The sequence below is a fragment of the Pieris rapae genome, chromosome 24, assembly GCF_905147795.1.
Source record: "Pieris rapae chromosome 24, ilPieRapa1.1, whole genome shotgun sequence".
Classification (NCBI taxonomy): domain Eukaryota; kingdom Metazoa; phylum Arthropoda; class Insecta; order Lepidoptera; family Pieridae; genus Pieris; species Pieris rapae.
The window spans coordinates 3,247,136-3,509,165 of NC_059532.1; the positions used below are offsets into that span (position 1 = coordinate 3,247,136).

The 262,030-nt window shown below is 34.5% G+C and overlaps 18 protein-coding genes, 2 long non-coding RNA genes and 2 other non-coding genes across 38 annotated transcripts; 11 read left to right on the plus strand and 11 right to left on the minus strand.

The window, feature by feature from the left end:
- Positions 1-376: 376 nt before the first annotated feature.
- On the minus strand, positions 377-3,201 carry LOC111001688 (UPF0669 protein C6orf120 homolog). Of its 2 annotated transcripts, XM_045633777.1 has the most exons (5): positions 3,127-3,201; positions 2,517-2,785; positions 2,040-2,131; positions 1,736-1,852; positions 377-930 (listed from the first exon to the last, which is right to left on the minus strand). In XM_045633777.1, the coding sequence occupies exons 2-5, from the start codon at positions 2,750-2,752 to the stop codon at positions 824-826; spliced, it is 552 nt and encodes a 183-aa protein (XP_045489733.1). In that variant the 5' UTR covers positions 2,753-2,785; positions 3,127-3,201; the 3' UTR covers positions 377-823. The 2 variants fall into 2 exon arrangements, with proteins under 2 accessions (XP_045489733.1, XP_022127369.2); XM_022271677.2 differs by lacking the exon at positions 3,127-3,201 and having other exon boundaries at positions 2,517-2,941.
- A 1,007-nt stretch (positions 3,202-4,208) lies between these two features.
- On the plus strand, positions 4,209-23,218 carry LOC111001690. Of its 5 annotated transcripts, XM_045633767.1 has the most exons (9): positions 4,209-4,339; positions 4,410-4,598; positions 4,689-4,835; positions 4,943-5,051; positions 14,636-14,671; positions 19,719-19,900; positions 20,651-20,894; positions 22,087-22,235; positions 22,813-23,218. In XM_045633767.1, the coding sequence occupies exons 1-9, from the start codon at positions 4,331-4,333 to the stop codon at positions 23,179-23,181; spliced, it is 1,434 nt and encodes a 477-aa protein (XP_045489723.1). In that variant the 5' UTR covers positions 4,209-4,330; the 3' UTR covers positions 23,182-23,218. The 5 variants fall into 5 exon arrangements, with proteins under 5 accessions (XP_045489723.1, XP_045489724.1, XP_045489726.1 ...); XM_045633768.1 differs by lacking the exon at positions 14,636-14,671; XM_045633770.1 differs by lacking the exons at positions 4,209-4,339; positions 4,410-4,598; positions 4,689-4,835; positions 4,943-5,051 and adding an exon at positions 10,709-10,943.
- LOC123690372 (zinc finger BED domain-containing protein 4-like) lies at positions 11,982-13,487 on the plus strand. The gene is given in 2 exon segments (XM_045633776.1): positions 11,982-12,523; positions 12,526-13,487. Coding segments are annotated over 2 exon segments (1,074 nt in total). The 5' UTR covers positions 11,982-12,144; the 3' UTR covers positions 13,221-13,487.
- A 5,940-nt stretch (positions 23,219-29,158) lies between the features above and the next one.
- Positions 29,159-38,258, plus strand: LOC110995016. Of its 4 annotated transcripts, XM_045633772.1 has the most exons (6): positions 29,159-29,370; positions 29,452-29,664; positions 34,979-35,160; positions 35,897-36,140; positions 37,055-37,203; positions 37,848-38,258. In XM_045633772.1, the coding sequence occupies exons 1-6, from the start codon at positions 29,322-29,324 to the stop codon at positions 38,214-38,216; spliced, it is 1,206 nt and encodes a 401-aa protein (XP_045489728.1). In that variant the 5' UTR covers positions 29,159-29,321; the 3' UTR covers positions 38,217-38,258. The 4 variants fall into 4 exon arrangements, with proteins under 4 accessions (XP_045489728.1, XP_045489730.1, XP_045489729.1 ...); XM_045633774.1 differs by lacking the exons at positions 29,159-29,370; positions 29,452-29,664 and adding an exon at positions 31,796-32,017; XM_045633773.1 differs by lacking the exons at positions 29,159-29,370; positions 29,452-29,664 and adding an exon at positions 33,824-34,080.
- A 15,860-nt stretch (positions 38,259-54,118) lies between these two features.
- On the plus strand, positions 54,119-54,237 carry LOC123690418. The gene has a single exon (XR_006751081.1). It is a non-coding gene; the product is annotated as a 5S ribosomal RNA (ribosomal RNA).
- A 2,910-nt stretch (positions 54,238-57,147) lies between these two features.
- Positions 57,148-60,437, plus strand: LOC123690354. Its single transcript, XR_006751030.1, has 2 exons — positions 57,148-59,285; positions 59,871-60,437. It is a non-coding gene; the product is annotated as an uncharacterized LOC123690354 (long non-coding RNA).
- Positions 60,438-63,515: 3,078 nt separating this feature from the next.
- On the minus strand, positions 63,516-74,272 carry LOC110995014. 3 transcript variants are annotated; one of them, XM_045633728.1, is made up of 4 exons: positions 74,001-74,272; positions 65,927-66,099; positions 64,567-64,845; positions 63,516-63,834 (listed from the first exon to the last, which is right to left on the minus strand). In XM_045633728.1, the coding sequence occupies exons 1-4, from the start codon at positions 74,188-74,190 to the stop codon at positions 63,538-63,540; spliced, it is 939 nt and encodes a 312-aa protein (XP_045489684.1). In that variant the 5' UTR covers positions 74,191-74,272; the 3' UTR covers positions 63,516-63,537. The 3 variants fall into 3 exon arrangements, with proteins under 3 accessions (XP_045489684.1, XP_022117662.1, XP_045489685.1); XM_022261970.2 differs by lacking the exon at positions 74,001-74,272 and adding an exon at positions 73,363-73,692; XM_045633729.1 differs by lacking the exon at positions 74,001-74,272 and adding an exon at positions 68,526-68,631.
- Positions 66,986-67,056, minus strand: Trnag-gcc. Its single transcript has one exon. It is a non-coding gene; the product is annotated as a tRNA-Gly (tRNA).
- A 1,151-nt stretch (positions 74,273-75,423) lies between the features above and the next one.
- On the minus strand, positions 75,424-80,530 carry LOC110995021. Its single transcript, XM_022261978.2, has 9 exons — positions 80,339-80,530; positions 79,675-79,861; positions 78,931-78,999; positions 78,741-78,843; positions 78,380-78,430; positions 77,958-78,127; positions 77,348-77,452; positions 76,185-76,382; positions 75,424-75,765 (listed from the first exon to the last, which is right to left on the minus strand). Exons 1-9 carry the CDS (start codon positions 80,410-80,412, stop codon positions 75,433-75,435), a joined length of 1,290 nt encoding a protein of 429 aa, XP_022117670.2. The 5' UTR covers positions 80,413-80,530; the 3' UTR covers positions 75,424-75,432.
- Positions 80,531-81,103: 573 nt separating this feature from the next.
- LOC110995028 (suppressor of fused homolog) lies at positions 81,104-91,475 on the minus strand. Its single transcript, XM_045633743.1, has 12 exons — positions 91,207-91,475; positions 90,626-90,728; positions 90,123-90,215; positions 89,137-89,315; positions 87,832-87,974; positions 86,207-86,292; positions 85,229-85,355; positions 83,685-83,781; positions 83,532-83,608; positions 82,905-82,996; positions 81,683-81,815; positions 81,104-81,326 (listed from the first exon to the last, which is right to left on the minus strand). The coding sequence occupies exons 1-12, from the start codon at positions 91,328-91,330 to the stop codon at positions 81,132-81,134; spliced, it is 1,449 nt and encodes a 482-aa protein (XP_045489699.1). The 5' UTR covers positions 91,331-91,475; the 3' UTR covers positions 81,104-81,131.
- Positions 91,476-91,595: 120 nt separating this feature from the next.
- LOC110995027 (transmembrane emp24 domain-containing protein 5-like) lies at positions 91,596-96,567 on the plus strand. Its single transcript, XM_022261986.2, has 6 exons — positions 91,596-91,917; positions 92,487-92,663; positions 93,401-93,476; positions 94,123-94,276; positions 95,569-95,626; positions 96,048-96,567. The coding sequence occupies exons 1-6, from the start codon at positions 91,777-91,779 to the stop codon at positions 96,114-96,116; spliced, it is 675 nt and encodes a 224-aa protein (XP_022117678.2). The 5' UTR covers positions 91,596-91,776; the 3' UTR covers positions 96,117-96,567.
- Positions 96,568-99,341: 2,774 nt separating this feature from the next.
- Positions 99,342-101,101, minus strand: LOC123690388. Its single transcript, XM_045633849.1, has 3 exons — positions 101,042-101,101; positions 100,421-100,529; positions 99,342-100,191 (listed from the first exon to the last, which is right to left on the minus strand). The coding sequence occupies exons 1-3, from the start codon at positions 101,099-101,101 to the stop codon at positions 99,473-99,475; spliced, it is 888 nt and encodes a 295-aa protein (XP_045489805.1). The 3' UTR covers positions 99,342-99,472.
- A 4,076-nt stretch (positions 101,102-105,177) lies between these two features.
- LOC110995020 (T-complex protein 1 subunit eta) lies at positions 105,178-118,348 on the minus strand. Its single transcript, XM_022261977.2, has 14 exons — positions 118,245-118,348; positions 117,580-117,678; positions 117,072-117,167; positions 116,071-116,136; positions 115,348-115,423; positions 114,655-114,766; positions 113,780-113,913; positions 112,406-112,581; positions 111,437-111,591; positions 109,679-109,848; positions 108,102-108,236; positions 107,479-107,667; positions 106,453-106,577; positions 105,178-105,552 (listed from the first exon to the last, which is right to left on the minus strand). Exons 1-14 carry the CDS (start codon positions 118,245-118,247, stop codon positions 105,457-105,459), a joined length of 1,632 nt encoding a protein of 543 aa, XP_022117669.1. The 5' UTR covers positions 118,248-118,348; the 3' UTR covers positions 105,178-105,456.
- Positions 118,349-119,121: 773 nt separating this feature from the next.
- On the plus strand, positions 119,122-123,063 carry LOC110995030 (zinc finger protein 675). The gene is made up of 2 exons (XM_022261989.2): positions 119,122-119,492; positions 121,185-123,063. The coding sequence occupies exons 1-2, from the start codon at positions 119,307-119,309 to the stop codon at positions 122,427-122,429; spliced, it is 1,431 nt and encodes a 476-aa protein (XP_022117681.2). The 5' UTR covers positions 119,122-119,306; the 3' UTR covers positions 122,430-123,063.
- Positions 123,064-123,572: 509 nt separating this feature from the next.
- Positions 123,573-160,835, minus strand: LOC110995013 (double-stranded RNA-specific editase Adar). Of its 4 annotated transcripts, none has more exons than XM_045633688.1 (20): positions 160,743-160,835; positions 160,187-160,330; positions 159,192-159,246; positions 157,182-157,249; positions 155,967-156,110; positions 155,265-155,424; positions 154,190-154,285; positions 153,351-153,494; positions 152,148-152,222; positions 150,462-150,600; positions 149,557-149,668; positions 148,307-148,393; positions 147,315-147,381; positions 147,007-147,175; positions 146,576-146,675; positions 145,941-146,092; positions 129,855-130,005; positions 129,075-129,197; positions 127,062-127,145; positions 123,573-126,477 (listed from the first exon to the last, which is right to left on the minus strand). In XM_045633688.1, the coding sequence occupies exons 2-20, from the start codon at positions 160,223-160,225 to the stop codon at positions 126,349-126,351; spliced, it is 2,094 nt and encodes a 697-aa protein (XP_045489644.1). In that variant the 5' UTR covers positions 160,226-160,330; positions 160,743-160,835; the 3' UTR covers positions 123,573-126,348. The 4 variants fall into 4 exon arrangements, with proteins under 4 accessions (XP_045489644.1, XP_045489643.1, XP_045489645.1 ...); XM_045633687.1 differs by having other exon boundaries at positions 160,187-160,515; positions 160,743-160,822; XM_045633689.1 differs by lacking the exons at positions 160,187-160,330; positions 160,743-160,835 and adding an exon at positions 159,799-159,901.
- Positions 160,836-162,661: 1,826 nt separating this feature from the next.
- LOC110995018 (GDP-fucose protein O-fucosyltransferase 2) lies at positions 162,662-164,252 on the minus strand. The gene has a single exon (XM_022261975.2). It carries the CDS (start codon positions 164,082-164,084, stop codon positions 162,879-162,881), a length of 1,206 nt encoding a protein of 401 aa, XP_022117667.2. The 5' UTR covers positions 164,085-164,252; the 3' UTR covers positions 162,662-162,878.
- A 165-nt stretch (positions 164,253-164,417) lies between these two features.
- Positions 164,418-170,553, plus strand: LOC110995019 (alpha-centractin). Its single transcript, XM_022261976.2, has 9 exons — positions 164,418-164,592; positions 164,840-164,904; positions 165,173-165,347; positions 165,852-166,003; positions 166,407-166,550; positions 167,420-167,585; positions 168,493-168,562; positions 168,870-169,036; positions 170,242-170,553. Exons 1-9 carry the CDS (start codon positions 164,545-164,547, stop codon positions 170,383-170,385), a joined length of 1,131 nt encoding a protein of 376 aa, XP_022117668.1. The 5' UTR covers positions 164,418-164,544; the 3' UTR covers positions 170,386-170,553.
- Positions 170,554-172,340: 1,787 nt separating this feature from the next.
- On the plus strand, positions 172,341-183,204 carry LOC110995022 (aldo-keto reductase family 1 member B1). Of its 2 annotated transcripts, none has more exons than XM_022261980.2 (7): positions 172,341-172,495; positions 179,088-179,230; positions 179,355-179,496; positions 179,652-179,846; positions 180,808-181,007; positions 181,560-181,715; positions 183,094-183,204. In XM_022261980.2, exons 1-7 carry the CDS (start codon positions 172,424-172,426, stop codon positions 183,137-183,139), a joined length of 954 nt encoding a protein of 317 aa, XP_022117672.2. In that variant the 5' UTR covers positions 172,341-172,423; the 3' UTR covers positions 183,140-183,204. The 2 variants fall into 2 exon arrangements, with proteins under 2 accessions (XP_022117672.2, XP_022117671.2); XM_022261979.2 differs by lacking the exon at positions 172,341-172,495 and adding an exon at positions 173,025-173,206.
- Positions 183,205-188,454: 5,250 nt separating this feature from the next.
- Positions 188,455-209,979, minus strand: LOC110995017 (glycerol-3-phosphate acyltransferase 3). Of its 2 annotated transcripts, none has more exons than XM_022261972.2 (10): positions 209,792-209,979; positions 199,483-199,606; positions 195,508-195,635; positions 194,655-194,791; positions 194,217-194,322; positions 192,936-193,172; positions 191,044-191,159; positions 190,546-190,686; positions 189,873-190,082; positions 188,455-189,104 (listed from the first exon to the last, which is right to left on the minus strand). In XM_022261972.2, exons 1-10 carry the CDS (start codon positions 209,942-209,944, stop codon positions 189,017-189,019), a joined length of 1,440 nt encoding a protein of 479 aa, XP_022117664.2. In that variant the 5' UTR covers positions 209,945-209,979; the 3' UTR covers positions 188,455-189,016. The 2 variants fall into 2 exon arrangements, with proteins under 2 accessions (XP_022117664.2, XP_022117665.2); XM_022261973.2 differs by lacking the exon at positions 192,936-193,172 and adding an exon at positions 192,366-192,602 and having other exon boundaries at positions 209,792-209,962.
- Positions 209,980-210,194: 215 nt separating this feature from the next.
- LOC110995025 (ATP synthase subunit e, mitochondrial) lies at positions 210,195-211,413 on the plus strand. Its single transcript, XM_022261983.2, has 3 exons — positions 210,195-210,363; positions 210,757-210,913; positions 211,261-211,413. Exons 1-3 carry the CDS (start codon positions 210,313-210,315, stop codon positions 211,302-211,304), a joined length of 252 nt encoding a protein of 83 aa, XP_022117675.1. The 5' UTR covers positions 210,195-210,312; the 3' UTR covers positions 211,305-211,413.
- A 97-nt stretch (positions 211,414-211,510) lies between these two features.
- Positions 211,511-217,608, minus strand: LOC110995023 (zinc finger protein 22). Of its 2 annotated transcripts, none has more exons than XM_022261981.2 (6): positions 215,521-217,608; positions 215,040-215,391; positions 214,518-214,657; positions 213,667-213,792; positions 212,701-212,823; positions 211,511-212,159 (listed from the first exon to the last, which is right to left on the minus strand). In XM_022261981.2, the coding sequence occupies exons 1-6, from the start codon at positions 215,638-215,640 to the stop codon at positions 211,962-211,964; spliced, it is 1,059 nt and encodes a 352-aa protein (XP_022117673.2). In that variant the 5' UTR covers positions 215,641-217,608; the 3' UTR covers positions 211,511-211,961. The 2 variants fall into 2 exon arrangements, with proteins under 2 accessions (XP_022117673.2, XP_022117674.2); XM_022261982.2 differs by having other exon boundaries at positions 215,513-215,637.
- Positions 217,609-221,285: 3,677 nt separating this feature from the next.
- On the plus strand, positions 221,286-222,584 carry LOC111002153. The gene is made up of 2 exons (XR_006751041.1): positions 221,286-221,785; positions 221,896-222,584. It is a non-coding gene; the product is annotated as an uncharacterized LOC111002153 (long non-coding RNA).
- The last annotated feature ends 39,446 nt before the right edge of the window (positions 222,585-262,030 follow it).

Consider the following 262,030-nt stretch of genomic DNA (forward strand, 5'->3'; position numbering starts at 1 on the left):
CCATTAGGTCAACACTTAAATAAATCATACACAAAAAATTATAAGTAACGAAACACACAAAATAATAATAGTATAAAAAAAGGAATAAGATACAACTTGAGTGTGTAATGTGTGTGCGTTATGATTGTAACTGGCCCTGACTCAGCATAATTCTATGGAGCAGATGTATCACACAGCGCTGGTCATTCTGTTAGAGACCACGACGGTTAGTTAGGGCCCCAGGCCAACTATAACACGGTCATTGTAATTTTACCCTAAAATTGAGAAACAAACGCGCAAAATTGTTTTAGATTTAACACCTAGAAGCTGTACATTAAGCCTTGACTTATCTTACCATGAAACTCAATGTCAATCACTGTACACATAAAAAACAAAATATGTGATAAACTTTTATTTAAACTCAAATTCAGACTAGATTCTCACAATGACAAAACTATATTAAATTAATTTAATTAAAATGATATTATATTTGTTACATAAATAATATATATTAATTAAGGTACATTTTTAATGGATGAATAATTTTTATTACTCAGGTGTGACAAATATTATACCGTACAAAACATTTAACAAACAAAATCAACATAGATAGGGAACATTTCATATATTTCAATTCTCATCCACAACATATATAAATCTATAGAGAATGATTCTATAACAAATAATATATTATTTTCTATTTGAATACTTTTGTCTATGGTATATGACCCCAAATACATAGCCACCTTGGATTGTTATACACAATTTGCATCCAATTATATGGTCTGGCAACACCTATGACCAAAATTCTATTTGCCTCACATTTGAATTAAAGATGGCACCTTCACAATACAAATGTATCAAAAACCACATCTAAAAAATTTAGAAATTTAAAAAAGCGTGGTTTTTCTTCAACTCTTGTTGATGTAATTTTTCCTTTTGGTTTAGTAACTGCAAAAAAAATTGTTGTATTTAGTGAATACTTAGTAGTACAGTAAATATAATTGCAGGCTTTATCATATTTATTATATAAAACTTGAATCAAATAAATACATAATAAATAATAAGAGTGTTCATGGGCGGCGGTATCACTTAACATCAGGTGAGCCTCCTGCCCGTTTGCCCCCTGTTTTATAAAAAAAAAATACTGGAAAGTTATTTGTACACTGTTTAAGTATACCAGCTAATTCCAAAGATTTACACACCACTTGTTACCTATTTGGTAGCAAATATGAACTTTATAGAGGACAAATCTTTATTTTTAATTATTTTTATTATTCTTTATTACTCAGTATGTCATATGGAACATGGTGTAGTGGTTGCAGCTCCTTACATACATTGTGTAAAAAAAAACTTGGCGATTAAAAAGAGTGGCGGACAGTTTATTGCCAGTTCTTCTCTTCCGTTCTATGCCCTTGATTTGAGAACTGGCAGTAAATGTAAAATTAAATTCATTTAATATTTCTTTTTTTTTGACGTTCATAAGTGTACATTGTTACCTACATGAATAAATAAATTTTGATTTTGATTTGATTTGATTTACACGTACTTAGCTAGAATAAAAAAATAGTACTGTTTTTACATGCACCAATCAAAGATAAATATCTAAAGTAAAGTATTGACATAGTATCAAATAAAATGTTGGTCATGAATAATGTGACCAGACATCCTGTTTTGAATGGGACTGTCCCCTTTCTAATTACAAGTCCCGGTGTCCCCAAAATGAACTGAAGTGTGTAAAAATAGATACACCTACCCATTGATTCCATTTTGACATTATTAAATCTTATCACATTGGCATCTCCATCTTCTTGAAAAACATTGATGCTGTATGTTGATACTGGGTGGGCTCCATGTCCATATACACCTATACCTGCAAAAGTGTTTTTTTTTACTTCTCTGCCATAGTACCACCCTATAAAAAACTATCAATTTTGCAACCGAAAAAATCTATATTTTAATAATTACATTGACTTTGTAGTAATACAAACACATTTGCACATTATGATTTCTGAATATACTGTATAATGTAACTAGTTTTATTAGATAAATCTACTTACCAATGGGTCTTGGGAAATCTGCAGGAATTTTGACAATATCAACACCAAAGCTTATAGAGCTGAAGTTATGTTTACCAAATTCATAGCTTGGTCTGAAAATGGTTTAATTTATTATAAACCAGAATTTAAACTTACAACCTAATTGTTTCAACTCAAACATCATAAGACAGTGTTAATTTAAAAAAATAAATATTTCTATAACATTCATATAGGAAAGTATAAACTATAATTAAAATAACAATCAACTTCTAGTGTGTATAATTTAAAACTGTACCTATATAAGGCCTAATAAACCTTTAATGACTTTCATTCATCAGTGATTTTTTTCACTAGCTGTACTAAATTAAAGAGTTTGTAACACACAGTAATCAACAATTATGCAGTTTGGTTGAAACATTATAAAACAATGCTTGTATTCTAATAACTCATAACAAATATATTTGTATTATAATATTAAGTAGATTATAGATCTCTTGCCTTAAATTATCAGCTACATAAAGATCAGCATCCCCACTGAGAGAAGTTAATTCAACTCGTAGAGGCCCACTATGCCCCAGTTGCCAATAGGAGAAGTTACCAGCACCCACAACCCCAATAACTGTATCTAACAGCATGTTATCGATAAATGCCATATGAAAAACATTGCTCAATAATGACCACATACTCGAAGCAGTGATTATCGCAAGTAACACGAATATTATTTCACGGATCATATTTGTTGCAGTTTGAACTTTGCAAATTGCAGCCTGCAATGGAAAAAGCATGAATCTTCGGTTCGCTTGTAAATTGAGCACTCTCCATTCTCCAATCCACAAACGTGAGTCGTGAACGGTGAAACGAATTATTCAATTTGATTTTTTTTTTGCTCTAACACGGTTTGTGCATTAGCCAGCGTCAAGTATGGGATTTTAATAATTCGTTGTTTTAATTATTCACAGTTTATGCATAATAAAAAACTAAGGAAACCAATCGCTACATAACATAAATAATTGAAAGCGCATTAAATTTACAAAAAAATCAGAATAATTAATAATGGAATAAAAAAATCAAAATTATAGTTTAATGTTATTATTTACAATAAACATACTTTTAATACTATAAACAAGGAGATTTAAATCTCGAAGAAGTAAATAAATATTGGTAGGGAGGGGAATGGACAGAGAAACTAAAGAAGTTTTAGTTTAGTTTAAGTAAGGAAGAATGGTCATACTTAGGACAAGAAAAGAAAACATGATTCAAGTCAGAATAGCTCTCGCCACACTCACATGCGATACTAGTTACGATACCGAGTTTGTGCAAATGAATTGGAAGGCTGTTATGTCCCTGACGCATACGGATTATAGCAGAAGTGGCAGTTTTACCAAGCGACAATTTGGCAAACCACGGGTTCATGGGAACGGGAGACTGTACCTATAGCATACAAGAAACGACCCTTACTCCGGCCGTTCTCTTCCCAACACATGTGCCACGATTTGTGGAGATATATGCCGGGCAAAACAGCAAGATCATGGCAAAAAATTTTTTGAGTTTTAAACATAACACATATTCAAGAGCCTTTAGAAGTCCAAAACATTCACCGGTAAAGATAGATGATTCTGGAGGTAATTTAATTTTCTGAACTATGTTGTACTGTTTGTGATACACTCCAACACCAACACTCCCATTGAAGTATTTAGATGCCAAGAAAAGAATGGTTTTAGTTTCTGTAGCGAAGTGTCAAATAATATTATATATTCCAATAGGAATAGGCCGTGGGGTTCAAGTGCACAGGCGCTTATTAAAGATTTATATTGGCACCTAGTTGATAATATCGGTGACCTCAGAGGTGGTATGGTATTAAGTATGTATTACAATACAGCGAGGAAATGCTGCCAGCGTCAAAGGTGCACTGCCACGGGGACCAAACTATTTAATTTCTTTTTATTTTATTTTTAATTATTTTTATTACTTTGTGGGTTAAGAAAATTGTATAAACTGTTAAAAATAAATAGAATATTATATTATATATTATATCTGTTAGGTGAAATATTCACGAAATACGGGATTTTTAGTCGTATAGCCAATTTTCGTATTTGAAAGTTTGCAACACCGATTCTATTCTTGGGATAAAAAAATGTTTTTGGTGTCATGTTAAATTCGACGATTTAAATGTCACTGTCAGCCTATGTGACGTTTTAACTCATATACTAATGATATCTTAAAATCTGTGCCAAGTATTTACTATTTTGAAAACAGTGTAACAATTTAAAATTATTTTTTATTCCTGTATTCTTACAGTATAGTTTTTCAAAATGAATAAGGTAGGTGTCGTCCAATCTTTCTGTTACTGACTGTTTTTATTAATTACATTAATTAGGTTCTACTTTTTAGAAAACTAGGGTAACACAAGAGCAAAGAAAAGTATTGCTAGAATTTATGATGGACCACCCGGACGTTTCACAAGGTCGCGTTCCAGGTGCTGAAAATGCGCGAAAGAAAGACGAATTAATAAAAGAGTTGGCCCGGCATCTGAATGCATTGGAGTCCGGAGCCACCAAAACCCCAGAAAAATGGTGGAAAGTATGTTGTAACTTTGTTATTCTATTGAAAAAGTTTATTTTATAAGCATATTAAAACCATAAGTAAACAAACCAACCCTTCTTGTTATAGTGCTGGCTGGACTGGCGGTCAGACACCAAATCCAAAGCACTCCGAATAAAAAAGTACTTGGAGGGAACTGGTGGTAAACATATCCCTGCACCACTATCAAAGTTAGAAGAGATTCTTCTTGAATTTTCCGGAGTAGATCCACTGATGGTAATTCATCAACTCTTTGTTTACAATATTTTTATAAGTACATTAATTAATTCATGAAATTTTTTGCAATACATTTTTTTATTTATATATATTTTATATATACTCAGGCAACCAAACAAGACACGGATTATGCATCTGATTGTGCTTCAGAGCCACAAATGGATTTTGAATCTACTGAAGTTTTCAACACTTTAGAAGAGTGGTGCAACAGTAAAAGTATGTAATCTTTATATTTTGATTCTGATAACAAAATAGTTGTTAAATTTTAAATCATTATTATATATATTAAATAGTAATTAATTATACCTACTTTCTTACATACAAGATAACAAAATATTGGAAATGGACATAAAAGATGAGTGCAACAGGCTTTAAGTAGGCTGTTAAGTAATTTAAGTATAAAAGAGAAATATAAATAACAATAGGATTACATAAAGTACGGGATTATATTATACCTTAGTCAATAGTCTCCACCTTTGCTTTGATAGTCATACTATTGATTTGGGGTGACAAATATTACCCAATATTAAAAAGCCAAGGCAATAACAAAGTTTTAAATTGTTAAGAAAAATTTAATTTAGTATAATTTAAATGTAATTTATTATAATAATGAAGGTTACATTAATATCATAAAACTACAATGCATTTGCAACTTGCATATCTAGTTAGTTCCCTGCTTCTTATATTATTTGTCAAATCAAAAATGTCAATGGTGCCAATAATGGTATGTAGTAATTTATCCCTAATGGGAAAGGCATAGGACTAGTCCATAGACCATACAGCTAGGTCTTGTTTTTGGTTAGTGTCAATAAGGTTCCTAAGACAGTCTGTGTCTTATGTCTGGTTATACCATATCAATATTTTGTTAGTGTTTGACGAAATTCTTTGCGACAAACGCCGACTATTGTTCTTTTGTGTACGGTAATTGAGCAATAAGAGCTTTAGCTCTTTTTATGGTTGTATCAAACTTTTAGATAATATTCAAGTGCATTCAATAGGTGAGTCGTACTTGGTTAAAGACAGACCTAGTCTTAGGAGTACAGGTACTTAAAAGAACTAGTTACAAATACTAGTTCCACGAGTATTTAGTAAAATGTGACTGTGTGACCAAAATATAGGAATTAGTTATTAGTTAAGTACTCTTAGTATATGCTATTGGTCCACAAAGCACAGAAAATTTAACGTCGAAACTAATATAAATAAAGACCTTTTTATAAAGCATAGATTAAAAAAATACAATATAGGAATTTTAAATGTGTTCAGAATAGGCAGATTTTATATTAATAATTATATCTAAAATAAAAAATACGCCATATCAAAATTACTAACATAAGTCAAAACAAGAGTTGTCAAACTACTACATTGCCATATTGTTATAAGTTAACTCGATATATTATTGTATTAGCCCCGCAAGTTGATATTGCGATTGGCGGCAATCGACGTAGTCGACGCGACACCTGTCAGTACTGTTCGCAAGATCAAGCCGCGCTTTAATATTGCGACTGGCGGGCGGTGTCCACCTTACTGACTTTATTTATTATTATTATATATGTAAGCAATATAATTAATATAAGCAATAACCCTATATTATAAACTCCTTTCACCAGTGGCAACACCTCACACGAAAAGAAGATTACCGATAGAGATTGACACACCTGCAAATAAATTAATGTATTTTTTTTTCTGTCTGTACTTTTCTGCGATAGATGACGTCACGCAGCTGTTATTGTGACAAGGTTCCATCGCAATATCATCGTGCGGGGCTATTACCTAATCTTTCAAATTATTGTTAAAACGAAAAAAGTATTTAAAAAATTATAATTGAATATATTTTATGAAATTGCATAAGTAAACTACATATGTATTACGCATAAGGTAGAAATTTATTTAGGCTGCAAGGGTTTCACTCACGCATGTGTAAAAGAACGCGTCTTCCGCTTCAGAGTATTTCGTGTTGTGGATTGAAATAGCTGCAGTAAGTAGTGTGCCGATTCATTTAGCACTTTGCAACGGTTTCGTTAAACGCCTTAGTACTCAAATGTGGGACTTAGTGTTTACAAGTCTCAAGGGAAACCTAGTGAGTAGAGTATATCAAATCACAGGTTTTAAACCTGTGATTTGATATACTCCTTGTCGATGTTAGTTCCGCGCCGCGCCGCGAACGGTTGAAATATTATAAATAGTTGATAGTATTATTCTTATATCGAAGTTATACCAAGTTTAGGGCAACAAAAATGACGCCTATAATTTAATTATATTTATTATTCACTTAAGATTATTCAAATCCGAAGGTTAGATCAGCACAAGTCGATATAACCTTGTTATTGAATATTTATTTATTTGGAAACAAAACAGATACATCTTTACAATACTACAAAATGAAACATAAACATAACATTGAAAATAAAACATAAAACAAACACTTTGGATGTATCCACAAAGGTTTCACTAAAGATATGATAATATTATACAATGTAGCGATCGTCAGAAAATGTATTATTAATTTACTTATTTTAAAAGTAATATCTATAATAAATCAATAAGTATAATTGGAGATTTTCAAAAAACTACAGTTTAATATAGTTTTTAAAACGGTTGAATTTTTATCTCTCTTTCTCTTCTCTTATACAACATTGTTATTTTTATATAAAATAGACCAGATTTTTAGGATAATCAATTTGGTATTAATTTACTTTTTCCAAAATTGTAAATTAAAGGAATCGTGTACTATGTAGTACTATACTATATACAATACTACGTAGCTATGCAGGAGGAATTGAAATGATTTAGAGAAAATGAAGCTTGGGTAGTGGTGGGCAGGCCAAAGCAAGCTACAGTGGTTAAGTGTAAGTGGGTGTTAAAGAAAAAAGTGGACAGTGATGATAACATTATCTTATGTTATCATCACTGTCCACTTTTTTCTTGCTCGGTTAGTTGCTAAAGGTTTTACACAGAAAGCAGGAACAGACTATACAGAAACTTTTTTCTCCAGTGGTTCGTCACTTAACAATAATACTATTGTTTGCATTGAGTGTTAAATATAACCTAAATATAACTCACCTTGATTTAACACAACATTTTTAAATGAAGATGTATAAATGTATTTACCTGAGAATTTTGAATGTTGTGATAGGAAGAACAGAGTGTTGAAACTAAATAGGACAATCTATGTAAGGAAACAATCAGCTAGGGCATTGTTTATAATCTTTTGGATATAGATTCAATAAAGATGAGATTTTTGTAGACCAAGAACAATTTGTAGATCATTTGTTTAAAAAATTTAATATGAAGAATTCTAAACCAATCAGTACACAGATGGAGGTAAATTTATTCTATGCAGTATCCTTACCAGCAATTAATAGGGAGTTTGCTTTATCAATGTTAACCCATCCGGATATATTTTATTCTGTTTGTTATCTAAGTAAGTTTAATAATAATTATACTGAAACACATGAGACACATCAGTATTTGTTTTAACACAGAAACTGCCCATACAGCTTATGTTTTTTATGAGTATATTATCTTTTTCAAAAAAAACGAGTGTAGATCAAAGAACTAACTAAAGTAATATTAAGAAATATTGTCTACATGTTGTTAAGATAATAGTTATTTATATATTTCTAAATTATACAATAAACCATACCAGCAGGGTAATTAAAATTGGTTTATTGCAATAATTTTTATTACAAAAATATAAATAATTTTCAACATAAAATTGAACTGATTCTATTAATATTACTATTCTACTGATTCAAACCAAGAAGTTCACAGTCAACAAACCATTGCCAAAGCTTTTGATAAAATTAAAAGTAACATAAAAAAATGTATTTCAATATACAATTCTTAAAAGGCCGGCAACGCACTCGCGAGCCCTCTGGCATTGAGAGTGTCCATGGGCGGCGGTATAACTTAACATCAGGTGAGCCTCCTGCCCATTTGCCCCCTGTTCTATAAAAAACAAATTACATTTTATTTCATAGTAGCAAAACAGGTCCTTATTTAAATTTCATGTACCATTAACCATAACCATGTCAATGGTCATCAAATAAATAAATAATTAAAGAATAGATATGCCAATGACATGACATGGCTCAATGTCTGTACCAATATCAGTGTTTTTATTAGTTTCAAAATAACAATGCAACACAAAAATTACCGGCTCACCTTGCATGTTTATTATGTGCAGAGTGGGTTTTAATTCAAGTGAGCGAAACAGCTAGGGACAGAAAGTTTATTATAATTAAAGTAACTGAACATTCATTGTATATATGTCTGTCTGATGAAATTATAATTTTGGGAGTTAGTTTCTATATAATCACAATATGTTAAAGGAACAAGTCTTGTTTCCTCAATAATTATTAAAAATAAAAGATTTATTTTGCACCAATGACTAAATAAATTTCTTATTTTACTTTATTATTAATTTTTAATGAGCCAAAGTATTATTTGTTTATAGTTTGGCGGGTAAGTGTTCTAAAATGCCACGAAGGGTACCCAATGTGGTGTGGGATTATTTCGAAATCATACATAACCGTGAAAAAAAGGCAGTGTCATATATGTTGTGAAATATACAGCTTTAGTGGAACCACGGGTAATTTAAAGGCTCATTTGCGGAGGAAACACAAGGACATTTTTCTCGGTACAATATCAGAGGCGCAAAAGGAGTCATTCCAAGGTTTCTTTACTATTTATGCTATGTTTAAAATCACGAAACTCCTGCTCTAGAATATTATTATGTGAGCAGCGGTCACAAGGTTATCAGCCGGTGCTGGTCCGAAATATTATTTGATTAGAAATTGATCCAAGTACAGTGTAAACTCCATGTTACCCCGTACCACAATTTAACAAAGAAGTCTGTAAAACGTCGAAATCAATTGGCTTTGTTTGGTTAAGCTTGTCTTCCATACAATTATACACTCTACATAGCATTACAATTTACACCTACTTTTTTTTTTTTTTTTTCCCCTTTGGCTCTAACACTGTTTGTGCATTAGCCAGCGTCAAGTATGGGATTTTTATAATTCGTTGTTTTAATTATTTACAGTTTATGCATAATGAAAAAACTAAGGAAACCAATCGCGACATAACATAAATAATTGAAAGCGCATAAATTTACAAAAAATCAGAATAATTAATAATGGAAAAAAATCAAAATTATAGTTTAATGTTATTATTTACAATAAACATACTTATAATACTATATACAAGGGGATTTAAATCTCGAAGAAGTAAATAAATATTGGTAGGAAGGGGAGCGGACAGAGAAACTAAAGAAGTATATAAGGAAGAATGGTCATACTTAGGACAAGAAAAGAAAACATGATTCAAGTCAGAATAGCTCTCGCCACACTCACAAGCGGTACTAGTTACGATACCGAGTTTGTGCAAATGAACTGGAAGGCTGTTATGTCCCAGACGCATACGGATTATAGTAGAAGTGGCAGTTTTACCAAGCGACAATTTGGCAAACCACTACACCCACTTTACTTTACCTTTTAACTTTTTAAGACGTAGGGTCGTTACGAATATTTGCATCCGCAAATGCGGAGCATTCGCATTTATTCCGCATTTACATCCGCATCAATCAATGCGGAGTTTTCGCGGATGCAGATTCATATTAACAAGTAATTACTTGTAAAGAAAGTGGGCGGAGCCAGAGTGGCACGTGTTTCGCTTTCGCGTTTGTTTCGGTAATTGCTATTTTCATTCGGTAACTGACTAATAGGAAGGCGCACATTTGTTTTCGTAACAATCAAGATCCCACAGGTTTGGTTTGTTGTGTTTTTACTCATTGTCAATAAATTAAAGTTACAGTGAGTGTTTATGACGTGCATTCATAGTTTTTTATATAAATATTATATATTTTTTTTATGAAAATATTAAGTAAAATGTCGCCACGAATAAAAAGCAGTATCTGGACTTATTTTACAATAGACAAAAATAATTCGGAGAAGGCGGAGTGTAATATATGTAATAAAAGTTATTCGCGGAAGGGACGCACTACTACTTCTTTGAAAAATCATCTCAAATCAATACACCCAGTGCAGTTTTGTTTATTCCAATGTGCGAATGAAGAAAAGGAATTGAAAAGAAGAAACGATGAACCAGGTATGTATCGGAATATCGGCTTTAAAATTATGTCTTACAAATTTAGTTACGGTTAGATAAATTGATTTAATTTTATTACTAATTTACTGTTTTCATTTCAAATCATGATAATTATAATTGGTGCCAAAAGGGCCAATATCTATAGCCGTTCCTAACTAGTTTTGTTAAATTAGTATTGTTATTGGTCTTATGATTTTGTTACTTTCTATATTTAATTTAAAATTTAAAAATATTGTTTACGAAAATATTCACTTCTTAATCCTTTTAGCTTAACAAGAATCCATAGTTAGTTCCGAATTGTGTTTGAAATTAAATACTTAAGTCTTGTTTGAATTGTAACTGTTTTGTTAGCAAATTAAACCCTTTTAACACTTATTAAATTTAGGGGTAAAGTTTACAATACAATAACTCGATTTTGAAGTCAGAGGGAGAGGGGGGAGGTAGGGTGGAGGGTATACTTATCACCCCCAACTAATTTCAAGCACCAGAAACAGTTATTTCAATAAAAAAATAAAAACCAAAACATATTACCTAACATTAACCGGACCCATCGTCCTCAAAGTCATCCACATAAGCCGGTCATTTACCAAACATAGTTCACCAAGTTTCAAAAAAATGCAAATAAAATAACCCACATTCACGAAAAAACAAAAGAAATGTAAAAAGTAGCGGCTTTTTAACGGTTAATCCGTACTGTAACACTAACACACTCTTCTGGCAAAATCCAAATTCGAAATGGCTGATTGCGTTTAAAAAATGAATAGGGATGTTAGAAATATCGATTTTTAAAAGTCGAATTTAGAGCGCGACTTAAATATTCGATGAAAATCTTCCACTTTCCATTATTATTTAAATTAAATATTAATATACTAACTTAACCTAACTGAACTAGATAATAATTTGTTTTTCGAACAGTTATTTAAATTAAATATTAATATGCTAACCTAACCGAACTAGATAATAATTCGGCTTTTGAACATCAAAGGCAGGTCTGTCCTTTGGTACAGCGGGTGGGGGCTGCTCCTCCTTCCACAAATTTACCTTTTAACTTTGTGGAAAGACTCGGATTTCGCCGTCACATTCAAGAGTTAGCACCGAAATATAATTTTAGAGGACGAAATTTTTTACTGATTTCGAGTGCAATGATAAATATATAAAACTTGCTGGAAAAGTTTAAGAACTAATTGAAGAGTATGATTACATGTCGTTCACTACTGATATTTGGACAGATCCCAGCTCAGGTGGTTCTTTGCTTAGCCTAACTTGCCACGGAGTATCAGAAAACTTTGAACGGACGTCAATTGTATGAAAGTGCGAGACTTGACGACCGTCACTTAATACTGGCGATATTATGGCCGAAAAATTTAACACCATGCTGGCTGAATGGAATATTTCAAATGAGAAAGTTTATTGAATGATACGAGATGAAGGCTCTAACATGAAAAGAGGAATGCGATTAGCATTGCTAAATGATTTGGATTGTACTGTTCACAAGTTGCAAATTGTTATTCGGCATGGTTTACAATCGCAGAAAAGCATAGAAAACGTCAAACAAAAATGTAAGAAAATTACTACTCATTTTAACCTACCATTGCTCAAAAGCAACTTAAAAAAATTCAGGACAGACTTAACCAGCCGCATCTTAAAGTATTCCAGGATTGTGTGACGCGCTGGAATAGCACGTTCTACATGTTTGAGCGTTTTTTGAAGACAAAAGATGCGTTAAGTCTTTATGCCAATGACAATAACATTGAATCAATTTTGCCTGAAGAGTGGAAAATAATAGAATACTGTCTTGAAGTTTTAAAACCGTTTGTAGAAGCTACTCGTGAAATGAGCAGTTCTCAGGCACTCATATCATCTGTGATTCCTATCATACATATGCTTTTGAAAAAACTTGATGACTATTTAACAAAACCACGAGAAAGTGATGCTTTTCGGTTGGCAGTCTCTAATCTGAAGTCACAATTTACAGTGAAATTATCTTCTTTGGAAGAAAACAACTTATATGCAATTTCCACATATTTAGATCCACGATATAAGCACAAATTTTTTAAACCAGTCACCGAAGAAAAAATAAAAGACAAAATATTAAAGATGGCAAATTACCCTGTCCTCACGAATTCTCATATGTCGCCGTTGGAAAAAACAAAAAGACTGGAAATGGGAGATTCTCTCGATCACGAACCAGGAACTTCCAGTGCGGGTAAGAAGACCTGCTTGAAAAGCGATCTTGCCATGATGTTGGATTCATCGAGAGAAGATGAAGGTGAATGAGAACCGGACCGCCCTGATGCTCTTCTCCGCAAAGAATTTGTTATTTATCGTACCAAAAAAAGACTGGAGTTAGATGAGAATCCTCTGAATTGGTGGAAAGTTAACCGTTGTGAATTTAAAATTCTTTCCAATTTAGCACGAAGATATTTGTCACCTTCACCAGCCAGTGTTCCCAGCGAGCAAATTTTTATTACGAAACTCGAAGCTTATAATTCTGTTGTTCTTATGTAAAACTAAACACTTGTGTACTTTTTTTTAAAGATAACTACGATTAAATAAATAAGATCTTCTTATTTATTAAGAAGTTACAATTAAATTAATTGATCATTTACTGAAACTATTTAGTATTTATTTAAACAATTAAAATTTAAATAATTATTGTTTTTAAATTCTAAAATCAGCATCCGCATCTGCATCCGCGATGTCGAAATTTTTGCATCCGCAACAACCTTACTTTTAAGTTGCTAAAGTTAGTAAAAAACGCACACCCGTGTAAGTTATTTGTCGCTTCATTATCCTAGCCTGCAATAAAATCGACTGTCTGCATCATGCATACGAACTTTCTAAGAAATTCGTTCTTTTGTTTACAAATTGGGGTTGCTCCACGTGTAGCTGGTGACAGCCATGACTAATAAGTAGGAACAGGGAGCCATAGATTATCTATAGGTATGTTTATACCTACGTTATAATTTTATCAGTAGCTCACCAACTGTAAACATGGCTAGTAAAAGAAAGTCACTGTGTATTAATGAAAAAGTTTTACTGATACGCGCAATAGAAACGGGAGAGAAGATAAGTGATGTTGCCAAACGATTTGGATTTAGTTGCTCTACCGTGTCCACAATATGGAAAAACAAAGAAAAAATTCTTCAAGCTAAAGCCGAAGGGAAATCTTCCAAAAAATTAAAGAAACCTAAATACGAGAATTTGGATCAAGCTTTAATATCATGGTTTCACCGACAACTTCTAAATGATATGCCTATCTCTGGGCCGATCGTAAAAGCTAAGGCAGAGAATTTTGCTAAAGAACATGGTTTAACTTCTTTCAAAGCATCAGAGGGATGGCTCGAAAAATTTAAGCAACGTCATCATATCAAATATGGTAAACTAGGTGGGGAAGCTTTCTTTTTATAATTCTGCTTTTTCTTCTCTCTATTTAACGACAATCTCCATACGCCATTTCTAACCCCTTAAAATGCACAGTCGTTATATAGAGTTTTCACTGTACCTGTGTTTAGTTGTTTTAAAAAAATGTTTACATATTATCTAAGAAGTACCTACCATCATAAATGGAGGGCTATTTTTTGTTTGTTGCGAATTTTATCGTAATGCATCAATAGATAGACATTTTATTTATTGGAATTTTGCTAAATTTTGTCATTTTGCTTAGCTAAAAGTTGAAATTATTATTCCAGAAAGAAAAGGAGAAAATCGACGGACAACTTTGAAGGGTATGTAGGTACCTATCTTTTTAATAATAAATATAGTATTGCTTTAATTACTTGTACATAATAATGGTTCTCCGCCATAGGTATAAGTGAAGAACAAAACACTTTTTAAAAAAGAATATTTATTGGATATAATAGACATGCAACTCCTCCGTTACTAATCACTGGTAGTACTTTATTCATATTCATAGTATTATTTATACAACTCCAGGGGCATTTTTTTATTTAGGGCCTATTTTTTGATCCATATTAACTCAAGTATTGGTTAAATATTGTAAAAAATCAGCAAAATGCATTTTTTTAGCCATGGTTACAGTAACTAATGGTCAAATTGGTAATATGGTATTTAAATGTCTATATTATTAACTAATAACTAACAAAAATGGTTTAAAAAACCTACATACTTGCAATGAACTTCTAACTACAAATACTAACACTAACATTAGTTAGCGACTTTAGGGCTTTCTATTACATCTAAGAGTTAGCATCAACCTAGTTTATTATAAGAATTATAAATAAAACATGTGAATAGATTAGTAAACTGTTTAATTATAACTTTTTTATTAAAAACATTACAAAATTTACATGAAACCCTAAAGCAGCAATTTAATATTTTCTACCAATTGTTTCTTGCATTTCACCTCAAGTTGATTCAACTCTTCTTGCTGCTCCAAATATTTATTGTGCCTTTCTTCCATCCGTTGCATTGGTGGGCTTCAAATCATTTATTCCAATTAAACCACCTAAAATTGCACTTTTGAATGTTAAATAATATACAAAGATGATTCTAGTTGCCACTCCCAAAAGGTAGTTTCATATGGAGAAGAATGGACAAGAAACTCCACAGTTCCACTTTTAAAATAAAATTGACAACATTTGTAGACATTAGTTAAATAAATAATGTAACTTAAGTAATTAATGTGAAGAACATGTACTCCCAAAATAAAATTACTATACAGGTACTCTATGATTGTGCTATGGAGCAGGACCAGCATGTTTCCAAGCATTATTATCTTGAATATAATCCTCTAATTTGTAATATACTTACAAATTATTATTATTTACAATTGTAAATTTTCATTCATTGAGTTTTAATATGTCACAGGGTATTTTATTGTATTATTTAACCCAATATACCCCATAAATGATGTTAGAACTTTGGATAATCTGAAAGATTGTTGAGCTATTTCATGATTCATCTTTAATTTCTAGTAATGAAATGATGTTTAGGAGATTCGTAACAACGCAGGTAATAGATTATAAATGGCTCTGACTGCTCTCTTTTGAAAAATAAAAATGGATTCAATGTCAGCAGCCCCACAGTAAAATCCCGTACCACATTATGCTTCTTTGTGCAGCAAATGTTTTTGATGCTCTTCCTTAGCATAATTGGACAAATCATGCTCTCTTATTTGTTTTTGATAGATTACTGGAGTGATTGGTTTCTTTTCTTTTTGGGGTAATCCTTGAGAAGCATCATCAATTTGGCAGTTTCTTCTTGAGTCTAGTTAGCAGTGCGGTCCTTTTAACAAAACATAAATGTATTACTTTATTAGGAAACACAAGATAACCCGGAATAAATAACACAAATTACGAAAATATGTTTAAATCTTGCGGCCCGCGCCCGTATGATAGGACATTGATGTTCTGTGATCCATACAGTCCTTGACGCTAAAAGGCTGTGGTATTTTTTGTTAACAGCATTTGACATTTGTACTGATGCGTCACTTCGAGTACTTACGTTGCATCAAACATAATATACTTTTTAAGTTTTTAGCGGAATCGCAAGGCTAAGCTAGTATCATAAGCGTGGCTTCGAAAGATAGTGCCGACTAGTATTTTTTTATATAAAATGAGTAATGTTTATAAACGTAGAAGCAGTGTTGCCTGGAAGTATTTTGATGATATTGGTAACTCACGGGCGGTGTGTAAACTTTGCAACGAAAGCTTTAGTTACCGTTCATCTATATCAAATTTAACGAAACATATATACCGAAAACATCGAGAAGCGTATCCAGGGATAAAAGGTATGTCAGTTCATGGTTTGATCCATACAAGGTAATATGAAGTACCTAACCCAGTACCCACACGGTGAACCTCTTAACCAATATGCAATGCAAGAGATTTGGGTTGGGTTTACAATTCAATACCTTGAATTTGATTATACTGAGTATTTACGAATCTAAGCGTCCAAAAAACGAATTATTATCTAGTTCGGTTAGGTTAGTATATTAATATTTTATTCTAAATAACTGTCCTAAAAACGAATTATAAACGATAAAACAATTCTTTGTCCATTACAAAAATATTCATTGACATTGATAGAGATTGAAAATGTTTTGTTTACATTACTTAATGCGTTTTGTTAAATTATATTGCCAATTTCTTATAGATATTACAATCTCACCGTTACTTGCAAACAGTTAGTTAGGGCTTTGTATTTCTCACTACACCCTTTTAAAGCAATTATCATTCAAAACATAAATTGTTGACCATAATGAATTTTAAAAAAAGGTAGATAAAATATATGTTGGAATAATATTTATTTCTATTTTGCAATGTATCGGAGACTAATCAATGTTTGTGGATAGCAATCCTTTTTTATTTTTAAGTATAATAGGACTAATGTATTATCAATAGTTTTTCAATTTTGATTCTGAAAAAGAATTACAATTTGAGTTAATTAAATTAAAGTAATGTCTTGCCTTGAAGTCTGTCTTAATGAATACTTTAATCCTCTATATTACTTTGTAATATGTCACTATAAACAAACTTGGAATGCAACTAGGTCTGAATAGTGGAGAATTTTGTATGGAGGACAAGTTAAGAAATTCATTTCAATAAATAATATTAAATTATTTTTTAAACCTTCATGAATAAATGTTTTTTTTACAAAATGTAAATGTTTTTTTTTTAATTTTAACAGAGTGCTACATAAATTGGTAACAATGTAGCCACATTGTATATGCTGTAGTGTAGTAGTTTCACCAACTCTGCTGGCAGCACAATCTTCGCAAGTTACATTTAAAAGTTGTTGGTCCTATTTATTCATCATCCGTGCACGCATCACTTACTCTCTACTTGTACCAATAGCACCTTCACCATTGCTGCCTCTTCGTGATCTGTAATAAGTTACGAATAAATACAATGTCTGTGTATATTATGGATAAGACAGATCAAAATTAAAAAAGGTTTACTACATCTGTTCAACCCACTAACATTGTACATAATATGTACCTGTAGATATAAAACATTAAACTTATTTCTGCCTATTTCAGTGGCATATGACATTATTTACAATTTAGAACAGATATATTTTAATATTAATTACTGTTAGCGGGACTTGATATTTTATATTAAGTTTAAATGCCTGTAAAGTCTAACTAATAGGTATTTTTGACTCCAAAAAAAACTAGTGTTTTTATTTATATCATTAAACTGTTTTAGTTAAAATATATTTTTGGAAATTTTAATAATACTAGTTTTAAACACTTAAAAGTATGAGATACTACAAGTAGTGTTGTACAGATTATAGTTTATTCGGTATCAGGTCAGATTTCCGGCCGAAAAGGTTGTTCGTAGTTCGTACTGCGGCTAGAGCGCGCTTGTCTACGTTCTGCAAAGCGTTCTTTCTCTTTCAGGCTGTCATAACTAAACACGTTTAATATCAGTCGGTGTAATTGATTGGTCTATAAACTATAAATACTATCTGATTCACAAATCGTCTGCACGACAGAAGCAATTATTTATACTTGTTATTTTCACACTTTTCTAAAGAAAATTCAATTTTAATGAATAATAAAAAACGATCCTCGGTTTGGATTTATTTTGATGTTAAGGATGATTCGCGTTATGCTCAATGCAATATTTGTAATATACACATATCTCGCGGCGGTACGGGGAAGAGAGCGTCGACTTCATCTTTGGCAAAACATTTGAAGGCTAAACATAATGAAGCATATATGAGGATACATGGAGCAGAAGTGGCAATTAAAAGTATTCAAAACTCCGTCAATGAAATACTTCCATGTCGTAAGTTCACGAACCATTGAATCCGATTACGAAATATTTATGTTAACATTTTAAGTTATAGTGATGAATATAGTATTCGGATTCGGCCAATACCTATCTTCTCGAATGCTAGCCGAATATCTATATTTACTTTTATTAAAAACCTACAACTTTAATATGTGGAGAGTTTTTGGATGGTAGGTAAATAGCAAAACTGATACCTAATAAAAATTCTAACTATAAAATTTATACAACATTCTCCAATATTATTAGACTAGTCTTTACAGAAGAAAAGATGTCTTATGTCGCTTTCTATATTTTGTCAATACTCGTGGCGGCCATTTTGGTCGTGTCGTGCATTCTAGCGCTGTTAAATAACTGTTGCTATATATTTTAAGGAAATCACTGTTATTTTGTGATTTTATCAATGACGAGTGAAATTTGGAATTATTTTGATAAGACACCGAATTCAACCGATGCGAGGTGCCATTTCTGCTCAAAACTATACTCATTTAAAACGTCGATAACAAATCTAAAGAAACATTTACAATATAAGCATAGTGATCTTGTAAACATCGGTGAAATTCAGGCTTCGAAGAAAGGTTAAATATGGTTTGCTACTTAAACTTATTTAGATATATATGAAAGTATTAGGTACATATATGCAAGTTATACACGTTACATTTGAATTAATACTGCAATTTATGAGCCAAGGCATATGTGTTAAAAATTTGGTACTGAATTTGCTACTTTGATAAGAATATTTTTTAATTCTCTTTAGCAATATCATGTCAATTGTCATACATATTCTGATATAATATATTAATAAAACTCATAAGAAACAGTTTAAATTCACTCTGTAGTGTGAGTATTAAATTGTGTCATTGAAGGAATTTCCGATTTGCTGTTTGTATGATCAAACTAAAAGTGTAAAAACCGATCTTTATGTAATTTTGTAGTAAATATAGAAATAATATGTATTAAAGAAGTTATATTTAACTGTGTACTCAAGTAAACCAAAGATATGTGTTAATTTCAGAAACCAACTCGGGAACTGAAGATGAAGAATCAATTGTATTGGATCCTGATAGCGAGCTGTGGGGTTTCTTTGACAAGGAACCTCATAACAGGGCCAAATGCTCCATGTGTGATATACGGCTTAGGCGGGATGCAGATACACTGTACAAACATCTGAAAGAAAAACATTCTAAAATCGCCGAGGTGATTAATTTTAATTTATGTCACTTAAACTTACTGTCAGATGTAGTATTGACTTTGATATCCACCAAAATATCAATCATTTACTGGATGCTTACGTTATTTAAAACTTGTTCAAATTAGCAAAGTTACTTCCTCATTTTCGTTGATAAAATCATGGAAACACATAATCAGTGTTTCTTGTTTTCTGATATTAAAAAAAATCATAGAGAATCAAGTCCAGAATCTCTTCTTAAAATTAAGTCAAGTTAAGTAGGGCTTGCTAGAAAAGTGCTTTCTGCACATTTATGATATAGAATCATTGATACCGTACAATAAGACTCAATTTTGTTTTATTTAAATTAATTCATTATTCATTTTGTATATTCATTGTTTCTAATGTTGCTAGAGTTACTAGCTAATGTTGTTTGTCTTTTCTTCGTTGTGATCAGTGTGGTAAGAGTTTTTCACAACTTTTAAAAAAATTGTGAAAAATATTAAGAGAGTAGATCACGGCTGTAGAATCCCAATAATACAATGATTTATAGTAAGATGTCGTACTATTTTCCACTAGAATTTTTTACATGTAATCATATCACTTCATCACCTATATTATAATTTAACATGAGTAACAATCTGTCTAATGCTGATAAAATATGTGATTTTCTTTTTTGACAGGATTGCCTGCATCTTACTTAAAGGTAAGATACAGGCTTTTGTCACATTCAAAATATACCAATTGGCTCACGTGTCTGTAACATATCACTTTTCCAGAATCTGGAGTACAAAGACAATGAAGAAAATTTTACAGAAGTAATCTACCTTGAAGAACCATTAGAGGCGGTAAAGGAGGATCAGGATAAAGTTTTGTTTGAAGTGCAACCCCAGGCCAAGAAAACTTTTAAGAGACGCTACAGCACAAGAGATGACGTAAAATACAATGAACCGATTAAAAGCCAATGTAAGGATGATGTGGAAATTGAAAATTTTGGAAAATATATCACAGGATTACTCAAAGGTGTGTATGTGTTCTGAATTGATATTAGTTGTTTCTATGTGTTGTTAAATTAGTATGTAAGTGCGTGCTCCTATTTCACCAATGCCTCCTTCTGATAGAGGTCAAACAAATCTTTGTTTTTATTGTTTTTTTTCTTTATTACTCCAGATGTCATATGGATCATGGTGTAATGGTTGCAGCTCCTTACAAATGTTGTGTAAAAGAAAAAACTTGGCGATTTAAAAAGAGTGGCGGAAAGTTTATTGCTAGTTCTTCTCTTCCGTTGTATGCCCTTGATTTGAGAACTGGCAGTAAATGTAAAATTAGATTATTATTATAATAAAATTAGATTATTATTATTATATATTAGCATTTAATATATATTTCTCTTCTTTTGACATTCATAAATGTTACCTACATAAATAAAATATGATATTTGATTTGAATGTTTGTTTTAAGCATACATCATTCACAAGTGTAATACTTTTTAGCTTCTTGTATAAAAATTTCTTTTGAAATATTGGCATTGTGAATTCACCAAAAATTAAATATTAAAAAAAATAATGAAAACAAGTTTAATACTAGTTAAATTAAAATAGTACTAAAGTTCAATTTTCATTTAGTAAAGAATTAAAAATATCCATATAACTAAATCTCCTGCATCAGGAGCACACCTATTATAATAGTATTTATTAATTTTTATTGAGTTTTCCCTTCTGAATTTTGTAAACTTTGAATCTTTTTTTAAAATACTAGCAGACTCGGACAAGCGTTGCTGTGGCTAAGGTTTTTGTTAAATTACATAGTAGTAAACTATTCAAGGGAAACGGTAGGAGAACTTATGTGAAACGTTGGTACTTTTAAACACAGCGCCATCTGTTAGAATTGTATCAAATAATAAACAAATAATTTGCAATAAAATAAAATTGCGACTATAATTAAAGATCTAAGCTATCCTATCTCTTAAGTTGGACCAGACTGCTCACGGTGTGCCAATTTAATTTAAAATCGGTTAAGTAGTTTAGGAGTCCATCGCGGACAAATCAGGACAGGAGATTTATATAATATATTAAGATTTTATATTTCATTCTTTAGTATAATAATTGTAATGTATAATTTAAGTTAGGTGTAGGAATACAAAATAAATATAACAATGTAAAAACCTGTAAATAAGATTTTCTTACCAGTTTTAATCCAATAAAAAAATTTGTAGGTGTACCTAGGGCAGCCTGTTCAAAATTACAAATGGAAATTGTGACGATGATTATGAGTACTAAAATTAATTTACAAACAACACCAGATATAGACAGCGAAGTGGGTGAAAGAAGTAAAGAAAGTGATCCACCGGATATAGGTCAAGAGGTAAGTGCATTTAAAGCGAACATATAAAACCTCTTTTTAGTTCATTATGTCAAATGTATTTTATTTTTGTATGCTATGTGTTCATATATTATAGGTAAATAAGTTAATACTAAACCAAAGATATTATTTATGAAGATTATTTAATGTAATTAATTATTATGTGTTATTTAAAGAACTTAAAGGAATTTATCCAGATTATTTTTAGTTTATATTTTTGGAAATAGCGAGTATTTTTAGTTTATATTATTGGAAATATAGTTGACATTCAAGTATTATGTAAGCGTAAAGGAGGGAGTCTTTGATTCTCTTTTTTGGTGATTATGTCAACAGAATTAAATACTTCTTTACACATAATATTAAAGATTACCTCCACATTGTCTATGCTTGAAAATGAAATGCGTTTTCGAAGATACCTACAAAAAGAAAAATTGTGTACTTATGTAGTTTTGAGAATTTTGCTTACTTTTTCTGAAAAGAGGGGGGATAAAATGCAGTAAATCTGTTTTGTTAATAATTGAATGGCCCCCAATGAAGGCTCGCTTCTACCAAGAATTTACAGATATTTTACATTTTTCAGAATCAGGAAAATCAAGATAAGTTAGACACAACAACCTCCAGCGAATTCGGAACAAATCAAGAGACGCGAACCCCCAAACGACCCAAGCGACGAATCAGCTACCGCGAAGAATACTCCTACAAGATCAACCTAACGGAGAACGAAGAGCGGGAAATCGAAAATTTCGGAACATACGTCACATGCTTACTCAAAACGGTCCCACAGAATAAAATTAGCGCGAAACTTCAAATGAACATTGTCAATCTTATTATGACAGCTCGGTTACAGGCTCTACAGAAAAATGCACAAAATGTTTTGACAATTAACGGAACCATAGAGTTAGATACTACAAATGTAGATGATAATCAAGTTATGTGTATGGAGAGTTAGAGAATATATTTTTAAGGGAATAAATTTTATTTCATAATGTTTTTTATTATTACTATCTCATCAACAAGTAACTAATCCAAATTAAAAACAGTGGTCCATATCGTTAAACTCTTTTCGAAAATATTTTCGAAAACGTAAGAAGAAATACATAAACGGCTATTTGTTTTTCTATTTGTAGTTTTTTAGTCCTAAGTAAAAAACAATAGTCAACATCGTAAAAGGCGTTTCGTTTTTCCGTCTATTTCCAGCGTTCAGTGACCTAATTCCAGAATGTCCAAGAGTTCAGAAAAAAAAACGGCCTGAAAATTTTATCTTTGAAACAGACTGGAAACAATATTTACAATATTATTGTTTGGTGTGATGGAGACCTTTGGTTAGGACAGACCCAGGAAATTCTTCACAGGGCTTGTACTTTTTAATATAAATATATGACATCTACTTTTAGACTAGAGAATGATGATACAAAATATGTTGCTAAGCGCGAAACTCGGATATTGGACTAATCCGAGTATATTTTTATTTCTTGATCTCGGAGGAAGGTTTTTTGAATAGGAAATTGGATAAATTAAACCGAAAGAACTAAAAAAAAATTTACTTCTGGAAAAGCGAACTCTATGGGGTAGCATAGCAAAATTCCATATGTACTAAAAACGTTAAAGAGCTTATTACACCACGCGATATTCAGACAGTCTTACTAAGATTTAGCCTAATGTAATAAGAGTTAGCCAGTTAGCCTGTCTAATTAGACCGACCGAATGGGTTCGGCGGTGCTTACTTGCTGAATATCGTGTAGTGTAATAAGACTTATTTTATTTATTGTATAAATATTCTTAATAGTAGAAGTTTGTATGGTGGAAACATAAACTGGACACAGTTTTTCTGTCCACCAGGACGTCGAAAATATTTAGTTAAATTATAATTAACTTAATAAAGTGACATAATATACAACAAAACACCTTTACCCTCAAAAATTGCACAAACAACGCACTAAAACAATCGAAACACTGCCGCTTCATACATAGCCGATGCAAGAAACCTGTTCTTGACGAGAATTCTCAATCGACTACAGGATGTGTTCTAATATTCAAATATGAATTAAATGACGAAGTCTGATTTTTGTTATGCGTAATTTATAATTGTTTGCTTTATGTAATAATTTTTTAATTTAAATTTAATATTGTTTCTAGTTATATTAGTAAATAGTGTAGCTGGTAGCGAGTTCATTAAATTTGGAATAATATAGTCTAATGTTTTTTTCCCATATAAATTATTGTATTTACTTAAAGGCTTATTACACCACGCGATATTCAGACAGTCTTACTAAGATTCAGCCTAGTGTAATAAGAGTTAGCCAGTTAGCCTGTCTAATTAGACCGACCGAATGGGTTCGGCGGTGCTTACTGGCTTACTTGCTGAATATCGTGTAGTGTAATAAGACTTAGCACGCTAAATCATTCAGTCAGCGCGCGGCAGTCGCAGAGCAAAGACGTTTGTACATGTTTGTTTTCTGTGGCCGCGTGCACCATGGCGTGTTCGCAAGAAAAAAAAGTACTTTGGAATGTTTTTTATTTTTTATAGATAAAGTTAGCCAACGCTCGACACACTGATACATTGGTAAAAACAAACATGAATCTTAAATTTAGAAAGAAGGTTCGGACAATCAATCTTATTATAGAATATCTTAGCTGCAAACGATGTGTCAATAAATTTAAATAAATTTTCTGCGATTCTCTAATGACAACATACTAAAGTGTGCCAGCCTGGTTCTGTTCTTGATTTGTACCGAGACATGCCATTTTTATTGCCATATTGAATGTATGGAGTATCTATTAAATTACATATAATAATATAAATTACTAATATAACATTTTAATAGTCATTCAAACTCGGCAGCTCCTACTCTAAGGTAGTTTCTTAAGTCACATGGCGACATCCGTCACCGACTACGTACGCTTTGCAAATGAGTAAAAATGAGTTAGCATGCGGTATTCAGTCTAGTGTAATAGCGAGCTTGCTAATTAGATTTTAAGATAGTCTTACTAAGTCAGTCTGAATATCGCATAGTGTAATAAGCCTCTTAGCATGCTTAACCATTCAGTCAGCCAGGGGCTACAATCTTAAGAGCTTATTACACCACGCGATATTCAGACAGTCTTACTAAGATTTAGCCTAGTGTAATAAGAGTTAGCCAGTTAGCCTGTCTAATTAGACCGACCGAATGGATTCGGCGATGCTTACTTGCTTACTTGCTGAATATCGTGTAGTGTAATAAGACTAAAGCGCTTATTACACCACGCGATATTCAGACAGTCTTACTAAGATTCAGCCTAATGTAATAAGAGTTAGCCAGTTAGCCTGTCTAATTAGACCGACCGAATGGGTTCGGCGGTGCTTACTGGCTTACTTGCTGAATATCGTGTAGTGTAATAAGACTTAGCACGCTAAACCATTCAGTCAGCGCGCGGCAGTCGCAGAGCAAATACGTTTGTACATGTTTGTTTTCTGTGGCCGCGTGCACCATGGCGTGTTCGCAAGAAAAAAAAGTACTTTGGAATGTTTTCTATTTTTTATACATAAAGTTAGCCAACGCTCGACACACTGATACATTTGTAAAAACAAACATGAATCTTAAATTTAGAAAGAAGGTTCGGACAATCAATCTTATTATAGAATATCTTAGCTGCAAACGATGTGTCAATAAATTTAAATAAATTTTCTGCGATTCTCTAATGACAACATACTAAAGTGTGCCAGCCTGGTTCTGTTCTTGATTTGTACCGAGACATGCCATTTTTATTGCCATATTGAATGTATGGAGTATCTATTAAATTACATATAATAATATAAATTACTAATATAACATTTTAATAGTCATTCAAACTCGGCAACTCCTACTCTAAGGTAGTTTCTTAAGTCACATGGCGACATCCGTCACCGACTACGTACGCTTTGCAAATTAGTAAAAATGAGTTAGCATGCGGTATTCAGTCCAGTGTAATAGCGAGCTTGCTAATTAGATTTTAAGACAGTCTTACTTATGGCTAGTTTACACAGTGCGAGCTGCTGCCTAGCGAGTAGACAAGCCGAGTAGGCTTGTCTACTCGTACGCCAGTAGCTCGGCTCGCCTTTGCTGTCTACACAACACCTAGTAGCTGCAGCCCAGTCTTGCGAGTCGCCGCGATGTCGAGTGAACGTGCTTTGATATAACAAACTGTGATACGCTCTATGACAACAATATTATGTGAAGAATTAGAAAATGTCTGCAAAAAACTTAATAAAAAAGAGCGGTTCCGCTCACGATTGTTCTGCTCGCACTGGCGAGCTACTGCCAAGCGTCTACACGATGCGAACAACGCCCGAGCTGCTGTCATGTGCGAGTTACTGGGGGGCGAGCAGGCGAGTGAAAACAAAAAATGTTGAAGTAACTCGGATGCGAGCTACTGTCCAACTCGCACTTGCAAGTAACTCGCAAGTGACGTTCAAACAGTGCGAGTTACTGCAGTGCAGCTACTCGGCAGGCTGACTCGTACGCTAGCTCGCACTGTGTAAACTAGCCATAAAGGAGCCCATACACGGGACAATTTGTTGCTTCGATCGATCGTCAAGAAAATCGTACTATTTTATCCTTCGATTTCCGTCCGTCACACACGAACGATGTGATCGTACGATTCTCAGTCTCTGTGCGGAGTGAAAACGTGTAGCACGTACGTGGGTGAGCGATGAAGTCGCAACTACTTCGTTTAAGCGCATTGGCGCTCATTTTATATAAAAAAAGACTTTCTACAATAAATAAAAGAAAGACTAGGAGATAATGGACTAAGAGATGGCTTCTGAAAAGACATCAATCTTCTTGAGGAATTACGTTTTCATCCTAAAGATTGGCATAACTACCTTAGGATGTCAGAGGAAACATACTTAGAGCTTTTGCGTAAGGTATCTTCCAGAATAATAAAAAATGATACCAATATAGAGGTAGACTGACGATGATCGCATGCGATCACGCCATACACGTGCGATATATCGAACGATGTTCAGATCGCAATCGATATTTTCGGGGTTGCCTGTTGAGATCTCCAATCGATCGTTCGACCACAAAATCGGATGCGATATTGCCACACACGTACAATTTGTCGTTCGATTTTAACATCGAGCGACGAATCGTTACGATAATTGTCCCGTGTATGGGCACCTTTAGACAGTCTGAATATCGCATAGTGTAATAAGCACTTTAGTACAAAAAGTTTGGAATTGCGATGATATAAAGAAAACTTTTAAAGATGGTCATCTTTTGATATACTTGTTTAAACTTTAGTCAGGCTATAAATTGGTAGAAGTGACCATTTATACACATTTCTGATTTCTTTTATTTGGTAGTGTTTAATCAATGAGCAACACAAATGGCTTACTGGTTCTTATACAAGAATAATGAGTTTAGTTTATTTAACTTGTTGGTGTAAGAAACTCAATTTTACTTAGTTTTATCATAACTCTCGATGCAGAAACTAAAAAAGAAATGTTTTAATAAGTATCAACAAAAATAGTAGTAGATTTTTTTAAAGTGTATGGGATGTTCTATATTTTTATAAATCACAACCCATTTTTATCTTTGTTAAATTGATATATTTCTTCACAAACAATGGTAATTAATTTATATTCTTATAGAAAGGTTCATAGGAAAAATACATGTTCACTCGGCTTAAAAGTCTGTTCTGAGTGACGTCTGTTTTCTTCTTTTCTAAGTGTCCTGTATTTATGTTGCCACATACATCAAATCGTATAGAAAATACTACACCATATAGTATGTACATTTTAGTGCGTATCTATGATACGCTACATCACCCCCCTACGGAGACAGAAAAGCTAAGTAGACAAATGATAGTATGTAACAATAAAATAAAAGGTACTTAAAATATTACACAACAAAAATTTTACATTACAAAGTTGCTCCAGGTAGCCCTAAATACGAAGCGTCGTTTGTTGCCATGTCGCGATGCTGGTGTTGATTGTACTTTAGCCATTTTCCGTCGAAGAGGTACAACGAAATCAGCCTGGTTTTCCATTGCGAAAGTTGGCTGTTCATCTGGGACAAGGAAATGTCCTGGTAGATTTCTGCCACTCAGCAGTTCAGGTCTTCCTTAACGGCTGACCGCATACCCAGCAATACCAATGGCAACGCTCTAGTCCACGTGTCATCGTGGCAAGTTAGGGCGGCTTTAAGTTGCCGGTGAACTCGCTCGCTCTGGATCAGACTCTTTGGACTTTAAAAGAGCTTCATAATCTTTTTCAATCGATATTGTCTCTATGCGTGACATCGCGTCAACAACTACATCTTCTTTTCCATTTACGTGTCTGATATCAGTAGTGAATTGAGAAATAAATGAAAGCTGATTGAGTTGTACCGGGGTAAGTTTTTCTTGGCGCTGGCAAAAATGCATAAATCAACGGCTTATGGTCCGTATAAATAGTGGCAGATTATGCTTCGAGAATGTCGAAAATGTTGGATCGCTTCATACTGTGAACAGTCCTCCTTGGTGCCAAATATGCACTTCGATGAATTAACGACGATGCCAAATTCTGAAAATCTTCGGAACAATGAGCGAAGGTGCTCAGCATGCTCCTCATGAATTTTGAAAAAGACACCAGCATCATCCTATCACGTCGGGGTCACCATTTATGGGATGTTCTATATTTTTATAAATCACAACCCATTTTTATCTTTGTTAAATTGATATATTTCTTCACAAACAACGGTAATTAATTTATATTCTTATAGAAAGGTTCATAGGAAAAATACATGTTCACTCGGCTTAAAAGTCTGTTCTGAGTGACTTCTGTTTTCTTCTTTTCTAAGTGTCCTGTATTTATGTTGCCACATACATCAAATCGTATAGAAAATACTACACCATAATATAGTATGTACATTTTAGTGCGTATCTATGATACGCTACAAGTGTTTTGCAACATTGTAAAAAAGTTAGTGTCATGGTCGCCGTGCTGTGTATATTGTGCTTTTGCGTTTTTAAATGTTTTTTGCCTTAAATTCGTGCTCTTTTCATAAATCCGTTGAGTTGAGTTCGCTCCTCCGGTTTTATAAGACTTTAAGTTATTTATTGTGAGACAGGACTCCATTTACTTCCGATATGTCGTCGGATAAAAAGTGTTGTGTACCTGGATGTTTTGAGTCCGGTGGTATGTAAATAAACAGTGTATAGAAAGGAATTCCACTCACAATCTGTTTCCTTAAATTAATTTAATATTGGTGTCTTTCAGCATCGCATAAAGTGCTGCATATATTTCCCAACCCCAACAAAGACCCGGATCGTTTCGAAGCTTGGAGAAAGGCTGTTGGCGGAAAGATACTTGAATTATCTTTTGAGCATATTTACAAGTATCGTCGTGTATGCCGTGCTCATTTCGAAGATAAATTTCACTGTCGCTACGAGAGACTGTCCAACATATCAATACCAACCGTTAATATGGCAGGTAAGAATTTTAATTGAATAGTTAAGTAAATACCACAAAATTTTAGATCCAAACATCATATTGAAGCATTTATACTATTTACTAACTAACACCGAGTCACATCTTTGAAATGACTTCAAATATTTGTTTGAATCAGATGTCACCAGGCAGAATTCCCTAACCACATCAAATATTTTTTACTTATCAAAACATGATATTATTTGATGGGTAAAGGTAAAGAAGGGTCAATACTTATATTATGATTGCAAATTAAATTGAGTACATTGTATTAGCTTTCAATATTGGCTATGAAGTGTATTGAATTATAAAACACCCCACATGTTTATTATGTTAATTCATAAATACTGGTACTGATACTTAATTTATTAATTAGGAGACGTAAGAAAAATAACTCTGATTTACTGTTTTTCTTTAAGAAAAATATTTTCATTTTTCTTTTTTGAGTAAATTTATCGTTTTTTGATTCTACAAAGGTCTAGATTTACGTAAAAATAATTGCTTTGATTACGATAACGAGAGTTTTCCGTGCTTGGGGCACTGTTATGCAAATACATACTTTCCTATCTATGAGACGCTAAACTGAGTAGGTATGTTTGTATGAAAACTATCCTTTGGTCAAGTTTCGGCACCAGTGAGTTGAGTATTTTTCATTTAGAGTTTTGAGCATTTTAAAAGTAAACGATAACTTTAACTGCACAGCAATAGAGATAACCTTTACATAAATACCTTCCGAGATGAGCTGCTGAGACCCGCACCTTTTTTATACAAAGCAAATAGTATTACAGCATTTATGAGGTAAAGTACTTTATAGGAAAAAAAAAAATATTAAGTATAAAATTTTTGGATTTTTTTGTTAGTTTTGAATTAGTTTTAAATAGATAGATATTTTAATAGATAAATTAGTTAAATAAGTTATAAAGAAGCTAAGTATTAAAAATCGAAAATGATGTATAAAAAAACAACCTGTCTCACAACTATATCATGTTCATGTTCCCTAGAGTCAGGTCGATTTTTTCTAATACTTCATTTTCAATGATAAAAATTGCATTGTGAATGCAAAAAATAAAAATAACTTGGAGTTATAAAACAGATATTATACTGTTTTATTATTTGTATATTTTGTAACTTAGAAATATGACTCATCTCATACAAGGTGCTTACGGAGGTGTTTAAGGTGTTTGCAAGTGTATTTCACCTAATGACTTTGTATTAAGAAGAAAGAACGAATCAACGAAGATTGCATGCAAAAGAGATGGATGTGTGGTGTGTCTAGAATGGATAAGATACGGAATGAGTTTATAACAGAAGTTTGAAAGTAGCTTCAGTGACAGAGAAGATGAAAGGAAAATGACTTGCATGGTATGGAGTATGGACCAGTATGTTTATCTATGAAGAATAATAAATGTTATGTGGTGAAGAAAGTACCGAATTTGAATTTAGATGGTTAGATGGAGAGAGGAAGGCTAAATAAAAGTGGAAGGATTTCGTAAAAATGCAATGCAATAGGTGCAAGGAAGACTGCAGAGGTGATGGATGATAGAGATGAAAAGAAAAAAGATCTGGTATGCAGACCCCAAATAAATGTGATCAGGGTAGGAAAATAATGATGATGGCAGTTGTCTTGTAATAAGTGTTGTCGGCTTAAATGAAAATGCTTGATTCTTTTTCCGATACCTACAATAAAAAGTTAAGTTTTTATTCAAATTGACTATATTCGTATTCTTTTTATCTACTATGGTAGAGAACAATTGCAAAGGCTTTTTCTTGGCGAAATATTAGAAATTAAAGAGTACTGATGATGACAATTTGCAATGTTCATGTACTTTGACTAATAAATCCTGTAAACATAAATGTTTTATTTCTTCTCCAATTTCCAATAATATTTTAAATTAAGATACTGTTTAAAACAAATGCTGCCATTTTTATACGAAGCAGCATTTGTTTTAATCAGTTTCTAAAAAATATAACAATTTATTAAAAACTAAAAATTTAATTTTCCGCTTCCTCGAAAAATAGTTCCAACTTGCGCGTAAGGAGGGCGCTGATCAAACCCGATAGTACAAAAAAATGCCTGAAGATGGCCCTTTAATTCCTATATAACAAGTTACTCTATGGCTAGTATATAAGCGTGGCTTCGAAAGATAGTGCCGACTAGTATTGTTTTTATACAAAATGAGTTATGTTTATAAACCAAGAAACAGTGTTGCCTGGAAGTATTTTGATGATATTGGTAACTCACAGGCGGTGTGTAAACTTTGCAACGAAAGCTTTAGTTACCGTTCATCTGTATCAAATTTAACGAAACATATATACCGAAAACATCGAGAAGCGTATCCAGGGAAAAAAGAAAAAGGTATGTCAGTTCATAGTTTGATCCATACCAGGTAATATGAAGTACCTAACCCAGTACCCACACGGTGAACCTCTTAACCAATATGCAATGCAAGAGATTTTGTCAGAAGTATTTTAAACATATCAGTTTTATGTTTCAAACGAATAGTTATGAATCTTAGGTTTCTTTGTGTAAGAGAGATGCGCCATACTGGTATAGTAAGTACATGTACTATGTAGATAAATTAATTTTACGATAAAACAAATCTTTGTTCTTTGTCCATTACAAAAATATTCATTGACATTGATAGAGATTGAAAATGTTTTGTTTACATTAAGGCGTTTTGTTAAATTAAATTGCTAATTTCTTATATATATTACAATCTCACCCAAGTGTTGGTAAAGTTTGGTTTGAGGTTTCAATAGTCACTTGTGAGGTTGAGAAAATTATTGCAAACAGTTAGTTAGGGCTTTGTATTTCTTACATATTCACTACCCACTTTTAAAGCAATTATCATTCAAACATAAATTGTTGACCATAATGGATTTAAAAAAAAGGTAGATAAAATAGATGTTGGAATAATATTTATTTCTATTTTGCAATGTATCGGAGACTAATCAATGTTTGTGGATAGCAATCCTTTTTTACTTTTAAGTATAATAGGACTAATGTATTATTTTGCAAAATTCATATTTTCTTTTGTTTATAATTGTGTTGGTAGGTAAATTATATATTTAGTGAAGCTATCAATTCAATTCAGCTTATTTGCTTGGTAACAGTAATAATCTTATATATATCTAATAGTTTTTCAATTTTGATTCTGAAAAAGAATTACAATTTGAGTTAATTAAAGTAATGTCTTGCCTTGAAGTCTGTCTTAATGAATACTTTAATCCTCTATATTACTTTGTAATATTTCACTAAACAAACTTGGAAAGCAACTAGGTCTGAATAGTAGAGAATTTTGAATGGAGGACTAGTTAAGAAATTCATTTCAATAAATAATATTAAATTATTTATTAAACCTTCATCAATAAATGGTTTTTGATACACATTTTAAAATATTTTAAGAGAGTGCTACATAAATTAGTAACAATGTAGCCACATTGTATATGCTGTAGTGTAGTAGTTTCATCAACTTCAGCTGGCAGCACAATCTTTGTTACATTTAAAAGTTGTTTGTCCTATTCATTCATCATGTACATGATGTTCTGGGATGATTCTACATATGACCGTGCACACATCACTTACTCTCTACTTGTACGTAACCAATAGCATTGTCACAATCAGTAATAAGTTACGAATAAATACATCTATGTATTTTATGGATAAGACAGATCAAAATTAAAAAAGGTTTACTACATCTGTTCAACTCACTAACATTGTACATATGTACCTGTAGATATAAAAAATTAAACTTATTTCTGCCTATTTCAGTTGCATATGACATTATTTACAATTTAGAACAGATATATTTTAATATTAATTACTGTTAGCGGAACTTGATATTTTATATTAAGTTTAAATGCCTGTAAAGTCTGACTCCAAAAAAACCAGTGTATTTATTTGTATTATTTATATCATTAAACTGTTTTAGTTAAAATATATTTTTGGAAATTTTAATAATACTAATTTTAAACACTTAAAAGTATGAGATACTACAAGTAGTGTTGTGATTATAGTTTATTCGGTATCAGGTCAGATTTCCGGCCGAAAAGGTTGTTCGTAGTTCGTACTGCGGCTAGAGCGCAACTTGTCTACGTTCTGCAAAGCGTTCTTTCTCAAAGTAAGCAAATATTTATACTTGTTATTTTCACACTTTTCTAAAGAAAATTCAATTTTAATGAATAATAAAAAACGATCCTCGGTTTGGATTTATTTTGATGTTAAGGATGATTCGCGTTATGCTCAATGCAATATTTGTAATATACACATATCTCGCGGCGGTACGGGGAAGAGAGCGTCGACTTCATCTTTGGCAAAACATTTGAAGGCTAAACATAATGAAGCATATATGAGGATACATGGAGCAGAAGTGGCAATTAAAAGTATTCAAAACTCCGTCAATGAAATACTTCCATGTAGTAAGTTCACGAACCATTGAATCCGATTACGAAATATTTATGTTAACATTTTAAGTTATAGTGATGAATATAGTATTCGGATTCGGCCAATACCTATCTTCTCGAATGCTAGCCGAATATCTATATTTACTTTTATTAAAAACCTACAACTTTAATATGTGGAGAGTTCTTAGAGTTCTTGGATAGTAAATAGCAAAACTGATACCTAATAAACATTCTAACTATAAAATTTATACAACATTCCTTAATATTATTCGACTAGTCTTTACAGAAGAAAAGATGTCTTATGTCGCTTTCTATATTTTGTCATTACTCGTGGCGGCCATTTTGGTCGTGTCGTGCATTCTAGCGCTGTTAAATAACTGTTGCTATATATTTTAAGGAAATCACTGTTATTTTGTGATTTTATCAATGACGAGTGAAATTTGGAATTATTTTGATAAGACACCGAATTCAACCGATGCGAGGTGCCATTTCTGCTCAAAACTATACTCATTTAAAACGTCGATAACAAATCTAAAGAAACATTTACAATATAAGCATAGTGATCTTGTAAACATCGGTGAAATTCAGGCTTCGAAGAAAGGTTAAATATGGTTTGCTACTTAAACTTATTTAGATATATATGAAAGTATTAGGTACATATATGCAGGTTATACATATTACATTTATTAAGGTATAATACTTATAATCAATTAGAAATAACATTTCAATTAATACTGCGATTTATGAGCCAAGGCATGTGTTAAAAATGTCAGATTTGCTGTTTGTATGATCAAACTAAAAGTGTAAAAACCAATCTTTATGTAATTTTGTAGTAAAAACAGCAATAATATGTATTAAAGAAGTTATATTTAACTGTGTACTCAAGTAAGCCAAAGATATGTGTTAATTTCAGAAACCAACTCTGGAACTGAAGATGAAGAATCAATTGTATTGGATCCTGATAGCGAGCTGTGGGGTTTCTTTGACAAGGAACCTCATAACAGGGCCAAATGCTCCATGTGTGATATACGGCTTAGGCGGGATGCAGATACACTGTACAAACATCTGAAAGAAAAACATTCTAAAATCGCCGAGGTGATTAATTTTAATTTATGTCACTTAAACTTACTGTCAGATGTAGTATTGACTTTGATATCCACCAAAATATCAATCATTTACTGGATGCTTACGTTATTTAAAACTTGTTCAAAGTAGCAAAGTTACTTCCTGATTTTCGTTGATAAAATCATGGAAATATAATAAGTGTTTCTTGTTTTCTGATATTAAAAAAAATCACAGAGAATCAAGTCCAGAATCTCTTCTTAAAATTAAGTCAAGTTAAGTAGGGCTTGCTAGAAAAGTGCTTTCTGCACATTTATGATATAGAATCATTGATACCGTACAATAAGACTCAATTTTGTTTTATTTAAATTAATTCATTATTAATTTTGTATATTCATTGTTTCTAATGTTGCTAGAGTTACTAGCTAATGATGTTTGTCTTTTCTTCATTGTGATCAGTGTGTAAAACTTTTAAAAAAATTGTGAAAAATATTAAGAGAGTAGATCACGGCTGTAGAATCCCAATAATACAATGATTTATAGTAAGATGTCGTACTATTTTCCACTAGAATTTTTTACATGTAATCATATCACTTCATCACCTATATTATAATTTAACATGAGTAACAATCTGTCGAATGCTGATAAAATATGTGATTTTCTTTTTTGACAGGATTGCCTGCATCTTACTTAAAGGTAAAATACAGGCTTTTGTCACATTCAAAATATACCAATTGGCTCACGTGTCTGTAACATATCACTTTTCCAGAATCTGGAGTACAAAGACAATGAAGAAAATTTTACAGAAGTAATCTACCTTGAAGAACCATTAGAGGCGGTAAAGGAGGATCAGGATAAAGTTTTGTTTGAAGTGCAACCCCAGGCCAAGAAAACTTTTAAGAGACGCTACAGCACAAGAGATGACGTAAAATACAATGAACCGATTAAAAGCCAATGTAAGGATGATGTGGAAATTGAAAATTTTGGAAAATATATCACAGGATTACTCAAAGGTGTGTATCTGTGTGGGTGTGTTCTGAATTTGTAACGTTGTTGTTGAAATGTTTCTACTACGTATTTGTGTTTTGTTACCATTAGTATGTAAGTGCGTGCTCCTATTTCACCATGCCTCCTGCTGATAAACAGGAACACACATTATGTTACATATATGAATAAATGATTTTTGATTTGGTTTTAAGCATACGTCATTGACAAGTATGATACTTTTTAGCTTATTTCTTGTATAAAAAATTCTTTTAAAATATTTGAAATTATAGGGCAATGTGAATTCACCAAAAATTAATATAATGTAAACAAGTTTAATACTAGTTAAATTAAAATAGTCAATATCTACATAGCTAAATCACCTGCATCAGGAGCACCTATTATAATAGTATTTATGAATTTTTATTAAGTTTTCCCAAGTTTGTAAACTTCTATCTATTAAATCGAATCTATTTTTAAAATACTAGCAGACTCGGCCAAGCGTTGCTGTGGCTAAGGTTTTTGTTAAATTACATAGTAGTAAACTGTTCAACGGAATCGGTAGGAGAACTTATGTGAATCGTTGGTACTTTTAAACACAGCGCCATCTGTTAGAATTATATCAAATAATAAACAAATTTTTGCAATAAAATAAAATTGCGACTATAATTAAAGATCTAAGCTATCCTATCTCTTAAGTTGGACCAGACTGCTCACGGTGTGCCAATTTAATTTAAAATCGGTTAAGTAGTTTAGGAGTCGATCGCGGACAAATCAGGACAGGAGATTTATATAATATATTAAGATTTTATATTTCATTCTTTAGTATAATAATTGTAATGTATAATTTAATTTAGGTGTAGGAATACAAAATAAATATAAAAATGTAAAACCTGTAAATAAGATTTTCTTACCAGTTTTAATCCAATAAAAAAATTTGTAGGTGTACCTAGGGCAGCCTGTTCAAAATTACAAATGGAAATTGTGACGATGATTATGAGTACTAAAATTAATTTACAAACAACACCAGATATAGACAGCGAAGTGGGTGAAAGAAGTAAAGAAAGTGATCCACCGGATATAGGTCAAGAGGTAAGAATTACTAAATATTTGCTCACAAAGTGCATTTAAAGTGAACATATAAAACCTCTTTTTAGTTCATTATGTCAAATGTATTTTATTTTTGTATGCTATAATGTGTTCATATATTATAGGTAAATAAGTTAATACTATAATATTAATACTAAAATCTTTATATTATTTAGTATTTATTAATACTAAATAATATAAAGATTAATTACTGGAATTATTTAATCTGTATTATTTAAAGAACTTATAGGAATTTATCCGGATTATTTTTAGTTTATATATTTGGAAATATAGTTGACATTCAAGTATTATGTAAGCGTATAGGAGAGTCATTGATTCTCTTTTTTGCTGATTATATCAACTACTACAACAGAGTAACAACAACTAGAACTAAATACTTCTTTACACATATTAAAGATTACCTCCACATTGTCTATGCTTGAAAATGAAATGCGTTTTCGAAGATTCCCACAAAAAGAAAATATGTGTATGTGCTATTTTAGAATTTTGCTTACTTTTTCTGAAAAGAGGGAGAAAAATAAATGCAGTAAATCTGTTTAGGTAATACTTGAATGTCCCCCAATAAAGACGTGTGCTCGTTTCTAACGCTCTAACACAAGAATTTACAGACAATTTACATTTTTCAGAATCAGGAAAATCAAGATAAGTTAGACACAACGACCTCCAGCGAATTCGGAACAAATCAAGAGACGCGAACCCCCAAACGACCCAAGCGACGAATCAGCTACCGCGAAGAATACTCCTACAAGATCAACCTAACGGAGAACGAAGAGCGGGAAATCGAAAATTTCGGAACATACGTCACATGCTTACTCAAAACGGTCCCACAGAATAAAATTAGCGCGAAACTTCAAATGAATATTGTCAATCTTATTATGACAGCTCGGTTACAGGCTCTACAGAAAAATGCACAAAATGTTTTGACAATTAACGGAACCATAGAGTTAGATACTACAAATGTAGATGATAATCAAGTTATGTTTATGGAGAGTTAGAGAGTATATTTAATTTTTAAGGGAATAAATTTTATTTCATAATGTTTTTTATTATTACTATCCCATCAACAAGCAATAGTAACTAATCCAAATTAAAAGCAGTGGTCCACATCGTTAAAATATTTTCGAAAACGTAAGAAGGAATACATAAATGGTGGCTATTTTCGAACTCAATTCTGTCCCAGTTTTGGGCCTCGGGGCAGAAGTCCCGGTTGTCCTCCCAAAATTCGGGGACTAGCCAGGTTACTATATAAATGTCATAACATAGAAAAATATATCATCAAATGATTGATGCTTAGTCCCAACAGCGTGGTTTCGTATTCGTGTATCACAAAGACGCCATTTTACATGTTACATTTAGTCAACAACTTTTGATTACGAACAGATATTTCTCGTGGATGCTAACCAACTTGTTATAAAATAATACATAAAAATAGATTTGTGTTCCTAGATTGAATTATAATTTATTAGTCTAGATTTTATTTTAAAATATTATATATATATTGTAAAGTAAAATCTAAAAGAATGTTTAGTCTACTAGCAATAGTTTTTATTTAATCACGAAACCGCTGTAGTCACAAACCGTGGCTTCAAGATGCAAACGTTTTTTACCATGAACGCCATTTTAACACCGTAACCTTGGCAACGTACACGGTCTTTAGTTACGCTTCATTAAACACGATAAAGCCTTTATTGCATTATTTCAATAAAAATTAGCCAAACACTTTTTGGCAGCCTTTTGGACTCTAAACCACTTACCATCCACCGCTTAGGAGTACGTATGGGCAATACGTACTCGCTATATATTTATATCTTTGAAGTAAGTAGCCTTACGCCCGAACCTAATAATTAATCCACAATCTCAGATTGTTTTCAATCTGATACTGTGTATTAATTATCAGACCGTGACAGTCGATCGATCTCCTATCTACATCCAAATAACCAAACCCTACGAAGACAATCCATTTTTGGCCACGGATAGGATGCAATCGCTTCGCTCTTTCTGAATCTTCTCCTTCTTTTCATAATCAATATAAACCAAATAAAACCGTACAAATGTAATAATAATAATAAGTCTTTATTAATTTAAGTTGGTACATCTTTCTTTTCATAGTGTAAGATTTGGGAACCCTTTTAAGTAAATATACCTGTGTTAGGGTTCCCAAATGTAATTAAAATAAGCTTGTCTATGTTTAAAACATATCAATAAGCTTTTTAATTATTTAAAAAATTGGTGTAAGTTAAAATCTTACGATAATATATAACAATAAGGATATTAAGAAAACATGGTTAATAATGTAGTCTAGAGGCCTAGTTTAAACGCTAGTGCTCATAGATGTATATTATATATAAGGTTGACCACAATGAATGTTGTAATATATATAATGTAGTATTTGTTTTTGGGTCAAATAAAGAAACTTTTATTATTATTATTCTTGCCGATATATCACAGCCGGTAAGCTAAAATACTATATGTACCATCTATGGTTCGCGACGCGACAGTTCTATATTAAAATATTATATTAAATGTTATTATGCATTGAACGTATGTTGGAATGTTTTGTCTAGGCGTTTGTTGAAATTACAATGAAAATGGACCATACACAAAGTGAAAGTTAAGAAAAGACAATATGACTGCCGCGATTTGTAATTGATGATTTGCAAGTTTTTTTACGACATATTTTTAATCGTATTTATCAGTCATTCACGCTTATTATTGTCAACTTACAAACAGATGACGTCAATGAAAAAGTAAATATGACTATCTACATTTATCACAGATAACATTATCGATTTCCTTTGAAATTTGTCATAAATTTTTTTTTTTTTTTTTTTATTATGGCCCGCACGGTTTGTGCATTGTGGCCCAGGGTCAAAACAGGGAAACGGGTAAAAAAATAAATGTATCGGATGAAACGGAATTAAGGAAAGGAAAATAATCTATAAAATAAAAGATCAATTCTTATAGAGATAGATATAAAAGGAGTGTAAGAAAAGATATTTACATATATACACATTCATAGGATCTAAATTTTTATATCATTACTTAAGATAAAAGCTGCTAAAAGTTTATATATATGTGGGTCCATTGTTGAAAGTAAACAGGATATGGATGAAGGGAAAGGAATTTGAAGGGAAATGAGACCGTCGATAAGAGCCGACCGTTCGCGCCGAGAACAAACAAAAATGATGTGATTCAAATCAGCTTCAGCATATCCACATTCGCACGTAGGGTTGTCAATAATATTAAACTTAGCAAGGTGAGCTGGGGTGCAGACGTGTCCCAGACGCATACGAGACAGTATTGTTGTAACTCTTTTACCGAATCTCAGTCTCCAAAACCAGGGCTTAATGGGTATAGAAGGTTGAATAGCACGATAATGGCGACCTTTTGAACGATCTTGATTCCAGGATTCAGTCCAGGAATTCCGGAGATACATCCCAGAAAGAGCCATCAAGTCATGCGCATAGTTTCCAAAAATATCCACATCTCCACTATCCACTGCCTCATTGGCAATACGGTCGGCTTTTTCGTTTCCAGATATTCCACAGTGACCAGGAATCCATGCAAACGATACGGAATAGTTTTCTTTCAAACATTTCAATAGTAAGTTTCTAATTTCGGAAATGACAGGGAATTGATAATGTGATCCAAATGGGAACCGGGCCAGGGCATTTAAAGAACTAAGTGAATCTGTAAAAATTACAGTTTTTTGAAGTTTCAGTAGAAGGATGTATTCTATAGCTTTGAATAGGCCAATACATTCGCCAGTGAACACGGAGGATTCAGGAGGGAGTTTAGTTTTTTGGACAATATTGTAGTTAGAATGTATTACACCAACACCTACACACCCATCACTGGAATGTTTAGATGCATCTGTAAATATTCGATGCCATTGTGGCCACTTAGTATCAACAATATAATTAAATGTTAACTTTTGGTTTTTCTTAATTTTAACAAGACCTATGCTTGTATGTATATCAGGAGAGATTAAAAGGGAATCGTAACTATATTTGAACAAAGGATTGGAAGTCGCTTGGTGAGTAGGAGCCTTAAGAGAAGTAAATCTTGTGTAACTTGTGACCAAACATGGTGTGCGTTTGTTTTTCCAAAATTGAGAAGTGTGGATTATATATGTCAGGGATGTCAGTTTAGGTGTAAGGATATGGTTACTAAATTGCATACAGCGGAAAAGGAATTTATCAGATAGAAATTGTCGGCGTAAGTTTAATGGTGGCTCTACACATTCGGTTCTCATACAATTGATTGGGCTTGACTTCATAGCTCCTAAGACTATTCTCATTGCTTTTGCTTGAATACTATCCAATTTTTTGAAAGCAGAAACATTTCCTGGTTCTAACAGGAAAGTACCGTAATCCATTACACTTCTGATTATGGCGTTGTAAATCAGTTTTAAGGAGTGTGAATGCGCTCCCCACCAGATGCCCGATAAACATCTAAGAATATTTAAATTTCGTTCACATCTCGCTGTTACATACTCACAGTGGGATACACCGGTGAGCTTAGAATCTAGAATTACCCCCAAGAATTTGACATTATTAGTTGAGGGAATCAAAACATTATCAAACTTTACCTGGACCGGGGGAGGCTTACGCATTCTGGAAAACAACACAACCCTGCTCTTGGATACAGATATGTCTAGACCATTCGAAGTCAGCCATGAGTTTAAAAATGAAAGGGAAGATGTTAGAATTTGACAATTATTTTCAATTGATTTGCCCGATTTGTATATAAGAAGATCGTCTGCATATTGTAGTACATTTGTTGATGCCTGCAATGATGTTTCTAAATCATACGTATAGATGTTATAGAGCAAAGGACTGAGTACAGAACCCTGTGGTAATCCTTTCCATACGGTCCGAGATAGTTTGACATCTTCAATAAATAAATTTATGTATCTTTCACTGAGCATATCTATAATAAAGTTTGTTAGAATTGGTGGTACGTTTAAGCATAGCAGCTTTTCCCTGAGAACCGATATAAGAACATTGTCATAAGCTGAGCTTATATCTAAGAAAGTAGCTACTACTGACTCATTATTTGAAAATGCTAATCTTATGTCTGTAGTGAATATTGCTAAGCTATCCATTGTGCTTCTACTTTTTCTAAAACCGAATTGGGTCGTTGCTAATAGATTTTTACTCTCTAAAAACCATTCTAAACGGATTTTTACTAGGTGTTCTGCTATTTTCATTAAAACAGAAGAAAGGACAATGGGTCTGTAAGAAGAAGGATCATCGGTTGGCTTATTGTCTTTTAAAATAGGTATAATTGATTGAGTGATCCAAGATTTGGGAATGCACCCAGAAATCATAATGGAATTTATAATATTTAAGTACAGAATCAGCACACGGTCCGAAAGATTTTTCAAAAAAGAATATGGAATCCCATCTTCTCCTGGAGTAGAGTCTTTTACCTTATTAAGCACACCTTTAAGTTCGATCAAAGAAAACGGAGCGTTTATTCCACTTAGGTCATCAAAAATGTAAGCAGGAATAGATAATGGAGGAAATCTCTGTTCCGGTACAGAAGGGGGAGCAAGATGATCCATAAACTGATCAGCTAGAGTTTTCGGTAATTTAGAAGAAGGAGATTTATTATATGCAGATCTAAATCTACGAATATTACGCCAGACCTCTGACGGGCTGACATCTGGACTAATGGAGGCACAAAATGATTGCCAACCATCGTATTTCTTTTTCTTGAACAATTTTTTTGTTCTACGGGCAGATTCTAAATATAACTCGAAATTTTCTTCTGACATATGCTCGCAGTATTTTTTTTCGGCCTGTTTTCTTTCTTTTATTGCAGCTGTACATTCATGATCCCACCAGGGAGGTGAAGGAATTTGCGATCGGATCTTAGTTTTAGTGCAAAAAGATTCATCGGCAGCTTCAATCAAAACCTGAGAAAGAATTTCTGCGGAGATCTGGCTACCTTCTTGAGAATAAGTATTAGTTTTCTGCTCTACTATTTGGTTGAATAATTTCCAATCTGCGTTGTTTAATCTGTATTTAAAACGAGGAGAGCGATTGGTTTTGATAGGTTTGTATGAAGGAAAAGTAATAACAAGTGGAAAGTGGTCACTACCATACGAAGATGCTAGAGGGTGCCAGTCCAAAGTTGAAGCTAAATCAGGTGAACATAAAGATAGATCAGGCGCACTTGCACCTTCGCGTGGACCAGTAACACGAGTTGGCAGCCCAGTGTTTAAAATACATATACCATGAGAATCTATAATATCTAATAATTGATCTCCATAATAGTTGGAAGAAGTGCTTCCCCAAGATTGATGTTGGCAATTAAAATCACCTAGGACTAAGAAAGGCCTTGGGAGGATGGAGAACAGTTGATTAAGATGAGAAAAAATATTTACATTAGGACGAGAAAAATAAATAGATACTATACAAATTTTATTTACAATAGCAGCAATGACTGACAAGTCATCACCGAATGAGGGAAGTGGAAATAAGGAATAGGGGAGATTATTTTTAATGACTATGGCAACACCGCCATAGCCGTCAGGTCTGTCCTGTCGGATAATAACATAACCTGGAATTCGAAATGTCAATTCCGGGCGAAGCCATGTTTCCGACAGAGTTGAGACAAAAGGTTCAAATTTATTATGCAAATAGATTAAATCGTTTTTATTGCAGATTGCGCTTCTGCAATTCCACTGGATTATTTGTTCGCGTTCGGGACGCATAAGTGGATTTTAATTGAGTTAAGGAAGCAAGTGTTGGGCGGCGTTGTTCGGTTACATTGTTGTCAGAGTTAGAAATGGATTTTATTTCAGTCAAAAGTTGGATAACATCAGAGATTGAGAACATTGTTTCGTTATTGTTGTCGTTACTGTTTATTAAAGCGACCCCGTTAGGAGAAGCTGGAGCATCATAGTCCTTTATTAAACTGAAGTGTTCTGTTTTGTTATACCCCAGTCGTTTTAGTTTGGGGGTTGTTGGTTTAACAAATATGTTTTTCTTATAAGATCTACTATACGACGGAATCGAGGAAGAGGAAGGCGATACAGATGGCACAGGAGAATTAGGAGAATTATGCATGTTTGAAAACTTTACTATTTCAGCAAAAGATTTTGACACAGGATCATACACTTTGTTTGCTTCTGCATAAGATACACATTTCTGAGCCATATATAATTTAATTTTAGTCTGTCGTTCATATTCTGGACATTTCCTGTTTGTAGCAAAGTGTAGACCTGAACACAGACAGCAAGATGCTGCATCATCTTGTATGTTGCATGTGTCCCCAGTATGGCCTTGGCCACACTTGTAACATCGGGGTCGAGAGTTACAATTGGACTTAGTATGACCAAATCGGCAACAAGAATAACACTGAATAGTGGGGTATGAATAAAGTTCCACGGGTAGGGCATTGTAGCATACAAACACATGTTTTGGTAGAGCTTGGCCATCAAAAGTTATAACAACAGTCTGTGATGGCTTCCACTCAGGTGGGGAGCTGTTACGCACTTTATAATTTAGGCGTCTAATTTTTATTATTCCTCCGCTGCCTACAGGTAAGGAGATATTGTCTAATATATCTTCAGGAGACCATTCTGCGGGAATACCTCGCACAAGCCCCATTCGAGTCACATTAAATGAAGGAATAAAAGCTTTAAAATTATTAATTGTCAGGCAAGGGTTATTAACAAATTCATTTGCAAATTTGTGGTCTGAAAATGATAGGGAAATTCGGTTTCTGCCTATCCTTTTAATGCTACCATTAATAATGTTTTTAAATGAATTTTTCTTTAGGAAATACCCAAATTGGACTGGGTGCAGGGAGGCGATGCCAGTATCTGAAGAAACTTTTTGCACATGAACTACAAACGGCCCTATGTCATAGGCCTCATAAAACGATCTGCCTGTAGGATTTTTTGGAGACTGAGAACTATCTGATGGGGGGTGTTGTTGGATATTTACAGTTACACTTGTTTTATGTGCTGGGTCACGTTTTTGCTGAAAACTATCTATATCATTAGCGTTCTTAATCTCAGTACATAATGAGGGAAATTCAATATCCGGTATTTGGCACGAACAATCAGTCTCTTTTTGCTTGTTACGACGCGTCGGGTCAAATCTTTTTTTCCTCTTATTACAATGTTTGCAAATTTTACCTAATCTCATTCTTTTACGGTCACTCCGTTGATCCACATCTGTGTCTACACTGGACTCGTCCAGTTTAGAAAATCTATTTTCTACTACAATATTACATGCAACCTCGGGGGGCGAGCCCCCGATATCCGGGGGCTCGTTCATTTTTTCGCCTGATTCCAGGCCTTGAGGAAAAAGTATAAAAACTTACCAAATATTGAAGAATATATACACAAATTAAAAAAATAAACAATTAAGTTAAACTACTACATACAATTATATACAAATTGATCTTTTATATCAATTAAATTAAATTTATAAATTTTACTAAAAAAACAAAACTCCCGCCACGACCAACGTTTCCCGCCTTTTTTTTCAAATGTCTGTCATAAATTATACGAAATGTGTTCGAGTCATTCTATTTTTAAATTTTAAACTAGAAAGAAGTTACCAAATGTAGTTTTTTTGGTTTTTAGATTTTACCACAATTTCGGTTTAATAAATAAAACATTATTATTAAAATACAACGATTTTTATTTACAATATTTAACACACATTTAGGTACGTATATTATAGAATCATACATCGCTCCTGCAAGCTTGTTACTTTACGATTCCGATTGAAATTTTTCGTACCACGAGTTATGTAACAAAACTTTAGTAAACTTGTCAGTGGTTGTCTGGAAGAAATCGCTCGAAAGCAATAAGGATGCCAGTTGCTTTTCATTAAATTATGTTTAATTTTTTTTCCTTTTATGTAATGCAACGAAGTGTTAATACATAAATAAATAAAGTAAATATTCTGAAGTATTTCCGAACCAATTCGACTTAGGGTCCTTCAAGAAAAGAGCGTACCAATTCTAAAAAGGCCGGCAACGCACTCGCGAGCCCTCTGGCATTGAGAGTGTCCATGGGCGGCGGTATCGCTTAACATCAGGTGAGCCTCCTGCCCGTTTGCAAAAAAAAAATTAAACTAACATAATATTATCTATATTTTAGTAAATAATGAGAAGCGTAAACGAAATTTACACAATCATCGCTATTACGCTGAAATTCAACCCAAGATCCCCAGTGAACCATGGGTTTTTAAAGTTAAAAGTCCAAAATTGTCACTTCTATCATTTTCAGAATGCGTTTAGGACATGTATGTATACCTCATCATTTAGCAAAGATTCGTGTTGTTGACAGTAATATTTGTGAGTGTGGAGAAGATATTGGTGATCTCGACTATATTTTCTTTTCTTGTTCCCAATATGACCTCCTTTCTGAATTCCTTACAATGACTACATGTTACACTAAAATCTCCTGCCTTTTGTTTTATCCTTTATTGTATTATATTAGGTATCTTCTTTCATAATCAATAATAATTAAAAAAAATAATCATCGCACACTTGATTTTATACCTTCATACCAGTTTATACCTCACTCATAAATAATGAAAACCATTTCTAACCCAGCTTCAAATTTTTTGATTGAATCTACAAAAACCGCCACCAAACTTTATTCCCGTACAATGTTTCTGAAATCAAATGTCACAATTGAGTCGTCTTTGGAGTTCTTTGTCAGGAAGCCATATTTTATGAAAAGGTTTTATATTTTTAGATATTTCTTGTGATGCGGATCCTGGAAGATTACCAGCCATAAAGGTTTTGAGACAGCTTTTAATAAATTGTACACATTTTGGGAATTTATTTCTTAAAAATAATACCGTCCAAATGTAGTGCTCTCGCGTTTGCGGCACGCATTTAATCGAACAATAAAATTACTTATGACGGCTCGGCAGATGGACTCAGTGATGGCTGCCATTTCGAGACGTAATTTTTTTTTAAATTGCCTTATTGGCGTACAATTTACATGTAAGATAAGAAATAATCCGTAAGTGTTAAAACAGGCCTGCGTGGAGGCCAATTTATGTCACCTCTCCTGGAGATCAACTTGCCTGAGAAAATTTCATCTCGTGGCAGAGACGTATTGGACGTGTGTGACGGTACTCCCTCCTCCTTGGCATTGCACTGCATCATTTGGCCATGGCACCATGAAGTCTTACAACATTTTCACGTAGCGTAAGCTAAATAAATGTACCTAAACTTTCCTTTGCGAAACTTGGTATAAAACACATTTGAGGTGGTATATGGGACTCGCTACTTAGAAATCCGGGTGAGGGCTACTTAATCTATTCGGGTAGTATCATAACGACCACAGCAAAGATGCTCTCGGGGTCGCATTTTACCAGGACTAAACGTTGAAATTATAAACTCTATCAAGTGACATTGCATTAAAATATATTGCCGGCTTTTCGTAAAATTAGTATTGAAAAGAATTAGACTTTTCAAACTTTAACTCAAAATGCTTAATTAAATTGTATATGAAATATAAGTTTAAAAATTCTCTCCGTTTCAGGTTAAGACTCTAACATACGCCGATGACTTTGAGGATTTGACCTCTACTACAAACAATAATTTACTAACGCCATCTAGTCTAACAAAATAGTGAATAGTCTAACAAAACTACGTGAATACGAAACCAATAGCTAAATATAAAAATTTATAAATAAATATTGGTCTAGAAAAAATGGTGGCTGCCAATTATTTAACTAGTACATACATGATTTTTTTACATGTTTAATTCGTTCTGAGGTTAAAACTTTTTAATATCAGTATTTCTAAAATACCGAAACCGAGTCATCATCATCAGCTGACGATGGACTCTGATGGTTGGTACTGGATCTCGAGGATGGTAAGCAGTAGACATACCGTCATTCAGCTCGTTGTAATCAGCTCAGCGAAACGATACTAGAAATGTGACTATATGAACCTGATGATGGACTCCGAAGGTGAGTAGTGGATCTCGAGGATGGTAAGCAGCAGACATACCGTCATTGAGCTCGTTGTAATCAGCTCAGCGAAACGATACTAGAAATGTGACTATATGAACCTGATGATGGACTCCGAAGGTGAGTAGTAGATCTCGAGGATGGTAAGCAGCAGACATACCGTCATTGAGCTCGTTGTAATCAGCTCAGCGAAACGATACTAGAAATGTGACTATATGAACCTGATGATGGACTCCGAAGGTGAGTAGTGGATCTCGAGGATGGTAAGCAGCAGACATATCATCATTGAGCTCGTTGTAATCAGCTCAGCGAGACGATACAAGAAATGTGACTATATGAACCTGATGATGGACTCCGAAGGTGGGTACTGGGTCTCGAGGATGGTAAGCAGTAGACATACCGTCATTGAGCTCCTTGTAATCAGCTCAGCGAGACGATACTAGAAATGTGACTATATGAACCTGATAATGGACTCCGAAGGTGGGTACTGGATCTCGAGGATGGTTAGCAGTAGACATACCGTCATTGAGCTCGTTGTAATCAGCTCAGCGAGACGATACGAGAAATGTGACTATATGAAACTGATAATGGACTCCGAAGGTGGGTACTGGATCTCGAGGATGGTTAGCAGTAGACATACCGTCATTGAGCTCGTTGTAATCAGCTTAGCGAGACGATACTAGAAATGTGACTATATGAAGCTGATGATAGACTCCGAAGGTAGGTACTGGGTCTCGGGGATGGTAAGCAGCAGACATACCATCATTGAGCTCGTTGTAATCAGCTTAGCGAGACGATACTAGAAATGTGTTATATGAACCTGATAATGGACTCCGAAGGTGGGTACTGGATCTCGAGGATGGTAAGCAGTAGACATACCATCATTGAGCTCGTTGTAATCAGCTAAGCGAGACGATACTAGAAATGTGTTATATGAACCTGATAATGGACTCCGAAGGTGGGTACTGGATCTCGAGGATGGTAAGCAGCAGACATACCGTCATTGAGCTCGTTGTAATCAGCTTAGCGAGACGATACTAGAAATGTGTTATATGAACCTGATAATGGACTCCGAAGGTGGGTACTGGATCTCGAGGATGGTAAGCAGTAGACATACCATCATTGAGCTCGTTGTAATCAGCTTAGCGAAACGATACTAGAAATGTGACTATATGAACTTATTAATATTTAATATTAAATAAATATTAGGTAATATTTACTATAATACCACTATATTTCTTTGAGTTTATTGAAAAAATAATCAATTTCAACGATTCGTCTTCCAGTTGAAATTTTAAATATTTTTCTTGGTTCTGAAACCTACGAGTGCAGCATGTTATATCTAAGCCCGAAAATGAAATCAGAGTCAATCAGACCCAGTACCCACCTTCGGAGTCCACCATCAGGTTCATATAACACATTTCTAGTATCGTCTCGCTGAGCTGATTACAACGAGCTCAATGACGGCATGTCTACTGCTTACGATCCTCGAGATCCGGTCCCCACCTTCGGAGACCATTATCAGGTTCATATAGTCAAATTTCTTGTATCGTCTCGCTGAGCTGATTACAACGAGCTCAATGACGGTATGTCTACTGTTTACCATCCTCGAGATCCGGTCCCCACCTTCGGAGACCATTATCAGGTTCATATAGTAAAATTTCTTGTATCGTCTCGCTGAGCTGATTACAACGAGCTCAATGACGGTATGTCTACTGTTTACCATCCTCGAGACTCAGTATCCACCTTCGGAGTCCATCATCAGGTTCATATAGTCACATTTCTAGTATCGTTTCGCTAAGCTGATTACAACGAGCTCAATGACGGTATATCTACTGCTTACCATCCTCGAGATCCAGTACCCACCTTCGGAGTTCATCATCAGGTTCATATAGTCAAATTTCTTGTATCGTCTCGCTGAGCTGATTACAACGAGCTCAATGACGGTATGTCTACTGTTTACCATCCTCGAGACTCAGTATCCACCTTCGGAGTCCATCATCAGGTTCATATAGTCACATTTCTAGTATCGTTTCGCTAAGCTGATTACAACGAGCTCAATGATGGTATGTCTAATGCTTATCATCCTCGAGACTCTGTACCTACCTTCGGAGTCCATCATCAGGTTCATATAGTCACATATCTAGTATCGTCTCGCTGAGCTGATTACAACGAGCTCAATGACGGTATGTTTACTGCTTGCCATCCTCGACACCCAGTACCCACCTTCGGAGTCCATCATCAGGTTCATTTAGTCACATTTCTAGTATCGTCTCGCTGAGCTGATTACAACGAGCTCAATGACGGTATGTTTACTGCTTGCCATCCTCGAGACCCAGTACCCACCTTCGGAGTCCATCATCAGGTTCATTTAGTCACATTTCTAGTATCGTCTCGCTGAGCTGATTACAACGAGCTCAATGACGGTATGTCTACTGCTTACCATCCTCGAGATCCAGTACCCACTTTCAGATTCCATCAGGTATCAGGTTCAGCAACTTATTTTACTTGGTTGTACAAGTTGCACTTGAAACTTGACAACTCTAAATTTGAGTTTTGTTTGGGTAGGTACTTATATACATATACTTATAACATACAATAATTTCGAAGTTCATGTCCTCGCCTCACTTGATATTTCTTTTTATATTTTGGCATTTCTAAAAAAATCCGCGGGTAAAAACTAAAATACGCAAATATTTAATTATTATTGGCTTCGACACACAAGCGTAGTCCTCCCGTCGCAAAGCGTTGAGGTGGACTGAAGACAAGCCGCATGCAGGGCTCGCGGGTGTGAAATTGCGGAGGGAAGCCCATTGCGCTTGAGTTTATTTACCTTTTATTACTTTCCATGCCCAGGAAACGAATTAATACAAATTTTTTTTTATGAAAATAATAATATATGCTATATCTAATAATACGTGTAAGATTAAAATAAATCGCATAAACCGTTTTGGAGCGAATTTGTAATTTATGTCTAATTTACGGTTCGATGGTAATTTTTTTTTTGGGAAATTGGTATTGCTTTTATCTTTTTGGATTTTATCAATCGATACAGTAGGCTTCAACCCACAATATATATATTTTTCAAATGCATATGAGCGACAGTTCTTCCAACAATTTAATTTAAACTAGGGCTAGTTGACCGATTTGAGCACTGTTCAAGCCTTAAGGAAAAAACACAGGAATTCGGAATTGTCAGCTGTCACGGAAACCTGTTACCTAAAACGTCAGCTGATGTAGCTCTCTTTTACGCAAACGACGTTGGACAAGGACAAACAATGCGTGGGATTTTGAAGTTTTTGTTTGGCGCGCATTTGTAAAAAAATATAAATCGACGCGGTGGCCCAGTAAGCAATATTGGTAAAAACATCTGCGTCAAATACTTGTACGTAACAGTTACCCCACTCAAAACTATATTTAATCACGCATATTAACCGACTACAATATAGGAAGTTTATCCATTCTATATATTTTTATGTGTCTTTTTTTTGTAAATAAATTTGTCATTTATGAACGTATTTAAAATAACAAAAATTAAAATTCAATTCAGACCAGTTTCAGTATATATTGTTAGTAGAGTAATACGTATAACTAAGGTAGTAAAATTCAAATTAAAATTAGCAAAATTAAAAAAAAAATAATTCATAAATCTGCGTTGTTTTAAGGCACCAGCATCTATAGGAACCCAGTTTCTGAAAACATCACATTCGGTTTTATTATCTACAACCACTTCAGGTCATGGGCGACTCTCAATATCTCCAGGATATCTGTCAATTCCACGGGTTCAAGTCAAGTCAAAACATTTATTCCCATTAGACCACCTAAAATATCACTCTTGAACGTTAAAGTATAAAGATGATTCAAGTTACCCTTTCCAAAGGTAGTTTCGTTTGGAGAAGAATGGGCAAGAAACTCCACACTTACTCTTTAAATAGGATTTACAATATTTGTATACATTAGTTAAATAATTATATGTGAAGACAATGTACTCTAAAATTATTGCAACAAAATTAAATTTTTAAAATAGGTCCAAGTGTCTGAGCGTCCCCTTTTTTAGGGGACGTATATGTATTATTAATAATAATGCTATTGGGGTCATACCGCTTTTGTGTAATTCTGTTAATAAAACTATTTCATTTCTAGCCATACATTGATAGGGTAAAAGCAAGTGTCATTGACCTTAATTTTTTTATTGTATGTTGAATTCGTGATATTTAAAAATGCGTTTCAGATTATTTTTGTAGTTGTTATAAAACCTATAAAAATTGTACTTTTAATAACGTAGGCTTTAAAATCATTAAATAAACGTGTATAATTTCACAAACCCGCCAAATACCTCTCTAGACAAGATGGCGTTGTATCCAGCCAATGAGAAAATAAATTAAGAGTCCGAAGAAATTAAACTCCAATAAGGAATAAACTAGCGAAGATATTTTATAATCTGTCAGTGACTAATGTATTTGTGTCACGTGACTGACGTTTAAAAATCCTCATTAATTAATAGATTTCTTTAAACCTGGCTCATATAAGCGTTTTTTAAAGCCATGATTTATACAGATAACTATCAAAACCAAATTATGTATAGGAAAAACAATAACCTTTGGTATGGCAAAGAAGGTTTATAATAATAAAAAACATTCAAAAATCTTCCTACTGGAATTTTAAAAATATAATTTAACTTTTGGAAAAAAAGTTTATGATAAAATGTGATAAAATAATATAAGGATTGATCATGATATGATATGACTCATAATGATGACTAAGATGATACATTACAAGTAGTTTATATCGAAGAATATAAAATGTTCGCGAAAGTTCTGCCACACATATGGCGTGCATATTCTATTAAAACGTAGAAAGGAAGAAACAAAAATACATTATGAGTCATATCATTAATGGTTATCCATCACCAAATACTGCCATACTTTTGGGCCCTGACCAGTTCGCATTGCTATCAGCCTCCGCTTAGGGGTGCCCTTATGTACTCCCCATAGCCAAGTTTGGCTTTGAAGTAAGTATCTTGGACCATAGCCAAAACAGAACAGGTCGCTTCTGGTCAGGGTTCCAGCGATTTTGGAGCCAACGGGCATCGCAAGAGACGATGGCAAGGGACCGGATGGAATGTCGTTGATCCGTTGGAAGATGGGAAGGGCTTTAGTGTGCTACATTGACATGCAAAAAATCTGGGGGGAGCAGAGCAGGCAGAAAATAATAAACGGAGCAAATGTAAGATTCTTTCCTTCTTCGATATTGTTGCCTTTTGAGTAGAGATTCTTGGGCCATGGGGTTTAAGTGCACAGGTGCTATAGATTTAAGTTGGCGCCTGGGAGATAGTACTGTTGACCCCAGAGCTGGCGGGGAATACAGCGGGGAAATGCTGCCAGCGTTTAAGGTACACAGACCAAAGTATTTAAATTTGTTTTGATTTTCTTTTTAAAAAATGTTTAATTGTATTATGACTTTGTAGGTTAAGAAAATTCTAAATACTGTATTCTTGATTGTATATTATGTAAAAACCTATATTCTTATTATAAAGGATTATCTTGTAAAATTTGTTTTTATGTTCTATTTAATTAGGTTCAGAACATTGCAAATAATTTGTTAAAATATTTTCAGAACGTTATATTTCATTCTATGCTATAACGATGTAAATAATCATTGAATGTAATAAAAAAATAATGCATAGTATTAATATATTTTTTTAAACTAGTTAATAGCCGGTTTTGGCAGGATTGTATAGAACGTCCCCTGAATCCTACAAACCCTCTTTTTTACAATGTTCAAGTATTGAAGTAATGTTGCCAGTTATATATAACATAGATTAAATTAATTCAAGTTACTAGTTAGTTTTTAGACGGAAAAAATTTAGACCAACAGTTGTAACGACACTTTTTGCTATAGTTGTCTTATTTTATATTTTTGTGTTAGTAATTGCCAACGTCCATACCACGTTGAATACACCGGTTCTCGTCCGATCACCGAAGTTAAGCAACGTCGGGCGAGGTCAGTACTTGGATGGGTGACCGCCTGGGAACACCTCGTGATGTTGGCTTTTTTTCTTTTCGTAGGGATATAGCGTATTGAAATTATTTTTGGAATCACTTAACTAAATTAGTCTTGTTTTTTTTTAGATAAAACCTACACCAGAATCCCTGTACAATCATTGCGGGATCCCTAGTTTATAAAATACGGTTACATCATCTCACCTTTAAACCAACCATCACCTTTAAAAATATTTATAAATATAAAAAATAATATTTCAGAAAAATGTCATGAAATTCTGCGAATTCAAAACTTCGTGAATATCACGAGAATAGCTTACGAGATGAGATGAACCAGATGAGACTGAATTTAAGCATCTGGACCACGAAATACAAAATATGCTTATCAATTGTGCCCTTTTTATTTTTATTTTTTCATATTTAGGTTATTTTACTATTTAATCCCTGCGTAGCACGAGATCATCCTTCTTCCTCTTTTAAATTCCTGGTCTTTCAAAACTTTAATAGACGACTAAATATACTATACCAATTAAAATATAAATTAATCGAAAGAGAACTTCGTATCATCCGGGTGTCTCTTGACACCTCTCAAGTCGTTTTATTACTATTAGTTAGTAACCAAAGGAAACATTTGTGTGTTTGTATGTTTGTTTGTTGTATAATGTTTTTACACAAATACTACTTCGGACCGAATTAAAAATATCTTTCACCGTTAGAAAATCGCCCAAATGTCACACTCTGATTTGTTGTTAGACATTAATTGGCAAAGAAGTCAGAGGGTGTAGGTCGAGGGAAAAGGCCGCCGTAAAAAAATCTTAGTACTCTTTTAAAATATCAAATCATCATACAAATTGACTGGCAAATAACACATTTAAAACAAATATCGCAAATTCATTAGAAGTGGCCTTTCTAACACTAGTCCCAGGCCTTTTTGTCAGCTAAATAATGGTTAACTTTATAGTAAGCCTCTTTACACAACTTTTCTTAAAAAAAAGTATCCCCTTTCCCAAAAAAAATGACTAATTTTAGATTGTCTAGTACATTGCTAATATTAATTTAAATAAAAAGATATGAGTAGTATATATATCTGGAAAACCTTGTACCGAAATCTCTTTTAAAATTATATATTCTGTATATCTCTTTTCAAAGTATAATTAGTCGCGAATCCCACAAACCGGAATCATTGTTAAAACATAAATATATTATAGTGTCTTGGTAAAGCGGAATCCGTGTGACAATCACCTTGACAATACCACGGTTCCTGTTTGTTAGTCGCTTCAATATAAAAAATAGATGATGCATTTTCACATGATAATATACTAAAAGCTGCGAACATACATCTCTCTAATAAAAAAAACCTTCAAAAATTTTGGTCCTATGATGAAAAATTACAACCATAATAAATACATAATAACAAATATAAATGCCTGATTTCGGTTTTGACTTTCGAAATTTAAATATTTAATTTACGTCAAACATCTGTTAGCACAGCTGTTCAAAATAAAAGGTGAAAATTTCTGAACGCGGCTTCACGTATTTTATAATTGTACGTTAAATTATCCAAAAGGATATTGGACTTGAATTGTCATTGAATAATGAAGTTAATTAAAAAAAATTAAATGATAAGATATACCGAGTATGTATTATAAAATTAGATAATTACTTAAAATATTTCGAGTATTATTAAAAATTTAAGTATCAAACTATAGAGATTAAAAAAGATCTTTGTCTAAAAAGTAAATATCTTATATATATTTTATACAAAGATAAAAATCTTTTATATTTATTAGTATTAATCGAACCTATCTCCTTAATTCTAATGTAAATTAGAATAATAGTAGGTATAAAGTATACCTACCGTTTTATGCCTGTAGGAAGTACCTAACTAGTTGCCGCTACATAATTAAGAATACGTATCTAAGTTAATCTGTATTCACTTTCTACAATTAAATTAAAATAGAATTAGGTCATTCAACTCGTTTACCTATATGTGTATATTGTTTGTGTTTATTTACGTCAAACGTCATGTAACAGCTGTTAAAAACAAAAGCATAATATATTTTGTTATTTATAAGAATATTTTCATTCTGCATTTAGCTGCCGTGCCTACGTGACGAACAATCCTTTGTTGTTTTATGTCTGGGCTATCCGACCGATTTACATACATTGTTTTCGTCCGTGCATAACGCATTACGAAATGGTACTCCCAAAATTGGTTGCGTAATATCGTACTACGTAACTGCGCAATTTATTATTGGAATAATACCTCTTAAAATATCACTAAATTACGTCAAGTGTATAAAAATTACAAATGATAACGATAAATCCGTTTGTTTTTACAATAACAAACAAGTTTTATCGTATTTATATCAAACTAAAAATAACAAGCAGCCATATATAGATAATCCTGGCTGTTCCAATATGCGTTGCGAAGTAGGAAATAGCTTTGTCATGACGCGTTCTTTATTTTGTCGCATTATAACTCCACCTCCTTGTTTTCGTAGTTTTTTTTTCACGCAACTCGAGCAGCCTAGCGTTAGGCCCATAGCATAAAAATAAAGCGTAACATACATGAACGCTTAAAACGTTATAATAATTCTTAGACATTTATTTGCTCATTTTTTATGAATTGGGATAATATGATTAAAAGTTATTATGAAAAATGTGGTTGTCTGTAAAGTAGGTCTACGGATCATATCACATATTAACATAAATACTACTTAAAATCATTCAATTAAAATACAGATATCCAAAATCAAAATAATGAAGCCCGTTTATTTCCTATCTTTCCAAATGGTGAACGGCCGTATAAAATATAGTTACAGTGTATATTAATAAGTGTGTGGAAAATTTATAGTTATAATACAATCTTCTATAGTTTATATTTCATTTGATGAATAAAAAAAGAAAAATCCGGCTTCGTGCTTAACAAAGTCCTTAATATTAAGCATTAAATAATTTATTTAGTAAATTATTACTAAAAGTTCGAGATATCGGTGATTTACTTAATAGGTTTATTTGTCATTACGAACATATTGTCTTAAGATATACAGAAGAAAGACAAGCAATTAACTAACTACAAGTGATCGTAAATCAACTTTGCATTCGCTAATTTTAGCTTAAGTAGTTAGAAATTACTTAATTTCGAACATTCATCATCCGTTGGGTGAATAAAACGCCTTAATTCCCCTCTCCGCGCATGCGTATTGCCCCGCCGCCATTATCCTATATAACCTCAGAGCGCCACCAACGTGACGTAGTCGAAATCGAAAGGTGTAGGTGCGAATAATGGAAAGGTGGCGTCCATATTTTGTTTTATTAATCGATTATCACCGGAGCTAGCAGTGCGAGAGTCGACGTTAAAGTCGTGAAAGTGAAGCAGTGTGAGTTTCGACGTGTCATCCGCGTAGATCGACAGTGGTTCGAGGCCGAGAGAGGCGGAATTGCCTGGTCGACGTAGAAACGGCAACCATCTTGTTTTTGTGTAAGTCGTGCAATAGCGCTCTGCTCCGCGGACGCCCAACTACCGCTAAAGTGATAAGTGAACTCCGTATTGAAGTGTTAAGTGAAGTGTGCGCGATGAACTGCCAGGCACAACAGCAACGGAGTCGCAGGCGCGTGGTTCGCAGTGCGCTGCCCATGGCCTTGGCTCGGCGTGAGCGCGAGCGGCGCGATGAGCGCTACGCCGCGGCCAAATGGGAAGCATCGCCCCATCCTACCGCTCTGCCGATTCCGCCCAACCACTGGTTCCGCGATGGCCGTTGCCGACTGGAACCCGATCACGCCCTGCCGCTCAAACTCATTCTCAACGTCACCTGTGCATCGGCGTAATCCCCAGAGACTCTAGTAACTAGTTAAGTGCACGGGGGTGTAGTCTGTCGCTGAACTGCGGTGGTAGACTACACCACCGATTCTCTTGTGCTAAGTTTTTTATTTGATGACGCGATAATCGCCGTCCGAAGCCGCGCCTACCTTGGCGACTTGGCGGCGTCTAAATTCCGGCGTTAGGTATTATTTTTGTGAAAATTTTAGTAGATAAGAGTAAGCGTAGCACGGTCGCGTCGCTGTGGTGCCCCCAAACCCTTTAAAATGAGAAAAATGTAAAAAAAAATATAGCGGGCGCGGGTAACCACTATAGCGGGGCGATGGTGCAGCGTAGCCCGGCGCTTCGCCCCTCGACACCTTCGCCTTGTAACTCCAAACGGTCCGCGGCGCTACTGTGATGTTTGTTGCTGCTGCGCCGACGCCTTGCCCTATTTGTTATAGGATTGAGTTTTATCTTGACTGAAGTCTACTTAAGTTTTAAATTTTCGGGCGAGACGTACTGCTCGGCGGCGCGCCCGGCTAGTCTTGCCGTTGCAAGGATAGAAACGTTGCATTTCTTTTATAAATGAGGCGTTATATTATATTTTTTGATTGAAGGTTTGAGGCTCGAACGGCCGGGCCTAGGGGTCAACCCGCTAGTCGTATCGTTTTATTTATCGAGACCAATGTATTTTTATTTGTAACATACAGTCTCGCTGCAGCGGTTGGTCCACAATTTAATTGAAGAACTGCACAGTGCATTGTAACCCGCTGGAAGAGAGCTTTAAAAAATAATTAAGCGATGACTGCATGTCCTTAATTCTAGTTGTAGTATAAAAATTAAACGATACGGTAAAGAAAAGCAAGTGTTATCAAATTGGAAGATTATATATGTTTGTACAGAGAGTATATTGATCTCATGCTGCGGGCGTCTGTGGCCTGTCGTAGAGCTTCTGTGATGTACAAAAAAAAGTATATTTGGAATTTTACAAGTTTTTTATAATATTAGTTTGTAATGTATACTTTTAAGTGAAGATAGTGACGTGGTGGCGTCGTTACCACGTCTGGAGTCGCTCGCAGCATCCCAGTCCTTACCTTTTCCCATCCTTCAGTCCTGTCCAGTCCCAGGGCTCTTCGGAGCCCGCCAAATATTTCTATGTATCAAACGATTAAACGTACCAAACCACATAGTGGTTACCTTCTATCAACTTCAAGATGAAGAAAGAATATTGATGGTCAAGATAGAAGATGCCAGCCAAGTCAAGACCGCAAAAGGATGGCCAACATTCTGATGGTAAGATTTTATATTCCATTAAATAAAAAAAAAATTTATTGTGAAACCACATTACGTTGAAAATTACATACATATATTATATATTAATACTAAAATAATATAATTGGGCAATTATAGTCAATGAAATAGAACACTGTATGCAAAACAAATCTAAGTATAAATATTAATAAATAGATAGTATCATTTACAGACACAGTACACAATTATATATTTTAGCACACAAAATATGAAATAATAAATATAATAAAAAAAAAATAAGCTTCACATTGAACTATGAACTCCCAAAGTACTTGACCGATTTGAATGAAGTTTGCCCAACATGCAGTTTGATCTTACAAGATAGGATAGCTTACAATAATATATATATTATTCATATATGGCCAGGGTTCTCAAATATATATATGTATATATATACATACAACACAAATCAGCCCGCCAGATAGTGCTGCAGTCTGCTTGAAATACTATTTAAATTAATTCTTCTTTCTTACTTATTTTTAAATAGTTTAAAACATTTAAATATTACACAAATTTAAAGTTCAAATCTATAGTAATAACAAATTTAATTTAAGTTAATTTTTATAGAACAGGGGGAAGAGGCAGTAGGCTCACCTTTTATTAAGTAATACCGCCGCCCATGGACACAATGCCTGGCCTTTTAAGAATTGGTACGCAATTGGACACTAAGTAGAATCACATAGGTCATAGCAGTCTACGCGCAGGCAGGGGTCTGATACTTCTGATATCTGAGTCTCAGTGACGAAGAAAAAGACGCAGTTTCTAGCGTTGATGGGGTTGGTAAGTTATCCAATTTGACCCTAGATAAATTACCTGATTAATTATTATTATTTCAGATTAATATTTACATAAATATATTCGTACAGACTGTATATGGTAGTGTAGAGTCACTAAGAGGAGGGTAAGAAAACACCTTAATGGTGAATTCCCAGACAGGTGCATCAGTCGCGTTGGACCCTTTAAAGGACCCCGACCTAAACCCAATAGATTTCTTTGTGTGGGGATACTGTAACCAGTGTACTCAAAAGAATAATAGAATACTTGCGAAGAAAATTTAAGGCCAAAAGGACAATTAAACACTAGCTTTTATTTATTTACTTATTCACACTTCGTTGCAAAGAAACACAAATAACACAATACATAAAAATTACAAGGGATGCAACGGGCGGCCTTATCGCTAACAAGCTTTCTCATCGCTAGGGATCTCTTCCAGGCAACTCTAGTAAGAAAAGAAAACAATAAATAAAAATGATGTGTGCAAGAAGTGCTTTACCAGAAGTTATATAAAAAAAACAAAAAGGCTTCAAGCGAACTTGTTTTGACCGTGATGTTCATTTTTTCAATAAATTGATGCAAATATATTTGTTTTTTATTTATTACGAAATATATTTTTTGGTTTTATATATGTAAAAATAATTTAGCTGTGTTAAAACAAGAATAGCCAATCCTAGTTGTTTGTTGTTTGATTTATTTTAATGATAAGCTACTATGGAAAGTTATTATTTTTTTAAGATACAGGCGCTATAAACATATTTAATCATCAAAATTTTGGTTTCTTGGTCAATTATTAATTACCTATATGTTACAAAAGCACTGCCCACAGTGTGTTCTCATAATATTCAGTTTGTAAATTAATTTACGAATTGACGACGGCGACGCGTAATTCATTCTACGCAATATCCTGAAGAGATACGTGACAGAACGAATGTAAGCTTTTTGAGTTTCCTTATTCGGAAATTATGGCGTAATTATGCGGCTTATTAAGTTAAGTATCCCTATCTTATAGTATTCATTAGTAAATAAAATAAATACATTAAATATAAACTAGTATTTAAAGAATATTTCAAAACAAATTTGTTTACATTTCATAGTAAATCATAAACAGATGAAACAAAAAATATGTTTTATTAAAAGCTAAAAATTAATTCGATAAGTTCTAGGTAGCAAACTTTACACCAAAGGCCGATCCGGTTTTGGCGCCAGGATGGGTCACATAGTCAGGAACTTAAACGTTTGTCATTATATTTAATTAATTAAATATTGAAGATATGTAGTTACATAAAATCTGGATTGTGACTAAATATTTTAATAAAATCATTTTGTTCAATTAGTGGTCCACCTAAGTCCTGGAACCAGCTCAGGGTATAACCCCCATTAGCGCCCCTGGATCCGCCGTTGCTTCACACTCCTCATCAATGAGAAACATAAATCAGACAAATAGAAAATTTACGCGCGTAAACTGCGTAAATATGTAAATAGCATTTATGACGGTAGACCTTCAAAGTTGGTAAAAACATTTATTTAAGAGTATTATGTCTGTCTCCGTCAACAATGCAATGTGTTTTTTTATAACAAACAGCTCATCTGATGTTAAGCGATAATGCCCATATTAAAGAAGGGATGCTGACACATAGCAAGCACTACCCGGCCTCCCACAGCTTCATAAAACAGGGCGAATTGGCCGATGTGAATGGCCCTTGCTGAGCCAAGGTCCATTGTATGTTCAGTTCAGTGTATATAGATATACAAATACAGGAAGTGAACATATACTGGTACATCATTATCTATTGGGGATTTTAAATTTCACTTCTGACGTGTTACTTTGTACGTACCCACGGTTTTGTATTTTTTAATGTATAAATTAATCTAAGCAATTTGCTTCAGGACTGTATCGGGAAAGAGGTCAAAATTATAAATATTTCTGTATGTAGTGGCAAATCACAGAATAGATTTATTTTACTTAACTAACTTTGAAGACGTTCTTTATGATATCTTCCTTTAAATAATTTTTGACAGTTTTGACATTCACAAGCATGGCCTAAGACGCATCTAAACTGAAGAAACAAATTATGACTTGATATTATGTTAAAGATGTCAAATTAAACTAAGTTTTAACTAAAGTACATATATATCTAGCATTTTGGTAGATAACAGCTTGCGAGCATCTTAGATATGATTTTAGTATTTGTATAAATAAAAGAAAACCTTCTGGACACGTAATTCGATGATTTTTAAAAAAATTAATGTTCATAAACAAAAAGTACAGAAAACAGAGACAGAGTTACATTAATTTCAATTAAATTCCAGGAATTTATATTTTTCTTTACCTAAATTAATATCACTCATTCACTCTCTCACACATTTACACCCACACACTTACTCGTGCACACACTCAGGTGTAATGATAACGGTTCAAAAAAAGTAAGTAAATAAGTTTGTAAAGGAAGAGCTGGGAAGCCTAACACAGGTATTTTTACTTTAAACGTTTCCCAAATCTTACACTTTGAAAAGAAAATGTACTTAAATTGAATTAAGACTTTTATTATTAATATTTATCGCGTTGAGAATTCTACGCATTGGCTTGTCGAAAAATGATAGTGCCTCATTTTATTTGCGTCGGACTTTAAATACTGCGTCATATGGGATTTCCTCGTAATGTTTGCGATACGTTTCTTGGTGGACCGGTTTCACAATAAAAAAATCTAAATTGTGAACATTTATTATAATCAGGAAACACCACACATGTTTCCGCACTGGTATTCAGTTGAACACAGCCAAAAGCATTGACAATTGACATTTTATTGGATTTCTACAGCTCTAACTTGTAACTCATTAGTTCATTGATTTTGTAGGGGACAGGTGGTATGAAAGGGACATTTTTGATTTTAAGGCCTTAGTTAGCGATTGGGAAAAAATTTGGAACAGGATGAATAAAATGTGTAATTACATTCTAAGTCTCAGAAGCAGAATTCTGAGGACGCATTTGCCAAAGGGACACACATATACACTAAAAGAAGATAGTAGTAGAAACGTGTTAAAATATCAAAGTTTCTAAATCAATTACTATACATTTAATATATCTAGAATAGAATAGAAAAGGAATATTTATAAAAAATATATAATAACTTACCTTAAAATGTAATAAATAAAATATATTATAAAAAGGAGTCCCTTTAGGCAAGGTTCTGAAGATATTGGCAGCGTTCCCCTTTGAATAGCTAGACTAATTCTTTGCCCCAGGTAGCTCGTCAGTCTCCTGTGATGTCGACTAACCTTTTTGATATTTCCCTAAAAAGCCTTATAGCGTTAGGTCCCAAGGATCGACCAAGGATCTCGACACCGAATGGGACAATATTCAAAGCCTAGGCTAAGTTAATGTCTTCATTTTAGCATGTGTTTAAGAACCAAAATAAAACCAAACAGGTATTTAAGGAGATAAATAAAACTATATTCATTACGATTCAGCAAGCAATAATTTTGTTTGAATTTCCATAAATTTATTTTTCGTTTTTCGCAGACATTGCAGCTTGGTACCGATTATTAGATTGACAATGTTCAATTGGACTTCAGCGCTGGTCTCCTTGTTCAATAGCTTCATCAGACTGGTGAGGTATTTGCCGAAATTCGTGATATGGTCGTCGTTATCCGTCGAGCTGAATTCGTTGCCTTTCCTTGTTTTTTCGCGTGTGTCCTTTGTGTCTTTATGTTCGTGGGTTATGGGGTCCGATTCCGATTTCGTGGGCTCTTGTACCTTTAAAAGAAAATTTTGAAGTGAAACATAGACGCATGAGGGTAAAATGTGTACGGATGAAACGCAATTATAATAATATTAGCGTCACGAAGGTGTGCAGCGTTTTTGTCGAAGAAAAGAGATAGAGCGATTGACAGAGCGAGAAACTCTTTCTCAATCTAGAAGTAAAATTACGCTTTTAAAAAAATTATAATAATAAAAAATATGTTTATTTTGGAACATAAGATCATGATGTTATCACTTATTCCACGTCATTAAATTTGAGCCTGTTGGCATCTCTACTCATCGGCAAAGAAGACAGAGGGTGTTGGCCGAGAGAAAAAAATTAGTTGATGTATTCGTTTAGTAGTTACATAGAACTTTAGATAGCAATTCTGATACAGAGTCTTGGAGAGTCTTGAGAGTCTTGTGCAGTAAACGCAGATTGTTTATTGAAGTGGCATCTTTAGGCGCATGAGGGTAAATTTTTTAACGTAACGTCACGAAGATGAGCTGCGTTTTTGTCGAAGAAAAGGGATAGAGCGATTGAGACCGATTGAGATGGTGGAGTGGGAAAGAGAGATTGGGAAAATATGCAATGTATTCGTTTAATAGTTACTGATTGAATATCGATATTTAATTGACCATCTAGAGATTCAATTAACATCAGTGATTGTAGTAAAAAATGAGGTGTCGCTGCATCAGCTAAAACTGTGTGGTTTCATCAGGCATGAAAGAATTAAAAAAAACAACCTGTTCAATACTTTCTTCCCTCTCCAATACATCGTCGTCCTTCACGCTCTTCTTAGCCGTCATAATCAAATTGACAATTGACATTTGCAGTTCCGTGCATTGTTCTTCCGGTATTCCCTTCAACAGACCAACAACATATTTTCCGAAATCTTCCAAATCGTCGTATTGATCTTTTTTCTCTCTCCGCTTTCGTTTCACCGGTTTCTCTTTTTCGTGTGGGGGGTTTTCTAAGTAAATTATTTCTGTATAATTCTCATCTCGATCGTTGAATTCTAACGTCTGTGAATTAAAAAAAAAGTGTGTGTACTTATGTACACGCGTTAGAAGTAATACTTCTTTGGCGAATTGAAAAAAAATAAATAAAATGCAGTAGTTATTAACCATAAATATTAAAATTAATCAAAAAGATTTTATTTAAATAAATAAATGATTAGTAAATACTATCACCGTCGTATATGAAATTGTTTTAAAAACACCAAAATAATAATTATTTTTTCACACTGTTTCATTGTACTGTTACGAAACACTTGTTCTAAATATAAAAATACTAGAATATACAACTTGAACATAGTTATCGATTTCCATGCCACCTCTAGGTGTTAGTAAGTTAGGTCTACCTAACTTTACGATGTCGAATTGAGGTGTGCGCGCGCATCGTAAAAATTCACTATCATCATTTTTCTCCATCGCACCAAAAGAAGTATATTATGTAACTTCAAAAATCGGTAGTCTATGAAAGCATATTGTTTTTATAAATTGTGTGTTCACAGATACAATTTAACATTACAATCAATAACTTAAAACTAATAAGTAATTTAAAACTAATTTACTAAACGATAATGAACCCCAAATAGCCCGCTTCTGGAACACAAATATGAATTGTACGAACGAAAGTTCTCGAATATTCTTCACGATTATTTCCAAGGATATATCAGTACAATATAAAATGGGGTCGGCGACCGTGAGCACTGAGTGAGGCATTGAGTGTCCATGAGCGGCACTTAACAGAAGATCAGCTTCGTGCCCGTTTGACCCCCGTTCTGTACATAAAAGGCCGGCAACGCACTCGCGAGCACTCTGGCATTGAGTGTCCATGACACTTAACATTAGATGAGCCACCGGCACGTTTATCCCTCATCTTTAAAAACGGCCGGCAACGCACTCGCGAGCCCTCTGTATTCCGTGTCCATGAGCGGCAGTAATCATTAGATTAGCCTCCTGCTCGTTTGCCCTCTATTTTTGTTTCATAAAAGGCCGGCTACGCATTCGCGAGCACTCTGGCATTGTGTGTCCATGAGCGGCTGTAATTATTAGATTAGCGTCCTGCCCGCTTTCTCCCTGTTCTATATAAAAAAAATACCTTTGAAACTTTCGAATGTTCCTCCTTTAAATGTTGGTATAGGGTATCTGGATGTCTGTTTATGACAACCCCACACATGGAGCATTTGGCTTGATTCCGCGGCACCTTGTCGTAGAAACCCCACAGCTCACTATCAGGGTCCAGTGTGGTGGAATCGTCGGAGTCAGAGGTAGCTGTGATGGCAAAACAGTAGTTTTAAATGTCTACAAAAGCGTGGATATATCAAAAACCGATGAAGCTTTTTTGATGAAAATCGTTCTGCAAGAAGTGTGTTAGATATAAAAATATTATATATTAATATTACTTCAGATAAATTTCTGGACAAACATACACTAATTTGATAAACACATCCAAATTAGTCTAAAATATTATCTCAGTATAACAAGGACAAACTGATAACCTCCTTTTTGGAGTCAGTTATAAAAGATCTGTTACAACAAGATTGCCATATAATATCTGAATAATTAGAAAAATTCACTAATTATTAGATCTCATAAATTCGACAAATTACTCGAAATTACGGTGAAATATTTTAATTGTTTTAGCCAAAACATATAATAATAATAATATATTCTATAATATAACTAATAAAATCATTCTTGAAATAAAATTTAAATTACATATATGTATTTATGTATTCATATTCAAAGAAAATGAGTCCGTACAAGCGTTGTAGTTATTTGTCGAAACGAGGCCTAAATTATTTTACCCTTTTAAAGAATTCATTCATAAAGAATACTAATTGCACCGTATCAATTAAAGTACATCTGTCTCCTTTTATCACATCGCGTTAACAGATATGGCAGAAAGAGACGTATAAGGTCTTGTCTTAAGAGTGCAATTTAGATTTAGTTTTTATTATGGGACTAAATGCATGCGTTCGAATGAGACACCATGATTTTTCGATGTTTCATTAAAGTATACAAAACAATAACAGATTACTCTTTTAAGATTAATTGAATATTTATTATTTTTATTAAAAATTGTTTATATCTCTTTTATACGGTAATAAAAGAATATTCTTATATTCAACTATGACTAAAGGTAAAAATAAAAATATGCATCGGCCGGGAATCGAACCCGGGCCGCCCGCGTGGCAGGCGAGCATTCTACCACTGAACCACCGATGCTTGTTATTAATGAATGAAAAAGACCTTGAGAATGTTTGAGCATTGCGAACATATGTTAACATTTCAGCTATTTAAATATTTTGAAAATAAAATTATATCATGACCAAAACTGACGGTGAGATTCCAAAACAAAACTGCAGCCTTGGAATTCAGTTACCATCTAATTTCTCTTAATAAAAACAGAAACCGTCTAAAGGCCTTGACTAGCATCGTCTCTTTTTATCACAGCCTAAACACAATTTGATAGAAAGAGACACTAATTTAGCTTTTATAAGGGAGAATATTGGATATGAAGAGTGAAATGAGTCTTTACAACGACCAACATGTTCTTGGTTGTGCGAGAGAGACAACACATTTTGCCCGTTAAATGTATCCTATAAATAGAAAATCGATTGAGCTCGCCGAGGCTCTATTAAAAATGAGCGTTACTTCTAAAGGACATTTCTAATAGACAACAAAACTAGTTGTCTATGGCCATGACTGATAGTTATAGCGCCGCGGTACCTCTTAATATAACTATTTACCGTTTCCTTGATAGTATACGATATTTTCTTATGACATAAGTGCACAGCCAGGGTTTGATTATGACCTCTGCATTGTGCTGAACATGTTTACTAACCCGAGTAACTGTAAGTTTTAATCAACGACTCTGTGTACCGCTGTTAATAAATTAAATGTTTGCCAGTATAAAAATGTAAGGGATATCTTAAGTAGGTAAAATAACTTTCACTGTTCAGTACATTTACATTTTGAAGTTAAAATATTTTGTGACTAAAAAAGGGTTTCATTTATGTGTATGGAATTGAGAAGTATCTAAAGTTTAGCTTTCTGTGGTGTTTAATATTACACATTTCTTAGGGGACATAAATATATAATAAATTACTATTATTATCGATACGTCAAAACGACAACATTGTTTAGAACAACTTCTTATATTGAACAAACTCAAAGATCCCGGCTGAATTCTATTGTGTTAGGTAATTCATAACAACGTCATCAGCTGTTACGAGTAATGGTTTTTACGACCGAATTGCCAGTTCTTCTCTTCCGTTCTACGCTCTTGATTTGAGAGCTGGCAGTTAATGTAAAATTAGATTCATTTAATACTTCTTTTTTTGATGTTCATAAGTTAGGTAGGTACTTACATTATGTTACCTATATTCGAATAAATAAATTTTGAATTTGAATTATCAGTAATCCCTTCGATGCGGTTATAACAGATTTACACAGAATATCTATTTCTATGACCCCCCCATACCTATTAAGTAAGATATTGTGGTGTATTGGAGGGCACGCCCAGGAGATACCTATTTTGTATGAGCCTTTGTTTAACAATGTAGGACAGATTAAAGGTATAACAAATATATAATTGAATAATATACTTAAACATAAGTCTCTAGTGTATGCAATTCAGTAATCTATAGTTTTGAGTAAGGTTGACTTTTAACAGGAAAAAAGGTTAAAAATACCTGCGTATCACTGGCTACTGGATAATTAAATAAAACCGTACTTGGCGACACATATGTTTTGTCCCTATCGCTCTTGGTTAACTTTGAAAATAAGCAAACGGGACAGAAATTGATTGCTATTGTGAGACCGTTACGATTCAGCAAAACGTGTTTAAAACACGTTCATCCCATGTGCTGCTTAATGTGTAATAAACACATTTTTATTTCCAATTCGCTGATGTATGAGATTAAATTTGATACATACAACTTGTCTGGGTATTTTCGAGTGATACTTGCATTGAAAACTATAAAAAAGTGATGGATTGGAAAACATTTTCAAACAATAAACATGCGGGACGTCGAGGTCATGTAGGTCATGTTGTTTATCACAAAGTGTGCGACGTTGCCGCACCGCGCTTGATGGCATATACACGTTTTGTTGACTTTCAATTCTTGGGCAACAGTTTACATTTGGTTAGGTTATGAAAATATGCAATCGTAGAATATTCTGGAAACAAACCGAAAAGTTTTCACCAAAACAATCTTAGAACTAAAGATTGTTTAATAAGTATTGAGCAATCATCGTTCACGTGTTTTCTGAGGTTTTACACAATAAGAAACCGAAAGAAAGTTGCGAAAATTAAACAAAAATATTGCAAAAGTACATTTACTAATTTTCTTTTAATGTAATTAAACAAATTCATTATTAAGTAACTTTGATTATATTATGTTATGTGAATGTGTGTGTTGTGTGAACACACGTGTAGTCAGTCAGGTTTTAGGCCTGATTGTTGGAATATTTGGTATGGACATGTATCAAAATTTTACGCGAAATAAACTCTCCATTATAGATTAAAAAATTGATAGATATGATACTAACGCCCGAACCCAATAATGAATCAACAATCTCAGATTGAAAACAATCTGAGATCAGACCATGGCGGTTATTCGATCTCCTACATCTATCTACATCCCAATAACCAAACCCTACGAAGACAAGCCATTTTTAGTGACGGATAGAATGAAATCTCTTCGCTCTTTACACTCATTTGATAATCAATATAAACCAAAAAAGTATTTACTTTATATGGTTTATAAACCCTACAAATATTATTAAATATGCATGTCTATGTTTAAAACATATCACATAGCTTTCAATTATTTAAAAAAAATTGTAAATTAAAATCTTAAGATAGGATATTGGTACAGATGAACTGTCATTTTCATAGAAAGGTCAATCCATAAACACCGATCAAAACTACCGTGGATAGCTTGTATCGACAGATGGCTATTACAAACCGTCGATTGGTTATTGGCACACTTCTATCAATATTTGAATTAAGATGTCTATCTTAGATGGGCATGGATTAAGATAGGTTATTGTTTTTGGGCGTAAATGGACAACGTAACCATTTTTAGGAAAAATATCACTTATAAAATTAGTGTAACAATAAAAAAATTATATAAGATATAAGGCTCTCGGTGACTTAGCAAATAATTATGCGGTTTTCCTGAATTCGAGTCTCGACGAATTTGTGTCGGCAAGGCACAGATCATATAAAAAAATTATATGTTTATTATGGAAGATAAGATAAACTATATAACTGTATAACTTATTGCACGTCATTAAATTTGAATCTGTTGGCATCCCTACTCAGGTGATGCCAACTTGGGGTGTTCCCCCTAAATTTAGGGAGAAACAAGATGTCCAGGGGTTTTTTAGGGGGTACATTTATTTAGGGCTACTTTACTCAAGAAATTGACGAAATCGCATAAAAAGTTAAGAAAAACTGAATTCAAAGAAAGAAAAGTTAAGAAATAAATAAAAATCGTTTCATCTCATTGTTATTAATATTATTCGGTCATTAATTAATATAAATAAATATGTAAAATATATTTCCATAATTACAATAGCAATTTTAATACTTGAAAACACCTTGATCGACATTTAGGGGTATTTGAAGTTCTAGGAGGGATATTTTGTAGGAGTTGGCATCACTGCCCTACTCGTCGGCAAAGAAGACAGAGGGTGTAGAAAAAGCTGGTGTAAAAAACTCTCGGTTGGGTCGCACGATTTTGATGAGACTGATTATGCAGGAGTTTTGAGAAACCTCGATTGGAACACCTCATGATTTTTTCTGCCGGAGTTGCGTCTAAGTATTTAAAAACGGTGGCTAATGCACAAACCGTGTTAGAGCCAAAAAAATGGTATTTAAAAAAAATGAAATTTTGTGCAATTTATTTAAATTTGAAAACAATCCGACATTTTCTATTTTTCTATTGGTTATTAGAGATGCGACATTCTGCATAAAATTTTTTTAATTAATCGATTGTTTTTTAGCATGAAAAATCTATGAAAACAAATAATTGTATTTTCATTTACCTATTATTTCCTCATTTATTAATTTCAAAGTTAGAATAATCAACATTGACATTAACCTAATTTCGTGTTGATAGATTTCCGGTGAAATCCCTATTAATTATATTATGTATAAACACAAACCGCCATTTTGAATTTAGATTTTGTCAGAAATTAAATCCGTTACTTTAACGTAACGTACTTCTGCGTTTATTTCATTTGGATTTTTTGGAAGCTCGGCTATATTTTGTATTTCATATACGTGAAATCCTTATTAAATAATATATAAATGCAAATCGCCATTTCGAATGAAAACTCTTATTTTATTTTGATTTTCTGTATTAGCTTATTTTTACTACAATAAATTGTTTACTTACTTTATTTCCACAATTTTACATTCAAAGAGTACACAAAACCGAATCAGAGCACCGCACTATTCACGTTGTTTTGTCTGCCCCTTCCCCCCCTAGAGTCTGTTATTTATTTATTTTTTACGTTAATGAGCGCTATTTTATCAGCATTTTTTGAAATGGCTTTATTTTGGACTTGATTGTATTGCTTTTCTGTACGAAATTGGCATACATACTAGCCACTGATTTCTCGCCATCATTTCTTGTGATAGCGTCTGGAAATAGTGGACGTGGGCTTGATACAGAACCTGAGCCGTCTTCTATTTCTATGTTTGGTAAACGACCGGCTTATGTGACTTTCAGGACGATGGGCCGGGAAAATGTTAGGTAAGGTAAATTTTTTGTTTTATTTAAAAAACATTTTCCGGCGCGCGAATTGTCTGGGGGTGATACACCTCCCCCCCCATACCCGCAACCCCCAATTCATGCGATGGATTTCGTTTACCTATCGCTACTAATCGTTTACTTATTTTAAAACAAATATCGCAAATTAATTAGAAGTAGCCTGTCTAGCACTAAGTCCCAGGCCCTTTAGCGGGTAGGTATATCACGTCACAAAGCAAAATTCAATTCCTATATTATTATTACATCTATTACCCTAATAATGATGATTTTCTTTTGAAATACGATAAACTGTATGAGGACATAAGGTGTGGTATCCCGTGAACCCTGATATACTTCTCTCCTGTGCAGTGAGGTGGAGGTAAGGAGGTAAGGATAATATTTGTAAGTTAAAAGAACACTACTTAACTCCCTTAATTATTGTGGATAAAATTTTAATAATTTTGAACTATTAAATGATGTAGGTAATGCAAGTTGGATATAATTTTTTAAAATTTTATTTCAACAATGCAGTTATTATTATTAACAATAATTTCTTTTATTAGAATTAACAAGAGAAGTAGAAATTTAAAAATATTAAAATATAAGTATGTACCTGCAATCTTATTAACATAATGATGTAAAAACTAAATTTATTTAAGTAGTTAAATTTAATGTGTCATTAACATTTGGATTCTGTGTGATGTCAGGAGTGGAGGCATCATAGAAATTGTTTTTTTTTTCATAATTACTACTTTTGTCTTATAACATCATATTTTTTCAACCTAGCAGACGTAAGAGCAATAAGTATGGTTAGTATGTATATGAATAGATATTAAAATATAGTCTGTGTGTTAAAGGTCCTTTTGAGTCTTTTTTTTTTTAATTGTGGCCTGGTACCTTTAGGCCAATCCTTGTGTGTGTGTTATAATATCAAAGGGGCATAGATTCTGGTGCTTTATATTAGTTAGCTCTCATTCTAAAAAGCGTCCAAAACAATTTCTTAAATTCATACTCAAAGTAGTTCGACTAGTGTTAAAATTCTTAATTTACTTTAAAATTAATGTATCTAAACTTTTTAGGTGATCAATCAAAATTGAACTTTTGAAGTATTCTGTTCTCTTCTATAGTAAAATTTTAAATTATTTATCTGTAAATATTGTATATATTTTTGGATTAGGTATTTATTAATGCATTATGTCAAGTAATTAGTGCAAAAAAAATCAATTTTAAATAAAACAAAATAAGTACCAGCTTAAAAGTGGACACTGCAACTTGAGTATGCATATTATCATATGCACTTGCAATCAGTCTTGTCATTTCTTCAACAATATTTGTATTTGATAACCTATTGTTCCTTTTTATAACACATAATATTACAATTAAAACTGTTGTTTGCATTGTTTAGTTGCATTTGTTATTTACAGTATATTTTATTTATTTATTGTGGATGCTTACAGCCCCAATATATTAAAAACTTTTAGTAATTACAAAGGCTGATTGTTTATAAAAATGCGATAGATGCGTAATATCGTTAATTCAAGTATTGGGATAAAAATGTAGTCCAAACATAACACGACTTGAGTTATGACCACCTAACTTGCAAGTATCGAAAATTCTCGTGCAACGGAAAATAGTGATTGACATACTTATTTAGGTTAGTAAAAAAAAAATAGTGAGTGGGCGATAACTACAGTAAAGTTGTATCAAGATATATGTAGAAACTTAAAATCTGTAAAATCGCGGTAGACGACTTTTTGACACTAACCTTCAAGCGTATGTAATTCATTATAGCCTTTCGATAAATTTCTCTTATGTTTTTCAGCTGTTGCGTGTCGACGTAGAGATTCTTTGCCGGACGCAATATTAATTACTTTATTGCATACTTTACACTTAGCTTCATATGGATTCGGACATCTTCCTATCCACCCTAGGAAATCGGGTTCCCGTTCCCACTCAGGTTTATATTTTTGTAAATATTTCTTAGATTTTTTACTCGGAGTATCATTTTCAGAATCAGACTGGTTCGGCATATTTTTCAGGATAACAAACTTTAAATATCAACACCGCAAAATAAGAGGCTGGGTAGCCTGTTGAGTTTTACTAAAGTCACTGTCAAATTGACAGTAATAACCGTGCTTCTACTGTTAAATCAGTTGGTCACACAGATAATCGGTATGCTACAGAAATGCGGAATATATTGATTTTAATATTTAAGAGATGCGCAAACCAGTGCGCGATTATCGTGATAAAAATATTTTAGGGTAATGTTACTATTAAAATATAGTCAGGTTACATTATTATCTGTCGTACTCTGAATATTGAGTTCTTTCTATTGAGCAATTAAAAATTATAATAGGCGAGTTTTAGTTCCCTCAAAAGTTTATAGCAATACAAAATGATTACCTTCTTGCGTGTCTTCCATGACATTTTTTATATTAACTGCAGGATGAACCGTCTTCAGATGACGCCCCAGGCTGCCTATAGAACTCTTAGACACTGCTATTTCGCGAGAACAGTAATTACATTTTGCCCTTTTGTTTCCTGTATCTTCAAAATGGGTCCAAAGTGGGCTGTACTTACGCCTCGTTGCCATGTTTGGGGTTTTCGAGTAATAGGTAATGTGGAGGCGATCGTTTTTGTTCGGAACGCGGCTGTGAACTAGGTGATGTTATGACAACTCTATGTAATTTTCTGTCTCACTCTATCTTATAGCTCTTTTTCATCGTGGTTCATACAAGATATGGTTTCGTTTTACTTACAAGTGTAATGATTGTTTGTGATATTACAGGTGTTTGAATTCTGTTGCGTTTTGGCAATAAAATTATTTAAAATTAAATTCTAAATTATTAAGCATTTAATTATGCCATTTCTTATTACGGATGCTTAATAACAGCTTAAAGAACACAATGTAATGACAACGACTTACTGTAAATGCAAAAATTAGCAAAAATGGATGGCTGATTTTTGCAAGACATTTTTTTAAGAAATATATTTTCCTGTTACATAACCTTTAAATGCTCAAGGGCGAACAATGTTTTCATACACTAACGTAATTTTACTACGTAAGTAACTAGTTGACTTTTTTTTTGTTGTCTTACATTTCTTTTAGAAAAACTATTATAATATCTATATTATCTATAATACCTATTTGATGTTTTATGTGATTTTTTCCACAACTTGGAAGAAGATTTGGAGCTTAAAAGAAATGCTCAAAAGTAAGCTCCCACTTAAGCTAAATAAAAAGTTGGTGGATTCCTGCTGGCTGCCTTGCCTTACATATATAATATATATGGAGCACAAACTTGGATCTTCAAAAACCAATACACGTTCGTGCCAGCGTGCAATAGAAGTAGTCTCGGAATTCAATTACGCGACAAACGTAAAAGTAAATATTCGCAGTAAATCTAATATTGTTGACGCTGAGTAATATGCCCTAAAACTTAAATGGACATGGGCAGGCCACGGTGCGCGGTATACAGATGACAAATGGTCTAAAGCAGTAACTGAATGGACTGGTCCAAAAGGAACATGAAACAAAGGAAGACCAATAGAGCGATGGGCTGACGAGATCGAGAGGGTAGCTGGATGAAATTGGATGACGATGGCACAAAATAAATTAAGGTGGAAAAAGTTGGAGGAGGCCTTCTCCCGGACAGGGGCCGCAACTTAGTTAAACTTGTATTTATATCTATTTAATTTAATTTATGTAAATAGGATGTGGAAGAATAAAGGTTTATTATTGTTATTAATATTATGTGATTTTTGTAACGGTTAATATTACACATTATTACACGCTCTTGTGAAGCATGAAATAAAACAATTTGAAAATAGAACGCTATTTTATTTCTACAAATAAATCCCGTCGGACGCCTAATTTATCTATGGCGATATCTGTCAATCTATTTTTCATAGTCTGTAGCCGCGCTGTCATTATGAGATCAACAATGTCCTTTTGAAGTTTCGTATTGGTATCTTTTCGCGGGAAAGTTTTTAACAGGGCTACGACATAGTTTCCAAAATGTTCAATTATATTCTCGTTTGCTGCGTCATGTTTTAGCTTCGTCCGTATTTTTGGAGTTTTGTTAATTTTTGTATCCATTTCTTTTTGTCTTTCTGTTGATATTTCTGAGTTTTCCGGTTGTTTGGCTGTTTTGGTGTTTTGTTGGTTCTAGAAAAAAATTAATAGAATTAAGATATGCGCTAAGAATCACGACACACGTATAATTTTAGATTAATTTTAATTATATGTTAGATTTGATCCCACCGTTTTAGATTTTAATGTATGTACGAAATAGTCCGTTTACTGAAACGAACACGGAAAGATAATTTCCATTTAAATAAAAAACGATCACAAATTCTCGAAACAACAATGACTTAGAATATAAATAAAAAGTCTTTGTCTAATCGTATAACAAACTTTAATTATGTTCAATTTTTATTTTGTAATGTAACGAAGTGTTAATAAATAAATAAATAATTCAAAAGTGACAATTGACACCTAATGTTAGAATTGTTTACAAGCATGCTACGTCATAGACGCTTAGAATTTTGGCTTAGGTTCTCTAGTCACTAAAATTCTGGAACTACCTCATTTTCCATCGGATTTTTTCCACGATCTACCTCCATACTAATATCTGGTCCAGTTTCTTCTAGTTTCGCTTTTACTATTAAATCAACTATATCTAGTTGCAGCTGCGCACACACATTGCTCGGTAGATCTCTTAATAAACTCGTTACGTATAATCCAAAATCGCAGATTTCTGCCTCATCTGATGCCTCGTTTCTCTGTAATATCATAATGATGATGTTAAGTGATATGGCCCATACACACTTTCAATGTCAGAGGGCTCGCGAGTGCGTTGTCGTCATTTTTCATAGAACAGGGGGCATACATGAAGAAGAATCGCCTGATGTTATCTGATACCGCCTACTCTCCATTCTAGACCCGCAAGAGCGTTGTCGGCCTTTTAAAACGCTTGTTTCTTGAAGGACCCTAATTTGATCATCATCATTTGGTTTGCAAGATTTTATTTATTGAGGGTAGTTGTTAAAAGTGACAGAGGGTATATAGTTGCATAATGCGTTATAGTTATGCCGACATTTCATTAAGTTCCAATTCAGTAGGTTCAGAGATTACATAGGTACATCTCGAAGTTAAGTAATAAAATCACAGAGTTTATTGAATGTCTACACAGTTAATTAAAGTTCGATATTCTATCAAGTCGCTAAAGTTCCGTCAGAGAAGTGACTAAACGAAACATTAACGAGTTTCCTAAACGTTCCTAGGCAATAAGACTTACCTAACCTAACCATTTACAATAAAACAAAACACGGAATTTCCGAGCTCTCAGTCCTTCACGATCACACCGAAATAATCATGGCGGCAATCAAGTCGACAACATGTTTACAATTTCACCAAAGACTACTATCTTAAAACAAAAAAACCACTCACACCACAAACCAACGTTCTCCAAAACAAAGAGTATAGAAGTAATATAGAGTATAGAGTATGTTGTCGTGACCGCCATCTTGTTTTACATTATTAATGAACACGCTGGCTTTTGGTCAGACAGACAGTTAAACGTTTTCGACGCTGTTTTATTTAAATCAAAATGATAGCGACTTAATTGAATATCGATCTTTAATTAACTGTCTAGAGATTCAATTAACTCTCTGATTTAGCTACTTTACTGCGACATATAGATATACACACTGTATAAAACTTTAGTAAATAACCATATTAGTCTCACATGTCGTTTTAGTCCCTTCGGTTGAACCTCCTTCAGAACTCTCTCTTCTTGACTCTCTATTGGGTCTTCTAGATAGATCACCTCTGTATAGTTTTCATCTTTGTTCTGAAATTAAGACACGAAATACACATGAACATTTATTTTTGACATCTTGCAATTAAATATATATCTTTCGGTGACTCTCGTTGCCCGGCGTCCATGCGTTGGGTTGTCTCTCTCCCTAAAATATGGCGAGGTGGCCGATGGGTGGCCATGCGTCATATTCGTGAACGGGTGCTACTTGTGGTGACTGGTCGTACTTGAATTAGTGTATGCGGTGAGGTTAGTTATTTACGAAGAGAGTGGCGGAGGGTGTATTCTTCTCTTCCGTTCTACGCCCTTGATTTGGCAGTAAATGTAAAATTAGAAGCATTTAATGTATATTTCTTTTTTTTGACGTTTGTTGATTTCATTTGTAGAAAAAACGACACTAACAATAGAAAAATATAATTCAATACGTTGAAAGTTTTATTATACCTAACGCATTATCTATAAATACCCTCATCCAGTAAATTCACAATTTGTATTAACATTACGAATATAAAAATGTATTAAAATATGGATAACTCACCCCAGTAACAATTGAGTGCACCTCTTTGAGATGTTTATACAACATATCGACGTCTTGTTTAAGCCGTTGACCACACATAGAACATTTGACCCACATATCAGATTCCTTCTCATAGTACGCCCACAATTCACTGTCTACCTCCAACTCCGGTTCATCATTCTCCGAGTCACCTGTTATACAGGCATCATCATAATGAAGCGAGTATCAGGTGATAGGTATGCTTTCGGTAAACCCAAGAATTTTTTTTTAAAATTATTGCTATTTGAGGGTAGGTAAAAAATCGGCAAGAATTTTTTCCTTAATACTTGATCATTAATCTTTGTAATTAATACGCTCAAAACTGGACAGATTTCTAAAATTTTTTCGCAGTTACAATTACGGGATAGGCTAAGGCCAAATATAGTTTCATATTTATTACTCACCAGAAAAATCTGATGATCTACTGTTACCCCTGGATTTTATTTCCATAGATTCTGTAATAGTAAGATTAATGTATATACCTTTATAATAACATTACATCACAAGAAGTTTGCCGGTATCTGTATTTTACATAAAAGGGTTTGTTATACCATAGATATAGTATTATGTATGATGTGCTAAACTTCAATTAAAATAAATTTAAAAAAATGAATACATACACTTTAAAACAATATTTTCAATTTTCTTCTTAATCTTGGATTGTGTCAAAATATGTAATGGATATATTTACTCTATTACAGTGAAGTCAAATAAACAACCCTAATACTGTATCGTTAAAAAATATATTAGCAAAATGAGAATTACCCATTCCTGTATCAGAATCCTGCATTTGGTTTTCCAAAACCAAACCATACTGGGCCATTCTTGCATGCTTTAGATTTTTCAACACTTTTGCTATGTGATCTGTCTAAAATAATTTTAATTTAAAGAGTTTACTTGGATAGATATAAACTTATAACGAGTTTGCTTAATAATAACAATAAGTTCTACATACATTTCCATCACAGCCATCTTTCGAAGCATCATTGCTACTAATACTTCCTAGTGAAGCATCATTTAGTTCCTAAAATATTATTTTCTATTTAATTTTTAAACTTATGACTAGGTGAATTTATTATATATCTATTTAAAATTAAATGGGGTCTTAAATTATCTGCCTAATTATAATTATAATCAGTTTGCATCCATTAATTTATCTATGTATATAGTATATATGACTTCCACTGTATTTATCTAGTTTAACAGAAAATTATTTGAATTAAATATCATAATAGGAAAAAAAACAAGTTTATAATAAATCCTAGTTCATTTAAATAATGTCAATGAAAAATAAATTACAGATTTTTATTTATAAAATAGTTAGGATTTATAATCTATTAATAGCATAAAAATCTTCAATAGAAAGGCTCAGAAATAAATTCATTCTTATATAGATGGCAAATTGATAATTAACCATCAGGTCTAGTGGGGTAAATATCCGAATTTGGTAATTGTTAGAACAATTTACTCTTAACAAACTTTTTGTCATTCCAATGAATGACAAAAAGAAATTCTGAATTGTAACTAACTTATGCTTAAAAAATAAGTTGGTGTTATTTTAATTGTACTATTATAATTGGAATAGTAATTTATTTTTGTCCAATATAATACATAATATCAATACTGCAATATCAATGCAAAAAAATAGTTCAATAGTACTATTGAACTGAATTATATTTTATGAATAATGTTTACTCACATTTCTTAATGATACATCCACTCTAGATCGATGCTTAATATTAAAGTAGAAATGTTTAAGCATAGCAGTACTTCGAGGTCCTGTGGTACACAAGCTATTATATTCTCTGCATATATCTGCCCATACAACATTCTTTTTGTGGATGTCATGAGATGAAGAACCTTTGGCTTCAATAACATGTTTATATCTACAATATTATTACAATATTTTTAATTTTTGTAAATTAGGAACAAAAATTCCTCTCCAAATGTCCTCACTCATTCACATTTACGGGATATTAAATAAATATTCCCAATTTCCAGATAAAAAATGTGTGCATTTATTTACTCCAATTGAAACAATCAATAATTATTAATTATATGTTATTAATTATTGTATGCTTTGTGAAGCTAATTTTATATTAGAAATTATATTCAAATGTATGGTCTAGGGTACATCTGTACGTACAGCTTTACCATGCTATTGACAGTAAGCTTTTTTATTTTGAAAGATTTATATTTTCTAGGGGACTCTACTGTAGGTGTATATCACATATCTTACACAAGCTTATTAGAATTCTAGGCTTGTAAATTCTCTCAAAATATGACCTAAAAATATCATCACCTATTGTACAGACAGTTCCACGAATATGCTTCTACATTAATCAAAACATAGTAATACATACTTCTTTACAAGTGCTAAAAGGAATTTTCTTTCCTGATCATTGAAATTGGGAGCTCTTTTTTTAGATTTTTCCATTTCTGTTTTTCAGACAATTTTAAGAGTAATTACTGTTAAGTTTGAACTTTAAAGTGTATAGGATTTTAATTTAAAATAATATTTAATCCCGCAGTCTTATATTTTATTATTTACAATATTTGGCAGACAACAACAGTGTTGCCACAGAGCATTTAAAGTATAGTAGTAAACTGCACAGATTAGGGTAGTAAGAATACTACCAAAAAGGTCTAAATAATATAGGTAAGGTTAAGAAACTATAGACTAGACTTATCGCCAAGCCGTATGTGAAAATTTTACTAGACATACGGGAATCATAGTTTGCGTTAAGTCGTTTCTGAGTATCATCCTGAAAGTGTCAAACATTTTCGCTATTACTATTTCTCGCTTTTTAATATCTTTCCATACTAAGACTTCAACTCTACGACTCTTGATATAACTCTTCTCTGGTACATTTGTACACATGTAGTGTCGTCACAACAGGATCCCTTATGAGGCAATTATTTTAAATATATCAAATATGAATATATACACAATGAGTAAGTTTTGATTACATTATCAAAATGCGAACGAAAAAGCCTCTAAAAATAATTTCACATTTATATATTTAAAGAAGTTTCATTTCAGTTTGTAAAATGGTAAAATATTTCTTTATACTTTACTTTTCGACACTGCAAACGGACTTGTATCTAGCGCAATAAAAACAGAGGCGGTCATTAAATATTTAATTTATTTTACATTTATAAGAAATCAGTATCGGGTAACACAGAGATTTTTAATTTATAACTCGGCCACGATATCGTATGGGGAATGGTAGGTGCTGTCTTTGCGTCATGGCTTTCATCGTCATCAGTCTCAGAGTCCATTTCCGCTAAATTAGCCAGTGGTGCTACTTTTTTTGACATCTCCTCTGCTAGTTCCTTTGGTATAAGAATCTGAAAAAATGGCTACTATCTAGTAATTGTCTCATAATAAGTTCTATTTAAAATTAAAATGTAAGTTATTTTGCGTTAAAACGCTAAAATTATTAAAAAAAAAATCAGAAAAGTAATTTACAATATAACGATTTGTCGAAAAGAAATCCTGAATTGATTGTGTCAAAAGTCATGACAATTTGCATTTTTATGCTTAGTATTGCCATAATCATAGTTAATTTAGCGGTTATTAATCGAGCTAGAATAATATAGTGCTGAGATTTGCCAATTCTCTTCGTCTGTTCTACCCCCTCGATTTGAGAGCACCAAATGTTTAGAAGCAATATTTTTATTGATACGATGATATGGAACCTCACCTGAAGCCAAGAACCGATGACAGCATACGGTCTTCTTGGTGTGACAAAAGCTCCGCCCACTGACGGCGGTAGAACTGTCACTGAACGGGCTCCTTGACGCCATGTGAAGTGCGACGAATGGAGCACACGGCCGCTGAAATTGGGACATTTATTGAATATACCTTTTTTTGGGCCATGCCCCACCTTAATCTCCCCTTTTATTTATGTATGTATAGTAGCCGGCAAACGTCTTGAAAATATGTCTGCGCCGAAGCGATTTTTAGGTAGAGGGGGAAAGTGTGACGTGTCGATCGCGCGATTAATGTAAGGACCTGGATGACCGAGCTTAGCTCGGTATTTTTTTTTATAAATCGTGTTTTTTAGAAATTTTATTTAAGTACGAATTACATACTAATAAAATTATGAAATATGAATATAATTATCGAATAAAGATAATTATATTCATATTTAAGTTTTTATTTGACTGACATCTTTAAACGAGCAATTCTATGTTTAAGTTGATAAAACACAAATAAAATGACATTTTCTAGAAATGATTCCTAGCTAAATCGATTTATCGCCCCGGAACCCCTCTGTATACTAAATTTCATGAAAATCGTTGAAGCCGATTCCGAGATTCCAATTATATATATATATATATATATATATATATATATATATATATATATATATATACACAAGAATTGCTCATTTAAAGATATAAGATTAATTAAAAATTAATCAAAATAAATTAATGATTAATGTTCAAAATGTTTGCCGGATGTATAAATTTTGTATATTTATTAATTATGTATAATTTTTTATTGCCGGTATATAATAGAAGCCAATTAAAAAAAAAGCTATAACTGAAATATAAAAGGTATGATACTCCAAGAAGAAATTTTATCCAAGTTTATAGGAATACCAGCTCCTTCTTTGAACTTTGTTTCTCCTTAATGCCTAGCCTGTCTTTTTAGTTCATACCATTGGACATTTAGGACATACATGGAACATTTTGCTATGCTACCCCAGAGACTGTTCGGTTTTGAGAAATAAAAACTCTTTTGATTAAAAAAAAAACAAATTACATCGTGTTCTTTAATAACATAATCTCTGACATACATATATTGTTTATCTATGTAATCTGTTTTTGATTTCCGTATTGTCTTATTATATGTATAAGTATAAGCTGTAAGAGTACTTATAATTAAAAAAATTAATAAATGAAATCCAGAATACTCACTCAATAGCAAGTGGAAGAAGACTAGCACCTTCACTATTCAGCATGAGATGTACTCCCTCCAAATATTCTATGCTGTCCTCTCTCCACGATTCCTGAAAAAAAAAACTAAGTACATACTACTGCTACTGTCAACCATAGACTAGAAAAAGAAATTGGACAGATTATATAGAATAAGGATTATGTAATGAAGATGAAAGGGATAGCGGGGAAACATTGGAAAATTTGAGCAAGGAAATGACAAGTGGAAGAATTTGCAGGAGGCCTTCACTCTGTCTGAGGTCGTGTTAAAGTATTACGTCACGCAATTTTTGGAGATTCTTGACCCTGCCCCCCCACACGTAACACAAATAAAGGCTTTTTATATTATATATGAAAATATTTTTATTTAATACCGGCAAACAGACAGGAGTACCATCTAAAGTTTATTTATCTATTTATTTATTCCACATCATTATTCATTACAGTTATTACTAATTAGATAAAACGACATATTTTATTAACCCACACAAATTATCCGACATATAAAATATACCTCAATATTATAACAAACAATATAGTTAAGTGATACCAGCGGCGCACTCTCAATGCCTCGCAAGTGCGTTGCCGGCCTTAAGAATTGGTACATACCTGAACTATATTTGGTATCTGTGGCAAAGCTCTCTCCATACTCGACATTTCGAAGCTATCTGTGGACATATTGTGCCCTGAAAAACATTTTAAGTATTATTTTAACTTTTTCTCCTTTAACAAAAAATTATGTTATTTAAATAAAAATATTACCTTCAGATCCTCTATCCGTCATCGAAGAGAGTCCGCGTTGTAAAGTCTCCTTAATCTGCCTCTCAACACTTGGAGACAAAGGTTGTTCATCTTCGCTCTGAAAAGTTAAATAAATCACTACATAGTATAAAACAAAGTCGCTTTCTCTGTCCCTATGTCCATTTGTATGCTTAAATCGTTGAAACTACGCAACGAATTTTGATGCGGTTTTTTTAAATAAATAGAGTGATTCAAGAGGAAGGTTTATATGTATAATAACAACCATTAAATAGTGGAGAAGTACTGTTATTTTTGAGGTTTTTAATGTGATGTCGTAAATAATTAAATTTTTTCCGCTTACATTGCAAACGCAGGCTGAACCCTACGAGTTTTATCAAAATAATGTACTATTATTATATATACAAGTATTCTATTCCAATGTGTACAATACTTATATATTATACAAAGGTCTACAGAAAAGTCCGCGATGGTACTATCTCTTATGGATAACCCACAATCACTTTTTTTTGTCATTTACTTTTTACGACAAATAATGGCTAATTTTCGAAGTGATTTTAACCAATACAGCATTAATCCTTAACCAATGAAATACCTTGAATACATTGTTCATTTAATATAGATCTATACAGCCCATTACAGCTTATTTAGCAGCGATCGAACGCGTATATTATCGGAGCTTTCCAGCGACGGAAATAACAATACATAATAAAAATCTGCTTTTCATCAGCATTGCACCCGTGCGAAGCTGTGGCGGGTCACTAGTATTCTACTAATTAAAACATTGTTCATCGGTCACGACCGCCTAACCTTAAGTAGCAAAATCATTTTAAAAATAGCCAAACTTCACTTCACATGTATTTATTTACACGATGATGATTCAAAAATTTGCTTTCAAGATAAGGGGGCGAATGTAATTTTAATTTTTAACTTTAGTTTCAGTTCTCAATTAATAACTTATAATAATTAATAACTGCAATTTAAAATTGCGATTCAAAAAGTTAGTATAATTAATAATATGTAAATTAGACTTTTTTCAATATATAAATGTAATATAAGACTATTCTTAAAAAAAAATCAAATATGTTTAACATCATTATATGAAGAATACTACTTACAATGATTAATTTTAATATAATTGATAATACATAATATATGTTACTTAGACTTTTTTTATTAACTTAAAGTACTTTAGACCTTTCATTAAATTTAAATTTTCAAGTAAAATATCAATTATTAGTTTTGATAAAAACTGAAATAATTAAAGTTTAAAAGTCGTTGAAACGAAAAACCTACAGTTAAGACACACACACAAAAATTCATAAGATTTTAGAACCAAAAAACTTCTTAAAGTTATACACTGTATAATGCTTGGCTATCCCTTTGCACGTGAAGTTAAATTAATGACTCCAAAGTACTGAACATTTTCCAAATAAGTTATGACTTAAAAGTCTAGTGTTACCAGGTCATAAAATTATTTAAAAAAAATCCTTGTCTGTCACAACGATGCTAAAGCAATTCAATTCGAAAAGTCAATATTTGCTTACCATACAATACTTCTGCCAGTTAACCCTCGCAGACACTCCGGCCAAATGGACCAATTGACGATTACAAATGGCCAAACGGGCTGATCGTCGTCTGGATACGCGTGTCACGAGCCAATCACCACCACATCTGAAACCAGATTTTCTTTACTCCACAAGAAAGGAATCGATTTACCAGTGACATTAACAGAACCTTAAAATATATATAATCCAAACCCAATAAACTATCTCAATCCATTTTTGTCCATCTGAGATAGCCTTAATCCCAATGTTGTAAAAGTGTGCCAATAACAAATCCACGGATTGTAATAGCCATCTGTCCTAGCTATCTATGGTAGGTCGGATCAGTGTCTGTGGATATACCTTGCCTCACCCAATTGTTTCGGTTGGAGTAAAGTAGTTAAATCAGAGAGTTTATTGAATATCTAGACTGTTAATCAAAGATCGATATTCAATCAAGTCGCTAGTATTTAGATTAAAATATAGCAGCGTCGAAAACGTTTAACTATCTGCCTGACCGAAAGCCAGTGTGTTGATTATCAGTGTGTGTGTGTGTGTGTTAATGTAAAACAAGATGGCGGTTACGACAACAGCTGATTACTTCTATACTCTTTGTTTTGGTAAGTTTTTGGAAATACCGTGTTTTGGTTTATTGTAAATGGTTCGATAAGGTTAGTCTTTTGGCCTAGGAACTTTTAGGAAACCCGTTAAACGTTTAATTCAGTCATTTGTCTGACGTTTAGCGACTTCATTGAATATCGATCTTTAATAAACTGCCTAGAGATTCAATTAACTCTCTAATATCTTTACTAAGACATTTTCCCGCCCTTCTACCCTTGGCAGACCTCTTCGTTTTCTTTTCCTGTTTTTCCGGTACCATTGTATCTTAGTCCATTGTTCTTTGTTAGTCCTCATTATACACTACTTTTAAGCTTATACATAAAAGATTTGTGAATTAAAATCATACATTGTGTGTCTTACTTTGGATCTTCGCTTATTAGTTTCAGAACTTCGAACCCGGAACCACGCTGGGCCGCTCTCAACTCTCGCGTTGTGCATCCAACCATCTTTGAAAATAAAACCACATAAATATTATTATTTTCGCACTCAGTCCAACATGTAGCCCTACAAAATGTTGAGGTCTGGGCCTCAGATTTCCTTTGAACGTCTTTAAAAATAAAACCAAAAAAATACTATATTTTCGCACTCAGTCCAACAAGCATCCCAACAAAATTTTGAGGTCTGGGCCTCAGATTTCTTTTGAGCGTCTTTAAATATAAAACCACAAAAATCCTATTATTTTCACACTCAGGTACTGAAGTAGCCCTAAAAAATTGAGGTCTTGGCCTCAAATATGTAGTATATTCCGTGATCATTTTTCTAAGTCTGATGATTAGCGTCTTACATACGCTGATATTTGGGCTGATTTCCTCACGATGTTTTCTTTCTTACCAGATGTAATAAAAATTAAGAAATATTGATTTAAATACCTGGCGCGCACACCGTCACAAAAACCGACACCCTGAACTTAGCTATAGTCAACATTTTTATTGAGATATTTAAATAAACTCCATTTAACTTTTTATGTATTAAAAATACATACACTACACTTAGGGCCGTTGATTTTCTTTGACTTGATTAGGTCAACAGTAATTATTTTTTTTAACACAAATTACCGACACATTGTCTATGCTTAAAAAACGAAATGCATTTTCGAGGATTCCTACAAAATATCAATACTTATATTAACTATTATATTATTAAATATTTTTGAGAGCTATGCTTACTTTTGCTGACAAGAAATGGGGGTGGGGGGGAATAAATTGAATAAATAAATTAAAAAATCCCTTACGTAAATAAAATATATAATATTACTAGCAGACTCGGCCAAGCAATGTTTATATTATATTACATAGAAGTAAACTATTCAAGGGAAACGGTAGGAGAACTTATGTGAAACGTTGGTACTTTTAAACACAGCGCCATCTGTTAGAATTGTATCAATTAATAAACAAATAATTTGCAATAAAATAAAATTGCGACTATAATTAAAGATCTAAGCTATCCTATCTCTTAAGTTGGACCAGACTGCTCACGGTGTGCCAATTTAATTTAAAATCGGTCAAGTAGTTTAGGAGTCCATCGCGGACAAACATCGTCACAGGAGATTTATATAAGATATCTGTGGTCATAGACAAGACAATGATAAGCATATACTCAGTATGACTTATTAATATATCGAGTATATATTTAGGAATATAAGTTTAATTTTTTAATGTTTTTATCTAGAATAGTTGGTGTGGGATTTTGGAATTGTATCGTATTAGTAATTACTGTTAAGATAGAAAAATGTAGTGATAAATAAATAAATAAAATAAATAAATATTTTAATAGTGCCTTCAACATTAAATTTGAATTTAATAAAATTGCATTTATATTCTGACATATGGCCACAGATATACATAATATACACAATATTTCTACTGTATTAACATATAAACATGTCGATAACTCAAAGACAAGATTCACTAAGTGCATCTTTAACGGGGATTTGTGCAACATAGTGGTTCTGAACCTGGGTATCCCAAACCCAGGGTTAATTATACCTGGAGAAATATGACATCTCCATGTGGTGTGTTGACTGTGTGTAATTGAGGATCTTCAGCGACAAGCAAATGCCTGACCCGCGACTGTGAACCATCCAGTGCTGCATGCCATGATATGTGATCTCCGGCACAGAATTTGTTACCTTAAAAGATTATTTGAATATATTGTTTATACCAAACTTTTATATGTGACTACTCAACTTTAATAATAAATACTATGTTTAAAGTAAAAAGTCCCTAATTATTAGTTTTCAGTATTAGCGGGCTAAAAAAATTCAACCCAATTCCTGTATTCGTGGTTAAAGATTTCTCTATCTCTAATCTTTGAAGATTAGATTATTTAGGATACCTAAATAATATCTTAAATAATCTAATTTTTCTCATATATATAATTTATTTTATTAAAGATTTTTTTATTTATTTAATTCTAATCAGTATATACATAGTAATAAAAACGAGATAAACGCCATCAAATGCACTAAAAAATTAAAATGGAAATTATTACATGCCTAAAGTACATTATATATTCTTAAATAACTGCCGATAGCCGCCATCGCTGCTATCTGTGTTTTTAAGAATGTAAAAAACAAAAAGAACCTTATTACTCAAATAATAAAGTATATTTTACAAGCTGCCACATAGTAGACGTTCAATTATATTAAATCAATTAATTTTTTTATACATTTGTTTTTTTTTGTCACCTAGGAACGGTCCACATTATATATATGGAACATATACTCCGCGAATACACAGAATTACTGTATAAATGTTACAATAATATGTATAAATAAATAAATAATGACATCATGAAAATAAAAACAAAATAAAATACGTTTATTTTGGAACATAGGATCATGATGCTATTACTTATTCCACGTCAATCAATTCGAACTTGTAGGCATCCCTACTCATGGGCAAAGAAGACAGAGGGTGTTGGCCGAGAGAAAAAGCCGGCGTAAAAAACTCTCGGTACTCTTTTAAAAAAGCAAATCATCAAACACAAACAAATATAAATACATCTAGTGAACAACAGGGTTCAATGACCGCAACGCGAGTTGCCAACCAACCTTGTGAAGACTTTTTTTAATAGAACAGTGGGCAAACGGGCAGGAGGCTCACCTGATGTTAAGTGATACCGCCGCCCATGGACATTGGATTCAAGAGGGCTGGAGTGTGCGTTGCCGGCCTTTTAAAAATTGATACGCTCTTTTCTTTACTCATAAATGCGATAAAAAACAATGGCACAAAATAATACATAAAAAAATTCTTATCTGTAATAAATCCTCATCTAACTTTGCAACTTACCAGTAGTAAATATATATCTAGCGAGGGCCTGTAGCAATGCAGCAGGCCAGACAGGTGGGGACTGACTTCTATCAGACGCCAACCTCAACGTCAATTCCAAGCCATAACCAGACCATTTATCCCCTCGCTCTGGCATTGGATGGACACGACCATCTCCATGAAGATCAGAAACGCCAAAACTGAAGAGAAACTTTGCCATGTAACCGCTTGATTTGCAATTAAAATAATATAGTTTTTATACTTAACTACTCAACTTTTATAAGAATGGATAAACAAACAAAAATCGCTGGCATAAAAATTTCTTTTTCAGGAATTCCTCCACTAGCATCATGTTTTTTGTTTTTAGGCCCGCGCCAAAGATATTGAGCTTAACGCACGGACTATGGGGCTGGGTCCTGGGACACTCAAATCCCTGTTATTCAAAGGGGTAGCGAGACCCCACCCACTAAAAACACCTCAGCCCTTGAGATGTGCCCTCGGCGTTCTCCATCTTCCACTAGCACTAGATCACCTCTATGTAGAATTCGGGGATTTCCACAAAAGAGCCTGACGATGTCGTGGGGGATTCCCCGTTACTTGCGATGTTTTAATAAATGATCCATGTCAATTATCATATAAAATTTATTACTTTTTATTTTCGATGGGGTGCCACCCAGTCGCTACACCCCTCTTTACTACTACTGTACTCTTTAGTCCATGCATTTAAGATGTCATGAGAAACATGGTGTAATGGTTGCAGCTCCTTACAAATGTTGTGTAAAAAAAAACTTGGTGATTAAAGAGTGGTGGAAAGTTTATTGCCAGTTCTTCTCTTCCATTCTACACCCTTGATTTGAGAAATGGCAGTAAATGTAAAATTAGAACCAATTATTGTATATGTCTTTGACATTCATATGTATACATTGTGTTACCTATATGAAATAAATGATTTTTGACTTTGAGTTTGTAGTCTGTAGACTTTTGAATCATACCAAAGTCTGTCTCACCTTACATAATGCCAATGTGGAGGTATGTTTTCCTCGGGTATTCCTGGATTCCAGTACATACTGATATAGTCAAGAGGATCTTGGCCACCAAGCCTGTAATTGGGTTATTATATTTAGGTACTTTTAACACAATATTTATTCCAGCTAAGCTGGATTTGTTTGAAGAATTCTTGGCCTAGTGGCTTCAGCATGCGACTCTCATACCTGAGGTCGTAGGTTTGATCTCCGGCTGTGCACCAATGGAGTTTCGTTCGATGTGCGCATTTAACATTTGCTCGAATGGTGAAGGAAAACATTGTGAGGGAACCGACATGTCTTAGACCCAAAAAGTTGACGTGTGTCAGGCACTGAAGGCTGATCACCTACTTGCCTATCCTATATAAAAATGATAATGAAACAGATTCAGAAATCTGAGGCCAGGACCTAAAGAGGTAGTAGCCTGATTTAGAGTGTGATAAGAAGACTTATTTCACCTTAACATGGATATAAAAATGATGCCTTACCAGTACTTCAATCTTGTTGTCACTTGCAATGGGTTTGGTTGATCTGGATATATCTTGGAGCATGCTTCATATAGAGCTTTGAGACCAGCTGGCATCAATCTATCTGTAAATTTATACACTTGACATTTCATTTTTATTTATTAACACTTCATTGCAATAAAATAATAAAAATTTAACATAATTAAATGAAAAGGAGGACAACTGGTGGCCTTATTGCTTTCCAGCAATCTCTTCCAGGCAACCACTGAGGAAAAAAATGTATTAAATGATATTTGGTAAGCAAGAAGTGCAAAAATATATAATATGTATCTAAACAGGAACCAAACAAAATAAACTTGACACATATACATGAATTACGACACACATACATACATAAAAAAATAAATTACGATAATATTAGATCAGTCTCACGTCAGTTAGTAGTTTTTACTTTTAAAACTTATTTCTTATTATTAATTTTAAAAATTAAACTGACCATTTAAAAGTTTTAAGATGGTATGAAAACATTAAAACTTTATTTTACCAAAATACTTCATCGTCTATTGATAGAGCTTACACATGGACAAACAGAAAATATTTACCTGATGGATCCATCTGATCCTGCGACCCTTGTGAACTGTTAGTTTGTGGCTGCGTAGGCGCAACAAAAGCTAAGGCACTGTTTCTCACCACCCCATCCACGTTTGTCCCACTTCCGCTGGACATCTTTGTCAATGTTTTTTTTAGATAACATTAAAATATCACAACTATTTAACGGAACATTATAAATATAAGTACACAATACACATATTTCGTATTTCCTAGCATTCGGCCATTTTTCAAAATATGATTTCCATTCTACTCGTAAAGAATACAAAGTATGTCAAATGTCAATGTCAACTTTAGAGTTAACGTGTATGAGTTTGAATATCACTGACATTTCTTATCAGTGACATATTGTGACTTTTCAGAAGCAAATTTTCACTTTCAAAATAATGTGGGTGTTGACGGTTGAGTGCCGAATAGTTCTTATAGTTTCGTTTTCTTTCCTCTATTTATAAATAAAAACAACTTCAGACGTTCCTGTGCTATTTATATCATTGCAAATCATTCTATATCACTATCTTGAGAACTATAAATAATTTTGTGGCTCATTATCCTTTTATTAAAAAATGCGTTATATATTCTTAACTACTATTTTCAGTGTTGTGTTTGCGTATGAAAAAGATATGACTTTTACTGTACAAGCCGGCAAACAAGACTGTTTTTATCAAAAAGTGCTTCCCAATGAAATAATTGATATAGAATATCAGGTAATAAACAAACTTTTATCATTAAATTAAAGTGTATACTAGTGTGACTAAATCAAATAAGACAGGCCAAGTCTGAGGTCTGATATTCATTGCTATAGAGGCATTTAGTTATCACGCATTAGGGTCAGTTTCGATAATAACTTGCTTCCAATGTTGCTTACATAGTTGAAAAAGAGAAACAAAGTGTATTAAACCAAAACTATATTAGCTCTTAGAATTAATTTAATACTATCAGGCTAGAACTTTAATTTATTCAAGGTTTCCTTGTCACATAATAGGTTGAGCAAATAGTTATTTAACAAACTGAATAGAGAAGTCATAAATTAAAAACTTGTATTAGCAACACTGATAAAATATTGTTTAATTAACTGTAATAATGACTACTGATAATATGTTAATTATATGTGTACTTGAAGTTTTTATTATACAGTAATTATTTAAAATTGTCATAAAAATAGATATCTTATCATTTCTATTTATTTTTTATGTCTATTTTAATACTATCTTTGATTCATATATTTATCAAGCCTGACATTTTTCAAATAAATAACTGATGAAATAATTTACAGGTAATAGACGCATCACATGGTGAGCTGGATATATCATTTCAGCTCTCAGATCCTGTGGGAATGATTATTGTAGCTGATTATAAGAAGCCGGAGAACGCACACAGACATACATCTGTGCTGGAAGGAGATTATCGATTCTGCTTTGACAATACATTTAGCACTTTTAGTGAGAAGACTGTAAGTATTATTTGGAGTAGGAAAATATTATTTCCTGCAGATGAGTATCGTCATCGGAAGTCAAGGCAGAATACAAAATTCCACCCGTATCCGTATATTGATATCCTTTGTTCTACAACTCTGCGGTTTTAAGACAGTTTTTGCTACCACTATAATATATAGAATAAGCTACCCACTGATGTATTTCCAAACCAATTCAACTTAGTGTCCTACAAGAAACAAGAGTATCAATTTTTCAAAGGCCAACAAGGCAATGAGAGTGCCCGTGGGCGACATTTTCCCCTTGATCTATTAAAAAAAATTACATTGTTAACAGGGGCTTGATAATTTATTAATATTGCCCTGCACCTGTGCTTTTCCAGTACACACTTCATCTGAGTTTTAACCACAGTAAGGTTTTTAATGTGGCCAGTAGGAATTCTTTTTATAATTAATGTAAAGTGAATTATTTTTATTAAAAAGCAGGAATTTCACCTAAGCTTTGATGACACCTGTATTTCAAATGCCCAATCATTTTAATCTCCTTCGAGTTATACTTGGTACTAAGACTCCCACTGTTCTCTCAAAACTAAATAATTAAATTCTTTAATTTGGGTGTACTTTTCCCACACTCAAATTGATTCCCATTTGAAATATATATGGCAGTAACAAATTCTTGAAATAACTACAGTTATGGTTCATTAATCTTACTAGATATAAGTTGAACTGTTTAATGATAATGTCAAAAATATTTTCAGGTATTTTTCGATTTAATGATAGATAACGAAGATTCACAAAGCAAAGATTATGAGGATGACAAGGAAATGGAATTGGGTATGTAATTAAATCTATAAACCTTCATAGATAAAATCAGTGGCGCTTGGCCAGATATCTATTTGGTTTTGCTAATAGGCAAGTCGGTGATCTTCTGTACCAAATCCCGACTTTTTGAGTATGAGGCTGATTTCCTCACATTCTCCTTGGCCAAGCAAGTGTTATATAGGCCCTTTGACAGTACAGGTTTAGCAGGGAACGTTCTCATTTATGAGAGTCGCACGCTTAGGCCTCCAGTAGACTGACACTGTTCTATTATATACCAAAGTTTAATAAATTGTTTTGATTTATCAGCCATTAGTCATATTTAACAAAACACATAAACAATATTCTTATACAGCCATAGATAATATTAATATCATATTTTTGAACATAATCAATATATCTACAGTAAATTAATAAAACATCAACTTTTTTGACTGTAACATATATATGTCGCTGCTATATCAATTAGCCTTTAATCTAAACGTTTTAACTACAGTTGGCAGTGATATATATTTTTTTTTATAGAACAGGGGGCAAACGGGTAGGAGGCTCATCTGATGTTAAGTGATACCGCCGCCCATGGACACTCAATGCCAGAGGGCTCGCGAGTGCGTTGCCGGCCTTTTAAGAATTTTTAAAATTCTATATATATTATTTGTAGGCAACGCAGCCGAGACGTATGTTATGCGCGTAAGAGATATATCAGAATCGGTCACTCGCGTAAAGGATAATGTATCTGCTGCTAAAAGGCTGCAAGAGCTGCTGTCAGCCCACGAAGCAAGAGATAGGAATCTTGCTGAGGACATGTGTGATCGGTAGGCTATGGATTTTATTTCAAACTAAAATTAGAAGAAATACACATTAAATATTTATTTATTTATTTATTGGGAAACCAAACAGAGACATCCTTAATAAAAACAAAGTCAAAAATAAAACAAATACAAACACACTGAATGCATCCACAACAGGTTACACTTATATATAATGTGTATTTCTATTTTTGATGTTCATGGGTGTACATTAAGTTATCTAAATGAGTAAATGATTTTGAATCGTTAACACATTGAATTTTATTAAATATAGTCAAAGTCAAAATATTGTTTTAACTTGGGGGGAGTAAATCAATCCCAAGGTTTGGGTTCTAAACTTTAGGATCATTTAAATATATTATGTCAAATTTGTAAAACGCTTAATTTATTAAAAATACGAGAGTTTTGAATTTATTTAGGGGACCATACACACAGAACGCCCCTAGTCCTCACTGATAACTGAATTGACGCGATATTTTAGTTTAGAAATCCAATCATAATGTTGGAATTCCTTAGATATAAATGTGCGATACGTCTATCTAACGGTACGGGTAATTCTCCGTCTATTGTCTATGTATTATTTCGCGTGTTAGTCTAAGGGGAACTTTCGTAAGAGCCCAAAACCCCAGATATTGTCGATACGCCAATGAATGTGTCAACCCGAGCGCACTTAGGTGAGTAAGAATTACTGAGAGTTTTCTATCAAACTACTAGCAGACACGGCCAAGCGTTGCTGTGGCTAAGGTTTTGGTTATATTACATAGAAGTAAACTATTCAAGGGAAACGGTAGGAGAACTTATGTGAAACGTTGGTACTTTTAACACAGCGCCATCTTTTAGAATTGTTTCAAATAATAAACAAATATTTGCAATAAAATAAAATTGCGACTATAATTAAAGATCTAAGCTATCCTATCTCTTAAGTTGGACAAGACTGCTCACGGTGTGCCAATTTAATTTAAAATCGGTTAAGTAGTTTAGGAGTCGATCGCAGACAAACATCGTGACAAGAGATTTATATATATTAAGATTCCCGATATTCTATAGCAGCTGTCACAACTTCACAATGAAACCATAGACTTAACGTTCGCTTTCATCTGTCGGAGAGTTTATTGCCAGTTCTTCTCTTCCGTTCTACGCCCTTGATTTGAGAACTGGCAGTAAATGTAAAATTAGAATCATTTAATGTTTTTTTTTTGACGTTAATAAGTGTACATTATGTTACCTATATGAATAAATGATTTTTGACTTTGACTTTGTCATCCTGTACTCTTTCTCAAGTCAGTAATTCTTTACAGGGTGCTGAAGTGGTCGCTAGTCCATATAGTTTTTATGTCACTCATCGGGGTTTTCCAGGTAAATTCTTATATGTTGTTATTCTTATGTGTTCCATATTGATTTTAGCTGTATATATAAATATATATGTATGTATAAATAATATATATGTATATATAAATATATACAGCTAAAATCAATATGGAACAACCATCTCGAAGAAAAATTAATTATTTTGGATTTTTCTGTTGATATAGAGATATCATCTTAAATAACGTCAATATTAAATCTTATATCAAGGGGTGATATATTTTTTTTAAAAGGCCGGTAACGCACTTGCGAGGTATATCACTTTACTTCAGAAAAGCCTCGTGCCCGATTGCCCCTTTTTTGATATCAAAATTGGCAGTGTTCAAGGCTTAAAACACCTGTTGGTCATTTCCTTTTCTACTTGAACGCGAAATGGACAAAGTTCTAACACTGGTTGTGTTTTTTTTTAAAGGTTTACTTCGTAAGAAGCCTGTTCGAAGATTCCAGTAGGAGTTATAAAAAATTTGTTCCTCACCTATGAATACCAAAGATTTTGTATTTAGTATAACAATTTTGTATTTATTATAATATGATTTATCATAAGTTTAGACAAATTGAACACAGCTGAATTACAAAATTCTACATACCCCTAGATTTTTAAACGAGTTTAAAACTTTATCTAACTGAGAGCTACATATAAGCAACATGTCATTAAACAAAACAGCGATCGCAGATAAAGCAACTCAATTGTCTAATAATGAAGGTTATAGAAGGTCATACAATGTCGCATGTCATTTCAAATAGCAGTTATGATAAATTATTATTATTTGTTTTCCTAAATTCTGTTAAATTTGCGATAACTTAAAAAATTCAAGATTTGACGTAATATTTCGATAGATATGTGTATCAAAGACAACGTGAAATTGTCAGCTTGTGATGTGATTTTTTTAAAATACAAACTACAAGATCCAATAAATAACAATAAAAACACTTAGGGCCTGTTTCACAATGTATGGATAAAGTGCCAAATAGCTATGCAACACATAAATTATTCGAAAGATGAAAGTTACAAATAAGATACTTGGCGTTTCATGACAAATAGCGCTATCTGACAGTCGTGAAACGCAAAAATACTATTTATCCTACCAATAAGTAATAAATAGCTTATTTGGAACTTATCCGGACATTGTGAAACAGGCCCCTATTATGTCAATTCCAAAATATACTAAACGGCGCGAATCGCATTCCGTCAAATGCCATTTCATAATTTGACGTTTAGTTTTTGATAGACTTTATCCGTCAAATTGAAGTGTTTTAATATTACAGGAACACACTGAAAGTGGTTTTTGTTGTTAAAATATTTGGTAAATAACGTTAATAGTCCTTATAAATCTAAATCAATTTATTTAGCTTTTTTTATAATTTAACGAGACATATGTCTACTAGTTCCTATACACATCACAGATAATTTGATTAAATTTGATCTTATAGTTAATTATTGTCGTTTATATACGTAATTTATCGACATGCTCACAAATATATAACTTAATTAGAAAAATTATTATTTTTTCTTTATTTTCTATATCTAAAACTGGTCAAAGAGTCTAGTTCGAGACTGTACAATACGTAATGTTTAATATGTAATATTTTTTATTTATATGGAGTTCACGCTTAAACTTACCTATGAATTTCTAATCTTATCAATGAAGTCATAAAATCGATTTAAATATTTATGTAGTTCTTTTTGTTTGTGTCAAAACTTGTAATTACATGATCTTTATTTTTTTAGTCCAATTAATGTATTACTGAGTGCGAACACAGATCGCCATTCTCATTATACATTAGAAAATGCACTGTCTTGTAACACAACTAAACAATCATGTCCAAAATTTCTCTCGAATATTTGTGATATTTAAAATGTGACAGTATATATTTATGTTTATAGTCTGTGCGTAAGAGCACCGGTATGGCAGCTATAGGCAGCGGCACGTAAGTCTAGCGCTGGCCGATACTTGGAGGGGATTGCTGCGCATGTGTACTGTGCTGTGGGGGACGGAATGCGACTGGAGAGCCAATCGTCGCTCTTCATTCCGCTAGCCCCCCTCAGGTTCCTTATTTTTTTCTTCTGCGCTATAACGGTCAGCGCTAGAGTTTCGTGCCGCTACTTGTGAACTAAAGAATTGCTGCGTCATTTCAATTATTCACAATTAAATTTTTAGTATCAAGACGGTCGAAGTCGAATGATGTAGCAGAGTTGTAATACTGCAGCCACCCCGAATCCCAAGACGGTACTAGTTCCGCACAGACTATAACATAAATGTTCGTATAGATTATAGAGCGGGCGGGAAAATAGAATCGTATCAAGATAGGTTTTGGGATAATAAAAAGTGACAGCTGACAGCTATGTGTTGTTCGCTCTGAAAGAACTGAATCAATACTGAGCCATTGACAAAACTATCTGGTTCGTTCGACCCGTTCAATCGAACGATTGATCCAATTTCAAACGAACTAATAGATATTACGAACTCAAAGGTTCCGGTTTGTAATGCAACTTCGGTTTAGACTTCAGAGAGAACAAAAAAATATTATTTATTGAAATAGTTTTACAAATAAAAAAATAACTAGCTTTGTTATTCCTTTAAAAAAGATAAACATTCATAATTAATTACATAAAATAGTTATTAAACTGAAGTAGAAGCAACTTAACGAATATAATAGATTCTAGCTCCAATCTTCTTTCATTTAAGAATCATATTCGATTGGCCTTGTCGTAAATATGAAATACCTACCGCATCATCGTCTCGCGCTTGGTTCGTTCGGATCGGTCATGGCTCATTTTGCGAACGGATTGAGCGAACGGGGATTTGAAGTTCTGGTTCTTTTCAGCCGTTCAATCGCGAACGACACATACATAATGTAATTTAATTTGTCAGAAAAGTGTTATTGATGTTTTTGTAGGTAACACTCAAAAACATAGACTAGATTTATTGATAGATCGTAGAAAATTGTTTTGTTTATTAGATTGCTTAAAATGAGGGTTTTTCTTATATCGGAGTCTTGTATAGAAAAATATAACCATAGTTTTTTATAATGATTTATTGTATGTCTTGGTGGGTTTTTACTTTTTTACTGTATTAATTGTCAGCGTCAGGTACGAAGGGATATCATTTATAGAACAATTAATGGAGGGAACAAAATAAAAGAAAATTGTCATAAATTATATATTAAAACTTAACGCATAAAAATGTACAAAATAAAAATGAACAAATATATGGTGTTTTCTTTTTCGTAATCCTTAAAATATTTTGTAAATGACAGCTATACAAATACTTAATACCCGCGGTTACTACAACGAATAATATTAGATACGAAGAAATCCATGCAAACCATTGCATATTCTCTCTCTCAGGATGTAAACTTTTAAATGTAGATAATATAATTCGTGTTTAAAAAGTCGCAAGACATCGTGTAGTTTAGGGCAGATTCTATTTTTTACACACTTCAGCTGTCAAATGGTTATTGACATACGGGTTTGACATTTTTTAATTTCTTTTCGGTCAGGCTTATCTTATTTATAAATGTATGTACTCTTTCTATCAAGTTGTGTTTAGATTAAAAGACACACTGGATATTATTTTGGGTAAGACTTCTTGAGGCATGTCAAAATCCAGTCCATTTTAGTCTCACTTCTGAATTTTACTCTCGGAGTTGGGACCCCGTTAGTGAAAAAAATTAGTAGTAATAATTTGAACCACTCTAAACTTAATTTTCTTTACAATGAGCCTGGGCTTAGCTCATCAATTTTTATGTTTACTAATCAATCAAAGACTTTTTTGTGTTAAGACAATCAAATTAAAATATAACCTCTAAAAATTTAGATATCTGTTAAATTTTTTTTTATTGAGCGTCAGCCATGGATTTGGCAGCACCGTTACCTAAATTGTCCATGCCTAGAGTAATGTTAGAACCAAATCGTTTAATCATTTCAAACGTCGCTAAATTATAATGTTTCATTAAACTATCATAAACATTGGCCACTTGCACTACTGAGGGGCTGTACATAGTTCCAGGTTTATTTTTAACGTAATAGCTTATATCCTGCATTGGGTCTTCGGGAATTCTAGATATTCCGTAATCTTCATAGTAAACCGAACGCTTTGCCAGCTTTGGTTTTACCGCCTTTCGTATTATTTTGACAGCCATGCCGCCATGTTGCTTTTGAAAAAAATGCCGCTTAGGCTTTTCAACGTAAATCTTTTTTGGTTTTAAATTCCTTTTTTTCGGGGGCGGTCGCAGTTGTATAAACTTTTTTGCTAAAACGTCGCGTTTTTGTATTGATTTCGTGTTAATTTCGTTTTTTACTTCGTAACTATCGGATTTTATGTTGATGTTAGAGTTATCAGTATTCCACACTTTGTATTTAATGTAATTTTTAACAAAGTTTGTCATTTCATTATCTACTGATCGTTTTTTTATATTATTGGTAAATTTTGGCGCGTGTTTTGGCAATGGCGGACCATTTTCCACAGACTGCATAATTTCTAGAGAGATTGTTGTATCTGGGATTGTAGTTGTTGTCATTTCTTCCATTTGCATTGTACTCGATTCAGTGGTATCTATAAAATTTAATTAATAATTTAATAAGTTGATGTAACAAGGGACAACTCTGTCATTGTCATCATTCCTATTGCACTTAAAGATTAACACAATTACTATAGATTATTAACTTTATGATATACTTTTAATAATGCCACAGATAATGCAATTACAGTTAGGAATCATCGCAAATGATACTTTTTAACGATTCTGTTTGTACTTTCAGTGTTTTCTAAATATAAAACTTACTTGGTTGAAATTCTTTGGGATCAGGCATATAGCCAGTCAGCTGCGCGAGTTGATCCAAAAACCAGGCTAGTTTCATCAGAAGTTCCTCTTCCTCTTGCTGAGCTGTATCCTGAAAATTTCAGAATGTTTAATCTCTATTAAAACTGGCCATATTGTGCGTGTGGACCGAGATGCAAGTCTGTAATAAATAACACTTAATTGTCTTTGATATCCGATTGGATAATCGTCACGATTGCAATAACACGAAAACAGGCTCTTGCCTGGCCCTAGCGGACCCAGCGCGGGTCAGGAGGACATGATTAAATTCTACTAATATTTATTGCATAGCTTCTCCCATGCCACCTAGAAACACCGCTAACAAGGTCAGCAACGCGAGCCTTCTGACAATGAGACTGTCCCTGATCAGGTATGTCCATGGGGCGGTATCGGTTAAGTTATCATCTTATGTTAAGTGCTAGTTCTGCCAGTTTGCATCCTATTACATAAAAAATAGTAATAACATATCTTGCTACCCTTGAATTAACTAAACAATCGCAATTATAAGTTTAAATATAGCTCCAATAAGGCTTCACCCAGAACCTCAGCTCATCTGCAATATACCAATGAGGCAATCCAAAATACCTTATCAGCAAACTTCCGTTCTCTCAGCTCGTTGGTGGCCCAAAGCGCCAATTCAGACATCTTAGTGACCTGATCACTCGCTGCCATTATACTCATGCAGAGGTCAGGTTCTGATGGTACAGTTGGATCATTTTCTGGAAGCCAGGTTGATGATTGGGTCTGTAAATTAATATTATTTTAGGAATTAATCATAATTTCTTTCCTTTCATTACAAATAACCAGTCTTCATCTCGTATCTTCTACAAGACAAATCCTACACCGCGTCTATCTTACTTATCGGTTTTCGCAAATATTTAGAATGATTCATGATGAAGAAGGATTTTGAAGGCTTTGACACTTGGTGCTGGGGAGAAGAGAGTGAGTAACGAGAGTCTTATACAAATAAAATCTTTTAGAATATTTTACCAACCATAGATAATATTTCTCTCTTTGAGCGTCTATAAAAATAGAAATGCAGTGGTTACAGGTGTCTAAAAAGAAAATTTGAGACGAGTTCTTGGTGCCTGTGCCTTTCCTCGCTAAAACCAATGAACATGGTTCCAGTGGGAAGGACCAACGTCCCACACGTCCAATACATGTCTGCCACGAGTTCGTGAAATTTTCTCTCAGGCAAATTGATCTCCCGGAGAGGTGATATAAATTGGCCCACGCATTCCTGATTTAACAGTTTCTTCATATACTATATACTCACCGTAGTAGGCACATTGGTACAGTTGTCGAGTGTCTCTCGATAATGTGCCATCGCTTTCCGCAGACCGTCCAAGTATATACTGCCATTGTTTAGGACTCCATGTATCTGCAAAGAAAATGAATTAATTCTGTTACTTCGTTTAAGGTACTATCTTTGTTAACAAAGTAAACTTCTTTGTAAATTAATTATTACTAATGTAATAGATGATTAATAGATGATCATGTACCAGTATATGATCACTCCATTGATGATTACAGACAACCAATTTTTTTTTATTGAAAAGGGAAACGGGCAAAAGTCTCACCCGATGTTAAGACGCCCATAGACACTTACATTGTCAGAAGAGCGTGGCCGACCTTCAAAAATTGGTATGTGCTCTAAGACAGACGTCACAGACAGTAATGGTGCGCGGCAAAAGCTTAACCGCCCAGTTGTGGAACGAAAGGGTATTTTGTATGACGTCTTATGATGAAATTCATCTGTAGGTACCGTACAATTCCTCTGAATACTTTGTTAAGTTAAATACTCAATAATTTAAATATTGCGTGGTTAATTAAATAGTTATAATTGTTATTCATGTGAGACGAATGTCCTACTTACATGTCGGCCATTCTGTGCCAGAATCTCTTTTGTATCTAAACGTTCAAAAAGGTTATTGGACAAGGACAATATAAAAAATACGTAAAAATGACAAATCAACTTAAGGCGCAGCGCTAAGTTGTACATAATTATGTGGGAATAAAGAAATAATTAACACCGCAGGGTTTCAAAAGCGACGCGTCGAAAGATCTCTGTGGTGTACTGAAAATGTCCAATGAGTCATTTTTTATCTCAGTTCTATTGTAACGACACAATCTGTTAACAGAATGTTTTGTTATTATCTGAACAGAATATTTTTCTTCTGTCTACAATCGAAGAAATAAACTAAAGCGTGATTCGAACAGGTCGTGTCTTGGAATTAAACATACAGTTATCAATTATTCCACGTTATTAAATTTGAATGGCCATCCAAAAAAAAAAACATCGGCAAAGAAGACAGGGTGTAGGCCGAGACAAAAATCCGGCGTAAAAAACTCTCGTTACTCTATTAAAATAGCAAACACATATTTTCTTTTATATATTTCTTAAATAAAAGTATTGCTTTTCCCCAAAAAGAATTACTACTTTTAGATAGTTTAGTTCGGGGAAATTGCAATTTGCGTTTTTCTCCGATTATTAACATTGTGCATAACATATTCAAGTAAACTTATCACTATTTATGTATACCTACATACTATTTATTAATTTCCTTGCATTTATCTCTCAGAGATTCTCTACATTTTAAATTATAGATTGCACGAATAGCCCTCTTCTTCAGGATGAAAATAAATTTCGATATAAGCAGCATGACCCCATAATAATAAGCCATAAGTAATAAGCAACCCAAAAAGGCATTTTTTCGCCCAACGCTTTTTCTTCTTGAGAACGCCCTTTCATCTTTAACTATTTTAAAAACACTACCGATTCAAAACTTTTCACATTTCTTTTCAATTAAAGGAAAATATTTTTATTTCTCAACGATAGGTTAATTATTATAATTGTTATGAAGATTTTTAATTAGTACCTAAAATCATTAATAAAAAGGTTATAGTGATATTAAAACTCCTTACAAGGAGCAATCCCGATATACAAAATTTAGTATAAGTATATAATTTTAAAATAACAAACCCGCTTTTCCATATAACTTTGATATTCGAGTTCGCGGCTTGTATAGACGTCCTCCACATCTCTCCCTAGATTTTCAGAACTCTCATTCGTCACTTCCGTTTCCAAATTCAACTCGTTCATTGCCGCCAAATCGACGGTCCAACATGACACTTGCACTGACAACACAAATGTCAAGGCCACTGAAATTTTGACCTTTGCCGCCATTATTGGAGGCTGTATAGAAGACGTTGCGTGAATCTAACATGCAAAGGTATACTGATGAGAAAACGAAATTAACACACAAACGGATAATGTTTTTGTGTAATTAATAATTTCCCGCGCGTTCATTGTTCGAGGTGGTTAGGTGAGGTAAGATATCCGCATCCGTTAGGTTTGAATCTTTTTAGTACAAGGAAACGGAAGACTGACTCAACTTTCTAATAATTAGGTTAGGTCTTGTATATTAAGTGGATTTTTATTCGCCAAATAAACAATACAGATTAAAATGGACTTTATTTCTACTTTGGAGGATCAGTGAATAGTTTATTTAATTTAAAGGGGTTAAACCAGGGACTGGGCTCTAGTTTTGTTAGATTTTTTTAAATCTCGCTGTCGGTCTGAAGGACCTAGATGGGCTTTTCCCATGACTAGTACAAGGGTGTCTTTTGTGAAACTCGAACCGCTTGGCTGGGTCAATTGGCGGATGTGCAAGACGAAAGCTCTTTTGAGGGAAGAAGCAAGGGACCTCGATTTCCCTGGTGAAGGCAGTTTATTACTGTTTGAATTGCTTGATGACTAGTAACGGCAATTTTGTCGATTGACGTACCCTTCGAAGTGTATGTGTGACTCATCATTAAAATTGCGACTTCGTCTATCGCATTTTTCTCTGAAAAAATCTTTTAATACTGACAGTTCATTTTTCGATGGTTGTAGACTTTTGGTTTGATTTTTTGAACTGTTTGGATCTTATATACCTAGTTTAAGTGTAAAGCCAAAATTCGTTACACTTGAATGGTGGAGGCTCAAAGAAGCAGCATGTTTTATATTATCATATAATGATCAAAACATATAAATTGTACAGCCACTAGCCCTTCCGGCAGATCTGCCGGTCCGGTATAGTGGTAACCTGGCCTAAATTAACTAACATTTTAACTCGACAATGCTATGTATAATATATATATATGTTAATATTCTTTATTACATCACATTGCTGGAAGCCTCGAAACAGTTTCAAGTTTTAAGAGTTGGTACGGTCAATTTTTAAGGATAAAGTAGAAATAAAAATACAAATTGTTAATACTTTTATTTTATTACTAAAACTTAATACTAACTTTGTGAAAGCATAAATAACCATTGTTAAAATGACAAACTGTCTAGCGAAAGAAACCTACGGGATATGGAACAATTATACCAGGAATTGCATAGAAATATAGTTATCCTCATATTATTGCGTCATATCATCTTATATGCCAATAAATGCATATAGTGGAGTGAGGCATTGGTTAGTGTTGCCATGACAACCAATCCGCGTTACCATGGTAACGAAACGACGCCATTTTCTTAGCATATTAAACTTTTCATATAAAATATAGAAACGTTTCCAGAAATTCTATTCAGGACTTGATTCATTCATTCAAAGCCCTTAAAAAACTTTTTCTAGACTTTAGCAACTTCAAATATTTTACCTTTATACCTAAGTTATAAATTTCCCCGAAAGAATTTTAAATGTTCTCCGAGCCGGTGTTAAAAAATTGTCAAATGGTATTTAAAGTATTTATTTCAATTTAAATAATATTAATACAATTTTTTAAATCAAAAATATAGACAATATTTCACATATTAATTATCGGAATTATAGATGTTTAATATTCGTTTATTTAAAGCTTAGTAAACGTTACCATGGCAACGTCAATCCGCGAACATCTAGATCACATTTGGAACTGGCCACGACCATCAAGATTAATAACAAAGCGGGTTGTCATAGCAACAACCAGGATATCACCATGGCAACCGGCGTTACCATGGCAACCGATACATTCTAGCCCATTCGTGGTCTTCCCATGCCCCTAGCACCAGCTGTTGGCATGTCCCCGCTGCTCTTAACGTTCTTGATGGTTTCATCTATAGACAAAATCTGGAAAAAAAACAATTGTCTAAATAAAAACGAACCGTGGCAAAAACGTCTGTTATTTGTTTTTTTTTAAATCACCTCATGTCTACTATCAAGAACCTCACGGTGTGTAGGTATTGACCGATTATTTTAAATCATTGGTGATAATTAAATAAATGCCAGAAAATAGCAGTGTTTAAATGCCCAAGTCTCAAAACTATGAGGACGTGCGTTCGAACCCACAGTATTTTAATTTTTACCATGCCATGACCAACATCGACTTGTCAGGCTGAAGATAGAAGTAGAATACGCAACAAAAACTGAGAAAAGGGTAGAAATAGTGAAACCTATACAGTTATGAACTATTATTATTATATTCCGCCTATGACACGATTTCCGTCCGTCATATAACGCGAGATTACCCCTATACTGCGATTTCCATCCTACATTACGAGGTATTACTCCCTATAACGCGATTTCTGCCCCACCCCCCCCATATAACGCGGTATTTCTCCCGTATAACGCGATGACCGACTCCCATATGCGGTATATCCCCCTATGACACGATTTCCGTCCCCCAATAACGCGGTATTCCCCCCTATAACGCGGAAATTTCTCAACTTATATTTAAGTAGTGCCACATTTATAATTGATTTGTCATGTCCATATTAAGTTTTGCGTACCACTGCACCTGTTTCAATTGTGTTATTTCTACAAACAATTTTACGAGAATACTCCTACAACGCGGTATAGGGGGATTATATGATTGACTGTATATTAATATACATATGTTTATAAATATATATATTAATATAATTATAACCTTATAAATGTTTAATTTTCCCTACTTAAAATTAAATTAAATATTAGTTTAGTTATTAGTTAGTAGTTTTGTAGTGGTCTAAACTTATATCAATGATTAACCTGTGCTGCTGCCTCGCATGCGGCGGTGATAGCGTTGATCTTGATAACAGCCGGTTCCCAAACACAACCAACAAAATTGTCAGCAATATCTTCCTTCTGAATGTCCACGCCGTACCATACTTCACCTACAAATATAAAGCAAGTGTTTTAAAATAAAACTCTATAAAAAAAAATGTATACAATAATGGCAAACGAGCCTACGGAACGCCCAAAAAGGGTAGTCATCGCAGCCCATAGATACCCATTTTTTGTGGGTGCGTTGCCGGCCTTTTAACTTGGTACGTTCTTTTCTCAAAGAACCATAGTTCGAATTTATGTAAATTAATGGTTTTGTAGAACTTTTATACAACTCTAAATATTGTTTCTTTACATAATTCAGGTAATTCATTAAATATTCATTACTTTACTTGTCTTTACATATATTAAGTTTTTGGTTAATTAATAGATTTATATGTTTTCTTTAAAGGTTAGAAAAATCGATAACATTGCAGTTTCATTCATAGTACCTGGATGACCGAGCTTTGCTCGGTATTTTTATTTTTTTATAAATTGTGTTTTTGGAAATTATATATAAGTACGAATTACATACTAATAAAATGATGAAATATGAACAATATAGATTATATATGCTGGAATATCTTTAGTGTTGTTGTTAAAGTTAAAGCAATTTAAAAAAATAGTATTATTATTCGCCGACAGATGTCAGGAAGATTCATTTTTCAGTTTAAATTGGGACTACTCAAACACCACCTTTTTGTTATCTTCTATCATTTATTCCTAGCTAGATCGATTTATCGCCCCCGAAACCCCCCGTATACTAAATTTCATGAAAATCGTTGGAGCCGATCCCGAGATTCCAATTATATATATATACAAGAATACAAGAATTGCTCGTTTAAAGATATAAGATAAGTATATTATTGTCAAAAACCTGTAAACTGACGTTCCACTGTCACATAAGTAAACGTCAACTGCCATCTGTCAAAATCCACCTGTCAAATGGGTAATAAGCAAAAGATTCGTTACCTTGATGATGCTTCTGCCTGAGTTTATTCAGCAAATTGGTCGCGTCAAAGCCTGCGTTGTCGCACAATTGCCTAGGTATGGCTTCGAAGGCTCTCGCTACAGCGCCAATTAGGAGTTGTTCCTTGCCAGCAATGCTCTTTGAATAATCACGAAGATGTTTTGACAGCTCCATGTCAATGGCGCCGCCGCCTAGACATTTAAGATCACTATAGTTGGGAATATGAAAGACTTTTCTATGTGCGTATTTAAAGTCGGAATAACATTAGGAAATAATTAGTGGCCTGCATGTATGCGAAAGTAAATTCGTAAAATAATTAGTGTCGCTGAGACATATGTAAATACACACTTTATTCAATCACTCACTCACTAACACACACCCACACACTTACTCAGGCGTTTTGAAAAAATATAAATAAGGTTAAATAATGTAATTATTTTAAGGAATTTAGAATTTTGTTTCTGGAAGAGCTGGGAACCAGCACGGATATTTTTTACTTAAAAGGGACCTATTAAAATGAATAAACACTTTTTATTAAAGCCGTGACATGTACATATACATAGATTTATATGTAATAATAATTTCATATAAGACTAGTAATAAAGCGAGCTATAAAAATTCTTACCAGCAACAACAGCATCATTCTTGATGGTCCTTCGAACAATCATGATAGCATCATGAAGAGATCTCTCAGTCTCTTCCAAAAATTGTTCAGCACCACCACGGAGGATTAATGTACAAGTCTTAGCTGCAGGGCATCCTAACAAAACAAATATATATCTATGGTTACTCGACTACAATGAATGAAGATTACTACAACTCATTAATAATACAATTACTGGCTGACCTGGCAAACGTCGTTTTGCCATGTACATATATAATAATAAATAAGGGTTGATCGTAGAGGGTTGAAAATTTAGGGTTGTATGTATTTTTAATGCTGTTGATACAGTTGATAAAATATATATATATATTTAAGGGTGGACTACCCTTAACATTTAGGGGGATGAAAAACAGATGTTGTCCGATTCTCAGACCTACCTAATGAGCACAAAAAATTTCATGAGAATCTTAATACAGATTTATTCTATACAGCAAATGAAAGAGTTTTTGCCTATAGCCAATCAAATTCATATGTACTATTGCTAATAATATCAATGTGCTGACAACATAAATACCATTCAAGGATGTAATTAATAAAATTATTTAGCTATACTTTTACCAACAATCATAATTGTGATCTTTGTAACTATCGACTTATTTATTATATAGTTACTCGACTGAGTCTTACTGTTACTAGTTAAAGATAGGACTAATAATTAAACATGTGCTAATGAATATATGATACAGATTAGAAAATCTCACCGTCCGGTGCACCATTTTCATAACCTAAGAAAGAAGTTGTATCACTGAATGAACCTTGGGGTACACCTTTCCTTTATAATTTGTTATCAGAGCAAGATATGCCTGTTTCCATATATATTTGATAGATATTGTATCGTTTGATATAATATGAATAGGAAACGTTTAAGTTTTACGAATTTGGGGGAGGGAGGGGGAGGTTGTTTTGTAAAACTGGTACTCAATTTTCTTGAAGGACGACAATATATAACAGCATATAATGACCGGTAACGCACTCGTAACCCCTCTGACATTAACGCCCAAACCCAATAACCTATCTTAATCCATTTTTGACCATTGAGATAGACATCTCAATTCAAATATTGATAAAATTGTGCCAATAACCAATAGACGAATTGTAATAGCCATCTGTCGATACAAGTTATCCATGGTAGGACAGATCGGTGCATGTGGATAGACCTTTGTATGAAAATGACAGTTCAATTGTGTCAATATCCTATCTTAAGATTTTAACTTACAGTAGATTTTAAATGAATTAAAAAGCTATTTGATATGTTTTAAACACAGACATGTATATTTTAATATTATTTGTACGGTTTTGTTTACTTTATTTGGTTCATATTGGTTATCAAATATGAGTAACGAGCGAAGAGATTGCATTCTATCAGTCGCCAAAAATGGATTGTGTCCATACTGATGCAGATAGGAAATCGATCTTCACGACCTCAGTTTGTTTTCAATCTGAGATTGTGGATTAATTAATGGGTTCGGCTGTTAGTGTCCATGGACGGAAATATCTCTGAATGTATATGCAATTTAGTGCTAGCAAAAACAACATACCAGTGAATAAATTGTACCGCTCCCCGCCAATCTGTTTCTCTGTGAAGTGAGCACAATGTCCCAAGGCATCAGGCTTCAAATCCCTGGTGGAGGAGAGTACAGCACCGCCGCACGCCCGCTGCGTCCGTTTAATGTCTTCATCTGGGACGCGCCCAGCGCAAAACATATCACTAAAACCAAAGATATTTTCTATATATGTGCGATGAATTCTCTCTATTCGATTCTCGGTGTATAATAATAAACGCCTGCTTTGTTACAACAATAATTATGTATATTTCCAACACTCCTTATCCTTAAACAACCACATAGCTTACAATTTAACGTCCGTCTTGGTCAAGCGGATCGGTCCGACCCTCACTTATTTTAGATCGTATCAAGACTACCCGTCATTATGTTTGTAACTGTCGGTATCGAATCAATCGACGAACTTACATCGAGTAAAGCATATTAAACAAATACAATCATCAAATAATCTATACTGTAAATTATAAATATTAATTACATATCATCATAAATTCGTTACATCGTGAATCAAGTACAATCATCAAAATAAAGTAGCTTGTAAATTGAATATAAATATTATTTAAAAATAAACGTGATTTAAATAATAAATTTGTAAAATAATAACAAGTAATCTTAAATTCATTACATATGTGTCCTCAAAGCGATTCTAATCGATGATACAATTGGATGCTCCAAGCGGATTAGTGCCCGCAGACGTTCGTTCTAACGGTGAAAGATAACTTTACCAAAAGTCAAAGTCAAAATTTAATTATTCACATAGGTAACATATTGTACACTTATGAACGTCAAAAAAAGAAATATTAAATGATTCTAATTTTACATTTACTGCCAGTTCTCAAATTTCATAATCCTAGAACTAGATAAACATTTTACAATGATTGTTTACCAATGGCGAAGGTCGGGGCCCAGATTTCTGTATCTGTTTCATAAAATGTCAATCTAATAGGGAAATGTGTATATTCTGAATTTTGATTCAATGTCATTGTCAGTGTCAGAATCCTGACATTTCATATGTGTTGCTACAAAATTTCTCCACCGAAAAGGGGACATTTTAGGGGAAGAATTTTAGGGCAATAAAAATAAAATTATAATTTATAATTAAAAAAAAATTATAATTTTATATGTTTTACCTGCAAAAAGGTCAATCATAATATTTACTTACTCGAGTGACCTAATACAAAAATAACAAATATTTCAATATTACGAACAATACATCGAATTGACTTTAATTTCTTTATTTTATTCTTTAGCTGGTATCACCTGCTTACTAAATTCATGTTATCTTTACTTGTACGTTTTTTTACTGTTTGTGATAAAAAGGGACGTAATTATCACTCGCCGTTAAACTACTTTTGATGTGGAGCACCGCACTGAATAAAATTAATACATTCACTTACAAATAAAATGTATGTATAGACTCCAATGTTCAGAGACGTATTCAAATTTTAAAATGTGCCCCGCCAAAAAGATTTGTAATCTGTGACATGTCAAAAAATGATAGCTGTCAGAATGCCACGGAATGAAAAATCAGAGTACACTACTCGACAACTCCCATTAAAAAACACTAAAATATCATTTCAGGCAAAACCAGCCACTAAATAACTCATTGAACCGGTCACTTCTTGAAAATTAATCATCATAATAAAACATGTCAGAATTCTACTTAATTAAAAATCTGAGTTTGGATGATAAATACCCAGTGTATCACAATTACATATTAATAAAAATACTAACCGATCAGCAAAGTACTGTGTGGCGACATCGCCAATCGGCAGTTTGCTCAAGACGACATTAGCTCCACTCGCATGCAAAGCCGCGAGCTTCTCATATAGTATCTGCCACTCTGCGTCTACCACTTTCTGGTATTCCTTCACATTGTTTACGCGAACCTAAAAATGTTATTCAATATTAATGTATATACAGTCAAAATCTATTATATAACGACATCGAAAGGACTATACGTTTTCTAGGATTTTTTTCTTGTATATATGATTTAGTGGTACATAGACTTGCGGTCTAATTACGCGACTGCATCGCTGGGGATATCGGGTTCGAGTCCCGGTCGGAGAAAACCGGCATGCCTATGACACATAACTCGATGTGTCAAGCATAGGCTAACAATATCATCATCTAGGAGATCTGTTTTATGATCATTTGTCAAATAGGTGATCAGCCTCCTGTGCCTGACGCAAACTATAAGGTTTTCAGGTCTCAAACGAGTCGGTTTCCTCACGATGTTTTCCTTCACCGTTCAAGCGAATGCGCACATAGAAAGAAAGATCATTAATACACAGCCGGGAATCGAACCTGCGACCTCAGGAATGACTCGCACGCTGAAGCCACTAGACTAATAATGCACAGGCTCAAACTTGGAGATGATCTAGATATTTTAAACTAATTATCTTGTCTTGTCCCCTCATACAACATTGAATTCCTCACTGATAAATCAGAAATTGGATCCGTGTATTTATAATCATTGGGGACAAAAAACACAATTTTTTGCAAATATACTGTATATTTTAATTACCAGCTACAAGAGAAAGAAAGAAAAAGAGCGCGCACTGCTGTCTCTTGCTCATATCCCCCACTCAACTTCCGTTCGCCTCGCCCGATCACACTTTTCGTAACGCTTACGTCACGCGTTCACCAACTTACTCCAAGTCAAGAAGTTTCACTTCAAAAATATTAAATAAACCAAAATACCTCAGCATTATCCCTCTCAGCCTTCAGTTCCAGCTCGATGTTGAGTAAGGCAATCTTGCAGCTATCATAACTCTTCGGTTGCATCTCGAAGCCAGCGTAGGAGAACGCCTTTTTGAAAGCCACTCCAGCGACTAGGAACGAATCTTCTAGCGCTCCACCAGCTATCTTCTTGATACCTTAATGCAGGTGATTAAAAATTAATGTTAATTTTTTCGATTATGTATTCCTGTTGTTCCCACGGGAATACATGTTCCTATTTCACCATGCCTCCTAATATGTCTGATGACATGTGACTGATGCAAAAAATAGATGAAAATAATCCTTGACCCGGATTATATAGCATGTTAAAATTTCAGCTGTCGGTGCTGAAATTTTTGAAGCATACACAAACATAACATTTATCTATATATTATGTATTTCTTCCTAATTTGATTTTATTTAGCTTATATTTTTGGTACCAACCATTTCTCCACAATGAGAGACATGTTTGAGTTCAAGAGAAAATTTATAAAGATAATATTAAGTACCCTCCAAAAGGGACAGAAATTGTCATACATTTGTATTATTAAGGGCCTGTTTCACAATGTCCGGATAAGTTCCAAATAAGCTATTTATTACTTATTCGTAGGATAAATAATATTTTTGCATTTCACGACTGTCAGATAGCGCTATACGTCATGAAATGCGAAGTATCTTATTTGGAACTTTTATCTTTCGAATAATTTATGTGTGCATAGCTATTTGGTACTTAATCCATACATTGTGAAACAGGCCCTAAGAGTACTGCAGTGTTGCGGTTCTCACCAATCCACAATAATTCATAAGGAAAGTAGGTATATATATTTTTAAGGTTAAGTTAAGCGTTGAATGGACATTTAGAGCATTTTGTCACCTCATACAGATTAAAATCCTCACTGATAATTCAGAAATTGGATCCGTGTTTATAATCATCGGTGACTAACTCGTATACCACGTTTTAATTTGTCGTGTTTCTCTCGTCGTGGGTACGAAATAAGTTTAAGAAACTAAATATTATAACACTATCCGTTAAATATACTCTCGAAGCCTTGTTGTATATACAGATACTTTTCTGACAACTGTCATTTAACTGACAGTTACTTTTCTGACAACTGTCATTTAACTAACAGATAGGTATATTTTCTGACAACTGTCAAATAGATATTGCGTGTTAATTACTATTAAATGTTTTGTACGACAATACCTAGACTAAAAAATGTCATAAATATCTCGGACGTTATACTTAAAAACTTTCTCTACTACTTGTAATTAGACCTGCCATGTTCGATTTTAATTTGATAAAACGATTATCAAGACTTTACTATGAATTTTTGTGATTTTTTTAAAAATAATTACCAATCATATCCAAGGGAAGCAAAGGTGCATCCAACGACAGTACAGCATCAACAACCATCTTGGAGAAGTGGTCCTTTTGTTGGTGGATCAGTTTTGATGACATGGCTGTCACCGCACACTTTTGTAGTAAATCGCTGTAAAATAAAACAATACCATGAATATCCATGAAAAATCTCCATCATGCACCTGAAGGAATTTCTTTTTTAATCAAGTTAATAAATAATAAAATAATATCACCTCATAAACGTTTTCGTCCTCACTGATAAATCAGAAATTGGATCCGTGTTTTTAATCATTGGTGGCAAAGTGTAATACTAACTGTCGAAAATTAGTCATTCTTTTTTGGGAAAAGGGATAGTCTTCTTTAATAAAATCCCAGAGGCTCTTTTGTCTCTGCCTTTTAATAAATTTAAGAAATGTATTAAAGAAAAGCTATGTAAAATGGCTTACTATAAAGTTAGTGATTATCTAGTTGATAAAAGGGCCTGGGACTAGTGCTGGGCAGGCTACTTCTAATTAATTTCCTATATTTGTATTAATATTGTAGAATTGTTTGATTATTTGCTTTTTTAAAAGAGTACCGAGAGTTTTTTACGTCGCCCTTTTCTCTCTTCTTTGCTGATGAGTAGGGATGCCTAGAGGTTCGAATTTAATGACATGGAATAAGTGATACCATGATGATCTTATGTTCCAAAATAAACGTATTTTATTTTTAACTATGACTATATGTATTGCATATAATTCAACTTATGTATAAGTTACCATAGTCTTTCACATAACCAGAAGGCTCGCAAGTGCGTAGCCGGCCTTTTACCAATTAGCATGCTTTTATAATGACCCTAAGTCGATTTCAACTGGTATCTTTGTTAACTCACCGTTGTTCTTCAGCTGATTTGGTTTCAACTCGCACAGCTAATTCCTTAACTTTGTCCACAGCTAGCTTCGAAGCGGTGCGAACAGCTCGCACAATAATCCGCGGGTGAACGCCTATAAAAAGAAATGTTTTTCTTAAAAAATCAGTGGCCCTACCTCTTTTAGGTCTTGGCCTCAGATTTCTAAATTCATGATTATATTTAAATCTAACAGGCAAGTAGGTGATCCAGTCAGCCTCCAGTGCCTGACAGACGTCGTCGACTTTTTGGGTCTAAGACATGTCGGTTTCCTCACGATGTTTTCCTTCACCGTTCGAGCAAATGTTAAATGCGCACATAGATAGAAAGTCCATTGGTGCACAGCCGGGGATCGAACCTACGACCTCAGCTAGCAGATTCGCACGCTGAAGCCACTAGGCCAACACCATATACATATATGAAATAATCAGAAAGGATTAAAATGGAAATCTGTTTAAATGTACATATTAAATGCATCTGAATAAAGTCTATTCCATATTATTATTATTAAATACATGCATGAAACAGTTCTGGTGTCGGGTAAATTTTAAAAAGTTACTATCACTGAAGTAACTTCACAAATTTTTATATATAAAATCAGTATTTATTTATTCTAGTATTTAATATTTATCTCAAAATTAAAATTCCCACCAGCAATGTGAACACAGTTTTACTAACCTTCTTCCACAAATGGCTTCAGTCTCTTCAGCAGCTCTCCGGCTAAGATCACAACTGATGTTGTACCATCTCCAACCTGATGAAATATGGACCTTGATCATATTTTCAACATATTATATATGTTTACATAATAAAAATATATAACAAAAATCCCATTTTACTTCATTAACACTATCAATGACGAACATTTGTATATTGAAGTTATATTTCTTTAGGCGCGATGGAGAAAAATGATGAGAGTGAATTTTACGATTCGCGCGCACCGTGACACAAAATTAACAGAATGAAGTTAGGTCTAGGTGGCATGAAAATCGATAACTATGTTCAAGTTGTATATTCTAGTATTTTTATATTTAAAACACGTGTTTCGTAATAATTAAACAGTGCGAATAAATAAATATTATTTTGGTGTTTTTAAATCAATTCAATATACGACGATGATAGTATTTCCTAATCATTTATTTATTTAAATTAAATCTTTTTGATTAATTTTATTATTTTAATTATTTTTTCCCATACGCCACAGTTGTCCATGCAAATCTCTGTTAGTTCAATTCCCAATGCTACTTATAATTATTAAAAGGCCAATGCACTCGCGAGCCCTCTGGCATTGAGTGTCCATGGGCGGTAACACTTAACATCAGATGAGCCTCCTGCCCATTTAAAAAAAAAAAGAAAAAAAAGTTAAAGATGCACATACAACTAAATACAAGAAATAAATACCTCAGCATCTTGTGACTTGGCGATATCCACCAACGTTTTTGCAGCTGGGTGGATGATGTCCAAAAGCTGTAAAGTTAAAACAAACAAATCAAAATCAAAGTAATCGCTGATTTAGGTGATGCATGTCTATCACACCAGAGCAGTGTCGGCCTAGTGGCTTCAGTGTGCGACTCTCATAGCTGAGGTCGTAGATTTGATTGTTGGCTGTGCACCAATGGAATTTCTTTCTATGTGCACATTAAACACTTGCTCGAATGGTGAAGGATCGTGAGGAAACAGATTTAGAAATATGAGGCCAAGAACTAAAGTGGTTGTAGCACCACAATTTTTTTAATTGTCTATCACACTAAAAGCCTATGTTCATAATAGTAAAAAACTCTGTATGATATATTTGATGAGATTGACTTGAGATACCAATTAGAACATGGGTCTGCATTAACCATGACTATCAAACAATATCCGAAACAACCAATTTTAATCTATTTCACCTTAAGACACGGTTGATGATCCTAACATTACAATACCTCGTGTAAATCTAAAATAAATACAAAGGCTGTAGCAGGATGTAGTGAATCAGCCCCCAATGACAAACTTCTATTCAAATTCATGTTATAGCATCAACTCAATGTGCATATGCAGTTTATACGAATTTTCTGCTGTACTTCACTTTAATCTAGAGATACTGTTGTATATATGATTATCCGTCAAACAGACATATCTTAAAAAATAATTGAACTAAAGAGGTAAATCCAAAATGAGGTTGTAGGAGATGTTAAAGAGTATAACCAGTATTTGTTTTTTTGAGAATATTTAATTACAAGTATCAATAATTAATAAATAAATATTTGATCTCTTATTTTTTTAGTGTTTTTGGTGAGACACAATCACGGAAAGAATATATGTATGTTATAGTACTTTATATATGACTGAGCTGTCTTTTATTCCAAGTAGCTTTTGCATACGTCTCTTTTGCAAATGGGGGTATTTAGGAAATTATTTACCTTCATGATTGTAGCTCCATCGTTGGATATGACAGCTTTACCACTATGATCCACAATCAACTTGTCCATACCACGAGGTCCCAATGTAGTGCGCACCTAAGGATCAAACTTATTTTTACTGTTGCATTAATAATAGTTAACTAAAAGACAGTTCTTTCATTAACTTGTTTAGTTGTGTTAGAATTTAATCTAATTTGTCTATCTGTTGCTGTCATTGGTGAAAGATTACTTGTTTCAGATTCATATACAGAAAAAGTTCCAATTGGTACGCATTCCAATCTAAAGGAGATATGTTAGTATAGTCTAGTGTAAGTGTCTAGAACAAGCATATAAGAAGCAAAGAAAGCATTATAAGAATAATCTATAAATTTACACCTTATCTAAGATAACTTTAAAGTAAAGTATTTCCCATTTTTTTTAGTCTTTATATGCATAAATATTTTAAGACAACAAGTTTTTTTACATATCGTCATAAGCCAGAATATTTATTTAACAGTAATTTACTTACAGCATCCACAACTAGCTGACAAGCATTGATATTAGATACAAGTTGAGGTTTCCCTTGACTTTGGTCTGTCCCCTCCTTCAACACTAATATTTGAGGTTGCTGAAATTATAGTTCTTATAAATATTTGTAGTTATATGTTCCAGTGTTATAAAAGTACAAATTCCAGGACTTTATGAAATATATTTTTAATGTTTTAGTAAATACAAATAATAAAGGGAGTGCTTAATCCCTAGAAAGTAGTAAGAATCTTAAGTACCTACTTAACCAAACATGACAAAAGTTATTATAATTCCATAGGACCAATAAAAACTTCCTAACACAGACATTAACTCAAGCATGCAAAATGAAATATTATTTAATCATATAGGTAACAAAATGTATACTTAAGAACATCAAAATATATATGTAATTTTACATTTACTGCCAGTACTCATATCAAGGGCGCAGAACGGAAGAGAATTACAAGTACGAAGTATTATTACGACTTTAAGTTAAGTTAAATAGAAAAATAGCCTTCAAATAGAAATATTTTTTTAATGTGATAGTACGCTATCCCATTTATAAATACATAAACTATAAGAGTATTTATCACGTTTGCAATCATTTTTAATACAATTCACTAGCTTTCCGTTTCGGATTCTAACGAAATTTTCAAATTTATTTACCATCTTGATAGATATTCAAAATCCTTTTAGTAATTCAAAACAACACTCTATTTGACATAAGAGAAATCGCAAATGGCAATTAACATGTATATTTTTAGTTGCCAGGTTTTATCCATAAATATGATAAATGACAGTTGACGTTTTCTAATCCTTCCTTCCAGGAAATATACTAATATAAATAATAATATTATAGTGGTTATTATTTTACACTTCTCTGATCTCGTGACTCTAGTAGACTATAGAACAAGTGGCGGTGTACACTTGTTATCATTAAATATTTATTTACATACAATTCAAAACAAATAACATAATACATAAAAATATATCTAATAACTAACTTAAAATTTAATTATTAAAAAATATTATTAAAAGGAGCCCTTTTAGGCAAGTTTCCGAAGATACTGGCAGCGTTCCCCCGTTGAAATAGCTAGACTAATTCTTTGTGCGAGGTAGCTGCCAGCTCTTCTTTCTCCTGTGATCTCGACTAATCTTTTTGATTATTCCCTAAATAGCCTGGACGCGCTAGGACCCCACGGACCAAGGGTCTCGACACCGAATGGGACAAAATCATATTCAGAGCCTAGACCACTTGTTATTACTTGTTAGTATGCAGGGCTACTAACCTTACTCGTGTGAACTGTGAATACTGTATTCATATAAGAAATCAATTATTATTCATTTTATCTTAAATCTAAGTTCCTCGAAATATCTATAGAAATATAAACATTATTAATATAATTGTCTGATATACACACAATTAAATTGTGTGGATTATATCCACGCTTATTTTTCCTCTTATTATTTGATTTTTTTCTTTTGTTTCATTTTATTCAATAATTATTTTTTAATAGATAACGTCTAGTTATCCAAGGTTTCTATCTATGGTAACGGATAACGATCTCCGCTATCTGTCAAATGTCAACAATTGGTCAACAGATAACACCCAGATTAATAATAAAATACGAATAAAAAAAACGTATACAAAATCCGAATAACATTATTTACCTCGTTATTATTTTTCTGGTATTTATAACGTTGTTTGTGTTTATACGAAGTTGAAAAATGACTAAACTAATTGATATTAAAGCCATAATATCACATATCTTGTGCGGCGATGGATTAGATAAATGCCGTATTTGTATGGGTAGTACTCAAGAAGGTCAAGTTTTCTTAGGGGACACGGTCATGAAAGATGGAGGAAAATCAGTCACATTGGGAGAAATCCTCCTAAGCATAACGGGATTACAGGTATGTTCATAGTCTATTCTTCGATTTTGTGATAAACGAAACGTTCCGATTTTGACGCCTCAGATCAAAATGGCGGCAAATGACTAAAATAAAATTGTATGAAAATAACAATTGTAAAATGTTATCGTTTAATGTATTAAAATTTTAATAAAACTACAATCCAAAATATTGGAAGGATGAAAATAGCTTTTAGGCTAATTCACATACTTCAATTTTGATTTCATTTGCACTTGGTCTAAGTAAATCTAGTGTTAGGTTTAAGGATGTTATAAACAAATATGACTTTTCAAGTTATTTGATTATTATTATCTATTTATTAATAATATAGAAATAATATAATAATAGTAAATAATGTGCCTTGCTACTTAGAAACTAACCTGACTTCTGTATTATAAAAACACAAATTTCTTGATTGCTTAGAACGCCTCACATATAATATGTTGATTGAAGATGTAATTAGAAAGGGATTTATCTTCTGGAATATGCTCTGCATGTTTCCAAGCTACTCTGAATGCCTTTAAGTTCAGAATACCTGGGGGATTCTTTTAGAAATCCTAAGTAGTAAAAAAACTAAATCTCAACAATGCACTAATGAAAAAGCAACAATAAGGATGAATCTTCTATATGTTGGAAATCAACCTATAGATATTCAGATGGTAACAAACATTTTAAACGAGAGAGAGACAGGTCACCTGTGCGGGGATTATTTAAAGAGGATAAGCCAGCTTTTTGTAAAAAAAGGAAACATTCTCATCAAATAATGAATTTCATAGCCATATTGCTAGCTTAATGGCATAGTTGAAATTTATTAATTCCAGTCAAACTTTGTGTTCCTGTATTTTAATGTATATGGTCTACATGTGTTTACATACAAGCTGTGATAAACAATTTCACTATAAAATTGTTATTTTTTATTAGTAATTACATTCACAATAATTTTCTTTAGTTTAAGACAAAAGATAGGTTATTAAAATTTTACAGAAAATAAATACTTTTGTCTGTCTGGGTCTTAGATTTCTGCATCTGTTTCATGATCATTTATCTTAAAGGCAAATAGGTGAAAAGCTTCGTCACGATGTTTTCCTTTACCGCACATAGAAAGAATGTCCATTGGTAAACAGACCGCGAAGAGTTTTGTCTTATACAAGACCAAACAGCGAAAGCCTCCTCGGAACAGTGAGAAAGAGTGAAATTCTGAGCTAATGGAACTAGCTAGGATGGCTTTGATGAGACCTTACGTGCTTGTAAACTTAAAGTGCGGAAACGGAGTCCACACAAATAATATTATAAATACATACTAGAAATAATAATTTAATTATACTAAAACCTTTAATTCGATTCAAGATTTGACAATTTCAGTGTTGCAACGTTATGAAATTTGAAAAGTAATAAATAATGACGTTGCGAAATTATTCGATACGGAAATGGAATAATTCTGGATCGATTCCTCTGGTTTATAGTAGTATATCTAAACAAATACTCCTTTAATAGAAACTAAGTATATCAGGAAATTAAATATTTCTGAACGGATATTAAGTTATGACGATTAATTTTATTAAGTTCATTACTTTTTTCAGTAACAGTGAAAGCTATTCGTGGATGTTTTTAAATAAATTTGTAAACGCCTTAAGTACGTTGAGTAAATTTCCTTAATTCTTAATTCGTAATGTAATGTATCTGTAAATATTTCAGATGCATCCCAACGAAGATGTATGCCCAAATGGTGTCTGTGCAGCCTGCACGAATCTAGCAATATCTGCTTTCCAATTTCGTATATTGGTGAAATACTCCCAAAATGCATGGAGTAATTGCTTCAATTCTATCAATTTTATTGATGAAGAACACTGCCCGCAGTCAACATATCTCATATTTAACGACAATCTCACCTTGCAAAGTATCAAACACTTCGATGGTGACATGAAGAGTTTCGTCAAACATTTCATAAATAAACCAAAAATATTCCACGAGAAACCAGAGAAGAAAGAGAGGATATCCAGAAACGGCCCGAATTGTGCATGCAGCGATTGTGGAAAAGAGTTTCACAGTCCGTATTATTTAAATTTACATTTGAAAAACAGCAGTCTCAAAGAAGCGTGTTGGCTCTGTGCACGGATGTTTGGCAGGGGCAGAGAGATGAAGTCCCATTTGCAGAACGTGCATAAGATAGAAATGATTGTGTGTAATGATTGTCCTTTACTTTTCAAAAATGAGACAGACGCCGAGGCACACATTAAGAAATGCCACTCTGGGAATGCGTATACATGTATTGATTGTGGGAGTACGTTCAGCAAACGCGCCTCCCTGGGCTATCATAGCCAGATGCATGCTGTACGGACATGCAGATTATGCGACGCACAGTTCGCCAATAGAGGCTGTTATAGATACCACAGATCCAAATGTGAACCGAACGCCAAACCTAACCTAAAAACTCTCCCACGGAACAAACGCTCCAATGTTCGCGACCCCGCGAGGTTTATTTGCGATTACTGTAAGAAAGTCTACCCAACACGTCCCCAACTGCAAAATCACATAATTTGGATTCACATGGACAAGAGGCCGCATCAGTGCCAGTGGTGTGGTAAAAGGTTTTATACCTCCGCTCGTCTCTCCGAACACAGCGTCGTTCACACGCGGGAAAGGAAATTCGCCTGTGACATTTGCGGCATGAAACTTGTATCCAAGATGGCCGTCGTTTACCATAGACGACGGCACACGGGCGAGAAGCCGTACGAGTGTGAGGATTGCGGGGAGCGCTTTATATCTTCGTCGAGAAGATCAGATCACGTCAAACGGAAGCATGGGAAGGGATTGAAGCTGGAGTGTGGGTTTTGCAAGACTGCGTTCGTAAGGAATCATGAACTACAGAAGCATATTAAGAAAATGCACTGGATGGACGAGAGTGATGTGAAAAATGATGCGCTGAAATTGCAGTCTTAGTTTATATATTCATTTCTTCAGGTATTAATCCGAACACTTCATGGCAAATGCGATAGAAGATGCATAGTGACCCCACATCTCTACGCAACAGGATCAAGCTGCTAATTAAATTTCTGAATGTTTGTATAAGTATAATAAAGTAAATGTAAAGCCGAAAAGAAGAAGCCAAACAGAATCCAAAAAAGAAATATACTTCTTTTGGCGGGTTAGGAAAAATAGTAAGAGTAATGGTCAACATTTTAGTTTTTTTTTTTATATTTTTGGTGTCTTTTCTACCAAAAGATTAAAGTGAAAGATAAAAATTTTGAAAAGATATTTATCTTGTTACTCCAAAGAAGTATAAAACCCGTGTACATAAGTTTACACCTTTTTTTAATAAAACTAATATATTTCTAAGCCAATTATATTTAAAAATCTATTAAATTATCTAATGCAATTAGTGTATTTTATGAATATGGCAATAATTTGAATGACGCAACCAATTATGGACAGTAGAATTTTGTTTTTAATTATTATTTTAATTCGGTTTTTAATGGACATCTCTGAATGTGGTTAGTGTATCAATTTAACACTAGGAGGTGATGTGGACACTGTGTTTTCAGACCTATTTTTAATAAAAACTAAATTTGAAGCCTTGGTTTGGAGCTTAATCTCGCCAAATTCGAACTTTTTATAAATAACTGCGACTTAATTTTAAATACAGTAATTCACATAAATGTTTACCAAATATCTGTTCATATTTTTTATTTCGTTTCGACTTTCGGCATGTCATGAATACAAAATAAAATGTTTTCTGAAATACTCGAAATTTTTACTTAATAGTATTGTTAGAACAATGTAAGATCGATGAAGGAAATATTAGTTACTGAGTACCTTTTTCTTACTATACTTTATCAATTCGAGCGAAAAAGTAGACCGGTTGGATCTAGACTAGCAAAAATCGTCTACAAACTAGGCAATCTGTTATTGCTACACACAAGGACAATATTATAGGAGTGATTATGGTGTCACTATCGCAGTAGTTAAATCAGAGACTTAATTGAATCTCTAGACAGTTAATTAAAAATCGATATCGATCGAGCCCCACAAATTCACGATCCAAGCAAAACGAGGCTCGTATTTATCAAGGTTTAAAATAAAATACAAAATATATTTCAAATTTAATTCTTAAAACTATAATCACAACATAATACCCAAACTATGAAATCACAAATATCAACAATAAAATAATAGCAAATTAGTCTAGCATAGCCTACATTGTGCGTGGTAAAGCTATGTTGTTAAATTTTACCAAGCGTGTTCTGTCTCGTTCATATAACATCAGAGTGATAGGGACAAAGCGGTGTGTTTTTTGTGGTACAAATTCTTTGAATCATGGCGTAAATTTTTTTATAAGAATTAAAAATAAATATCATCTGGGTTCAATGTGATAAATAATACTTTGAATTCAATTCTTATTTATAAAAAAATATAAGTACTAATATCTCTTTTTATTACAATAATTTGACAAATTGAGACAAAACACTAATAAAAAACTTTGTTTTAATGTAATTATTTTAAACCTTCAGAAATTTTAGACGTACTAAGTTTAGGGGACACGGGTAATGGACTATTACAATTACACTAATATATTTTTAATTGTGCCATGATTGACTGAATCAAAAAGCTGCAAATAATTATCAGAATACTTTTATTAAATCACACAATCTTCTTTTTTTTAATAATTCAATACTATGTCAAAATCATGGCAGAGGTTAACTATAGACATGGCCATGTCAACAGCTTGGTGACATTTGACAGTTGACAAATGTTTGACTTTTTTAACGTAAAACGATTATCTATTTTCTATTGTCAATTGTCAAATTAAACAATGATCATGTTGATGATGCTACGAAATGATCATGTTAGCATCAATTATGTTGTTATCACAAATATTTTCCAAATTATCGAGTTCAACCTGTGCTTGTGTGCCCTAGACATACCTTGTTCTTGCAATATGTATGTATGGCTGATCGTAGCAAAAATTTTTCTGTGAAACTATTAGTCGATTAATGCCATTCAAATTATGAAACTTAAAACCTATTTTAAATACAAACAACACACATTTTTCTTAACCGTAGCATAAGACTACTACCCAAACTAAATTAAACATTAAGACTAACATTTAACAATACTTTGGCATTATATGCATTTAAAAACTACAAAAAAAATTGCTATCAATTAAGTTGCCTCACATATAAATTAGAAAAAAAAAAACATATTTTGTATTTATATTTTGTATATAGCCTTAACTGGTTGATTCACGCCACTACCTAGAACTAATTAGCTGAACAATAAAAATATATAATAAATTATTGGAAAAATTATTATTAATCATAATACATTTATTTAAAGTAATAAAATATTATTGTCAATATTCAAATTGGCGCGAACGGACGAAACTTAAATAATTGTCAATAATATTTATTTACTGGCAACAATTTGGAAATGTCAACTGTCGGCTAAGTTGATCACGAACTTGAATACCAACACGCAGCATTATATCGTGAGCGGTGACACCCGGACTTAACACATTTGAGAAATGAAAAGTATTTTAAATTGACACTGAAATTAGATGACGTCAAAAAGTTTCTTGTTGAGAAGTGGTAATTTTTCAAGAAATAAATTCTGTGACATTTGACATTCAAACATGGGCTGATAACGCTTTTCTTTATCGGACTTAGTTGGACCGCAGACAAACAAATACTTTTTTTTTAAATTTATTTTTTAATTTTATGAACTGGTTACATAGACCTTAAAGTCATAACTTATTTAGAAAATGTTAGACAAACAAATACTGTACAAATGTGCCACAGTAAATTTATTGGGAAGATTTTTATGTACGAATATTTGATTTTAGTGAATAAATACTATTGAATACCTAATTTTTTCTTTTTCTCTTTTTCATTCTACTCTAGATTGTAAAACCTTTAGATTTTTACTCTTTTTTTTCCCTTTTATTATTTTCCTTGTTTGGGCCTAAAGTTCGATTTTCGTCAGTCAATGAATATTAATGCAATTTTTAAAACTCCATTTACAGGTGCAGATTCAAAACTGTCTAGAATGTACGTAGTATAACGATAGTTTTAAAATATTGGTTTGTTATCATTCTTACGTATAACTAAAATAATGAGATCAGTTCTTTAAATTCTAATTTGAATACGAGAAAAAAATACGCCTATTCAAGTCTTAAATCTATTAATTTTATTCCCAATTTCAGATATTTTGATTCAATAAAGTTTTGCATTTAAAGATCCGCAAAAATCTGAATCAGTTCACATAGGTGTATTATTATCATTACAATCATATTTTAGATCGTTAAATTGTTTTACATTTGCTATTACGTTACTAAAATCTTCACAATCCTCATAGTCAGTCTCTCTTACCTAATATTTAACATCTAAATTGTTTCTAGTACATTCTTTATTATCAAAAAGCGTTTCATCTTCAAAGCATTTTAGTCTTCTTTTATTTCTTTTAAAACATAAAATTATTCACTGGTTCCGTATTTGAATAACTTCGTTTCAAACTGGTGTCATTTTGGAAATCTTGCAAGCGTTTGACAACGTTAGTTGTTATAATTTTATAAATACCTACTTAACATGACTTCAAATTTGTTATTAATATGATTCACAATTTCCAGATCAAATTCTTTACTTTTAAAATTAAAAGTATCGTTTGTTACTTTAAGATTTGATTCTAAGCCCGCATTTTCTTTATCATTAATTTCATTAAAGTTATCTTCATCTACGTTGCGTATGCGCTTTGGAATGTTACGTATAATCTCTTTAAATGATAATGTATCATTATACGCGTGAATATTTGAAGTGTTTAGCCCGGGTTTGATTACCTGCGTGTTGATACATGGTTCGTGACCCGCCTAGGCGAACAGTACTTGAGGGCTTGCCTCCTGTATTTCACATAAGAATTGATCCTGTTCTATTGGTTTCTTCACCCACGTACCCAGTTGAGCTTTCTCAAACGCGGTCACAAGACACTGTTTCGCCATCTGCAAGAAATTTACAAGTATCTTTAAATTTATTATATAGGGTTCGGATTAAAAAAAAATAGTAATATTCTTTTCAGTTCCACAGTAAGCAAAAACTTTTACTGTAAAACTGGATCCTAACTTAAAACTAAATTAATATTAAAAGCCACACTTTTAATGTGTTTTTTTAATAAAACGAGCAAACGAGCCTGCGGGACGCACAAAAAGGCAGTCATCGCAGCCCATAGACAATTTTTAGTGGGTGCGTTGCCGGCCTTTAAGGGAGGAATTCGAATTTTGAATTGTTGGAGGTCTTATCTCCTCAGTCCTCCATCCTCCGAAACGGCTTTCCCAATTCTCATGAAATTTTGTGTGCATTCTGAGAATCGGACAACATCTATTTTTCATCCCCCTAAATTTATTTTTTCATTTTTAGATTGACACATTTTTGATGATACAGCATTAGTCAACCCTTTACGATCAAACCCTACTTTATATTCTTCTTCTTAAATGATAGGCATACATGGCAAAACGACATTTTCCAGGTCAGCTAGTGCTATATAAAAAATCGCTAACAGAATCTCTTGAAATCGATAAAATGCTACCTGATAGCTAGTCGACAGCTGCTTTGCTTCAGCATAGAGTAACTTCTCCGGATCCTGAACCAATGGTCTCCCAGCTACGTTTCCCTGTTAACATTGCATACACATACGTAGCCATGTCTATTATGACGCCATTAAAATAAAGCACTAAATATTTGTAATGATTGAGGCATTTAATACAGATTGAGCATTCTAATAAACGACCTAGATATGGTCTGATTTCTAATCGATATTCCTTTAATTTTTATAAAATATTATTTTTTAAAGAAAAACACTTTTTTAACGGATTGGAGTTATGTATTATTGTATATAAGTTATATATAAACATAATTTTAAAATTTAAACCGACGTTTCGCGTGCTTTACAGCGTGCGTGGTCACGGTGACTGAAGACAAAAGGTGTTGAATGTCAAAAAGTATCACAGCTGTAGAAACATACTTACATACAAATCATTCCACTTTATAATATTATAGATATAAATTAGTATAAACAAAGGTGTAGGAAGTTAATATTGAATCAAAAATATATTTTTCCTCCAACTTTTTTCCACTTGGAGTAGATTCTTGGGCAGTGGGGTGCAAGTGTACAGGCGCTGATTAAAAATTTAAGTTGGCGTCTGGTAGATAGTATCGGTGACCCCAGATCTGGTATTTACCTCGAACAACGATTAAGTATGGCAATACAGTGAGGAAATGCTGCCAGCGTTTTTTTTATTGATAAAAAAGCTTGCCAACAAAAATCACTAAAACAATTTTAAGGGCCTGTTTCACAATATATGGATAAAGTACCAAATAGCTATGCAACACATAAATTATTCGAAAGATAAATGTTCCGAATAAGATACTTGGCATTTCATGACGTATAGCGCTATCTGACAGTCGTGAAACGCAAAAATACTGTTTATCCTACAAATAAGTAACAAATAGCTTATTTGGAACTTATTCGCACATTGTGAAACAGGCCCTAAATGTGACAAAGTGTTTGTCACATTTAAAATTGTATTATAGGCAAACATGACATACACGAAGTGATCCAACATTAAACAAAACAACCATTTGACAAAACTTAAAATTAAACTAGTAAACTAGGAAACTAAACAAAAATTAAACACAAATCGATTTCAAAGATACACTGACATATATTTAAAATCTATTTTAGTTGTCTATTTATCCGTTTCAATTATTATTAGCATGTTGCAAAAGAATATTGAAAACAGTATTTAATATTTATGGATATAGGTTTTAAGTTATTAGTGCTTTATATATAAAAAACGATTTCGATTCGATATCGGACCAAATTCCTGTCAATCCAAATCATTTCACTTTGTCTGTGGTCTGGAATGCGTATGTGGAAACATGTTGGATTTGGAGACAGTTAAAATATCATTTACACAAACTTATGTATGATTAGAAATATTCCAATGTTCATTCACTCTCAAATTAAGGGTTGGAGAAAAACTAGCAATCAACGCTTAAATAACTACATATTGTTTAAGAAGAGCTTTCAAGAACATCTAGTTAGTTATAAGATTTAGGCATATAAATATATGTTTTTAATGTTTTTTATGTAGGATAATTGGTGTGGGTATTATTTTGGAATTCTATCGAATTAGTAGTAACTGTTAAGGTAGAATAATGTAGTGGAAATAAATAAATGTTTTTCTATATAACGAGGCGTACGTAGGCGAGTGCCTTTTATGAATTGGTATGCATTTTGAAAGACCCTAAGTAGAATTAGTATTAGTGTCGTGGCCTAAACACAGACAATCATAAACAAATAACAAATAATTATCTTGGACATACATGATCAGCGAGGAACTGAATCCAACCGAACAGTAAAGTAAATAATGTAATCAAATTGCGTTAATAGAGTTAATGGAAAGAGAATTGTCATGGGATGTGAGGTCGCTGCACTTGAAAACCTTGCTACGTCATTATAGTTCGACAGTCGATAACGTGTGAGGTACCCTACAACGAAAATAAGCTGCCTACCCACATTTTGCAAACATTAACATACCTGTGGTAGAGACGAAAGTTGCTTTGTAAGATATATCCACCTCGCGAACATTGCTTGCTTACACAAAAGTGAGGGTAGTTCATTATCCAGTTTCCCTGTTACCGCGTTCACCACTTCTGGTGTCTGAAAAATCAAAAACTGGTAATTAATATCCAATTTTTTTTCATAGGCGGCTAAGGAGCGGGACGCCCAAGTTGTAGACTGCAACCCATGAATACCCATTTTAGTGCGTTGCAGCCCTTAAAAGAGCATAGTTCCAGGAGTGACTCGGGGAGGAAGGCCTTAGGCCCAAGGTAATGGCGTGGAAGGATTACCGACTTAGGGTTGTGGAAGAAGGGAACCAGCATATCTCAAATCCAAATACGACTTCTTCGAATACGATTCCAAGCGATAAACACCGAAGAGACAAAGTTCGATTGAGTGAAGACGAGTGATAAAGTACTGTATTTGAAGTGATTAGTGACACTGTTTTATTGTGTGTGTGATTAGTGCGTTTCTGTGTGTAATTTCCGATTTTTAGTGTAAACGAACTCCTTGTAGATTTTATTGTAATAAACCCTTGAAGAAATCGACGGCGTTTTCTATCCGATCCCCTAGCTCGTAACAATATGTTGTTTTTTTCGCCGGCTTTTTCTCTCGGCCTACACCCTCTGTCTTTGCCGATGAGTAGGGATGCCTACAAGTTCGAATTGATTGACGTGGAATAAGTGATACCTAGATGATCTTATGTTCCAAAATAAAGGTTTTTTTTTTTTTATGATACAGCTGGTAAAAACTCACCTGGGCAGTAGCACACCAGCAAACAGAGAAAGACGGCGCGCGGGCCGGCGATCTGGTCTCCGTGCTTGCAGCACGCGCTAACTTTGGCGCAACGAGACGGTACGGCTCCGGCAAACCCTGGATGAAACCTTCAATGCGTCCACAGAGTGCTCTGAAACATACATAAAACTTGAATCAGTCACTCACGTAGTCTTGGAATGCGAGGCTGTGGCTAAACAACGTAAAGAAATCCTCGGAACAGTGAGGTCGCTTCGTGAAGCCTGTGAAGTGGCCAGGAGACTTCTGTGCTTCTGGAAGGAGCTAGGCTGGCTTAAGTAGCCAGGGCTTTACGCAAAACGGACCAAATTTGAGTCTAGTTGCGGAAAATTAGTCCACCTACCTTACCTGTATAATAATATAATATCTTATATATAAAATTCTTGTGTCACGGGGTTAGTAACCGAACTCCACCGAAACGGCTCGACCGATTCTCATGAAATTTTGTGTGCGTATTGGGTAGGTCTGAGAATCGAACAACATCTATTTTTCATCCCCCTAAATGTTAAGGGTGGTCCACCCCTAAATTTTTTTATTTTTTTTAGAAAAAAATTTTCACCCCTCTACAATCATCCCTTATGTTTTTTTGTTAATTATAAACTTTAATTTTTTGGCACAAAAACATGGCAAAACAACGTTTGCCGGGTCAGCTAGTAAAATATATATATATATATATGTAACTATACAGAAAACTTTCATGGGTTAAAAACAATCAATCCTACACGCTAAATTTACTGGAAATATTGAATACTAGGAGGAACATTTATTTAGGGGAATTTAATACTGGTTTTTTTTTAAACTTAACAATTTAAAAGTATGAAGAAGTGGAAATGGCACACCCCATTATATGATATGATGGCATAGTCAAGAAGATCCTTAATTACAGTGGGACAAAACAGAGAACGACTACGAACCTTACCTTTTTACCTTTTGGTGCATAAGACTGGCACAAGTTCTAAATATCCAAATAAATTTAACTATTACTGTTTTCTATTTCTATATTATAATTTTTTAAATTATTATTTACATTCGCCATATAGTAATGTAATAAACCAACCATGCGTATAATAAATGTAGGTTAAATAATTCTGCGTTACATAATAACACCCCACTAGCAGGGAAGTGTTGTATGCGCGCGCGCATCTATCAGTTTCATGTTAGATTCCGATCAATAATGCAAAACGTTTTACCAATCGCCTGCTTCTTGTCTGCTATACGTGAGTGTTTTTATGGTGATGGGATTTTGGTATAAGTTAAATCAATTTTCTTTACGATATTAAATTTTGATTTGCCATTTTTAACACATTAAAAAATGAAAACAAATTTGAGCAGAGTTGGCGTAGTGGTGACTCGTACCTGAGATCGTAGGTTCGATCCCCGGCTGTGCACTAATGGACTTTCTATCTATGTGCGCATTTAACATTTGCTCGAACGGTGAAGGAAAACATGGTGAGGAAACCGACATGTCTTAGACCAAAAAAGTCGACGACGTGTGTCAGGCACTGGAGGCTGATCATCTATCTACTTGCCTATTAGATTTAAAAATGATCATGAAACAGATTCAGAAATATGAGGCCTGGACGTAGGTTGTGGCGCACTGATATATATTTTTTCAAACAAAATTAACTTTTTTTTCCTGTGAAAGTGTACCTTTATTGTAATTTATTGCGATACTTATTCGTAAAACTCCATTCAACCTAAATCTTTAATTAGCTGTGCACTGAAACCCCACATTGTCAGACATGTGACTGACAAAAATAGCACGAGAGGTAACGCGGGTGGCGCCGGGCACCGGGCCCCTACTCGCCCATAAATGTTATGACAATATTTCCGGAGTAGTTGTCGCCCGGACCCGGCGGGAGACGCCAACCCTCTATGTTAAAAATGTCCCGTTGCAACATTGTGTAAAAAAAACTTGGCGATTAAAAAGAGTGTCGGAGAGTTTATTGCCAGTTCTTCTCTTCCGTTCTACGCCCTTGATTTGAGAACTGGCAGTAAATGTAAAATTAGAATCATTTCATATTTCTTTTTTTGACGTTCATAAGTGTACAATATGTTACCTATATGAATTAATGATTTTTGATTTGATTTGATTTAGGAAAGGGGAGATTTCGACACTCCCCTGCTGCTTAGCCACTCGGTCACATATCTGCCTGATTGCGTGCCTGATAGGCTAGCATGTAGGGATCCCCAAAAAAACCCCACGAATGGAAGTTAAAACTTATATAATTTATATTTGAGCTGTTTTTATGAGTTATTCTTAATACTTGTATGTGTGCTATGGCATTTAAAAAATAAAATACGTTTAGTTTGGAACATAAGATCATCATGGTATCACTTATTCCACGTCATTAAATTCGAGCCTGTTGGCATCCCCACTCATCGGCAAAGAAGACAGAGGGTGTTGGCCGAGAGAAAAAGCCGGCGTAAAAAACTCTCGGTACCCTTTTTTTCAACTCTTTACTAAAATTAAACTACGAAGTTTTTCATATACTTAGTTAATTTATAATATTAATAAAAAGTTCAATAATATTAATCACCGCCCATTACTATACGACGTCCATGTTATGCAAGTAATTTTTTCTGAAATCGTTCTACAAACAACAATTTTTTTTAAATAAAAAAATACCATTTCACGTTTCTTTAGTTAATTTATAATCTTAATAAATAATTAAATAATAATAATAGCCAACTTCGTACCTAGAAAGTTACGTACGTACCGTTAGTTCTCATACTTTATTAGTTGTTATGGTGCATCCACACATGCTCGGCGGTTCATTTCATAAAAATAACGAAATGACAGAATTTAACTCGGATGATAGTGCAGTACTTTTATTAATAGAAATGTATCAAGAAAATGATCTATTGTGGAACCCAAGGCCCATGGATTTCAAGAATCGCAACAAAAGAAATGCTATTAGCGTCATACGGTCTGCAAGCCGTAGGCATGTGTGGATGCGCCATTAGAGATTTCGTGTAGTTAAAAATTATATTAAAAACACTGCGTAAAGTAAACAATTTAATATTTTAAACAAAAAAACATATGTGCAATTCACACATGGTAGAAGTGAAACCTTCAAAAACATTTTTTTTATTATTAATCATATATAAATTAATCATTTTCCATTATCTAAATGTGTGTGTTCTTTTAAAACAGTATATTTTAATGATAAATTTTAATTTATAAGTTTAATATAAATTTTTAATTTGGGAACAACTAAAACATCGAAAGTTTGAAATTCGATCAAATGAAAAAGCGGCAGTAAAGAGAGGCTGTATAATGCCTGCTATCTCATTTTCTCCCACGTTAAATCATATGATGAATTGATGTTTCTGTCTCTCTTTACCGCTGCATCCGGTTTGAAATCACGACGATTCGAAAGAAGTTTATCTATCTCATTTTCTCCCACGTTAAATCATATGAATTAATGTTTCTGTCTCTTTTTACTGTCGCTTTTTCGTTGCATCCGGTTTGAAATCACAACGATTCTAAAGAAGTTTCACTTCAATAAATTTAAATGAATAAGTGCTGGGCAAATCAGCATGATGGTCGCGGTAAGTTATTTAAAATTATAGCAGTTATAGGTACCGCTACGAGTAATGAGCGCTGACTTTGAATTCGCAGAAGCCGTTTTTTGGGTCCGTTTGGCGGTACGGGGTTTGGGGCGACGCAGAGACTTTTTTTTTTTTTTTTTTTTTTTTTTTTTTTTTTATGAGGTGGAAATGCACTTCTGCAGGCCCGCATCAAGAAACGAACTTAACGCGGGGACTGTGGGGCTGGATCTACACTCAAAACCCTCTGCTATTCAGAGGGGTAGCGAGACCCTACCCACTAAAACCACCTCAGCCCATCACACGCCCTTAAGATGGGCCCTCGGGGTTCGCTAGGCATTCTACCCAAGGAAAAAGAATGTTGAATTACTAGACCACTTGTAATTACCACTCTCGGCCTAGAACGTATTGCTACGTTCTAAACCTACACAGTATCCTTTCTATAGTTCCATGCCCTCTGCATACTATAGAAATTCAACCGTGCCCACCATGTACGGTTTAAGCACTCGCCCGGTACCGTACAACCCTACCAAAGGCCGAGGATAAATTGAAAACTTATCCTCGAACCGGGAATCGAACCCAGTACCCCTCACCACAGCGGCCACATACAAAGACCGCTAGGCTATGAGGCCCTTGCGACGCAGAGACTAGCTAGCTAGCGCTAGCGCATAATTCGTCAGCTTTCGGTTACCGCGCTCTGTATGGTTGTCTCTGGTCCTCGAAGTACAATTGCGCTCTTAGTTTTTTTAAGTTTCGTCGGTTTAAAGGAGGTAAAACACATCTCAACTGAGGCTGAGACTAGAATTTAAAATAAATTACTTACTTAAAATAAAGTGGTTTTTTATGGTACTGTAAAGCTACCTACATATCTTGTAATGGCAAAATTAGATTAATTCACACTATACCTATTTGATTATGCTTATAGTTCAACGTCAATTCTAGGGCCGCGCGGCCATTAGACATTTTGTGCGCGACTGTACATGCGCAGATGCGCAGTGGGGATGCCACCACTTTCGGCGCTCATAACTCGCGGCGTTACCTATAAATGTAGTATAAATCTAATTTTGAAGAAAAGATTTGTGTTTCTAACAAATAAACTGAAATAGTACGGGACAGGTTTTGATAAAGATCTGTAAAAATTTTACCCACAGGCGCCTAAAGAAGTTTCACTTCAAAAAATAGTCATAAAAGGTTAATAGGCCAGAAAACACCCAATAACAACATTGGTAAAAAAAGGTTGTATACCGGAGAAAAACTCGAACCAAATTAAATAAAAACATCACTCTAACTTTTAAATGTGATTTAATTAGAAATAAAATTAAAAAAAAACATCGACAATGGCCATACCCTATTCAATAAAAATGGAAATGTTTTGATGATTGATGAAAATTTTTTTTAATAGACCAGAGTCAATAAATTTTTTTTGGAAAAGGTTACATTTCAAATGAAATATCCATGTCATCGAAATGATTTAACAAATTTCATGTATATCTTGGATGAATAAACAAATTGCACCACGTTATGGCATACAAAATTTCTAGCGCGAACAATGTTTTCGCAAGCGAATCGCGGGTGCTGTCACGCGAACAACAGATTGCCGGTTAGTTCCCTATGTGTCATACATCGACGCTGATATCGGATATCACTATCACTACATAGTATAAAACAAAGTCGCTTTCTCTGTCCCTATGTCCCTTTGTATGCTTAAATCTTTGAAACTACGCAACGGATTTTGATGCGGTTTTTTTAAATATATAGAGTGATTCAAGAGGAAGGTTTATATGTATAATAACATCCATTAAATAGTGGAGAAGTACTGTTATTTTTGAGGTTTCTAATGTGATGTCCTAAATAATTACATTTTTTCCGCTTACATTGCAAACGCAGGCTGAACCCTACGAGTTTTATCAAAATAATGTACTAAGTATTGTACACAGTGAAAAGGTCTACAGAAAAGCCCATGATGGTATATGTCGCGTACATTATCGGAGCTTTCTAGCGACGGAAATAACAATACATAATAAAAACCTGCTTTTCATCAGCATTGCACCCGTGCGAAGCTGGGGCGGGTCACTAGTATCTGATATTCTTCGTATCGATATATGATATACCCGTCAATATGTATATGATATGGGTACTATATGTTATGGATTCATGAAAATATTACGTATGTATAAATAAATAGTGATAAGAATTAGAATAGAACATACGCACAATGTCAATCGCTCGGAACAAACGCAGGCTGCAATTTCCCCGTACTAGACTGTCTAAAGTTAGTAATTATTTTTTGGGATGAGGCTCTTTTATCTCTGCCTTTTAATATATTCAAGAAATGTATTAAAGAAAAGCTGTGTAAAAAGGCTTACTATAAAGTTAGCGATTATCTAGTTGATAAAAGGGCCTGGGACTGGTGCTGGGCTGGCTACTTCTAATTCATTTGTTTTAAATATTGTAGAATTGTTTGAGGATTTGCTTTTTTTTAAAAAGAGTACCGACAGTTTTTTACGCCGGCTTTTTCTCTCGGCCTACACCCTCTGTATTCTTTGCCGATGAGTAGGGATGCTAATTCAAATTTAATGACATGGAATAAGTTGTAACTGTATATCATATTCCAAAATAAACAAATTTACCAATACAATGTAATGATGGATATTAGTGCAAAGAATCCTGTTCCTCAATCTAGAACTGAGACCTATTCTTTTGTTCTAGTTCCAGCACAGGTCTAGATTTATTTGTCAGACTGTATTACACAAAAAATACTACAAATCGACGTTACAAGTGGAATAAACTCGGACCTGCCCTATTATAGAATAATTCTTCCGATTTCTACTAAATAATAGTTATTTATTTCCATTATACCAATTAATACCAAATACAATGACTTCCTAGACTCGACTCTTTCACAGCGTAAACAAAACAAATCAAAATCATTTATTCATTTAGTATCGCAATGTACACATGAATGTGAATAGGCGCGTCCACAAAGCGAGCAGCCTCGCGAGGCATTTGGCGCGCGAGGAAACATCGCGAGGCAAGCGCGAGCGATTTTTTTTGCTCGAATTTATTTTCTCACAGACGCCTCATTCGTTTACCGCGCGCACTCTGGAGGCTCGGGCTTACCGCGCCCGGTCGCCTCGCGAGGCATTTGGCGCGCGAGGAAACATCGCGAGGCAAGCGCGAGCGATTTTTTTTTTGCTCGAAGTTATTTGCTCACAGACGCCTCATTCGTTTACCGCGCGCATTTTGGAGGCTCGGGCTTACCGCGCCCGGTCGCCTCGCGAGGCATTTGCCTGCTCGCTCTGTGTGGACTAATAAAGTAATACATTAGTAATAATTATACATTTACTGTTAGTTCCCAAAACAAGGGCGTAGAACAGACGAGAAGAACTGGCAATTAACTCTCCGCCACTCTTTTTAATCGCAATGTTTTTTTACACATGTGTGTAAGCAACCATTATCGTTTTAAATGTATAGTGGTTTACTTATTATAGTACTTAAATATAGTTTATTTATTTATTGTACATTTAAGATGCTAAATATTACACTCTAATTTTTATATCCGTAGAATTCTGACATTTCATAAGTGTTGCTACTAAAAAAGTTCTCCACCGAAAAAGGGAAAAAAGTACCCATTTCAGGGCAATAAAAAAATGAAATGCTACGTATTTTTTGTTTTACCTACACAAAGGTAAATTTAAATATTTACTTATACAAGTAAGTCAAATCGCGACGGTTACTTAAAAGTTAAAAAAAAGTTTTAAAAGTTTAAAAGTTAAGAAACTTTATTAGTAAATTAAAAATAATACGAGTGTTAATTTGAACCGTGGTCGATAGTAGGCTAAACTTAACATGATTACATTCTCACAGCTAAAAACCCTTACATGATTAAAAATTATACAAAACTGAACATTCGTTGTATTACTTGTATTAACGGTTATGGTGCGTTCTGGGTATATGCGTGACAATGTAACTAGTGACCTAACACAAAAATAACAAATATTTCAATATCACGCATAATATATTTACTTTATTTTATTTCTTTAGCTGGCAACACTGCCTACTGTTCCTATTACTGTTGTAATGTTATCTTTACTTGTGCGTTTTTTACTATTTATGATGAAAAGAGTCGTCATTATCACTCGCCGTTAAACCAGTTTTAATGTGGAGCACCGCACTTAATAAAATTAATACATTCACTAACAAATAAAATATATGTATCGAGTTTGATGCCCAGACTCGTATTGTAATTGAAAAATTTGCCCGGCCAAAAAGCTTTGCCATCTCCGACATGTCAAAAATGATAGCTGTCAGAATTCTACGGAATTAAAAAATTAGAGTATACGATATTCGACAATTGCCATCAGAGAATACACAAAAATATCATTTCAGACAACACCAACCACCAAATAAATCATTGAACCCGTCACTTCGTCATCCTTTCGAAACATTTTAAACACATTGGTTAATCGGTAATCATAATAAATCATTACATTCCGGGTTCGGTAACGTGTTACGATAATCAGCGGTTACATTTAACCGCGAAATTCCATACAATACTGTCATGCATTTAACCATTTCATTTAACCAAAAACTAATACTAAGGCATCGCAATACTATGACAAACAGCCGGCTTTGATGTCGTTAAACCCTTGGAAGATGGGACGGGACGAATTTTTATAACCTTGAATTTGAACCTCAGAGTTCATGTCATAAACTTTTATTTAAAAAACAGGGGTTAATTATAGAGACAAAAAATAAAAAAATATCATTTAGGGGGATGAAAATAGATGTTGTCCGATTCGCAGACCTAACCAATATGCACACAAAATTTCTTGACAAACGGTCAAGCCATTTCGGAGTTCAATTACACCGCGATACGAGAATTTTATATATTACGAGTAGATAAGTTTTGTTAGTTTAAGGCCGCCAGTTGCTCTCCATTTGAGAACTGGCAGTAAATGTAAAATTAGATTCAATCTTAGAGTATTAAGCCAGAATGGCTTAATACTCTAAGGATTCAATCAATGTATTTTTTTAACGTTCATAAGTGTACATTATGTTACCTATATGAATAAATGATTTTTGACTTTGACTTTTCATTTAACTATGTTCAATTTATATATTGTAATGTAACGAAGTGTTAATAAATAAAAAAAAGAATTGTTTAATGGCCTTAAAAAATATGTGTGCAATTCATATATGAAAAAAATAATCTTTCGATTTGATTATTCATATTTTCTAATGATTTCCTTATATGCAGGTCCTCCAGGGGTACAATTCGAGAATGGCCTACTCCAAATAACACCTGTGAATAAGGACAAATGTCCCTTTGTGCGTGATAACAATGATGTCGCGTTTCTGTTGTATACAAGGTATGTTTTTATTACCAGTGTCCGCGTTAAGCTTTGGTCTGGTGATCATGACGCACAACGCAGCGACGACGCATTTAGCGTCCCTGCGGAGAGGTGGTCAGTTGATTTTGCCGCAGCTAGAAAAATTCCATATTGACTCAGTGACGCACACCGCAGCGTTGAACCGAGAATGACGCCGCGGTGTGCGGCAGTACACCTCCCCACTTCACCGCGCTTGCCCCTCGCCGCTGACGCATACTGCGACGGAACAAGAGAACATTCTCGACGTTTTTCATATGATTGAGTGTTGTGCGTCATGATCACCAGATCAAAGCTTTACTCGGGAAATGGGTATGGCGACGCCATCTTGATTTGTCAACGACGTCATATATATGTCGCAGCCAATTAGCTTTGGGAGCGTTCAAGTTTTACGTCACGCAATTTTTGGAGATTCCTCCCCCCTCCATGTAACGCCCCGTTACGTTTTTACCCAATAGTAAAACCGTTTCGTTACCCAGTGACTTATTACACCTTAAAGTTGCCATTTATGTGGTGTAAAGTATCGGAAAGTCGAATATAATATTTACAATATCGCATAATTCAATCCGCCCCCCCCCATCCTAACACATAAAATATCTTTCAGGCCGCTAATTAAACGGCTAGGCTGTTAATTGAACGGTAAGAGGCTTATTACACTATGCGATATTCAGACTGACTTGGTAAGACTGTCTTAAAATCTAATTAGCAAGCTCGCTATTACACTAGACTGAATACCGCATGCTAACTCATTTTTACTCATTTGCAAAGCGTACGTAGTCGGTGACGGATGTCGCCATGTGACTTAAGAAACTACCTTAGAGTAGGAGCTGCCGAGTTTGAATTACTATTAAAATGTTATATTAGTAATTTATATTATTATATGTAATTTAATAGATACTCCATACATTCAAAATGGCAATAAAAATGGCATGTCTCGGTACAAATCAAGAACAGAACCAGGCTGGCACACTTTAGTATGTTGTCATTAGAGAATCGCAGAAAATTTATTGACATATCGTTTGCAGCTAAGATATTCTATAATAAGATTGATTGTCCGAACCTTCTTTCTAAATTTAAGATTCATGTTTGTTTTTACCAATGTATCAGTGTGTCGAGCGTTGGCTAACTTTATCTATAAAAAATTCCAAAGTACTTTTTTTTCTTGCGAACACGCCATGGTGCACGCGGCCACAGAAAACAAACATGTACAAACGTCTTTGCTCTGCGACTGCCGCGCGCTGACTGAATGATTTAGCGTGCTAAGTCTTATTACACTACACGATATTCAGCAAGTAAGCCAGTAAGCACCGCCGAACCCATTCGGTCGGTCTAATTAGACAGGCTAACTGGCTAACTCTTATTACACTAGGCTGAATCTTAGTAAGACTGTCTGAATATCGCGTGGTGTAATAAGCCTTTAAGAAAAGAGCGTACCAATTCTTAAAATGCCGGCAACGCACTCGCGAGCCCTCTGGCATTGGCTCTGTCCATGGGCGGTATCACTTAACATCAGGTGAGCCTCCTTCCGTTTGCCCCCTGTTCTATATAAAAAAAATCGAGCTAGTCGGCTGCCACATATATAACTTAGCGATACGTTTCCGCAGGCGTTATATATTATCATATTTACATAAAGAATTTATTTGTAGTCCGAGGCCTTTAGGCGGCGGCGGATTTTAATTTTATAATAATTTACAGACACAACCCCAACGAACCGTACACGCTAACCATAGACGATGATGAGAGCTTATTCGCATCGAGCATAGACTTCAATGATGAGACCGTGGTCTACTTCCACGCCTTTATGGAAACTTCAAACGACGGCAGCGCCCTCTTAGTTAGAGAAGGTATAAGGGTTACGAACCAAATATAATAATTGTGTTTTAAAAATTTAATGAAAAATACATTTTTAATATAGGATTTTAACTATTCCCAGCTTACATTCAGCGACAAGACACTAACGTCATAATGGTAGATGCGCAACACCTGGAGGCAGGACCTTGGTACTTTACAGCGGCTTCTAACACCTGGTACATTGGGAGGATTGCAGCTGAATTTGTCGACTATTTAGTCTCCAGGTGGTTAATAAATTTGTGACGAATCAGGTTTACAAAATTTTGTATCTTACACACGCTAAGTACGTCAATTTGCATTAAACAGATTTACTGCAATTTATCCCCTCCCCCATTCCTCTTGTCAGCAAAAGTAAGCAAACTCAAAAATTCTCTAAAATACATCTCGTTTTGAAGCAGGCTATGTGTGGGTTATATGTGTGAAAAAGTAAATCATTACTGTTGACGTAATCACCAAACAAGACAATCAAAGAAAATCTATTTCATGATTGTCAATCTAATAGGCAATTAGGTGATCAGTCTTCTGTGTGACACACGCCGTCGATATTTTGGGTATAAGGCAAGCCGGTTTCCACGCGTTTTTCTTCTTTTTTTTGTTTATTCACACATACGCGTTTTCCTTTTGTATATTCACATATAGAAAGAATGTCCATTGGTGCATAGCTCAATGTGTTACCATCCCATGTCATAAGATAAGAAAAAAATATTTTCAGAGGTCTGAAATTGTCAAAGACACACTTCGTTGGTCACAGTTTGGGATCGCAGAGTGCCGGAGTAGCTGGATACAGCTTAAAATCAGGTATATTTCTTCAGATTCGATTATTAGATAGAGAGAGAATATAGCTATGCTTCACAGATTGAGGATTTTATATATCCTTTATATATAGTTTCGACATTCTCTATACTCGACCAAGTGCCAATTGAATAGCAACTGGAGTGCGATAGAAAAGAGAGTCATAACTCATAATATAACTTTTTGCGGCTTATACATTATTACACCGTTTTTAACACGCGTCTCTAGTTAATTTGTAGCCGGCATTCCATTAGACAAATCTCAAAAAGCAACTGAAGTGCGAAAGAAAAGAGAGTCATGTTCTTCCGCTAGTTGCAATTTACAGCGTTTTTACCTCGCATATCCTTTGAAAGTTATTTGTTCCAGCGTTCTCTCTATTCCGCAAAGTGCCTCTCGAATAGCAACCTGGGTGCGAAAGAAAAGAGAGTCACGTTATCAACCAGTTGAGGGTTATTAACACATTTTTATTATTCAGGTCGCGTGTCCCGTATAACGGGTTTGGACCCGGCATTTCCTCTATTCGACAACGTGCCACTGGAACAGAGGTTGGATCCATCTGATGCTGAATTTGTGGACGTCATTCACACGGACGCTGGTATATTTGGTAAGTACATTTCTGTTGATCACAATACGGTGGGTAATCACAACTGAGCCTGGATATTTGGTGAAAGGAGTGATCACAGATACACAAGCTCACAGGCCTAAATACTCCGATAGAATGGGGACCATCACCAGTTTGCGCAGGAGTGCCAAGTACCCAAAATCCTCAGAAAATCTTCTTACATTTCTTCATAAGACGATCTCTCTATTGAGACGTATCTAACACTGGTCCTTTGCATTTCAGGTTTTAACCGTCCCGTAGGCCACGTGGACTTCTTTCCCAATGGTGGCATGAGCCCACAACCTGGCTGCGAATTGGAGGTCGTCATACCGCAACAGGAATTGTTAAATAAATGTTCGTATAAGATCGCCTACGAAGTTCTCTCCGATAAAGCTTAACTCTATATATTCCTTTAAAAAGAAAACCACCGAGCACGCATGCTGAATGTTATGAAAGTTGATGTACTGAGAGAGGAATGACAGGATCGTAGCAACTGGCGATCTGTGTTCTCTGCCCCCTAAATAAAAAGAAAACGCCATCAAAGGTTTTTGAACACGTGGGCTCTATCTCTGCATTAAAAAATAAATCGGTGGAGCTACAATCTTTTTAGTTCCAGGCTTCAGATGTCTAATTGTTTTATGATATGTCAATCTAATACGCAAGTTGGTGATCACACGCCATCGACTTTTTTTTAGGCAAGACGGTTTCCTTGTGATATTTTCTAGACCTCGTAACCTTGGACGTAAGGGATGAGTGTCGCTGAAGCCTGAATCTCTAGTAATCTCTACCTGATGCTGATGGCTTTCTCTCACTTTCCTACAACGAATGAAAATACCCTTTCTTAGTGACTCTTACTAACAAAATACTTCTTAACCCAACAGATTTCTGCAGTCACTGGCGATCCTATAGGTTTTACAGCGAATCTGTGCTTCGTCCAAAAGCTTTTGTTGCGTCCGAATGTAATTCGTGGAAGGAGTATAAGCATGGCAGATGTTCCAGCGCAAAGAGAACAAATATGGGATACGGGGTGGATAGGACGTAAGGACTTTTGGGATTATGGGTCACTTATGGCTTTGAGGCTATCACATGATATTTCGTGCTTTGTAAAATTCAGCTTTAAATTCGCTTCATCATTATTTTCTCCATTTTCGGATTTTGTTAGATTCCTTCATGTTCGGCAGTTTTTGAAGTTGTCGTGACATCATACCCTATTTTTTCTGATAGATAATGATACATATGTCGCAGTAAAGTAGTTAAATCAGAGAGTTAATTGAATCTCTAGACAGTTCATTAAAGAGCGATATTTAATCAAGTCGCTAGCATTTTGAAATAAAGCAGCGTCAAAAACGTTTAACTATCTGTCTGACCGAAAGCCAGCGTGTTAATTAAAAATGTAAAACAAGATGGCGGTCACGACAACAGCGGATTACTTTCAATCTTTCTTTTGGCAAACATTGTGCAACGTTGATTTGTTGTGTGAGTTGTTTTTTTGATTGAATAATCAAGGCGGAGTCGACTATTCGATTTGGTATTGTTATTTCGGTGTGATCGTGAAGAACTGAGAGCTTAGAAATTCCGTGTTTTGTTTTATCGTAAATTTCATTTTTCTGATGGAACTGTAGCGACTTGATTGAATATCGATATTGAATGAACCGTCTAGACATTCAATTATCTCCCTGATTTATCTTTTTTACTGCGACATATACATCTTCTACGGCCTAGCCTAATGCCCTATACCCTTCATTCGAGCCGGCTAGACAGTGGCTAGACAGATCGAGGATCGAGAAGAGAAGATCCTATTAGCTTCCAATGGAAGTACACCATCCTTCCACCATATACTAAGCTTGTCTTACTTTATTTGGCAATAGCTCTGTGATATGCACAGAGATATGGAATACGGGGTATTGTTTATTTTAATTGTTTCAATATACCATTGTCCAGTACATCTGTCCAGTCTCAATGATTATTAGCTGCCGTAAAGTTCCAGCGGGTTGTATGTTTAATCAAGGTCTATCAAAGATGAACAATAAGGTGTTGTTTTTTTATAGAAGAGGGGGCAAATGGGCAGAAGACACTCCTGATGTTAAGTGATAAAGGGGTATCAAATGCCAACCTTTAAAGAATTGGTACGCTCTTTTCTTGAAGGGCCCTATTTCTAATAGGTTCGGAAATATTTCAATGGGTAGCTCTGCGTAGTGGTGCTGCGCAGCGAAAACTTAAAAATGCTCAATTTTAGAACGACAGACAAGAGGATACGAGTGGAATTCTGTATTCTGCCTCCACATCCGATGATGAAACTCAGCTGAGCATAAATCTGAACCATCTTTCCATGGACTCTTAATATCGGCAAGGGATTAAGCCATTCAGAGGGATTGGTCGTCAAATAGCTCTTCGTTGAATACGGGATTATAGGACTTCTTGGAATCTGACTGGAATAGATTTGTTTCAGACTCTTCTCCTATTTCAGTACTTTGTTTCAGAAAGTTCTGAATGTCAGTAGGCTATTTCATATAACTCATCTGCTTCTTGTATTGTGACACACATGAACACGTATTTTAGAAATTTGCACAATTTTGCACCACGGTTAAGGATTGCACGTTTCTCATTTCAGGTAAAACTTGGAGTATCAAAAGGAATCCATTTGTACCAAGTTTACATGGACCGGAACTCAACATAAAAAACATATTCAGTCCTGCCCCCAAGAGATTACGTAGATCAATTTTTCCCATGTTAAAGATTTTTGGATTCTTTAAAAATCAAATCAGAGAAATCAATACATCAATAAAAACACCACAGGATCTGTATAATATTATGTTTAGGGATATAAATTCTGACCGACCCAGAAAATTTAGCTTCGAAGTTGGCAGGAATAATTTTTTGATGAATTTGTTTGGAAGGCGAGATTTTTTGACTATTAACAGTGAATAGGAAAGTCATTAAAAAATTTGTTTAAATTCAATGTCTGCGTAGTTTGTGTCAATTTAAAAACTTACACAAGTGTCTTCCTTTTGAATAGAGACTGTAAGTAGTGTCATTAGACACTAATTTTAAAAGTCCTTTTTAGTAAATTAGACTTACGGCCTGTTTCACAATGTATGGATAAAGTACCAAATAGCTATGCAACACATAAATTATTCGAAAGATAAATGTTCCAAATAAGATACTTCGCGTTTCATGACGAATAGCGCCATCTGACAGTCCTGAAACGCAAAAATACTATTCATCCTATCAATAAGTAATAAATAGCTTATTTGGAACTTATCCGGACATTGTGAAACAGACCCTTAAATTAGTTGTAAGTCTTTAGTATGACTAGATTGTAAAGATATTTTTTTAATGTCTCTTTAGAATAATAAGACAATATATTGAATAATAGATTGATTTGTTTTAAGTAGTGGTCACTCTATATATGTCTAATTCCATATTTGGAGACTAAAATTATTAACGATTTCAGGGCCCGAGGAACCTATTACTTAATGACACATCGACAACCGCCATTTTCTATAGAATAATTAATATAGTTTAATAAATATAATTGGCTAAAGTTTCTCATTTTATTTACTGAAAAATTTCAAACCCTGTTTGTGTCTTGCGCAGAAACTACGATGCGTAACGCAAACAAATTTTCCTTAAGTTGACACCTTTTACTTGACAGTTTAGAAGAGCTTTCTTTTTTTGACCATAAAGCCGTCACATGTCAAGTGACAGCTGTCATTTGTAAAAGTCAACTGTCATCTGTCAAAAAATGCGGAGCACCATTTAATTAGCAAAGCATAATGGTAATAATCAGTATCCAATCGCGAATTTAATTTTGCTTGATAATATCTGAAACTTTTTAGCAGATATATAAAAAAAACAACTTACCTATACATATGCTCCGTATGCAGCAAGGACCCAAGCACCAACGAATCGAGGTAAATAGGCTTGATGAGTTGCGATAAAAGCGCTCCCTGTAGGCCGGTGACACACCAGCGCGCCACTTTATCCGAGCACGACATTGTTAGAAGACGCTCGCCCTATAAAATATATTTGATATAAATTCCTTTTTAACAAAAAACATAACTACACTAACTAAAACAGTTTCGTACAGCGTATGGAACAGCCATAATAGGCAGACCATGGTTATTCGTCGATGCGTTACTGGCCTTTATTTATATTATTATTATAAAATAATAACCATGCAGTAGTGCGTTCCAGGTTAGTGGCACAGTTTACGCACTTTCACTAGGTCCGTTGCGTCAAATCCTGGCTAACAAGGCCAGACTAGCTCCTTACAGAAGCACAGACTTCTGGGCACTTCGCAGGCTTCACGAAGGGACCTCACTGCTCCGAGGATTTCTGTAAGTTCGCTAGCCACAGGCATGCGTTCCAGAACTACGTGGATGACTTTCCTCTGCACTGAAATAGCCTCTGCAAATGAGGCTATCTACCTGATATTTGAGACATGCTGGTCCTTCGGGCCGGAGACATTTGACAATGGATCGAAACTAATAAAATACCTGTAAAACTCCATCCCATGTTTGTATGAACGCAGACTTCTTCACTGGAATTGTCCCTTCGCCGGATTCAATCTTGCTACGAAGCTGCCCTCGAGAAAATCTAAAATCACACAGAGATATCGTAAAATTTTCCAATTGATTCATTAGTTCGATTTTAAAATTATAAAAAATTCCATTTCGGTGAATGTATAAAAAGAATAAATTAAAAAGAAGAAATATTAAATGCTGCTTATTTTAAACTTTTATTGCCAGTTCTCATATCAAGGGCGTAGAACGAAAAAGAAGAACTGGTAAATAAACTCTCTGTCACTCTTTTTATATATCCTTAGCAGAATAACTTCCATTCTATCAGGATACAGAAATCTGAAGGAAAAGAAATAGAGAAATCCGGAAAAGATACAGAAATCAGAAAGAAATAGAGAAATCCAAACCTGTTTGGATGTTTATCCCGTTCCGTCTGCGTCTCATGAGGGCTGAATATCCTTCCATCACCACAAGGCGCTGTACTTATATATAAATGGAGTTGCCTATTCTCTTTTAATCTGTATCCACCTTCCGGCAAAGGCTCTAGATCAGATTCCTCTATTGGCATACGGGGATCTAAACAAATACAAAAAGTGTATGTTCTGTGTGCCTCAATTTGTTTTGGCTATGGTAAAATCACTTTCTATATTTTACGGAACATTTGGACATTGATTTTAAGGAGTAACCTTGCTGAAAACATGTAAAAAGAACTTACTTTTAGAACTTGCGTACATCAACAATTGATTGTACAGATATCGCTGTAGACAACGTCGCGCGGCCACCTAATGAGGAAATAATGTAATTTTAACTTAAATTTGAGGGTACTATCTAAAATAATAATTATCGGGCTATTAAGGTCTCTAATTGCATCCGTTTCTTTGATCATTTGATAGAAAAGTAGATCAAAAAAAGTAAAAGTAAAAAAAAAGTCTGTCACATATCGATTTTTGATACAATCATTTTCTTGTGATGTTTTCTTTCGCCTTACAAGCGAATGTTAAATGCGCACATAGAATGAAACTCCATTGGTGCACAGCCCGGGATCGAACCTTCAACCTCAGGTATGAGAGTCGTACGCTGAAGCCACTTGGCCAACACTGCTCAATTATAATAATTATTTATTTAAAAATACGCCATCTATGTTAAGCATCAGCTAACTTGACACATCAAGCGTCTTGTTTTCAATTATTGTAACTTATTGACTCCATACGAGCAAGAAATAACAGTTACAGAGTAAGGTCACAAGTAAAGAACTTAAAGAATTATAAACTAACTAGTGACCCGCCCCAGCTTCGCACGGGTGCAAGGCTGATGAAAAGCAGGTTTTTATTATGTATTGTTATTTCCGTCGCTAGAAAGCTCCGATAATATACGCGACATATACCATATAGACATATACCATCACTTTTAGACCTTTTCAATGTGTACAATACTTTGTGCATTATTTTGATAAAACTCGTAGGGTTCAGCTTGCGTTTGCAATGTAAGCGGAAAAAATGTAATTATTTACGACATCACATTAGAAACCTCAAAAATAACAGTACTTCTCCACTATTTAATGGATGTTATTATACATATAAACCTTCCTCTTGAAGCCTTGAAGTTTGAACCTCACTCTATCTATTAAAAAAACCGCATCAAAATCCGATGGCACAAATTAAAGCCATTAAAAAAAAAAGAATCATACTGAAAACTCCTATTACTGACCTCAGCATGACAATCGTTGACAGCTCTTCCACTAACCGACATATATTCGCCGGAAACACATTTAGTCCCAGTAGATACTGCTATAATCTGTAAATATTGGATTTTGACAATTGACATTGTATATCGAAATATGAACATTTAGACCATGAAATATTTAAAACTTTTTTTTAAAGTGGCCAGCATCATTGCACAGCTATCAAATAAAAAATAGGTGTTAATTGTAAAGCGGAAAAATTAAGGGTTGTATGTATTTTTATATGTTGTATAATAAAAAATAAAAAACAAAAAAAATCGTCAAGAATATTTAAAAAAAATCTTGATATCGCTTAGGGGTATGCAAAATAGATAGCAACCGATTCTCAGACCTACTGAATATGCATATAAAATTTGATACATGAACCCTTAACATCCCCCTAAATGTTAAGGGTCCACCTCTAAGTTTTTTTATTTACTTTTTAGACAAAATTTTTCGTTTTCATTTTTTCACGATACACTATACAATAATACCCCTCTACGATCACCCCTTATTTTTTATTTGTTAATTAAAAACTAAGTTTTTGGCAAAAAAAAAAAAATATTTTGTGATGACAATAAAAAAATTCATTTCTCCTCAATTTTCACTCTTAGTCTTGTACGATCAACCCCTATTTTTACATCCCGATTTTTTTTAATCTATCCCCAGATCCGCAATCAGGTTGCAAGATGTCAATCAAATATTATAATTGTAGTAGAATTTAAAATATGTCATAGAAATAACATACATAGCAAAACAACGTTTGCCGTGTCAGCTAGTATTTTATAAAAAAAAGAAAGTCTAACCTAATTGACTAAAATTTTTTTTGTAAATGTAATTCTCTATTTGCTATTCTTGAATTAATTGTAAGATTAGCTTTTTAGTTTTAGTTAGTTATTATAATATATATAGTTATTAATAGATTAAGGTTCTATTTATAAATATAAATTTATTTTGTTTTTTATATAACTTCTGGTTATGCACTTCTTGCACTCATCATTTTTTTATTTATTGTTTTCTTTTCTTACTAGGGTTGCCTAGAAGAGATCGCTTGTTAGCGATAAGGCCGCCCGTTGCATCCCTTGTAATTTATATATATATATATTGTGTTATTTGTGTTTCTTTCTAGCAACGAAGTGAAAATAAATAAAAAAATAAAATGTAGAATATAATTATTTTTCGCTGCCCGCATCACGTGAAATGCCCAATATGTTAGTGAAAACATAATTTTCCTTACCTTCGACTTTTCTATACCCTCTCCAACGGTCATAACGATTCCAGCCAAGACTTTTCGCTTGGAATGCGCCGGATCATTCCGCATAAGTTCGGTGAATTTCTCATTTATCAATCTGAAATTAATATATGAACTTGATAAACGGATTTAAATTGGAAATACTTTCAAAAATAAAAAATCTTAATATATATAAATCTCCTGTCACGATGTTTGTCCGCGATGGACTCCTAAACTACCGAACCGATATCAATCAAATTTGCAAATGTGCAGTTTGATCTAACTTAAAAGATAGGATAGCTTACATCTCAATATATACCCGCAATTATTTTATTGCAAATTATTTGTTTATTATTTGATACAATTCTAACAGATGGCGCTGTGTTAAAAGTACCAACGTTTCACATAAGTTCTCCTACCGTTTCCCTTGATTAATTTACTACTATGTAATATAATATAAACCTTAGCCAAAGCAAGGCTTGGCCAAGTCTGCTAGTATTAATATAAATTACATACTGCTAGTATTAATTAAATACAAATTAACAATCTTATTGTAAATCTAAACCCGCAAATTTCATCAAAGTTGCCCCTGCAGAAAGCTGGTTACAAATTTTTATTTGAAAGTTTTTTTTTCATTTTTTACTTTAGGCCAGTTTCAAAAGTAAAAAAAAAAGTTAATTGTCAATGTATGTTTTCTCGTCTCGTGACCAAAAAGGTTTTACTAATGCGCCATGATACTGGCCACTTAAAGAATATATTTTTTTATATATATTTAATGACGTTAACAGGGGGCAAACGGGCAGGAGGCTCACCTGATGTTAAGTGATACCGCCGCCCATGGACACTCAATGCCAGAGGGCTCGCGAGTGCGTTGTCGGCCTTTTAAGAAATATTTATAAAAGATTACTTACTTAGAAACGTGATCGGCGATGTATTGTGGGAGCGTATTGCAATATGTGGTTGGCGTTGTGATTTGCTCCGTCGGTGTTCCCAGAAGGTTGGCCAACGCTGATCTCGAAGCTGCCAGCTTCGATTGCTTTTTACTAGAACCTGTGTTTAATAATACAGTATTATACAAAAATGTGAGCCGTCACGGGACGCCTGGCAGATGTGAAACATCGACATTATTTTGTAAAAGTAATATGCAGAAAAGAACAGACTGTGATAGGAAATAAATATGCCATAATGATAAAATAAAATAGTACGATTTTTTTCCAGATAACGATGACTATTTGTTGAATAAACATTATTTTCATTAAATATTTTTAATGTGAAATTTACTACTGCATTTAGACTGTATATCATATAGTGTGGCGACGCGACGCCACGGCATGCGTCGCCACGCCAGAAATCGGTTTTACGTGCGGCTATAGATGTTTCACATCAAAAAACCTTTTTCAAATTGACGTGTTCAGTTAATTATTTGTATTTGCATCTATCTATATGAAATTAATTTAAAAATGTTGGTAAATCGAAAACGGACCAATTCGAGTAATTTATTCCTTGGACTCAAAAGTTTTTATGGAGAAAGAAACTTGAAGACAAGAAGGAGAAGGAAAACCTAAAGCCTAGTTATTTTTCGTAGCCTAATAATAAAGAACTAATATTTCAAATAAAATGTGCTTAATGTATAGAAATATTATATATACGTGTTGTGGATTGTCATTTTAAAGGCCGGCAATGCAATTGCGAGTTTTCCAGCAATGTGAATGTCCATGGGCGGTATGACTTAACATAAAATGCTCTTGCCCAATAGCCCCCTGTTCTGTATATAAAGGCCGGCAACGCACTTCCAATGCCCTCTGGCAATGTGAGTATCCATGGGCGGTATAACTTAACATAAGATGCTCTTGCCCAATAATAAGTGAAACTTCTTTAGGCGCATGAGGGTAAAATTTTTAAGGATGAAACGCAATAATAATATTAGCGTCACGAAGATGTGCAGCGTTTTTGTCAAAGGAAAGGGACAGCGATTGAGAGCGAGTGAGAAAGGGTGAATGTAGCATGAAGCAAATAGCAATGGAGCGAAAGTAAGGAGCAAGCAAGTGAGGAAGGTTGTGAGAGAGAGTAAGAGAGGCTATTGGTTGATGTATTCGTTTAGTAGTTACATATTACAACTTTAGATGGCAATTCTGCCGCATAACGTCTGGTGCAGTAAATGCAGATTTTTTTATTTATTTATATAATCATTAGCACGTATACAGTATGAATATAGATATACAAATACATGGAGTGATCATATACTACCAGTATATGATCACTCCATGTACTAGGCGTGACAGATAGCCCCATGTGCAGAGGCTGTCTCAGCGCAGAGGAAACAGTAAAGAAATCATCGGAACAATGAGGTCGCTCCGAGAAGCCTGCGAAGTGCCCAGGAAGCTTCTGTACTGGAAGGAGTTGGGCTGGCTTAGTTAGCCAGGACTTCACGCACAACGGACCTATTAAGAGTCTAATTGCGGAAACGGAGTCCCCACACGCACGCACACACACACACACACACACACACATATACTGGTAATCATCTATTGGGTTCAAGTTTCACTTCTGACATGTGTACTTGCTAAACGCCAGCAAAACTTATTTTCCATACATACCATATCCTTCGAAGATTTGCTCTTTGATCTTGCAGACAGTCTTGAAACGCATGCTATGACTTATTTGTGCTGGAACTGAAATAAAAGAATAGGCCTCAGTTATAGATTGAGACCTCTCCAGGTGACAGGGTTCTTTGCACTAATATCCATCATTGCATTGTATTGGTAAGCTATCGTGAAATATGTTCAAGAATAAAAATAAAATTTGTTTATTTTATATAAGCCATTCCACGTCATTTAACTCGGGCACAGGCGAGGATCGAACCTAGAACCTCAGAGATGAGAGTCGCACGCTAAAGCATATATTTATGTTCCATCTATGGCTATATATTAAGAGCCTGTTTCACAATGCAACACATAAATTATTCGAAAGATAAAAGTTCCGAATAATATACTTGGCATTTCATGACTAATAGCGCTATTTGACAGTCGTGAAACGCAAAAGTACTGTTTATCATACCAATAAGTAATAAATAGCTTATTTGGAACTTATCCGGACATTGTGAAACAGGCCCTTAGTATAATTGTTTTTATGTCATACATAATTTATGTTAGCCGTTGCATTACGAAATAAATAAACACCTGAAGTATTTCCGAACCAATTCGACTTACAAGAAAAGAGCATACAAATTTTTAAAAGGCCGGCAATGCACTCGCGAGCCCTTTGGCATTGAGAGTGTACATGGGTGGCAGTATCACTTAACATCAGATCACCCTCATGCAAACCCCCTGTTCTATAAAAAAAAAATTATGGAACCAGCTGCCAATTCAGGTATTTCCGAAGTTACTTTTGGACCCATAGACACCTAAAGGTCAATGCTTTCGCAAATCTCCTGGCGTGGCGGGATCATGGGCGAAAGAAAAAGTGTTTATCAGCTCGTTGTCCACCTATACCATAATTCTGAAATCCTAAACTAACCTAACCTATCCCATAATTCTAAAATCCTAAACTAACCAAACCTATCCCAGAATTCTGAAATCCTAAACTAACCAAACCTATCCCAGAATTCTGAAATCCTAAACTAACCTAACCTATCCCATAATTCTGAAATCCTAAACTAACCTAACCTATCCCATAATTCTGAAATCCTAAACTAACCTAACCTATCCCATAATTCTGAAATCCTAAACTAACCTAACTTATCCCATAATTCTGAAATCCTAAACTAACCTAACCTATCCCATAATTCTGAAATCACTCACCAGTCTCCGAATCGAGTGGTGACCCGTCACCTAGAGTTGTACTGAATACAACTCCCGGGAAAGTCTCATACACAATATTGACAGGGCTTTTGTGCGATGGAAGACTGTATACTGGAGTGAACAATGGAGCCGGTTCATTTACATCTGCGAATGTATTTATTTATTAACACTTCGCATTACATAAAAGAAAAAAATGTTTAAAGAACTTAAGAAAAAGATTTATTTACATAAGAAACTTAATTTTAACTAGTGACCTGCCCCAGCTTCGCACGGGTGCAATGCTGATGAAAAGCAGGTTTTTATTATGTATTGTGATTTCCGTCGCTGGAAAGCTCCGATAATATACGCGTTCGATCGCTGCTAAATAAGCTGTAAATGGCTGTATATAGATCTATATTAAATGAACAATGTATTCAAGGTATTTAATTGGTTAAGGATTAATGCTGTATTGGTTAAAATCGCTTCGAAAATTAGCCATTATTTTTCGTAAAAAGTAAATGACAAAAATAAGTTTTTGTGGGTGGTTATCCATAACAGATAGACATATACCATCATGGACTTTTCTGTAGACCTTTTCACTGTGTACAATACTTAGTACATTATTTTGATAAAACTCGTAGCCTGCATTTGCAATGTAAGCGGAATAATGTAATTATTTACGACATCACATTAGAAACCTCAAAAATAACAGTACTTCTCCACTATTCAAAGAAGGCACGGTTTCCATACAATATTTTCCTCCACACGAGCGAAAACTTCAACTTGGGAGTCACTCTTGTCTTTGAATATATTTAGGGTGCTAATAGATGAGGAAAATGAAAAGCTATCTTTGGACATACCACGGGTTTCTTTAACCGGCACTGGTACCAGTGCCTCCTGCAATACGGCTGTCTCCTCAACCTGGCTGGGTTTTAGCGGGAGTTGGAATTTCGGCACTGGAATTAGAGAAACAAAAGTTATAAAGCAAAATAAAAAAAAATGTGAGCGGTCACGGGACGCCTGGCAGATGTGAAACAACGACATTATTTTGTAAAAGTAATATGCAGAAAAGAACAGATTGTGATAGAAACTAAATATGTCATACAGATAAAATAAAATATTACGATATTTTTCCAGATAACGATGACTATTTGTTGAATAAACATTATTTTCATTAAATATTTTTATGTGAAATTTACTACTGCATTTAGACTGTATATCATATAGCGTGGCGACGCGTCGCCACGGCATGCGTCCCCACGCCAGAAATCGGTTTTACGTGCGGCTATAGATGTTTCACATCAAAAATTATAACAATAATTGATTTATCGGCGTATACCACACGTACACGCAACGTATACATAGCGCGCGGCCTCTAATGTGGTATTCCTTTCCGAGAATAAGAGATCCCTTCCCGATAATTAAGACTCATAGGAGGCCCCGTTAATGGATCCAATATCTTTTGCTAACTCAACTATAACTACTAAAGCACCTGTCAGCCTGCCTAATGGCAAGCTGTTGTGGTATCTAGAGGAACACCAGCTGATTAGCGATTATCAATACGGCTTTCGACCACGAGTTCAGCTGGTGTAAGGTATACTACTACTCTGCCCTTATACATATGGACAGAGACAATTTAGTTAAAGGGGGAAGTGCTACCGGTTAGTTTGGATATTGTATAAGCCTTCGATCAGGTGTGGCATAAAGCGCACCTCACGAAGCATACAACGAGCTTCCCAAGAAATTATGCGACTGGATTTTCAGTTTTCTGGCCGATTGGAGCATCAGTCGTCATCGACGGCATGTTCCTTAAACCCATGAACGCTGGAGTGCCACAAGGCTGTGTCCTATAACCGACCCTGTTTCTTCTGCATATAAATGACGTTTTGCATCTTAGCAATATTGCTTCATTGAAAAATACTAAAAAAAACTCACCAGATGCGTGTACAACTTGATCATTGCTAAAATCAATATCATTATTTTTCGGCATTATCTGTCCGGCATTCGCCAACAGCGTATTGAGGCAGACCTTTGCAGCATTGGCTCTTGCGTCGCGCTTGCTTGTGCCGTGACCTTTAAATGTCATATCAGCCGCCTAGAATATAAAACCTCTCTTAAAAATGTCTAATATTTGCCCCGTAAGTAGACACACTATTTTTATTTCTTTTGCTTCATTGTATATGCTGATAGTACAAGAAAATATGGATGCAGTGAAAATCAGGGCTGGTGACAGCGACTTAAAACTGAGTTAGGCCCATTTATGATTAAAGAGATATTTGTATTTCTTATATGTATATGTGTGTGTGCTTTAATCACATAAAATATTTTTTTCTTTATCTTAATTCTTGTGTCCTATTGCTATAAAGATATGACATTTAAGAGCCACTGAAAAATTTGAATTCTGTAAACGTTACTTGTGTAATCAAATTTCAAAATCTCTAGTCTATGCTTGTTAACATAATACTTACATCGATTTGACATAACTTAAAAATTAAAACATGGTTTTGAAAAGAAATTGAAATTTACGAAAGTCATAGATGAACCTAAAATATAATTAATTGAAAAATTCTACTAAAGACCAGGCGGAATGGTCGAAAGACTACAGCCTGCGCCATAGGCGAAAAAAAATATACTTACAGTAACTGCCACAGTAAAGCTAGGACAGTGCGGTGGGCCTCTATAGTCGAGCACAGTGTATGTTACTTTAATACCCAGCTCATTCAGGGCTGACACAGGTGACTTCGCACCTGATGATACGGATTCCGCTGCTCTTGTTAACACCTGCAATTAATTATTGATTAAAACATTCGTACGGATTTTTTTTTAAACTTGGCGTTTTCTGATAAGTGACACAGATCTGTCTTCTACTGGAAACCCAACATATTTCTCTGATGGACAGCTGGGTTGGCATAACCTCTGGGTTGAAGGTTGACAAGGTTCAAATATTTGTACGACATTATGATTGATAGTTTTTGACAACACAATTTCGCTTTGGGATTCAATAAGTATTTTACTAGACGAATCCGTTATATATTTGGAATAATTCCAGACGCTCACAGTGCGCCATTTGTCGTACCTACTAATAATTGGAATGGCCGGTTGGGCAGAAAACGCCCACCAGAAATTTGAAAATAAATGTTTTTTTTATAGAACAGCGGGCAAAGGAGCAGGAGGCTCATCTGTTAAGTGTTACCGCCGCCTAAGGACACTCGAGATTGCGTTACCGGCCCTTTAAGAATAGGTACGCCCTTTTCTTTAGGGACCCTAACGTCCGAACCCAATAATGTATCCACAATCTCAGATATAAAACAATCTGAGATTGTGGATTGTCAAACCATGACAGTCGATGGATCTCCTATCTGCATCCCAATAACCAAACCCTACGAAGACAATCCATTTTTGGCGTCGGATAGAATGCAATCTCTTCCCTCTGTCGTTACATTTAACCGAGTTTACACTCATATTTGTTAATCAATGTAAACCAAATAAATTAAATAAAACCTATGCACATTGGTTCACCCGTCTAACAAACTGTAAAAAAAAATTAAGATAGAATATTGGCACAGTTGAACTGTCATTTTCATACATTCACAGATACTTAATTAATCCACAATTTTTTATCATGCTCTTAATAAGGTTTAAGTTCTCATTTATTATGTTTTTTATATTTTTAGGTTTTATTTTTTATTCTGTTTATTTCTCCTTTGATACATTATGTTATATAAATTTGATGTGTATATGTATTAAATTTGTGATAAAATATTTTCTTGTATTTTTTAGGCATACACATTGTTTTATAACTAAATAAAAAAGCTTAGCTTTTTTTGAGCTTTATGTATGAAAATTGCTTACTTGGTAATTAATAGTAAAACCAACTTGTATCCTCTTAGCTGGAGGTCCATCACTGCTATCACCATATCCTGAAAGCAATTATTATTACAGGAAATAATAAATATAGAATGTAATAATAAAAACACAGAAACATTTCTATAATATTCACTTGCTTGCACCGACTATTGAGAGTTACACATAACAAAAACAAAAGAACATCAACTATGAAGAATTAAATAAATAACACATTAAAGTTATTCAAACCTTTTCAGTCAAAACTCTCTTTTTATTTAAATCTTAATGTGGTTTAAGTTTTAATTTTGTTTGTTTATTACTGTCATTTTTATCTTTTAGTTTTAGTTATAATTAATACCTAATTTGTTTTTGTTTTGTTTATTTTGTGGCCATTTCTTTACTTTTTTCCATTGATATATTGCTTAAGTTCTAATGTTATTGATGTGTATGTGTGTGTTAAATTTGTGATGTAACATTTACTTGTATTTTTAAGGCATACACATTGTTTTAGAATGTATATATAAATAAACAAACAAAACACAATTATGTATATAGCAAGCTATAATTGGCAGAATTATCACAGGATTAAATGATGAGATGATCCCTCATGACTTCACCAAGGTATGAAGAATCCAGTAATCTGACATAAAAGTGGCGTGGTAAACGACCATATAGGCCAACAATGATTTACAAACATGATGGGCATTATATAGCAGCGTTCAGCATTAATTAATAACAATTAATATACTATATATATATATATATACTAATTAATAATAAATATTGTATTCGAGTAAAATACACTGTGTTTAACTAAATGAATGGGTTCTAAAAAAACCTTAGCAAATACAGGTAATCCACGCCAATATCCATAAGAATGTTTTAAACAAAACAACAACATTATAAATATTTACCATTAGTCATGTTGTGAGGATGTTATAATCCAATTCTATATACTGTATAGTGTGAAAATCCACAAACACAAATTCAATAACCACACCAGTAATGCAACTTCTTCTAACATGTGATTAAGACTGACAGATGTAGTTTTTAAAACTACCCTCAATTTACAAAATTGTTGCAAACTATAATAAATAAAATAAAGCATCATTATACTCTTTGCTTTTTCACTAGATGTACATGTATATTGACATACTGTGAATGGTTTTATATTTTGATTTTCTGCTTGGAAAGGTTGCAAGCATATTTTTTGTACAAGGCATATACAAGTAAAAATTGCAATCCATATCCAGTGGCAGATTAACACATTTGCCGCCAGTATTCTATTTTAATTTTGCTGCCCCTACTGACCTAAGCATTTTAATACCCTACAGTCTACATGGTCAAAAAATTGTGGAGGAAAATATTTTAGAATTAAAACACTAATAAATGATTCTTTGGTTTAAAAAAATCATATCTTATGACAAATTAAGAACTGATTATAGTATTCTAAACCTGTAGAGTAAATTTTCTAAACTAATAACATTTATTATAAACCAATTTCTAAACAGTTGGTACACTCATTACAATTATTTAACTATATAAGGATACTTGTACTAATTCTTGATAAATGGATGACAAAAACAGGTAATTATAGTTTGTAAATTTACCGCCGGTTTGTAATTTTTTGAGTTTCCAGTCAGTAAAGTTTGGTAATAATTATTGCTAAAGCTTGATTAATTATTGCTACATTTTATTCTTGATTTAACAGTAGAACCAGAATATCACTGAACAAATCAATTTTGCGATCATTTTTTAAATATTCAATTACCCGAGGTGACTTTTGTTTTGACAAAAATTCCCCACTTTGACAGGTTCAGTTAAGTGGTGATATAACATTTAGGTACTTAATTATTTTTTATTTCTGTAAGTCACAAAAAAAAGGGACAAGTTCGCCACCCTAGGCTCCAGCCTACTCAGCCTGCTGGTAAATCTGCCGCTGCCCATATCCCAAGATAATAACAGCTCTCTATTTATGTATAAAAATACTTTCAACTTTAATAAATAGGTACTCACTGTATCTCTCCCGTTTTGTGCTTCTCTTCATATCTGGTGATGGTTTACCATTTATCTAAAAAAATAAAAACAAAATTAATTTTGGTTGCATAAATTCCCAGCAGAAGCATTGTTTTATGTTAAACAGTATTAGAGGTTGATCACCTACTTAATTATCCAATTATGTAATTCAATGTCAGGTTATAGGTATTTCGAAGTGTTTGTGGCATGTTCCAATTGTTTAAGGGAACGGAACTCTGGTGGCGATGTTCTATTTTATAAAACACTTATTTCATATTGTTTAATATATAGTTCTTAAGCACAACTCTATTACACTTACATATTCATTACAATAATTGATATTTATAAAGAACCAAAGATCCACTGTCCATAATATAAGTACTTATACAAAAACAGAACTATCTTTTTTATATAAAATGCAAACAGATATCTGACATGACAAGTATTGCCTCCCTTTATTTACAAATCCAACTCAAACAGAACCAAAAATAATATCATTTATTTATATCTGCACACTTATGTCAGCCAGTAATAAATATTCATGGTTTTAAATTTACATTTATTGCCAGTTCTTTGATCAAGGGTATAGAACAAACAAGGTACTCACATGTCTCAATGTCACATGTCTCAATGTCACATGTTTAAATTCTAAGACTTATGTGGAAATTGTAAGGAACTGCAACCATTATACTATTCCTTATCACACGTTAAAGCAGTTAATTTCCTTAAAATCAAACATTTTATCTCTATAGGTAAGGCACAAATAGGAGCATGTACATTAGCATAGCAACAACATGCAAACAAAATCTAGATTGTACAATGCACTCATGTCTATGAGGCTTAGTCAGCCATCTGCCCCTAGCCATTGTAAGGAGAGAGACAACAATGATGCATGTAGAATTATTTAAATAGTGTCATAGCCCTACTGGTTTTTTGATTTTATACATATTACTTATAGGTATATTCTCATAGCAATTAATATATTATGTACTTACATTTCTGATTGGACCTTTGCTGGAACACACCATAATCATATTAGAAGACTTTTGATATATACAACTTTCTAAATTTAGCAGGATAGTTGGTTTTACATCATTGGAAATTAAATATAATGGTTTGTAAGTGTAGTTTTATCAAACCTGCCATACAGAAATAGTCAGATATAGAATGAAATATATATGCCCTATATAAATTCTAAATTTATTAAGTGATAAAAGTATATTATGTTTGGAATGTATGGAATAAATAATTTTTAGATGTAAGAATAAATTGATAAATTTCCGTTTCTTCTTCAGTAACTTCAGGATTGAAAAGCTACTTTTACCTTAAACAAAATAAAAAAATAAAGAACCTATTTTAATTTAAGGCATATAATTGTGGTAAAAGAACATAAGATAAAATAATGGAAAAACAATATTGTTATGCCATAATGCGGCTTTTTATGTAGTCCCCGTAGGTTATAATAAGATAATAACTGCTTAAAAACGATTTGTATATTAAAGTAATTAATTTTTAATTGATAAAATACGCTTATACTATTCCTATACTTACTCTTATTTAATTTAAATCACTACTGTCTAGTGTGATAGTGTCTACTAGATTTTATCAGTACATTCGTATTCCGATTTCCGTGATGTAAACAATGAACAACACAGACTGATCACTGAGGCCATAGGCTATAAACATAACCACAGCTCATGTAGATGTCTCTATCTTTGGAAAGGTTTTCCTATTATTTTTATCAAGTCATCGGCCCACCTTCTTTTCGACCTGTCCACTCCTTTTTTCTCGGGTGTTTCGTAAACGTACATAAGGGGAGTTTTGCTGGCTACTATAGCCTTAATGTTTACCGTGTGACGAAACAAAATATTACAAGTTAAAATTTTAATTATAATTTCCTGTAACGGTTATTACTACTTACTGCATATTATATAAAACATATTTCATTTGTTTTATAGGTCCAACTTTATGATTTGTTTCATCATTTGTGCATCAACCCAACCGCAATACCAATATTATATTATTTCAAAGCAAAGTGGACGTAGTAGAGTGAGGGCAAGATTGTGGAATAAGAAAGGGAATGCATAGCTGTCTTTTATGAAACATAACTAATTGTACCGTTTAATATTCTACGTGATTTCATTAACAAGAATAGGTCATGTTTTACTAGAAGTCATACAATTTCAGTGACATTTTTGATATACCACTCATACAAAGTTGGGTAGCATCGTAACATCGGGTAGCCGCTATTCAAAAAAACTTGGTAGGTTTCGCCTACAAAACCATCAAATAATCACCAGCTGTTCTGGTATTATATATATTTGGTTGAAGACGCTGGTTGGGAGCACCAGGCCAGAGCCGTGAGCAGGATTCCATGTGAAGAAGCTGAGCCTTGTAGAACTGCATACGTTGTACATCACAGGAATACTGCTTAGCCCTACACAAAACACACCGCTTTTTCTTCCAGATGGTCAGGTCATTGATATGCAGAACGAACAGGGTTGTCGAGAGAACACAACCGATGTTGTTATCGGCAGGATCACCAGCCGAGTAACCTCGGCGAAAGTCATACTGACGATCACCAATTAGCTGGTGCTCCTCCAGATTTCACAAGAGCTGCCTATTGATAATAGACTCTATTAGCTAGAAAATTAAAGTGATTGCAATAGGTCCGTAGCTGGATGGTTTCGAGCGGTCGCCTTTTTTGGGAATAGGGTGAACATGGGCAGTCTTAGGTGAGCTTAGAACTACGCCCGAGGATTACGATAGTCGAAATAGCCGTGTAATCAGGTGTGGGTATCAAGGAAGAATAGGGCATTTCGCACACCAGTCTGTTCGAATCCAACTATGAGAAGCCGCAATGCGGAATAAAAGGCTGTCAAGTTAGTTTAGCGGAATAGAGGTAACTTTTGTGTTATAGGGCGTAGGTAGCTGTAAAATATATAAAAAAATTGAATAGTAGGTAGATATCGTATTATTTAAATTCTTTGAATTATGTGGCCATCTTCCCGTATTTTTTCGTCGAAGGCATTATAAGATTAAAAAATGTGTTTAATTTTACAGAAAACTCTAGATTAGAACTTTTCAAAGGATAAAAAAATTATATTCTACCAAACGACAATATAGAATTCCTTAGTAAAATCCCATTTAATATATTTGATACCGATATTTTGGAATAGCGGTACAACTAGTAAACTTAAAAAAAACAATTTCAGGTTTTACAAACTAAATAGGTTCTTAAAAATTTTACTTGCACTAATAATAACACAAAATTAATCAACATTAAGCATTTGCACAAAAACACTATATAACATCTTGGCTATATATAAAAATATTCAGGTTTAACTCAGATATAAAATATAGATAATTTTATTACACCATGTATATGAAATAACCGCAATCTTTTATCTACTTTACACAAAGGCTAATTGGACCAATTTGCCTATTGGGTTGCGGAATAAAAAAATAAGTTTCTATCATATTTTAATATTAAATTATTCAATACTCTTTGGTTAATTTCTCTTATGGCACCATGTTTGAGTTTCTCTTATCTAGTTACAACTACCTTATATTTAAATACCATTAAAATAAAAACTTGTTTATAAATTTATAAAAATAAAAAAATTCCCAAAAAGGTAAAAAAATAGCGACATTGTAATTAAATTATAATTTATAAATCCTTACTTATTAATAAACTATAGTCCACTTTGATGGTCGCTCACAAGGTCCTGAATCAGGACAAAATCTATTAAATGTCGAGCTGCTGTCGTGGCCTAAAATTTCTCTCTCCTCTTGAATCCTGAATGAAAAAGTACTCTCATGTGTGCCAATAAAGTATGCCGCATAGGAACATATAATTTGATCAATAATTGCTACTCCTCCATCTTTGAATTTCTCTATATCTTCTTTTGATGGCATATAGTAGTATACTGAAAAACCTAAGTGAGTAAGCTCTATTTCCAAGTCTCGTAAAGAAGATATTGGTGCATCGGTTGCTATATATACTTTGTGTATATATGAATTAAAGTGTTTCACTGCATTTTTTATTTGTTGCGCTGTGCCCTTGATAGATGGTACATCTTTTTTACGATACCGTGCAAAGTCTTGCCTTCGCCAATGAACACTTATATAGTTATTGCACATTTTTGTACCACATTCCAAGTATTTAGATACAAATTCTACTGCTCTTTGTACTAGTTGATCATTAAATTTCATGCTTCTTCTGCAATCCCAATAAGTTTTTGTTCCATAGGCATCATGTAAGGCTATTTCTCCATGAGCAAACATTATGTATTTGTCATGTGGGTGGAGTGCAATTAATTCCCAAAGTTTAGAAATTTTACCTTGAAAATTTATGCAGACCACTTCCTTAGCTGTTATGTTGCTATAACCCCAGAAACCATCATAATTACAACCTGAACTGACTTCCCATTTTTCCTTAAATTCACCATTTTCAAAAGCATCAGCAAAATTTTGCAAGACATAAATACGATCAATTATAACAGGGTTTTCTTTAGCTTTATCAAACAGATCATATAATTCTACGATTGGAGAAAAGGACTGCATTGATTTAACATCGAAGAAACTGCCCCATGGCAGTGGATCATTTTTTGTGGTACCAGATTTCCAGTGATATAAATTATACCAAGGAGGCAAAACTAACCTCCAACTGAGGCGCCTACCACTTTCTTGGGCTTTGGCAAGCATAATAGCAAATCTCATATACACATCGCGTCGTAAATTAAAACCCTCCGGTGGGTTCACATCGTAAAATAGGAATTTATCATGAGAAACTTCTTTATGGCAGCTGTGATTTTCTACCTCGCAAATTTCCAGAGATTCTTGTTTGCCAAACGCCAAAAATGTAAAGAATAAAAACGATTTAAAGATCATGTTAGTAAGATGTATAGTAACAATTAGAGCGCATTTTAAAACTTGCACACTTTTAAAGATTTTCGTTATGGGACATGGGGATGTTTTTATTTACGTTTCTCATAACCACAAACAAAGTAGAGACTAATCTAACAGAAAATCATATCAATCACTACAGGTATACAAAGGTATTCTGATTTTTGTGTATACTGACAAAAACGACACTATTTGGATCTCTAAATATTTTTATTCTGTGGTAAGTCACCAACATCTTTTTATCAAGAATTTAATCTGTTGTTATATCTTACTGTCATGGTCAAGTGTCAACCGGTCTCCTTAGCCTGTGACACAAAAAGTAAAAGACTACTCTCTCACTACAGTGATGTCATTTTTCTATTCACTGAGTGCAAGTGTAATAATTATTAAAAATATTTAATACTCATAACTAAACTTTACAAAATTTATACTCCATTAAGAAAACATGGAGCTAAATGATGTTATTTTTAACCAGCCCGTCGTAATAGATAACGTAATTACACTGTTTTCTCTAATGTTTTTTTTAACCATCTAGAGTCCCACGTACATTATGTCCATTTACAGTTTAAAATTATGAAACACGAACTTTTTGCTCTTAAAAATACTTACTTGCATTATTTTCCAAAGAATTGCTATAGTTTTTTCCTACTATGTATTAATAGTTCATAACTGAGTCACCATTGTTCTAGTATTGATTCTTTTTATGGAGTCGTCAATAATATTTTATTTGCATATTGCAGGGTTCTGGTGTAATTAAAGCAGGTTTCGCTGGTGATCAAATACCGAAATGCAGGTTTCCAAACTAGTAAGTAGTTTGATGTGCACAATTTATATTCATATTGGAAAACAACTTTTATTGCTTTCAAATACTCTTGTTGATACATTTCGACTTAAGTAATTGAGCATTTCTGTCTTGATTTATTAATTTGTTTATACTTATAGTATGTCATAAATATAATGCTTATTCACATAGATTTCTGAATGCATTATGTTTAATAAAAGTTAAAAGAAATACTTTAATGTTCAATGTAGATTATTGAGTTACATATATTATACAAACTAATTTCTTGCAGTATTGGCCGGCCAAAACATATCAGAGTGATGGCCGGTGCATTAGAAGGAGAGTTGTTTGTTGGTCCCCGAGCTGAGGAACACAGAGGTCTATTGAGCATTAAATACCCAATGGAACATGGTATTGTTACAGATTGGAATGATATGGAGAGAGTGTGGAATTATATTTACAGCAAGGTAAAGATATTAATTATATAAAGTGAAATACTACTAGAATTACATTCTTAACTAATTCTTAATAAAATTTACGATCAGTCACATTACTGGTTTGAAAATGCGATGAAAAGCTTTAAATTAAGAATAAAATTTTAATTTAACAAAAATTTTTTAAAGCCTGTGTACCTACTATTTAGTGGTTTTCATATTGTAATAAATGTATTTTATATCATAACAAAATTGTAAAAATAATCAGTAATATCTGAAAATTATATCAAAGTGGACAATTTTTTTATATCAATGTGATTATAATTTAAGTTCACAGAATATAAATTATTTTACAGTACAGTGGACTCATTATTTCTTTATTTTTGTAAGAAATGAAAGAATGCACATTTAATTTTACTGTAATGAATCTCTTCATGAGAATAATTTCTCCAAATTCAAGTTTGATCCATTACCCCAGCTCCCGATTAGGTAAATATCGCCTGAACAGTATCAATAATTATATTTGGATTTTTTCAGGACCAACTATCAACCTTCTCAGAAGAGCATCCAGTGTTACTTACAGAAGCACCATTAAATCCTAGACGGAACAGAGAAAAGGCAGCAGAAGTTTTCTTTGAAACATTTAATGTGCCTGCACTCTTCCTTTCAATGCAAGCTGTACTTAGTTTGTGAGTATATGCATTAATTTATACATTGACATCTCAAATTTTATACACAAACACATCTTACACTAATTCTAATATACCTAATAACTAACCTTAAAATTTTATATGTAAGTAATTAAAATATTTTATTTGTTTGTGAGTTTTTTATTTTTTTGGTGGTTTTAAAAATGTTATATTTAATTGGTGGACTTAAAAAATGAATATACTTAAATATTATATAATTTTATTTTCATTTTTTTATGATACAGCTTTAAAAAATACTACCAAAAGTGTTGTGTGGAGAAGAAAGGTCAAGAAACTATACCACTATTTTAAAATACAATTTACAATATTTTTATACATTAGTTTATTTATATGTGACAATGTACTCAAGGCAATGTTTATACTCTATGACTCTTTATTGTAGATATGCAACTGGGCGTACAACAGGTGTGGTACTCGACTCAGGAGATGGTGTGACCCATTCGGTACCAATATATGAAGGCTTTGCAATGCCTCATAGTATTATGAGAGTAGATGTTGCCGGACGGGATGTAACGAGATATCTTAGGTAAGTTTTTTATTGTTTTCAGATATACTATGTGCACATATACTTAGATTGACGAAATGAAATGGAGATGGGTCATATGCTACGGAGCTCCCATGAAATATGAAGCAAAATAGTGACGGAAAACGAAGAAGAAGAAAAGATGGGAGGACGAACTGAAACTAAAAGCAGGCTACAACTGGAGTGGAATCGCAAAAGATAGAGAACAGTGGAAAGGGTTAGAGGAGGCCTTTGCCAAGTGGACCGAACTCCGAGTGGAGTGAAAATATATAAAGTGACTTTCGAAGAGTTTTTTAATAGGCTATATTATATTATTCAAATCAAATTGAGGCTGTCGTCCACTGCGCTTTTGAATTTGATTTATTTTAGGTGTAAGTTTAGTGTGTAGCAATGTTGGCCTAGTGGCTTCAGCAGGCTTCAGCGACTCTCATACCTGAGGTGGTAAGTTCGATCCCTGGCTGTGCAACAATGGATTTTCTTTCTGTGTGCGCATTAAAAATTTGCTCGAACGGTGAAGGAAAACATCGTGAAGAAATCGACATGTCTTAGACCCAAAAAGCCGAAGACGTTTGTCAGGCACTAGAAGCTGATCAGCTACTTGCCTATTAGATTTAAAAATGATCATGAAACAGATTCAGACATCTGAGGTCAAGATCTAATTAGGTTGTAGCGCTACTGATTTATTTTTAATGTTAGGGTATAATCATTTCAGATTTTATAGATTAATAATCATTTTTACAAATATATAGCAAATCTGTTTATGTAATATTTTGTTTATTGATTTCATTGCATTTTTTTTTTCCAGTAAATTTTCCTATCTTAACAGTTACAACTAATGCGATAGAATTCCATTATATTATACATTATTGTAGGTTGCTCTTGCGCAAGGAGGGCGTGAATCTCCGAACTTCAGCCGAACTGGAAATCGTTAAGTCGATCAAAGAGAGGGCTTGCTATCTCTCACCCAATCCGTTGAAGGAAGAAACCATGGATTCGGAGCGGGCACAGTACACTCTACCAGATGGCACACAGTTGGAGGTTTTTTTTTTGTTTTTTTTTTTGTTTTTCTATACTAATATTATAAAGAGGAAAGGTTTGATTTTTTGTTTGTTTGTTTGTATGAATTGAATAGGCTCCGAAACTACTTGGCAGATTTGAAAAATTCTTTCACTGTTGGAAAGCTACATCATTCCTGAGTGACATAGGCTATATTTCATTTTCAAAAAAAAATAGGCATCCTTACTAAAATTACGATAACATTAACATTTGTTTATTATTTGATACAATTCTAACAGATGGCGCTGAGTTAAAGGTAGTTTATAATATCATAAATGGAAAAGCAATTAGATATTTTTTTACCTTAAAATAAACTTTATTCTATGTAAACGAAGTCGTGGGCATCGACTAGTTTTTTATAGAACAGGGGGCAAACGGGCCGGAGGCTCACCTGATGTTAAGTGATACCGCCGCCCATGGACACTCTTGATGCCAGAGGGCTCTCGAGTGCGTTGCCGGCCTTTTAAGAATTGGTACGCTCTTTGCTTGAAAGACCCTAAGTCGTTAAGGTTTGAATCTATTAACTTTTCTGACTTTTTTATTTATAACAATATAGTTACAAAAACTAATATTGTCACTAAGTATGTGTATGTACAATGTTTTGGGGATAATATTATAGATAAGTCTTTGCAACTTTTCAATTCGAGTTACAATTCAAGCGTACTCCTCCCTTAAAGGCCGGCAACGCATCCACAAAAAATGTGAGTCTATGGGCTGCGATTACTGTACTTGGGCATCCCGCAAGCTCGTTTGCTCACCTATTATATAAAAAAAATTGAACCGTGTATATATTATTTATTCCATCTTTTTTATTTTTTTTGTCTTGAAATGACGTCAACGCTATGATTTGTGTGTTTGTGTTTGTGTGTTCTAATGTAGTTATTTTCAGATTGGCCCCGCAAGGTTCAGAGCACCGGAAGTGTTGTTTAGACCGGATCTCATCGGAGAGGAATGCGAAGGTACCTTTAAAATTTATAGACTAAACTGTCTATGCCCATAATTGGGTGGATAGGACCTATTTTATAATTGAAATATTAGTAATAAGTATTTAATAATTGTGGAAAGGGAAGGTTACAGGTTTGAAATACAAAAATAAAATTAAAAAGCGAAGTGAAGTAAAACACAAATATTCATCAATCTTTGCATCCTTTTTGAATACGCAAAGTAGGTGTTTTGTAGGCCGGCAACGCACTCGCGAGCCCTCTGGCATTGAGAGTGTCAAACTTGAGAGTCTGTACTTTTTGAAAATTTCTTTTTTTATTCTAGGTCTTCACGAAGTACTTATGTTTGCAATTCAAAAGTCTGATATGGATTTACGCAAGGTTCTATATCAGAATATAGTGCTTAGTGGTGGTTCCACGTTATTCCGAGGGTTTGGGGATCGATTATTGGCCGAAATACGGCGGCTGGCACCTAAGGATATGAAGATAAGGGTGAGTTTTGTTTTTTAATAAAATTTAAAATAATAATAATAAGTGTGTGTACTTATGTACACGGGTTAGAAGTTATACTTCTTTGGCGTATGGAAAATTAAATAACTAAAATGCAGTAATGATTAACGAATAAAATTAAAATTAATGAAAAAGATTTTATTTAAATAAATAAATTGTTAGTAAATACTATCACCGTCGTATATTAAATTGATTTAAAAACACCAAAATAATATTTATGTACTGTTACGAAACACGTGCTAAATATAAAAATACTAGAATATACAACTTGTACATAGTTATCGATTTCCATGCCACCTAGACCTAACTTTACGATGTTGAATTTAGGTGTCGGTGTGCGCTCGCATCATAAAAATTCACTCTCATTATTTTTCTCCATCGCGCCAAAAGGAGTATAACTTCAAAAAAAACAAAATTCTTTATTTGTTTAATAATATGTACAATAGGATTCAGAGTGAGGCGTCCCTAATTAGTGAACTTTAAAAACAAATTTACAAAGTTTCAACAAGTCGTATTTTTAATCTGTTTCTGATTCAATCGACTAAATTAAAAAATATATATATATAAATAATTTTTGGCGATTGCCACACTAAGATGACAGATGTAGCTAAATACAGTTCTATGTTACCTTCTCAATTAAATTCTGTCGTTACCTCTATCAGAGACTATAACAAATTATACCATTATTCTGGGAATAATGGGATTTTACCAGTTACGTCCCAGAAGAGAGCTTGCTTTGTCAGTCCACTTGTGTAGGATACTTTGGATTGGGTTCATATATATGGTGTGGATAAAATACCGGGACTACGGGTTCCAAGCAAGAATTGGATGTACCGCGCGCACATTCCAACTTAGCGAAGCGCCACTCACGCGAGAGATTATTTGTTATGACTGAAGTCCAATGACTTCCATTGTAGCGAAACAAAAGTAAACCACAGACACTGCTAACTGTCATGCAACTGTCAGGAAAAATCTTATGTCATTGTGTTTCCTTCGAATCGGTGTCCCCGTTTATTAACGTTTATATGTTAGGTCAAAGAAAGTCGTAAATTATATTTTGTACTATTGTCAAGTAGAAGAAGTCCGTCCGAAAACACAATCTACGTTTGAATTTTCTTTCAACCGCAGGTGTACCAAGAAACAATGATTCAAAAACTATATTGTATTAAAAGAAATAAATTTTCCAGATCTCAGCACCCCAAGAGCGTCTATATTCAACATGGATCGGGGGTTCGATTCTCGCTTCACTCGACACGTTCAGAAAGATGTGGGTCTCGAAACGGGAGTATGATGAAGAGGGCCACCGTGCTGTGCACCGCAAGACATTCTAGATATTGCTTGAAAATATCGTACATATGTGATGTTTGACGTCAAAAGTCGTAAAACTCCCAAATTCTTTAATGAACAACATAAATAAAATGGTTTTTGATATCAAAATCACACTTGTATTAGTGCGATATCATGTACGCTATATGTATATAAGTAAAAGATCGAATTATTCTGTTGTTTTAATATTCGAGATGAAACAGTCCTTAGTAATTTCACGAAAGTTCTGTTAATACGTCAAAGATAGCAATTTTTGACAGCTAAATTAAAAAAAAAATTTTTTTGAACGATGTATTTTCGCGCTTACGTCATATTTTATATAATATAGAGGGCTTAAATAAAATATATATTTATTTACTATTCGATTAAGCATTCGTGTTAAGGCTTTAATAAAACTTATAACGAGATTAAGAATTGGTTGTCATTGCTTGATATAACTGACGTTTTTGCGCCAAAATTTAAAACAGATTCACAATGTTTTGTATTGTTAGTTTTGCATCGCGCGTGTTATAATAAAAATAAATAAGCTTGACAATTGACATTATAATTGGTCAAGGATCATAGTCATACAAATTTAACGAGTCATCCTTGTCGCATCTTTTGTTGTGAAATACCATATGTTTTTATATAGTATCTTAATATCATACCTTTTGCACATTAAATGTAACATGTTTACTACATATTTAGATGTAAGAAACTCTTAAATTATTTAAGAAGCACTTTATTCCAATAAAAAATTTCAGAATTCTTGGGTTTTGTCCTATATTCCTTTTACGTTTAATATCTGACCTTTATTATAATTCTTAAATCTTAATTACTAAGAATATATTTAGGTAAAGAATATTTGACAACATCCTAGCCTTTTAACTTAACAGCGCCGTTTAACTAGCGGCTTGAAAGATATTCGTACGATAGAGAGACCATATGGCAGAAATAAAAAAGATAAAACATATGACGTAAAAAAAATTTCTTTAAAAACTAAATTGCTTTAGTCAGTCGCAGCTAATATCACATTTTTATTCTCACTACACTCTTTGTACTTGTTGTTTTTTATTATTATTTCAGAAAACACCATCAAAGTTGTGGTTGCACTTGCTGAAAATCTTCCATAGTTCGCTCTTTGGAATCTACTCCCAGTAGCGGCCTTACCAAGGAGATAAGATCTCCAGGTATTTAAAATAAAGTTTCCTTGACTAGACTTGCCTAGAATGCCTCAACTAATAAAATTGGTGTCTATGGAGAGCAGTGTTGGCCTAGTGGCTTCAGCGTGCGACTCTCATACCTGAGGTCGTAGGTTCGATCCCAGGCTGTGCACCAATGGACTTTCTATGTGCGCATTTAATATTTACTCAAACGGTGAAGGAAAACATCGTCAGGAAACCGACATGTCTTAGATCCAAAAAGTCGACGACGTGTGTCAGGCACTGGAGGCTGATCACCTTCGCCAATAAGATTTAAAAATTGATCATGAAACAGATTCAAAAATCTGAGGCCAAGACCTAAATAGCTTGTAGCGCCACTGATTTATTTATTTATGGACTGCGGTAGTTGCCTCTTATGGGTTCACAGCTGCCCCTATTGCGCCTCTATTAAACAGTAACACGAAAGGGTCTGTCTAAATAAAGTTAAGTCGCAGTTTATTCAAGTGTACAATTATAAATACAAATAACCAATTTTTAAAGACAACAAAAAAATATTTATATAAACGACCTAAGCTTTGAAACGTGCGCGCCTAACGGCTAAGTTAGTTTAACATTGAAGCTCATAGAAATAATTAATGTTACCTAAACTTCAATAAAACATTTATAGTATGTAATTAAATTGATGAGATACATTTCAAATTTTAACATGTGTTATGTGTATATATCTATTGATCTTAATAATACTGCGTTATCTCTACATAAGTAACACTTCATAGTTATATGATAAACATTTATTTGTCGACGATACTGTCAATAATAAAATATAAGTAGGTAGATAGGCGTTAAGTGATAAGTAACTATTATTCAGTTGATAACATAACCGCGTGGATTACACATCAAAATGGTTAAAGTTCCAGTAATACAATTTAATAATGGAAAAACTATACCTGCTGTTGGATTAGGAACGTGGAAGGTGAGATGTTTTAAATATATCTAATATTTTTAGATTTTCCGCCAATTAAAACTACAGAAATGTTTTTATTGACACTTTTTGGTTAATTTGTAATTCAATCTGCCTTTACGAAAAATTTGTACGACTAAAACTGACTTTTCTCATCATTTTACTTTTTGTATTATTAGGTAAACCCCATTAGCTCGTGGAACAATATTTTTAGCAAAATAGGTATAAGTTTTCGGTCGTATATATGAAATAAAAATAATTTATGGGCGTTAAAATATAAATATACTTTGAGCCTCCGAATTAAACTTTTTTATTTTAATTTAAAATGCATGTCTCCTAAATTATAACAGATGGGCCTAGCTGTTAATAATTAGTAAATTCTTAGAATTTATAAGCATATCTTAAATTAACATAGACACAGTTAGAAAATCTTTCTAAGATTTCTAGCCATAGACGTCAACATTAATTATTGTAAAGTGTAAACGTCAAATACTTAAAACACCGGTATTTTAATTCTGAATTCCGATTAGATTTAATTTCATTATTTAAATTGGTTTACAATTTACATAGCTTGAACGCGAATCAATCTAGTTTTTTATTTAATTAACTGTGAGTGTTCTAGTAGTCACGTTGTGGAAGTTAATAAAAATGTCATCGTCTGTCCCTATAGTGAAACTTTCTAATGGTTTCGAGATTCCTATGCTTGGACTTGGAACTTGGCAGGTATTATAAACAGTGGCGTAGCTAGGGGGACAAGGGCCCTGGTGCATAGGGAAAGAATCGGGCCCTCCTCCTCCCCTCTTTCCGCGCAGTTTGAACTAATATTGGCCTTCAAAATTATTGATAAGAATAAGAATAGAAAACAGTAAGTGAACTTATCCCTAGTAGGCTAAATACATACGTCGTCTCTATTAGAATCTCCATGTGTTTAATAGAATAAACAACGACGCACATGACAATATAGAATATTTATTATACAGATGAGATTAATTAATGGAAAAAACGATTTTTAACAGAATTCCCCGCCCAATTCGAGCGGCACGTTGCCAACTGCAGATACAACTGCAGCCCTTAGTTTAGTGTTATGACGATACCTATGGTTTTGATACTGGGGAACGTCTCTCAAAATCGGGATTGAAACCAAATACTTACTTAATAACGCCCAAATCTCAGTTTGTCCTAACTGCAAGACGCAAGAGTATATATTAAGTATTGTCTTGCTCAAGTCTTGCAGGCTTCAGTCTTGGTATTGGTCTTGCTACGATAAGGCGGTCTTGGTATTGGTATTGGTCTTGCAAAAATGCAAGAACAAGACCAAGACTGCAAGACCAAGACCGATTTTGGGCAACACTAGTGATAACGTCACTAACCGTATAAAGAACAGTGAAACAACCGTGCCACACTGTAAAATTAAATGAATCGCTCTGTAGTCAATACTGTAACAACTAACACTGTAACCATTGCTGCTGCGTACAGTATGAAAATCGGTGATGTCTTCTAATTTTGACAGTTGAACACTTTTACTGGAAACATTGATGAATTTAGTGCATTGAACTGTAAACAATCCAGTGTAACTGTTAAAATCTCAGTTTGGACAGGAAAATTCTCGGTTTCACTGTAAATTGAAGTGGGTACCTCGTTGTTTAAGCAGTTTACACTGCGATATTTACTGTGTCTTTTTTTCCGTGTAGTAGCTCATTGTTTTCAAAGCTGAGGTTTGAGGGCCCGCTGAGCTCCGGGGCCCTGGTGCACTGCACCACCTGGCCATATGATAGCTACGCCACTGATTATAAATAAATATTTTCCTTATATTTAGTATAATTTTAAACCAAGATAAAAACAATGCTTTTAAAGAGTTTAAAAAGTAGGAAAAATAATGTTTTTTAAAAGTTTCCTTCTTTTGTACAATCTCTATTTTGGTTATTATGTTCTTCCTTTATATCTGCTGTATAACACTAGTCAATGACATAAATATGTGATATGTTTAAGTAGTAATATTAAGCTTTTGGTTGAAAAAAGAATTTGAAACGCCAGTTCAGTTGGGCCTAACAATTGCCCAGTGCCAGTTGTTCAAAATAATAAATATCCTACGAATACCTTTCTTGAATTGCATTTATTTTTTCATTACGGTAAGGTGAACCACCTGAGGTTGACTTACTAAATGGTTCATAGGTATATGACATACTTGGAAATTTTATTTTCATTGTATGAGCATTTTTTGCCCATAGAAGAACACATATAGTTCATCATGTTTTAACTCTTAGCCACCTGGTTGTGAGACTGACATGAGTATATTAACAGTTCACACATCCTTTATTTCATAATATTAATATCCATGAAATCATTATCCTTTAAATAATTATACTAATGTATTCAAGTTACATGATTCACATTTTTTCATTCTTGTTCAATTTGAATTGTAGATTAATTGGTTTATGGGAACAGGTTATTAAGTCTGGTTTGAAAAAATTCTTACATTAATTATAATTAACAATAGGCCTATACACCAAATACTAATAGGTTTATAATTACTACATAGAATGACTATTATAGGTATTTTTAATTTTATGATATTAAATTTCAAAAATATTTTGCAATCTGTTAAATATGGAACACCTTTATATAACTTAGAAATTTATTACGGGCAAACATTAAAAAATATAATATTTATTCTATCAATAATAGTGACAGCCCAGGTTACTTGCCGTACCTTATATTATTTTTTATTAACACTGTTGCATATATAAAAAATATATTATAATTAAATAAAAAGGAGGGTCATGTATTTCAAAATTAAATAAGGTAAGAGCAAAAAGTGTTACATATGTTTTAATCCTTCACTAAAGGTACAATAATAAAAATAACACATGAAATGTATTATAAATTGTCGTGTCACAGTGTTTATAATAAATTACGTGAAGTTTTGTGTGCATATCGGTTAGATCTGCGAATCAGACAACATCTATTTTTCATCTCTTCATCCCTTACATTATTTTTATTATTTAGACAAAAATAAATATTTTATTTTTTATGATACAGCATACATAAATATATACAACTCTTAATGTTCACCCCTCAACGATTAACACCTATTTTTATTTGTTAATTAAAAACTTGAATTCTGAAAACAAAACAAAATAACATCAATGGAAAACTAGTAATATATAAAATAAACGTAAAATCGTTAATCGTAGTTGTAAATATGTTAAATGAATATTAATTGATCGATAATACGATGCACTGTAGACATAATCGTGAATAATCTGAATCCTTCGACATACAATATCGCGAAATTTTAATGTAGCGTCGAATTGATATCAACGGGTACATTGATTTTTATTGTATTTATAAAATATGCAATTTATATAAAGTATCGGCCTGTCATGGCAATTAATATTGCACATGGTACTTAGACTAACATTCAGAAACAAGACAGTGTGAAGTACGACGGTCAAAATTCAATACATTTTTTACGTTACATAGGGTGTTATGGGGATACTTGATTTTCTTCTAAGACATTCTAGGTATTTATTTATATAGTTATCCTACAGCTAACTTAAATTATATATCAAACAAAAACACTGAGAATATAGCCATAGATGGAATACATTAAACAATTTACTAGAAAAAGATTTAGAAAAGGTAAAGGCAAAAAGTATTTAATACAATTAATAAAAGCCTATATTGGTTGTGTTGTGTGATGGTGTAAAAGTGTGGGTATGAACGTGATGGTGTGTATGTGGGGTGTGCTCATAATGTAGGTGATTTTGCGCTATGGATATTCTTAATACACTTTTTAACCACATTCCGCGATAACCTAAACAAGTCAAGGCCCAAATAGTGGTCATTGTATGTCCGGGCAGCGCGAAATAAAACTTGAGCTTTTTGCATAATTAGTATTATTATGTAAATATTGTAATATTTTATATTATGTAATATGTGTCAAGGGTATCGTTAAGTTCAATTCTAGAAGTGCGATACGTTATCTTCAAGTATATAACATTATTCGTAAGATTACATCAATAAAATAGAATTATGGGATTTATTCGTTCGATAGCTAACTGTCGTTATGAATACAGCGTATATAATCTGTGGTATCAGAAATATTAATCCTTAAAGCCAGGAGTTAAGGTTGGTGAGGGTTTTTGTATGGATATGTTCGTATATTATGTTAAATGAAACACAGATTTGTGAACCCTTTGATAAGTCAAGTTCTTTTTTTGTTAGTCCAGCATCGCAACCCACTACCTTATATCGTTCTGCTATATGTCAATTCAATATGTCATATGGAACATGTTGCAGTGGTTGCAGCTCCTTACAAACACTTACAAACATGTAAAAAAAACTTGGCGATTAAAAAGAGTAGCGGAGAGTTTATTGCCAGTTCCTCTTCCATTCTACGCCCTTGATTTGAGAACTGGCAGTTCACTTCAGTTTAGTGTTGCCCAAATGCAAGACCAAGACGAGACTTAGACCAGTCTTGGTATTGGTCTTGCGTCAATATACCTGGTCTTGATCTTGGTATTGGTATTGCGCTCTCAGTCTTGGTCTTGGTCTTGATCTTGCAGCAAGAGTCTCGCAAGTCTCGCAAGACTTGTAAATACCTATTAGCCTATTGCTATTTATTCGTCACTCATGTCAAATTGTAAACATTCACTCCGAAAGCAATAAGAATTTAGAGTATCTAGCTAGGTAAATGGGCGAGAATAATAAATAAGATAGACTCGAAGCAAAACTGAATTGGAAATGACTGAAATTGAAATAAAAACTCATATTTATTTACCGACAAAGAAAAATGCGGCATTCTTTGATAGATAGAATAAATCTTTAAAAGATTAAAAAACAGAAGTATCAGAATCAAAATCAGATAGGTTTTGTGCCTACGCAAAAATAAAGTGTAGATAATTATGCAAATAATATTGTTTATTATGTTCCTTTTTTATTGGAACTATACGTTGCCTGCTGTTTTTATGGAGGTTACTAGCTACTAGAGTAGATACGATAGAAGTTGATAAACCGACACTGCAAATCTCGATTTTTGGAAATGTGTGATTTTAAAACCAAATGCGTAAAGCAATATGACGTCGCTCATATTTGGAGTTTTTCTACGTTTCAAGTTTGTTTAAATCACCCACTTCCAAATTTGTAGCACAATGTCCTTCAAAAAGGTATAATAGGTATTACTTAATAATAATATAAACTAGGTATATTATTATAACTAAATTTTTTATAATATCCCTACGACTACAATCTTCCTTGCGAGGACAATATAATCTACGTCCGTTCTGAGCACCCGAAAACCTATTTTATTCTTTGGAACCATAGGCAATGGCGGCGATCTTTGACATGAAAGCGACGGCGGCAACACAAAGTCTAGGACTAAATTTTTACCTATTTTGAAAAATAAAATTAAGTAAACACAACGTTAATCACTTTTTTAATAACTAGGTATCCACGATATAATTTTTTTCTACTAATTCCCTAAGTCTTAATATATTTTTCATAATTTTTTGTTTTTCAGTAATTTATTGTGCGTAACTGAATAGTAAACTCTAAATCTTACTTGAGAGCTTTTTTAAAATAAACTTTAACGTTTTAAAGTTAATAAAACGAAAGCACTGACATGGCATATACAATTTTCAATCTTGCTGCTCACACTTTAGTACCTAGGTATATCACTCACTATCTATCATTTACCGATATTAATAATGATTATTTCGAAATCAAAATATTCGCAATTCAATAGATGCAATACCTACTTAGTTATTAATTATCATCTCGCCCGACAGCCAGTGTGAGAATGAATTTGTACAAGAAACTCAGAGCATTCAATTTATACCTACCTACGGTCATTTAATTTTATCCTCCTGTACCAACCCTACCAAAATAGGTAACAATTTTGTGTGCCTCTGTACGTACTCTTTGTCGGCGAATGCGGCGCTCAAACAGCGTCAAATGCTGTGATACACTTGTTGCAAACCGCGGCGTCTTTGTCGGTAAATTATCAAATGTAGGTATATATTACACCGACCGACCAATAGTTTATTCGCAAAACGTCACATTTTCCCAATCAACCTTGAACCTTAATTCTCTAGCGATAAAGTTGAAAATCGGTTAAAAAAATTTGATAACGCCCAAATCTCAGTTTGTCCTAACTGCAAGACGCAAGAGTATTGCAGGCTTAAGTATTGTCTTGCTCAAGTCTTGCAGGCTTCAGTCTTGGTATTGGTCTTGCTACGATAAGGCGGTCTTGGTATTGGTATTGGTCTTGCAAAAATGCAAGAACAAGACCAAGACTGCAAGACCAAGACCGATTTTGGGCAACACTACTTCAGTTGTCACTTCACTGGCAGTTCAGTATTGGAATCATTTTATATTTCTTTTCTTTTTTTGACGTTCATAAGTGTACATGATGTTACCTATATGAATAAATTATTTTTGACTTAGACTATATTTTCTGATGACATTGTGAGAATTTTAATATGTACCTAAATGTTTAGATAATGCTCATTTTTATAAAAATGAATTTGGCTATAGACATTTTTGTCCTACATTACTATTATCTAGATTAACTTTCTGAAGTTTCTTTAATTGATTGTTACAGTCCAAACCAGGTGAAGTGGAGACGGCTGTCAAAGCAGCCATAGACATCGGTTATAGACACATAGACTGCGCTTATGTCTATGGAAATGAAAAGGAGGTTGGTGACGCGATTGCCGCCAAAATTAAGGAGGGTGTTGTCAAACGGTACGTTTGCGTGTCAACGTCATCTATGGCCATTTGTAATTTTAAGGACCACAGAGAAATAAGGAGAAAAAATTGTTATCACGACTCGCTGGACCATGTGTGAATGTTTTTTTTTGTAATACAGTGAGGATCTCTTCATCACCTCAAAGCTATGGAACACCTTCCACCGTCCCGATCTGGTGAAGAAAGCTATACATGAGACCTTGGCGAATCTTCAACTTAAATACCTTGATCTGTACTTGGTGCATTGGCCTCATGCTTATAAGGTAAGGTTACCATATTTATGTCAGTTTTTGACCGGCTGCCGATCTTCACGATGTTTTCCTTTCAAAGTCTATTGATGCAGCCGATGCTCAATTCTACGATCACAGGGATGTGAATCGTACGCAGAACACTGGTCTATTTCAGTCAATAATTTCAGGAAGACGGTGACCTCTTCCCGGCTGATGAGTCAGGCAAAATCCAATTCTCAGACGTGGATTATGTGGACACTTGGAAGGCTATGGAACCCCTTGTGGGAGACGGGCTCGCCCGCAGTATTGGGATCTCAAACTTCAATTCCAAACAAATTGATCGGCTTCTGAAAGTGGCTACCATCAAGCCCGTTGTCAATCAGGTAGAGAATCTAAATATGTATTGTGTATAGCCTGTGCTTGTCAGGTAGGTATTAGGGTTGCCACCTAATTCCGATTATCTATTTATTTATTTATTGGGAAACCAAACAGATACATCCTTATAATAAAAACAAAGTCAAAAATAAAACACAATACAAACACATTGGATGCATCCACAACAGGTTACACTTATACAACCATAAAAATAATACATGACAACAACACAACACCACACATATCGTACATTGGTACACAAAAATATAATTAGGTACATAGTATCGAATTACAATTTACAGTACAATTTATTTATATATTATTATATATTAATTAAGTAAAGTGGCCGTGTGGCGGTGGCGAGTGGCAACACCGATTCAATCGCTAAATTTTGTACAAAAAAGTATTTACGACTAAAGTATAGACAGTTATCGGAAAATTAAAACCAATTTAAAAAGTTTGATCTCTGTGGCAGTGTACTTTTAACGCTGGTAGCATTTCGTTGAGCGCGGAAAGCACTTTGATTGAGGCTTTTGAACCTCACAGCCCGAGTCAACTGCAAAGGGAAATGCTGCCAGCGTAAAAGGTACACTGTCATAAAGACCAAAATAGAGCATTCTGATAAACGGGTTAGTTCTGGATATCCATAGCTCGCCTTACTCTATGAAAATGAAGCGAGCGGTCAAGTACGTCACGCAATCCCCCCCCCTCACACCCTAACCCCTCCCCCCCTCAAACCCTAACCCCCTTTTTTGTGGTACCAATGTTTCAATGCTGAGCGTTCTCAAGCTTTTGTAAATAAATAAACACATTATTGTATTTAATATTTGTATACGAACTTCCATTTGTCTCTCACCGTCTCTATTTTCCAATCTTTCCTCGCTATCTATCTGAATCTATTTCATATAGGTAAGGTAAACAATTGGGTCAGAATATAAGTTTAATTTTCATTAATTACATTTTATTCAGGTCGAATGCCATCCATACCTTAATCAAATGAAACTCCAAGAGTTCTGCAAAGCGCGGGATATAAGACTCACCGCTTACTCCCCACTCGGGTCTCCAGACAGACCCTGGGCCAAGCCAGATGACCCTCAGCTGATGGAAGACCCCAAGTTGAAGGCTATCGCTGACCGGCTTGGAAAGACTGTCGCTCAGGTGCTGATTAGGTAAGCTATTAAAATTTCTTGGTGAAGTGGTTTTATGTTCGATTTCTAGGTGAATAAATATATATTACAAAGCATATATTCTTAACAAGTTTGAATTTCATCATGATTTATGAACAAATTATTATGTATCATGTTCCAGAATTATTGTAATGTAAAAATATATACCAAAAATTAATAACTACATTGCTCTTGCTACACCCTCCCTCGCGAGGGGGGTGTTTAGGCCCGTTCGGGGCATGCCCATGCCCCCTTCGGGTGCTGTTTGTGGTTAATACAAGGCGGTACGGGGGCGGGTTGACATTGACATTTCTCAAGTTAAATACCCGTTAAAATATTATAATGATTTTTCAAGTCCATAATTAGTTTTGCGTACTTTTTCTCTTGTTTCTGTTTCATGTTCCTAGTTTTTTAATTATTCTATAAAACGTTTTTTCGAGAACAATCCTACCACGATATTTCTGGGGCCACAAATATGAGCCATGGTTTTGCACATTGGAAACGCTAAATCCCCCCAAAATTTGTGTTCCGTGTCTAAAAAATCCCCATTTACAGATACCAAATAGATCGCGGAAACATTGTGATTCCAAAATCAGCGAATCCAAGCCGCATAGCCTCCAACTTCCAGGTGTTCGACTTCAAGTTGTCCCAGGAGGATGTCCAACTCATCAACACATTCGACTGCAATGGACGATTTGTGCCCATGAGCGCGTGAGTATTATAAAATGGATTGGTACAATATCTATCCTGGATTGGAATTTTAGTATTTGTTACGTTATATTTTTTAATCAAAAAATTATTGGATTTGACATACGGAAGTCATACTTAGCTGGAGTAGGAAATGACTTAACAATGTTTTCATTGAAAAATTGGTGAAAATTCTACATTTGGCCAGCACTGACTTTAGAATATAAATAAATTCAAAATTTTTGGGGCATGGAAATATAAAGTAAATATCAATAAATCTTCTTGAACTCTGTGGGCGGTCAAAGGTTATGTGGCGATAATTTTTCGACGAATTTATCTCGAGCCAAGCCGGAATTCATAAAAAAATAATAATATATGAATGTGTTATTAGTAGGTACTCAGTGAAAAGGGAATTTGGAAAAAAATTGGAATAAAACATTTTCCTGAAAAAGTTAATGTAAAGTCAGCTAATACTATAGTAATGATATGAAAATGGGTATACATTTTTAAGTGTACCTTTACGCGCGTGAGGGTACAATTTTTACGCATCAATAATATTAGCGTCACGAAGATGTGCAGCGTTTTTGTCGAAGGAAAGGGACAGCGATTGAGAGAGAGTGAGAAAGGGTGAATGTAGCATGAAGCAAAAGTAAGCAAGCAAGTGAGGAAGGTTGTGAGAGAGAGTAAGAGAGATCGAGAAAAAAAATACGCTATTGGTTGATGTATTCGTTTAGTAATTACATATTAGAACTTTAGATGGCAATTCTGTGGCATGTCTCGTTCAGTAAACGCAGATTTATTTACTGATATTATCGCAGTAAACAGTGTGAATATAGATATACAAATACATGAAGTGATCATATTATACTGGTAACCATCTATTGGGGCTTTTACCTTAGTAATATGTAATTTACAAGGAAGATTCACTTCTGACATGAGTGCTTTTTACGCACGCACTTTTTTTTCTAGTAATTCTAACGTCCTATAATACCATTAATCGGAAACCCTACATGTAAAGACTTCCAGCTTGGCCCTTTCTCTATCCATGTTCTTTATTCATCTTAGTAAAGTCACTTCTGTTTTAAAGCAAAAGCTCCCCCCATCCCTCCCGCCAGTAAAAACTAATTTTGGGCTAGCCAATAGGGAGCGTTCAAGTATTACGTCACGCACCCCCCCCTCTCTCATGTAACGCGTCACCCAGGGACTTATTACTCCTTTAACTTGCCAATTGCCATTTATGTGGTGTAAAGTATCGAAAAGTTGTTAATATTAACAATAACACATACTTCAATCCCCGTCCCGTAACGTTTTATCTCAACCCCCCCCCCCCCTCAAATTTGTTACGGTATACTTAAATTTACAAAAAATAGCCAATTTTGTAAGAACACAATTTTTGTTTCAGTGCCGTCGGACACAAGGACCATCCATTTGAAAACGTCGAGTTTTAAACCGATAATTGTTATGTTTCAAGTTTGCTATGTGATAGTTCTCTAATATATTTACTAATTGTTTATGTCTTTTCTTTTTTACATTCGCTTCCCTTTGAAAAATCTATTTTTGCTTTGTCGACTAATACTATATTAACGCCATAAATTTGTTACAAATGAAAATAATTTTTTTTTAAACTTAGTTATTTGAATTTGGAACACGTATTTGCGCCATGTCATATATTTTGTCGTGTTAATTATCAAATTCGTGAGGAAACCGACTTGTCTTAGACCCAAAAAGTCGACGTGTGTCAGGCACTGGAGGCTGATCACCTACTTGCCTATTAGATTTAAAAAAATGATCATGAAACAGATTCAGAAATATGAGGCCAGGACCTATAGAGGTTGTAGCACCGCTGATTTTATTTAAGCGAACATTTATTATATTATTAAGAAACTATTTTTGCTTTGTCCACTAATATTATATTAACGCCATATGTTCTGATACAAATGAAAATGCATTTTTTTTTCAACGTTTTATTTATTTTGAATTGCGAACACGTATTTGCGCCATGTCACATTTTTTTCGTGTTAATTATCAAATCAAAACATGAAATGAGGTGTTAAAGAAAATAGGATAGCTTCATCGCCTTGCACATCTGACTCACCCATCAGCCAGTGGGTATGGAGCCGTCGGTCATATTCCAGACGCTTCAAAAGCTTGATATCAGTCGTATGTTCGTATATCAACAGATACAAGAATACAGTATCTGTAGAAGACCAGAAAACGTCGCGTGCTGTTGGAACTACAAAAGCTGTTATTCTGTTAAAGCCAGAATTCGTCGAAACCCAATTAAGAAGCAAGATCTAATCGCGAGAAATGAAGATTCCCGCTAGGACTTTGTCGCGTATTATAAAACAAGCCCTGAATCTACCCAAGCCTGGTCAACTTTTCGAAAAAAGACTGGCCCTTATCTAGTCCAGATCTTATCCCTTAAGCCTTCAAATTATGGTCACTTTTAGAGGACATGGCCTGCACAAAACGACGCGGCGATTTTGATTCTTAATGAATGCTGGAGCAAGCAGTGGTGTATTTTTGTTTGGAAACAGTGCTTAAATCTATAGTTTCGTGGCCAAACAGATTAAAGGCCTGTATAAAAGTCAAAGGTGGGCATTTCGAATGGAATATTCTTTACTTTTTGTTGAGACTAAGAAATATGTATGTTCATCATTTAAAAAAATGCGTTATCATTTGTACTTGCCTTTTAACTGGAATAGGTATATAATGAGCATCATTTACATTTGGTCGAGTTTTTGGGTATAAACCAGGAAAACGACACTCATTTTTCTTCACCTTACGTGAAGTAAAACCACTGTGCAGCTAATTAAAAAGACCAGTGTCTTGTCATAGTGTTAAAAATCTTATCACTACACTAATAAGTATATATTTCAAAAATAGTATCCGGCTTATATCAGGACCACCGATCAATGTTGGACTAGTGACTACACATCCCTGCGATCGTAGTTTCGCATTTAACTGTTACTCGTAAATTATCGTAAAATATATACAGCGTTTATCAGGCTGACGTACTGAATATGTGGCACAGTACGTAGTGGCTGGCTATCTAGAACTGCTAGTAATGAATAAATATGGATTTCGATATTTATCGAGGAAGAGTATATGCAAGTTCAATAGGAGTGATGAACAATAAAACACATTATGAAACATACATCAGTTTACTCAATTATAAAATTAAATACAAACTCATCATACACTCAATAAATTATAACAAATATCACTTATATAAAAAAAACTTATAAAATAATATACAAATTAATCTGTTGTTGCCGTAATGTGTTGAAACTTGAAACTTGTCCTTTGACAGCGCCTATGCCTAATCGTAGTGTCAATGAATCTATATCGAAGCGCCATGACAGTTGACAGCGTACAAAACGTCAACGACAAATATTTGATTCGTAATGTCATACAATTGACATTTGACAAAGAATTTTACGATCCTGTGCGTATGCAATGATGATTTTGACGGCTAAAACGTGCGTTAAATACAATTTTATATGTATTAAACGCATTATATCCGAGTTCCAAATACTCAAATTACTGAAGATTCTCATGCAAAAAACTATCGTTACACTTTTGACGACATTTATTGACTATTTAGTTGACTGCACGCAAATTGCGTAAAATATTTGTAAAACATTACGCATTTTACGAGCGATCAAGCTATATGCAAGAAGCGACATAGACAAGTAGTGAAATCATTATATAAGGATGGAAGGAATTACATAAATAATCATTATATCTGTAGAAATAGTCTATGGGGCCATTCAAATACGTTCATGTGCTATTATTTTTGCTTACTTTTACTAACAAGAGGGGGCTTGGGGATAAATTGCAGTAAATCTGCTAAGGTAATACTTGTACGGCCCCTATAGCAGAAATAATATTTTTTTTATTCTCGATCTTTTGACAGATTAATCAGAACAATTTAATCTGCTGTCTTTCTAGCTGACGTCATCTCATAAACATTGCATTTTGGGAGTTTTCTTTTTGTCTACTATTGTACTTTTTATGTTTTTTATGTTGTTTAATTTAATCTGTTTTGGTGTTTGGTTTTATAATATGAATATTACCTGTAATACTAATAAATAAATAAGTTTGTTATCGCATAAATTTCAGCCTAATGGCCTTAGCTACCAAAAATGTATTTTACTAAAGCAGCCATTAATATTATACATTAAATAATCAAAAGCTGCGAATATACTTGAAATTATACTCAATATCATTTCTCTCTATCAAGTGATTTAGCTTATAATGTATATTGTATTGCATACAAAATAAATCATTTGATAAAATTTTGCGCGCTGTCAAATATCAGACTTCATAGACAGACGAAATGACAGCGTCTAACATGTCAAACATTTTTTGAATCCCGTGTAGCATTCAATAGAATATTATGCTATTATTTAACATTGCGTAATTATCACATCTGTTATTTATCACTGCTATTTTGCTTTCGCAGCAGGCAACCGTTTACGTTTATTATCTATGTAAAAAGTCTATAAACACAATATCAAATAAGATAAATATTAAGACATAAATTGTGATACAAATGGTAAAATTATCTAAATGTAGCATTTTATGCTATTAAAAGCCGTTTATACGACTACGATACGATTTTTACAATAGAAATATTTTTTCTAACTTAAATACATATTGAAGCAAATCAATCGGAGCATAGTCTGGTGAAATAACCCAAAGACAAGAGCGTAAACCAAATCTATGTCACAACCATAATTTAGTTTAAAACATACTAAATTTTGATATACTTTTCATCCTGCAGAGGGGTAAAGGTTCCTAATAATTGTAACTTTTATTCATACACAAAAAGCATAAATAATAGATAAAACGAATCCTTTTGAAAATTTGACTTTGACCTTTAAAGTATTGAATTTTGACATTTTAACTAATAAGACGAAAAATAAATATCACACAGTTTGCTTCTGTATTTATAGATTATAGAAGAACAATTAAAATAAATATGTTCAATGACGTTTCGTTTATCACTTGAGCGCCATCTAGCGGTGCTTTGTGATCCTAAAAACCCTACTTTGATCACGCGATAATTTTGAATATATGAAAAAACAATCAAATCGCGAATTACAATAACACAAAAGCCAACTTCAAACAAAAAAAAAGGTATTTTCTATTGGATTCTAACCGAAAATATCATGAAAATGTAATAATTATCAAAACCATTAAAGATGAATGGTCTAATTCAGTGTGTCTAATCCAGTATATACCATCTAAGATTTGGATATCCAAACTCTGGATAACATTCAATCATAGCACAGTGGATGCAATAAAATTGTTTGATGAATCCATGGACTTATTAAAAGTGTCGAAACTAAATGCGATTAAAATGCGTACTGTACCGTAGTCGTAAGCTTAAAATTAACCAGTCCATATCACCACACATCACATTTGAGCAATCAAAAAATATTGCTTCGTTCTAAGGGACGTTATATACAGGGAGTTCTACATGTAGGAGAAAATCGTGCGTTTTTCTGTTTTTTTCGCTTTGATATTTCTATACGACAACGACAAAGGTTGTTACTTTTATCAAAATCGCACTAAATTTAAAGGATTAAAAATGTTATTCGGGCTATTTATCAAGATTTAGTATAGATTTCAATATTAGTTGATAATATTTCAATATTATTGTTAAAAAAAAATTGTGGTGCTTACAACCTTCTTAGGTCATGATCGCATTGCCGGCCTATCTGTATCTGCTTTAAAAGTTGGCCCATATTGGCATTCCGTCGTTTGCATTGAATTCGATTGTTTAATATTATCGTTATGAATTTAAAAATACAGCCTGTCAAATGTCATTTTACGATTTGACAGTTCGTCTTTGATGCTTTATCGAATAAAGTAAAAGTAGTGGCTTCGGAAAGCTCTCGAATATGCACCAAAGGACTTTCTATGTGAAGAAAAACGTGAGGATACCAGAATGTCTCGGAATTTCAATATATGTCAGACAGAAGTCTCTACTCTCTCTACTCTCTTTGAAATAAAAATGATCAAAGACGCAGATAAAATCTGATACTTATAGGGCTGTAAGATCACTGGATTATTATTAAATAAATCGTTAAATTGTTGATTTGACAGAATAAAATTAAAATATACAATCGAATTTCATTCTGCCCTTGTTTTTGTTCAAATTTCTTTTGATAATAAATTAAAATATATAACAAATTTATTAAGAACTTTATTATTTTGGAATTCATGTTTTTGATGAATAATTTGTATGTATATTTTCGTTCTTTTTAACTTGTACATTTTAATGAAATCATTTTTAAAATTAAGAAATTCCCTGGACAAATCGATTAAATAATTTAAATAAAACAACTTCTATATTTTACGCTTAGAATTGACTTTTTAATGATTGTTGCCGCTTAAAGTTTTTAACTAAAATTTTTAGTTATAGGAACTATATATAAATTATATAGCTACCCGTTATTAACCTAAACTTAATTTTCATGAATCGAGAATAAAATTCAGAGGCTACATAATACAAGACAATATCAAATCGTTTATATATTTCGGTTATAATATATGTACATATATTGTTCTCTTGCGCAGATATTTATAGTAAATAAATAATTGGGATAAAACTGATAGAAATAACTGGTTGGAACAATCACTGTGTTGACAAACTATATCGTTTTTTTTATGTAAACGGGCTCATCTGATCTTAAGTGATACCGCCCATGGACAGTCACATTGACAGTGCGTTGCCGGGCTTTTTAAAATCTAAGTTGAATTGGTTCGGAAATTCTGTGGTATAATGAAACTCAGCCGCATACAATCGGAATAAAATATGTTGGCTGAATATTTTAACCATGTTATGTCACTGTAGTGAGGAAATTTAATCTTGCTATAAAAATCGGACAGATAATGTCGTACCGACAAATTATATCGTAACGACTATATGAGCGCTACCATACGACAAATGAGTATAGACATTACAAAGACCACAGGCCAAAAATATTCTCTAAACACGCCCCAAAAATAATATGCAACGTGAAGTGGAAACATACATGTAAAAATCTCTAAATAAATATATACTGAAACAAACAAATAATCCAGTAATTTTTTAAATTGGGTAAATTTTTATGACGTAATTCTTGAATTGACAGGGCGTGGCACATCTAATAGTTTTTATATAAAATTTTGTTCACTAAATAAAAAATAATGAAGTCCCAGGCCCTATCAAACAATTTTTTATATTTTTGATACCACTTCACGTCCCACAAATACAGTCTTTTCGTCCCACGCGTGGGAAAGCTTAATTTCCATTAAATATAAATCACCTCCTACTCTCCTTTTAATCTCTTACTAAACTCCTCTTGCTGTAGTTCTCTCCACTCTTTTTTTGCCTTCATTCGTTTCAGTTGACCATCCCTGGAAATATGAGAAAATAAATTATGCCGAAATAACATTTGTTGTGACAAAATCTAACGTTGATAATGAGTTGTGGGTAACTAAACTCTGAGTTTTCATTCCGTTGAATTCTGACATTTCATAAGTGTTACTACTAAAAAAAGTTCACCACCGAATATAAAGAAGGCAAAAAACATGCTACGTATTTTTTATTTATACCTACAAAAAGGTAAATCTAAATACTCAAGTGACCTATTACAAACTAACAAATTTTTCAATATTACGAATAATATATTTATTTTATTTCTTTGACTGGCAACACTGTCTATTTATTCCAGGTTTAGTAAACCTTTTAAAAAACTAGTATGTGTACTTATGTACACGCGTTAGAAGTTATACTTCCTTGGCGTTTGGAAAAAATAAAACTAAAATGCAGTAGTGATTAACGATAAATATTAAAATTAATCAAAAAAAATATTTAAATAAATATATTATTAGTAAATACTAATAATGAAATTGATTTAAAAACACCAAAATAATATTTATTTATTCACACTGTTTAATTGTACTGTTACGAAACACGAGTTCTAAATAAAAAAATACTAATATACAACTTGAACATCGACTTTTATTCCACCTAGACCTGACTTCATTCTGTTAATTTTGTGTCACGGTGCGCGCGCATCGTAAAAATTCACTCTCATCAATTTTCTCCATCGCGCCAAAAGTTTGTTATAAAGTTTTTTGATTCTCTCAAAGACAGTCTGATATAAACAAAACATTCCTCACCATTGAAGATCCACCAATCCGCCACGCCTCGCAATGGCCGCTTTGACGCGATTTGCGAAATCCACTGCACTCTCAGCATCCCTTCTCGTCATGGCCGGCAAATACCAAACATCGCAAACAATAGCCCAAGAGCTCATCATATTCAGTAGATAATGCAGCATTCCATATCTCGAACTATTCCAGAATGCGTCACCGAAACGCGGATCATATCTGAAATGTTTATTATAGATCCAATGGATAGATAGTGCCGGATACCGAATATTCGGCCAAACTTAAAGCCAGATATCCGGCAGCAAGTCGAGTGCTTTGAGCAGTGCATATAGCAAACGATATTTTTCGGAAGGTGGCCTATATATGAAGACTAGTTAAACCATCTGCTGCCTTTTAACTCCGATAAATTCTGTATTTTTTTTTAATTGAAGTCGTTAATTTTTTGTTATAATTTTTAAAAATAATGATTTGATATCTCCTAAATTTGGGTGGGAACCCCCAACCTTACTAAAGGAAGGAAATAATAAAACCTCACAAAACATTAGGAATACATATAAAAAAACATAGGCCCAAATTTGACACCTGTCAGATTGACGCACGTCCGTTCACCTCAACGTCTAACTATCAGAAATCGCTAATTTATGGCGTTCATATACGAGACTTTAATATGAAAAACACTCACTTGATGGCTACTGGATAAATGGTGCCTCCAACCTCAAAGCTGCCTTTCTTGAACTGCATAACTGAAGTATTATTAATACATGTGCCCTCGGGAAATATAAGAATCGGTGGATTATCCGGTACTGAGATGTGTTCTTTTAATCTGAAATAGATAAATATATATATATATTGTAACATTCAAAGGGGGAACGCTGCCAGTATCTTCGGAACCTCGCCTAAACGGACTCCTTTTAATAATACATTTTAGTTTTTATATTTTAATTTAATGTTGTTTTATTAAGAACAATGTTTAATTTCATAAGTACAACGCAAATTATGTAAAACAAAAAAACAATAATAATAAAGATAGTAGATATAAAGAAGCCTAATATCGAATATAAACAGCCAAAACGGTTTGCCATCTCTGACATGTCAAAAAATGATAGCTGTCAGAATTCTACGGAATTAAAAATAAGCATAATTTATTGTGTGTACCCAAAATGTGTGTGAGCATACTAACCGTGTGGCGACAGCGTGGCGATCCTTAACCTCAGAGCGTTCAAACCAAATGTGGGGCGAAGCCCTAGCGAGCGCACGTTGCAATAGACCAAGGAAACCACCGTGACTCTGACCAATCTATTACACAGAAACTTAATACATGTTAACTTAACTATTAAACACATCTTGCAACTGTCAAAATCCTGTAATTTTTTTATTTATGATGGGTGTGCAAATTAACCTACAAAAAATAAAAGGCAGCTACAGAAATCCATGATGCACACCTATGTAAGTGGGTGAGAAGGAAATATTTTCCACTAGACTGATCCCTCTCAGACCAAGTTTTAGGATATTCTGTATACTATTCTTCCGAAACGACCTGTCAACTGTCAACAATTTGACAGCTGGGAGAATTAGCTCGTACTAGATCACCTCAGTCATTTTCATTCAGTCTAATTGGATTGTCCTAAATACTTATAAAAGTGTGACTTGTGAAACGTGAAACTAGCGCACACTTTTGTAAACTAATATGACACTTTTGACAGCGTGTTCACAAAAAATTGTTGGCATTTTTTAATACAATTAAAAATAATACTGGACTTTCTCCTACAAGTCTATTTGATTGCTTTGATTTTAGTATGAAACTTAAGTGTCATAAAACATGGGTTTAAATTACTTGTGTACAATTAAATTTTTCATGAGTCACGTGATACAAACGGTCACAAAGTAGTATCAACGGTGACTTGGCTTGTAAATATTCTCTTCGTCTACTCCTAAAACTGTCTGTATGAGACGCAAACTGTTTTTATCGAAAAAAACTTCTAACAAGTAACGTGGTGCGTCAGAGATAAAGACGACGCCATCTTGCATAGAGAAGCGGGTTCTTTACATTACATTTTGAAAGGCAATTCTTTGCATCGGTTCTGTAGTCATTAATAATCCCTAATAGTTTTTACCTGTCAAATTATTACGATATATTATTACGTTTGTAACTTGATCAATAACATAAGAAACTCGTCTTAAATTAAACCCATGCAAAGGACGTTCACAAAAGCTCAGGCTTACAATCGAATCCCAATATACACCCAAAATGGTTCCAAAAATCCAGGTCATATCATTAATTCATTTATAATATATAGTGTATAATTGATGTAATGTCATTGTCAAATGTCATAACGGAATCTGTCAATATTATTTTCAGTACAGTTTCCGTCAGTTGTCATAGCAACGCCAATTGTGGTAAACAATTACATTAAAACTTTTTTATGAATTGGCTGTTAATAAAAAAGGTTTTACTAATCAAAACCTTAAGACTAACACTACAGTTTCTCCTCCCACACTTACCAATGAATAGGAACTGTCACACATCAGGACCAGCACATCAATTGGACTGGTGTGATTAGCAACGCAAATCCCACTCCGCGGCTTATATTTATCTCCATTATGGTAGGTTATGACCGCACTGATACACCGCGACAGAAAGTTGAAGCACATGAGAGACATCGTGTTGTTGACGCGTTGTTTCAACGCGCCGTCCGGCAGTGTGCCTATTAACGCCGTACTGATGATCAGCCACCAAACCTATGGGCCACTGCTTCGGTGATATTTGACGTGACATCGACTTTAGTTTTGACATAACGAAGATAGTTTTGACAGGTCGACTTTAGTTTTGACATAACGAAGATAGTTTTGGCAGGTCGACTTTAATTTTGACATAACGAAGATTGTTTTGACAGGTCGACTATAGTTTTGACCCAACAGCTTTTGACTGTCAAACCGTTAAAAGTCTGCTGGCAATTTGCCACTGTAAAGTCGATTTCACCCCAATCCCACATAATGACTGTTCAAACCACATATAAAAAAAAATACATAGACAAAAGCACATCGTCCCTTAGGCATAGAGAAAGATCGAACCAGAGAGAAACAGGTGTTGGTACTGAGAACGTTAGCATCAATCGGGCTCGTGTGGTTGGCAACACAGAAACTATTCGGCTTCGGCATGTGCTGTGTATCGTGAAAATTCACGACACAAGATACGCCCCTCACCAAAATCCTGTTTGCCGTTTTGTATATAATTTCGCCGAGGAGTCGGCGAATTTTCCCCTTTGGCAACATTCCCACCAGGCACGTGACAGTTAAAGTTATAAGCACCTGGTATTACCAGGTAGGTTAGTAAGAGTCAATTATTCATAAAATGAAATCCTAATTGCTCTATCTTTCTGACAAATTGTTTTTACACTGTGATAATTAATAAAGGGACGTTCAGGAATTAGATAAGCACTATAGGGGGGAGACCCTCCGTCTTTGATTTTTGAAGTTATACTTCTTTTGGCGCTATGAAGAAAAATGATGAGAGTGAATTTTTACGATGCGCGCGCACCGTGACACAAAATTAACTGAATGAAGTTAGGTGTAGGTGGCATGGAATCGATAACTATGTTTAAATTGTATATTCTAGTATTTTTATATTTAAAACACGTGTTTCATAATAGTGTGAATAAATAAATATTATTTTGGTGTTTTTAAATCAATTTCATAATAATTATTTATTTATTTAAATAAAATCTTTTTGATTAATTTTAATATTTATCGTTAGTCACTACTGCATTTTAGTTATTTTTTTCCATACACCAAAGAAGTATAACTTCTAACGCGTACATAAGTATTTTATTTGGTGACAGTAATTATAATTTATGAAATTATATCATATATAATTATGAAAACGAAATGTATTTCCTAGGATTTCTATTATTTAGAGCTTTGCTTACTTTTGCTGACAAAAAAAAGAAAGAGGGAGGGGATAAATCTGCTTACGTAATCCTAGAACGTCTCCAAAAATACAGAACCAAGAACTATGCAATTAGAAATTCAGTTATGAAAAAAGAGCTAAGAAAACAAACAAATAGAGGACACATCAAAAGGATTTATTGTTAAACAATATAATTATTTATGGGGTCGTGGGTTCGATTCTCGGCTATACAGCGTATTCCTTCAACTTGAAGGAAAAAAAAATGACAAAAGTGTTAGGTAGACTGATCTACACTTAGATATAACAAATCCAGAAATTAACAGCTTTTTATTAAATAAATTTAAATTAAAAAAAAATTGTAACGATTTTTTTTAAATTAAAAAAATCATACAATTGTAACAAAATTGAAGTTTTCTGGTATTACTATAACATTTAATATTACTTACACCAATGAAGAAGACGAGAATCCTGAGTGGCAGTAGAAAGAAGTATCGCACAACGAAACCCATCACCCATATAATTGTCAGGCGCCATGTTAGAAACTCGTATTGCCTGTAATAGAAAAATCATATGAAAAAACAAAGCATTCCTTTTTCCTAGCCACAAATTTCAGTAGAGGACGGATAAGCTGGTGTTGAATTGAGTCGGTGATGATGATGAAGGGGATGATGGTGGCACTGAAAACGACGGTGATGATGTTGATGGTGGTGAAGATAATGGTGATGATGGCGATGGTGGTGCTGCAGATGATGGAGGTAATGATAATGGTGATGCTGCTAAAGCCGGAGCTGATGCTAATGCCGCTGATAATGATGGGGGTGGTGATGATGACGATTATGATTAAGTCCTTAGTACTAATAGTACGTGTAATTTATTTAATATACCTATTCGTCCTGGTCAACAAGTTCCAACTTCTCAACTCTTCAGCCTCGAAGACAGACGTGACCTGATCTTCTATAATTGACTCCATGCCAGCTTTCACTAAATCCAGACAGTGAGAGAGATGTACTTCCAAGCTATTCTGTAATTGTACAGAATTATAGTTCAGATAGAATCAAATAGAAAAAAGTTTGTAAACCGATAATTTGTATGCTAATCAATTAAAAGATTTATTTAAAAAAAAGGTTTACCAATGGGCGTTACAATAGCAGCTACATCTGAGAACTCACAAAAACAAAAACTGATTGTAAATTAACGGGCAAACACGGAATAGTTAAAAAGTAGGATTGTGAAGTTGGCTAGGTCGATCTTGGAGCAAATCTAGGACGTACTAGAGAAAGGATAAATCAAAAGCCTACCCCTTCGGGAAGCCTGAACATATAAATATGTGATTTGAAAAGAGGTATATGTGTCACAGTAAAGTTGTTAAATCAGATAGTAAATTGAATCTCTAGACAGTTAATTAAAAAATCTCGTATAGTTACATCACGACTTTAATAAAATGTATTTGATGCAAAAAAACATTCAGGAGAACTTCAAAACCTTTAAAAAGTGTCATGAACTCAAACGACTGACTAAAATTGACATATTAACCTACTCTCAACATTTTTTTTTATATAGAACAGAGGGGAAATGGGCAGGAGGCTCACCTGATGTTAAGTAATACCGCCGCCCATGGACACTCTCAATGCCAGAGAGCTTTAAATCCTCTAATTTGTAGTATGCTTATTTACAAAGTGTACTTAAAAAAAATCGTTTATTCACTTTTAAAAATGTTTTTATAAGTAATGAACCAACCTCCGGTCTATTTAGTTCGTTTGTATGTCCATTTTGCAACCGTTCCTGACTCTGACTTCTCTTGTAGTTGAGTTCCGGCGACGGGCCTAGTATTTCTTGTCGTTCTATCACACTCATCTTTGCACAACCTGAAATCATTTTATTTATTTATTCCAGTATTTTTTTCTATCTTAACAGTTACTACTAATTCGATAGAATTCCAAAATATTTCCCACACCAACTATCCTACATAAAAACATTAAAAAATTAAACTTATATTCCTAAATCTTATAACTAACAATATAGCAAGCAACTCTTGTGAACTCAGCCAGTGTACAAACAAATAGGTCTACCTCAATAGAAATTTTGTTGATTTTATAAAATTTGTTAACATTTCATATGAAACAACAGTGTAAATATATAACGACACCAGAAGGACTACGCCTATTTTGATGTTTCAAAAGATTATATTTCTGACTACTGTTAGTAATTAATTACTAACTGTAATTCGTACTGTACCAGTAGTTAGGTCGTATTTTTGAAGAGAAACTCTAGGCGCATGACTACTTACTCTACTACTTGTCTCATACTCATTTATTGATGTAAAAATTTGAGAAACAATAAAATTTTTATTATTATTATGAGGGTAATATTTTTACGGAACGTCACGAAGATGTGCAGCGTTTTTGTCGAAGAAAAGGGAGAGAGCGATTGAGAGAGAGTGAGAAAGGGAGATCGAGGAAAAATACATTACTATTGGTTGATGTATTCGTTTAGTAGTTACATATTAGAACTTTAGATGGCAATTCTGTGGCAGTAAACGCAGTTCTTTTATTTAATTATATTATCATTAGCACGTATACAGTGTAAACAATGTTAATAGATACACAAATACATAGAGTGATCATATACTTGTACATGATCATTTATTGGGGCTTTTAACTTAATAATAATTAATTTACAAAGAAGTTTCACTTCTGGCATGTGTACTTTGTACGCACGGAATGATTTTACTAAATTCATAAATTGCGATATTCAGGCATCTACGCGATAAAGCACATGTGCACACAGTGAATCAAGTCAATAATGGATTGTTTAATATATTTTATTTTATTTATTTAGCAAGATAGTATTCTGACTCGAAGTCCGATTATATTTTATGTATTAACATTATGTAAAGAATCACGATTTTATCCATCCAATTTGTGTCATCCAAAAATGATTATTTGCTATCGTTTTAGACGAAAAACAGTTATTTAACGTTAGCTAATATTATTTTAACGATACCCACATCCGATATTTATAGTTGAAAGATGTTTTGCTAAAATATACACAAAGTAACATAAAAATCTATTTTCAATATGTTATAGAACGTAAATGTTAATTGCTAATGGCAAACTTGTATCAACATATAAAAAGAAAACATTTTTGTTTTTGTATGTATGTTTGTAACATCTATCTGGACCGATTTAAAAAATTCTTTCACCATTAGATAGCTGCATCTTCACCGACTGAAATAGGCATATATTACATGATAAATAGGGATGCCAAATAAAAATGCAATGCCTAAAATATAATCCAAAGTGTGAAAAATTATTTATAAAAATCTGTCATCTCTGTCATCGCCGTGGAAACAATTGATAATAGAACAAATCATTTTTTCTCTAATAGTATAAAATAACTGGACTCATTAAGAAAAATCTTTCATTACCCACTTCAAGTAGGTAAGTACATCAATAATTTTTCAATTTACTAATGTCATTCTTTTTCGTAATTACATTCTATGTAAATGATGTACAGTATTTAAAAATGTATTAGATACATATTCGATGTAAAGTAACACCTGTATATTGATTAGATAATGAATTTAAGTGTGTATCGAATAATTAGAAAGAAAGTAAAAATATTTTAAGGAAACTAGGTAAAAAATAACTTTATTAATACGTGGGTAACTCTAAAAATGTTTATAACTGGCCAGTTAGAAACATTGCAAATGAAAACTTTTTTGAATTTCAATTTTAGAACCTCTTTGGTGGTGTGTCAGCCACTGGAGGCTGATCACCTACTTGCCTATAAGATTTAAAAATGATCATGGAACAGATTCAGAAATTTGAGGCCAAGACCTAAACAGGTTATAGCGCCACTGATTTTTTTTTATAGTCCGAGGTACACTTTTCACTACCACGAGACCATTGCTAGTACTATATACTATACAAAACTTAAAAACTTCTCGACATTTAATGCTATCACATCAGTGTGTTTGAGATCATATATGAAATAGTCAAAAAAATAGAAACAGCCGCTGTATACAAGTCTGTATTATCGGAAATATATCGTCGTAAACCATAGCTAGAGATATCGCGAATAACACTACGATTTCAAAACATTACCTACTTACGTAACGTATACAACCGTGTATGTCATAAGACGTAATAGATAGTTAGTTATACGTTCAAAATTACTTAAAAGTTATTTCAAATAAAATCATGTATTCCAATTATACTAATATGGCACTTTTGAACGTTAAATAAAATATAAAGATAATAGAAGGAGCAAAATGGGAAAGAAACTCCACACTTTTAAAAAAGATTTTACAATATTTGTAGTAATAATTATGAAGACAATGTACTCCCAGAATAAAACTACTATACAGGTTTATTATTGTATTGTTAGTACATGTTCCTCATATATTTACAAGTATCGTAGAATTTCAGATATTGAAGAGTAATAAAAAACAACAAAACAGTGTGTGAGATAAACATAAAATAATGCGTTTCAGAAACGAGATAGACTTTGGAATCCACTTAATCATACTTTGATTTTTATTTTGAAATAGTATTAAGTGCCAATAACCAATCAACGGATTGTATTTTACCCATCTATCGATACAACTTATCCATAGTAGGTCGGATCGGTGTATGTGGATAGACCTTTGTATAAAAATGACAGTTCAATCGATTTCATTTCATTTCAATATTTGGATTAGTTTACACAATTTGTATTAAAAACTTGGCGATTGAAAAGAGTTTCTTGCCAGTTCTTCTTACCCGCTCTACGCCCTTGACTTGCGAACTGCTTGCGACTTGGTGGTAAATGTAAATTTACGATTAATTTAATTTGTTTTTCTTGACGTTCATAAGTGTACATGTTTACCTGAATGAATAAAGATATTTTGATGTGATTTGATTTAGTCTATCTCAAAAAAAAGTGGATTGAGATAGTTTATAGAGTTTGGGCGTAAAACAACAAATTATCACTTAATACCAATTCCCTAATCTAATCGATACAACTGATTTAAAATTTATTACGAAACTTATATTACTCATAGATTATAGAAATACAAAGAATTAACTTGACATTGATAATCATTAAGCTTATTTGTCTCTTCACAATATTGTATTTAACGAGTTTGTACATGCAATTATTGACCATCTTTTGTGGGGGGGCTGGTGCCTGTAATAGACTACAGAACACTATTGGTCTTTAATTTTCTTATTTAGTGATTACGTCAACAGTAATTATTTACTTTTTACACAATACGGACACAATAAAAGGCCGGCAACGCGATCGCGGGCCCTCTTGCATCGAGTGTCCCCTCCTGCCCATTTGCCCCCAGTTTTTATATGTTTTTGTACTATTATTTTTGAGTGTTTTGCTTACTTTTGCTGACAAAGCGTTCAAGTATTACATCCCGCAATTTATTCTCCCCCCCCCCCATGTAACGCGCCGTAACATTTTTCTGTACCCATAAGTAAAACGTTTCATTACTATCCAGTGTTACATTTAACTTAAAAGTTTCCATTTATGTGTTGTAAAGTATCGGAAAGTCGAAAATAATATTAACAATAACGCATAATTCAATCCCCGCCCCGCATCGTAACATTTTAACCCACCCCCCCCCCCCTCAAATTCGTAACGTAATACTTCAACGGCCCCTAAGACACTGTGTACACAGTACCACCTACTTCTGCATTAGGAATTTCACAAAACACTCACCATTAACTCCATTCTCCTTGATGATTGCTGAAGGCGGCTTATCTGGTGTCGGCGGTTCTTCATCTTCATCAGAACTATCATTCCTCTGCAGCTTCTTGGCCACTTCAATGTGTTGACGTCCATACTGGAATGATAAAATTATATTAGCTTCTGATGGCGGTGAAAGCCTGCGAGGTGCAACTTCACATCGGGCGACCTAAAAATTGTCTAAAATTACCATGGAAACAGATACTGAACCAATCCTCATACGGGTCACCAGTTAAGCTGTCGTCTCCTATTCACCCTTGGGTCCATAAATGATGAAGCATTATCATTAGTACTAGCTATCTATCTAAGTTTCATATGTACAATATTTCCGTGGAGCCAAAAATAAATTGCGTGGTATGCATACTGTATAGAGCTATTAAATTTACGTGGTAAACATGTTTAATCACATGAACCCGGAAACTAATACTCAGATAATTCTAGATAGATTTAATATTTTGTTTACAGTTAGTGTTATTTTGCTTGTCTTTAATTGCTCATAACACTATACAGACAAAAGTAGGTATATGCTGAATAAATATTTATTTACAGAGTAGCGGGGCTGGTTATCATCTTTATAATATCTAATTTAAAAAAACTCGAAAGAGAAACACCATACAGTATATTAGTATGTGAAGGTTCGACTTCGATTCCCGGATGCAACAATGGACTTTGTGTCTAAAAATTTGCATAAACGAAACGTCGACGGCGTGTCACAGGAGCCTGATCAGACAGAGAGACGTATAACTTCTTTTTACTAACGAAACACACAAAATAATAATAAAACAGTACCGTGTTTTAATTTAAACAACCGCCATCAAGTGTTCCGCATAAAATTAATGAATACATCGCAGTAAAGTAGTAAAATCAGAGAGTTAATTGTATCTTGAGACAGTTAATTAAAGATCGATATTTAATTAAGTTGCTTGGATTTTGATTTAAAAAAAGCAGCGTCAAAAACGTTTAACTGTCTGTCTGACCAAAATCCAGCGTGTTGATTAATAGTGTAAAACAAGATGGCGGTCACTTACTTTTACAGTCTTTCTTTTGGCAAACGTTGGTTTGTTGTGCGAGTGGTTTTATTGTTTGAAATTGTGGTCTTTGGTGAAATTGTAAACATTTTGTCGACTCCGCCATGATTATTTCGGTCTGATCACGAAGAACTGAGAGCTCGGAAATTCCGGGTTTTGTTTTATTATAAATAGTTAGGTGAGGTTAGTCTTGTTGCCTAGGAACGTTTAAGAAACGTTAAACGTTTTGTCAAGTTAATTGTCTGACGGAACTTTAGCGACTTGATTAAATATCGATCTTTAATTAACTGTCTACATAATCAATTTACTCTCTGATGTAACTAATTTACTGCAACAAATACACACTGAGCTTAAAACATAAAATATATTTACGTTTTATATTGCTTAATGTGGGTCTTTTCCTTAATGAATTAATCTTATATATTTTTTATACACTATCAGTAAAGAACAATTACCATTAGCAAGGCAAAGTTCAAACTTCACACACCAATCACGCGACGTCAAAGTTCAACTGTGTTCACACCGCTTTCGATAAGATTCATACGATTTTCCCGCTAAGTTGTCCTGATGATTCTGACATACCGTGCTGTTGAGTACCCTTAGATCTAGGGTCGTTAGACATGGAGCAAAGGCGTCGCCAGCCAACTGTCAAGATGGGCAGGCGGCCAGTAGAAGTATGTACAGAGGATGGTAATTAAATTAGTTAGTAGTATAGTAGTAACTAAAAAATAAGTTCTTCTATCCTAGGTAACACTAAAATGTTTAGAACTGGCCAGTTAGAAACAATGCTAATGAAAACTTTTTGAATTTCAAATTTAGAACTCTTTGTTAACCTAATGCATTCATTTGTGAAACATAATATATACCAAACAAGACAACAATACAAACATAACCTTTTTATAACTAATTACATTTAAACAACTCTTATAACTTCTATGATTACAACTCTTCAATTACAATTTCAATTTCTCCATACATTTTAACGCCCTTGGAAACAATGCGTTGACCTGATTATCGTATCACATCTTATCGTTCACAAAGGGTTATATGACGTCATAATGCGCTGATTAAATGTACAATAAAGCAGCCTGTCTGTTCGCACGGCTAGATTTATTTTTATTATAGTAGAAATAAATTTAGCGAGGTTGGAACTCTTATTATAATTAGACATGGTATCATGGAGTTTTATGGAGATATTAATGTCCTCTATAAAATTATAGTACATCACTTTGCTTTCTTAGTTTTATAAGCGTGGCGAGTAAATCATCGGAGTTACGGCTCCAGACTAAAGCCAGACGTAAGCAGTCTTCAACCGTTACATGTGACTAAACCATCCAGGGCTCCACACAAACGTATACAAAAATCATTTAAATCGGTCCAGCCGTTTAAGGAGTTCATACACACGTACATTAAGTTAACTGTCTAGAGATTCAATTTACACTCCGATTTAACTACTTTACTGCGACATATATAAATGTAAGCTATCCTCTCTTGTAAGTTCATCAAACTGCACACGGTCTGCAAATATGATTGAAATCGGTCAAGTAGTTTAGGAGTCCACAGCGTATAAACAACATAACGCGTAATTTATATATACATTATATTTACTCTATATTAAGTGGTTAATATAGAGTAACTATAATCCTCTATAATTTAATGCACTCCGGTGACCCAGGAACCGTATTACCTCAATAATTTCCGCATCGCAAGCCCCGATAGGCAAAACCTGACTATGACGAAACTTCATGGACTTAGTATTACACCTTGTTACATCCTCGATTTATAAAAAAAATAACATTATCAAAGCTATGGATATGTATATATCAACATACATTTCACCTGTCTATATAAACGTGTACAGTAAATTCGTTTCTTTTAAATGATTATATTATATTTATTACGAATATTATTACATTTTATAACTCTAAATTTCAGAATTATATTTGAACAAAAACATTGTTAACATTTATATAATTGGTGATTAAAACTTTTTTGAATGTAATTACAAATGTGAATAATTAAAAGTTTAATTAACATACTACTTTCTTATAACAGACATTCTGAATATAATTTAATACACGTCAATCTAAAAGTCCTTCATAATAATGTTATAAAGAGGAAAAATTTGTATGCTTGTATCGAATCGGCTCAAAAAGTACTGGACCGATTTCAAAAATTCTTTCACCATTTGAATGCTACAATATCACTGAATTTAATTTGCAAGAAAAAAAGTAAGTATCTCTGCTAAAATTACAATAATGTTACTCATGGTATAAAAATATATTTCAACGCATCCGCTGCGAAAACCATTGATTATATAACAAAATAATGTTTCACGATATTAAATAACATATCAATATCTATAAAAAAACGTATGTTTGTACTTATGTACACGCGTTAGAAGTTATACTTCTTTGGCGTATGGAAAAAGAACTAAAATGCAGTAGTGATTAACGATAAATATAATTAATCAAAAAGATTTTATTTAAATAAATAAATTATTAGTAAATACTATCACCGTCGTATATGAAATTGATTAAAAAAAAACCAAAATAATATTTATTTATTCACACTGTTTAATTGTTACGAAACACGTGTTTTAAATATAAAAATACCATGCCACCTAGACCTAACTTTAAGATGTCGAATTTAGGTGTTGGTGTGCGCGCGCATCGTAAAAATTCACTCTATAAAATAAATATTCAAGTGTGTGAAGCCGGGACGGGCCGCTAGTGAAAACATAATGAAAATAGTTATTTCGTAACAACTCAAAACATTTATACACGTTCTAATATACATATACAGATATAATTTTAATTAATGGTTATGTAATTCGTCTTTAAATTTATGTATTAAAATATTTATAGTTGTAATAAAATGCTATATTTACATACGGTTCAGTTATTAAACAAAATCAAAATCATTTATCAATAAATAGCAGTGAATTTTATGACAAGAACTGGCCAGGCTCCAAGTTTTTTCAAAATGTTTGTAGGCGAAACATTACACCATCTCATTAAAAATAAATCAGTGCTCCTAGTTTCATGATAATTTGTCAATCTAATAGGCAAGTAGGTGATCAGCCTCCTGTGCCTGACACACGCCGTCGACCTTTTGGGTCAAAGACAAGCTGTCGTTTTCATCCACCGTTCGAGCAAATGTTAAATGCGCTAGTAAAGCACAGCACAGCACAGCCGGGAATCGAACCTACGAACTTATGAGTCGCTTCTTAAGTCACTAGGCACATTTACCATCTCATGACGCATGTAAGAATCATTACATCATATCTATCAGTTCGCGAGCCACCTAGCCAACAATTTTTATCTGGTTTGCTCATTATCAAATGATTTTTATCAGCACCATTAACCTTCAGAACAAAAGTACAGATTTAACATTGATTGTTGGTAATAAATTCATAAATAATTTCCACACGATTTAACGGACGCAACAACTATTGATCGGATTTAGATAAAACTTGACACAAGATATTTCTTGCAAAAAAAACGAAGTTAACTTATTGCATTGCAATCGAATTATAAATTGAGCTATAGAATTGTAAATCTGTTATTCATATGTCACAGTAAAGTAGTTAAATCAGAAAGTTAATTGAATCTCTAGACAGTTAATTAAAGTTCGATATTGAATCAAGTCGCTAATGTTCGTCAGACAAGAAACTGAACGAAACGTTTACGAGTTTCCTGAACGTTCCTAGGCAATAAGACTAACCTAACCATTTACAATAAATCAAAACACAGAATTTCTACGCTCTCAGTTCTCCACGATCACACCGAATTCATCATGGCGGAGTCGAGAACGTGTTTACAATTTCACCAAAGACCACAAATGCTAGCGACTTGATTGAATATCGATCTTTAAATCTGTTCAGAGATTCAATCAATTCTCTGATTTAACTACTTTACTGCGTCACATATTACTTATTAACCATAATTATTGTATAGGCTTAGGTCATAGTCTTAATAAAGTCACACTCTCTTTTCAAAGGAAGAAAAATATTGTAAGGGAAAAATAATAAGGTTACCACAGCCATACATACTGGCTCCAATAGAACACTTTTTTTTAATTGGGTGAAAATGTGCTTACGCAGGCCCGTGCTATGAACGTCGGAGATAGACGAGTGTCTCTTCTCACTCGTCAATGTGGGGCTGGGTCTATTCTGAGGTGAAGCCCACCCACATAAAAACACCTCAGCCATTCAATCGCACTTAACATGGGCCCTCAGGGATCGCCAATCATTCTTCCCGAGGGAAATTTAAAATACTATATTATCCCTGATAAACAGTCTATAGATTATACCCAAAAATGTATAGGATTCATATGAAAACTTCGACAATGTAATTCGAGGAAAAAATGCCATTAAAATTCCCCATATCGCGTACGCTGCGGAAACTATAGACAATAGAGCAAAGTTATCTACAACAGTTTTATAAGAGATAATATCTACATCTAATATCTTACGATACAATCATTCAGATCGAAACCAGGACTGAGGGTGTACTTATAAACACAAAATTGTGAAGACAAAACAAATTCTCACAAACACAAGGTCTTGTAAAACATAAGCAAATTCAAATTCAAAACGTCAATATAGAAATACATATTTAATGCTTCCAGTTTCCAAATGAAGGGAGTAGCACGGAAGAGAACTGGCAATAAACTCTCATCCATCTTTTCAATCGCCAAGTTTTTTGTTTTACACAACGATTATTATAAGGTTATCTGCAACCTTTACACCATGTTCCACATGACATCCTAAGTAATTACATATAAATAATTTAAAAAAAAAAAATTTTATGATACAGCATTAGTAAATACATGAACTTTCAACCCTTTACAACCCTATTTTAATTTGATTTCTTTGATTCTTTATTTTTGATATTTAGGTAACTAGCAAGAATTGTTATTTAAAATATATTCTCTACATTAATAAATATTAATTTATTACCCTACATAAATCATTCTTTTGAACACTTATAGTAGATAATTATTTTTATTGACCTAAAAAAATGATTCTTATTATATACATGGCAAAACAATTTTTCGTTTGCCGGGTCAGCTAGTAAATAATAAAATAAATTAAAAAAAACAAAGATCTGTCCTCTATGATTAAGAGGCATGGTGAAACAGAAGCACACACTTACATTCTCGTGGGAACACGCACAATAAACCACAGTTGCAGACTTTAAATTTCAAAAATATTTAACCAATGCCTGTCCGCTACGCTCGCTAAAATAGCCTGAGCTAAACCCAAGCTACCCCCTAAACCAACAGCAAGAGAAAAGACAGTCACATCGATCAACAGGTCAAACAGACCCCTGTCGTTTAACGCCACAAAAATGATAACACCACGTACGTTGCCAAAATGATAATGATGACGTCACCCGGTATTGTTCTTGCGTGTGCGTCAATTTTATCTTTTAGACAAAGTGCTTTGTTGCTTCTTCAATGCCATATGGGTTATACGAATTTATTGCTTCAGTTTTTTTTTAACTTTTCTTTTTTTACTAGATCTAAAACGATTATAACTACGGGGCCAAGTTTAAGAATTGAGTCGTAGGTAGACGTTTTACGCCCGAACTCAATAATTAATTCACAATCTGAGATCAGACTATGACAGTCGATCGATCTCTTATCTGCATCCTAATAACTAAATAAGACAATCCATTTTTTGCGATGGATAGAATGCAATCCCTTCGCTCTTTACACTCATATTAAATAATCAATATAAAGTAAATAAAACCGTACAAATAATATTAAAATATACATGTCTATGTTTAAAACATATGAAATAGCTTTTTAATTATTTAAAAAACTGTTGTAAGTTAAAATCTAAATCGTACGATATTGGCACAATAGAACTGTCATTTTCATACAAAGGTCTATCCACATACAGCGATCCGCCCTAGCATGGATAGTTACTATCGACAGATGACTATTACAATCCGTTGATTGGTTATTGATACACTTTTATCTCTATTTGAATTAAGATCTGTCTGAGATGGTCAAAAATGGATTGGGATAGGTTATAGGGTTTGGGCGTTCCAATGTTAAGTCCCTAATTATAGTAATTGCTTTTAAACTGTATCGGTAATGTATGATCATCAGACCACTGGAAAATACTTATTGTTTCTAATAGTCTGATTTTTTATTATGACAAATTATCTCTTAACAAAAAATCTAAGGATTCATCGCACCGACATAAATCAAAATAAATTTTATACGTTACAGAGATATGATCAAAAATATTATTAATAATACAAAAATAACAAATTGGTAATAATCGTTATCGTCAATTCAGAAAGTTCTTACACTTTCTCAAAATTTCCGATAATTATGATTGATTATAAGTAACAAATGATAATTGTATCTATAAAGAACACAAATATTTTTGTCGTAGTCATGTTATAATACCACAGGGTAGTGTTTTAGTAACACTACTTTTCTTTATTTATATTAATGGCGTATCCAATATTCTGTCACTATAATAGGTGACAATAATAAATAACAACTAGATAGTTATTACTAGTTGATTAAAAAATATGTATATATTAAATTTGTGCATCTCTACCATTAAAGACACAATCTGTCTAAAACATCCGGTCTTCCTCCTGATCCCATCTAATCCATCAGAGTTAACGGGGTATTTAGACAGAAAAATCAAGTCAAAAGTTTAACATCGCAACCTTAGTAACCTACTAGGTTATCGCTATCACATGTGAATAGTTAATCCCCATTATAATTATGTATCACAAATCTTTGCCCTTTGAAATATCGAGACCGGAATACAAAGTACAGAGTCGAGAATATTGGCAAATGATAAAGTTGCAGGAAATGAGCATTATTAAACATTATTCATGAAAATAATGATAATCATTTATATTATATATATGTACGTACAAGATAATATGCAGTTTAAATTTTTATTTATTTAATCATACTTCGTTGCAAAGAAACACAAATAACACAATACATAAAAATTACAATGGATGCAACGGGCGGCCTTATCGCTAACAAGCGATCTCCTCCAGGCAACCCTATTAAGCAAAGAAAACAATAAATAAAAATCATGAGTGCAAGAAGTGCATAACCAGAAGTTATATAAAAAAAAATATATTTATGTTAATCTATAGAACCTGAATCTAGAGAAAATAAAAATCAGAATATTAATAACTAACTAAAACTAAAAAGCTAATCTTAAGGATTGAAGAATAGCTAATAGAGATGTAATACAAAAGTAGAGGAGATACAAGAATTACACAGGTTACGATTGATCAGGATATGATAAGGTTAGGAAATATTTACATAGAAGAGTTTTAAAAGACGATAGAGAGGAAGCCAATCGTATAGACTCGGGCAGCTTATTCCACAGCCGAATTGGTGGAAATCCAAAACGAATTGCCTATGAAGGAAGTTCTTTTAGCTACTAAAATTATTTTTTTGTAAATATTCTACAATGTTCCTTGTTTTTATTAGGCAGATAAGTGATCCTTTTGTGCTAGCAACACGATATGGTATGCTGGAAATAATTATTTTTTCCTTCCCCATACTAGCGATTAATTAAATTAAAATAAAGTTTATTTTGTTACTACCCAGCCAGGCTTACTTAAAAATAAACTGGTAGGTTAATTAATTAATAATTAATACTATGCTATTTATTTATGATTATTTTACATAGTATTATCATAATTACACAATCTTACAGGACTTTTAATAAGTTTTTGAACTGTATGTGATCAGTTTGTATATGATTTTAGTGTGAGACAATCTTCTCTTGTATACAGATATATTAAAAAAAACAAGTCAAACCTTTTAACCTGCACACAACATATATATTATGTTTCATATTGTACATTCTAAATGTCCACCAACGCCAAGTAGAAGACTAATTCAAATTAATCTAACCATTTGATATAATTTTATCATTTCAAAACATATAGCCTAAATCATCATACAAATTCTTTTAATGATTAAAAGGCAACAGGTATGAGACTGAAATTAGTAAAGATTTATTTCAAGTAATGTAATATTTTTATTAGATAATATGCCGTAAATAAGAATAAATACTACAAAAAAGCCAGAAGCATCACATGAAAGAATAATATACAACTATAAACTGTTAGAATTCCTAAAATGATTAGACAATCATTTACATTATTGGTCATTACTTTGAATTGTTTTGTCCTTCATCACATTTTTTATAAAAGAATGATATATTCTATTGTATTATCATGTTCCAATAGACTGTTAAGTTTTTGTTAGTCATAATAACAGATTTAGAAATGTGCAAGGAAAATGCCAGTATCTGTTAAGCAGCATATTAATTAGGGGAAATTCCAAGGGTACTCTAAATTAACTTATTGATTCAGAGTGAGTATTTCTTATCTATTTATTTAAGATTCAAAAAAATTTTTACACAATAAGGAGAACTATTAATAGCTTGTGAGGTATCACACATACAAACTGTTTTGAGTCATTGGAAAACTACGTACGAAAAATTGTAAACATACACAGAAAATTTAAGATGATTTCATAGTTAAAACAATATTCATACTGATTAGTATCTTGTGTAGAGTTGTTCATGATACTCTGTGGCAAAAGTGTTGGTGAAGTATATTATACTTATAAAAAATTCTTTGTCAAATAATTTAGAACTCTGAAATAAATAAAGTTAATAGTATACAAATATCTCTTATGTTAGAAAATAAATTCATTCATCACAAACCTCTGTTAATCTAAAAATGGGAAAGTGCATGTGTTAAATATGGAAAATGTACATATTTTACAGATGCACTTTCAGAACTGTACAGCACCAAAGATTAAAAAACCACATTGTAATTTAGAATGAATAAAGAGACAGTACTTCATCACTATTTGTGATTATAATTTTTTATATGTGTAACAACACATTCAAAACTTTACTTTCTTTAGCAAACTGGTTTTTTTATGATAAAATAAACAGTAATAATAAAATACACCAACATTAGTGATTAGATCTAACTTATTAGGTATTCAAATCTAAATATGCATCGAGTCGCGCTACGCAGTCTATAAAAAGTAGTTGTTTAAATGTCGCACCGGCCTACAAGCATTACCACCATATTATGAAATGTGTGTACTGTGTACATAATAGCAATACGTTTTATTTTTAAAAGGAATACGTTTCATTAGGTCATTAGAATTCTTTTTAAATTATCAATGACAGCGCTGTAAAATGTGCGGGCGTTATAAAGACTTACCTCGAAAAGCTTCAGTAAAATATTCACATAGAGTCTTCTGACGCCCAAAGATTTTCCAATTGATGCTAAGAAAATAATACACAAAATTAACAGTAAAAACGGCGTGTACAATATAGATACGGCTACAGACACGAACGACATCATCACGGCCATATTGCAAACTGAAAGAAATGAGAAAAATCTAATTGACCAATGTCAATATAACAGTCAGCTGTTATTGTCTTTGTCAATCAAAACTTCAATATTTTTTATTTCCTAATAATTGAAATGATTTCTTCTATCATTTTACATGGATGTCTTTATTTTTTTCAATCTAGTGGAATATGGTTTGTAATTAATATTCATAAAAATAACGACTGAATTTAGAAGTATGTGATATAATCTATTTTAAGTTGTCATTTCTGACGTGACCTGAAAGTAGCAACACTTTTATAACCTTAATATTTTGTGCCAGGAGTATATTTCAGGGATTGTATTAAATCCTTTTTTGGATTAATTATTTCTATTTTAAATTCGAAAAAATGTCTGAACTCCCATTCGGTCCCCCAGTGCGTGTATCTCCTCTGATCAGAGTAAGTTCTTATTTTAAATTTTTATTATGTAACACTGTTTTGCAGGTATATCGAATTTTCTACAATTAAAAGGTTCTAATACTGATAGAAATTGAGATTATATGTTAATAATATTATAATTTTTAAATCAAACGCAGTTCTGTTAATCTATCTTATAGTCTAAGATCTTATCTCTATAATAATGAAAACTTGTAGAACATCCTCATCACATACATTAGGTAAATTAGAGAAATAAAAGAATTAAATATATTCATTATAATAAGATTTTCTTGCTTTGCAAAAATAATTAATACATTAGCTTATACTTGCAACTAAAAATATTATATTTTAGAAAATAATTAAGTATTATAAAATTGATTAAGATTATCTTATTGGTGTTATTACAAATTTTAGTTTGGAAGATGGTCATTCCTGACAGCTGGTATCCTGTATGGTGCCTTCCACCAGAACAGGCTATCAAAGAAGGAAACCAAAATCCGAGAGATTGAAGCCAAAGAGAAGGTTATCAGGGATGAAAAGATCAAGAAGGAGAAGGCTATTGCTGCTGCTGGTGGGTTCTACATCAATCTACTACAACCCATACTATACAGACAGCTAGACAAGTTTGTCTAGCTGTCTGTATAGTATGGGTTATAATAGTAATAATAGTTATTAAGATAAAATTCTCTGTACTAGAAATATTTTTGTTGTTGCTTCAGTATTAAGACTTACCTAGACTCAGTATTACATGTCCTATTGGAGAGTTACAGTGAAGTTTGGTAGTTTTACATTTGGTTAAACCTCAGAGTTAAGTTATATAAATGTGTCCATATTTAAAAAAAAAGGAACTACATATTTATTTTGTGATTCAATCCTATTTTGTTATATAATATAAATCCTTTTTTATTATCCTTTCAGCTGAAATGAAAAACTTAGAAGAAATGATCAACAAGAAAAACTAATCATCTCTAGTATAAGGATAAAGTGAATTCAGACGTTAACAATAAGATGGCAACACAATTCCAACTTTATAATTATGTTGTATTTATGAAATATAGCTGGTAAAACATATTGTTTTTGTCTCTTTAAAAATTTACCTTCACATGTTAGTTTAATCAAAGTCACATTAGAATATATATGACTTTCATTACATAATAAAACAAAACACTCAAAAAAATAGTTTATTTCGTATATAACAGAACTTAAATTAATAAACAATCAGCTTAACTATAATACTGCATTATCTTACAAGTTATATAATTTCTTTTTACTTATATTTATTTGAATATAGAATTTTTTTCATTCTGCATTAGGGATGTGTACATCTCAGAAGCTGTACCTTTTACCTATGCGTCCAATTGTTTTTATTTCTCTATTTAGATCAAAATCGTCCACAAAGACTATGACATTGATGTTGTGAAAGAGTGGATCTTTGACTGTTGATTCTTTGATCATTCTCTTTAGATATCATGGTAACCTTTAAAAGATTACCTTCCCTATATGATCTAATGTTATTTGTCAACATAGACCAACTAGTGATGATTTAAATGCACAACAACAGATACTTTTTCTCTTGTCTGTCATAATTATTTCATCGCATAGTTAATACTAAAAGTATGTCAATGTATATTATGTCTATGTATATGATGATCAGGTGGGACACCGTGCACTCTTTGCAAATGTCTAGCGGCATTCCTTCGTCTTGCGAAGCTATTATCACATACACCACACTTATATCTGTATTGTGGTGCTCTGTGTCTGTTTTTGTGTATACGCATTAGGGTTACAGATTTAAAACGAGCTGGACACTGGTCACACTGAAAAGAAATATAAATTAAATTTATTAAATCATTTTTTTAACAAGTTTACTATAATATGATAATATATTGTATTTATTTGTTTAATTCCTAGACATCCAAAAATACAGATATTTCAAATTATGAATAAATTAAAATTATGAAATAATTTAAAATTATGAAAAAATAAAGTATTGTTTTTGTGGGGAACAGCAAGTGATTGAATTTCATACATTGTCTTGTTTCTCCAGAAATCAATCAGAATAGAATCAAAAATAGATGCATAAGCCTAATAAAAGACCGGCAACGCACTCCCAAGCTCTCTGGCATCGAGTGTCCATGGGCGGCGGTATCACTTAATATCAGGTGAGCCTCCTGCCCATTTGCCCCCTGTTCTATATAAAAAATTAAAAAATACGCTTTTTTTTATATGAACAATGTGGATTAATATAATTATTTGTTGGATCAATCAGGTTTGATATAATTTTTAGAATTGTTATATTAACCCAATATAAAAATATTTTTGTTGCCTCTATACTACATAAATAAGTACTAAAAATACCTGAACAGTCTTTTCTGGTAGATGTATAGCTATATGTTGTAAATAACTACTTTTTCTATGGAATCCAGCATTACACTCCTTACAAACATAAGGTTTTTCACCTGTATGTAGCCTCTCGTGAATCTATAACAAACTTATAAAGTTAGTAAAGGTGCAAGATCTTGATAGGAGTTCTAGGACTAGGACTAAGACTACTAGGAGTTAAGTTGGGTTACCACACAACATACTATAAGATGCAATAAAATTTAATATTACTATTTGTTACAATCCACAATTGGAACGAAGTTCCTAATCGCGCGGCTAAACGGAAGAAATGTAACGACGAAGCTAGCGACATCTGTATGATCGAACGGAACTTTTTCGTAATAAAATGTACATAGCTGTCAATAGATTTGATTTGTTATCAAAATGAAACAATAAATAAATAAAAAATAATTCTTTTGGGCTCTCTAATTACTAAAATTGAGCCTACTGATTAAGTTTATATAACATTATATTTGTTAATTATAAAAATATATTATAGTCTAAGATCCGGGATTAGAAAAATATACCCTCATCTGTTATTTAGATGAAACAATTTTTTATAAGCTGATTTCAATATCATGAACTTATAAAAACAACTTATAAAAAGCCTGCCGGAATTAATAGTAATTAATTAATTAATTAACAACTAATTAACTTGTAATTTTTATTTTCTCATGTTAGTTACATGTATATTATTTATAAGTTCATGATATTGAAATCAGCTTATAAAAAATTGTTTCATCTAAATAACAGATGAGGGTATATATTTCTAATCCCGGATCTTACACTATTATTATAACTTAAAAAAAAAATTCACTAATTAATTGAAAGGAACTTCGTTCCACCCGGGTGTCCCTTAACACCTCTCAAGTTTTTTTTTAAATTAAATTATCAAATTCACATACAACATTAAAAAAAATCTATTAAATGTAAAATACTTACTTTAACCTGTTCTGCATTGGATGCCTTATAGTCACAATATGAGCATTTATCTGTTTTCTCATATCCATGCTTAGCTCGACAGTGCATCAGAAGCAAACGCCGGGTAATAAATTTTTTCCCACAGTGCTGTAAAACAAACAAATATTAAGAGGCAATTTAAGTTTGGTAAAACTTTATAAGAAAATAAATAAAAGTCCACCCAATACCCATGTGTTAGCAAGATGTACGCAGTAGTTTAAATTAATATGCAAAGTAGTTGAGAAAAAAGGAATAAAAATTCAGAGTAATATAGCTACAATTGCTTATGTATATATATACATCTTGGATATATTACATACACTTAAATTGATTGATTATTAAAGATTGTATAGTAGTCACATAATCACTTCACATGAAATGGATGTAATACCTAATTTACTCAATTATTGGTATAACTGGTGGTTTTTTCACCAATTGCAGTTCTAATTAACATGTAATAAATCCACATGCATGTACATTAAAAAGTTTTAAATACATTTTGTAAATTTCCACTTGTTCTGGCATATTAGAAATATGAGAGTCCATTAATATAAAAATTTGTCACACTTAGGCTCTGTTTCAGTGTCTGGATAAGTTCCAAATAAGCTATTTATTACTTATCGGTAGAATAAACAGTATGTTTTGCGTTTCACAACTGTCAGATAGCGCTATTAGTCATGAATCGCGAAGTATCTTATTTGGAACTTTTCTCTTTCGAATAATTTATGTGTTGCATAGCTATTTGGTATGTTATCTATACATTGTGAAACAGGCCCTTAACATTATCTGGATTTTAATAATTGATGCATTTAAGTAGTCAAAAACCCCATTACCTCACACACAACGTCAAAGCCTGTGTGTATTTTATAATGGTTTCTAAGTGACAATTTAGATGTTAATATCTTATGGCAATATTCACATTCTATTTCTTCACGGGTATCTTTGTTTTTGTGATTTCCCTCTTTTACTGAAACTGAAAAAGAAATTAAATTAGCAAAAAGATGTTTTACCATCAATTAGAGGCATACCCTTTTATTGTGTAATAAATGTTAAGCGACTAATTACATTATAGTCATTAGTAATGTTTATTGATTTTGTAATTTGTAACATCATTTGTAAAAAGTGAAATACTCCTGCTTCCTGGTATTGTGATTGTGGTATCAGTCAATCAATACCACTTCTCCTATATGTCTTGGGTGAAAGCTAACATATAAATGGATTGGCAATTAAAATTAGAACACAACATTAATGTCTAACTTTAGCAATATACAGTTTATAATAAAGTAAGTTTCAGCCTATTGAAATATAGACAGAAAATAGCTGGAAGAGAACTTAAAATTTAAATTATACAGTACTTTTTATATTCCTCACATTTTTCTTCCGAGCTGTACTTTGTTTCACTGTTTCCAAGGGCTCCATATTTTCTATTGGTGATTTATCTGATTCAGATTGAATGTTTTCAACTCTTAATATATCTAATGTAACATTATCATCAAAATCATTAAAATCAACATTTGTATGAGCTATGTTGATTGTAGTATCCTCTTCTGAATTAAGAACAAGGGGTTGAGGTATTGGATCATTTATTTTGAAGTTTCTAAGAATGTTCTGTGCATCTTCAGAATTTTGTCTAAATTGAATGGATTCATTAATGAACTTTATGCAATTGGAACATATTTCTTGTGACAATTCATCATTCATTTTGATCTAAAATTAAAAAATATTTAAATATTTAGCATATATTACAATATAATATTTAATTTTAAATATTGTAACAACAACGAACAGTCACAAACCTTCTATATTTTTTTAATCAACTATTACATACATAATTACCTGAATTCCTGCGACATTTAATAGAATATTGGTATATTTTTCATTGTGTTCAGGATATGTAAAGATCAGATGAAGATTCTTAGTGTTTAAGCAGACTCTACAACACTTTAGTTTATGCATTCTTCTGATATATTACCCCAGAACTTTTAAATAAGGTATCAATGAAAGCGTAAGAATCTTTTTTTATGAAATTAGGCATTGAATAGAAAGTGCAAAACAATGTTGATAAGTAGCCAAAAATTGAAAATTAAATAAGCATCTACGCTCGCCGGATTATACAAGTAATTTGTTGTTTGTCAATTGTCATTTAATTATCTATTGCACTGACACAGTGACATATAAGATTTAGATGGAAAAAAAATAATTTGACATATTGTAAAATTTGACAGTATTGAATCTTATGGGTAGACCCCTTCAAAAAAAATTTGTAAGACGTGTACCGTAATATGGGGTGAATAGAAATCGCGGGGTGAATAGAAAAAAAAACGGAATAAGTTTAGGCAACTGTCACACAGTGAGGCTTCAATATATTTTTATAGAATTGTTTTTTTTTACTTTGGCAATACTAGTCTTTTTTTCTTTTTACCATAGACAAATGATTTGAATGTCATTTTAAGGTTAATAAGGTATGAAATAACGGTTAAAGTTGAAGTTCGGAAACAGACAAGTTAAGGGTCCTCAAAACTTTAAAGTTTTAATTATTAATACTGTGATTTTGTAAGTTCTGTTGCTCCATGCTGACCGTAAGTACAACATTCTTACTAGTTTACATTAAAATATTGTATTTTATGTTATTTATATTAATAAAATCATAGGAATTCCGTGACAAGTATATTTGGCTACAAAAAGGGATCAATAGGAATTAAAAAGGGGTCAATAGAAATCTGCACGGGGGGGAATAGAAATAGTAATGGGGTGAAAAGAATTACGTATGGGGTTAATCGATTTCGTTATGCTAGGGTTGCGTCTGCTGTCTTAGTGATTTTATTTCGTGTTTTAGGTTGCATCATGCCGCGAAGATATCAGCCAGATCCAACGAAAAAACGGTACAAAAAATATGATCCAACAATATTATGCCAGGCAGTGGAGGAATTGGCTTTGCCAGGTGCAAAATTAAAGCTGATAGCTTAAAAATACAATATACATATTTCCGTGCTGTACCGTCACAGCAAAAGAGTAATGAAACCTCACGGCGGTCAGACCGCTTTGACAGAAGCCGACGAAGAATATCTGATTAGCAATATAAATGCATGCGCCGAATGGGGGTATCCTTTGAATACATTGGATCTGCGATATATTGTTAAAATGTATCTTGACAAACTAGGCGTCCAGCATAAGCGGTTTAAGAATAATTTTCCTGGGCCGGACTTTGTGGAAGGTTTCCTCAGGAGACACTCGGATAAAATTGCAAAACGAATTTGTCAAAATATAAAAAGAAGTAGGGCAGCAGTGTCACCCGATACTATTAAGAAATACTATTCAGAATTACAAAAAAGTTTGGATGGGGTACCACCTACCCACATCTTAAACTACGATGAAACCAATTTGTGTGATGACCCGGGTCAAAAAAAAGTTTTAATGAAACGTGGCACCAAATACCCTAAGAGAGTAATGAATCATTCAAAAGCTTCCACATCTTTAATGATGGCCGGAACAGCTGGAGGAGCACTACTACCTCCATACGTTGTATACAAAGCTCAGCACTTATATGACACATGGGTAAAGAACGGACCTAACGGTGCGCGATATAACAGATCTTCGTCGGGCTGGTTTGAGGGTAAAATCTTTGAAGACTGGGTAACAACTGTTGTAATTCCATATTTCGATAAGCTGCCAGGAAGAAAAGTCTTAATCTGTGATAATCTGTCGTCTCATCTTTCTGCGCATTTAATAAAAACATGCAAAGAAAAAAATAACATTATTGACCGTTTCATATTGCTTATAATCATTAAGTAAATATAATTCAGTTAAAGCAGACGCTAATGAACATAATAGGAATTTCTAAATATATTAATGGAATTATATTAGAAGCTTTTTTTTTTCCAAGAGCGCATCGTGCAATCAGTCTTCTGACTATGAGCAGATAAGTTGTAGTATATAGGACTGACGGGTGGAGACATTCCTCAATAGGAATATCTACCATAATAATATTAGCTCAGACAATGTTGCCGAGCTCAAGGGTTCTTCGTCTTTTGAGACGGCTTATACACTCGGGTAGGGTGAGTTGAACAGCTAGGTGGTTAGGATGATTTTCCAGCCTAGTCTTGTACTTCTGGGCGTACAATTTTATTTCCGCTTTAACTGTAGGTATGCCCAGGTGTTCATGTACTTCAGCGTTTTTAATAAACCACGGCGAGTTGCTTATTTGTTTAAGGATGTAATTTTGTGTTCTTTGAATTTTAGTTTTGTTAGAGTTGCATGTTGCTCCCCACAATTGTATTCCGTAGGTCCACACGGGTTTTATAACAGAATTGTAAATTAGGAGTTTGTTGTCGATGGACAATTTCGAGTTTCTACCCAATAACCAGTGCAGCCTCTTGTATTTCATGTTTATTTCAAGTCGTTTTGCCTCGATGTGCCTTTGCCATGTCAACCTACGGTCCAGGTGCAGTCCAAGATATTTGACTGTATCACTTTGAGGCAGCATTGCAATTTGCATTATTAGAAGCTAATGATATCATATTGATTTAAATTTATCAAATCAAGTGGATTTATGCTTCATGAACTTTGGAAATATAAAATAACACAAAGGACAAATAACTAATGGTAGGCAGACATTTTTAATTTTTCATTACCTATATATATAAATTTATTATAATATTATTAATGAATTAATGAAAAAACCTTTAATTCATATCCCTTAGGAATTACTGACATTCTTTGGTTATACTTTAATTGATTGACCAGCAAAGTGACAAATCAAGTAATTTTTAATGTTCTAATATTAAAGTTACTAGCTATCTAATACATGTCAGTTTTCAAATTGATCAAAGCATTAACAAAATAAATATTATATTTTCAGAAAAAAAGAAGATATTAAGACAACTAAAAGTATAAACAGAAACCACCAAAGAAATAGGTGGTTGATAGGAAGTTATTTTACCTCAAGATCATAAAACAGTTACTCATACTATGATTCTTCACATTTTATCTTAATAAGTTCAGTTTTAATGTGAATTATACATTAATTACCAAAAAAACATATTTGTAGATTTTGGGAAGAATTATATCTTTAGAAATAATCTCAATTTTTTCAACGGCCCAGAATGTATATCATAGTCACTGGACATTTTTTTATATGTTATGTATCAAATGTTGGTATACAATGTTACAAAGTCCCTAAATAATTTTATGAAACCATCAAATCATCTAATGTTAGGTTTTATGAATTCAATAATATTTTTTACAGAACAGCACAAACTAAGATATTAAGTTTGATCGCTATGGACATAATAAAGAGATGCCTTATTTAAACAAAAAAAAAAACTGTGGTAGAAACATTTCTTATTTTACTTCCTATATGTTTAAAATATAATAAATAAAACACAGGTCGTTCTTACTCATATTTATTTCACCGGAATATTGCTGGTAAGAGTAATGTGAACCACATCAATGACTTTTTCTTGAGATGACTTGCTGCCAAAAAAATCTATCAAATACTACAAACATAAAACTTTTATTCATTCCTTACTTAAACAAGGATTGCATTTAAATACATATTAACTATGTCGATGCTAGTGATGCTGCGATAGCTGAAGGAAGATTGACCAACGATGGTGTACCTATGATAGATGTATCTGCCGATGGGTGTTGGTCTTCGCGGTCTTACGGCAAAAATTAAAAGGCATTGTCCGGTGCCGCAGCTATCGTGCGTAGCAGATTTGGTGAAGTGTTGTTTATAGGTATTAAAAATAAATAATGCTAAAAATTATACAGAGTCATCTAGCAGTATGGAGGCTGAAATAATTTGCCAAGGATTCGATACATCAATAGCTATGTAATATCGTCTATAGCAGGATTATTGCAGAAGGTGACTTACTCAAAAATCCTTGCACGTACACTTACCCCTTTTGTACAGTACAAAAGATAGAACGCTGAAATCATCTATTGCGTAATATGTGTAACAAACTGAGAGCTGTAGCCAAAGAAACAAAATATCCTTTAGCACACAGGAAAATTTTATCAGAAGTCAAAATCATGGGTATGCGTTAAATTGTGATCGCCTCAACACAAAAATATAAATCGGAAAAAGAAAAACCAGAAACATTATCAAGTTTTAGGAATGCAGTGCAAAACTCCATATATGGATGGATGCATGGTTATACCATGCGTTTGGTAACTGTAGTGTATTGGCTAAATAAAGTGTTGCTTGGTTGTCGCATGCGCCTACTTCACGAGTCAGTGGTAAACCGTCACCCGAACGGAGCGGTTGTGTTTATTATTGTTGTGGTGTTGGTGAGCCATAAAACATTCCAAAAGGCAGGACATTACAGTAACCATGATAAATGCGAGGACTATTACTGTGCGAAAGACAAAACGGCACAAAGTAGCATGGAAATAGAAAACACCATCTTCTGGTTTCGAATTAAGGGCCTTAATCAAGAAATTGTTTCAAAATCCTGACGTCTGAGGATATAGACTGTTAGTCTATGGAATGTAAATTTGGTGCCTTCAGCAATTATTATAGAATACATTACTTATTGTCTATGTTATATCTGGTATCTATGATCTGCTCTGTGTAATATAATTAAGCTTACTTCCTTTTTCGCCATTGTCTGGTTAACATTAAAATATAATTAACACAGTGATTAAATAAAATACTCGTTTCATTTAACAACATTTAACAACTACCAATGTGGTAGAGCGCTTCTATCGCGTAATGGCAAAGATTGTCGGAGAAAAAAAGAATTAACTTCTCCCTTCGTTGAGGGTATCGTGCGCGTTGTTCTGCTGCAGTCGTTTCGTTTAATAATCCTCATCCACGACATTCTCTTCTAAAGAAAATTTTAGGGCAGAGTCCTCAAAGCATATTTAAAAAAATCGAAGAACAACGAATACAGAAAAGAAAATTAAACAAAGAAAAACCTCACAAAAAGAACCTCACATTAAAGAAATGCAGTACACAAACAGTTTAACATGATTATCGTGATCAGAGCACTACTCCTGATATGGAACCAGATGAGCTATTCAAAGCCATTAATTATTATTATCAGAGAGATAGCAATGACTGGCTTGGACTACGAAAAAATATGCTAACAGCATCAAATTTTGGAATTGTGGTGAAAAGAAGAGAAAATAGTTGCAAAGCCAAGTTAATCGAATTCAAATAACGAAAACACCCCACAGTACAGTTAGTTTATGTCTACAAAACCGAAATATATTGTTTCAAACTGGGATCCACCTACAACGATTACCGTTTCTGATGGGAATATGCAGCAGTCGAACACGCCAACACACATTATCAAGTTTTAGGAATGCAGTGCAAAATTCCATATATGGATGGATGCATGGTTATACCATGCGTTTGGTAACTGTAGTGTATTGGCTAAATAAAGTGTTGCTTGGTTGTCGCATGCGCCTACCAGGGTGACCATTTGTGGCAGATTTCTGCCATTTGGGCAGATTTGGTACCTAAATTTTAACCCTGGCAGACCAAGCTGACGATTTAAAAAAGTGGCAGGATTTGGCAGATTTCAAAGAAATCCTATTTTTTTTTAAATACGTTTGAATGTATGTAATTCTATTGACTTAGAATACTTATAATTTTCTGTCTTATTATTTCCTTTATTTTTTATTATGCATTTATTTGGTAGGAAATCATTTACTGAGGTGGCAACTTTTGTCCTATGCCAGATAACACGGGAATCCCCGTTTATTCTGTTTTTATGTAGGTACGCCTTACGATTATGAACGGTAATGAATCAGTAATAAGGTTTATTTTCTTAATGATATAACTGATCGAGGTTCAAAACAATGTTTGTTGTTTTGTCTACTGCCACGTTATTCTCATTTGGCGTTGTGGTGCAGTGTCAGTGCGTTGTGTATTCCGTGCATGATGAAGAGAAAATACGAGCGTTCGTACCGACCTGAATGGGAGCAAGATCCTTTGCTTTCGTCCTGGATTTCCAGAGCAAAGGAGGATCCTGATGTTGCGTTTTGCAAAGCTTGCAATTGTAAATTAGTTACAAGATTGTCTTCATTAAAAGAACATGTGTTATCCCAAAAACATAAGAAGCATATGATTGGGTATAGCGGCCAATCATCGGTAAGTACTTTGCAATAAATGGAAATATTTAATAGACGTAAATATGTAATACGTTTTCAATAGATACCTATTGCAAGTTTAGAAAAACTAATATCAAACAATTATTTCAGGTGCAACAGTTTTTTAAGAAATCTCCAATAGAAGAGGAAGTGAAAAAAGCAGAACTTAATATCTGTGCTATGTTAGTGGAACATAATTTACCGTTCCGATTAATGGATCATTTTAAGTGAAATTATCTCAAAATGTTTTCACGATTCGGAAATTGCCAAGTCCTTTTCCTGCAAGAGAACTAAAGCAGCAGCGGTAACGTATAATGTTTTAAAGCCAGAGCTAGAAGCAGAGATGCTTGCCGATTTAAAATCATGTGAAAACATTAAAACTCGTACACCAATGTTTTCCTTAGTTATAGATGAGACCACAGATGTAACAACCACATCAACGCTTGCAGTTGTTACCAAATATTATTCCGAAAAAGATCTTCAGGTAAAAACAAAATTTTTAACTTTGGTGGACTTGCAAGGAGCATCAGCCCAAGCTTTGTTCGATTCACTTTCCAAGGCGTTAATCAATGCTAACCTTAACATTAACGATGCAATTGGTTTCGGAGCTGACACTACTAACGTTATGTTTGGCGAACAAGGTGGTATTATTGCCAAAATAAGATATGTAAATCCCCATTGCATATTCATTAAGTGTGTATGTCATTCTACTGCTTTGTGTGTATCTCACGCCAGTAAAAACTCTTTACCAAGGGCTATTAACCAAATAGTGCAAGAGGTTTATGGATATTTTGCACATAGTAGTAAAAGGCAAAGGGAATTTGCTGAATTCCAAGACTTTATTGGCACTGAAAAGCATAAAATATTAAAACATTACGAAATTCGATGGCTATGTTTGCATACATGTATTAAAAGAATTTTGGAGCAATGGGATGCCCTCAAACTTTTTTTTCAATCGCAGTTTCTGGAAGACAAAAATATTTCAGCTGAATTTTTATATAATAGTTTGAATGACAAGATATATAAACTTTATTTTTATGCTTTGGATTATATACTGCAAACAGTTAACAAACTGAACACTATATTTCAAGGAGATTATACGACAGTCCACACAGCATTTAAAGACATTTCCGAGGTGTACATGAGCCTTTTGAGTTGTTATATGAAAGGTAATTATTTGAAAACCACAGATCCACTTTGTATAGATCCAAAATCTAACGTCAACTTTTTACCTTTAAAAGATTTGTATTTAGGTGTGAACGTTAGTAAAGAAATCGGTCGTCTATCTGCAGATGTTAGTCTTAAACCTGGAATTCAATCTTTCCTTCAAAGAATGCAAACATTTTTTATTGAACTCTGTAATCAGTTAAAAACACGTTTGCCACTGACTAATCTTTTTAAAGACTTACAATTTTTAGACCCGCAAAATGTTGTTTACAAAGATTTTGTATCAACAGTAAACATTGCAAATAAATTTCCCAATATAGTAGATGAAAATAATCTTCAAAAAGTTGACGACGAATTTCGACAAATTAAATTTGACAAAAATGTAACCGATTTGTTGGAATCTGGTGGGAGTAGCACCAGTACAAATTTAAGTGTGGATAAATTCTGGGGAGCGATTGGGAAAATGCGTGTTGCAAATGGAGCTCCAAAATATACTAATATTGCAAACTTTGCAAAAGCTCTATTACTTTTGCCATTGTCAAATGCCTCTTGCGAAAGAATATTCTCCCAAGTAAATTTGAACAAAACAAAAATAAGGAACAGGTTCCAAAATAAACATGTATCCGCGTTAATAACAACAAAAGAAGGTATAAAGGAACATGGAGACTGTATCTCCTTTAAACCAACAAGGAATATGATTAAAAATATGACGTCAAAATCAATTTACGAAAATGAAGAGTGCGGAGAAAGTTTTTAATACTTTTATAGTTGAATAATAAAGGAATTCCTTTGAATAGTAGTATTTTATTTATTCATACCCGTCTTCAATGTCATTAGATGCTATAATATGATGGCATATTTTTGGCATTTTCTGGAGTTAGCTTTGGCAGATTTTGGCAGATATTTTGCCAATATCGGGCAGATTCGCTATTTTTGAAATGGTCACACTGGCGCCTACGTCACGAGTCAGTCGTAAACCGTCACCCGAACGGAGCGGTTGTGTTTATTATTATAGTGTTGTGGTGTTGGTGAGCCATAAAACACTCCAAGAGGCAGGACATTACAGTAACCATGATAAATGCGAGGACTATTACTGTGCGAAAGACAAAACGGCACAAAGTAGCATGGAAATAGAAAACACCATCTTCTGGTTTCGAATTCAGGGCATTAATCAAGAAATTGTTTCAAAATTCTGAAGTCTCAGGATTTTTTATCGTTTTTCTCCAAAGCACTGAGCACGAGACACAGTTCAACTACAGCACATACGACCGTGAGTTGCTGGCTGTCTACATGGCAATAACACACTTCCAACCATATATAGAAGGGCGACAATTGATTGTCTATACTAATCACAAGCCGTTATGCCATGCGTTCACAAACAAGCAAAATGTCGTTGCTAAAAAGGTATCCCCAAGACGATTACGTCACCTCGAGTACATCGCACAATTTACAACGGATATTCGACACCTCGCCGGTAACCAGAATCCGGTAGCCGACGCATTGTCGAGAATAAGCCAAATAGACTGTCCGTCACCCGTTGATTGGAAAGAGATGGCAGATATGCAATTAGAGGACAGTGAACTCAAACAATTATTTACTAAAGTAAACTTAAAATGGACTAAAATCAAGATCGATGACAAACGGGAGTTAGTCTGCGAATTTTCAACTAGAAAAGTACGTCCATATGTGCCGAATACACTCCGAAAAAAGGTTTTTGACATTATGCATGGCGTTACACATCCAGGTAAGATCAACAAAAAAATTAATTACAGAACATTACTTTTGGCCAAGTATGAACAGAGACATCGGACAGTGGGCAAAGACATGCGTATCGTGTCAAAGGAGTAAAGTACATCAACACAATTCAGCACCTATTGAAACTTTTCAACAATCGTCACGTTTAGATCACGTACACATCGATATTGTCGGCCCTCTCCCTGAGTCTGATGGAAAGCGATATATTATAACAATGATTGATAGGGCAACAAGATGGCCAGAAGCTGTGCCAGTGGCGCAAATAAGCGCAGATACACGCAGATACGTCGCGAAGGTTTTAGTTAATACTTGGATTGTCCGTTACGGATGTCCATCTGTAATAACATCCGACCAAGGGAGACAGTTCGGGTCCGATTTATTTATTTCTCTTACTAAGGCGTTAGGAATTAGGAAAAATAGGACAACAAGTTACCACCCACAGTCAAACGGCATAGTGGAAAGATGGCACAGGACCCTTAAGGCAACACTAATGGCACGTGGTAATACAACAAATTGGTCCACAGATTTACCAATTGTTTTGATGGGATTAAGAGCGGCTTTAAGAAAAGACGAGAACGTTAGCCCTGCAAAGATGTTGTTTGGTACAAATATACGATTACCAGGAGTGTTTTTAGAGCAGAAAAAGCAAATTACATCTCCAGAAACGTACACACATGATCTACAACGAATGATGTCACAACTAAGTCCATTTCAGGACAACCACCACGCCAAACACAAGCCATAAACAGTGATATGGATAACGCCAAATACGTTTTTATAAGGACCGATGCCGTAAAGAAACCATTAATTCCACCATATGAAGGCCCATACAAGATACTTGATAAACATGAAAAATTTTACAAGTTGCAGTTGCCAAGCAAAACAAAGATAGTCTCAATAGATAGGTTGAAGCCTGCATATATTTTAAGTGACGACCAGGTGAATGACCGGCTAGTTTGTAATCAAAAACTCGGTCACTTGCAAAATGATGACAAAGATGAATTAACAAAAATACGAAGTGGCAGAATTGTGCGTCCAGTGGTGCGTTTTGCGTTGTGAATTTAACCATAGGATATATGATAGTATGGTAGAATAGATAGTAGGATATATGAAAACATCAGTTAGTTACTAAGAAAGTTTATACATCTTATTTTTTATTTTTAAATATTTAACTTCTTATAACACTATTTAATCATATTGTAAATTGTTAAAATATTGTATCATAATGTATTAACTTGCTCTTTTTACATCTTTATTTTGGTTTTTTTTTAAAGGGGGGAACTATGTAGATGCCAACATATATGGCGCAATCGTTCTGACATTGCATTTATTATCTAGGTTAAGTCAATGCCCTGTAAGCATCTACATTATATTTAAAATGAATAAAATAAGGAGTCGTTTTGCAAGGCTTGTCTGAGATGGTTGTTTAATTATATTATTTCTCCTTCACATATTGTTATGTGTCTACACATACGATACCCCACAACACCAATGTGGTAGAGCGCTTCTATCGCGTAATGGCAAAGATTGTCGGAGAAAAAAAGAATTAATTTCTCCCTTCGTTGAGGGTATCGTGCGCGTTGTTCTGCTGCAGTCGTTTCGTTTAATAATCCTTATCCACGACATTCTCTTCTAAAGAAAATTTTAGGGCTGAGTCCTCAAAGCAAAAGAGTCATTTCTTAAAAATTTAAGGGAATTAACTGCGGACAAAGAAAAACTTCAAAAAACTACTATACATCAGAGAGATAGCAATGACTGGCTTGAACTACGAAAAAATATGCTAACAGCATCAAATTTTGGAATTGTGGTGAAAAGTAGAGAAAATAGTTGCAAAGTCAAGTTAGTCGAATTCAAATAACGAAAACACCCCACAGTACAGTTAGTTTATGTCTACAAAACCGAAATATATTGTTTCAAACCGGGATCCACCGAGTCCGCGTTCAAACGCCATTAGAAACAGCCGCTTCCACGTCGCTCCGCGCCTTTTCAAAGTTTCGAAAAAGTTTTAAAAATAGTTCCCGCGTACTAAGTGCAGTGTGTGATACGTCAAAAGACGATTTTTAAAATTTTTTATGTAATTGATTACAAAATTCCGCTCTTTCGTGTAGTGCTATTTTCAGTTTTCTAAGTTTTCTTTTTCGATTTTTTTTCCACTAAAAACTTTAAAAATTTCCATTTTTTCAACTTTAAAAATATTATTAGTGCAGTTAAAATTCCTAATGCAGTTCCATCTTGTAGAGCCGAGGCGGCTCTACATGTCGACATAAAATTTGAGTCTTAAGACTCAAATTTGAGGAAACTACAAAGGAAATACCGGAAAAAGGTGAATAACTTTTAAAATTGAGCGATAGCTATCACGTTTTATTACATTACCAGATAATCCTTATTGAGAGCGACAGTTTGATACCAAAATTGGATTTTTTGAACAAAATTTGGAATTTTTTGGGAGCAAAAACTTTTGCTGGCAAAACCCTAAAAAAGGAATTTTTAGGGTTTTGCCCCCCAATCACTGGGCCTTAGTGCCACACTAAGTTTCGTACCACAATAAAATCCGGCAAACGAAGAGCAATCGATTGACATATCTCACTTGAAAATCGGACAATAAATATCCCCTCAAACCTGGAGAAACCCGTTTTTGGACCACAACCAGCCCCAAACTTCAATTCAAAATTATCAAGTATATCTATTTTAAGACATTTTACAATAGCAAAACAAACATCGCAAATTTTGAAAACCACAGTAGAACAGTTCAGAAGATATTTGAAGAATAAAGTCGGAAACGGTGATCTCCAGGGGATCCGGAGCCCCTATCAAACTATCACCATCAAGAAGCCCGCTAAAGACACCCACAAGTGAGCTCCATACAGAAAATAAAATTATTTCGCCCATCGAGCTGGACACCACGTTGTCTTGTCACCTTCTGGAACTGCTCCAGATCCACCACCAGAAGATTCTCCGCATCAAGACCGAAAAGAAGAACACACACACGAACACCTTCGGAGCAAACGCGGCGAAGCGATCCCGTTCAAAAATACTCGGGTAGGTGGATTACCAGCTCGTTTAGCAATTTAGACTTAAACCACCGAGCTTAGGCTCATCTGAACCGGCTCGACGAGAGCAATCTAACAGAGCCCATCCCAATCCTCGCAAACCTTCCTCCACCCCACAAAATAGTATTTTCTCCCCCCCCCGAGATAAAATTAGTATCAAACGACTCAGCTCGACGACTTTAGCCCCCCCCTCTACCTTCACCGTCAAAATGTTACCCCGCACCCCACCCAAAACCACAAACACCGCCTCGCCATCTCCCCAAACATCTTTTACAGCCGCTAGACGGAAATTGGTGGACAATTAAAGTCCGGCTTTCACTCGCGAAGCTCCCACCGCGGTCCACCCATATGGAGATGGCGAGGAGTTTCTGACGCAAAGGCCTGAACGCGGTCTTAGCCTCTCGTAACTTGAAGAGTGAGCTGAAAACCATAATTACAGAGACAATCGACGGTCTCTTCGGAGTCGTCGCTATGTTAGACCCTACCACCCCCTCCCCTTCCAAACCCCTCACACCCCCGGCTAATAGCTTCGACAATAACATAAGCAGGGTGTATGTTACACCACCCGACGATAAAACAAAAAAACTACTTCTAAACAAGCTAGAGACCCACTCTCGGCTACTCGAGGAGAGCAACAGGGCCCTGCAGGAACATACTAGGGCACTGAAGGCACAACCGCAAACTACACCGGCGCAATCACAGCCTGCGGCGGCGGACCCGCATAAGATCTACAAATCCTACGCAAAGGCTACCGCCGCTCCTAAACAGGCCCTTACGATTTCTTTTGTCCATCTGTACAATCCGACCTAAAGAAAAAAGTATGTCCAACCTGTGGGATCTATTTCACATCTCACAGGAGTGTTCAAATGCACTGTCGTTACGTGCATGGCAAGACTGTCCAAGACCATTGTGAAACTAGAGTACGGCCACAGCGCCTTGCTGCCAGAAGGGCAAATGAGCTTCTCTGCATTGTGCGTCGTTATGAAACATCGTCTGAGGATGCTGACTGGCTCGACGAAGACGAAGTTGATGCAAGTGGCTTAACAATTCCAGAACCGTCTTCGTCTGCACTCCAGGTGCCAGTGATGAAAGAATCTGAGTGGCTAGCAAACCCGTGGACAGAGGAGCAGTAATTTCAATCGAATTGTTTTTATAGACCTACTTAGATACTTGGTTAATAGTTGATTATTTTTTAATTTTGTTAAGAATACGATTTTATTTCGAGTAAAATGTTTAATTTCAGTTGGGTTTCTGTTTATAATTGCATTGCCAAAGGTTAAAATAAATATGTTATTTTATTTGAAGAATTTATTAGTAAAAAAGCTAAAATACTTAGGAGAATGAAGGAGAAAAACAATTGTGTTTTGTAAAGCCAAAAATTTATAAAAAAATAAACAAAATACGCAGGTGTTGCGAATTAAAAATCTCTTGTTTTATTATAAGGCAATTAAAACTATACGAAGGATAAAAACTATAACAACTTTTTGCGACTTCAGGGTAAAAATGATGACTTGAGTGTTACGTAACCTTTAGAGAGGGGGGTGGGGGGTACAGAAAAACGTTACGGAGCGTTACAGTGGGGGGAGGGGGGGTCAAAAATCTTCAAAAATTGCGTTACGTAATACTTGAACGCTCCCTAAAACACAGGTCATTCTTAATCATATTTATTTCACCGGAATATTGCTGGTAAGAGTAATGTGAACAACTTCAATGATTTTTCATTGAGATGACTTAATGCAATTGCCAAAAAAACTATCAAATACTACAAACATAAAACTTTTATTCATTCCTTACTTAAACAAGATTTGCATTTAAATACATATTAACTATGTCGATGCTAGTGATGCTGCGATAGCTGAAGGAAGATTGACCAACGATGGTGTACCTATGATAGATGTATCTGCCGATGGGTGTTGGTCTTCGCGGTCTTACGGCAATAATTATAAGGCATTGTCCGGTGCCGCAGCCATCGTGCGTAGCAGATTTGGTGAAGTGTTGTTTATAGGTATTAAAAATAAATAATGCTAAAAATTATACAGAGTCATCTCCAACAGGCAGTATGGAGGCTGAAATAATTTGCCAAGGATTCGAAACATCAATAGCTATGTATAATATAGTCTATAGCAGGATTATTGCAGAAGGTGACTCTGCTACTTACTCAAAAATCCTTGCACGTACACTTACTCCTTTTGTACAGTACAAAAGACAGAACGCTGAAATCATCTATTGCGTAATATGGTGTAACAAACTGAGAGCTGTAACCAAAGAAACAAAATATCCTTTAGCAACCAGGAAAATTTTATCAGAAGTCAAAATCATGGGTATGCGTTAAATTGCGATCGCCTCAACACAAAAATATAAATCGGAAAAAGAAAAACCAGAAACATTATCAAGTTTTAGGAATGCAGTGCAAAATTCCATATATGGATGGATGCATGGTTATACCATGCGTTTGGTAACTGAAGTGTATTGGCTAAATAAAGTGTTGCTTGGTTGTCGCATGCGCCTACGTCACGAGTCAGTCGTAAACCGTCACCCGAACGGAGCGGTTGTGTTTATTGTTATAGTGTTGTGGTGTTGGTGAGCCATAAAACATTCCAAGAGGCAGGACATTACAGTAACAATGATAAATGCGAGGACTATTACTGTGCGAAAGACAAAACGGCACAAAGTAGCATGGAAATAGAAAACACCATCTTCTGGTTTCGAATTAAGGGCATTGATCAAAAAATTGTTTCAAAATCCTGAAGTCTTAGGATATAGACACCAATGTGGTAGAGCGCTTCTATCGCGTAATGGCAAAGATTGTCGGAGAAAAAAAGAATTAATTTCTTCCTTCGTTGAGGGTATCGTGCGCGTTGTTCTGCTGCAGTCGTTTCGTTTAATAATCCTCATCCACGACATTCTCTTCTAAAGAAAATTTTAGGGCAGAGTCTTCAAAGCATATTTAAAAAAATCGAAGAACAACGAATACAGAAAATAAAATTAAACAAAGAAAAACCTCACAAAAAGAACCGAACATTAAAGAAATGCAGTACACAAACAGTTTAACATGATTATCGTGATCAGAGCACTACTCCTGATATGGGACCAGATGAGCTATTCAAAGCCATTAATTATTATTATTATTATCAGAGAGATAGCAATGACTGGCTTGGACTACGAAAAAATATGCTAACAGCATCAAATTTTGGAATTGTGGTGAAAAGAAGAGAAAATGGTTGCAAAGCCAAGTTAGTCGAATTCAAATAACGAAAACACCTCACAGTACAGTTAGTTTATGTCTACAAAACCGAAATATATTGTTTCAAACTGGGATCCACCAGTCCGCGTCGAAACGTCGCCGCGAGAGCATCAAAAACGCTCCGTTCCGTGTTCGAAAAATCTAATAAATAGGTTTTTTCGCGAATATATCTACGTGCTATACGTCAAAAAATATTAAAATATAAATTCGGCTCACGTATGCACCTCACTGATTCACACTTTTTGACACCAAAAAATCCATATGTCCTCGCTTGTTTTTTAGCGCCGCACGCAAAAAACTCTAAAAAATTTTTGAAAATAACCTAAAATCGTCACTTATGTTTGAAAACTTTTTCAATTCTTCACGAAATGTGGCGAGTGATATATCAATCGACTCGTCTCGCTGCACTGAACACTGTAATATATATCACTTAATATTAGGTTAGTTACTTATAGGTTTTAAAAATTATTTTTCAAAAAATTTTGTGTAAAATTGTAAATTTTTAAGTTTTCTACTCTTATAAAGGCTGTTTTTGCCACTGATTTATAGCCAAGACCTACCTTAACAGATAGAGATTGGCTTAAAGTACATTTCTGTGCACATTAAAATTCATTTTCATTTTAAATAGATCTATAATAGAATCTCTAATAAACTCGAGTCTCAAAATAGTTTGTAAAAATCGTCAACTTTCATTCTTTTAAAAGCTTTAAATAGACATTAAGCTACATGTTCACTTGTGTGTATTTATAACTAGATAAGGTGTGTATTAGTGCATATTATGTAATACTTCTCTTGCCTTAAACTACTAAATCTGTAATTACCTCGTATCATAAATCGTTACCTCGCGTACACAACCACAATAAACTCAATCATATCTGCATCGTCTACAACCCTACATCAACAATATGCTTCCAAGAACCCCTCCCAAAACATTGATCCCGAATACTCCTTCGCCCTCGTCTACTAATCCCACCGCCAGGCGGACTCTAGCTGAGATGCTGAGCCCAGCCTTTACCCGCAAAAACAATCCCGAGGAATCCACACAGCTGCAGAGGGCGAGAGAGCTCAGGCGTAAGGGTATGCTAGCCCTCTCCACGTCGCGTAATTTAAAAACTGAGCTTAAGGCGGCGCTTACCGAGGCAATCGATGGCCTGTTTGGTATTGTCGCCTTCATCGAACCCTCCCCTGCCTCCCCTCAGCAGTCCCACACCTTGCAGGCGACCGATTCTAACACTAACACCAACACCAGCATTAACATTAATGAACAATTAACCAAAGAACTCATGCACAAACTCGAGGCTCACGCCGGGCTACTGGAGGAGTCTAGCAGGGTAATTAAAGAACACACGAAAATTATTAATACGCAACCCAAATCGGCGCATGCGGCCCCTATACCGAACATAGCAGAACAGCAACATCTGGTATACCAGTCGTACGCTAAAGCTGCGGCTACCCCGAAACCCCCTGCTGGCCCCTCCATTGTGGTCTCTGGCGAGGGCTTCGCCAGACAGACACAACGGAGCAGATAATGAACCACATCAGCAAAACCATCGATTTCCGACAGGGCGGATACGCTCCGCTGAAAATTACTCCTCTCTGCAACAAGAAACTTAAAGTCACCTTTGAGAAAGAGGAACACAAAAAGCACGCCATCTCACATTTACACAAAAATAATCAATTAAAGACTCAGGAAGAAAAACGGTTAGACCCTATGGTCATCCTAAAGGGAATATCGAAAAACACGAATGAAAAAGATTTAATCAACACCATACACGACCAAAACCCCACCCTAACTGAACAAACATTTAATATTAAATTCACCACAACCAACAGAAACTCGTCCCTTTACAACGTGGTATTTCAAACCACACCCTCTGCCTGGAAAGCTTTTGCTGACCTAGGCAGAGTTAACGTCGGCATGCAAAGAGTACACTGCGACAATTTCTCGCCGTTCAGGCAGTGCCAGAAATGTATGAACTTTGGGCATACAAAGAGTCGCTGCCCTGCCAACACACCCACATGCGCTAAGTGCTCTGCCCACCACCTTACAGCAGAATGCAAGGCGCAAACACAAAAGTGTGCCAATTGCGCGGAACACAATTCCCAGTACAAATCTAACACCGACACCACACACCGCGCCGACTCCGAACGTTGCCCTAAAGTAAGGGCCATGCGTGCCCGCGTTGAGGCTAAAGTAAACTACATCTAACATGCATAATAAATTAAGTATTATTCAGGCGAACCTTGACCGGTCTCGCAACGCCACTCAAGAACTGAAACACCACTTCATCACAAAGAAACTTGACATCGCAATCATCTCAGAACCCTACACAATTAACAACACTGTTAAAAACATCGCGGGCCTCCGCGTGTTTCAGTCCAGTTCGACTGACACGACGAAGGCCTGCATTATCACTCAATCACACATCAATGCACACATTATTTCACAATACACAACAGGAAACATGGTGGTTATCGCCATTCCCACCAAGACAAAAACACTATACATCGCGTCGGTTTACATTGAACCGAGAACCGACGCAAATAATACACTAGACACACTCGACACTTTCATTAAAGCACACATTAACACTAACATCGTTATTGGCGGAGACTTTAACGCGTGGCACCAACTATGGGGCAGCTCACGCAGTAACGTTCGGGGTATGAGCCTCATAGACATGATAAACTCTAACAGTATGCACATTAACAACACTGGTAACACTCCTACTTTTGAGACAATTACACACGGAGCTGAGAGATCATCTATTATCGACCTCACTCTAACCACTATACCCATACATCACCACATACACAAATGGGAGGTGAAACAACACCTCTTCCCCTCCAGTCAACACAACCCCATTACATATTATTTAGACTGCAGAAATGACCCCATAGCTCAAGCAAATTCCGATAGCACCTTCAAATTTAACACTAGTAAAGGCAATTGGCACACTTTCAAAGAGACATTACACACAAATATTATTAAGTACAACATTCTTGATACCAACATCTCCACACTCACACCTACACAAATCGATGAATTCATCACTAAACTCACACACATAATCAACACTGCCTGCTCGGAGTCTTTCGCCCTCAAAACAGGTATTAGAAAACCGAAAGCACCATGGTGGAACGAGGAATTACAAATACTCAAATCGAAATGCATCAGTCTTCACCACAAAATTCATACACACTCTAAACACAAACAAACGCCCCCCCCGATCTCATTAAAACGTACAATGAAACAAAACAATTATACACACAAACTATTAGAAAAACATCAACAGATCACTTTAGACAGTTTTGCGAAGCGCAAGGAGCGGAGGACGTCTGGTCCATCACTAACAAGCTTCTTATAACTCACAACTCTATACAACCGCGCACACTTAAAGTTAACGGCAAATATACAAACAACGAAGGAGAAACTGCAGCGGCATTACTCAACCACTTTTACCCACATGACACACCAGACACAGATGAAAGACACGTAAACACCCGTAAACATACTAACACACTACCTGAAACGGAAGACGATCCACCTTTTACCACTTCCGAAATCATCAGCGCCATCAACACCATCAGACACACGAAGGCACCAGGAAATGATCACCTTACCAGTGACATCTGCCTGGCCTTCGCCCTCGGCTACCCTGACCTAATAACCACACTCTACAATCGATGCCTACAGACAGCATATTTCCCTACATTGTGGAAAGAAGCTATAGTCAAGATTATACCGAAACCCAACAAACAGGACTACACCAACCTCGGCTCATTCAGACCTATCGGTCTTATCCCCGTCTTCGGTAAAGTGCTCGAAAAACTCTTTACCAAACGACTCACATTCAAAGCACACCAACTCAATCTACTGAACCGATCTCAATACGGCTTTACAGAACAGACCAGTACCACACACGCCATTCACAATGCCCTCGACATTATACACGACGCCAAACATGATAAATTACACACCATAGCCGTATCCCTTGACATTAAAGGCGCCTTCGACAACGCTTGGTGGCCTGCGGTGTTGAGCGGATTACGAACAGTTCAATGCCCACTCAACATCTTTAAAATTGATACAAAATTACCTCACAGACAGAACGGTCACACTACAAATAGGTAACACACGCACCACACATAAAACACAAAAGGGATGTGTACAGGGGTCGGCCTGCGGTCCGATCCTCTGGAACATCATCCTGAACTCACTTCTTAACACCACACTACCACCAGGGTGCTACATCCAAGCATTCGCTGACGATGTAGTACTCATCACCACTGATAAAGACACCAAATCACTGGAGCAAAAAACTAATCACACTCTAAGTATGATTAAAGAATGGGGCGATGGGGTGAAACTCCAATTCGGCCCCGACAAAACGCAAACAATAGCATTCACAAAACAAGCGCAAAACTGCAAAATCATCTTTGACAACACTCCACTTAAATTCACACACCAAATAAAATATCTAGGCATAATAATAGACGATAAACTCACCTTCAAACATCACATCACATATATCACCAACAAGGCACTCCATCTTTTTAACAAACTCACCACATACACACGACCTACCTGGGGTCCACATCCCGAAAACATTAAACTCATTTACAAAATGGTCATAGAACCAATCATTACATACGGGGCCTCCATCTGGGGCCACGCTGCAACCAAGAAATACAACAAGACTCTATTAATAAAAACTCAACGTGGCTTCGCCATCCGGACCATTAAAGCTTTTAAAAACGTATCTACCAATGCCGCTATCGCTCTCGCAGGTTTCGTCCCGTTAGACCTAAAAGTCCTCGAATCCTGCGAGATCGAAAGCGCGCGTATCATAGGTGTGAGTAAGTATATACCGGGTGACATCCCAGTTGAACGACCAACACCATTCACTGACCTATTACATCCCGCTTCCAGACCACAAATTAAATTTACCACCTACAAGAACAACATCAACAAACACACGTCAGATAACACTATAAACATTTACACTGATGGGAGTAAGCAAGAGGCGGGACAAACGGGTGCCGCCTTTGTTGCCTTTGCTCCCAACAATACACAGATCATACACAAATGGAAGCGGAAACTACATCCCACATGCACAGTCTTCCAGGCCGAACTAGTCGCCCTTAAGGGAGCTAGCGACTGGGCTACTGCACATTCAAGAAAACACACAGATACACGCACATATATATTAAACTCAGATTCAATGGCCGCGCTTCAAGCGATCGGCCAAACAAACAATACACACAACATAGTGACAGACATACACAAAAATATCACAGACAACAAACACATTAACTTCAAGTTCAACTGGGTAAAAGGTCACCATGGTATTGCTGGCAACGAGGCGGCCGATGAGGCGGCCAAATCGGCAGCCAATTCACATTCAAAATACTTCTACACAAAATGCCCTTTGTCTTTGATTAAGCAAAGGGCTAAACAAAACACACTCAAAATATGGGAAAAGAGATTTCACGACGAGCCCACCGCCCAACACACCAAAGACCTCCTACACAACATACACAATATCTACACATTCACAAAACAATACCCCACTACATTTCAAATCACACAGTTACTCACCGGGCATTCCTTCGCAAAAGACCACCTTAAACGCTTTCACATTACAGACAATGACACATGTCCATGCGACACTAACACCATACAAACACTAAAACACCTTTTAGAGGAATGTCCGAAATTTCAAAATTACAGACACACTCACCTTCAAAAAAAAATAGAAAATCCCAAGACCCCTACTCCCTCCTACACAACAATCCCGACACAATAACCTCTATACTAGACATGACTACTAAAATAATAAATCAACTCAAAGATTTCAACGATGCACCATAAATTAAAATGTAAATATCTTTTTCTCTTCTTTTTTGTATCTTTACTTTTAATTTTCACCATTATTTTTGTTAACCTCTTTAATTAAAATTAAGTTAGAATTAAGTTAGATTTAATTAGTAAATAAGACGCGGACTCTGTAGAGTGGTTGAGGGAAGGGACTGTATCAAATAGCACGACCGACCCTCAACCACCCAACCTACAAATATTTTGTAAACTATATACTTTAAATAAATGGAACTACATTATATATATTAAAATAGCTTAGCTTCCTCGGCCCCGGGGCGAGAGTCGCCGGGGAGGTAGGCCCACTATCAAAAAAAAAAAAAAAAACTGGGATCCACCTACAACGATTACCGTTTCTGATGGGATCTGATTCCGTTTGGTAACTGTAGTGTATTGGCTAAATAAAGTGTTGCTTGGTTGTCGCATGCGCCTACGTCACGAGTCAGTCGTAAACCGTCACCCGAACGGAGCGGTTGTGTTTGTTATTATAGTGTTGTGGTGTTGGTGAGCCATAAAACATTCCAAGAGGCAGGACATTACAGTAACCATGATAAATGCGAGGACTATTACTGTGCGAAAGACAAAACGGCACAAAGTAGCATGGAAATAGAAAACACCAGCTTCTGGTTTCGAATTAAGGGCATTGATCAAAAAATTGTTTCAAAATCCTGAAGTCTTAGGATATAGACACCAATGTGGTAGAGCGCTTCTATCGCGTAATGGCAAAGATTGTCGGAGAAAAAAAGAATTAATTTCTTCCTTCGTTGAGGGTATCGTGCGCGTTGTTCTGCTGCAGTCGTTTCGATTAATAATCCTCATCCACGACATTCTCTTCTAAAGAAAATTTTAGGGCAGAGTCTTCAAAGCATATTTAAAAAAATCGAAGAACAACGAATACAGAAAACAAAGAAAAACCTCACAAAAAGAACCGAACATTAAAGAAATGCAGTACACAAACAGTTTAACATGATTATCGTGATCAGAGCACTACTCCTGATATGGGACCAGATGAGCTATTCAAAGCCATTAATTATTATTATTATTATCAGAGAGATAGCAATGACTGGCTTGGACTACGAAAAAATATGCTAACAGCATCAAATTTTGGAATTGTGGTGAAAAGAAGAGAAAATAGTTGCAAAGCCAAGTTAGTCGAATTCAAATAACGAAAACACCCCACAGTACAGTTAGTTTATGTCTACAAAACCGAAATATATTGTTTCAAACTGGGATCCACCAGTCCGCGTCGAAACGCCGCCGCGAGAGCATCAAAAACGCTCTGTTCCGTGTTCGAAAAATCTAATAAATAGGTTTTTTCGCGAATATATCTACGTGCTATACGTCAAAGTGTTCAGTGCAGCGAGACGAGTCGATTGATATATCACTCGCCACATTTCGTGAAGAATTGAAAAAGTTTTCAAACATAAGTGACGATTTTAGGTTATTTTCAAAAATTTTTTAGAGTTTTTTGCGTGCGGCGCTAAAAAACAAGCGAGGACATATGGATTTTTTGGTGTCAAAAAGTGTGAATCAGTGAGGTGCATACGTGAGCCGAATTTCAGATTTTTAACAGTAAGACTTTTTGAGATATAAATTTTTTTCACTCTAACCACGCGGTGACCACGTGGAGGCTAACTTCTGATCTGGCAAACCTAGAAGGACGTGCGGTATACCATTGGAACCGCCGTTCGAAGTTCTTTACAACAACATATTTTTCATTTTAAGAAAACTCACTGGAAAATAATTACATGCTATTTGCAGAAAGTGGTTATTTTACATCAACTTTGCCGTCCCATATCTCAGAAGGTAGATCTATGACGTACCAGTTTTATTAATTTAGCAAGCAGAACAACAATAGAAGATTCATATTTTAAAAATTCAGATTTTTAATTTAAGAAACAAATTTTTGCTGAATTTTCTCTGAAAAAAGGGCCGGCAACGCCATTCCGTGTTAACGTTGTCGGGGCCCTAGCGCCTAAACGGAGCCCCGGACTGAAGTTCTGATAAAATAAAGGTAAGGGTTACCTACCATCCGACATCAGAACTGCTGGTCTACCAGAAGGTTCAGCGACTCCGAAGAGGATAACCCTGGCCTCAGAAGACCTACAGAGAAGATCAGCATACCGTCGTATAGAGCTCCCTGCAAGGAACCCTGTAATATATATCACTTAATATTAGGTTAGTTACTTATAGGTTTTAAAAATTATTTTTCAAAAAAATTTGTGTAAAATTGTAAATTTTTAAGTTTTCTACTCATATAAAGGCTGTTTTTGCCACTGATTTATAGCCAAGACCTACCTTAACAGATAGAGATTGGCTTAAAGTACATTTCTGTGCACATTAAAATTCATTTTCATTTTAAATAGATCTATAATAGAATCTCTAATAAACTCGAGTCTCAAAATAGTTTGTAAAAATCGTCAACTTTCATTCTTTTAAAAGCTTTAAATAGACATTAAGCTACATGTTCACTTGTGTGTATTTATAACTAGATAAGGTGTGTATTAGTGCATATTATATAATACTTCTCTTGCCTTAAACTACTAAATCTGTAATTACCTCGTATCATAAATCGTTACCTCGCGTACACAACCACAATAAACTCAATCATATCTGCATCGTCTACAACCCTACATCAACAATATGCTTCCAAGAACCCCTCCCAAAACATTGATCCCGAATACTCCTTCGCCCTCGTCTACTAATCCCACCGCCAGGCGGACTCTAGCTGAGATGCTGAGCCCAGCCTTTACCCGCAAAAACAATCCCGAGGAATCCACACAGCTGCAGAGGGCGAGAGAGCTCAGGCGTAAGGGTATGCTAGCCCTCTCCACGTCGCGTAATTTAAAAACTGAGCTTAAGGCGGCGCTTACCGAGGCAATCGATGGCCTGTTTGGTATTGTCGCCTTCATCGAACCCTCCCCTGCCTCCCCTCAGCAGTCCCACACCTTGCAGGCGACCGATTCTAACACTAACACCAACACCAGCATAAACATTAATGAACAATTAACCAAAGAACTCATGCACAAACTCGAGGCTCACGCCGGGCTACTGGAGGAGTCTAGCAGGGTAATTAAAGAACACACGAAAATTATTAATACGCAACCCAAATCGGCGCATGCGGCCCCTATACCGAACATAGCAGAACAGCAACATCTGGTATACCAGTCGTACGCTAAAGCTGCGGCTACCCCGAAACCCCCTGCTGGCCCCTCCATTGTGGTCTCTGCCGAGGGCTTCGACACAACGGAGCAGATAATGAACCACATCAGCAAAACCATCGATTTCCGACAGGGCGGATACGCTCCGCTGAAAATTACTCCTCTCTCCAACAAGAAACTTAAAGTCACCTTTGAGAAAGAGGAACACAAAAAGCACGCCATCTCACATTTACACAAAAATAATCAATTAAAGACTCAGGAAGAAAAACGGTTAGACCCTATGGTCATCCTAAAGGGAATATCGAAAAACACGAATGAAAAAGATTTAATCAACACCATACACGACCAAAACCCCACCCTAACTGAACAAACATTTAATATTAAATTCACCACAACCAACAGAAACTCGTCCCTTTACAACGTGGTATTTCAAACCACACCCTCTGCCTGGAAAGCTTTTGCTGACCTAGGCAGAGTTAACGTCGGCATGCAAAGAGTACACTGCGACAATTTCTCGCCGTTCAGGCAGTGCCAGAAATGTATGAACTTTGGGCATACAAAGAGTCGCTGCCCTGCCAACACACCCACATGCGCTAAGTGCTCTGCCCACCACCTTACAGCAGAATGCAAGGCGCAAACACAAAAGTGTGCCAATTGCGCGGAACACAATTCCCAGTACAAATCTAACACCGACACCACACACCGCGCCGACTCCGAACGTTGCCCTAAAGTAAGGGCCATGCGTGCCCGCGTTGAGGCTAAAGTAAACTACATCTAACATGCATAATAAATTAAGTATTATTCAGGCGAACCTTGACCGGTCTCGCAACGCCACTCAAGAACTGAAACACCACTTCATCACAAAGAAACTTGACATCGCAATCATCTCAGAACCCTACACAATTAACAACACTGTTAAAAACATCGCGGGCCTCCGCGTGTTTCAGTCCAGTTCGACTGACACGACGAAGGCCTGCATTATCACTCAATCACACATCAATGCACACATTATTTCACAATACACAACAGGAAACATGGTGGTTATCGCCATTCCCACCACAACAAAAACACTATACATCGCGTCGGTTTACATTGAACCGAGAACCGACGCAAATAATACACTAGACACACTCGACACTTTCATTAAAGCACACATTAACACTAACATCGTTATTGGCGGAGACTTTAACGCGTGACACCAACTATGGGGCAGCTCACGCAGTAACGTTCGGGGTATGAGCCTCATAGACATGATAAACTCTAACAGTATGCACATTAACAACACTGGTAACACTCCTACTTTTGAGACAATTACACACGGAGCTGAGAGATCATCTATTATCGACCTCACTCTAACCACTATACCCATACATCACCACATACACAAATGGGAGGTGAAACAACACCTCTTCCCCTCCAGTCAACACAACCCCATTACATATTATTTAGACTGCAGAAATGACCCCATAGCTCAAGCAAATTCCGATAGCACCTTCAAATTTAACACTAGTAAAGGCAATTGGCACACTTTCAAAGAGACATTACACACAAATATTATTAAGTACAACATTCTTGATACCAACATCTCCACACTCACACCTACACAAATCGATGAATTCATCACTAAACTCACACACATAATCAACACTGCCTGCTCGGAGTCTTTCGCCCTCAAAACAGGTATTAGAAAACCGAAAGCACCATGGTGGAACGAGGAATTACAAATACTCAAATCGAAATGCATCAGTCTTCACCACAAAATTCATACACACTCTAAACACAAACAAACGCCCCCCCCCCCCCCCGATCTCATTAAAACGTACAATGAAACAAAACAATTATACACACAAACTATTAGAAAAACATCAACAGATCACTTTAGACAGTTTTGCGAAGCGCAAGGAGCGGAGGACGTCTGGTCCATCACTAACAAGCTTCTTATAACTCACTACTCTATACAACCGCGCACACTTAAAGTTAACGGCAAATATACAAACAACGAAGGAGAAACTGCAGCGGCATTACTCAACCACTTTTACCCACATGACACACCAGACACAGATGAAAGACACGTAAACACCCGTAAACATACTAACACACTACCTGAAACGGAAGACGATCCACCTTTTACCACTTCCGAAATCATCAGCGCCATCAACACCATCAGACACACGAAGGCACCAGGAAATGATCACCTTACCAGTGACATCTGCCTGGCCTTCGCCCTCGGCTACCCTGACCTAATAACCACACTCTACAATCGATGCCTACAGACAGCATATTTCCCTACATTGTGGAAAGAAGCTATAGTCAAGATTATACCGAAACCCAACAAACAGGACTACACCAACCTCGGCTCATTCAGATCTATCGGTCTTATCCCCGTCTTCGGTAAAGTGCTCGAAAAACTCTTTACCAAACGACTCACATTCAAAGCACACCAACTCAATCTACTGAACCGATCTCAATACGGCTTTACAGAACAGACCAGTACCACACACGCCATTCACAATGCCCTCGACATTATACACGACGCCAAACATGATAAATTACACACCATAGCCGTATCCCTTGACATTAAAGGCGCCTTCGACAACGCTTGGTGGCCTGCGGTGTTGAGCGGATTACGAACAGTTCAATGCCCACTCAACATCTTCAAATTGATACAAAATTACCTCACAGACAGAACGGTCACACTACAAATAGGTAACACACGCACCACACATAAAACACAAAAGGGATGTGTACAGGGGTCGGCCTGCGGTCCGATCCTCTGGAACATCATCCTGAACTCACTTCTTAACACCACACTACCACCAGGGTGCTACATCCAAGCATTCGCTGACGATGTAGTACTCATCACCACTGATAAAGACACCAAATCACTGGAGCAAAAAACTAATCACACTCTAAGTATGATTAAAGAATGGGGCGATGGGGTGAAACTCCAATTCGGCCCCGACAAAACGCAAACAATAGCATTCACAAAACAAGCGCAAAACTGCAAAATCATCTTTGACAACACTCCACTTAAATTCACACACCAAATAAAATATCTAGGCATAATAATAGACGATAAACTCACCTTCTATTAATAAAAACTCAACGTGGCTTCGCCATCCGGACCATTAAAGCTTTTAAAAACGTATCTACCAATGCCGCTATCGCTCTCGCAGGTTTCGTCCCGTTAGACCTAAAAGTCCTCGAATCCTGCGAGATCGAAAGCGCGCGTATCATAGGTGTGAGTAAGTATATACCGGGTGACATCCCAGTTGAACGACCAACACCATTCACTGACCTATTACACCCCGCTTCCAGACCACAAATTAAATTTACCACCTACAAGAACAACATCAACAAACACACGTCAGATAACACTATAAACATTTACACTGATGGGAGTAAGCAAGAGGCGGGACAAACGGGTGCCGCCTTTGTTGCCTTTGCTCCCAACAATACACAGATCATACACAAATGGAAGCGGAAACTACATCCCACATGCACAGTCTTCCAGGCCGAACTAGTCGCCCTTAAGGGAGCTAGCGACTGGGCTACTGCACATTCAAGAAAACACACAGATACACGCACATATATATTAAACTCAGATTCAATGGCCGCGCTTCAAGCGATCGGCCAAACAAACAATACACACAACATAGTGACAGACATACACAAAAATATCACAGACAACAAACACATTAACTTCAAGTTCAACTGGGTAAAAGGTCACCATGGTATTGCTGGCAACGAGGCGGCCGATGAGGCGGCCAAATCGGCAGCCAATTCACATTCAAAATACTTCTACACAAAATGCCCTTTGTCTTTGATTAAGCAAAGGGCTAAACAAAACACACTCAAAATATGGGAAAAGAGATTTCACGACGAGCCCACCGCCCAACACACCAAAGACCTCCTACACAACATACACAATATCTACACATTCACAAAACAATACCCCACTACATTTCAAATCACACAGTTACTCACCGGGCATTCCTTCGCAAAAGACCACCTTAAACGCTTTCACATTACAGACAACGACACATGTCCATGCGACACTAACACCATACAAACACTAAAACACCTTTTAGAGGAATGTCCGAAATTTCAAAATTACAGACACACTCACCTTCAAAAAAAAATAGAAAATCCCAAGACCCCTACTCCCTCCTACACAACAATCCCGACACAATAACCTCTATACTAGACATGACTACTAAAATAATAAATCAACTCAAAGATTTCAACGATGCACCATAAATTAAAATGTAAATATCTTTTTCTCTTCTTTTTTGTATCTTTACTTTTAATTTTCACCATTATTTTTGTTAACCTCTTTAATTAAAATTAAGTTAGAATTAAGTTAGATTTAATTAGTAAATAAGACGCGGACTCTGTAGAGTGGTTGAGGGAAGGGACTGTATCAAATAGCACGACCGACCCTCAACCACCCAACCTACAAATATTTTGTAAACTATATACTTTAAATAAATGGAACTACATTATATATATTAAAATAGCTTAGCTTCCTCGGCCCCGGGGCGAGAGTCGCCGGGGAGGTAGGCCCACTATCAAAAAAAAAAAAAAAAAAAAAACTGGGATCCACCTACAACGATTACCGTTTCTGATGGGATCTGATTCCGTTTGGTAACTGTAGTGTATTGGCTAAATAAAGTGTTGCTTGGTTGTCGCATGCGCCTACGTCACGAGTCAGTCGTAAACCGTCACCCGAACGGAGCGGTTGTGTTTGTTATTATAGTGTTGTGGTGTTGGTGAGCCATAAAACATTCCAAGAGGCAGGACATTACAGTAACCATGATAAATGCGAGGACTATTACTGTGCGAAAGACAAAACGGCACAAAGTAGCATGGAAATAGAAAACACCAGCTTCTGGTTTCGAATTAAGGGCATTGATCAAAAAATTGTTTCAAAATCCTGAAGTCTTAGGATATAGACACCAATGTGGTAGAGCGCTTCTATCGCGTAATGGCAAAGATTGTCGGAGAAAAAAAGAATTAATTTCTTCCTTCGTTGAGGGTATCGTGCGCGTTGTTCTGCTGCAGTCGTTTCGTTTAATAATCCTCATCCACGACATTCTCTTCTAAAGAAAATTTTAGGGCAGAGTCCTCAAAGCATATTTAAAAAAATCGAAGAACAACGAATACAGAAAATAAAATTAAACAAAGAAAAACCTCACAAAAAGAACCGAACATTAAAGAAATGCAGTACACAAACAGTTTAACATGATTATCGTGATCAGAGCACTACTCCTGATATGGGACCAGATGAGCTATTCAAAGCCATTAATTATTATTATTATTATCAGAGAGATAGCAATGACTGGCTTGGACTACGAAAAAATATGCTAACAGCATCAAATTTTGGAATTGTGGTGAAAAGAAGAGAAAATAGTTGCAAAGCCAAGTTAGTCGAATTCAAATAACGAAAACACCCCACAGTACAGTAAGTTTGTGTCTACAAAACCGAAATATATTGTTTCAAACCGGGATCCACCTACAACGATTACCGTATTTTTTAATTGTATCTAAAAATCAAACAGTGTAGGGGGAAGTGGGGCAGATTCATACACGGGGCACCGTCATACACTAGCGACATCTTTATTAGGTGCGCGTTAACTGAACGACTTAAGCGTGTACACGTGACTTACCTAGGCGTCACACTGGACCGAGGCCTCACAATGCGCCACCACATCGCTGCAGCCACGGGCCGCGCAAAGGCGGTTGCCATCAAACTACGCCCTGTGTTCCAGTCATCGCTGCCAATAAAGCGCAAATTGGCGCTCTACAAACAATACATCAGACCGCACCTTACGTACGCAGCGCCCGCGTGGTATGCGCTTGCGGCCGAGACGCACCGACGTCGGTTGCGGGCCGTGCAGAGTACCACACTGCGGCGTATAGTCGACGCGCCGCGCTACGTAAGGAATTCCATCATACAACGAGACCTCAAACAGGAGAGCCTGGATGACTTCATTAGCACGCTGGCGAGACGCATGTTCGAGCGTCCGGCTTCCAGCACCTCCAGAATCTCGCCCCGCTCCACAACAGGCCTTCCGACCACCGCAGATCCTTCCCGCGCGAGCTAGTGCGCGCGGAGGACTCCGATACCTGAAGAAGTACCTACGCACTCACCACCCCCGCTGACACACAACAAGTGCCGCCAAGACGCTACACAGCACCTACAAGACCCAGGGCCGCCACAGCGATCACCCGCGAAACTGATACCCCCCGCAAGCCCACGTGCGTAACGGGTCTCCCGGCGCCACCCACGGGTGCAGCGCGGAAGAAAGCAACGGAAGAAAGCGGAGTTTGAGAGCAGCCCGTGTGAAACTCGCGACGAGGTGACGCGGAACGTGATTCGGCCACGCCTAAGTAATTTTATAACCTCACTTTAAACATCTTTATTTTGATGAAAGTCTTTGTGGCGTCCTCGTCGTCATTGGTAGCTGAAATAAAATTATCAAAATAAATTATATATTAAATTACAAAAAATGCACTTACCAACTTTTACGTATAGACCGTGTCTATTGTTCTCCGCGGCAGACGGGGGGCGAGGCACGCGCATTCCACAGCGCGCTCCGCCACCAGTACGGCCCACGACTTCTTAAGTGACACACGTACATCTCGCTGCCGACGCCGCGGTTTATTTTTACGAAAAAGATATACATCGTTGAGATCACACAAGTTTTATTATTTTTATATAGTGATATACGACAACGCGAACACTATACTGGTGACCCCGACGTGATAAGAGTAAGAAAAAACTACACGCCACGCGGTCTTAGCACTTTTGTCATGCAAGACGATAACGGTGGGGACACGGACAATATGGAAAAAGGTGCACATGAAATTTTCAAAGTTGGAATTAAAATACCACCATTTTTACCGAATAGACCTGCACTCTGGTTTGCTCAATTGGAAGGCCAATTTTGTTTGGCGGGAATAACGTCAGACACGACTAAATTTTATAACGCGACTAGCCAACTGGACCCACAGTTCGCTATTGAAGTTGCGGATATTATAGAAAGTCCTCCCAAAGACAACAAATACCAAACCCTCAAAGCGGAGCTAATAAGGCGATTAAGTAAACCGCGCGAAGAAGAAATCAGGCAATTTTTAGACAATCAAGAACTCGGCACTAGAAAGCCTTCACAATTTCTTCGTCACCTACAACATTTGGCCGGACCACAGGTACCAGACGAATTTATTAGATCAGCATGGCACAATAGGTTACCCAATAACATTCAACCTATCATTGCATCGCATATGGATATGCCGCTAGAGAAACTTGCAGAGTTGGCTGACAAAATTATAGCCATCGCAGCCCCAACCCCACCAAATGTTTACGCCGCTACATCGTCCTCAGCTAACCAACATGCTGGAAATCCTCCAGACCACTACCTCACCGCCTTAGAAAGCTTGGCCAGGCAAGTTAACGAATTAACCAAGCAAGTTGCTTCCCTGAGCATGCATAATAGCCGATCAAGCAGATCACCACAACGTAGGTATAACAGATCAAGATCTCACTCTCGCTCCACCCAAAGATGGAAGGAAAACAAAATGAATAGCGTGTGTTACTACCACAGAAAATTCGGTGAAAACGCCATAAAATGTCTCACGCCCTGTTCCTACAAGACTTTAAACGCGAACGGCAGCCTGTAGTGGCGGCTAACGACTGCCTTACGCATACTCCTAATGACCGCCTCTTCATCGTCGAAAAGAAAACTAAACTGAAGTACTTGATAGACACGGGATCTGACGTTTGCGTTTTTCCTAAGTCGGCGACCAGAGACCAGCGTCATAAAACTAAATATGAGTTATACGCTGCCAACAACACTATCATAGCTACGTATGGCTACATAGCCTTACACCTGGACCTCGGACTTCGCCGGGACTTCACCTGGAGATTCGTAGTTGCGGACGTCACACGACCCATTATTGGTGTTGACTTCTTGGGCCACTACAACCTATTAGTGGACTGTCGTCGTCACTGCCTCATCGACGGCCTCACAAGTTTGTTCGTCAACGCGCCACGCTGCGCCAACATTTCTGTGGAAACGGTGACCATCAAAACAGTTGCTGGAAACTCCGACTTCCATGACTTACTTCGCAACTACCCAGATGTAACGAAACCTACTGGAAATCCAAAAGAAACCAAGCACCAAACGAAGCATCATATACGTACTACCCCTGGTCCACCAGTCGCAGCTCGTCCCAGACGTTTAGCCCCAGATAGACTGCTTATTGCGAAAAAAGAGTTTGCAGAGATGTACGCAAATGGAACAGCTCGTAGATCAGAGAGCCCATGGTCGTCTCCCTTACATTTAGCCAAAAAGAAGGACGACGGTTGGAGACCATGCGGCGACTACAGACCACTTAATGCCAGAACCATCCCTGATCGATATCCAATAAGACAGATTAATGACTTTGTTTACCAGCTGTCTGGAGCTAAAATATTTTCAAAGATTGACCTGATTAAGGCCTACAATCAGATACCTATCGCGAATGAGGACATACCTAAAACAGCCATAACGACACCATTCGGACTGTTCGAATTTCCGTATATGACCTTTGGTTTAAGAAATGCTGCTCAAACCTTCCAAAGATTCATCGATGAAGTTCTTCAAGGCCTGGAATTTACATATGGGTATATTGACGACATCCTAGTATTCTCGAAGACCAGAGAACTCCATCTTCAGCACCTTAAAACTGTCTTCGAACGACTTAACCAGTATGGCATCTTAATAAACACCTCTAAGTCCATATTCGGCATTAACGAAGTAACTTTCCTCGGCTACAGCGTCTCGACTGAAGGCATACGCCCCCTCAAAGAGAAAGTGGAAGCTATTACCAACTACCCACAGCCAAAAACAGCAAAACAACTCCGACGGTTCCTGGGAATGATAAACTACTACCGGAAATTCATCCCTGATGCAGTAAAGATACAGGCTCCTCTGAACGATGCCTTAACAGGTAACATCAAAGGAAATGCACCTATCGATATGACTAACCTTGTAACAGCTTTCAATGAGTGCAAGCGCAGCCTATCTCAAGCCACTCTTCTTGTCCACCCTGAAATCAACCTGGATCTAGCCTTATTCACAGATGCTTCAGACGACTCCATCGGCGCTGTCCTGCAACAAAAACGAAAAGGCAACTGGGAACCCTTGGGATTTTTCTCTCGTAAACTGACGACATCGCAAAAAAAATATAGTCCATACGATAGGGAGCTTCTGGCCATATACGAAGGTATCAAACACTTTAAATATATGTTGGAAGCAAGAAACTTTTGCATTTACACCGATCACAAGCCCATCACCTACGCCTTCACAACAAACAGAAGCCAGTGCTCTCCAAGACAATTCCGCTATCTTGACTATATATCTCAATTCACCACCGATCTAAAATACATTCCCGGTAAAGACAACATCGTCGCTGACGCCCTATCACGTGTAGAAGAGATTGTCACCATAAATTACGACGCACTTGCAAGAGATCAGGCTCAAGACCCTGAATTGCAAGCTTTGCTTACCAAAAACACAGCACTACAACTGAAGCAGATCGCTGAAAACCAGTTGTACTGCGATTTTTCCACCAAATCGCCTAGACCGTATATAACACCTGCCTATCGCAAACGCGTTTTTGAAACCATACACCAACTCAGCCATCCAAGCGGCCCTACCACTGCTAAAATGGTAGCTCAAAGATTTGTGTGGCCCGGAGTAAGACGCGATTGCAAAACTTGGGCAAAGGAATGTGTAGACTGCCAACGAAGTAAAGTCAACAAACATACGAACGCACCATTTACAACCTTTTCAGTACCATCAGAACGTTTCGCCCACGTACACCTGGACATTATAGGCCCATTACCATACTCTAATGGCTTTAGATACTGCCTGACAGCAATTGACCGCTTCACACGTTGGCCTGATGCCTATCCACTAGCGGATATTACAGCAGAAACTTGTGCTTCCGCGTTCATTACCAACTGGGTATCTCGTCATGGATGTCCACAAACTGTAACAACAGACAGAGGCTTACAATTTCAATCACAACTCTTCCAAAGCATCACTAACCTGATTGGCGCAGAACATCGTCCCACCACCTCATACCATCCGCAATGCAATGGAATGGTGGAGAGATTACATCGCCAACTAAAAGCAGCCATCATCTGTCACAACAACCCACAGTGGACTGAAACACTTCCCCTAGTGCTACTAGGAATAAGAGCTGCCTGGAAAGAAGATCTGCAGGCATCAGCCGCCGAGCTAGTATATGGAGAACCACTCCGCCGCGGTTTATTTATACGAAAAAGATATACATCGTTGAGATCACACAAGTTTTATTATTTTAATATAGTGATATACGACAACGCGAACACTATATCTTTATCTAGATTATTCAATACTATTTTATTTCAAAGATAATATGATGTGTTCACGCCATCCAATCACCTAAGTCCTCTCTGTCCTCATTTTCTGTCCCAACCGCACCCGTTCTTTAAACACCACTCTCTCTCTCTTACAATATTAAAGTGTGGAAGGAGGGGACTATTAGACTTGCGCCCGCGCTTTAGAGAAGCCACTACCGCCGACGCGAGGTCACGCCTACTACTACTGTGTGATTACGCTACCGCTGATTACTTACTACTTACCGCTTACTATTCTATTCGTGGTCTTCTCCCACGGAGACGAGTGAAGTGATTGAGGACTAAAGGTGAGTGGTGTTTCCAATATTTCCTTTTTACGCCGCATTCCACTTGCCCCTCGGCCCACCTTTTCTTGGTCTCCGCCACTACATTGTTTGGTCCTTTTCGAGCTGCGATATACTATTTTAGTTTGTTTCAAATCGCGATTTAATTTAAATATATATCTTTGTCATTATGGAGACTCGTAAAGCGGCTTCTGAGAAACAAGGCGCTAACAGTTCGCTTGAAATTGATCGAGTCGTTTTAATTGCAAAACAAGACAATTTATTTTCACGTGTACAAGACTTGTACGATAGGTCAAAGGAAACCTCGGAGGAGGCTGACATAAATTATTTTTTATCGGGTATGATATCAATTGATAATATTCGGGATTCGTTTTGTGAAACAGTGAGTAAAATAAATGTTATCGAATTAACTATTAATCCCTTATACAATGTCAATTTTAAATGCATGAATTCATTTGAAGACATGTATTGTCACTGTAAATTCATTTTTGAGAAATTTAATAAATTTGTTGTAGGTAGGAATGATTTATCTGATGCAAACCAACGCAAATCGTTTCACTTACCAAAGTTGGAATTAATTATTTTCAACGGTGATGTCATTAAGTGGCCGTTATTTTACGAATCCTTTAAACGTACCATTCATGAAAATCCTGATCTTTCAGATCACGAACGAATTCAATATTTAATAAGTAAATTATCTGATTCGCCCCTCTCTGTTTGTGCAGGTATAATTCCAAATGCTGAAAATTATGCTTTAATTTTGCAAACGCTTATAAAGCGTTCTGTGCGCATCCAGGAATTATTTGTTATACCTATGACTGATAACAATGTTTCCCAGAATGCTCCGCTCGTAAGAATGTGCAAATATTATAATGCTATGTGTGCTGAGGTTGATATTTTTCACAATAATATTTGTAAATTTAAAAAGATAGTTCATAGTAAATACTTGCAACCTTAATTACTAATTTAATTGATTAATGTATATGTATATATACATGTGTGTGTGTGTATGTATATATATATTTCTTCTTTTATTTTTTATTTTTTTTGTCATTCGGTTTGATATGTGTATGTTGTTTAGTTGATATTTAGTGTAAATGCTGTGTACAGATATAACTGGAAGTCAGATTTTTAAATGTTGTTTAGTGTGTAATAATTTTATGTATGTAATCAATCTGTTTTCTGTTTTTGTACCTAAATGTGAAAATAAATAAATAAAATAAACAAATACCATGACAAACGAAGTTTGGGTTCAGCCTATATGCAAAAGATTCTAGACTTCAAACCGCTTACCACTGCTTCACATAAAAATTTACATTTTTTTCTTGACAATTACTGCACCGCAATATCAAGTTTAGAATCATTACAATTAGAAAATTTAGCTGATTTTATATTACTATATTTATCATTGAAGAAATTAGATTCTAGTACAATTCGTTCCTTCGAATTACATAATATTAACAACCCTACAATACCTAGTTATAAAGATTTAATTGCATTCGTACGCGAGCATAATAGAATAGCTCAGCATTTGGATACTACTCGCACATTCGATAACAAACCGGTTTCTTCGCGTGCGTTTGTGTCGCTTACAGAGAAGCGGTCTAATTGTTCATTTTGTAAACGCATCGATCGTTTTAATTTATATAAATGTAATTCATTTAACGAATTGTCTATAGATGATAAATACACTTTTATCAAAATCAGCCGATTAATAACTCAAATATTTCACTTTGTAATATTCGGCCTGCTATTTCCGAAAGTAATAATACATGTTTATTAGGTACGGCGCAAGTATATATATATGGTTTAAATGGTAAACCACATACAGTTCGTGTTTTAATCGATTGTGCGTCACAAAGCACTTTTATTACCATGAAATGTTGCAAAAGATTAAATTTAAAGGTTACTAAATTTTCGAATAAGTTTTCAAAAGGTATAGGTTCCGCTTCAAATCCGATAATAGGAGAAGTTCTTTCTTCTCGGATTAATAATAATTCTATATATTTAAATGCTTTTGCCATAGATAAGACCACAGACTGTTTACCGATGTCACAAATTAACAAGTCTTCGCTTAAACATTTGAACAATATTACTTTACCGGATGAAAATTATTTTTATCCGTCAGAGATTTATATACTTATTGGTGCACCGCAATACGCCGAAATAATGTTGTCGGGTCGTGTTACTGGCGCACCTGGCACTCCTACCGCTTTCGAAACAATATTCGGGTACATTATCATCGGTAACGTCCCCTTATTGGGTTCTGATTGCACCAATAACTATAACAGTTATACCGCTATTTCGCTATATTCTATAGTAGAACAACCGCAGTTAGAAAATTTAATTAATAGGTTTTGGCATTTAGAAGAGGTGCCATGTTCTGTCCCTTCGAGTCCAGACACTATTAAGAATGAACGCATATTAACAAATACTGTCTCTCACGATTCCACTGGTCGCTATACAGTAAAGTTACCTTTTTCAGAGAGTCCAGTTTAGGAAACTCTTATGATACGGCTAAGCAACGATTTTATTTTCTTGAGCGTAAAATGTCAGCATCAAAGGAACTTCGTTTGGAATATGATGCAATTATTACAGAATACATCAATAAGGGTTTACATCTAATTAGTGGAAAGTGATAATCAAAACCAAGGTTATTATATATTATATTCCAAATCATGCTGTTGCGAGGTTGGATAAGACCTCCACGAGATGGCGCATGGTGATGGACGCTAGTGCAAAAACATCTTCTGGTTTATCCTTAAATGATATTTTGTATAAAGGAGATAGTCTACAAAGCGATCTTTTTAATATTTTGTTAGACTTTCGTTTGTATAGGTAAATTTGCCTTTATTGCGGACATAAAACAAATGTATTTACAGGTTTGCGATCCCCAATAGAGAATTACTAATAATAATGTGTGATTTTAACTCAAAAATTGGCGCAAACTCTGCCCAGTACAGCAAATGTGTAGGAAACTTCGGACTTGGGGTACGTAGCGAAAGAGGTGAAAGATTCATGCAGTTCGCAGACGAGAACAACATGGTAGTGTTAAACAGTCTATTCCAACACCATCCCCGTAGAATGTTCACCTGGACATCACCTGGAGGTAGAACCAAAAACCAGATTGACTACATACTAATAAGATCACGTTGGCGCACCTCCATTCTTAATGCCCATACGCTCCCTGGAGCTGATTGCGGTTCCGATCACCAACTCGTCATCGCAAAGATGAGGTTGAAGCTCAAAGCCACTCGATACTCCAAGATGACAAGACGGATTGAAGTAGCAGATAACGAGAAATTCACTACATCCATTGAACGGATTTGGCAAGATTGGAAAGTTGTGAGCCGCAATGAAGCAACACCAGACACGCTATGGAATAAGGCTAAAGGTGAGTGGTGTTTCCAATATTTCGTTTTTACGCCGCATTCCACTTGCCCCTCGGCCCACCTTTTCTTGGTCTCCGCCACTACATGATGTATTTTGTGAATTGATATGTAAATAATCATATATATGGTTGTTTTTTTTTATGAGAATATTTTTATTTCAAAATCATTTAATGGGGCAGGTTCATACAGTAGTAAGATTCATACTTTGAATGTGCCCCATATTTTATGTATATTATACCTGAAATTATATTATATTTTTCTTTACAGAAAAATATGGTCAGAAATTACAAGAAAAACTAGAAGTTGAGAGGTAGACGAAGAGGCAATTTCAAAAGCTATCGATGAAGTCATACTAAAAAAAGTATCTTTAAGAAAATCAGCAGCCAAGAATGGAGTTAATCCACAAACCTTACAAAGCCGCATCAAAAAGTAACGCAAAACACAAGATTTACATCTAGCGAAAATCGAGTTTTCTAAAAATAGAAGAGGAACACTTAAATAAATACATCTTGGAGTGTTCCAAAATGCACTATGGACTAACATGTTTCCAAGTTAAAAAACTGGCATAAGAATTCGCTAAGGCCAATCTCAAATTTCCAGCAAGTTGGGATAGTAACAAAATGGCGGGAGCAGATTGGCTAGCAAGTTTCCGAAAATGCCATAAAAATTTAAGTTTGCGTAAACCAGAAAATACCAGCGCTGCAAGATCATTCGGGTTTAATAGAACAGCAGTGAACGTGGAAAAAAAGCACCTAAAAATAAAACTTCAGATGACAAAAGATTACAAATAAAAAATCACATACTTTCCTTCCCATCTTATGAAAGTCATTACACGCGAAAGAGTACTCAAAGAAATATTTACCATCCCACTTGACAATACAACAAATGTATGATCTGTTACGAAGACGGGTCAACTGCAATGTTTTTAGATTTTTCCACTACTTAGAGAACTTTTCAGCAGGCTGAAATATGATTTATGACCGTTTCAGGAGAGGGTCAATCACATATTAGAAAATCGAAATTTACATAATGTTGCCGTAGTTTTCAGGAGGCTGAAACATTTTTTCAGTCGGATTCAGAACACGTATAGACGAATGGTACACTTTTCAGCAGACCCGTTTTCAGGCGTTTTCAGGCCTGGTTATAGCCCTTCGATGAAGGAATATTCTAGAACGAATTTTCTAGGTGTGGGACAAGCACTGTTTGATACGCGAAAGAGAGAAAAGATAAGAACCTTCTCGAAGCTAGACCGAGAACTCTAGAACGTCGTACGACAAGCACGTAGCAGTGTGCGAAAGAGATAGCAAGTACGCGCGTTCTAGAATTAGGCGATCGCTACTCAGTAGCGCTCTCGCCTAGAAAGTTCTCGTAAACATCGGAAACATCGTTCGAGATTCTTCCCAGGGATATATAAGCGAGCCAAAACGCGACCACTCAGTTCAGTTTTGAATGCGATACCAAGCGATAAACAGCGAAGAGAAAAAGTGCGAATAAGTGCGAACCAGTGATAAAGTACTGAGTGTTTTAAGTGATTAGTGACAGTGTTTCATTGTGTGTGTTATAGTGCTTTTCTGTGCGTAATTTCCAGATATTAGTGTACACGAATTCCTCGTAGATTTTATTAAAATAAACCCTTGAATAAATCGACGGCAGTTTCTATCCGATCCCCTAGCTCGTAACATTTTGGTGTCAGAATTGGGGATAGAAAAATGCCAATTACTCCAAGGGAGAGTCAAGAGGAGTTTGTAGCAGAGTCTTCAGCTGCGGAGGGAGTGCAGACCAGGGCACAAGCAGCACGCGACGCCGCCCGGAGACAGAGTTTCGATGCGAACCGCGGGATAGGCGAAAGCAACGATGCTAACATCCTCCTTGCTCTGCGACAAATGATGGAAGAACAGGCAAGACGACAAGAGGATCAGACACGTCGTATGATGGAGGAACAGGCTCGTCGTATAGGAGAAAAATTAGGGGATCTGAAACAAGAAGTTGATAAAAAAATTGAAAATTTGGAATCTGACGTGGATAGCAAGCTATCGAAACAGGACAAACGGATTCTCGGATTGGAACATGAAATGCAGTGCTTGAAGACCACGGGTGTCGTAACGTCTGTAGCACCATCTGGAAATCTAAAAGTGCCTCCCTTTGATGGTAAATCTTCTTGGGGTGCTTACAAGGTACAGTTTGAGACTGTAGTAGAGTCAAACGGGTGGAATGACGATCAAGCTGTCACCGCCCTTATTATGGGACTGCGAGATGAAGCCCTCACCATACTAGATACCAAGACAGGTAAAGTGACGTTGAAGCAACTGCTGGATGCCCTGGAATCACGGTACGGAGATGCACATTTAGAGCATGTCTATAGGGCTCAATTAAAGGATAGGATACAGCAATCAAATGAAAGCTTGCAAAAATGGGGAGTAGAAATAGAGACGCTGGTTAGGAAAGCCTACGCATCCTCACCAGACGTCGCAGACAAGATGCTGGTTCAAGCTTTCGTCGACGGTATTCGTGACCGTGAAATTCGAATGGCTGTGAACCTAGGACATCATAAGGACCTCAAGAATGCTCTTGCCCATGCGTTGGAAGTGGAAACATTTTGCAAGAATTCTCGACCTAACCGTATTAGGGTTGTCACGGAAAAACGTACTTCCCAACGTGGACCCACTTGTTACCTCTGTGGAGAAGTAGGGCATATGAGGTTTTCATGCCCTAAGAGAAATCTCCAAAGTGAAATGAAGACAAGACGTGGGGAGCCCGAAGAAGTGGACGTGCCTGCCGCTGAACAGCGGCAGGGAAACGAATAGAAGCCAGGACCACGGGGCGGGTGCTGGCCGGATCTGTAAGGAAGGCCCCAAAAGTTATGATCTCTCAAACTCAGGATGGGAATACCATTGTCATCGACGGAGAAGTTAACGGAACTAGGTGTGAGTTAACCCTTGATACTGGAGCTTCCCGGACAGTTATCAGATACCAACTTCTGAAATCATTTTACAAAAGTCTTTCTGGTGGAAATGTACAGCTCCTTACAGCTACTGGCCAGCACATAACCGTTCGAGGAGAAGGTATCGCTACCTTCAAGATTGGTGGGAGATCATACAGACACAAGGTGGTAATTGCTGACATTGTGGATGACTGTATTATCGGTTTAGACTTCATGAAGCATTACAACTGTAAGATTGATCTGAAGAACGGCACATTCAAGTGTAGAGATGAGGTAGTTTCTCTAAAGGGCAACACGTTGAAAAGTGGGTACGACGTCTATAGAGCTATCACTGCAGATGATACAGTCAGTAAACAACGCGAGATAGTTCAAGCAGTATTGGAGGACTGTAAGGAAACTTTGTCGAAAGAAGAAATTGCGAAAGCAAAGAAACTATTGAATACATTTTCAAACATGTTTGCTACACACGATGGAGATTTAGGAAGAACAGGAGTAGTCAAACATCAAATTGAGACTGGAAGTGAATCACCAATACGTTTGCGACCGCGACGAGTACCTGTCGCATATGAAAAGAATATAGACAAGATGATTGCGGAAATGTCAAACCATAATGTCATTGAATCATCTTCTAGCCCTTGGTGTTCTCCAGTAGTTTTAGTCAAGAAAAAGGATAACAGTTTAAGGTTCTGCGTCGACTACCGTCGTCTTAATGATATCACGAAGAAGGACAGTTATCCCTTACCTAGAATAGATGACACCTTGGATACTTTAAGTGTCGCTATGCAACATACTTGACATCAAAAAATACATTAACATAATGTTTTCGTAGATCCGTAACGGTCGCAAATATTATACCGACAAGTCAAATGTGCAAAACGAAGCAACCAGGGTATCTCTAGTCCGTCAACTTACGCTACTTGTAAAACATTCTTGGGCACATTTTTAATCTTCTTCTTTTCTTTTCCAGACATTTAAGAAATTGTAAAGCTTCTGATCAATCAGGAAATAAGGTCTCGAATTGAGATTGCCCGAGGATCTTTCAAAAAAATGAAGAAAGTTTTGTGCTGCCGTCACTTGACCATTAAACTCCGAGTCAGAGTTCTCCTTTGTTACATATGTCCAATTGTTCTATACGGCTGTAAAGCTTGGACAATTAAAGAAGATACCCGCCGGAGCTTAGAAGCATTTGAGATGTGGTACTATCGTCGCATGCTTCGTATCAGCTGGATCCAGAAGGTCACTAACGAGGAGGTTCTGAGACGAGTTGGAATGGGGAAAAAACTTATGCGGAACATTAAGCAGCGAAAAGTTGCGTACCTGGGGCACGTGTTGCGCCATGACCGCTACCACCTCCTTCAACTAATAATAATGGGTAAAATCCAGGGAAAACGGCGTGTTGGTCGAAGGAAGAAGTCATGGCTTCGCAACGTCAGGTATTGCGAGTGCGGAGGGGTTGCTGCATCTGGCGCAGGACAAGACGCGGTTCAGAGAACTGACGGCCAACCTGCAGTAATGGAGTGGCACTTGAAGAAGAAGAAAGCTTCTGAACATGTTCTTCCGTCACTTAAAAGAAAAGCATTGTTTAATCACAGCTTTACAATCGTTCCCAATACGGCGAACGCTTCGATTGAGCTAAAATAAAAAATACTGTCGCATCTTCGTTCTGATGAAATTTCATTAGTAGTTAAAAATGATCCATTAATCATTGCATACGGTGCTCGTCTCTTTAATAAGAAAAAAGAACGACGAAGTCGTGAAGCGATTTGCTCAAAAATGAGAGATTTAGCTACTCTTTTAATTTTATTGCGGAAAAAAGACGCAACGTTTGAAAATCTCACTGACGCAATTGATCCTGAAAAATATGAAACATTTGTAAGTGCCATAAAAGAAATGTGTGGCTTTAATGAACAAACAGGCATGGTCAAAATTATCAGCATACCCTCACGTACGCGTACCGCTGTCTTGGGATGTGTTGAAATACTACAAACAATAACAATTGGAGAGTTCTGATGCTGTTGGAATAGTTGCTGCTCTGGTAAAATGTCTAGACGACCATGACCTTGACTTACTAAATTTGATTGGCAACTGGTTTTCACACTCAACAAAGCGCCAACTTGAGTAAGGTTTTTGAATTAATCAATTGTGGTGGAACACCACTGAAAGTTTTGAGGGCCTGTGTTATAAAAAGTAATTAATGTGCAATGTAATATGGTCTAGGTGTGAGTGAGACAGAGATATAGCTTACTCGCTCTAACTGTCATGGCTGTTGTTCTGTATTTGGTTACGAGTTGCTCTAAGCTAATAAATATGTTTTCTTGAAGTTTAAGCCCATTTTTCATTTCTACTTTATCTGCCTGTGATACGCGGTGGCTTTCGATTGAACCGGCAATTGTAAGAATTTTATCACAATGGGACGAGCTAAAATTACATTTTTTTACAACCAAGGACCGTTCAGAAATGCTATATTCTATGTATTCTGACAAACAAAATCGTCTCTACATGGTCTTTTTGAAAAGCATTTTGGGTGAAGTACAACAAACCATAAAAATATTTGAAAGAGAAAAAGCCAACGCCGTAAAGCTGTTAAGTTCTTTAATGGCATTGCTGCGTTCCGTATGCCAAAGAATCATATTGCCAACTGCAACAACACACAAAGATTTTATCAAACTTAAAATAAAAGATCACCTCACCTCAATCCTATGCCTTACCTCGGATATCTTTTTGAGTCGGAAGTTCAAAAACTTCCAGAATCCCATACCTAATATTTAGGCAAAATCAATGAGAATAGTCTTAGGAGCTATGAAGTCAAGTCCAATCAACTGTATGAGAACCGAATGTGTAGAGCCTCCATTAAACTTACACCGGAAATTTCTATCTCATAAATTCCGATTCCGGTGTATGCAATTCAGTAACCATATCCTTACACCTAAACTGACATCTATAATCCCCACTTGTCGTTTTTGGAAAAACAAACGCACACCATGTTTGGTTAAAAGTTACACAAGATTTATTTCTCTTGATGCTCCTACTCACCAAGCGACTTCTAATCCGTTGTTCAAAAATAGTTACGATTCCCTTGTAATCTCTCCTGATATACATACTAGCATGGGTCTTGTGAAAATTGAGCAAAACCAAAGGTTAACATTTAACTATATTGTTGACACTAAGTGGCCACCATCTATTAAACATTCCAGTGATGGATGTGTAGGTGTTGGTGTACTGCATTCTAATTACAATATTGTCAAAAACGAAAAAAGATTCGCAGAATAAGCAAACACGTAGAGGAATACATAATACTGTAGGTAGTTACATTGTCACCACCATACTTAGAACGCACTGTCAGCATTAATACTAATAACACTTCAAGTGTTTAACTTTGTAAGCTTTTGATGATGTAAAGCACTTTAGATGTAAGGAGCTTATTAAATATATAATCAGTCTAATATCGACCACCGTAGTCATAGGGTCTCACATCGACCACCGTAGAATTAGGGTCTAGCATCGACCATAGTATAGAATATTTGTAATTCTCTTTAATAAAGTTTACATTTTTTTTTAAATCTTTTGAATACTGTCGCGATTTGACCAGATAATCAATAATAAAAACTGTTTTTATTCAATGTTGTCGCATAAACTTTTGTATAGCAGCGCAATTAGTATCATTATGGGGAAGCCTCAAAGTAAAGACATTATTATCGCACAGAATGCGAGTGCAAGTGCCGAAGGCAATGTCGAGACCCAAAAGTTAAACAACTAACTATTGTGTCGTGTGTTGCTTTATTATTATTTTTTTTGTCACTATTTCTCAAATATGTGTAATTTTTTTTGTTCCTATACCGGATAAATTAACTAATAAAGCCGGGTCCATATTTGTATCATTTCGGTGTATCGTATCTCCGTTGCGTGGCTTCGGCACGTATCATGATCGCTAGTTTGGACGCAAAATGATACTCGTTAATGATACATGTCGTATCTGATACGGCCCGATCCGTACTAACCGCGTATCTTATCCGATACGCGTATCACGATCGGTGATGTGGACGTATTTTGATACTGTATCGCGATACGATACATGATACACGGCGAACCATCCATTGTCGGTTTTTTCGCGATCATCAAAGGGAATACATGTTGTATCGAACAAGTTTGAACGTGATTGCAGTGAAATAAACATTGTTGAACGAAGTGTAGTAGTTATTAGTCGCAGTGAAAAAGGAACAAGATGAGCTAGGATAACGAAAGTGTAATAAAACTTATCAAGTTGTGAAATACTATTAATGATAATATAATAGGGGCAAGTCACCGCCAAATTTTGATCAATTGCTGACATGGCTAAACCTTTTGACAACGAAGACATTACTGAACCGTACGAGACGGAAAAGGTACACTGAAAGACACGCGCATCAGGAAAAGATACATCGGAAGAAAAGTGAGCGTCTATATTTGTAAAGCAAAAGCCGATACACTGACACGATAAAGTATTCAATAAGTATAGACGCGTCTTTACAAGATACGTCTTAAAAATACGACATGGACAAAATGAGCGTCCATATTTATGATACAAATATCTATATATTATATATACGATATAATAGATACGATACGACTGATCGTGATACGTCAAGATGCTACAAATGTGAACCCAGCTTAAGGTACTCTAACCAGTTTCTCGTGTTAGATAAGTTCATGTTAGTTATAGAATAATAAACATAAGTTTTATCATTCATACAATGTATCAGTGGGCAGGCACCACCTAGCTAGGAATTTGCTGATTGTAATTAGAGACGTCAACGGTTATGTTATAATAAGCAACTTAGCGAGGTTACAGTCCAACTCAAAATGTTTGTCAAGTATTTTCTTTGTCATTTTTATTTGAATTATTATTTTCCAAAAATCTTAAGGGGGGGGGGGGGGCTAGGTAGCG

Excerpts from the sequence above, each read along its gene's own strand:
- LOC123690388 (XM_045633849.1), bottom strand. The coding sequence starts at position 101,101 with ATGTCTGAATTGGCGCTTTGGGCCACCAACGAGCTGAGAGAACGGAAG. Across the intron at positions 100,530-101,041 it reads AACGGAAGTTTGCTGATAAG|GATACAGCTCAGCAAGAGGA; the intron begins GTATTTTGGATT and ends TGAAATTTTCAG. Across the intron at positions 100,192-100,420 it reads TCCCAAAGAATTTCAACCAA|ATACCACTGAATCGAGTACA; the intron begins GTAAGTTTTATA and ends TAAATTTTATAG.
- LOC110995013 (XM_045633688.1), bottom strand. The coding sequence starts at position 160,225 with ATGATTATGGTGTGTTCCAGCAAAGGTCCAATCAGAAAT. Across the intron at positions 150,601-152,147 it reads GCAAATCTTCGAAGGATATG|GTTCTAGTAAAAAGCAATCG; the intron begins GTATGTATGGAA and ends TATTAAACACAG. Across the intron at positions 146,093-146,575 it reads CATGGGATGGAGTTTTACAG|GGCGAGCGTCTTCTAACAAT; the intron begins GTATTTTATTAG and ends TATATTTTATAG.
- LOC110995021 (XM_022261978.2), bottom strand. The coding sequence starts at position 80,412 with ATGGAAAAATCTAAAAAAAGAGCTCCCAATTTCAATGATCAGGAAAGA. Across the intron at positions 79,862-80,338 it reads CTTTTAGCACTTGTAAAGAA|ATATAAACATGTTATTGAAG; the intron begins GTATGTATTACT and ends ATAATATTGTAG. Across the intron at positions 76,383-77,347 it reads CGAAGGGACTAAAACGACAT|AGAAACGAGGCATCAGATGA; the intron begins GTGAGACTAATA and ends ATGATATTACAG.
- LOC111001688 (XM_022271677.2), bottom strand. The coding sequence starts at position 2,803 with ATGCTTTTTCCATTGCAGGCTGCAATTTGCAAAGTTCAAACTGCAACA. Across the intron at positions 2,132-2,516 it reads TATGTAGCTGATAATTTAAG|ACCAAGCTATGAATTTGGTA; the intron begins GCAAGAGATCTA and ends AACCATTTTCAG. Across the intron at positions 1,853-2,039 it reads AGATTTCCCAAGACCCATTG|GTATAGGTGTATATGGACAT; the intron begins GTAAGTAGATTT and ends ACACTTTTGCAG.
- LOC110995022 (XM_022261979.2), top strand. The coding sequence starts at position 173,132 with ATGTCATCGTCTGTCCCTATAGTGAAACTTTCTAATGGTTTCGAGATT. Across the intron at positions 179,497-179,651 it reads ATTGGCCTCATGCTTATAAG|GAAGACGGTGACCTCTTCCC; the intron begins GTAAGGTTACCA and ends CAATAATTTCAG. Across the intron at positions 179,847-180,807 it reads TCAAGCCCGTTGTCAATCAG|GTCGAATGCCATCCATACCT; the intron begins GTAGAGAATCTA and ends CATTTTATTCAG.
- LOC110995023 (XM_022261981.2), bottom strand. The coding sequence starts at position 215,640 with ATGCATAAACTAAAGTGTTGTAGAGTCTGCTTAAACACTAAGAATCTT. Across the intron at positions 215,392-215,520 it reads TAAATGTCGCAGGAATTCAG|ATCAAAATGAATGATGAATT; the intron begins GTAATTATGTAT and ends TTTTAATTTTAG. Across the intron at positions 213,793-214,517 it reads GCTTTGACGTTGTGTGTGAG|CACTGTGGGAAAAAATTTAT; the intron begins GTAATGGGGTTT and ends TTTGTTTTACAG.
- LOC110995018 (XM_022261975.2), bottom strand. The coding sequence starts at position 164,084 with ATGATCTTTAAATCGTTTTTATTCTTTACATTTTTGGCGTTTGGCAAA.
- LOC110995019 (XM_022261976.2), top strand. The coding sequence starts at position 164,545 with ATGGAGCTAAATGATGTTATTTTTAACCAGCCCGTCGTAATAGATAAC. Across the intron at positions 164,905-165,172 it reads AAATGCAGGTTTCCAAACTA|TATTGGCCGGCCAAAACATA; the intron begins GTAAGTAGTTTG and ends AATTTCTTGCAG. Across the intron at positions 168,563-168,869 it reads CATCGGAGAGGAATGCGAAG|GTCTTCACGAAGTACTTATG; the intron begins GTACCTTTAAAA and ends TTTTTATTCTAG.
- LOC111001690 (XM_045633767.1), top strand. Across the intron at positions 4,599-4,688 it reads CCCCAGAAAAATGGTGGAAA|TGCTGGCTGGACTGGCGGTC; the intron begins GTATGTTGTAAC and ends TTCTTGTTATAG. Across the intron at positions 5,052-14,635 it reads AGAGTGGTGCAACAGTAAAA|AAAGAAAAGGAGAAAATCGA; the intron begins GTATGTAATCTT and ends TTATTATTCCAG.
- LOC110995020 (XM_022261977.2), bottom strand. Across the intron at positions 115,424-116,070 it reads CCAAGTCACAAGATGCTGAG|GTTGGAGATGGTACAACATC; the intron begins GTATTTATTTCT and ends ATATTTCATCAG. Across the intron at positions 111,592-112,405 it reads CTGAGAGGGATAATGCTGAG|GTTCGCGTAAACAATGTGAA; the intron begins GTATTTTGGTTT and ends TAACATTTTTAG.
- LOC110995030 (XM_022261989.2), top strand. The coding sequence starts at position 119,307 with ATGACTAAACTAATTGATATTAAAGCCATAATATCACATATCTTGTGC. Across the intron at positions 119,493-121,184 it reads TAAGCATAACGGGATTACAG|ATGCATCCCAACGAAGATGT; the intron begins GTATGTTCATAG and ends TAAATATTTCAG.
- LOC110995014 (XM_022261970.2), bottom strand. The coding sequence starts at position 73,627 with ATGCCGAACCAGTCTGATTCTGAAAATGATACTCCGAGTAAAAAATCT. Across the intron at positions 66,100-73,362 it reads TGAATTACATACGCTTGAAG|CTACCTCTGACTCCGACGAT; the intron begins GTTAGTGTCAAA and ends TTGCCATCACAG. Across the intron at positions 64,846-65,926 it reads AACATTCGAAAGTTTCAAAG|ACGTTAGAATTCAACGATCG; the intron begins GTATTTTTTTTA and ends TTTAATTCACAG.
- LOC110995027 (XM_022261986.2), top strand. The coding sequence starts at position 91,777 with ATGCGTTATATATTCTTAACTACTATTTTCAGTGTTGTGTTTGCGTAT. Across the intron at positions 94,277-95,568 it reads GCTGAGGACATGTGTGATCG|GGTGCTGAAGTGGTCGCTAG; the intron begins GTAGGCTATGGA and ends AATTCTTTACAG. Across the intron at positions 95,627-96,047 it reads CACTCATCGGGGTTTTCCAG|GTTTACTTCGTAAGAAGCCT; the intron begins GTAAATTCTTAT and ends TTTTTTTTAAAG.
- LOC110995028 (XM_045633743.1), bottom strand. The coding sequence starts at position 91,330 with ATGTCCAGCGGAAGTGGGACAAACGTGGATGGGGTGGTGAGAAACAGT. Across the intron at positions 90,216-90,625 it reads ACAACAAGATTGAAGTACTG|GCTTGGTGGCCAAGATCCTC; the intron begins GTAAGGCATCAT and ends ACCCAATTACAG. Across the intron at positions 89,316-90,122 it reads CCACATTGGCATTATGTAAG|TTTTGGCGTTTCTGATCTTC; the intron begins GTGAGACAGACT and ends GTTTCTCTTCAG.
- LOC110995025 (XM_022261983.2), top strand. The coding sequence starts at position 210,313 with ATGTCTGAACTCCCATTCGGTCCCCCAGTGCGTGTATCTCCTCTGATC. Across the intron at positions 210,364-210,756 it reads GTGTATCTCCTCTGATCAGA|TTTGGAAGATGGTCATTCCT; the intron begins GTAAGTTCTTAT and ends TACAAATTTTAG. Across the intron at positions 210,914-211,260 it reads GAAGGCTATTGCTGCTGCTG|CTGAAATGAAAAACTTAGAA; the intron begins GTGGGTTCTACA and ends TTATCCTTTCAG.
- LOC110995016 (XM_045633772.1), top strand. The coding sequence starts at position 29,322 with ATGTCGTCGGATAAAAAGTGTTGTGTACCTGGATGTTTTGAGTCCGGT. Across the intron at positions 29,665-34,978 it reads ACCAACCGTTAATATGGCAG|AAACCAACTCTGGAACTGAA; the intron begins GTAAGAATTTTA and ends TGTTAATTTCAG. Across the intron at positions 36,141-37,054 it reads TATCACAGGATTACTCAAAG|GTGTACCTAGGGCAGCCTGT; the intron begins GTGTGTATCTGT and ends AAAAATTTGTAG.
- LOC110995017 (XM_022261972.2), bottom strand. The coding sequence starts at position 209,944 with ATGGCCGTGATGATGTCGTTCGTGTCTGTAGCCGTATCTATATTGTAC. Across the intron at positions 190,083-190,545 it reads ATTTATCCAGTAGCCATCAA|ATATGATCCGCGTTTCGGTG; the intron begins GTGAGTGTTTTT and ends TAAACATTTCAG. Across the intron at positions 189,105-189,872 it reads GGATTGGTGGATCTTCAATG|GGATGGTCAACTGAAACGAA; the intron begins GTGAGGAATGTT and ends TCATATTTCCAG.